The sequence below is a fragment of the Siniperca chuatsi genome, linkage group LG2 (genome assembly GCF_020085105.1).
Source record: "Siniperca chuatsi isolate FFG_IHB_CAS linkage group LG2, ASM2008510v1, whole genome shotgun sequence".
NCBI lineage: Eukaryota > Metazoa > Chordata > Actinopteri > Centrarchiformes > Sinipercidae > Siniperca > Siniperca chuatsi.
In genome coordinates, this window is record NC_058043.1 from 22384945 (window position 1) to 22673302 (window position 288358).

General features: G+C 40.6%; 8 protein-coding genes and 1 long non-coding RNA gene across 28 annotated transcripts in view; 8 read left to right on the forward strand and 1 right to left on the reverse strand.

The window, feature by feature from the left end:
* The first annotated feature begins 10063 nt into the window (after positions 1-10063).
* On the forward strand, positions 10064-124715 carry dlgap4b (discs, large (Drosophila) homolog-associated protein 4b). Of its 5 annotated transcripts, XM_044180720.1 has the most exons (15): positions 10069-10542; positions 43221-43286; positions 84457-84505; positions 91275-91382; positions 98796-100072; positions 100249-100463; positions 101781-101882; positions 102660-102810; positions 104027-104282; positions 114823-115262; positions 115879-115967; positions 117089-117576; positions 118998-119089; positions 121940-122110; positions 123021-124715. In XM_044180720.1, exons 5-15 carry the CDS (start codon positions 98870-98872, stop codon positions 123261-123263), a joined length of 3450 nt encoding a protein of 1149 aa, XP_044036655.1. In that variant the 5' UTR covers positions 10069-10542; positions 43221-43286; positions 84457-84505; positions 91275-91382; positions 98796-98869; the 3' UTR covers positions 123264-124715. The 5 variants fall into 5 exon arrangements, with proteins under 5 accessions (XP_044036682.1, XP_044036655.1, XP_044036646.1 ...); XM_044180747.1 differs by lacking the exon at positions 91275-91382 and having other exon boundaries at positions 10064-10542; positions 121940-122147; positions 123021-123208; XM_044180711.1 differs by lacking the exon at positions 91275-91382.
* On the forward strand, positions 105532-109365 carry LOC122868620. The gene is made up of 2 exons (XR_006376152.1): positions 105532-107673; positions 109026-109365. It is a non-coding gene; the product is annotated as an uncharacterized LOC122868620 (long non-coding RNA).
* A 3670-nt stretch (positions 124716-128385) lies between the features above and the next one.
* LOC122868626 (flocculation protein FLO11-like) lies at positions 128386-136237 on the forward strand. Its single transcript, XM_044180768.1, has 3 exons — positions 128386-128741; positions 130776-131017; positions 132181-136237. Exons 1-3 carry the CDS (start codon positions 128723-128725, stop codon positions 133786-133788), a joined length of 1869 nt encoding a protein of 622 aa, XP_044036703.1. The 5' UTR covers positions 128386-128722; the 3' UTR covers positions 133789-136237.
* Positions 136238-137513: 1276 nt separating this feature from the next.
* myl9b (myosin, light chain 9b, regulatory) lies at positions 137514-142883 on the reverse strand. Of its 3 annotated transcripts, XM_044180795.1 has the most exons (5): positions 142727-142778; positions 142149-142227; positions 139153-139356; positions 138551-138712; positions 137514-138449 (listed from the first exon to the last, which is right to left on the reverse strand). In XM_044180795.1, the coding sequence occupies exons 3-5, from the start codon at positions 139334-139336 to the stop codon at positions 138274-138276; spliced, it is 522 nt and encodes a 173-aa protein (XP_044036730.1). In that variant the 5' UTR covers positions 139337-139356; positions 142149-142227; positions 142727-142778; the 3' UTR covers positions 137514-138273. The 3 variants fall into 3 exon arrangements, with proteins under 3 accessions (XP_044036730.1, XP_044036722.1, XP_044036712.1); XM_044180787.1 differs by lacking the exon at positions 142149-142227 and having other exon boundaries at positions 142727-142883; XM_044180777.1 differs by lacking the exons at positions 142149-142227; positions 142727-142778 and adding an exon at positions 140676-140805.
* A 1754-nt stretch (positions 142884-144637) lies between these two features.
* LOC122868651 (phosphatidate phosphatase LPIN2-like) lies at positions 144638-157814 on the forward strand. 5 transcript variants are annotated; one of them, XM_044180837.1, is made up of 20 exons: positions 144638-144770; positions 148535-148735; positions 148844-148939; positions 149085-149350; positions 150050-150157; positions 150338-150449; positions 150584-151376; positions 151537-151630; positions 151909-152096; positions 152218-152311; positions 152401-152470; positions 152694-152786; positions 153135-153196; positions 153737-153887; positions 154027-154175; positions 154338-154424; positions 154938-155090; positions 155318-155432; positions 155818-155921; positions 156295-157814. In XM_044180837.1, the coding sequence occupies exons 2-20, from the start codon at positions 148544-148546 to the stop codon at positions 156443-156445; spliced, it is 3078 nt and encodes a 1025-aa protein (XP_044036772.1). In that variant the 5' UTR covers positions 144638-144770; positions 148535-148543; the 3' UTR covers positions 156446-157814. The 5 variants fall into 5 exon arrangements, with proteins under 5 accessions (XP_044036772.1, XP_044036763.1, XP_044036781.1 ...); XM_044180828.1 differs by lacking the exon at positions 144638-144770 and adding an exon at positions 147184-147202; XM_044180846.1 differs by lacking the exon at positions 144638-144770 and adding an exon at positions 148276-148365.
* A 255-nt stretch (positions 157815-158069) lies between these two features.
* On the forward strand, positions 158070-161373 carry trim107 (tripartite motif containing 107). 2 transcript variants are annotated; one of them, XM_044180856.1, is made up of 2 exons: positions 158070-158231; positions 159336-161373. In XM_044180856.1, the coding sequence occupies exon 2, from the start codon at positions 159347-159349 to the stop codon at positions 160889-160891; it is 1545 nt and encodes a 514-aa protein (XP_044036791.1). In that variant the 5' UTR covers positions 158070-158231; positions 159336-159346; the 3' UTR covers positions 160892-161373. The 2 variants fall into 2 exon arrangements, with proteins under 2 accessions (XP_044036791.1, XP_044036800.1); XM_044180865.1 differs by having other exon boundaries at positions 158222-158549.
* Positions 161374-161852: 479 nt separating this feature from the next.
* Positions 161853-168871, forward strand: tpra1 (transmembrane protein, adipocyte asscociated 1). Its single transcript, XM_044180879.1, has 11 exons — positions 161853-161994; positions 162667-162850; positions 163090-163222; positions 163808-163894; positions 164928-165000; positions 165208-165287; positions 165407-165517; positions 165640-165700; positions 165899-166001; positions 166435-166515; positions 166624-168871. Exons 1-11 carry the CDS (start codon positions 161889-161891, stop codon positions 166892-166894), a joined length of 1290 nt encoding a protein of 429 aa, XP_044036814.1. The 5' UTR covers positions 161853-161888; the 3' UTR covers positions 166895-168871.
* A 1546-nt stretch (positions 168872-170417) lies between these two features.
* On the forward strand, positions 170418-232061 carry LOC122868685 (MICOS complex subunit mic25a-like). Of its 5 annotated transcripts, XM_044180925.1 has the most exons (11): positions 170418-170733; positions 171281-171309; positions 171450-171546; positions 171924-171969; positions 173268-173424; positions 187842-187862; positions 191056-191139; positions 200301-200371; positions 213454-213589; positions 213786-213870; positions 231749-232061. In XM_044180925.1, the coding sequence occupies exons 3-10, from the start codon at positions 171474-171476 to the stop codon at positions 213819-213821; spliced, it is 624 nt and encodes a 207-aa protein (XP_044036860.1). In that variant the 5' UTR covers positions 170418-170733; positions 171281-171309; positions 171450-171473; the 3' UTR covers positions 213822-213870; positions 231749-232061. The 5 variants fall into 5 exon arrangements, with proteins under 5 accessions (XP_044036860.1, XP_044036827.1, XP_044036834.1 ...); XM_044180892.1 differs by lacking the exon at positions 171281-171309 and having other exon boundaries at positions 170444-170733; XM_044180899.1 differs by lacking the exons at positions 171281-171309; positions 213786-213870 and having other exon boundaries at positions 170453-170733.
* Positions 232062-276234: 44173 nt separating this feature from the next.
* The window catches only part of LOC122868706 (plexin-A1-like), a 192745-nt gene continuing 180621 nt past the window's right edge, over positions 276235-288358 (forward strand). For 4 of the 5 annotated variants that reach the window (XM_044180937.1, XM_044180965.1, XM_044180956.1 and 1 more), the window contains exon 1: positions 276235-276382. The gene's annotated coding sequence lies outside the window, so the exon portion shown is untranslated. Of the gene's footprint in view, positions 276383-276537; positions 276651-288358 lie in introns of those variants that run through there. The other variant, XM_044180947.1, reaches the window with a different exon arrangement.

The window sequence follows — 288358 nt, forward strand, 5'->3', positions numbered from 1 at the left end:
ACAGGAAAGAGTGCAGTAGCTAGTCCTCCAAGTGGATGTGATGCAAAATGAGATAGCTGCTCTTGCAAGCCTTCTCTCTGGACTTGCATCCTAACCAGCTACATCTCTATTACAACCTTCGAATACACACGTCAACACAGATTTATCCTACTGCAAAATGTCAGTCCATATCATGCTTTAAGTGTATACCCCACAGTACAGTAACTGTGTTTACATTCTGTTAGTTACTTATATATAGAGGGAAGGTGGGCTACACACATACTTACAGAACTAGAGTTACATCCAGATAACTTCTATTTCGCCTTGTCTCATTATGAATAGGAGACTACTGCCATGCTGTTGCTGTGTTTACATTCTTTCAGTCACTGTGATAGAGAGCGGCAATTGTGGTTTTGCTGTGGATTCAGCTTTGCTAGATGTGTGTGCCTGAAAAGGAGAAGTAACTGAGCCTTTCTTCAACTTCCTTGATCGTCATCAACAATTTCCACCTGCATCAGAAACTTGCAGGAGACAAAACAAGAAGCCCATGCAGACCAATCACAGTCCTAGATTACTTAACGTAATGCAGGGTCCTGGCGGGTCCTTTAAACATCTTAAATTTAGTTTTTGATATTCATTCTAAAAATGTCTTAAAATGTTTGGAATTGTAGGAGGGAAGGCATTAAATTTGATCTGGGGCAGAAAGGAATTAGCGTTTTTATGTTTAATTTTACCAGTATTTTATATCTCACAAATATGACCATTTCTGCAACGTCTAATATCTATTTGTTTGTACAGTTTGTACGTTAAAGAGGTAACGTACACTCCACTTGGTAGGTTGCGAAAGTAGGCCTTGTGTACAGGCTGTGATCCGCATTTTAACCTAGAAGAAAAACACCCCATGAAAAGTTGACTTTTTAGAGATAAGTGGTTCTCACAGGACAGCGATGCTACAAACATATGATGATCTTATAGAATATGATGCTTGCTGTAGATTAAACTACCCAACAGTATATAAAGTATTTAAAATGAGCTTAACCTTAAACATCTACAGCAGTAAAATGCAACATACACATTAATGCAGCAGTGATATTAATCCAGACACATCAGATATAATAGGAAAACACTGACAGGGAACATTTTACTGCACAGTGAGTACTTTTACTTTTGATACTTTAAGTACATTTAGCTGATAATACTTACATACTTTTACTTAAGTAAGGTTTTGAATGCAGGACTTTTACTTGTAGAGGAGTATTTTCACAGTGTGGTACTGTTAGTACTTTTACTTAAGTAAAGCATCTGCATACTTCTTCCACCACTGCCGCTCTGGCAAAGCCTTCAGGCCTCACTACCATTCAATCATGTCTCACCAGTGCCTTAAACAACACCCCCCACCAATGCAGCCCCCCTGCACTGTTTCAACGCAGGGCTGTTTTCGGTCTGAATGCCTGCTAAATCCGAGGCATTTAATTTGTCTCAAAACCTGCGCACATAAAAACCAGGCATGCGCACGTGATACAAGTGTACAGAACAGCACTCAACCCTGCTCAACATTCACTCGCTCGTCAAGTTGACTTTTGAGACTTTGGAGGCGGGACAGTGGAGGAATAGAAAGTGGCTGATGTCTCGGCTCCTTTCATTGGTCACTTTGAATACTGACCATGACCTTTTATTGGCTGTTTGGTTTGATCACTGACACAGTCGAAGACAGGCAGTTGCTAGCACTGACGTTAACTAACTTATGCATTGGGTCGACATTTTCTCAAAGCAGTAAACTACATGGATCATATATGCCACTGCTGTCGAGACAATTAGCCTATGTTACATTTTGGTTATACACGATATGAGCTTTACAGGTGCTGGTTAACCTCTAACTAGCTCTTCCTCTCTCTCTCTCATATAAATCTCTCATATAAATGTGTTTGTGAGTGTGTGCAAGTATGTTTCTGCACGCTATACATTTGTGCCAGTGCATGTGTATGTGTTAGTGTCTGTGTGGGCTTGAGTCACAGATCATGTGACTGGGCAGATGTCTGCTGATGAGAACAGAAAGAGAGACACAAGCTTGAGAACCCGTAAAGAGAAATAAACTGGTTGGGGTTGGGCTGAGTGAGAGGAAGCACATTTTTCTGACATGTCTTCTGGTGACATTTCCAGTCTGAATGAGAGAAAAGAGAATACAGACAGAAAGAAATGTACAAACAAAACAATGCAGCAGTTCGGCTCCTCGTCTCATGATGAACTTCGGTAGTTGGTCTTCCTTTGCTCGGCTTACACACAGGAAATAATTGGTGTGACCTCTGGGAGTCTAACACAGATCAATTATCTGTGTTTTTGTGTCAGAGACGTCTTGTTACAGCCTGACTGAGGCAAAGGTTGGAGAGGCAGCTGATTTTGCAGGTAGAACCTGACCGGTGGTGCAGCATAGGCTAGGTGGTGTGTCTGAGCAGTAGGTGAACGTAAAAAGGGTTTGCAAAACGAGATATTAGTTTTGTGCTCAGAATTTGATTATAACTTGGTCTCTGTAATCACAACACGTCTTTGGTTTCATTTCAAAAGGAATAGGAAATTTGCTGATTGTGGTGGCATGGAAAGTAATTTACAGATGTACAGATACTGTTGGAAGATGAATTGTGCAATATGTTGCTGTAAAAAATAGAACAGCTTAGAAGTGACATATCAGCACAAGCAAAATGGACTACATTAAAGATGGTATTTTCATTTATATGTTGTCTGAAATAAAACTAGTTTAGTGCATGCTGTAATAATATAAAATATTAAAAATCTGTATCAACTGATCTGCTGTTTGTTTCCATTTATTTTGTTCCAAAAAGGAAATACTGAGGCTGCGCTACAGAGGCAGAGAGATTAATTCATTTAATTCTTAATCTGTATAGGATAAATAAATAAATCACAGTTCATTATGATGATATATTGATATATACATTACCATTATATTTTGAGTAAATCCTACACAGGTTATTTTTAAGAGGGTAATATAATGATTCCCTGATTGCACAAAGATAAAATACTGCACTATTATGCAGTTCTGAGCCGAGGCAAGGTTTTGTCTGAAGCAGTAACTTGCACTGGGCATCATCAACCATCGGCTTCTCCCAGTAGCCCCTAAACGCCTCTGTGTTCCTGTCACTGGCTTCAAGTCACATTTGTCGGCATTCACTCCAGGGACCAGAGTAATGGAAGGAAGCCTGGCTGAGACGAGAATGAAGGTCTGCACAGTCCTGCTGTGACCTCCTGTCAAATCCCAAGCTCTGGAAAGCTCAGCCATTGTATCAATTGATGGTTTTGAAAAAAATAGCAAGTCTATAATTATGTGTATAATAAATGTTGAATTTATCTACTGTATTGTATTTCATATGTTTGCTGTCGAAATTGCCCTACATGTGTCTGGCTGAATTTGAACAGCAGATTTGAACAGCACAGTTTGAACAGCTCTGATTGTTGGCACAGAAGGTTAAATAGCTACAAAGGCACAGCACTCATCACCTGAACGACCGCAAAGAGATTCCTTTTGAATGTTCTCCATGCTGGTTTCACTTGTCCTTTGTTTAGTCATTAATCACTTTAGTCATTGTTTCTTCGTGTGCAGAAAACTGCAATCTGCATTCTGTTTTTCAGGATGTCAAGAACAGACTTGTGTTCTTTAGAAGGATGTTTTAGCGGCATGGCTCCATGGATGGCTATGTCGGCCTGACGATCGTTCTGTCTGTCGGTGGGTCGGTCAGTCCACCACTTTGGTCCAGGCTGAAATATCTCGACAACTATTGTATGGATTGCCATGAAATTTGGTACAAACATTAATGTCCCTGTCAGATGAATTTAAATCTTAACTTTGGGGATCCCTTTATTTTTCCCTCTAGTGCCATCATCAGGTGAAATTTTTTATTTGGTCATAAACCAAATTATCGGACCTGCAAAACTAATGACATTTCCTTCATCCTCAGCTGTACTTTGTGTTTTGTGCTAATTAGCAAATGTTAGCATGCTAACCTGATAAACTAAGGTGAACAAGGTAAATATTACCTGCTAAACATCAGCATGTTAGCATACTGACATTAGCATTTAGCTCAAAGCACTGTACAGCCTCACAGAGCTGCTAGTGTGACTATAGATTATTGGTCTTGTTTAGAATATCATGGATAAATTCTGTACTTGGGAAAACTTGGGAAAAAATTTAACAATATAGTTACATAAATAAAGTAAAATATTGATTGGTAATTTATTTGCAATAAGCTGCATAAAACAACTGTTAGTATTTATGGTTATACTTGCCTTTTATTTTGTGTCATGGCCCGTGAATGCTCTAAATCAGGAATTACAAAAGTGTAAAAAAAAACAGACTGTTGTGGTTACAGCTATTTTCAGTCTAAAGATGTTCTACAGCTCCTCCACATGAGAGTCAGCAGCTACTGAAGTTCGGAGTAAAATAAAGACAGTTTGTTATAATAGTGAAGGTTATATTAGGAGATGGGAACATGCAATAGGACTAACAAATATGACTTACTATTCTTTTTGGGATATTAGCACAGTTAGCACAAGACACCATCAAAATACATTTTGACAACATTTGCAAAGCCCCTATTCCAACCAATTAGCCTTGATCTCAAGCTAAACTATGTTTCAGTCTAAATTAAGTGATACTACACACACACAATGAGTACATACACAATCCTTGCTGTCTACCACTATCGAGTATGGATCCCACACCCAGAACAGACTTATTTACTATCTCTTAAAAATACTGGGGTTCCCTGGTAGCTCACCTGGTAGAGCACGCGCCCCACGTACCAAGGCTGAGTCCTTAATGCAGCGGTACAGGTTTGAATCCAGACTGTGGCCCTTTGCTGCATGCCATCCCCTCTCTCCCACATTTCCTATCTCGCTTCAGCTGTTCCTATCAAATAAAGGCAAAAAATAGTCTTAAGCACTCGAGGTGATAATAAATCAAATGAGCAGAGAGAAATCTTTAGAACTTGTTTGTATCACATTTGAGAGGTGTTGACAGGGCAATATATAGCACTGAAATCACACATACAGTATACAGTGTGATTTGTACCTTACACGTGCTGTGAAATTGTATAATGTGCTCATTACAGGCAGTGAGTGCTTATTATATGCACATGATTATTTTTCTTAAAAACAATTTTGTTCCAGTTCGGTAGGAGAGCACTTTGGATGTCTTTTGTGTGCTTTGCATTGTAGTCTGGATCCTACGTGGAGTCATTGTGGAATAAAGATGGTGCAAGTGGTTGTTCTACAGTAGATCAACAAACTGCACAAGACAACAGTGCAAGATATACATGCTGCAATAAATGGCGATGATGTGTATATTGTACTTGCACTTCTAATAAATAGTGTTGCATTCCATAACTTTTATAGAATTACCATTGACATCCTCCCCCATAACAAAAATGAATCAAAGATGGTTTAATTCCCACCAGCTAAACTGACCTGAGTGTGTTGATTACTTGACCATGTCCTCTCCGCAGTGCAGGAAGCTCTAAATTTGAAATCCAATTACCTACCGAACAAACAAGCCTTGCAACCACCACCAGCTGACAGCCTATTCAGATGGTAACATTTAGCAGAGGTGGACAGGTGCATCAGTATGTGAGTGTGTTTTTGTGTGTGTGCACATGTATGTGTTTGACTTGTAAATTGGCAGCGATCTCTTTCTGTTGACTTACATTAAGCATTCAGCAGTGTCTGCATTAAAATGAGTGATCAGACAGGACGACAGGTGTTTGGCAGGGATAGATGCTCGAAAGCAGTTGGTCATAACATTATCAGAGTGCAGGCGGGTAGGGCAAATTTAGAATTTGAGGCATGTGCCGTTGTTTATGGCATTGTTTTCAGCATTCTCATGGGGAGCTACTCGATATGCAAGCTTTTGTTTAATTAAAGTGATTGTATTGAAGAGAAACCAATCTATTATTAAATGGCTGCAGTATTCAAACCAAGCTGTAGCTCTAAGGTCAACAGGTATGTGGAATTTGTCATGCTTGTCTAAAGCCAACGGAAAGACAAATTGACAAATCTGAAGAAAACGCTATAATACATGAATGATGTATTGTATAGTGAACTGGTGTATTTATTTATATCTAGTTTGTTAGTTGATTATATATAAGAGTCATTTTCAAGTGTAGAATAACTAATATCTATGTTTTGGTCTATTTATATGAAGAACAGGGACATTTTATGAATTAATACAACACACTTTGGTGATTAACCACAATAAAAGACAAAATTCCAAATAAATTCAGTTAAGAGCTGAACCGCTTTGTCGATTACTCAATTAGTCGATAGACAAAAAATTAATCTGCAACTATTTTGACAACCGATTAATGGTTTAAGTAATATTTTAAGCAAAAATGGCAGCAATTCCCTAGTTCCATATTCTCACATTTGAATATTTTCTGTTTTCCTTAATCTTCTGTGATAGTATTGGGGAGGTTTTCTGTAGATCAGACAAAACATCTTGGGCTCTGTGAAACTGGGATGGGCATTTTCATCTGCTGGCACTTAATAGACTCAATTAATCAATTAATTGAAGACCTAGTTCAGACATACCAAATTAACGTCAAAAGCTTTATTAAGGGGGTCTTTGTTTAAGACATCTAGAGCCATGTAAACCACTGCCATTCTAGGGATATATTCTGGCAAACTCTCTTCCCTGTACCTCTTCTTCTCTATCTTCCGGTGTCTAACAAAAGATCCAAAAATGAGTGGACTCTAACCTGTTAAGAAAAGGTGTGGTGTAAATTATGGAGTCATTTTTGTTTTTCTTCAGGAGTCAAAGCTCAGCATACAGTGACACAAAGCTCCAACGACTGTCCTTCAACTTTTGTTTAATGAGCTGCCAAGCCTACTCTTACACAGCACGCTGTTAATCAGTGTTGTCAGGGATGTTGATGAGCAGGTGCAGACATTACGCATAAACAGAACTATTTCCTTAATTAGTCCAGGCCACAGTCACACCAGTGTTCATGGAACAGAGTGAAAGGTCCCTTCCTTTCTGCGAAATGTCGCTACTAATTCTGACATGCAGTTTCAACCGGTAATCTCCTTTTTTCCTGATTGTGTGAAACTTTATCTTCTTCTCCTAAGAGGAAGCAAGGGCATTAAACGGCTTTGACAATGTGTGTGTGTTTGAGAGAGAGGCCATCTGTTTATCAGCTGGACCATCACATGACTTACTGCTCTGCCACAGTCATTCTCTGTCCTTCATTTCAATCCATTAATGAATTGCAAACAAATGCATATTTACCTCTTGCACTGATGTGGAATATAAATGCGCTCTAGGCTGCTGTGGCAATTAAGCTAAATGAGCTCAAATTTAAATTATTTTGTTTTTTAATAAATATGGTTTTATGGTGTAATAGATGCCACAATTACTCACTATCTTGTAAAGCAAATGGGAAAGCTCAAATAGATGCCTATTAAGGTGTTTGATTACTTGTGATTACAGTCTCTCTCTCATGTGTGCTGTGTACATAACACCCTCTCTCTCTCTCTCACACACACACACACACACAAAACTCAACTCCCCTTCTAATTAAGCAGGTAATCCTCCCTCATGTTCCCTTCCCACACAGCACAGATGTTGCTAAAAGACATGCTTAGAGAGGAGAGAGCAGTCGGGAGTCGCTTTGATTCAAATGCATGAGTTGGGCTTAGCTGCAAGGTTCATGTTGCAGCAGACATGACCAGAATACATGCCGAGGTGCCTGCCATGCATGGTGGGTTCAAGTCTGGCTCTTGAGGGCTTTTACAATCAGTCTCCTTTAGTGCCTTTCAGCTACTCCTCTACATTGTACAAGACAGCAGAGATGAAGAGAAAAATCAATGCGAAATGCTAAGTCACAAAGCTGGTCTTATCTTGCACCTTACTAAAAGTCTGTAGATTCTTGTCTCTCTCCTGGGGAAAGTGTCGAGTGAACAGTAGGTCACTTCATGACCAATTCAGTTTAAAATGTTTGTCTCAAAGTACTTGAAGGGAGCTTTGTTGTAAGAGTGATCAATGAGCAAAAGTCGTAGTCATCCAGATGACTACGACTGAAACCTTTTCTACGATAGAACACTCTTGGACGAATGAGGGACTACACCGTCTTATTTGGCCAAAAGTTATAAAATGGGTCACAAAATATTTTGCAGTCACAGTGCTAATAAGAATTATGAATGGGGTTATTCTCACTTCCAGTGTGTGTGAGTGTGCGTGAGAGGGCGAGCTCTTGTGTGTGCCCAGCTTTATAGCACATCAGGGTAAATGTCGAACTTTTGAGAAATACTTGTATTTTCTCCCTGGCCTTCACCTCCCAGGGACGACAGCGATCAAATCAGACAGGTGGAAGCAGGTCCATAATAAAGCCTATAATAAAGCAGTAACCTTGTGGTGCTCCTGCTGCATTAGCTTGACTAAATCTTGTTTGATATCTCACCACACTTCACGTCTTCCTGTCTTTTTCAGTCTATAGACAATAGTATATGTTTCCTGTGTGTTCTGTCTTAGTAGTTTGTGGATGTAATAATTTTGTTATAGTACGACACTAATCTCAGCATATCTTTAGTCTGTCCCAAACTGAATTTAGATTGACTGACATGATAAAAGAGGTGACAGCAAGAACAAGAGCAAAGTGTTTGGCCTAGTTAGGATACACAGTGAGCTGTCCATGGTCCTGAATCCATTTCATATCTGTCCTTCTTTTACTCTCTTTCAGTTTGCCTCAGTCTGTGCTTTATTGGCATGACATACAGATATACAGTACTAAAGCAGAGGGTGACAAAATGAATTACATTCCCTGCACAGAATGAGCAGTCTGATAAGAACAGATGGGCAGATCTACAGTGTTGTTTTGTATTCAGTATGGTTGCCTGTTTCCCTTAATGTGAGAAAACAATCAATGCATCTTGCAAAAAAAAAATTAACTTGGACTGAATACATATTTTTAACTCTCTCTCAGTTCACTTCACATATATGCCTTAGCTTTACAGGAAATAAGCTTAAGGTTACCAGAGCAATGTACCCATGATGTTGAAAGTGAGCAAAAATTTAAGACAAAATATTTAGATACTCTTCTCTCTTTCAGAGAGACATTCAGCTCATTAATGTTTAATCATTTTGTTTGTTTTACTTGCTCAACTGTAATTCAAGTTGCATTTTTGCTGAACATTTTTGAGTACATTTTGCCAGTTGAGTTTTGTTGCCAAGTTGCCAAATCATTACTGTATGTGGTAATGCATTATGTTCAGATTCATAATGATAATGAAATTTTGACCAATATTAAAGGGGCACTCCACTGATTTTACACATAAAGGTCAGTTCATTCGTCAATAGGAGTACTACTCAGCTTGTGAAAAAAGCTGTAAAATGTCTTCTGTGGCTCGGGGGGGCTGACAAGTCTGAGAAAATAACCCTGATGATGTCATCAGGGTTATCACAGCTTGAGCTTGGAGACAAAAAATGTATAACAGAAACCCTGTGTCACAAACTGGGGAGTTTGGGTATGGAGCTTAAAAGATATGGTCATTTAACCAGCAGGGAGAGTCTAACACAACAGCACTGTGTGTAGCATTATGGGAGATGTAGGATCTAGTGGTTTTGGAGCTTGAATCATAGGGACTATAAATAAGTATCTCTCTTATATATATATATATATATATATATATATATATATATATATATATATATATATATATATATTAAAATATGTCTCTTGTGAGCCCCTCAATTTTATGTAAGTGCAATACTAAATCGCTGGAGTAGCCCTTTAATGTAGACTTGATGTTTACTGTCATGGATTACACAACTCAAGCAAGTTTCAAGAGTTCAACAGAATAGATTTTCATATCAAACAGAAATGAATGGAAGCCAATGGCTGCCTGAAAGAACAGACAAAGTACAACCACATTTCGGAAACAAAACACACGGCTAAAACACGTGTTCTTTAAATGAAATCGCCTTAATACAAGTGGATACAAATAACTACAAATGAATGATTGGTAGCCTAAATACACTGAAGCCCTTCACTTGTGATTTGCCATTGTCTGTCTGTGTGCGTGTGCATATGTGCGTGTCTCTCTCTCTCTCGCTCTCTCTCTGGAGTTTGTTGGTTGGCTGCAGCAGTATCTCAGTATCTATGCCGGCTCGGCTGACGGCGTGACAGACAGAGGCAGCCCTACCTATCTGTCTGCCTCTCTGCCTGTCTGTCTGCCAGTTTATGTGTCTGTCTGCCGTCTCTAAACGTTAAGGTGAATATAAAGCTCGGTAATGGAGACCGCCGTGGACCGGTGCTCTTGCTTTTCTCCCCGCCGGAGACACACAAACTCACCGGAGAAATAAGGCGACAAATCCCGGTTTTCAACGGAAAACGCTGCTCTTTATCAGTGACGCTTGCTAGTGTTTGCTTCTTCTTCCTCCTCTTCTTTTCTGTCAACACGTCTTCAAAAACAGATGCCCTGCTCGGGAAGTTACGGACAAAACACGGATAAATCTTCAAAGTCGTCTTCTCCAATTTTCAAGAGGCGCCCTCTCACCCGAAGGTAAAACGGCTCCACAAAGACCAAAACTGTTGAATTGCTGGTTAATGTTTGTGTCTAGCAGCCTACGTATCGCCCACTGAATGCTTGTGTGTTTTACATATTAAGTCAAATATGTTAGACAGGAGTGAATATTTCGTCTAAAGTGGGTGGGAAGGTGACTCATGCTGATACAAACGCTGTTTTGGAGTCAGTATTTACACTGCGCCTTTGCGGGTTTAAAAGACATACAGGCTATATAGGTTGTTTCTTGAAAATGTCACAGGCACTCTCACAGGACACAGGCGTAACAGCCGGTGTCTATGTGGTTAATCAAAACAACAGTGGGCGATCTTGTCTTGTGTGATGTTGTGATGTGTGTCTGAAATGATGCAGCTCCTCCTCCACAGTTTTCCTCAGCAATATAATTTCTGACAGGTAAAGAAATGCGAAATGGAGGTTTGAAGTCTTGAGTGGTATTGGCCAGTTGACATTGTGACTTATCAGGTTGGGTGAAAAACATGTTAATCACAGAATATTAGCATTAGTTCCCTGCCTGTGTCTATAGGCTAAATGAAAGAGAGCATTTAGGAGGAGAACGTAGTCATATAAGAGTTTGAAAGCTATTGTGCCACAATAAAAGATAAAACATAGGTGATGCGGTGTCTTGAGTTTACCATATTTAGTTTATTTTTGCTCATATGGTCTCACTAGACACACAAAGACCAATTTTTTTATTGAGATTATATATAAATAAAAATAACTCCTTAAATTTCTTCAAATCAAGATAATAAGAGACATCATCAAAGTGTATTAAGCTGTATGTCGCACATTGTCCATCAAAAATAATTTGGCGAGATTTGGGAAATAGAGGCTTGCTCTCCACCACAATGTCAGGTGGCCCTGAGAAAACTGGAGAAACATGTTATGTCTGTCTCTCTTTAATGTTCAATGTCAAGAAGCATCATTTTATTGGTTAAAAACACTCTTAAGAGAAATGAATAAAGTAGGTTTTTCTTCACTCTGTTTGTTGCACTGAGAACTGTGACAACCAGAACTGCCATGTGTTTTATGGAGGATGAAAAACGTTATATTTAGTGGAAGGTTAGTCTTCTGCAAATAATGATACATTTGGGGGACTTTCAAGTAATAGAAAATGAGAAATGGCATGCCATGCGGCCACTGGAGCATCCTAACATTTTGCCTGCTTTCAGAGATGATGATTTAGCTCAGACTCCCAGTCCCACATTTACAAGGTCAGTTACTCCACAAACTCAAATGAATCACCCATGCAGCGCTGTCCACTCAGCAGTCACTTTCCCACAGCATGGCTGAGCAGGGCCAGCTAGCTCAGCTACTGAGGATAGAGAAGATGTATCAGAAAAAACTGTGATAAACATATGCTGAGTAGTATGAATAACGATTAACGGACAGGTCCAGCTGTGCTCAGCCAGAGATACTAATCAAGATAAATCAATAGTGTTTTTCCCTAACAGTTTAATCAATTAACTCCAGTGTGGCTCTACTGTATAGATGGCATGAAACAAGTTGTAATCGCTCGATGTACTACAACATGCTTGGATCCTTTGGTAGGCTGCAGTGTCTTTCATTCCATCAAATTCACAATGGATTTAGCTACCCTTTTAGCGCAGCTTTTTGAGTGGACTGAAAAGCAGCCTAACTGCTGCGTTAGTGGCCTCAATTTGCTTCAACTGCAAAAAAAAAAAGCCAAAAATACTAGTAGGCTATGCTAACTCATAGCCATTTATGTCCATCTTCCCTCTCTTGTTCTTTCGCTCTCTCATCCACTTTCACACACTCTCCCTCTCTCTCCCTCCTGCTAGTATACACTCACTCAAGCTATGTCTCATCGCATCTCATCACTCTCAGCGGCACTCTGCCCTCTCCACTTGTCTCTGTCACACACGCACATGCGCACACACACACACACACACACAAAGAAGCATACCAGCCCATGGCCATGTTGGATATTGTTTGATCAAATCTGTGATCTTTGCACTTACCTTTCATATGCATCGTCTTGTGTCACTATTTGATTGTTTATTTTCTTTAGTTCATTTGTTGACATTCTGCACTTCTTGAGTTGATTTGTTATTGTGTACTGTAAATGATGACCTCTTTGACCTTACAACAAGGTTATCTGTTTATTTAATAAGTTATGTTAGAAATGCCGGCATTTCATGTGACGTATTGTATGGACAGAAAGTAAAGGCACTAGAATAGAACTTGGCGGTATTCCAAAGGCAGGTTATTTCTATTTTCTCTATTTACGCAGTGGCTTCGTTTTAGAAGCGCGGTATATTGCAGAGGGCCATTTATAATGTATAGAGCAGTCCTGTATTAAATATCTGCAAAGTCGGAGGTGTGTATTCCACTGCTCAGTCAGGGGGGCTAGATTACACTGTATTGCATCAATGAAGGGATGAAGGCAATATGGGGAAATGGGAAAAAAATCTTTTCCTTCTTGCATTTCTGCAGAGAGTTCACCATGGTGTTACTTTTTGTGTGTGGGCTCAGTCATAATTAATATTTAAGTGGCTGCTTTAATGTTTCTGCAGTAAATATGAGGTATACTGTTGGCGTCTTATAGAAAAGGTTAAAGACAAAAAGTTGATGTCGCCGGTGCTGAAGTTTAAGGATGAAAACATAAAAGGAAGTCTATGATAGTGTATCAACAGACTCTGAAGCTGCAGAAACAGATAAAGTAGCTGAAGTCTATATTTAAAAACGGCCTCACTAGAGAGATAAGATGTCGTCATTCCCCCCAGTTGGAAACTGTTTCTGCAGAAGAAACCAAATCTTTCATATCTCTGTCCTTTTTCGACTTGTTCAAGCTTTTTAGAAATAGATCACAGCTTCGCACCTATTTACAATATTGTTACAGGTTGTTTTGGATGAAGAGTGTGTACCTGTTTTGAGAGCAAAAATAAGACATCACACTTGTTTATTTACCTTCCGTAGCAGTTGGCAGGTATAACCAGCAATGTCAAAACTGAATCATTTACCCAGTGAAGATGTCTAAAATTATACTTTTTTTTGCTCTTTGTTTGGCAAAGAGTTGTTTGCAGTCGTATTGTACATCGGAAAACAAGAAAACTTTCCTTATTATAAGCTAGTTGAGATGCAAGAAAATCAAGAAGAGTATTGTCAGTAATCTGGATTATGCTAAGCAAAATCCCTATCAGTAATTTGTTTAGGAAGATGCAGTGATTTCCATGAAGGATAATGGAACTGAATGAAAGCAATGTTTGTCATTCAAATTAAGTCGTGGCACAATTCACACCCATCTGCTGATTACTGAATGTAACACTAACAGTCACAAAACTGTGTGTAATTTTAGAAAATTATCAAATCAGTGTCACTGCTGCAGTTGTTTCTTCTTGTTTTGCTTTTCTCTCAACTGTCAGACATTCAACTGTCATATGCACAAACTAGCTGATTCTATCTTTACTTAAAACCAAGCACCCTGAAAAGAGGTTGTGCACGCCTCAACCTCAAGACCTCCACTTTCCCCCCTTGAAATCAAAGCAGTGTAGTGTGGGTATATCTGACATGAAGTAAGATGATTTTGACATAAATTAAAGCCTGCTCTACGTGTCCAAAACCCAAGACTATCCACTCTAATTAAACCTTATGTCTCACTTACCCGGAGGCGGCAGGCTCAGGAATGGGTGCCAAACCCTCTTTTCACCTGCCCTGCAGCTAATCGCATGCTGCACTGGGATACTAGGGTTGGCATAGGTTCAGGCTGGCAACGGGGAGCTTTACCACCGTGGCTTTTGTAATTCTGCACACAAGTCGTGCTACTATGGTTGGTATGACGCTAGGAAACACTCGTTAACACTGTAAAAATAATCTGTTTTGTTCACCTACAAGTCAAGGATTTAGGGAGGAATTACAACCCACTTATCAAACAGAAGGATTCTGCAAAATTGTGGATTATTAGTGATATTTATGAACATTCACTGGCAGTGTTTTACCATTGATTACTCCTGTGGTGTTTGTGCATGATGGCAATTGGCAAATATGGTTAAGTCCAGGCAACTAAAACATCAAGTAAAGAAGGGAAAGATTGTTACATTGCTGACATTTGGCTGTTGGTATGAGACAGTATACAAACTTGGGCCTCTGGTGTCAAAGCTAAACACATTGTCAATTCTGACCACCACACCCTTACTTCACACTGCACATCGTAATGTGATACTACCTCTTGGAAACATAGGCAGCCGTCTTGATAATGCTGAATTTGAGTCAGAATTCTAGACATGATAATATTTAGTTTGAAAAGCAAAGTGCGCTAATGCTAATCAGTACATGAAAATGTCAGATGATGCAATACCATATGAGGATCTTGGTCAGACATGTTAAAAAATAAATGCACTATGTACAAAGTTTGCATACTGATTCTCAAAATGTTTATCTGCTGCCTGTTTGAAATGTCATGCATTCAAATAAGCATCCACTAAAGGAGATTCTTCACACTGGAGGCTCTCCACATTTTCTATTCTGCAAAGCTTAAACTCTCTAGAACAACAAGGATAATTATGCACTTTTCTAAAGTTCTGCTAATGACCATATAAAGTTCTGCAAAACACCCACCTGAGGTCAACAAAAGGTATACCTGAGAGACATTAAAATGATTCTCAGGTTATCATTTCAATGCCGTGTGTGTGAATTTTGTGTTTGATGAAGTTAAAGTTTGGATTGCTTAGGGAAATCTCTAGTGGTCACTGGACCAGCAGTGACTGACTGACCATTAACGTCCCCTCTTGTCACCGTAATATCTCGATTATAGACTCCATAAAAGAAATGGACGGGTCTGAAAAGTGAGGCCAATGTGGAAGTGCTGAAACCTGCATTCTTTTTAATGGCCAGCAGGCCACTCAACTGGTTGCAAAAAGTACAATTGTATCAGAATCAGAAATACTTTATTGATCCCCGAGGGGAAAGTCTCGTTACAGCAGCTCACTATCACGTCAGTGCACACAGGAATAGAAGTACTAAGCAAAAAAATCTAATATAGAAGTCTATGAAAAAATTACCCTACTTCTCACTTGATTTATTACCTCAGTAAATATTTTCCTAATGAGTTTATTGTCTTAATCACCAGTTTCAAGTCTTCTTCAATCCAACATGATGTTCATTTTGTAAATTATGGTCCCATTTAGAGTAAAATGGATGATAGAGTGGGGTATGCTTTAGGGCGTGGCTACCTTGTGATTGACAAGTTACTACCCCAGCATCCCTCCCCAGCTTCACACTCTCTTCCAAATATGGTCATTTCTGGCTCCAAAAAAAAAACAAGATGGCAATATCATGGCTGCGTCCACTTCTTTTATACAGTCTATGAACTCGATGGAAGCATCCAGACTCAGTAAATGGAAAAATTATTAAAATGTGTGTGTCCTGTGGTTACATTATTTGTGTAAACAAGTGCCATCCATCAGCTTAAAGCGACAGAGCAAATACCCAGCAGAGATTAACACGTTTTTGTTACGTAGGTTCCTGGATTCATTTCCTGTGTGCAACAGCAATTATTTTGCCTTTGTCAGTAAAGTGACCATCAGGAGATCTTTTCTTTCTCAGCTGCTTTGGCTGAGAGAAGATCTGTTTTCTTTGAGGTGATTAACTAACAGTAACCTAACAGAGTGTGAGAGCCAACAGGAGGCTAATGGAGTGTGAAATGCTGTTATGATGGATTCATGTTAAGTTTATGTTTGTGTGTCTGCATGTATATGTCTGTGTGTGTGACACACTGTGTGTGTGTGTATGAGCTAAGAATTATTTTCTATAAGAACTGTTTTTCTCTGTCTGAATGAAATGATTTCCTAGTCCCATCAGCCAAATGGGACAGACTTTTTTTTTTAAACCAAACTCATTTATTCAGGCATAATCCTGTCATATTTGTTTGTACTGCCCTAGCTTTCATTGGCTAGAAGATTGGAGAAACTCTGCTACTTTATGTTGTTTAAACTTAGTGTGACACATTTGATTCAACTATTGAGCTTTGATTATATGTTTTGGAATGGTTACAGCGCATTCAACTTGACTGCAACATCCTGTGTTTGAATCTGGCCATGGATCTTTGTCGCATGTCATACCCCATCTTTCTCTCCCCTCATTTCATCTGCCTCTGCACTATCAACTGTCACAATAATGGTAAAAATGCCAAAAACAGATTCCTTGTTCTACTTAATGCTGGAATAAAAGTGAAGTGCAGTAGAGATTGTGGTTTTTAGTCAGGAAATAATGTTTTCAAGGACAAAATCATCTGAATCATCCATGTTTTTGAAATATTGACTAATGAATTTTAGATCGCAAATGTTTTGTAAAGTAGATGGAACTGGAGACAAATAAATGATGATTTAGATTTGTTTATGCAAATCATTCAATCGTGGAGAAATTTACAATATGTGCTCCAACTCTGACAATAAAGTCTTTAAAACTTATTTTGAGAGTAAAAAGAGAGGTGATAACAAAATGAAATGGCATCAATGGTTGGTATTGGAATAAATTAAGTCTTTCTTGGTACCAAAATCATAGTCATAGTCAATACAGTAATGGCTGAATTAAAATAACATGTAACACTGTAATGTTTACAGTACTGGCAGTATTAAAAAGAGCTTTTGTGTACTGTTCTCGCATTCTTTATTTCTTTCTTCTACTCTTCTTATCCTCATTTTTTTCTCAAATTTTTTTTTGTATCTACCTTTTTTTCTTCACCCTTATCCTGCCCCCCAACAGCCACCTACCAACCCAGCCAGCCGCTGCGTCTTCCTCCCTCTCCTCTGAGCCACCTCATAACAAGGCTGTTCCACACTCAGGCCTGAATTAAGATGCAGACCCCTCTCTCTCCTGCTCTTTCTCAGTGCCCTTAATCCTTTCCTCCTCTCTACTATGAATGATAGCCTCAGCAACTAGCCCCCTGTCTCTGGCAGGCACAAGCCCATTGCTAAACATAATGGTGAGAAAATGGTCGCAGTCAAAAGATGTGTCTCTGTAAAGCAGAGGTCAAGCTGTCAGCTGCTCAATCATAAGGGTGAGAGCTGTAGCAGAGCATAGACCTGGGAACCTGGCAGAGAGAAATGGTCCCTGTCAAACCCACAGCAGACAATGTGGAGAGCTGGATGATAGATAAAAGCCTGTTGTAGGTTTACCTTCAGTAATTCAGATTATAATACAAATTTGTGAGGTCAGAGTTTCTTGATGACTGAGGTTGATTGCAGATTTCCAGAAATCTGACGGCCTATCAGTTTTGTTTGTAGTGAGTGAATCCAGATCTGTTTTTGGTTTCCGATCAGATATGCAAGTCTGTACAGTTTGCAAGATGTGTCTGGGTCTGTTTACCTCAGCTGTCACTGTATTAACATTAAGAGAAGCTCTGTGTTTTTGTTTGTGTACTACTGCCATCTAATAATGATAAGATGACATTTAGTTCCTCTCTTAATATGGAAAATAATATAATTCATGTTTCTTAGTTCCGGAAGTTACTGCACCTACTGGCGAAGAAGGGGGGCTATCGAGGAGCCGCTACAGTGTGCAAGGCAAGGGTCACATGACAGATGGAGACAGACACAGGCAGCTGTAGGCTACTTATCGGTAGCCTTGCTAACTATGCTAATGCTTATACTGTAAGAAGGTGATTAGGTGATCTAGCACTAGTACTAGCTCAACCACCGCGTCAGTCACCTGACCCTCGCTTTGCACGTCATAGCTGTTGACCTAAGTGTATTTTACAAATATACATATTTCAGTTTTTTTCCCCCTCCTTTCTGATTGTTTCAGCTTAGTCACTGTACTGTGAATGAGCACTGATCACCTTCTTACAGTACAAGTAACATTAGCATAGTTAGCAAGTCTCCCAAAAAGTCATGTGACTCTCAATTTGCATATCTTACATATCTTAATGGTTCCTCGAGAGTCTCCCTGTGTGGTTTCAGTTTCCAGTGCTTCCAGTGTTTATGCCAAGCTAAGCTAACCATCTCCTGGCTGTAGCTTCATAATTAGCATACAGATATGGGTATCAATCTTCACATCTTACTTAAGTTACAACTAAAGTTATAAGTCAAAATCAGGTTTAACCCAACAAGAAATGTATAATAATTTCTTGTAATATTGAAGAATATTGCTTTATGTAGAATGCTGCTCATTATCTTGATTTACAGCGCACTATAAGTTCTATAAGAGTGTTATTTTGTTTCTGTGTGGATAGTATATGTGTGTATTTGACCACTTTTAGTGTGTTTCTCAGTGGTGTCAGGATATAGCTTATTTGGAAACACCAACACTACTTCATCCTTCTTTAAAGAACACCACCACGCACACTTTTCGTGATAACATTTGCCACTGCTGCCCCCCTCCTCTCCTGCCAGTTTCCTAATAGCGTGAGAGAATTGTTCTTTATTAGTAGTGAGACCACTTCCCAGCCGGACAGAGCCTCATTGAGATGCAAGGCCCCCGCCAGGGAACCGAGTGAAAAAATTAAATTAGGGGACACAAGAACACGCAGAGAGGAGGCCCACCTCTGTGTTCAATTTACTTGTTAAATCTACTCACAGTGTCTCTGTAATCATCTCTCCCTCTCTCTTTCACACACACACACATACGTACGCACACCCACAAACACACACATTGTGCTTTGAGATTAATAGATTCACTTAGATACTGTCTGTGAATACTGCATAATGTCATCTGTGTTACATGTGCAATGCAGGTGGAGAATTTGATAAATTACATGTTGTCAGCTTCTAACATTTAGTTTCACTTTTTTACATTTTATTACAGTAGGTAGCTAAAACAAAATCTAAATATAAAAAGTTTTACATATGCTCAGATAGATCTTCAGATAATCAAGATGAACAAAATCTTTTCTCTGCATTAGAAAAGGTGGGTGGTACTCTTTGATGTGTGAACATTTTTAAGGTTTGTGTTTCCTTTCTCATTCTCCTCACTCACAGTAACCCATTAGTGGCCTGCTGTTTTTCCTGTTAAAAGAGTAAGGCATTGTTTTGTCAATTTTGATATTAATATCTGTATATTTAGAGAATCCCTCCCGCAATTGTATACATAAATACATAACTTTGATCTGTGTTTTAATAATAATTAGCACAGTGCACCTGTATGAGTATAATTTCACTCATGTCCTTACACAAGCGCAATATGCATTCCATCCCATATTTTAAACATTGTGATAATGTGTCAGTCAAGCACACACACAGCCCCTGGCCTTCACATACACTGAATTCTGGGTTGTGCTCAAATTAATTGGGGGTTTGACCTCAGCATCCCCCAGTGATCGTGCTGGGGTAAACCAGATTACAGAGATAGTTTGGTTTCCCTCACTAATTGCCTGACATGATGCTGATTTTGGTTGCACTCTGCTGTTTGCTGTCACACCAGGGGATAACTTCTAGGTGCCACATGACTGTGTTATTTTTGTTCAGACCTGGGTCTTTGTTTGGGTTTTGATTAGTTTGTGCAGCTCTTGAGAGGGATTTATTGTCTCATTTCTGATTCCAAAGTGCTTGTCTCCTTAATAAAAGCTGGAGATTCAGGTCAGTTTGATAAAGATTTGTTTAGCATTTGTATATTTGTATGCATGTCAGACTAGTGATGGGCAAAGCAGTTCTTTTCACTGTACTAAAGCAGTAGAATTCGTTCATTAAAAAGATACGTTCAAAAGATACGTTTACTGAATTGTTCAGTGCTCGACCGGAGCTCCGACTGCGTAATCCCACTCACTGAACTGAAACTAGTTAACTGAGAACGGTCGTTCGTGAAAGATAAGTGAGCTGAGAATTTTGTTGGATAAAGATACCGTTTGCAAACTGAAAGCTGCTATAACAAAGTCCTAGCCTATTATTTTATATTTATATACCCTATTATTTTCATGACACCTAATTCTAAAATAAATTATTTGGTACTACTTCCTACTTCAAGACATGAGGGAGGGAGAGAGGCGGGCTTGAGTGACTCAGCTACTGTCTATCACTCAGGGCTCACGTTTGCTGTGTACGTTCAGTGAACGAATTACTGAACATGCACCTTTCCCTCATAGTGAAAGGATCTGAGACAGGCTCAGCCACCTGTTTTTTCATATTGCAGGTTTCACCATGCATTGTAAACCACGAAAGGTGGTGAAATTTAAAAAAAAAAAATCAGGGACTGTCAAATGTAACCTAGCTCATTTTAAATTTATTCGAAATCTAATCAGTACAGATGCTGCAATTTTGTTTATGCACTCTATGATACTATCCCATCTCTCATAATGTGTCACAACTTGGTATCAGGCAAGCAACACAGTAATAATAATAACTTTATTTATTTAGCACCTTTAAAAACAGAGTTTACAAAGTGCTTTGACAGACAAGGCAAAGCAGAAACAGGATACCCAGAAGGCAATACAACAGCAGAAAGCCATACAGAAATGCCAAACAAAGGAAAACAAAATTAAGTTAAAATTAAGACAAGAAGACAAGATAAAAACAATGAAAAACATGACAATGGAAATAGAAACAAATGGAAACAATAAAATCAATAAAGAGACAAATAAGAAGACAACATTACATAAAAGCAAGTCTGTAAAGATGAGTGAGAGTGAAAAGAAGTCACTGATTCTGCGAACCTTATCTCCTTAGGCAGGTCGTTCCACAGCCGAGGGGCCCTGATGGCAAAAGCGCGGTCACCTTTAGATTTAAGCCTTGACTTAGGAGCAGCCAGAAGGGCCCCACCTGAGGATCAAAGGCTGCGAGCTGGCTCATATGGGGTTAATATTTCCATGATGTAGCTTGGGGCCAGACCCACACGTGCTTTAAAAGTGATCAGTAAAAGCTTAAAATCAATTCTAAAAACGAACAGGGAGCCAATGGAGAGAAGCCAGGATTGGGGTGATGTGATGTTGTCTGTTAAAACCAGTGAGAAGCCGAGCTGCTGCATTCTGAAGCAGTTGGAGGCGAGAGAGTGACTTTTGGTTTATGCCAGAAAGGAGGAGAGCTACAGTAGTGAAGTCGAGAGAAGATAAAACACAACAATGCAACCACTCCATAAACTCTATAAACAACCACTAAAGGTACAGGATAAAAAATGTAATTCTATAAATCCTTGTAGCTGTCCTCTTTTCAAAGCAGTAAAGTTCAAAGCAGTAACGTTGTGTGTGTGTGTGTGTGTGTGCGCACGCCCGCGCTGCATTGCAGGCAGTAACATTAAATGTTAGCCATGTCATATATCTGGACTGCAGTCCAAGACCAATGTTGATGAATCATTGCAGCTAAATGTTAGCAACCTGAATCAGCGTTATATTTGCTGTCTTGAAAAGACCCCATTCCTCCTGCGAACGAATGACTTGAATCGCTCAGTGAGTGAGTGTATCCCTGCACGTTCGCTTGCAACTGACTGAGAGCTCAACTGAAATGACTGAGGGAACGGATCGTTTCAGGAAGTGATTCAGTTCAGTTCGTTCACCCAAAAGATTAATTCTTTTGTATGAAACATTCACGAACGACAACACTATGTGAGACATACATGTTCAGCTACATGCATGTATGCAGGTATGTATGGTGTGATTTGTATGATTGCTATAAATAGTTTGAGCAATATATTTTGACCAAAAGGGAGACTTGCCCAGTCTGTAAATACTTTTAAATCCAGTCTTACAGTTTTTATGTTCACTGCTTTATTTTGTATAATTTTTTGCCTCATGCTTTTATTCTTATTATTTTTATGCCAATTTATCTATCTGCGTTCTTTTAGTCTATTTTGATTATTGAATTCTTCTTTTTTTGTGAAGCACTTTGATATGCCCTGTGTTTGAAATATAAATAAACCTGCCATGGCTTTCGATATGAGTTGTTTTGGGGTAATTACTGGAGTCCTCGGCAGTACATACCTGCAGGTGACTCATAAAGGATATCACCGAGTGAGAGGAAAAATAGGAAAGGAGGAAAGTGAGGGTCGTGGAGATAAATAGACAGACAGGGAAACTGCCAGGTTCAGATGCCAGCTTCAGAAAAACAAATGAGCAATGATGAGTGCTAAAGCTCAGGAGACACAAACATATACCTCATGTGGTTATATAAATAAATCTATATATTAGGGCCATGCCGTTGATCTGTAACTACAGAAAGCTTGTTTCCCCACGCAACTGATGTCAGGTTCTCATCCTCTCACGTATTGTTCTCTGTGTCAATCAACGTTGTGTTGGTTTTTCTTCTCTTTATAATGACTTCTCTGTACTCACCCACCAATGTACCATTTCCATGAGATTAAAAGTGGTTACCCCTTTAAGTTTGTGTTAAATAGTTTCTTCTGCATGATGCCTGACAGTTAGTAAAACAAGGTTCATCTGTTCAACTGTCTAGCAGTGTTTATTTACTGTATACTACATATACATATATTATGTGTGTGTTTGTGTGCATTCCTGTGTACTTTCCATATCTCGGTGGACATCTACATGCCTATGTGCAGGATTTAACTTAAAATAACCGCTTTACGCATAATTAATGTTTTACTTAGTTGGCAATGAAAACAAAGGCAGAATGTAACAAAGATTCCAGTGGCCTTTGGGTAGTCAGTGAGTTGTATTGACCATTTTTGCACTGACTAAAGACACAATACGTTTTCATGATAATGGCTCTTTTGAGCCATGTTAGTGGATTGGCTCTATGTATGGCAATGTTGGTCTGTCAGTTGGTTGGTCGGTTTACTTCTTTAGTCCAGACTGAAATATCTCAACAACTAGAGGATGGGTTGCCATAAAATACAGATATCCATGGTTCCCAGAAGAAGAATCCTAATGACTTTGGTGATCCCTTGACTTTTCATCTAGTTCCACCAGCAGGTTGAAGTTTTGACTTATTCTGTGAAATATCTCACCATCTACTGTACTAGATTATTAGATTACAAAATTTTGTACAGCCATTCGTGGTTCCCAGAGGATGAATCCTAATGACAGGCATTTGTGTCTTTGTAGTAGTGCTAATTCACAAATGTGCTAATGCTAACATGCTAAACTAAGATGGTGGTAAATATTATACCTGCTTAACATCAGCGTGTTAGCATTTTCACTGTGCACATGTTAGCATGCTGACATTAACATTTAGTTCAAAGCACTGCACTGAAGTACAGCCTCACAGAGCTGCTAGTGTGGCTGTAGACTCGTAGTCTTGTTATATAAAGGAAACTTTGCAAATAATCTGACGTACTGAAATCAATACTGAAACCTTGTTACTGATTGAGCGACATATACACAGACAACGATATATCAGCCCAACTGATGTATTGGTCGGCTCCACTTGAAATGGTGCTTCTTTATCATTTAGTTTTGGATAGATGATTTTGGATGAATAGACCAAAATTATCCTCATATGCACTGTTATACAAGAAGAAATCATGTATTCCTCTCTAACCAGCCTTCAACATACCAATCAAGGACACAATAAGATTTTGATATTAAGCTTTCTGATGTGGCCTCAAAATGTTCTTCATTCATAAAATGATAACTATATATAAGGAATCACTTCCTTTTATAAAAAGAGATCTAATGAAGATTCCAGCCATGAGTGTACCTTCTCAGTAACCCTAACAGCTACCTAACTATCCATTAAAAGCTCAACTCTTAGTTTGTAACCTCAGCCTTCCATCACTGAGTGTTTATCCAGTCACAGAAGATTAACAAGGTTATCTTTGCCAGTCAAATCATAAGCAGGTCTTGAGTAAATGACCTGAAGTAACCTTGGCTTATCTGAGGAGAGTGCAGCTAATTTTATCATCCTTTTTCTTTTGCAGCGTCACAGTAGCTTAGCACTGGAGAGCTAATTCATGCTAACCTTCCTCGCTCACTCTCATCGGGCTGAGTCATTGACAACTTGTCAGTGCATTTGAGAAGTTGTGAAGGGAGGAATAAGCCCTCTTGGCACTAGAGCACTTATCGTATTACACCAGCTTTTTACAGCACCAATGACAGATGTGAGCAATAAGGATAAAATATCTCAATAGAATATTTTCAGATTTCTGTCAAGAAGCAATCAACCATTTCTCTGATCAGAACCATCTTTGTCTTGATACATTACTGGTGCCTCTACTTGCCATTTTTTGTTGTGATAATAACACATAACATATGGACTGTTATATTGGATAAATGAAACTGCTAAAATGTGGTTTGTTCTATGGGGACTGTTGAAGTAAAGTATGCATACTGTAATTGATGTTTTAATTTAACAATGTGAGACTGTGAATTCTAAAAATGGATAGCTAGTGAACCAATCCCAGAGTTAGAGCTATGTGCTGGTTAAAATCCAGCCTGCTGCATTTTGCACTGTGGCAGGAGAGGAAATGATTCATATAGTAGCATTCTCCACAGTAATGAGCACTTGACCACAACTCGTACAAGTCTAACTGACAAAGATTTAGAAAGTCTTGCCCTTTACCTGGTAGTTTCTTCTCCTTTTCTCTATGGCATTACAAAAAGTTGGTTTGTTTGGTTGGTTTGGTTTCAGGACAACTTCATTAGAGTTTATATTAACAACTGATGCTGCTCCTGTACTGGAAAATGCTATTTTTTTATAAGTGAAACACACAACATAAAGGCAGGTAATTAAAACAACACATATCTGTTTCCCACACTTTCCAGAATGCATTACCTACTGAATACCTTTTACCACGAGTATGTCAATAGCAGAATAATACAGGTTCACAAAACATCCCAATAACTGAGCAGACGAAAGAATCCAGGTGCCTATACGTACAGATTTTTCAATGCATTTTTCTCCACATTAATCCACATTAGTTCTTTTTTTAATTATTTTTTCAAAATTCATGGAATTCATACTCCTGTGCAATATACTCTGTTTTCAGTTTAAAATTCCCTATTTATTGATATTTATTCATACTTCTATTACTGCTGTGCAATATCCACCGTCTCATAATCATCTTAATAAGCTACACTTAACTTGACAGTACTCATTATTGCACTATAACTTATTACTTATATTATTGCATTGTATTGTACCGTATATACTTATCAACCTGTAAATCCACTGTGGTACTTACACTTATTTTAGCTTTTATACCTATATCCATTTTGTACTTAATTGATCTTACCTCTATTATAGCGTATTATATTTTGATTTGCTTAGTACTTCTATTCCTTCTATTCTCAAGTGTGCATTGACGTGACAGTGAGCAGCTGTAACGAAGGAGTTTTCCCTCAGGGATCAATAAAGTATTTCTGATTCGAATTCTGATAGGACACATGCATTAGGGCAGTTATGTCAATTACTGGTCTTGTGGAGATATTATGCAACAGTTTTTGCTGACTGACTGCTTTCGGCTCCCGTTGACAGTCACACACCTCCAGAGGCTTGATGATGTGCTCAGTATAAAAGTCTAATCCAAGTATTTTAAACTTAATCAAATTATCAACAGCTTTTTGTGAAAGCCCTTTAGGTAATGAAACACTGTGCCTGAGTATTGTACACTTGGCTGGCTAAACCAGTGTCATCACCTTTATTGTGACAAGCTATATTGTATTATACAGAGAAGTGTTTCTATTATTTTGTCCACCCCATTTATATCAACGAGGGTAGGCTAAATAATAGAAACACCTCTCTGTATAATACAATTCAACAGCACCACAAACTACATCCTCATAAATAATCATTCAGTTGAATCAACACCTCTCTAAAACAGCTTAACAAAAACTGAAGATCATAACCTTCAGGAAGGCAGGATTTATAGCAGGACTGTTGCATTAGACTGCGTTAGTTTTAGCTGTACCTAATAATAAACTAGAAACTGAGTGTAAAAGCCTCTACATGTCTACATTGACTTGTTTCCTTTGCTTTTGAGAAACACATGCCAATAAATGTGCTGTCATGCAATCCGCTGCACACTAAATAGCATATTATATGTGCAGGAGAAGAGAATATCACTACTGATCATATCATTAACCTTTTAAGTGCTGCATGATCCATGCTTAATGTTTTGTGGTGAAAATAACAATGCACCCTGGTAGCTGTAATTTTAAACAGGCTCCAATGATCACTGTGATAAAGAGGCCCATTTAATCTGAATCAGAAATACTTTATTAAAGGTCCAGTGTGTAATATTTAGGAGGAGCTATTGGCAGAAATGGAATATAAAATGTATAAGTATATTTTAATTTGTGTATAATCACATAATAATCACCTGAAAATGAGAATCATTGTTTTTTTATATTACCTTAGAATCTACAGAGGGAGCGGGTCCCCTACCATGGAGGTCACCATGTTACATTGCCGTGTTTCTACAATAGCCCAGAACGGACAAACCAAACACTGGCTCTACATAGGGCCGTTTGTGTTTTTTACATGTTTCACGGCCACCGTAGTTCCTCCTACACGCTTAGAAGGGGAGGGTGATGTGAGCAGTATTCAAATGGTTGCAAACTGCAATTTCTCCGCTAGATGACACTAAATCACACACACTAGACCTTTTACAGTGAATGAATCACTCTGATGAAAATGTATTCATTCTTTCTACATATGACCGCGAGACATTTCCAATATTATTAATGTCATGTCAGTGCATTCTTTGTTACTATGTCATATGAATCAAGCAACCTCCATATTAAGTGCCCATGACCTGATTTTTTTCTGTGCTCATTGTATGTGTGAGCTTTGCAGGTAAACCAGCTGCATACAGCCAGCTGCTTGACTCTGACCCATGTAAGTTAATGCCACTACAGGGCAGATTATAATGAAAACAATATTTGTTGTTTATACAATGAAATAAAAACAGACAAATGGCTTTTGGGACAAAGGATTGTAATCTTTATAAATGCTTGAATCATTCTACATTTCACCCATCACTGCCACCATGCTGAATACACGTCATGTGAATACATTTCAAATGGGGCAGGAATAATGCATTGTAAGACCTAGTGCTGCTTGTGTTTGTGAGCGTACTGTATTGCTGCATGACTTGTGGTCTCTGTCTGTCTAGCCACTAGTCATGCCCTGTGTCTCATCAATGGCACCTAACATTGTTTGCTGACTGTGACAGGCTAACAAAGAAAGGGGGAGAGATTAGTTGGGGGAATGATGCTAAATCACAAGCGTGGTGAATCAATTGATTTCGGAAGAGGAGCAACATTGAACCCTCTACAGTACTTAATGTGAATAACATCTTGAATTGACTGCTCTACTTGCCTTGGGGGGTCGTATGTATACCATGATTTGTCTTTTTGTGTCAGTTTTATGTTTCACTGGTGTGCGTTTGTATATCTTTCCTCTCAACAAGACGAAGAGTCTACAGTCACGCTAGCAGCTCTGTGAGGCTGTATTTAGACACATTGGCGCTTTGAGCTAAATGCTAATGTCTGCATGCTCACAATGACAACGCTAAGAAGCTGATGTTTAGCATAAATAATGTTTTCCATGTTCACCATCTTAGTTTAGCATGTTAGCATGCTAACATTTGCTAATTAGCACTAAACACAAAGTACATCTGAGGCTGATGGGAATGTCAGTGGTTTTCCAGTTATTAATAAACATAAATCAAAGTATTGGACAGATTAAAAGTTTGACTTGATGGAATAGAATAGAATACATACACAACTGAATTGAATATTTTGTTGGCGGATAAAGTGGCAAAGAGAAACAGTTTTCCTTAGATAACACTTAAAGCACCCATGCTTGCTCAGTGGAGCATTGTTACAAGAGAGTGCTGCCTGTAACAGGATGGTCATTGTTGCCTTAAGGCTGTACTGACAGACATGTATCTTCCTCCTCCTGTGGTGACAAGTACTTATCTTGAAGTGAATCCCTGCAGTGATTCTCATGTTATCTTGACTTGCAGGCTTTGGCTACAGATGCTGCACTGCCTCAAGTTATTGGATGCAGTATAAAAGGTTGTAATACTGAAAAGAATTTAATTGTATAATGTAGGAATAAAATATAACTGTGGCCTGACTGCCGAAAGAGGAGCATTATTGTAAGTGCCCACAGCAGGGAAATTACCAATAAGTTCATCGTATTGAGTCCCCAAAGTCAGTGTTTAAATTACTGAGCCATGCAGTTACAATGTGGTGCAGTGGAATTTTAAGATAATTTTAATGGTATCATTAGCCTGCTGGATGGTCAATATAATAACTTAATAAAGTATACTGGAAGTTGTTTTTAATTAGTAACTCAGTAAAGAGTTGGAATTTGTTTAGATGGTTTAAGTGAATCATTGCATCCTCTCTCATCAGTAAAGTCTTATTTACACAGACATTATTAACATACAGAAACTGTTTGTGGATATGCACTTGCTAGGCTTGAAGTGGTAATGTATGGGATTCGAAACATTAGGTCACTCCGCTGTTTTAAGATCAATGACCCGAGTGGTAATCAGCTCTCCTAGACTGCTAGGCTTAGTGCTTCAGTCAATCCAATGACTTATTTAACATCTCACAGGTCATGTCGTGTGACAGAGGTCATAAGCAGAATTCACACTCCGTGACATTGCAAGTAAATACATGCGACTTAGTCTGCTGAGCCATCTGGACACCCGCTGTGAGTGTCAAAGATGCTGTAAGAGAAGGCTGACCTTCACAACGGCAGTTCGCGCTGCACTTGTGCGGGGCTGTTAGCTGGCCATATGAGCCCATGCATATTTGATGCAAAACCTCACTCGACCTCTTCGAAAGTACAACAGAAAATACGCCTTGTGACGGACCCCCTCAAATTAGCCGTATTTTGAGGCTTTTGTGTCTAAAGCTTTTTGTACATGTTGCCTTTGTGTGATTTATTGCAGTCTTTGATGTTCTTAAGTGACAGAGCAAATCTAGGCCCTGAGTTCCTCATGCTTTAAATAGGCCAACTGCTGACCTAATTGCTAGTACTGCTGTCACTGGAAACGCGACTGTTGCTCCGATGAGGAGAGGAGGAAATATAAATGATGCTTGAAGATGAAGAAGACAAATGATGGATGAAGAGAAGTAATGAAGTCTTTCTCAGAAGAGGAGGGGTGGTATGCAGTGGATGGCTGTTCCGGTTGTCTTGACTGTGGAAAATTGCCACACATGGTCACTGCATTCACACATACGAATGTGCACACCAAAAATAGCCCGGCTATTTCAACGCTACCTCAGTAAAATTGACTTCAGGAGGAAACTGTTCTTCAGTTAATCTGCAGCCCTGACAGAACGACAAGTTTTGTTAGGCAGAGAAAATAGAGAGATGTGAGAGCATGATGTTGAACTGGTACCCTTCTGGTGATGGTGTCTAGTGTGTGTGTGTGTGTGTGTGTGTGTGTGTGTGTGTGTGTGTGTGTGTTTGAGAGAGAGAGAGAGAGAGAGAGAGAGAGAGAGAGAGAGCGAAAGAGAAAGGGACAGAGAAAGAGAAAGAGATGTACACTTGTATGTTTGCATGTTTATGTGTGTCCTTGCCTTGATGCATGGAGTATGTGCATATGTGTCTGACTGTTGAGCTTTTGACTGGTCTGTCCCAATTTGGCTGATAGGAAGCTATCAAATGTGGATTATTTTGAAGTGGAAAGCTTTGATTCGTTCAAATCCATGCTCTGTTCTAAGCAAGCTAATGCCAGGGTGCTCTGAGGTCAGCCTCTATCTCTTTTAATGCTATTGCTTTATTCCCCCTTTGTTCTCTCTGCACTCTCTCTGCTCCTCTCCCTCTCCTCTCTCTTTCTCTGCCCCATCACCACCCTTTCTCCTTCCGCTCCTGCAGCTGCCACTGTCCTTGTTTTTGACCTATATAATGATCTGGACCATGTCCTGACAATGCAAGGAACCATCAGATTTTGTCTCTACGCCAGTTCTAGCTCCGCTCAGCCACCGGGAGTTGTATGGTTTAACAAGACTGGATGTCATCATTGTTGACTCATAGCAAGACCAAAACATTCATGTGTTTTATGAACAAACTGCGGCTTCTTACATAGGCTTCATTCGTGTCAATTCTCCTTCCAAAAAATGTTCTCAAAATGAGAGTTTGGAAATGATTCACCTGTCAGAGTTATTTCAGCTCCATTGCTCTAGCATTTGAAAATGGCAATATAGGAGGATTATCGTGGCAGTGACAGTTGCTTAAGAGAATATATAAACTGTTAACACTGATATGACTCATGCCACCAAAACCTGCTTTTCTTCTGCGAGATGTCATGCACTAGTTTGCATGAACACCACAGAACAATCTCAACTGGCATAGACTACCATACCATACCTGGGGACATGTTTGTTAAATATGCAAGCAAAGAAAAGCACTGCGAGATTCTTGACTGAGGCTCACCTACTTTGGGGTCCCTTTTTTTTATCTTGTTCTAATTTAAAAAATGATTAAAGGAAGAGTAATTTCTTGAGGAGAAAAGTAACACACTCAAAGTAAACTCTACATAACAGAACAGGAAGCACTCAACTTCTCAGCTTGACATCTGCAACAGGATTAGCAAATTGCAGTGACAGTCTGACATTTGAACCCTATGGGTAGAGCTAGCTGGTGAAGTTAGGCCGTTGATAGTTGGCAGTGATGGGGTACTGACAGTGCCTGTTGGTATTATTATAAATGTTTGTGCTGCACCAACAGTATCCCTGCAAGAGCTTGTGTCACGGTTTTTACGATGAGGGCAGATTTAAGAAGGATTGGCGGTTAATCCTTCAGGGGTTGCCCATGCTGGGAGATAATGGCTCACTTCAGTTGCAGCACTGACACTGCAGACTTAAGGTAGAAATTTGTACTGGAGATGTGTGACAGAAACATTAATGACCAGGTAGTGATGTTATGTAAAGACTCTTTTGAAATAGTGCACATGTACAGACTCAAACACTTCCTCATGAATAATAAACATTATCATAGCATTTGCGTAAGTTTGATTTGGCGCGCGGACTGTTATTTCACATTTTTTTCAGTTTACAAAACAGAGTTGTTGTTGTTTTTGTAACATTTCAGAAGAAACAAGCTGTGTAATTCTCAAGTTTTCAATCCATGTGCAGGAATCCCAGAATACCAGATCTGTAAATCTACTGGCCTTTCAAAAATGCCTGTGAGACTTGAGTGTTGACTGTTTGTCTCAGTGACAAAAGCATCTCAGCCACGGTAACCATGAATGTGCAAAGTGCTTTGCTGCAGGTCTGAGTATGACAGATAAAAGAGTGGGATTGTATTCTGGGGTGCTCTATCCTTCGCTGGATAAATATCAGACTATTTTGTTGCTGTTTCTATGATCTCTTGCACTGGAACATTTGAAATGTCAAACATATCAAATTTTTGAAGTTGCTAAAAATAGCGAAGTTTGTTTTATTCAGATGCTTTTAGTGTACGCCACAAATTCCCAAAATCCATTTGTCTGATAAGCCTGACCTTATTCACCCTCCCTTGTCTACTCATAAGTGTGCTAATGCAGTATACCAGCTGTAGCCCTCGCTAGCCAAAACGGTATTGAGGCTGACCAGAACCTTATCTGAACACAGAGGTCAGTGAGAGGTCACACTGAGACTCAGTCAGCTCATTAGAATACGCTGCTACTACTGCAGCAGGGCTGTGCTGTAAGCCTGAGTCATTGCATTTAGTTCATCATGTACTGACCTCATTTGGTCTTATGATGTGTATTTATGGAGAATTTATGGAGAATTGTTGAGAAATTCGGCTGAGGAATTTTCTGGTGGCAACGTGGCAGTGACATCAGTGGCCTTTCACCCTGAGATGAGGAGGATGTGAGACAAGGGTCACATTCAGGACATCATGTTTTTTCTTAAGATGTTTTTTTTTTTTTTACCTCTGTAGCTCTAATTACCTAAACTCACCCATGTAGTATTTGAAGATTAGCAATTGTTATGATATTACACAGTCAATAAAATTTTCAAATAATTAGCTCATGTATATTCATTTTTTTAATGTGCTATAAATTTACATAATCCTCTAAACTGCTTCCGTCCATTTTTACAGCAACTCTGTAGCATAATGAAGTATTATTTTCTTGTCACTTGTAATCACACCGCATGACTTTACAAAGCAAAGGTGGATTGCTGAGAGGAGACTTTGCATGCTGAAGCATTTGCAGGTACGCATAGAGTTCTTATTATCCTGAGGTTAACTTTTTCTAACAGTAAGAGTCTGTAGAGCTAATTCCATGTAATTATAATTTTGTGCGCCCCAGGCCCAGTTTTCTGCTTTTCATGCTAATTTAGTTTGCTCTGTGTTTGCATAGTTTACACCTCCACAACAAATCTGGCAAAATAATCATGTGCCTTCAGTCAAAACAACTCAAAACAAACTTTGTGTGTGCATGGATGTGGGTGCACAATACAAATATATGGTCTTTTGTTAGTTTTCATTTTCATCTCACTATTTTTATTATGAATAGTCTGTATGTGCAACAATACAGTGTCATACACTCAATTATAGGGTATGAATTTACAGTATGTTTGAGCTATGCATATAAAAGGACCAGCTTGCTATCAGTAGTTTTTTAAACACATGCAGTAGGTTTCTGGCTATATTATAACTGGTAAATGGTTGCATTTGTATGCTCTAATTAAAAATGATCTCTACTGATAATTAATTTAGAATTACTGGTGTTTGTTTCTGCCTTATTTTGTGCCGTTCAAACCACCTTCATGGTAAACAAATCCTCACAGCACACACAGCGTTCAGGGGTCGACAACTGAGCACAATCACACTAATCACACTTTGCTGTTCTGAATTTTAATTAGACTTTAATAACTGGCTTGTGAGGAGATTTCATTGTTAGTAGTGCTCTGAAGGGCTTAAAAATGTGTCTACATGTGTTTACATGTTTACATGTGTGTCGAGTGTGAGTGCAGCTTTATATTGATATATATTGATTATCTTTGTTACACTGTTAGCATTCAAAGCTCACCTTGCTGATATGTTGTGATTGTTTCAAGGTCACTTTGAATTAAGTGAAGAAGATGATTCTTCTGGCCAAGAGGCAACAACTGCTTCAAACTGTCATGTCCTTGCGTCCAAACTCTCCCTCTCTCCCTCTCTCTACCTCTCCAATTATATTGCTCTCTCCTCAGCTTGCGCTCTCTCCTCTCTTACCTCTTCCTTACTGCTTTTTCCACTCTGTGTGTCGCTCTTCCTGATTCCTTCTCTGTTGAGTGCCCTCTAATGCTCTTTATCAATGATGGGGCACAGATACAGAGTTGCTCCCATCCATCTAGTCCTCCACAGTTAGCTGTTGAAAAACACAATTTGTTTCAGCCACACTGCCCTCATTCAGCATTGGCATAGGCCAGCCATTTTTGACAATGTACGTACATGTGCTCACACAGACACAAGTAAGCCCTCATACACTTTCACTGTGCACACATGTTCATGCATGCACACAAACTCACACAATAAGTTATTCTTGGCATATAAAGCCACCTGCTGTCAGCCAAGCTGCATAAGATTAGATGACAATTTTATTTTGCACTGCAAATTTATATTGGTAAACAGTGAACCCAGTCATCGACTATGCAGACAATGATGAACTATGAATTTTTACAATTTAAAGCTGCACTAATGAATATTCTTATATTGACTTTGGATCAAATTAGTGTGTGCAATGTGAAAGGGGTCACTTACAGTTACAAACCCACAGAGAATCATCACTCAGCTGTACATTTCCCCTCAGCTCTATGAAGCATTACAGCACCTTTCAGCTAACTGTTTGGTTGTAAGGCCGCACCTTAAATGTTTTGGTTTAGTCTCACTGCTCTCATCAGCGTTGTTTCCAGTCGCAGCAGGCAGCTGTTTTCAATAAACAAGCTGATAAACCCACTGTACGCTACCAGCCCAGCACCAAACAGCAGACAGACAAAGTTAGCAGCTAGCTGGTGAACATAGTGGAGCATTTAGCAGCTAAAGAGCCAGATGGTTTTTTATCAGGACTTGGTGGAGACCAAAGCAGAGCTACAAGGGGAGTGAATATTGGACTTGCATTCATCAGATGGACACGAACATGACTCCAAATTAATGCTAATGTTGCTTTGTTTCTGTTGGATGTGTAAATAGCTAACTATTTGCTAACACATTTGCCATATCAACTTTATAAGGTGATAATATGTCAGTGTTGTGTTTGCAGCTTGTTCCGCTCCCCTCAAGTGGCCATATAAATCAATTATGCACATTTAACAAAAGTTTTATTTAATATATAAAACATTGCACTCATTTCTACCGCTGTCAACCAGCTGGTTGAAGGGGGAAACTTTGTGTGGTGTGATTTTGGTTTATTTGAAAATCTGTTAAATGGATCCACTATGATTCTAAGGCTGTTCTCTGCTGCAAATTCTGAACTTCTGAACTGAAACACAGCAGCTTGCATCCAAGTTTTTCTGCACCTGAGGGAGTCGATCAAAGAGTCAGTCACAGCATGTCTCTACTCAAATAGTTTATTAAAAATGTATTTAACATATGGCTTTTTTCACTTTTACATCTGTTCAGGGTTTTTTATTTGATTATCTATTTTTTACTATTACAAGCCTGTATATTTTGACAAGATGTGTGCAGGCTAGTATTACCACAGAGAGTTAAAGTTGTTTTTGCTTCATCACTAGAATGAATAAAATATAGAAAGTTGGTGCTTAGGTTTCACGTCCAATCTGGTGTTTGGACAGTTACTTTGGTCCCATCCATGATAAATTATACACTGCAGTGGTTCGCTCAAAATCCAGATATACGCACTTCAGGGTGTGATAAAGCCGACACAAACTCTGAGGCTCACTTCACTGAGAGCCTTGACACAGATCAAACCCTGCCTGTGGTCCTCTTTAAATCCGTATAAAAATGTTACAAATAACAACAGAATGTTTTATGCTGAAACCTTACCCATCTACATTCACATTTAGAGTCAATGCCTTAATTTTGACAGGCAGCTGTGAATGTCTCTGCCTACGGCTGTGAGAGTGACGCATTGCAGGCCTGATTGCATCTCCCCCTAAACAACTGAGGGCCAGATTATTTACTAGTGAAAAAACCATGTTTTCTTTTTCTGCTAATCCAAATGGCTTCCCAGTACTGAATGTTTCAACCATCTTTCCTTTTTATCTCTTGACTTCCTACTCCATGGAAGCAAAGGACGCATTGGGAATACAAAACATGAACAGCAATGAATATTTCTTTTCTCCTTTTGTCTCAAAAAATCATAATATCCTGTGCCTCATCAAATTAGTTTGACCTGTTGTGTTTTAGATCCATGCAGATAAAGACAAAAAGGCAATGAATCACCAGCCCAGTTTCCTGCAGGAATAACGCCAATGTGACAATTATGATTTAAACAATTTACATCCGGTGCCAACATTTAGTGCCAATACAGGAAGGAGAATGATATTTATGTAGATAGGCAGGTAAGTGGGCATTTAAGGAGTCAGTCGTCAACCCTGGAGGCCAGGTAATGCGGCCCGTATCAAATGAGCGGTTAGCATTGGCCTAATGACGAATTTAATCAAAAGAATATTCACCTAAGACCTTTTATGACCTGATTGGAAACCCATGCTAATTCTAACTGTACCTAGATGTGTGAGTAGCAAAAGTGATCTAAAACAAATAGCACATATCTAAACTCTAGCAGCATCTGCACTTTTAGCTTTTCATCACTTTTTTCATAAATTTTTGATCAAGTCTGCAGCAGTTCCTCCCTGTGCTTAAGGAGGTTGAAATGTTTGTGATGATTGTGTTTTTAGCATATTCAGCTAAATGGACTACTGCTGGACGCACTTTGTGACACAGCTGAATTGTTTAGACATTAGTTATATGCTGCCAGTGTTCAAGAAAGCTTAATTTACATTTTAGGGAGAACTGATTTCTACTTTGACCAAGTCAGCACTTCCCATAGATTAAGAGGAGCCATATTTCACCATGCAAATTAGACTTACAGATCCTCTGAAACAAAGAAAAGGGTTTAGATAAATTAAAGGCGTGACACATTGCTTCTCATCTGATTTAATTTCATTCTCATTTTAACAGGGCAGCTTTTCATGTTTGCCCTAGGTTCAAGAAAGAAACAGACAAAGAAAGAGAGAGAGAAATATAGAGGGAGGCAATATTATAGTAATCTAAACCAGAGTGATGGGACCATGAATCAGGAGCAGCAGAAAATAAACTCTGTGGTGAAGCTGCCTTCGCACCATTGCTTTCTCATTCCTACTCTCTTTCTTTGTAACCTCCTCCCCCCTTTCCCCCTCTTTCTCCATAAGCATCACCTAACTGGATGCTGTCTCCATGGCAATTCTTATGGGTCTCTTTGGCAAGGTCACTTTCACCAGAGAGAGAAAGTCACCCAGAGAAGAATTAGGAAGGAAAATAGGAAATAGAGAAAAATGTAAAATTTTAAGACAAAGATAAGGAGTATGACTAATGAGCAGAAAATGAGAAGGGAAGGAAATGAAGGGTTTGGTTGTGGGGGAGAGAGATGTCAAGAGAGATGGAAGAAGACAGTGGAAAACAACAGAGAAGAAGAACAGGAAAGGGGGAGGGGTGCATAAACAAGCAAACAGATCAAAGCAGACCTCATGGTTGTGTTGAGGCTAATCTTGGAGAAGCATGCTTAGTGAATGCTGTATGGAAAAAGTCCACTCACTCCATACACAAACTGCCTTGCATGAAGCTCCAGATCACCTAGAAGCAAATCACCATGTGCATGTGAAGAAGCCAGCTGGCAGCTGGGATAACATGGTTTTTACACACACACACACATACTCCATCATTTCTCTTCATTTTTTTCACTCCACGTCACCTCCATCTGCCGTGGCATACCTGTCCTCCTTGTCCTCCTAAAGTTCACCCACTCTGACTCTACCTGACTGCCGTCCTGGCCTGTACCCCATGCAGAGTGTGCTGGAGGTGGCCTTCTCCTGGGGCCATCAATATTTCAGGCTCTCTCAGCACTCTCGCTAACGGGGGTACATGGGCCGCTCAGCGCTCAGGGGGAGGTGCTGATGGAGAGACAGAACAGGAGGGAAAAGGTTAGAGCTGGAGACTGATAGGTAAGACAGAGACGGGTATGATGTGGGAGAGTAAATGATAGTGTGAGGGGAGGAGAGGTAGAAACACTGACAGGGGTGAATGGGGAAAAAGTAGTGTACATTATAAAAGAGTGCAAAAAGAGAGAATGAAAGAAGTGCCAGGGTGGGTGAGTGAAGAATTGGTTGATAGAAGGCAGGAGTTGGTGAAAACATATATTTTTTTGCTTTTGTTGTACGATGAATGGCTGTTGGATTTGTCAGGATTGTTAATGTAGCCATATCAGTGTAGCATGATGAACTGGAGAGTCAATCTTGGAAAAGACAGAGCAAAAGAAAGAGGAAAATAATTGTGATGATGGTAACGATCTGTGTATTTATGACCCAAAATCCATTTGCTTGAGGAGAACATTAAGCAGTTAATTATCTATTGAAAACGAGGCAATAACATACAGGGACAGATGACAATTCAGAGGGGAAAGTTGGCAAAAAACAGATGGACCTACGGATGAACAAAGAAAATGGATGGATAGATAGATGAGAGGATGGATGAATGGACTGAGAGGAGGTTCACCAGACACAGATTCATATCCTGTCTGACTGCTGATGACAGAGAGCCTCCTGCCCTCTCTTCCTCCTCACCCTCTCGTCCTTTTGTCTCAGTGTGAAAGAGCTGCACTAGCCAACTGTTGCTACGACTACAGCTGTTGCCACAATGGTGGTCATTAGGGGTCGTTACCATAGCAAGAAGGTTCCCGGGGGGCAATCAGAAGACCAATGCTGTACTCAAAGTGATGGTCGATACATTGAGGTTGTTTATGGGCGTAATAAAGTAATCATACTGAGTTACAGTTCACTAGCCAATAAGATGTTTACTTTGATTAGAAATCAAACTTGATCTTTTATCAACCTATGAGCCCATAAAATGTGGCTATAATGACAATTTTCTTAAAGGTTTGCACATTGATCATAGATTGCTGCAGATTCTTGTATTATTGACATAAGACGTGAATTATTATATATATTTTTGAATTCCACACACACATACAATTTATAATATTAGCACTAAACACAAAGTATAGCTGACGATAATGAGAATGGCGTTAGTTTTGCAGGAATTTGGTCATAAACCAAAGTTTTGGAGAAATTAACTATTGCAATTCATCCTGAGGGTGACATGAATGAGTGTATGAAATTCTTGGCAATCCATAATTGAGATATTTCGCTCAAAACCAGAAATGCCATAGAGGAAAAGGTCACCAAAGTTATTAGGACTCATTGTCTGAGAACCATAAATGTCTGTACCAGATTTCATGGCAATCATGGACATCCCTAGAGCCACCCCGCTAGCGTGGCTAAAAATATAAATCAAATCCAGAGTATGATGTTGTATCCTCTACTGTATCCTTCTAAAATGCATTATATATATTTCCTGGCTTAATCCTCTCCCTTTGTTTTTGTAGCATTTGAAATCTGGTTTAGGGACAATTTTTCAGATGACTAAACATAACTTTTTGCATATTACTCTCTTTACAGCATGAACATTTGTCAGCAATGATGGACTAGTTATAGAAGTTAAGTATGCCAGAGATAACTTATAGGGGACAAGAAGTGGAGCATGAAGTAGAGCAAGAAAGTAGCACTCACAGAGCAAAGCTAAACTAAAGCGAGTCACTTACAGTATTCCCCCAGGAGTCAGCTTCAGTTACACTGTAACAATGACCAGTAAGACAGGGATGACTAATTATGGGCTCTTACAACAAAAAGGATGAGGAAACACTGAGTGACCTCTGGCCTGTAGTTCATGTCCCCAAGAGCAAAATGTTGTTGTTTTGAGGAATTATGTTTTGCTGATGATGTTGTACTTAGGTAGTCATCTAGCAGGGAATATAGATGATCCTGTATTCCTGCATACCAATAATTTTAAAGTGTTTTGTGTGTGTGAAAGTAATTTGAGGTTGTTGAGTAGCTGTCACTACTTCTGTAAATAGAGAAGCTGATAAAATATCCATGGCACTGCCCTCTCAAACCATCCTCTAATTTAATCACACTCTGACACGAAGAGTTCACCCTCGAGCTTCTCCCACAGTGCTTTCCAAAACACTTTGGAAGGTGACTGTCCTTGTGTATCACATCTGATGCCTGCATGGTTTTATCAGAGGCTTCACCTAGCCATGACCCACCATCCTGGCTCTCGGCGATTGGTTACCTTTGAGCACCCTCGCTGAGGCTATACTCCTGTCACTGATAGGAGAGGAGAGAGGGACAGTGGGTAAATCCTCCACATCCAAAGTCGATTATAGGGGCCCTACCCCCTTGGTGCACTGCCTGAATCCAACTGTTTATAAAGGCCTCTGCTGGGAAATAGAAAAGGATGATAATGTGCAGACATTTGATACAGTAGTGTGCACTTTTGTATATGAGAGCACATACTGTAAGAGAGTAGGAGAGCGGGAGACAGAGGAATATGATGTCATGTTTGTTTATCCGAAAATAGACTTCTTCGCATCGATCTCTCAGTGGAGTAGTCACCGTTTGCTTTAAGTGTGAAAAAGAAAAGAGCAGGATTAAGGATTTTTTTTCATTTACAAAGCACCTTGGTCAGTCAGATCACAGCAGGATTGTGAGTGATCAAGATAGAAGGAGAGAGAAAATCAGACAGATAAAAAGACATGGGTGCCCAGGGTTTATGAGAAACCAATTAGAGTGGCAAAACAAAGACGTCGGCAGAGTAACAGAAAGAGAAAGGAGAGATAATTGGGAGATGACAGAGACGAGTGGCTGATGAGCAGCAGTGTGGCCTGTAGTGAAACAGTTAGATCAGGCTCAGAGTGCCTCAGACAGCAGAAAGTGTGTCACAGAGAGCTAGGCTAATGCACCAGGCTCATGTTGCCTCAATGAGCCCCTGCTGCATTCAGGCCTCCCGGTTAGCACTTACTGTTACTGTTTGCGCAGAAACCATTACAGCGTGAGCCACAATGAAGGGTTTAGCAAAAACAGGCCTGCAGTCAAATTCTGCTGTGAGGATCTACGCTAGTCAGTAATCGCTGCTCAGTCAGTAGAACTGATTTATTCTCCTCAAATGACCTTAAAGCACCAGAGGTTGGCAAGGAACCAAAATTCAGAAAACAAATATCAAAGCTATGTGTACTTTTAAGGATCAATACAGTATTGGCAAAGTTATTGACCTCAGTATATGCAGTGGTACTTATCAAGAATTATATTACAACATAGTGCTTTAGACTTAAAGGTACCATGTGGAGTAAACAAACAGTTTTGTTTAAATGTGTTTATTAAGTGACTAGGCTACTGAGTGTTTTCTGAGTTATTTGGGGATTACTAAGCTTTTGTTTGGACGCCGTTACAAATGTTTCCTGTCAACTGATTTATACATTACTAAAGTCTGTACAAGATAACACATTCCACATTTCAAGTTTTATCGGTGCAACCTGATTTAGTAAATGACTAGTCTGAAACTAGCAAGGAAGGACTTAACACGCAAAGTTAATAATGGATTTACGAATAGTTGGAGCAACATAATCCTGCACTGTTTACATTGCTTTGCATCCTGTTCTTTTCTTTTACTTGTATCATTGCAACATTTAGATGCATCACACCCACTAGCTGTTACTGCCCTTTGCAGTCAGTTAAAATAGTTATTATGTCATCCCCTTCTTCGTGTACATGCTGGTAGAACAAGATACAAATAAAATGGTGATCTGCTCAGCAAACATTGTTCCACAGCTCCTCTAGTGGTCAACAACTCTGTGCTGTGGAGTGTGTTAGAACTGGTGCTGAGAAAGTCTTTACTTTCTTCATCTTGGTCTTGTTTGTGCTGTTTGTAATATCACTCTGGGAAAATAGGCCTCATTACTGCTGCAGTCTCATGAATACCACAGGCACATTCGATTATGGCTTCAGGCTGCCAATTATGCTTCGGGCATCATTTTGTGTCCCAGAGGATAGGCTGTTTCATTTGATTTCTAGGAGCCCTTCTCATATAAAAGAGGGAGTTGGAATAGTATTGATTGAATCACACACACGAACATGCAGATCCTCACAAAGACATACAGGTATAATGTGGGTACGTGAACCCATTCACTCGTATGCAGGTATTGTCAATGATATTACTGCAGCATATACAGACACACATACACACATGGACCACACAGCTGACCTCAGGCTAATGAAAGATGAACCCAGTGGCAAAGCCCAGAATGATGCTAGGAGTGTATGAGGTCAGACATTTAGCCTGCATCAGTCTTGAAAACCCCCGGGGGAGCCACAGCCTCTCTAATCAAGCAGAGGTCAGGTTGAGGTCAGTTAAAGTCACTGATCATTCAGGCTCAGTGGCACACATCCAATAACCATCCAGATATCAACACTGATGCCCCACCATGCGACTGGACCAAAAGCTCTTATGAATATCTTTCTCTCACTCAAATGAAAAAGCCTTCACAATGCCACAATATCATGTCTTTATTATTTTCTTGTTTAAATATCAGAGAAAACACACTGCAAGAAAAAAACAAGGTACTTTGTTTTAAATTCATACTTGTTTATTTATTTTTTTACTTACTGTAATACTTTGCATTTTGACTAGTATTTTGGCTAGATTGTGTCAAACTCACACTAACACAGAGTTTTGATTGCACAGTCAACTTCAGTATCTGGTTTTGAAGATCCTAGCAGTTATCAGCAACTCTGAATCAGACTGATCACTTAATGCATCCAGGTGTGATCAAATCAGAAAAAAGACTACAGAATAGACTATGAATAGCTCTTAAATAATAGAGGATGCCCTTTACAGTGTAGTAGGTCCAACTGAATAATAATAATAATTATTATTATCATTAATAATAATAATAATAACAGTTCTCCTCAGGAAATAAATCACTTTGATATTTCTGCTCGTGTCGCACAGACATTTGTCACTAGAAATAGTCTACTGTTTTGCGTCATACCAGGTTGCAAGGGATGTAGCCTATAATATTTAATGACAGAGTGTAACGGCATCCTAAAATTAGGGTCTGTTATGTGCTGTCTATGGGATGTTTGCCCTGAAAATGCTCTTATAAATCACTGTAATATGGTTGTCTCAGAAAAAATACCGCCTCACACTGAACTTGTTTTAAACATTTGTTGTTGGAGACATTAGCTTCTCTTAGTAAAGGTCTGTTTGTTCTGCACTCGGATCTCTGAATATCACCTCCAGGTATGAACATATTTAAAAAGACCAAACAAAAGCTCAGAGCGCTACTTGTTTTTACTGTACATTGTAAAGCTATGCCTTTATACTGTTAGTGAACAATATCCAAAAGTCATATTATGTAAGTGGAGAATTGTTCCTGCTGATTCATGATATGTTTTCCTGGAGTTTTACTGCCTTAGGAAGCATTTTCCTAATCTAATCTATGTTTTTTAATTGAAGTGTTTTATCTCTCAAGATGTGCCAGTTTGCCTATCTCGAAAAGCTAATTGATTTTCCAAATAAATGAAAAAGTTGTCAAGACAGTAAGCACTTTTGAAGACAGTGAAGCGCATTAACAAAGCGCTGTTATGTTCATATTCACAAATAAAAACTATGCAGGCCAGTTAAAATCTAATGACACAGCTTTTGTAGGTATTATTAACCTTTAGAGCAATTTAGCATGAACACATTTTCTGTGTTAGAAGTTCATTGTGAGTCACATTAAATGTTGTTCATTATGATTATTGAAGCTGATGAGCTGTCTTTGTGTTACAGGATTTCCTCCTGCTCAGCCTGCTCTTCTCTGACCTCAACAAGAAACTCTTCAACCCCACCAATAAGGTACAGTACATTTGGACCTCTGTGTAACCCTCAGGACTGCGATATTCTGTCTTCATTTAATGCCTTCGTTAGCATCTTCTACCCAGTTGTCAATGGGACTAGAGAGCCAGTGCTAATGAGACAGTGGCCTGCATGATGTTGTTGCTGGATATATTGAAACGGCTGAACTGCCAGGAGAATTAGCTAATAGGCTACAGAAAGACAGCACGCCTTGACCTTGTCTAGATTGAACTACGATGGATCCTGAAGGCGTTTAGCCTGAATGCGGCTGTCAAACAGAAAAAAAGTATGAAGCTGTGGGAGGCAGAACTTTTCCTCTGTGCAGACTACTACATCTAGTTTTAATGTAACATGAGTACAGTAAGTGTACCAGTGTTGTTGCATGGATGAAAGGGCATGTTTTGTCATGCAGACGCATGCACAATGTTGCCTGCAGAGGAGTGAGCGCTGATGGAACATAGCCGCCATGCTCAGCATCATGAGTGTCCTCTGTGGGTTTCCCTGAGGTACAACACTGGACTCTTGATTTCACACTGGATTAATTTCATTCTGAGCACAAATCTCTTCTGCCATGCTATCCATAGGAGCACACTGCCGCTCATATTGTGGAGCAGAGAAGCATTACAAAGGAACAATGGTTTCTTTGCATACAGTACAGCCACTTGTGCTTTAGGGATGCAGACAAAGAATCCTTTAGCATCTTTCCTTTTACAGAGCCTATGATGGTTGTTGCACTTTAAAGGAAAATTAAGTTGTATGAGGCAACAGTCAAATTAAATATTCTTCTATTTTTTGGAAAGTGTATAAGAACAACAAAGGGGTGTTGGAAGGAGCTATGACTGTGTACCTTGTTGTTAAATTCCCAGTGACATTGATAGTGCCTCCTTGATTTTTGTTCTCAAAGAAACAAATCAATACCTTTTCTGCAACACTAGTGATTTTTTGCTCCACTGAGCTGCTTGTACGAACAACACAGTGACCCATTCATCAGGGCATACTGAAAACATCAAAGGGTAGAAAGTTTAAAAGCTTACCTTTTTTACAGTCTGGGATACAAAAAAACAACTTTTAAAGCATTTTTTTAACAAATGTTGAACAAATATTGATTGGATCAATATTAACTAAAATAAAAACAACACTGTAGGGAGGAATCATACATGGACAAGCGTCTGAGCATAAACCCCTAATGAAATAGAAAGTCACTTTTTCACCCTGTATATCCATTTACTTCCTGGGTAGTAATGGTTAATGGATACCTCATGGTGTAACAGTATAGAAACTTCAACCAGTAAAACCATCACAGGTTTTGTCAATAACTGACACTCAGTTACACTTTTGAGTGATCCCTTTGCACATTTTAAGCTTCAGTAGTCTTTTCATAATGGAAAAACAACACAAACAATATGCATTATTATTGTTGCATTAAAACCCAACACACGTCTGTTATATCTGTCACAGTAATTTACATGAAAACAATATTTATATTTCATTTACATATTAGGACACTTAAAGTGCCTCCCCGCGCACCCTTTTGTACTCTCATAAGATTTGAACCAGCATTTCACGTAATTGATCACCCTGATGTTCCAGACAGTACTGTTAACTGCTGTTAATATTGTGTGTATATAAATGCATTTTCACAAATAAATGGCAATAAGAAGCACCATCATACATCATATTTCATTTTAGTGTTAATTAAATATTAAAAACCATGTGTATTTTCTGAGTTTAGACAGTGATAGTGAACATGAGTTGCATTGACGACATTTGAATTCACTGTTTAATATTAAGTGTAGCACTGCGTATGCATAAAACATGTCATTTGAAATTCAAATGATTATTGTCATAAAAACATACATGCTAATTATGCAGTTTCTGTCTGTCTTAGATAAAGTGTATGTATTTATCTAGCATTGTTTGTGTAAAGCATTTCAGTACTTACAGTACAGTATTTCAGACAGCAAGAGCAGAGCCAAAGAAGTGTTGGTAATTATGCAGGAGAAGCTACTATACATAAGTGCATCAAATGTTTGCGCTTTTAAACAAAGGTGAGTTTACTGTCAACATGCACGTTTTATCTTCTTTCTTTTCTTCTGCAGAGAAATACCTTCACATAGCTCTGACTACCGGGAACATCGACGTTTCTGACAATATGGCACTATAGTACATTTGGTTAGTTTCGTCACAGCTTGAAAAGTCTTTCATCAGTAAATGCCAGTGAGACATGCTGTCCCCAAAGCTCTGATCCCATTGCCTTCATTCAGCCCACAATCAATTTGCTCTTTTCTCCCCTGAGTCACTGTGTTGCATTTTATCCATGATGAATTGTTGATGTTATTATGTCTTTCATATATCAAGGGAGGCTTTTCTAATTCATCTTCAGCACACAACAAAAACAATCCGTTTGGATTGTTGATCACTCCAGTCATTCAAATGAATTGTTTGTTACTTTACTGATAAAGTAAGGCTATCGCTGTGATTGTGATCAGTAATATTGGCAGTAAAATCATTAATGAGGATCAAAAATATCTCAATATTCCCTGTTCCCAGAGATCTTCAAAGTGCTTGTTTTGTCTGACCAACAGTACAAAAGCCCAACAATATGTAATGATATAAAAAAGCAAAAAGCATTTTTCCTTGATAAATGACAATGATTCAGTGATTAATCGAATTTATCAAATTTCTTGTTGATACATTTTCTACCAGCTAATGCTAATAAGTTCATCAATTCAACATTCCAGCACTATTACATAATTTTCATAAACCTCTGGGAACTGCTAAGTGTATAGGGACAAGCAGTAGAAATATTATGTAGCATTACGTAAACTCTCCTGTCAAAAGAAATCGTGTACATACTGATAACACTGATTGTTTGCTTATCCGTATTGTACAGAGTCCAAGACCAAATAGTCTTTAGACTGTACTGTATGGCCAGGAATACTTATTTTACTTTTTTTTTTTTACTAATCGTACTTTCTCCTCTTGTTCTAAACTTCAGTTGATTACACTGTAGTTTGTGACTGAGAAATCATGTCTCCCAGCTGTGTACAGCAGGCCAGGACCTGCAGGGGATTTTTTCTCTCATGAGAACACTTTGTTCCATTAATTTGCATAGAGGCATTTGACTGGCTTTAATGAAGTTGCAGCGCAACTCCTCATGCAAGGAGCTTTTCTAAAAGTTGTTTCTAGAATGTTAAATCTACCATGGCCAAAAGAAAAAAGTGCTGACACTACTGCAAGAAATATATAATAGATGTAAATCCAATGCTTCATTTGTTGTAATAATTATTGTGTTGTATCCTGGAACATTGAGTCATTAGATACTGAAAGGCTATTGTATGGGTTGTCTCTCTTCATTTGTGGGACTTCCACTGGGGAAAGTAAACATAATGTCTGACTGGTGCTACTACAAACTGTGTTGTATCAGTTCAGTTGGTCAGTTTTAGTGTAACGTTGGTAGACTAGTAGTAGTTTTAGGGTATGTTAGTGAATCTGATTAATTTCCTGCCTGAATAAATGAGGACATAGTATTGTGTACATGCTGCCTCATAACAACACTGTTGTTATGAGGCAGCATTAATATGAGGTTACCATTTTAACATGCAACAGTATATAGGCTTATTCTTGTCATTCTGCTCACATGCCACCATCCCCACTTTCTCTCTCTCTCCCCTCTGTGTGTGTGTGTGTGTGTGTGTGTGTGTGTGTGTGTGTGTGTGTGTGTGTGTGTGTGTGTGTGAGTGTGTGTGTGCACTGTGTCCAGTTTGTGTAGGCATTGCATCAACATGGTTTAATCCTCTGCATGGCTTATTGGATCCAAATCCCTTTTAAAGCTTTTAAAGCTCCTGCCTTTTAATTTCTCTCTCTCTCTCGCTCTCTCTCTGTCTACCTATCCTTCCATCAGACAGTGAAGGAAACTGCAGTTCTACCTTCTATGTATTTTCCAAATCTGCTCTTGGTGTAACGTCTTCATCCTCATACTTAAACCACGTCTGATGCTTGTTCTATTGGATAATTTTACATGTTGGACACTCCCAAAATGGCATTTTTTCCATTTTGGCCATTTTGATATTTGATTCAAGGTGCAAATTGATTTCATGTGCAATGCCAAAAATATTCCACAGACATTTCACCCAACTACAATTACCTCAAGTAACAATGGCTTGACTGCCTGAATGCACTCGCAAGACTAAACAACACCAATAGACGTTTTTGATTAAGCTGATAAATGATATTGAATTGTATCTGCTATCTGGTCATGTTTTAGCATAGGCAAATAGAAATGCATTTTCTAAATTTCTTCCTATCTCCCTCACCTGTCAGACATGTCCTCTAAAATATCCCTTTATAATTCATTCCTAAAGCCCCTTACAACACATGCTTCCCCAAGTAAACATGATTCTGTTACAGCCGTGATGAGTTTGTGTTCATTCCCTAAGTGTTTCCAGCCATTATTCCCCTGCCCTGTCTCTCCCCTGTCTGTCTGTCTGTGTGTGTGTGTGTGTGTGTGTGTGTGTGTGTGTGTGTGTGTGTGTCTCCGTGGACGTGGCTGCTCCTCCTGTCTACCTCCACTGGCTCTCGACTCCAATGCTACCATTCACCTGACGCTCGTCCTCTAATCACCCCGCTCAGCCAGCACACCTGCCTCCAATCAATGCATCCTCTGCATCCTCCTATCCATCTACCTCGGCTTCTCATCCACTCATCGCCAGATTATTGTTTCAACCCTCGTGGATCACTGCTCCACCTGCCTGCTCTCTGTTTGCTTATGCCTGCCAGCCACGCTCCTCTCCGCCACGCCATCTCCACCGCCATTACTTCCACTGCCGTTCTGCCTGCTCCAGATCTCAAACCCCAGATAACTCCCTCACCCTTCTTCCAGCCCTGTTTGTAACATAACAGATTCAACAAGTAAAACAAGAGTGACAAAATTAACTAAAATATAACAAAAAAAATCTCTTTAACTCCTCTTTACTCGTCGTCTAATTTAAGGGCAGTTTGACTTGGATTTACTGCTTCAGTATCAATGAGAAATCAGTACTGAGGCTTGAAAACAGACTGTCTAACGCAGTGTTTTGAAGCTTTTCTGGCTTCTGAATTGTAATGTAGAGAGATGTCAAGCTGTCATGTCAGTTTAAGAATGACATTTATATTCTGTTTGGAGGCAGCTTCAGATGAATTATACATAATATGTGTAATCCATTTGGAGATGATATGGTATATTTCAAATGTATAAATGTATTTTTAATCAGAAATATCAATATACTGTATCAGTCTTGTATGGGCACCCAAGGTTTATAAACTGAACTAAAGCCTCAGTTGTACATTGTGTTCTGTGCTTTGATTTGGGCAAACTTTGTGTTTGAGTTTGATAAATAGCATTATGATAGATTTCTAGCTGGATTGATCAATGAAAACAATCATATAGCCTATATAGTGGCAAAGACAGTACCTCATACCTTTAGTCTCGCACTCTGTTTTCAGAACAGCCCTGTACTAAAAAAATGTACATTTGAAACTTGTGAAGCAACGCCTCTCGCCGTCTAACTTGATTGAGGAAAGCTACAGAAATTAGTGTTTGGTGACTATGCCTGACTCTGATTACCCAATCTCTCGCCAGGAACTGTTGTATGTCTGTGTAAGGAAGTGTTTCGAAACCATTAGAGCTCCTACATCTCACATACACACATCCATCCATGGCTTTGTCAACGAAGGGATTTGGAACAAAAATAGAAACACATTTAACAGTGCAAAGGACTATTTTCTGCATTTCTATCTACAGTATGGTGGCCAATGAACAGAGAAAATTAAATTCTGTCCTGTTCCTCTGTCTTTCTCGTTATTAGAAATGTCTGACTTGGTTGGAAGTGTTTCTCAGACAAAATGAATATGGTGGTAAATGTTCCTATTATTAATATGTGGATTCTATTTTAATAACCTCACGAACAATTACTGTAGTTCTTCAATATCCAGAATCACTCGATGTAACCTAATTAATGTGACAGAGACAGATGCTTTAATTTCTCACATGTGATCTCATTCCAGATAATATTTGAAGAGAGAAAGTATATTGTAAGATTTACTGTAGCAGAAAGGTAATTGAGAAAAGACCTTATGAAATGTCTTGAGTTCCACTAGGAGGCTGCGACCTATTATGTGGCAGCTGTACTGTGTATCGCCAGTTTTCAGTAATACAAAAATAATTGAATCTTAAATGCACTGAATATACAGATGAAACATTGAACTGCATGTTGTCAAAAAATAGGACTTTCTCATCAGTATATTAGTGTTTTCATGCCTGTTTCCAGGTGCATAATCAAAACCTGCAAATTATATGAACACACTGGTATTCTAACTACCTAATTTTGTGTGGAAATAATTTCAAGGGCGCCAATGAAGCTCTTGTGTGAAGGTCATTTTTTTCACTCGAGTAATTTATTTATAAGCTCGGCCTTATCTGCCACAGTTGGTGACTTTTATGGATAGTCCCACAATATGGCTGCCCTACCTGTTATTTTTAGCAACTGCCGAGCAGTGAAGTCATGGAAGACAATTTCTATTTCACATTGAAATTTGAGCTCTGAGCGTACATTATCTCACGTCACATCAACCACTAAACTGCCTTCATATACATTTACCTGAAAGATGACCTCAGCACTGAACTGCTTTAGATGCACTTCATCACAGTGAAGTTTATAAGTAATTGCAGTCCTCTCTGTGTATTTTCACATACATGTGTTGCTGCTGTTATCTTGGTACCTGACTTACCTAACCCACATACATAATTCAACAGGGAGCTGAGTTTTTGCTGCAGGTAATGACAGAAAGTTGTAGATGAAAGCACTACAACTTGCCATGTCCTGTCATTTTCACTGACTGCTTCCCCTCTGTGAATCTCTCTTCATGATGTCTCACTTCTGCAAATACCTCTCGCTTTCTCATTCCCCCAATAAATATTTGCCCCTCTCTTTCTTCTCTTTATATCTACTGACTGCTCTGTGGTTTTCCCTCCAATCTGCGAGGCCATCTGGTCCTCTGTCCTCAGCCTCGTGTCTGTCTGCAGTATCTTTGCTCTCTGAATCCATTTGACAAGATTAATAAAATGAACCTCCGACAGATATAAGCTGCTCATTTTGATAGGGATCATTGAAAGGAGATAAGTTCAATGCTGGTCATGAGCAGATGAGCGGGCGTTTGCCTTTTTTCCCCTCAATAATGACAGCTCACCTGGCCAACCGCAAGGATTCAGGGTAAAAAAAAGAAACCTGTTTAACCTATTTAATGTAAAAGATTATTCTGAGAGAAAAATGTCTAATCACTCTGATGTGATGTTAGGTTGACATGTAGACATAATGCATAAAATGTGACGCCTTTTATCTTCCAGTGTCAGACTAGATCACAGACACATTGAAACCACCCAGATGGCAGGATAAACATCACTTCCCTGAATTGATGTCAGATTAAGGTGGAATCCCGCTGAAAAATCTGACTGGTTTGAGATCAGCTGTGGTTTGTGATGCGAACAGTGTAGAACAGTATAGATCTTTATTTTGTTTGAACTAATATTGTTTGAGTCTACAATATCATAGATCTCTATATTCTGACATTTGTTCCTGTAGTAAAGATGCACTGTGTGTCAGTAAAAATAGTAAAGATAATATCCTTCTATGATAAATTCAGGGAAAAATTAGCACAATAGTACCATAAAACTACAGAAATGCTACCAAGGCACTTCCAGGCAGAAGTAGGGTAAAGGAAAAAACAAGCATTAGGAAAAAATAGCAAATGCAGATGATTTACTATGGAAAATTGAGTCGGGTGAACCTCAAATATACTTTAATGTAGACTGTATATGAAATATTCAAAGATTATTAAAATAGCTAGTAGCTAATGTTATATTAGTCACACTGACATTTTGGAAGTTTATCATTTCACCTGACTTCACCAACCACCACAACCCCAACAACAAGTTCAACAACAACTACTCAGCTTTGGTGAACCAAGTTTAAGGATGGGAATTTATTTCAATGTTATTGACATTTAGAAAAAATGTAATCAACTACCCCCCAAAAAAAGAGGCTACGCACAGCCTCCACCTCTGGCATTGGCCACTGCCCCTAGTGACAAATGGGAGAACTGCTGTAGTGTTTGATGTCCACTCGTCTATGTCTCTGTGCTGACTGTAGTGCCCTGGGTGGGCTGACATTAAACTGGGGTTTAAAATGAATGGAACAAGCATCCCTCAATACATTAGGGAGTACTGTTTTGGTAGAACAAAACAGTCCAAGCCTGTTTTGCAGAAACTGCTGTACAATTTAATCATAGTACAATTTAGTATTACAGCAATATTTTCTATCACATGCTGCTCAGTTGCAAAGCTTTATGTAACACAATATTGGGTAAGCATCACTCAATATGAGGGTGTTTGCCCAAATGATGCCTGGCTGACCTGATTTTGGCTCATTTATTTTTGTCACTGAAAATATGCAGTGATAATAGACCCACCAATTGGGCCACTGAGAGTCAGTGATGACAATGCCCTGCATGTGCACTTTTTGAACGTGACCTGAGGTTGATTTGAATTGTTCTCATTTAAGCAAGCAAACGGCTTTGCAGTTTGAATATAGTGCTGCAAACATGCCTGGTGTGAATGTGTAATTTGCTAGTCCACAGGCCTACATTCGTTTTGGCTTGTGACCGCTCAAGATGAAGCAACGTCTACTTGCGACCCCTCGACACTGGTTGTATTTGTACCAGATATGCCCACTTCAACCAATGGCTGATTTGTTTTCCTTGTTTTATTAGAAAAAATAAAGGGTGTAGCAGAATGTTTTTTCCTATTTCTTTCCTATTCTTTTAATCATTGTGTGACCCCTTCAATTTGTCTTGCGACCCTTTGTGGGGGTCCCGACTACTGCTCTATAGTCCACTTGTGAGCCTATGTTGCACGTCATCCTCTGAAGCATAAATTCTTACCAAAAGTTTTATTACATCACACTCACAGCTCATCCTCTCCTCTGGAAACATGAAGATTTGACATTCAAACCCAGCACAAGCAATTCTCATTAATGACATAACACACACCCTGTGGCCAAGCCCGGCACCCAGGTAAACTACACAGCAATGTGATGATTCATGCATGATGTTAACATTTAACTGTTTTTTGTGTGTGTTTACTTGCCCAATTATAGTTTCTACCCCTCCAGACATATCTTGTTCTTTAATTTTCTCCCACACATCTCTTAACCTCTTCTCACCCTCCACTTGCATTTTCCTTTTCAGCAAACCAATTTATCTTGCGTGCTAATTAACGAGGATGGCCTCTATTAAAGCAGTAATTGGACCATATGGAAAAACCAAACTGAGACACATCATACACACAGTTTCTTTGTTATCCTCCTATGAAGACCTATTACTATTACTGAGTGAAGCTTTGTTTTGGCTATGATTTATACAGGATTTATTTATTGTAGTAAGATTTGTTTGGTGAAGAAAAAAGTATCCTTGCTTGTGCAGAGGAACGCTTTATTGTAAATGAAAGAATGAACTTCAAAGTCCTATCAAGATTTCAAGAAGTGAAATGGAGCCAGTTATTGTATATGACATTGTGTATGACAATATAGGCATTTTAAATTCACTACCAGCCTACTGCAAAATCGACTGATGAAGTCACACCATTACTTGCAATTTGTGAAATAAATGGTCAATGCCAAAAATAGAGCATATAATGCATATCTTTCTTCAGTCACATACTCACACACTCCTCTCTCAAGCTTGTGAAAACGTGCAGTTTTGGGACCAGAGGGAGGTTTCTTTTTCTGGCATTCAACTGTCCTTTTTGGGCTTGCCTTCTTCTAACATGACACTCTCCGATACTGAATTTCTTTGCCACTTCACACATGACTGTGTATACACAATTTCTGCAGTAAAATTGTTGCATGACACTTACATACATTTCCTTTCAACTTAAATGTTTTGTCTTCCGTCGCAATAAAAAACAGGTAACATGAGCCAGTAGAAAACCCCTGTATGTTACAGTGAACTGAGCTTACACAAGGGCTTCAATTCAAGTGTTCATTTGGTGAACACTTACAGAAGCATGTGTTTGTAAGTGAGTAATATTCACTCTCCTTTTAACACTGATTTAGTCTCCAAAAACTCCTGATAAAAATATGCAGATCTTTAGGTTGCTAAATGTCTGCTTCTTGGTGCTGGGCAGGTAGCTAAAGTCAGTTTATCATAGAGTATTCACTTCAACAGGTGATAATAGTGGTACACTAAATGTGTGTGCTGTAAAACTAAAACAATGATCAGAAAAGAGGCTCATGTTTATTTAACTTATACCTGTATTTTCTTGTTTTCAGGGTTTTAAAATGTTCATGCTTAGCCCCTGAGGGTTGTAGATGATCATGAATGTATCCATTGCCACATTCTGAGCTCAACATAATATTGACCACATGCCTCATTTTTACCAAATCAGTTACAGAGAATGAGAGAGAAAAATGTATAGCCCATTATATTGAGCAAGCACCATAATATCTGTTAACTTGCACTATAATTACAGTACCTTTAACAATGGCTGGAAGTGCCACAGTTTTTTATTTAGGAAAATTGCCCCCATTTCAAATATCACTGAACTTAAAAACAGTTCTTCAATTAGTTTTAGTATCCTTTTATTACAACTTTTGTTCAATAATGTAATGCATTTTCCATTGCTGAAGGACACTGAATTATCTATAGAGTTGTTAAAATGTCTTACTTCACATCACTTTGTTCTCATCATTGTTTTTCCATTAACCCAGTATTTGGTCAACGTGAGCTATTCCATTAAAGGATGAGTAAAATGATTTCTCTCTGTAAGCATGTACTGTATATTCCACAAGTTCATAAACATGTGCAGCAGTATTACTATTGTTAGGTTGGTAGAAGACAAGAATGATGAAAAAGACTATTGTGGCCTCAAGGCCATGGAGGCTTTTCCTTGGCATTTCCAGTTCATTAATATGTTAAGTCTTGGACTTCCAGTTGCCTACAATGCATGCCATACAGTGATGCATAGGGCTGTGTTACCACTTTCCTTAAAATTGCAACATTACTGTAGACAAGGACATAGATGACAAGAAATAAATGAATCCATAATAGGATATTCAACAACAGATGTGGATCTATGAATATCATTTCACATTATTTTGTGCTGTGGTACTGTATTACTGGAACCTCAGCTTTTTCTTGACAATGACAACAATGACAGAGTGTTACAGCTCTGCTCGAGAGCAGTTCCCTGAAAACCTGTAACAACAGGCTGCTCACCTCCACAGTCCTTCAGGGAGGCAGGTTTTTTTCTTCTTTTTAACGAGGCGACGGGGACTGTGCAAGTAATGGGCTTCGTTCTGTGTCGGTTATTGAGAGGCGGGAAATATAGTACGCTACATTAATGCTCTGGTCCTGAAGAATAGAATATAGGGACTTAGCAGTGATTAGCACTGTGAAGTGGCAGGCTCCAGATGTTAGCAGGTGTAGTGCTCATTAGCACTCCCAGGAGAAAGTCAGATTAAGAGGCTGTAGCCTGAAGGTTAGAGAAGGTTAGGTTGGTAGGCTCATACTGTACTACCCCCCCCTTGATGCTCCAGTGGAGCTGATCAGTGACCAACAGAAGAAATCATCATACTGGGCAGCTCCCCAGTATTAGTTGGCATTGTATCTTATTTATGGGGTTTTTATTATTTTTGTCAATCATTGTCCCTTCATCCATGTCTAAGGTGAATGACAGCTTTGTGATATTTTAGTCTGACAATTGTGGGAGTGAAGGGGAACTGTATTTTCTCTACACAGAAAAGACTTGATCCCAGAAACATCTTGCTGCTAGGAGACAGTGCTACTCAAACTAAGAACAAACTAAACCTAAATTAACTGACAGATGTCTTTGTTGAAAGCCTACCATTTGCTCCCAAATTTAATGTTGATGCTTTGTTGTGGGTTTCTAATACAACAACATGTTAATATCCTCACCATGTATTTTGCATTCCCACCTGTGTCAGAAAGTGCGTGGCTATGACAATATTTTCCTCTCATCCTTTCTGTGAGGATGAACACAGAAGAAGCTCCTGGTCTGAGAATATGACTAACTGCACAAGGCAATCTTTTTAAGACGCCATGCACAATTAATCCTCCAGAAGGAAGAAAGGATTTAGATTAAGCCCCCACAGCTGCCTTGCAATGCTAACTTTAGCTAAATCAACGTCTGCAATGCTTTCTTTAAATGAAGGAGGACTGGTTTATACCACAAACTTATCAAACATTGTGCTAATGCATTACTGTGCACCAGACTGAACTACATTAACACTGAATACACAGAGGTGAACTCTTCTGTAAATATAATCAACAAGCATATTTTGCCAAGAGGTTGACAGTGTGTATTCCTGTGTCTGCTCTGAGGCTGTGGGTTTGCAATAAGGCTAGCGCGCTGAAATGGAAAACAGACCCTGGGGGGGCTGCTAGGAGATGAGATTAAGGCCACGTCAACTGGCCACAACTCAAACTTTGGCATCATCAACACGTCACTACAGGTCATTTGCAAAGCTTTATTAAAACATTCCTGTCCAGATCATCCTACTGAGAGCTCCTCTCTGTCTCTCTGTCACACAGACACGCACACATCTAATCATGTTGCCAGCAGTACCAAACTAAGGTCTCAGTCCCTCACCTGTTTCTCTTTCTGTCCCTTTTGAGCCTAATTATACCCCCACCCCCCACCCCACCCCACCCACGATCTCAAGCTTTCTTTCCTCTTCTGTTGTCCTTCCCCATGTAACTCTTTCCTCTGTCTGTGATTAAGCTCAGATGTCGCATCATGTCCCGCCCCTTCATTAAGCTACAGTAGTCATTGTGGGCACATTAACATGGCGTGCTTGAGCCTTTCCGGAACTGTGACGCGTGACTGTGTCTGGCTTAGGATTTCAAACCACCTGCTGTTTGCTCCATATCTGGGATAGATGGTTGGATGGATGGAAATGGTAATGATGTGGTGAATGATGGGGGATGTTAATGTGTGTGTGGCGTTTTTTGTTTGTTTGTTTTCTGTCTTTTTATTTTTTTCCTTTCTCTGAGCCACAGTTGACCATGACCTCCAGTGGTCTGCTGCAAGGGAGTGGAGGAGCACATCTGGTGTTTGGATGTGTGTGTGTGGATTGTGTGTAAGTTGAGCATCCCATCTGGCCAGGCAAAAAAACATGACTGGAGCGTGCAGTGGGATGGGGCTGTCGTGCACTTCTATGAAGATGCCCACATCTGTTTCTCTTCCTCACATACGCAGTAAAGTAAATAACAACACAAGTGCAAACAGCAAAAATTTGGGTAACAGCTAAAGCCCCCTTCTTTAAGGAAACCTATCTCCTGCAGGTTAGCATGCACTCACACAGCAGTTATAGCTTGTGACATACACATCTTATGTTGTTGAATGCACCACACAGGCCTCAGGCAGGTGTCCAACCCTGAGGACAAGAACAGCAAAAAATAGCATTCACACACAAACACATGCATACTTGCAGTCAGAAAGACTATCTCTTACTTAGCCTCTCACAAATCAATGCTCTTTCTCTTCTTCTCAGTGTTGTGGTTAGTTGGCTTCCTAGTGAACGTTGCCAAATGAGTATATTAAACACCCATCTTATACGCAACATTTTATTATAAAACACCATTGTATGTGTTGTTGAAGTGCTTACGGCTTTTGGTATATGTGTATGAATATGCATCAATATCATCCATCCATCCATCCATCTTCTTCCGCTTATCCGGGGCCGGGTCGCGGGGGCAGCAGTCTAAGCAGGGACTCCCAGACTTCCTTCGCCCCAGACACTTCCTCCAGCTCCTCCGGGGGGATCCCGAGGCGTTCCCAGGCCAGCCGAGAGACATAGTCCCTCCAGCGTGTCCTGGGTCTTCCCCGGGGCCGCCTCCCGGTGGGACATGCCCAGAACACCTCCCGAGGGAGGCGTCCAGGAGGCATCCGGATCAGATGCCCTAGCCACCTCAGCTGGCTCCTCTCGACGTGGAGGAGCAGCGGCTCTACTCGAGCTCCCCGTGTGACTGAGCTCCTCACCCTATCTCTAAGGGGCGCCCAGCCACTCGGCGGAGGAAGCCCATTTTTCGCCGCTTGTATCCGCGATCTTGTCCTTTCGGTCACTACCCAAAGCTCATGACCATAGGTGAGGGCAGGAGCGTAGATTGACCGGTAAATCGAGAGCTTTGTCTTTCGACTCAGCTCCTTCTTTACCACAACGGTCCGATACAGCGCCCGCATCACTGCAGACGCTGCACCGATCCGCCTGTCAATCTCACGCTCCATCCGTCCCTCACTCGTGAACAAGACCCCGAGATACTTAAACTCCTCCACTTGGGGCAAGGACTCCCCACCCACGCGAAGAGAGCAAACCACCTTTTTCCGGTCAAGAACCATGGCCTCAGATTTGGAAGAGCTGATTCTCATCCCAGCTGCTTCACACTCGGCTGCAAACCGTCCCAGTGCATGCTGCAGGTCCTGGTTTGAAGAAGCCATCAGAACGACATCATCTGCAAACAGCAGAGATGAGATCCTGTGGTTCCCAAACCGGACACCCTCCGGCCTCTGACTGCGCCTAGAAATTCTGTCCATATAAATTATGAACAGAACCGGTGACAAAGGGTAGCCCTGGCGGAGTCCAACATGCACCGGGAACAGGTCTGACTTACTGCCGGCAATGCGAACACAGCTCCTGCTCCGGTTATACAGGGACCGGACAGCCCTTAGCAAAGGGCCCCGGACCCCATACTCCCAGAGCACTCCCCACAAAGCGCCCCGGGCACACGGTCGAATGCCTTCTCCAGATCCACAAAGCACATGTGGACTGGTTGGGCAAACTCCCATGAACCCTCGAGCACCCGATGGAGAGTATAGAGCTTGTCCAGTGTTCCACGACCGGGACGAAAACCACTCTGCTCCTCCTGAATCCGAGGTTCGACTATCGGACGAATTCTCCTCTCCAGTACCCTGGAATAGACCTTACCGGGAGGCTGAGAAGTGTGATCCCTCTGTGATTGGAACACACCCTCCGGTCCCCTTCTTATACAGAGGGACCACCACCCCGGTCTGCCAGTCCAGAGGCACTGTCCCAGACCGCCACGCGATGTTGCAGAGACGTGTCAGCCAAGACAGTCCCACAACATCCAGAGACTTAAGATACTCAGGACGGATCTCATCCACCCCGAAGCCTTGCCACCAAGGAGCTTGCCAACAACCTCAGTGACTTCGGCCAGGGTGATGGATGAGTCCGCCTCCGGTCCCCAGCCTCCGCTTCCTCTTCGGAAGACGTGACAGCGGGATTGAGGAGATCCTCAAAGTATTCCTTCCACCGTCCGACAACATCCCCAGTCGAGGTCAACAGCTCTCCACCCGCACCGCATAAGGTGTTGGTGAAGAACTGCTTCCCCCTCCTGAGCCGTCGGACGGTTTGCCAGAATTTCTTTGAGGCCGACCGATAGTCCTCCTCCATGGCCTCTCGAACCTCTCCCAGTCCTGAGTTTTTGCCTCTGTGACCGCACGGGCTGCAGCACGCTTAGCCTGCCGGTACCTGTCAGCTGCCTCGGGAGTCCCACGAGCCAACAAGGCCCGATAGGACTCCTTCTTCAGCCTGACGGCATCCCTTACTCCGGCGCCCACCACCGTGTTCGGGATTGCCGCCGCGACAGGCACCAGAAACCTTGCGACCACAGCTACGAGCCGCCGTGATCGACAATGGAGGTGGAAAACATGGTCCACTCGGACTCAATGTCCCCAGCCTCCCGGGATCTGGGAGAAGCTCTCCCGGAGGTGTGAGTTGTAGACCCTGCTGACAGAGGGCTCCGCCAGACGTTCCCAGCAGACCCTCACGATACACTTGGGCCTGCCAAGTCTGTCCGGCTTCCTCCCCGCCAGCGGATCCAACTCACCACCAGGTGGTGATCGGTTGACAGCTCCGCCCCTCTCTTCACCCGAGTGTCAAGACACGCGGCCGAGGTCAGATGATACGACAACAAAGTCGATCATCGACCTCCGCCTAGGGTGTCCTGGTGCCACGTGCACTGATGGAGACCCTTGTGCTTGAACATGGTGTTAGTTATGGACAAACTGTAACTAGCACAGAAGTCCAACAACTGAACACCGCTCGGGTTCAGATCAGGGGGGCCGTTCCTTCCGATTACCCCTCTCCAGGTGTCACTGTCGTTGCCCACGTGGGCGTTGAAGTCCCCCAGTAGAACAACGGAGCATCAATATCACAGCAGTCAGAATACATGTGCAGTCATGCGCTTTCCCAGTGTGTGATGTCATCTAAATGAATATGCTATCAACAGGGTTAAAATCATAGAGGAGGTAGCGATGTTAGGTTTAGATCAATATTTATACCACAACTGTCTCCTTTCATTAATTTGATACAACTGACCATATACTAAACCCCGCCCAGAACAGCAATTGTTCAATCATAGCTTAGCCACCTTAACTAGGCACAGCTTTGGATTTCTCCACATGCCAAAATGGTGTGCTGTAATGGGTTTTTTTACCCTCTCCAAAACCAAAAACACAAGAACAAAAGTGTAAGGAATGGATTAATGGATGGATTGTTCTATCTTTCTATCAGCTCTAATGTAGGCAGCAAACATTAGCATGCCCTGCTAACTAGTTTGTTACCGACAGCAGTATCTTAACCCAGTGTTACTTCCAAGGCCAGGGTTATTTATTTTGTGGGGTTACAAAAGCCCCATTTACATCTAGCACAGTCACTGTTTAATATTTACCCACTGTGTGGGAGCCAGTTCTGGATGCTTCTATATTAGTGTAGGCTAACGTTAGCTGCTCTGTCTTGCTCTATGGATTTAGGTAAGTCTACACTCCAGCAAACCCAGCCATTATTTGAGACAGTGTTACGTTTGTCAAACACATTGTTTAGTCCTCATCCTCAAAGCCTTTTCTCTTGTAACGTTAAAAGTGAAATACTGTTTGAAAATACGAACAAAAAAGCATAAATCTAACCTCTGTCTTGCCTGTTCATGTAAGCTAAGCAGCTACACAATGTTATGTGAAAAATAAGTCACTCTGGTTCTATCCTTATTCCTTATGATACTTATATTAGGACTAACTAGTTTTACACTATAATACAAGAGCTGTTTCTTTATTTCCATGTTTTCTACATGGATCAGCTGGTGAGGCATAAATATCAGCATGACTTTTTACCTGGGACATGCAGCTTTAGTCTCAGCTTTTAGCACAATATCAGGTATGCCGACTGCTGCCCCCGCGACCCGGCCCCGGATAAGCGGAAGAAGATGGATGGATGGATGGATCAGGTATGTGACAGTCTACTGTCAAGTGCATATTTAAGACACCTTTTACAAGATTCTCCTTTTAAAAATTATCTGCTCCAAACATTAAAAAGTGAGCTAGAAACAGCATTTTCAATCAACTCATGGAGCTAATGTTAGCTAAATTTGCTAGCTAGCTACAGCTGACAAACTTTGCTAGCGACAGTTGTCATTTCAGCTGGCAAAATTGATGGTTACTGGCTAGAAATGAGAAGCCTGCTTTGGTCAGCCTCTGTCTGAAGACTCATTGTTTGGAAAATGACTAAGAATTTCGAGTGGTAGGCTAAATCTGCCACCATTATCATTGTAAACTGCATATGTGCCGTGTGAGTACAGAAAACTTCTAAGGGGGGCGAGGCTTAGTAGTGAATGGTCAGTTGCTTTGTGAAAGATTTCACAGAAAACCCAATATATTTTAATTATTGAATAGTCTTTTGATGTAGAAAGAGTGTGTTTACCTGCTTGTCATAATGTGAGTCATATGTCTATTTAGATTGAGCACCACTTATTCATTTCATTACAACTGTCACTGGCTCCTGGGCAGAATAGGTCTACTGAGGACAAATAACACATGTGGCTAAATGCTTTACAAATTGTTGGATTTGGTGTACATTTTTAAAGCAAACATTGGCTTTGATTGAGTTATGTATCCACTGATCCTCAACTACAGTGAAGTCCAAATATAACCATGTTAACAAAGAGAAGAGCTGACAGATTCAAACAGGCTCAGTGCTATTTTCAGTCCACTGTCAAAGTTATTTAGGGATGAGAGCTCACTCAGACATTGTTTTGAATTGTTGTTAATCTTTGGATTTCATTCAGCGACACCCATTAACGATGAACATGGACCTTATCAGCGTGGGTGCCAGGATGAGACAGTTTCCTGCATCCTACAGTCATTTTCTCCCCCAGAGACACACTGTGTACTTGGCACAGGAAGTGGTGCTATCACATTCTGTGTCACAGCCACGCAGTCTTATTAAATGTGAGAGGAGGACCAGCAGTCTGGGAAATATGAGTCAGGCTTGGGTTTTAAAAACTCCGCAAAAGTCATCACGTCAAGGTTGAGCAGGAGCTTTAGAGATGGCTTTTCCCATTCTTCCGCGAAGATAAAGACAGAAATAAAAAAATAAAAAAGTTAGAATAGAATGCTGAGATTACCTAATTGTTGGGGGGGGGGCAGGTTAACTGAACACAGCATACTTTGACAAATATGGACACTTCCAGGAAAGTGAAAGGTTTTTGTTTTTTGTTTACTGTCCTGAAACTTTTGTAGTGAGTGAGGGCTGCTGTGTGCTTTTTGAGTGATAGTTGAGTTGATTCACTTAATTTCAAAATCCATAAAAGGAATAGAAGCACTGGAGTAATGAATAGGGTAATGTATATTTATGTACACGATAAGCAATATAAGGTGATGATATGGTATTACTGTGTGGATGATTTTGATGTAAAATTCAAATTAAAGGACATTTTTAAGCTTTGGCTATATGGAATAATTTCAACAGAACAAAAAGTAGAGATGTCAGTCCACCTGATGATTGAAATCTGGTAATTGTGAAGGCCATAATATACTGTATGATTCACATTATTTTCAGACTCATTAAAACATTCATTCAATTGACCCTTTGTGTTCTGTATTGAAGCATCTGCATTATTTATTTTTTCTCCATGTTTTTCCTTTAATTTATCAGCTTTTTGTTTGTCACCATCAGTCAAGAGTGTGTTAAAACGTAAAATATTCTGACCTGGAAATTATGCATGTAGACCTAACTACAGATTCTGTGATCCATTATAGTGGCTGTGATGATTGACTGACTCCTGTTGCCTTTACATGCAAACAATGATTGTCTCTAAACAGGGGGCATGCATGATTGAAGTGACTGAACTTTTGAAGACTTAATTCATTGAAAAGACTTAATAACTGTTAAATACTCAAAACAATTTCAATTCATGCATTCAAAACATCCATTTACAACAAGCAGTACACGTACAGTAGCTACTATGCAAGTGAATGCACACACAGAGCCCTGTGCTAGTAGAGGTCCTCCTCTTGAGCACCTAAAATATGTGCGCAGCAGAATTTTTCAAACTATACTACACTGTGTAGCATGCTGTTTGACTGCAAAACCTTTGCATAAGCTGGTGAGGATTCGCATTACACCACGGTGACTCACAACAGCATATATAATGTACAGCACATATAGAATATTTAACTCTGGGATTATATAACATTGCCCTTTAGCTATATTTGCTCTTTCTACTGTGTGGTGAAAACACAAGTAATCTATTTTCTTTCTCTCTCCATTCAACAGTTAAAAATACAGGAAAAAAATGCATGAAAGAGCTAGGTGTGTTGAAGTCTACTGTCTGTGTTTGGTCAGGTCAGTGGACTAGGAGCTTCCCTCTTCCTTGTAAAGCTGCTGTGGCAAAGACATAAGCTTCTCAATTGGCTTGGGATTGGTTTGAGTGAGACAGGCTCATGTAATAATGTCAAAGTGCTTAAGCCCCCCGGGCATCTTTAAAGAGCTTTCAGCGGCCACATAGGGAGAAAGACAGTGGATGGGAAGGATGAAGAGGAGAGAGAGATGGAAAGAACCAGAGAACAATGGAGAGCGAAGAGACCTTTTTCAGCACACACAAGAGAGTGGAGCAGGTGAAAAAGATAGAGGGAAGACATCTGATCCGACTAAAGTGACATACAGTAGCAATGAGGAAGAAGAGAGACAGATAATGCGAATGGTAAAGAGAAAAAGAAGTGAAAGTCAGTGATCTCACAGACCAGCAAACACACAGCTTGGAGTCAGAAATGACTACGCTTTATTTCCGTGGATTCGCCAATGCCTGAGCATCTCTAAAGCCTCTGGCAGTGTCACAGTAATGTTCCCACTCTTCAAAGGAATCTCCCAGCGCCTCTGTGATTTACATTAAAGAGGACTAATAGAGTCTCTGTAGTTATGGTTGACATATTCAATTCTACTTAGCATTTTAAATGTGATGTGTTAAGTCTCGGTGGGTGGTAAGGAAGAAAGCAATCCTTTTGAGTCTCTAGTGCTGCCTGTTTAGTGGAGGAGTTCACCTCAAGATGCCTCATTCTCACACAAAGCCTGGACCACAGCAAAGGCTAGTGGGCTGGCACAGCTCTCTTTAGGATGGTTCAGCTGAAAATGGCCTACATCCAATTTTTCTTTCCTGCAAAAGTCATGTAAGTAAAAGTAGAGCAGTGCTCATGCTGTGTGTATTTCTACCGCGCTGAATGCCTCTTCCATCTAAGCTAATTGCATTCTTCTCACCTGTAAATCGTCAGCCTCAGCCAAACTCCCAGGAGGTGTACATAGCAGGTTATTAATCAGCCACTGAGGTCAGAGAAATACGCCAACTCATCCACATCTTGTTTTCTCCTTGAATCAGCGAAATCATCCATAACTTCAGCGAGAGAACACATCTGGTGACACATCTGACTGTCAGTGAATCACCTATTCATATCCTGCAGATGACATACTGACGCTCTAAATCGCTTCAGGAAAACGAGGATTCGTGCAGTCTCTCATCATTAAGTGGGTGTCTCTGCCCATGAATGACAGCACGCAGGTGAAAAAAAACAGTTGTCCTGATCCTTCCTCTCTGCAGGTGACGCTGGATTTGTCCATGACAGGCCGGCATGGTTGTTTGTCATATTTGCACGGCTTGACTCAGGATATGAAGTGGAAAATTAAAGGAGAGCCTCAAGCAGGAGCAGTCCTATTTATTTAAATCACAGGAACAGGAGTCTGCTTTTTTTTCCCCGGAGAAGGAAATGTGTATGAATAAGAAAACTGACTGGAGTTGCCTCAAGGTTTCTCATAAGCATAGAGTAGAAGATACTAATCCATTGTTTTGATCCCGTTTTTTTGTGTGTGTGTTTTGGTATTTACCTCGGTTCCATGTGAATTGGTGTATTATTAAATGTATTTGAAAATGAAAGGCATTTTCAACAGCAGTCAAAAAAAGTTAGAACCAAACCTGACAACTGTTGGAATGTGGAAATAAAACTCAAAAACATTACAACAACCATTTCAATGTAAATAACAACCAGTGTGCTATGGTAAGTTAAAAATTGTACTGTATCAAGATAATATGTCAGACTTTTGTTATTTCAGTGCCTCCGTCTTTTTGAATCTAACAATAATATATAACATTAATACAAGATGAATCCATTGTTTTGCCACCTCGTCTGTCAGGTAGCGACCGCATAGTCTCGTTATAGTTTTGCATTCTTGTGACATCCTTTCCCCTTATGTGAAAAACATTCAACTATCTCATTATTTCATTCTAGATGAACACTAGTCGAATGGCTGTAGAAATATGAGACCATCACATTGTACGATAGTTGATTCATGATTTCTGATTTTCTGATTTGTCCCCATTTACACTTCGGTACAAAATGGACAGAATCGTCTTATTGGCGCAGAGCAGAATGAGGACTCAGCTTGAGATGTTTTACTTTTATGTGTAGATTCTGTGCATTCCCGTGCTGCCTCAGTGTGCATGCAGCTTCAACTGTTGCTGTAGTTGATGTTACGTCAGAATAACCACATGCTTTAGCCAGTGAATTTCCTACAAGAATAGATCAAGAATAGTAAAATATTCATTATTATATGCATGTTTTACAAACAGTAGAACCTCTTAAAATCAATTTTAAGAAAATCTGTGGTTAAAGAAACATTGTACTGTATGTTTGTGCAGGGACGTGCACAGACCTTTTTGAGGGGCTGTTGCTCTAACCTGAAAAAAGGGCAAACCCCTTTTTTCAAGCTCATTTTAAGCTTCACACTGCCATCTATCAATTTGATAGTAAAACACCTGCATCACATCGTGATCACACCGTTTCAACATGCCACAATGGCCCTTCATTTAATTACTTGTTATAGACAACAGAAGCTATGTAAAGCATTCAAACTTAAGAAAACATTTTTGAAACCAAAAAAGTAAAAACCACAATATTCAAACTTCAAACATAAACTCTTTGAACTCAGATGTTTATGAGTTGATATTGTGTACATCATGTAAAGGAAAAATTTAAAGGTGGGGTATGCTATTCTGAAGAAATCCAATACCATGATATAGAGCAAACAACGGCACAACAAGTAATATAACATTAGTTAGGTTGTGGGTTAGCAAACTGTTGCTACAGTTGCTGCTGTGAAGCTAACTAGAAAGTAAGCTTAATGTCCGTGTGCAAGTCATTTAACGTTACCCGACACACAAATCATGGCTGGACTAGTGTTGTGTGGCCCGGTCTGAGCCACTTTGTTTGTTTAGCATTTACAGAGCCAGGGCTGTGTACAAACACTAGAGTTTTTTTTCAGTGCACACACTGAACGGACAGTTAGTGAACCGTGAGGAGATATTTGCAGAATTTGGCAAAAAGACGTATATTGGATTAGAATCGCATACCCCACCTTTAAAAGTAGTAGCAAATTCGAGTCATTGGAAATTTAATATACTTCACTGTATCATCCAAAACCAAGTTTTGATTCTACTCATATCTCCATAAATGAATCAGAATGTCTGTAAATAAATCATTTACAACCATTTCTGTCTATGAAATTTTCAGAGACAATAATATAAAGACAGTGCAAGGCAAAATGCTGACATTCTTTTCAATCCAATTCCATTTTATTTCTATAGCGCTTTAACAAAGCGTTTGTCACAAAGACACAGATATACAATTTAGAATTGTAAAGAATACCGTTGTCCACAGCATCCTTCTTTCTCTTTATCCCACTCTTACTGGCATGGCCCTTTATAGTAACTCTCTCACACTCAGCCATTACCTTTAGCATGCTCTACCGCACTCTCTGGTCTGGAGCCTTGTGGTTGCACCTCATCTTAAATTTAATTATTAGAATCAGAATTAGGAATACCATTGTCCACATATTTTCTGGCCTTACCATCCCATATTTCACTATAGCTATTAGTAGTAGCAGAAGTATTTTACTTGATCACCAGGCTCTCCAATGCTCTCTGAACTGGAGCTTTTGGGGTTAGTCCCCAACAGAAAGCACTCTCTTTAACATTATGTTAAAGATGAAACTCATTCACAATACTATACACAGATATAATATACTGTGTATTTAAATTGATTGAAATGTTTGTTTATTAGTTATTATCCTACTTTTAAAAAAATGCCTCTGAGAAAATAAGCCTACTTGACATTTCTATCATAATGCTTCAACTGCTGGACTGCTGGTAATCTGAAACCAGCTCTGCAAAGTTAGCTCCTTAGCTGCCGCCCTCAATAGACTGCCTATATGTTAGCCAGCTAGCTAGCTAAGAAATGGATCATGTGAGGGCATACCATAAGACAATATTGCGCAACGTGATGCAAACGTGACAAGCTGCACATTGTTCTGAAGCATGTGTGGAGATTTTTATTCACAGGGCATCCCTTTGGTTGTACCGTTCGTCGTTGCCACAATTTCAAACAACTCACCGGAGCCACCAGAGCCCTCACACAATGGCAACAATACTGAATTTGGATGCTACCTTAGTAAGGACCAATGTTATATAATAATAGATATGGTTATAATCCTTGTATCTTAATGGTTATTCCAGTCTAACCTTGAGAGTTCCTCTTAAAAATTACCCTTACACTTTGCTGTGAGTTTTTAATTCCACTTTCTAGTGAAGGATTGTAGTCTTGAGATCATTCTTGAAGGACCAGTGTGTAGGATCAGTGGTTCAACATGGCAGACTCCATAGAAGGGGACCATGGATGTATAAAGAGAACTGGATACAGCGTTGGAGGTGGGGCTTCATTCATTCCTGTGAAAGCTGCTCAGTGGCAGGAAACCTAAAAACTTGAAACCTAAAAACTTATACTTCCAGGTATAAAATTAGGCTGATCTTCTGCATAGCTTCCGCATTGTGTGCCCCCACAGGAGCAAGCGCTCTAGAGACTTCCACTGCCGAGCTGGCTAACCTTCGGTTTAGCCCTCCGCTAACTTGAATGGGGATAAAATGATTTAATCGTGCAGCTCTTCTAGACTTTCCAAATGTTTTCGGACCGAATGGATCAAATTCTGATAGTGAAACGAGTCATTTCACGGGAGTTGTGACGTTCAAAAAAATGTATCCATCATTTTACAGACGCTTCTTTCACATGTGTCTATGGAAAAAAGTCTTTTGGGGCTAGTGTGCATCACATGATGGACCCAGAAGTTGTAATCTCACGGTTTGGTCACTATGTCAAATTGGCTTCAAAGCCCGGAGCACCAACTAGCAGCTTGAAAGGGACCCACTCCTTCTGTAGATAAATTCTAACGAAAACACAACAATTCTTATTTTCAGGTGATTCTACACTAATGAAAACATACATATGAATATTATATTCCGTTTCAGCCACTTGATCCTCCTAAATGTTACACACAGTCACTTATAGTGCAAGTCCAATAAATGTCCTATGGGATCGTGTTAGTCTTTAAAACTCAATGTCAAGGCCCTGTTATTTTGCTCCTCTAGCCCTTGTTTAGTGGATTAGCTGTCTATAATGTGAGAATTTGACTCCTGTAGCTTGTCTTGTCTTGAGACGGAGAAATTGGCCATGTTTTTTTAAAGGCTCTATGAAGGACAAACTGCACATGAGCACCTTCTTCTGCAGTGCCAATGAAGCAGACAAAGCTCTATCTCAATGTTTTGGGCCAAACATACTGTAGATTTTATGTAGTGCAGTGTCTAATATAGTTCATCACGACAGCAATAGCATTGGTTAGATTGCCTTCAACAAACAACACCAGAATATAGATCTCCAGTTTTGTTTGGAACCCCCCTCTAAAGCAGAGTATGGAGCAGGAGGAAGTGTGTCTCTAGTGATGACTATGAATGCTAAGGCGGCTAGCGTCACTGCAGCGCGTCATCTGCGTTTTGAGGGTTCCCCTGGGACCGAGTCACAGATGTGGAAATAGAGATCTGGGGCACTTTCTGATTCAGCTTAAACTTTCTCAACTAGAGAAACAATGAAAACTGTCTTCACAAGAAGTCAACATTTGCTTGGCTGATGATGTGAGGTGATAACATGCTTGGCTTTGGAGGTTGTCTGTGCTAAATGACCGGTGCCATAGGCCTTTTCTTGGATGATTCACAACTGTGCAGTAGATCAGTCTTCCAGACTAGCATATAGGACAAACTAAGCAGTCGTTCAGCTACACAAGTAGTGAGAAACAACAAAGCCTTAAAGACACGCAAAAAAGACACCTTCTAAACCTCAGAAACAAATAATTCAAAAGTCACATCCCTCTAAGGGTTTGACAGACAAAATTTATAGAGGCAAAGAGGACAGGAACAAAACGTTCAGGAGGATGTTGCCATTTTGGAAAGTTAGATTTTTTTCTGCATGAAAACAGGAGTTCATCATCTGACATTTAGAAATCAATGTCAAATAAAAATATATTTGGAACACTCTGTCAAACTGTTCCTGTTTAGTCAAATATAGACATACGAACGTACGTCTCTTACAATTCTTAAAATTGTAATTTGTTACAATGTTTTGCTGTCAATCATTTACATGCATAGTTGTCAAGTGTAACAAAATTTTGTGTGTGTGTGTGTGTGTGTGTAATTGTGGTTCATCCTCATGAGGATTCAAACAGCAATGCCTGGTAGAACAGAGAAATGCATCAAAGATCCAAAGTATCATCAGTTTGTTACCAGTTGGCCTGATTTCAGTGCTCCCTAACATTGCCCCAAATTTGATTAGCATAAAATGTGTTGTGTATCAAAGTATTATAATTTCTTGATTGATGAGTAGATTGATGTGTACATGTCATGTAAAGAATACTTCAAAGCAGAGCACTGCTTTTTACCTTGCTGTTGAACCATTATATTGTTTTAAGTGTGATCAAAATGCATGGAGGCCTTGATTCAAAAAGACAAACGAAGTAGCAGGCAGCATTTCAAGGGCAGAATCCATATTTCTTTTCTGCCTTACAGTAACATCATTGTGTATTCTATGCCTAGTGAATCCAGTGATTACAGGCGGACAAAGCCTTGTGAAGCTTAGGTACTTTCTTACTGTGTGCCTTGAAAAAGATCAGAAGCTTTACGGCATTGAAAACGGAAGTCACAGTGACGTCTGATGGTTTGCAGAAATAATAACAGCAACAGTATTCAACCTCAATGAATCAGTGGCACAGCACCCTGTTGATTTCAGATTTTTAAATCTGATATTTACACAAAAAATGCTTATAAGAGAACGGCATTATGTTCATTTGATCCACTGATATTCATTTTCTCTTGAATTGCAGAATTGCAGTGAGTAGCAGTTATATCATATGATATAGTAGTATCAAAAATGTTTTAATGTTAGCCATAATCAAGTGAAGCCTATGCCTGCCCTTCACACAGCTGTAAAGGCCTGATATCTGTTATGTAGCATCAAAGAATATGAATGCATCCTATTTTGTTGTAAACGCCAAAACAGTGGATGAAAGCCTTTCCGAGGTTCAGTGACGTTTTAAGCTTCAAAAGTCATCAAACATACAGTATGGTAATCATTATTTGAACAAGCTGACACGTGTCAAGTGCAACAAGCATCGGTGCCTCAGCGTTTACTGAAATTCCTTTTTGGCTGAATTTATCTTTAAATATCATCTTACATGGATAGCTGGTCCAAAAAAAATTGTGATGAAACACCAAGAAGGGGCTGCACAGCGAGGTGTGACATTACATTCCTCACTGTGCCAGAGGCAAAGAGAATCGATTGAAAGGCGAAGTGTTCATAGTTATCAGTCATTGCACACAAAGTACAGGGACATCTGCACATCTGTATATTTCTGCACAGTTCAGTTTTTTTCATACAGTATGACTCCACTTGCAGTGATTACAGAACAACAAGAGCAATCAAAGCTGCACAATTACTGCATTAGACAAATCCATCCAGCAACTCCACAAATACAATGCAAATTTTACTGATTACTTTACAACATTTTACTCCAATATTGACTTTCCAAACATATCATTTCTAATCACAGTGCCACGCAAGACATCAACATTTCTGCTTGCTTCCCATTTTTAAAATGTATTTTTTCAGATTCATTCAATGTTAAGCTTTGGTGCAGATGGTAATAGATGAATCCGGTTGTCCTCACTAATGGTAGCTCCTGATCATTTGCTTGTCCCTCCCAGCAAAATAACTGCCACAAATGAAGTGATTATGTCAGTTTCCAGCATGAAAAAATCTGCGTGTGTATTCTTGAAGGAACACCTGCACAGTTGTACACACACAATCTTGTTGACGCTGAGCTGTAGCAGATGTTTGAGCCAGTGCTCGAAGACTGTCCAGATGTCTGCTTCACACTCGTTTTTATTGAGAGGCAAAACACAAAGCAGACCACAGGGCACGCATGGACCATTTAAAGACTATTATTCTGAGGATGAGCATATTGAGACCTTTTGTACTTAGCCTAGATTTCTCTCCATGCCATTCTGTCCCTATTTCTTCACTTAAAGTGGCTTACCGACTCTGCTTATTCTTTGGCATTATCTCTGTGAAAACAGGGGGATAAATATAATTGGATTGCATTATTTATTAAATTATGGTGGTTGAAGAAAAAGTGACTTTTTAACCAGCAAAGTGAGCACTTAGCAACTCTGCTGTCCTTTCCAGGTCAAACTAGCATAAAACCCCAATTCTGACACCTCTTGTCTTGGGGGATTTTGAATTGTAATAACCTTGAGGCTGTTAAACTAATTGCATATCAGTGTGTTACATGTCAGGTTTCTGTAATGGCCGTGAATGTATGCAGTATGATTTATTAAGATATTTTAAGACTGTGGTTTCTCTGCGTGCAGCCCATTGGTCTCTGAGGCCTCAGTAGCCATTATAACATGTGACTCCCAGGCCACTTTAAATCACTGCTATTGTGAAGGGGAAAAAGGTAAATAATGCTTACTTTTAGCTCAAACCTGTGATGTAGCTGGTGACTAATCCATTACCTCAAGCTAATATAAATAGCACATAAACAAACAACTTTAATAAAAGCTTATAATCACATGCGCTGCTTTCTTGCTGTCTTAACAGGCTATTGTTGCGGTTCAGTAAACGCAGCACTCTGCTGTCAGGGTGAGTGGTCTTTCTTTATCTATGAACATCCCATGGGCTTTTACAGTAGGCCAGCCTGTTCTTGTCCTACTTTCCAGTACGCCTGTCCTCCCTCCTCGTTGTCTGTTAAATGTGACGTGCTGGCCCTCCTTTCACCGACCTCTCTGAGGTATCAGACAGCAGAGCCACTAGCCATAGAGACAGGGTGGCTTGGTCTGCATCCATCCATCTTGTTTGCCTCTGTAAAATCCAATTCCCTCTTCTCAAGCAAGCCTCCCCACCGACACTCATCCATCTTTTGCTTCCCATGAATCGGGCCTTTCTGGTGCTGCAAGCACATAATTTGTTTCTGTTAGGTTTTTATCCCCCCAGCCTACTTTCTTCTGCACTGTATTCACTCTTTTCAAATGGGCAGGCTGCCGGTCTGTAACTCACAAAGGGCCCGGTGACGCTATGTTCAAGGCTAACAATATCACAGTGGCAGGGAGGGAATGAGGTTCAACTTTTTGCCGTCAGCAGCTGCTCTAAACCAATAAACAGGATGTTAAATTGAGAATCACTGCCATAGCCAGGTTGTTGGCAGTACCGTCGGCCATATTCCGGACAGCGGTAATAGCATCATTGGTAATGCTATGGGTCTCAACCGGGTTTAATTGGATGTAACATATTCAGTTACACGTATATGTCTATGTCTCCCACTGGGGCTTGGAAAGTGTCTCCTGAGATTCATCCTGCAATAAAGACAGCAGAGAGTTTAATAACAGTAATTGCAGCTTAATGGCTGCTACCTGCCAGCGTAATTGAAAATTTGAGGTGTCATATTGCTTGTCTTTGTTTTCATGGCTCAGTGATGTGATTCTAGTCACACCTTGTTATATAACTGAAAATGAAACTAAATTGCAACACATCTCTCTATGGTGATGCTTTTATTGCATAGTCCCTCCGCAACATGGGAAATAATCATGTTACCAGCAAGACCCAGTAGTCACACACAGTGGTTGTCCTGATGTGGATACTTGTTAACCCGAGGCTCACTTACCATTGCCATTCAGCAACCTTGCTGAGAGGCAGAATGGTCACATTGTTCCCCGGTAGCTTCACTGACATGAGTTCATCTCAAAGGTTGGTTACAAAGCTCAGCTGGCAGCTGTAACCTGCTATACTGCAGTCACTGACAGGGTAAGCTCAGCACAAGCCTGCAGCTACTGTATCTACCATATGGACATGCATTTACTACCGTAGGTGTCTGCCTGTCTGTCTGTGTGTGTGTGTGTGTGTGTGTGTGTGTGTGTGTGTGTGTGTGTGTGTGTGTGATGTTAGCCATTAATTTGCTGTCAGCCTCTGCTTTTTTATTAGCCATGCTAGCTGCATAGCTCTGTGGATGGCAGTGTGGGTCTGTGAATCGGTTGGTCCACCACTTTGGTTCAGACTGAAATATCGAAATATAGGATGCCTTGAAATGTAAAGCAGACATGAATGGTCCTCAGAGGTGATCCCCTGACCTTTCCTCAAGTACCACAATGAGGTTGATGTTTTATTGATTGTTTGACACGTGGTTTTTAGTGAAATGTCCAAACTATTGGATGGATTGCCATGAAATTTGCTTTAGACATTCATGTTGCCCACAGGAAAAATTGTAATAATTTCTTTTAACTTTTCATCTAGTGCCATAAGTAGATAAAAATTTCACTAAGGACATTCCCATCAGCCTCAGCTGTACTTATTGCTAATTAGCAAATGTTAGCTTGCTTACATGCTAAACTAAGATGGTGAACATGGTAGACATTATACCTGGTAAGCATGAACATTGTCATTGTGAGCATGTTAGCATGCTGACATTAGCATTTAGCTCAAAGTAGCACTGTGTACAGCCTCACAGAGCCGCTATCATGGCTGTAGACTTTTAGTCTTGTTACAGCTAATAATGGAAATCTGTCGATGTCATCCATTGAAATATTTGCACTGAATTATGTACCTGTCGGTGAAATCTCTGTCACAAGAAAACATCGTAATGTCGCAGAATCTTTGCAGTTGGAAAGAAGACTAGGATTTGTTCCATAGTTTATACATATAAATGACTCCTGCACCCTTTTATGGAAGCAAAGCAAGGAGCGGTTGGAGATTCTTGGCATGTCTCTCCTACATGAGACTTCACCTAGAACCTGCTATTTTCACATATGTGAGAGATGGCCAGTGATCCATTTAGCCAGAACATCCAGGCTAGATAATGTGCTGTTTGTAGGCTAAATTAAATACATCAATAACAGACTGCGTGCTAGCCTCATTAAACATTGGCAGCAGTTTAAATAAATCCCTGATTAAACACTTCTGAAACAAATAAGCACACAAACCTACACAAAAAAACATCCACTCACAAGAACATACACAAGCTTCTAAGATGATAATACTAAAGTACGTCTAAATGCATTATACCGTATGCTGCCCACATATCCACAGACAGACAGTTACAAAATGGAAAGAAAGGTAGGCTTTCATTACCATCAATTTCATCTCACCACCATCAATCACATCATTTCAAGTAGGTACTAAATAATCCCTTTTCCACTACATACTGATACATGAAGGCAGCAGAGACAAATTGTTACTGACACTTAAAAGCAGTCTGAAGAAATGGCATGTGGTAATTTAGTCCAAGTCACTATTTCCATCCTTCCCTCCCTCTCTCACTGCTCCCTCTATCCATCTGTCAATAGAGTCCTAGACTCTGGTCATCTGTGTGTGTGTGTGTGTGTGTGTGTGTGTGTTAAGAGTGTGTGTCTATGGCTGGTGACGCAAAATAAGCTCTATTTCACTTTCTCTCTCCTGGACTTTTTAACCCTGTGCTATAGCTGCAGTCCCAGAGAGATAGACAAACAGGCAGAAAGGGACAGGTGTTGTCTGCCTTGAGTGCCTGCCTCTCTGTGCCTTGCGTGTGTGTGTGTTTCGGGATGCATGTTTGTGTGTATTTGTGTGTACGTGTGTCAGTGTGTATATTGTGTATTTTTGTTGATGGGCGTGTGTGTGTCTGTGTGTATGTGCACATATTGGCTGAAGGCAGTGTATGTCTCTCTTGAGCCAGGTCCTGCAGAGATGGCGTGCTGCGTTCACAGTCGGCTTGCATTTTACCAGCAGTCTCCATTTACACCGTCTGCCACTCGACCGTCCACGGCTGAAACATATATGGATTCTCTGGCTTATAGCAGGTACAGCCTGTCAGACTTCTAAGAATACAACATAGTTCAATATGTAACACAGAGACAGGTACACACAGTGATCAGTCCTGTCTCACATAGGACATCAACTGGTTAGTCCATGAGTTATTACAGAATATATATGAACCATATGTAGTTTATGTTTTACTATACTATATAAGGCTCTGTCTTAATATATTCTAGCATCCCAACTACTAAACAATAAAAACAGATGAAGAAGGTATACATATTGATTGCAATGAAAGGGAGCTGGAAAGCATGAGTAAATAAGACCAGGGACTGTTTTTTCAAGATTCATTTATTCTAATTAAGTGTCTCTCTAATTGATTTGGACGGCTAATTGACTGGTACCTTTTGATTCTAGGAAATAAAAGGAACCAACTTGTCTATCAACAACCAGTTTCCTCCAGAGGTTCCTCAAGATCTAAGCTTCTTCATCCATTAATGAGAGGCAAAGGAAAATAGACGTTTGGCTAGTAGGAGACAAATTGTGTAGGCTCTGTAAGACTGTAAGTTTTAGATTATGCTGTCCTGTATTGCACCCTCTCTTTATAAACAACATTACAGTTGACTTTAGTGTATTTAGTAATGTGGTCTAAACCAAAATCATTCACTAATGCATCAATGTAGTCATAAATGTGTATTAAAATAAAATGATTAGAAATATAAATCTTGCCAATCACTTAATATCAGTTTTAACCAAAATATGTATTCTTACAAGAGCTAGTCTGTCCATATTATTTTGGAACAGAATCAAGATAAACATACTTGCAAATTAAAGAATGCTGCCAGTCAGTCAGTATTTAAAAATTGTGATTAGTGAAGGATTGTGAATATACAGTAAGTAATTTCCTGATTCATCTGTGGGGGGATTAGAGCTAAGGTTTTGAATGTAAGACTGGCCAGCTCAAAACATAAATCAGGTCTTCAGTCACCACTTTTCTACCAGTATTGTCCAAAGGTTGCCAGAAAGCTCAAACGTGGTTTGAAATACAACTGCTGAATAAGAACTGGGACCAACAAGGGCAAACTTGACATAAGGTTAAAGCAATTTTGAAATCCTGTCTAGAGGAAACTACTGGTGATCAGCAGGAAATGGAAGAAAAAGAAACTGATGTTCCCAAAAATAACTGTTTCAAAATGTTCTCTGAACATGTTTCAAATTAGAAAAACCTGCCTAAAGCAACAGTATTTATATCACCATAAATTTGTGTCATATGTAAAACGGTAACCACAGGAAAAAGTAGGTTTAAAAATGCAGAAATCAGGAGGTCTATAAGCAAAATGAAATACATTTACAGTTCAATGGCGCCTACAGTCACTTAGAGTATTTTAAAATATTGTTCTAAAATAGACCACAGAAGGACATAATGTAAATGTGAATATGTGTAATAAGTGATTGGACAAAGCATATGTATAATGGGTTGTTTTTTTGCATTACCCAATTTATTTATCTATTAGTTTTTATTAGTATTGTATTTATTTTTCAAGCACCATGAGTTATGAGGTCAGGGGACATCAGTGATTAATGTTTGAGATAAATTTGGGTAATGGCGCCATTGGGAACTTGAGGGCTATTTTTTAAAGTTACAGAATAATGAATTCTGGTGGTGTTTAAAGTCAAATGTTTTACTGTATTTGTATAACCCCTGTGTGGGTTGATTCAAGGTCTAATAAAAAGGCAAGAGAAAGACCAATTGATCTTTGTCTAGCACTTTTGAAACCAAAGTGCAGTCTCAAAGATGGGCCAGAGCAGAAACTTGGCATCCGCTGAAAGAGTTTTATTTTCAACTTATTCTTGTGTGTGACTCTTTAGCCCTGAAGACAGCCTGAGCTGGCTGTTTTTCCAGCACTTTCTCTCTCTCTCTCTGTACTCCATCCCCTCGCTCAGCGTATGGAGGAAGTTCAAAGGACTATGAAAACAGACGATAGTCCTCAAACACTTTCTAATCTGTTGCAAAGCAGAGGAGTTCTGTGCTTTCATTGACGTGTAGCTAGTAGGTCCTGAAATCATACACATTTATCTGTGTTAAAGTTAAAACATTTTCCCAAGTAACGAGAAAAAAATTAAATGATTGTTTTACAAGAAAGTTGTTTTAAGGTTCTGTATATGAGATTCTGAACATTAATATAACAGCAAACAACTATTTGCTATGTAAAGATATCGTGAAGTAATGGCGTCACACCCGGCGTGTTGTTATCCGAGCTTCTCTGTGCTTTGTTTATACAGTGCCTCTTCATGAAACTGTTCGTCTGTGAGGAGAGTAATAAATAGAGTAAAATGGCTGTTTCTTTTCTCATCTAACGTGATGAATTAAGGATTCGACCAAACCAGAGGTGCTGATTGTTGGAACTGTGGAAAGCCAAAAAAAAAAAAAACGATTTTGGTGAGTTTTATTTTGTTACTTTCAAGTTGAAATGAACTGTGTTTAACGATGAGCTGCCAGGTAAAATTATAGTTTTGTCTGGTGGCTAACGAGAGCGATATAACTGCTGTTTCTGGTTAAACAAAAAGCGTCTTGTTTTTTTACAAAAAGGCTGTCTCTGTAGGGATCCTTTGCATAATGTTGTCAGACACTTAGAATAACAATTGGAGCCTGTCAGTGGCAAAAACAAGCACTTTTAGTGGTGCATTTGTCCCCAGCAGCCATTGCAGCCCATTTGGTGAATTTTATTTTGTGACGTCAATCTGCTACCAATCTGATGATCTTGTTAACAAGAGCAAACAAGATACTTGCAACATATGCGCAGCAATAACTGAATAATGTTGAAAATGTAAATAAACCATATTAATTAATCACTCTTCAACCAAAAGATGCGTTTAAATCGGCATCCAAAGTGGTTAGATGTGGTTAAAGCAGGAAAGCCGGTGAAGCGGTCTGCATTTACTGTACCTATAAATTAATATGAGTGATTCTTACAGTATCTGTTGTTCACAGCTGCTTTACACTGTAATAAAGCTTCTACTTCAGTTCATTAAATCCCTGCAGCCATCTGAAGGCAGCAGGAGACATATGTTGACAAATCTGCAGTCTCCGATTTGAAAAGTGCTGCCGTTCACTGTGTTTACCTTCATTAAATCACGTGCAAACGGCACCAGGCTGCTACAGAGTAACCACACACACACCTGTACACACATCAGACTGGTCGGTTATAACTCGGTATTCTACTGTGCTGTAAGCGGAAGACTTAGGATTACAGTGGCGCATCTTTCTGGTGTGCCATTGCCTCATTTCCAAATGTCTTTTTAAGCAAAGTTTCATGTTTTATTCTTGAAATGTACTATAACGGTGCAAGCGCTGATGTATCGCATTTTGCGATACGATGTGACCATTTACAACGTAAAAAAAATATGGTAAAATTAAAGCTGAAAAACCTGATTGTTGTGGCCATATAAATGGCTTCACGTTGCGCCGCTCTGCATCATCCAGACATTATAATTTCCTGAAGAAGCGTCTTTCCATTTATTGAGCCACTGTTGTCATGCTTCTCTGTGATTGGCCCAGTTGTTTCAGAGCGATGAGACCAGTAATATGACTGGCTGAGGGTGTATTTACTAATCACCACGCCCTCTGATCTATATATTCCAAGTCACCCAGCCCTTATGCACTAAATAGCAGGTACGCTTGGAGACGCCCACACAGTCCGTCCGCCCAAGACCTCCCGCACTTGTCGTTGCACTTGCTCGCTTAAAATAGGGCCCAAAGAGTGAAAGAGACATTTTGAACACAGCTCATCAGTGAGATTTACCATCTCGATGAATTCCAGACTGCATTCCTCAGAATACAATATCATGGAAGAGCCAGAGAGATAAAAAAAAAAGTCAACACTACTTAAAAATCACAGTGAACAATGCAGATTCTGTTTACTCACAGATGCAAAATGCTAAAGATGGGGACGAAATGTTGCTGTAAATAACTTTCCTGGACATCAACAGCAAATTCTGATTACATCTTGTCACAATCTGTAAATCACCAAATCATTGCCCTCCATGAAATAATAAATGTCACAGGGCAACTCTTTTTAAAGCTGCCTCAACTGGTTTCAAACTGATATGACCAAAACTGTCTTTATTACAAGATCAAAGGGATTCGAAAGGATTATTTTCAAAATTAACATTAATAAATGCCACATGTTTTATTATCATATACACTCACACCTCTCTCTCACACACACACACACACACACGCTCTCTCATAACTTCCAATAATGCAGTGACCACATTTAATCCAGTTGCCTTAGCCGCTGCCAGCTACTGAGTCATTAGCATAATTATAACATGCAGAGATTTTTGGAATGAGCATGTGATTCTTTCCAAAAGCGTTGTTACACTGCCTCACTTGTGGGATTCACTTCAGTCGCACTCAAGTTGCCTCCCATCTGCTCACTGAATGCTACAAATTGTATAAGTAGAAGAAGTTCTCATCCTCATCTTCGTGAAATGGCCCAACAGATTTCTAAAGGACTCTCGTGTCTGTTGGCCTTTTCCTCTGCAGCTCGATATAGTTTCTACAACATTTATGTAACTGTGTGCACAATTTACGTACAGCAGTTGCAGCCTTTGAATAATCAATGTTTGCTCCATAACACACCTGGACATAGTGACCTTCAGGTCCTGCAGTAATTGGATTTCATGGTTGAGAAGTGACGACAAGGGCTTGTTTGATTTAGAGCTGATTACTTCCACAACTTTGGCTCTCATCCCTGCATTTTGGAATTAGTCCAGAATTGATAGGTGGTATTACAATGATAATTTGTTATATCTCACGAGTATAGTATTCTTATGTGGGTACTGCTTAATTTAAGGTGTTGTTATTTCATAACAAGTACAAGTGAAAGGAAAAATTAGTCATCACTATAACTACTTGAGTATGAGTATGAAAGCATGTAGAGGAAAGTTTACTTATTGAGTAACTCAAGGGCGAAATCTTCAGTCAGACACAGGGGGGACCAACCTGTAGGTGGAATACATATATCATTATTTCATGTATTAATTTATTTACACTAATGGTCAATGTTGCTGGGAAATTAGGCTGTGCCTGAACTAGCTCCTATTTGTATCAAAACACGCACACACCTGACACAGTCTGTATAGGAGCATGTTTTATAAAAGCGACAAAACACTAAGTGTTTCTCTGAATTTTCAGTATTAAGTCTTTCACCAGCAGCTGCATGTTGGATGTTCAGTAAAACACAGAACACACACAGGACACAGAGTGGTAAGGACTGTGCACGCTCTGGTGCACAGAATTGCCACCCGCGAGTGTGTGTCCGTTTTCACCAACAACACAATTATAACCCGGTCAGTTCACAGCGACACAGTTTTGTGACAAATCAGCTACAGTTACACAGTTTTCAAAAGACAAGTGAATGAGAGAAACTCAGATCATCCTCTAGACTGTTACACTGGCAAACACCCGACCAGATGTGTTCATCAACAACAGCAGTAACACGCTGGTTTATATTTAACATGTGTGTCAGTAATGCTGCGATTTAAACAAACACTGTTGAACTCGAACATGAAGCGGGAGGAGTTCAGTGACCATCCAGTGTGTTTGTTTTTAAATTGATTAAACACTAAATATTAAGAGGAGAAAATCAGCATTCCTTTAGCTTTTGAAGACATTTGATGTCGGGACAAATTTCCGTTTTTCATATAAGCCCCCCTATCTCCACGCTTGGAGTAACTTAGTGAGTCACTTATAACTGAGAGGTAGTTACTTCTGGAAAGCATAGACTGTGTACAAACATTAACAAGCACATATGAGAGAAATGAGGAGTTGCACAGTTGTACTTAGGCACAGCAGCGCTTTGAGCTAAATGCTAACATCAGCATGCAACATGCTCACAGTGACAACATTAAAATGATGATGTTAAGCAGCTACAATGTTTGCTATTTTCACCATCATAGTTTGGCGTATGAGCATGCTGACATTTGCTAATTATCACTAAACACAGTGCAGCTGAGGCTGATGGGAATGTCATTAGTTTTGCAGGTATTTGGTCATAAACAAATTGTGACCTGATGATGACACTACAAAGTTAAGGGATCACGAGATCACCATTTCATATGGCCATCCATCCGATAGTTGTCAAGACATTTCATTTAAAACCACATATTTCAACCTCATGACGTTGCTAGTGGAAAAGTCAGGGGATTGTCAAAGTCAGTAGGATTCATCTTCTGGGCTCCATGAATATCTGTACAAAATTTTATGGAAATCCATCCAATGGTTGTTGGAGATAATTCATCCGAAATGTACTTGAGTATGAGTGAAATGTATGCTGCATTAAAATTACTCTTACAGGTACAATTTATTGCAAAAAGTTAAATGGACTGCATGGAATGTAGTAAATGTAACTTGTTACAGCCTACCTCTGGTAACATTTGTAATCTAATATAACACTATGAGATATTCTTAAACCGCTGCAAAGCTGAACAGAACTCCCTGCTTTAACCAGCTTCACAGTGTCTCTGGACAGACCACAATGACACTCATTGTACATTAGTCCTTACCAGGGCACCACAGAGACTATTATCACATTTAGACCCACTTCCTGTTAGGTAAGTTATGGGAGGCCTACATCCGTACAGGCAGTGTACTGTTATCATAATAATCTGCTGAACAATGTGAAAATAAGGATTCCCATAACGTGTATTGCCAATCTTTATCGAAGTTCCTTCATTGAAATATATCTTGCAGAAATGTTTACTAAATAAATGTTTTTTTTTATTATAAGCTATGCTTTTCCTGCTGTGAGACATCTGCTGTGGTCAAAAGTAATCCTCAGTCATCAATGCACTCAGTTTAGCTGCAAAATCCTAAACATCTAATCTAATGTAATTGTTTCCCAATTTCCATCGGTGAGAGAGATTTTCCACAGCCAGTGAACAGACATTTATAATGCATTCCCAAAATGAAGAGCCCAATCAGCAGTTCCCTCTGGCCTGATGCCTCAATCTGTTTCCCCAATCTCATTTTTAATTTATCATACTCAGTCCCAACAAGCCCAGTGCAGTGAAGTGCAGTTTGACATTAGTCCTTTGAATCTGCAGCGGGCCGTGAAGTGAGAGAAGAGTGGTTTGGCATGAATCCCATTCCCAATTCAATCCCCAAAACTCCATAAAGTGCCCTTCATTTGTCTTCTATTCAAGTTCATCTGTGCTTTATGAATGAGCTTAAAAATGTGCAGGTTTCTGTTCTCCCAGGAAATGTAAGGAATCCTAATAGCTTCCTGATGTAGCTTTGGCTGTACATGGAAAAGTGAGGGAGAATCAACTTCACCCATTATCATTCGCTATCTTTATCCTATACATTTGCAGTCATTGGATGTCTTACTACACTTAAAATCACTTTTATTCTCTGCGTAGAATTAATGTGATCCATAATGGTTACTAACAAGTGATGTTGAATTGTGTTCTTCTTCTTGTCACTCTTCTTCTTAAAGCCGACATGAGATGACCTTTCACATTCTTAAGCAGTATGTGTTTGTGTGTCTGTGCAATCTTTTTTGACATTTTATTGCTAAAGGTCACAGCACTTTGATTTTTGTGTTTGTTGACTCTGCCCAGAAAATCAAAGCTAACCACAGTGGTGAAACTGTTTTTACAAATTTTACAATGGTTGTGGATGTTCGGGCCAGAGTGGTGCGAACCAAAGGATGCTCTTATGCTCTTATAAATCAAAATATTTTGGGAACTCCCTTTGACACCACAGTTCTCACAAAGAAAAATTGTAGCTCGGGTCATTTGTTCAGGTCGTTGGCAGGAAAAAGCTAGTAGTAAAACAGCTAACAACTAACTCTCATGGCCCTGCGAATAATGACTGTTCTCGCTCAGAAGCAAATGCGGAAGCAGCGCCACAAAACTTACAAGGAAAGTGTTCGGGATGGATAGTTGACTTAAAAACGTGTGTGACTTTGACATGGGAGGCCACTGTATGCATCCTTTCTCCAGATACCAATTTCTGGTTGACTACGATCTTTCCTTAACCTTAGCCAAGTAGTTTTAGCTGCCTAAACATAACCAAACCTTAACCATAGAGGTAGCAGATCAAAAGGGTTTGAGACTATGGGGCAGCAGTGTTTGTGCTCACTGCTTTGATTTTGACCATGAGTGAAGTCTCCTCTTCCAAACCCCGATTGATGGATCTGCAGAGCATTGAGGTTGTGTTTGTTCAAGATGAACTGGTAAAGATCTGTGTGTAGAATTAGAAACACCCTTTTACGCCGTGGATATTTATCTACGTGTCGTGCACATTTAAAAACAGGAACAGGTTCCTATGAGGATACTGTTGTGGTCTTTTGCACTGAATACTTGTGTTGTTTATGTGCCATCTGCTCTCTTGAGTATCTTTGTATGTTTGCCACCATCAAAGACTACCAACAGATGAATGCCCAAAATATCAAAGGGAATATCCAACAGTTTTCATGCGGTGAGTTGGATATGTGTAAGGGAATAATATGTGTAAGGGAATAACAGCGGCATAAAACTCTGAACACAGCAGCATTTGAATATTAAAATCAAGGTTATACCTTTCTACACACTGTATATTTTCGTGCTTGTGGGACTGATCAACAAAGGCATCTTCTTACTGACTTTTCGAGGAAAAGAGGAATCCATGATGCAAAATAAGAGTGCCGGGATGCAGTTTGATGTATGACCTCAGAGAGTCGTTCTACCACAGATTTTAGATGGCACTTGTCAAAGTTTGGGCCTTTGTAGTTGGTGCTGAGAAGCTTGAACTCCTTCTCTGACAGTGGAAATGATAAAAAGAAAATAGAGACAGTGTTGTTGCAGTGTTTGACAGGGTTGTAATGTACACTTAACACAGGCATCAAGAAATAGATATAATAAACTCAAGCATGCACTCGCATACACATAAATACTGTAGATGTCCAAAGGCACACCGACGCGCACTCACAATCTTGTGTCCGAGCACTGATCAAACTCTTCAGTGTGGACTCTGTGGTGTTATCAGCCTGGGGTGAAAAGAGCCCTGATCCAACATTGTCATAGCTTCTGTAACACTGCAGGTGTTATGAAAGCGACTGGAATATGGATGAGTGGGAGACTGCCATGATTGAAATGGGCTAAAGCCAGTCAGTGTGTTTGTACTACCCTCCAAGGTGTGGGAGAGGAGCAAGAGAGAGAGAAGAGCGAAAGTAGGGCAGAGAAGAGTAAAGTAGACAACGAGGTGGAGCTGCTTGCTGATACTTTGCTGTCCTGAGCCTGAACACAAGTTGCCCTCAAGCACTGGTTCTCAATCAGATTATTTTGACCCGATTTCTTTGCATGGCAAAGCCTTATCCTCAGCTGTGTGTGTGTGTGTGTGTGTGTGTGTGTGTGTGTGTGTGTGTGTGTGTGTGTGTGTGTGTGTCTGTGTGGGTGGGTGTGTTTCTGTAGCGAAATATGCTCAGGTTTTCTTGTCGGTTAACAAGCAAAGCATGACACGGTTGTATGGGTTCGTAACACACATAAACACTGACACAGTTTTCCTCATATTTCTTTCAGGAAACCTCCTGCTACTCAGATCGAGGCTTCTGAGAAATGAGCTGCCAATGTAAGTCCTTTTGCCTGACCTCAGCACTCAGCTGGTAATGTTACTTTTAAATTAATTAAACCGACTGAAAGTTATAATTGAGTACACAACACTCGTGCATGCTGCACAGAGCAGTAGCCTTGGACACCTAACCTTTAACTCCCTTCTCCTCACTAACCATCAGGGACAAGATTCACCACTGACATCATTTATTAGTAGCTAATTGCTATTCCCTGCAAACACACTGATGGGACATCAAAGGATGACTCACTGCAGGACAAGCTAGTGAAATTCAAATTTCAAACACAACCCTTCCTTTAGTATTATGCTACAGAGTTGACACTTCTGGTTTTAGTTTGTCATCCCGAGCACAAGGAAGGCTTAAGGCACTATCAATTATGGATGAGGATGTGAGACTTTACAGCGAGTTTTCCAGAAGCTGCAGCGCTCGCATTTAAAACCCGGCAGGACTGGCTCTCTGTACACCTGGAAACTGGTGTTGTAGCTTTCAAGCAGTTCTCGAGGGAGTGTAGTCGGTCAGTGCCGCTTACAGCAAAGATAAGAAGCTGCAGCTTTCAGAGAATAACTGCGGATAAAAATATGAAATGTAAGAAACAAGTGTAGAAAAGTTTTATAGTGCATTCACTGAAAGGTAGGTTAATGTTTATAGTAAACTCTAGCCCAGATAACAAAATACATTGCAAAGAAATGTCTTTTTATCAATTTAAACCAACATTGATTGATTATTTTGGCCATGTGTTTGGGGCAGTGCAATAAGCTGTAAACACAAACATGACATATTATTACCTTATATGTTTGATATGGTGAGTGTGTTAACAAACAGTTTCCTATTTACACAGCTAGTAGACACGGAGAAACATTAGCGTCATCTGGAGTCGTGTTTCTGACCACCTGATAAATATAAGTCCAATATTCACTGTCCTGAATATTTCAGCTTATTTTCAATGCAAATCCACTTGTTTCAAGTACATTCAAGTCAAGCTAAATGTTTCTATATTCTAGTGCACCAACCTGCACTCACATCTAGAAATTGAAGCTAAAATTATTTTGTATAGGAAACAGGTTGCAATATTCTTCCAACACTGGCAGAAAATTAGATTTATAGAACTCAGTTATAGACAAAATTGACTTGAGAAGATGGAGATTTCATACACCTGGTCTGGTGTAATTGTACATTGTAACAATGTAATTACAATGAGAAAATAGGGGAAACATGACATTTCACAGATCAATGGACATTGTATCTGCTGGATTATGTTATGTTTGTTAGGGTCTTAGAATTACTAAATATCAGCCATAAACATGTGAAAGGCTCGGGAGGGCTTATATATATGGCTTCTTCTTCTTCTGTCATTTTAATGGAAATTTGAAACTGTCCTGTATTCCTTCACACACAGAGATCCCTGTACTTCTATCTTTGTGAGGACCATCATTGACAATGCATTCCCTAGCCCCTAACCCTAGCCTTAACCATAACCTAATTCTAACTTAAACCTTAAAACCAAGTCTTAACCTTCAAACAGCCCTTTGAAGTTGTGAGGACTGGCCAAAATGTTCTCACTTTCCAAAAATGTCCTCACTCTGTAGGTAAAAAACATTTTTCAGTCCTCACTATGTAGCAAGTACAAGTACACACACACACACATTCTGTCTTTGTAGTTTCTCTCAAATATTTATGTCCACACTTCCTATATCACACACATGCACTCTGAGACATGCATTTGCATGCAAATATAGTTCTTGACATTCACACACAAAGGCACATGTACACCTCAGCAGACCCACACGTGTGCACACATATTACCAGTTTTCTGCAGAAACAGGGGTCCTCCCAGCCGTGTTGCTGTGGTTAGGAGATAGCAAGAAGCTCCATTCACAGGACTCCTCTCAATCCTTCCCATAAAGCCCCAGATGGGAGTCTCCCTGGGGTGGAGGATGAGAGGGTGTAGCTGACATCACACTCACAATAGGCCTTGCTAGAAGTGTTAAAATTGGATCTGGAGGTTGCATTTGACACCGGCTTTTGTACAGTAACAGTGCACAAAAGGTGCACCATGGCTTGATAATAAATTATTGTACAACTTTCTCTGTGGCGGATTAATTCATGCTTTCCTTTTTAGGTCAAAGTGAGGCACGCAGCATTTGCCAGGGGATAATCAGATCAATGATAGCTTTGCAGAGGAAAGACAGAAAGGATACGACCACAATATTGAAACACTATGATCAAAGCTGAGCTCACTCTGTGAATGAGAATGTAGGGAGGCGAGCAGGGCTGCAAAGGACAGCTGGGATTGATGCATTACTCTCTCCTAACTGTCCGCACACAACGAGAAGGAGACAATTTCCCTGAATCACAGTGTAGAACTTCTTTTTGTCTCCTCTCTTGTCTCTCTACACACTTACATTATAAAGTGCTCATCCTGTGCTATTAAAAAGCCTCTTATGTGTGCAGACAGTAAGAAGCAGGCGTGGAAACACTTTTTAGTCTGACTAGGACAGCGTAAAAGTGCTCTTACTGTCCTACACATTGAATATAAACTGGGTGTCACTTCTGAAGAATACAGAATTATTTCAGCCCATTTACTGCTGCCTTTAATTTGCTGTACACAAACAGATTTAAAAATGTGATGTGAACCACCCTATTTTTCTGCCTTTTGTTATTTATGATGCCAAAGACGAATTGTTGGTTATCCCCAGAGATGAGATGTGTTGTTACCTCTGAAATCTGTATATTTTTAGATGAGTCACAGCAGAAAAAACATTTGTTAAATGGATATGTTCTAATATACCAGGGCCAAATCACTCGCAATAACACAGCCCACTCACCCTGTGAATAGAACCTGTGATAAATTAATTAATGTCACTCCGTGTTACTATGTCAAGGTCAACATCCTCTCTGACTCAGAAATCCTATCTGCAAAGATCCACATTACCTGCTTCAGTGCAGTTTAACAAGGTAATGAGTCTCAGTGGTGATATTCAAACCACAGTGGGAAGGAAACTTCATGGGAGCCAGTTGATTAATCAGACTTATAATGTAGTAAAACAGCCTCTAATTTATAAATCACACCTTAGAACAACACAACAGAACAGTATACCTTTATTTCATTGTTTACAGCTTTTGTATACATTAACACAATGTTGAATTTTGGTTGTAAATCCAAATATTGTTGAGTTGGGTAAAATCTCAGCCCTGGCACAGCATGTCAAACTCACAGTTCCACAGGTACTACAACACAAAGAAGTAACAGGACTTGATGTTTTTTATATCATGGCAGAATATACTTTGTGCTTTGAGCAAAAAGTATGACAGGTTACACCATGCAAAGAAAGTGAATGTAGATGGAGAGAGAGAAAAAATATTCGTTCCAACTCACAGAACGGGGTTAAAACTAGCAAAGATGATAACAAACAATATTTTGACTCACATCATGGCCAGTTAGCTTTACAGCCTACAAGTCAGATTTAACAATCAAGTGCTGTGATTTATTTGAATGAAACATTCAAATTTGACAAAGCATTCCCAGGGAGTGAGTTACAAGTATCACTAAAGCTCATGAGGTCAAATGATAGTCTGATCATAGAAACTGAGAAGATTCTTATACGTTTGAAATCTGTTACACGATATTGAACAAAATAAAACCAATCAAAGTGTGGTTCTCAAGATGGCAATGTTGACCTGTTGGTCGGTTGGTCCACCACTTTGGTCCATGCTAAAATATCTCAACAACTATTGGATGGATGCCATTTTGTACAGACATTCATCCCTTATCCAATACTGTGGTTTATGACCAAATACCTGCAAAACTAATGGCATTCCCATCAGCCACAGCTGTACTTTGCATTCCAACACACTAAGATGGTAAACTTGACATCTGCTAAACATCAACATGTTAGCATTGTCCATGTGAGCATGTAAGCATGCCAAAGTGCAATTCAGCATAAGAACCTTTGCTTATTTTAACCTATGCACTCTCACCTGTTTTAAATACTGAGCTTACCGGTGTACAATGGGTGAAATTGAGAGCCACTACTTCCTCAGGGTGTTGTAATATTAGAATATGGTAACACAAGAATAAGCATTAGCCTATGTGTCTTTTTACATATGTAGTAGTGTATATACTTGTTTTCAGATACAAGAACAGCCACTATACTTAGTTCCACAACTATTTATTTATCTGCAGAAATATAAATGTGCAAAATATAATGTTTGTGTGCTTCAGCAGGGACCAGGGGTAAAATAATGTCCCCGGAACTTAATTTAGACCCTGGTTCCTCCAAAGGTTCCCAGTCCCTGGGGAAAGTTCCTGAGGTGGAAATGCAGCTTCAATGCAGCCTCACTGCGCCGCTAGCATGGCTGTGGAGCAAAAATGCTGCCTAAAACAAACTCACAGAAATGAAGCCTGATATATCATTGGCTTATCAGGTTGTTATGTCCAACCTGTCAGCAAACAACTGCCTACTTACAGATTCAGCAGACACAGAGCAACATTATCATCCCACTGGAGTCATTCTTTCTTCCCAACAAATCCCAAGAACAATATCTAAGCTGAGCTTGCTAGATTCTTTCTTAAGCAGCCACTAGTTTAGCTTGGCTTTCTGCCGCGTTATGCTGGACATCTAGAATACATCCCACTTGTCTTAGCTTGTGTTTTTGAAAATGGCATCATACAGCTTTTGGTGCAAGCCAAGGGACTCAAACATGCAGTCTATGTGTGGCCAAAAAATGTGATTCTGTGTTATCAAAAATACCTCTTAATGGAGCTTAACTGAAGTATGCTTCCCCATAATATATCCATGTGGCTTTTGGCAACAGCTTCTGAGGGCTGTAGCTCACGTCTCCTAAATGTCAGTGCTCTGTGTGACATAAAACCGTATATAGGCTACGTACCATCTCTGCCTGTCCTGCTGGCTTTATGACTATTGTCATGGCAAAATACCTGTGCCATTGATGGGTTGATAGGTTGACAGACGGCCATTAGTGTATTGTTGTGACATTGCGTGGGGTTTGTGAGGCATGAATGCAGGGTTGACCCAGGGGGGACCTCTATCCTCTCCCACCCGGCACATGATCACCCCTCACATCTCCACAGGAAGTGACTTTTCACCTTTTCCTTTCACAGCAGGAAATCTAATTGCGCTGCTGCTTCCTCTGTTGGGGGGGGGGCTGTGTGTCAGGCCAAGGGCATTTTGAAGTGGGTGAGGTTTAAAGCTTATCCTGGTGGGATTTATAGCTGTGCTGTGGTTGTTCACAACAGGCTGTGGGTGACTGCTCATAGCTCTCACACACATGCGATGCAGCAACTTGCAGACAGCACAGGACATCACTGAGCTGAAGCTTAGGAATAAGATTTGAGAGCTTTCATTAAAGCTTTCACGTCTTACAAAAGTTTACTCATGAATACTGACCTGAACTCCAAATATTAATGCTCATTGATTTTCTCTATGTTGTTTGCCATAGCATATAATTAGAGAGAGAATTTAACGTTATAGCTTGATATCAAAGAGCAGCTGAGGTTTCAAGTTAAAGTTTTAGAGCATGTAGTGCCTTTAGTATGATAGATAATGCCAGAATCGTTTAGCCTTTGAAGTGTGGGAGATGGTTTATGTCTCTGTTTGAGAGCGTACGTCTGAATGGTGTCTTTGCATACAAGCGTCTTAATATATGTGCACTCATAGAAATATTCCTGTGTCTGTGCGTGTGCATGCATATGTGCACATCTCTATGTCTGTTTGCATTAGTCCTTCTGATTTGCCCTGAATCTAGAGATAGAGGCCACAGCTGTAGCCCACAACCCTCTCTTCCCACTGTGCTTCACTGTGTGCAGGACCTAGCGGGAGACACCTATCGCAATGTTATTCCCAAATATAAAAATTCACTCTCGATTAAAGTCGCACTAGGCCATGTCTGGCCACCGTGTCCTCAGCTTAAAACTGGGTTCAGATTGGTTATATTATGAGGTGTCTGATCCTTTCAAACGCTGTGCTAAGTCAAGAAGCTAACCCACTACGCTTGCTTCCTGCAGATTTAATACTTAAAAGAAAGGTTAACATTTTTTTCAATTCAATTAATGTCAATCATAATACAATACTAACATGCCCATATGTACATGGAGAGAGTTATTGGTTGCTGAAATCAGTCCTCCTGTTCGTACTGTCCGTGAAGGTATCCCCTACCTTGAACAGTTTCAGTGTTTAAGACAAAATCCCAAATCCTCATTTTGTGCAAAAATGCATTCCAAAGTTCAACTGAAGTTAAGATGAGGTTTCAACAGTCTCAATTAGCCAAATCAAGTGGCTATCTTCCAAAGTTACAGTCTTTTTAGTCTCTTTAGTACGAAATTCCCTCTTTGTTTTACTCTCTCTCTTGCAGTTCAGCAAGAAAACACTGTGGCGAAACACAAAGAAGGAATTTTGTGCTCAAAAGACTAACTTTGAAAGATACCAACTTGATTTGAATATCTCATACTGCTAAAGCCTCATATTAGCTTCTACGGCATTTGTGCTGGATTTTGTCCCCCATCTCTTACACTGGAGTCACGCTATAAAGGAATAATTTTATGGAGAAATTATTAAAGTTGCTTTTGAAATCATTCTGAATGATAACAAGCTCTTTTGAAATGTAGTTATTAGACAGCCATGACTGAATGATAAGAAAGGAAGTTGTTCAAAAGCATTATATTCACTATAGCACCTAAATGAATTGTATTGTTTGTAACTCTGTGATTTGTTCAGTGGTGTTTACACATAGTTGCCTTCACACCTACAGGTACACTGTCCCAACAGATCCACAAAGGGACATCAAGGTCAAAAGGGGTGGGAGTGGAGGATTTATGTTGGAGCATGGCCATGATGACTGCTGCCACACAGATTAGAGGTGAAGAAAGAATAAGCTACATTTTATATTTTATATCATCATATGGCTTTAGGATTAAACGTAGCTCTGGTTTATATAGACTAATTGTCGGCTTTGGAGCCGAACCATAGTGCAAACATTTAGAAAGCGCTTCTGTGTTTGTTTACTATGTGGATTACAAAATATATTGAGAAATAACTCAACGTTGAATCTACAGGTTTTTACATAAACATGCAAAACATAATTGGTTATCACTGCTGTCACATCAAGGACCTGCAAGTGGGATTTCAATGTTTTTATTTATTTATTCCAAAACTTTAATTCAAAGGTAACTCACTGTTTAGGATGCATAATCCTTGAGCCCTCACAACCACTTAACACCTGTTGAATTGTTTCTGAAATACTGTATATTAATAAACTATATTAATATTAGTTATGTGTATATATTGTGGAGATGAATGGCAATAAAATTCAGTGCCTTAGTCATTTTCAGAGCAGAAAGATGCGTGTCAATACACAACCTGCTGCTAACATTTTATGATAATCAGTACTACAAATTCATAAATAATCTGTTCACTGCAACAGTAAGGAAGAGCTGCTTTCTTAAATGTAAAACACTCAGCGGCAGGCTCAGCTACTAAATGTATTCACTGTTTTTTTGATACTAGGCTTTCCTCATCCTGAAAAACAAAAATGGTAACAAATTCACTCCACACTTGTTTAATGTACCATCTTTACACACAGAAACAGTTTGGAGGACATGGAAAGTTCCATCGCCATCATAAGCAGTGAAGTGGTGCCACTGTCTTTCACTGACTTCCTTTCTGGCTCACAGTCTTCAGAGATGGGCTAAAATGAGTGGGTCATCTATCACAGCAGAGAGGAGAGTGGTAAATTTATAGCTGTGAAAATAGGCCAGAGCACAGCACTGATGGAATAGATAGAGTGTAATTAGGACAAGGTTAGCCTGCTTCACACACACTTATGCATGCACGCACATATACACCATTTATTATTAATTACGTGACACACATGCACACAAGCGAGTGTTTGTGTACGCGTGTGTTTTTCGCTCACAAACACTCAGAGGCATTCAGTGACTGACAAATTATTCAATTACTTCTCGCTTGAACAAAGCCTCGTAACTTAAAACAAAGCTAAGAAAATTCAAATCTTTCAACCAGTCGTAGGCAATTATTAACTTGCACACGCATATGCCTCGCATATTCACACTCATTTACACCCTGACACCTTTTCTGGGATAAACACATGCATCGAACACTCTGCTAACTGACACACATGTCCTCCTCCAGTATCATCTGATCTCTTCAAATAAAAACGTGGCTTGTTTCCTTTGTATATGCAAAAACCTCAATTCATAACTCTCTTGACACTACCCCTCTCTCGTTCTTCCTCCTCCGTGCTACGTTTCTGCCCCCTTGCTGATTTCTGTCTGTCATCTTCCTCCGCTTCTTTATATTTCCTTCTCCCCAGTGTACAGTTTACAACACATTTACTCATTTTCGCACCTTCTCATTCCCTTTTAGATTGCTTTCATTTTCACTGCTGTCCAAACCCACACCTTTCTCCCCACAGCTTTTCCCTCACTTCCTTCTGTCCCTTCCTCCTCACCAGCAGTCTGTAAGCATTCTCCTTCCTTGTTACATGTAACACACACAGCACACTAACACACACACACACAGAGTAGCCCCCTGTCTTCCAGGGCAGTGCTGTAAGCTTATGGAGCAGATGGGCTCACTGACTGACTGGCTGAGCTGTGCTCTGACAAACTGCCTCTCTGTACAGTGTTGCTCAGATGAGGGAATGATGTCCTTTGCATAGTTTCTCATCTTAATCTGGCCGTGCATAGACTTGCCAATACAGAAACTGGCAACCGGCTGAAAAATCTGGCAACTCAAGGGCTACAACACAGACAACCCAGAGACGTTTTGATATGGAATCTAGCAATCAGTTTGAATATATTCATGATGGCAAAGCTTAAGTGCGTGAATGAAAATATTTGGGAATAATAAATCTCACTTTCTCTTGGAGTGGGGAGTCCATTTGTTTTTGGAACTATTTCATGCCAGGAAATATGTGAATTAAGTAAATACTGTTGGAATTAAAATGGATGAAATCTTCATTTAGTGTTTTTTCATAGTCAAATGTTGACAGACAGGAGTTTTACTGAGGGTAAATAGAGGGAAGGCTGACTGTGTAACGACTATGCTAAGTACATTTACTCATGTGCTGTACTTAAGTACAATATGCACTTTACTTAAAACTTGTACTTTACATGAGTATTTCCATTTTATACCACTACTATACTTTTACCACATTTCAGAGGGAAATATTGTACTTCTTACTTCACTATATTTATTGTAGTAGTAACCACTTACTTTTCCGATTAAAGAAAACATGCGATAGGCTTATAAAATACAATGCATTAGTTAAAAATAAAACCAATGTTTTCCATCCTTTTTGGCTTGTGACCTCTTACAAAAAAGCAGTGTCTAGTTGGGCCCCACATTTCAGATGTCTATCTATGAGAGACTTACCCTCTAAACATCTATGTACATTATTTCACTAAAAACAAAGATTAGATAGTCCTAAAATGAAAACAAATTTGTGTATGAGAACGGTTTTTCATCAGGATCCCTCAGACGTATCTTAGGAGGGGACCCAACTCCAAGTTTGGAACCACTGGAATAAAATACCTAACTGTATATAAAGTAGTTTAAACTAGCTCCACCTCAAGCAGCTACAACAGTAAAACGCTGCTTATACATTGATGCATCAGTATTAACAATCGAATAATGTCATATGTAATAATAATAAATCAGGTACAGGCGCCATTTTTCTGTGCTTTTACTTTTTATATTTTAAGTACATTTTGCTAATAATACTTTCATACTGTTACTTAAGGAGGATTTTAAATGAAGGACTTTTACTTGTAATGGAGTATTTTTACATGAATGTAAAAATGTTTAAAAAATGTTCACATTAAGCAAAGATCCAGGCTGAAATATATTGTCACTCCCTGATTTATGAGCATCATCAGAAAATATACTGAGTGCTTCAGACACAGTATAGTTTCAGGTATGGCTCTGGGACCTTTCGGATCTTTTAATTATTATTTAAACATTACTTGACGTCCAAACATATCTTTTCATCACATCTCCAAAGCTTTCTGTCAGATTCTGTGACAAAGAATTCTATAAATTCTGATTTGAACAAGTAGATCCTCATAACCTCCCCACATGCTATATGAAAACATCAGAAAGTGATGGAACACAGAAACACAGTCCAGCTTGTATTGAGTGTGATCGCCCTCCTCTGGTTAGTAGTGTTAACTGCCTGTGGCTCTGAGGTTGTGGCGGCTGAGAGAATGAGTAAGGTCATGAATTGGACACGGTGCCAAACACCCCTTTTTCCCACTGGAGGAGCAGATGGCAGCTCCCCAGTGCACAAGGGAGGGAGATGCTACCACCAGACGCTCCAAGCAGGGTGTAAAGACACACACAAACACAGACACATTAACGTTCTTGTGTGCACTCATTTTTGAGCAAACTATTCTCTATGAGCACTGTACACGCAGACTGAGACGCACACTGGTACTTGTCTGTCCAGCACTGAGCCAAAGAATGCAGGAGCTTGACCTAAATTCTTTAATTTTTCTTCTCTGAGGGTCAAAATGTCTCTTGACCTATAATTATACTTTGCAGTGATACTGTAGCACATTAGTGTCACAAGTACTGACATCAGTGGTTACGCATGATGCGTAAATATTAGCTGCCAGGCTTGATTTTCACACAGCTCTTGTTTAATGCCCTGTTTAATGTAAACCATATTACCTGCAACAACTTCCAGGCATTTAGAGGCATCCTAATATGCTCAAGCCACCATGTTATCTAACATTTTTATTAAGAGGGTAACATTTTGAAAAGGCTGCTGTCTGTCTGCCCAGTGGACACATTGAACCTTGCATCTTTTCCATTATTTGACAAACTGACCAGTAGCTGGAGCTTTGTATGAATATGATACCGTTACAATAAAGCACTGTAAAAAAATATAAACACCCTACATTTTAAAACTTTTGGTTACATCTCAGTAGTTCATACTGTATGAATAATTTGAATAATGTTTTAACGGAAATTGATGGATGGATTTGAGGGCATATTTGGGCACTAAATCAGGGAGTGTGTTTTTAAGGACCTATGAATCAGCACCTTAATTAGCTCTTAATTGGTGTTTTATTAAAGCCAGCACACTGGAATGGTCAAGCACTTAAAAATATAGAAAATGTCAATTATAAGACAAATTTACAGTATGTTTTCTGCTAGAAATCCTTAATTAAAGTCTATGTCCAATAAAATAAAAAATGCCACACACATTTCTCAGTTCTCTTGTACATTACTTGTGTTTTCTCATTTAAGAGTATAATTATATACAGTTATTGAGCGTTAACAAAAAAAGCCAACATTTTCTAAATGTGCTAAAGTGTTCAAAACTTTTGACTGGCAGTGTACAGTTTACAATCCTGCCTCCTTTAATAATGCGACTATCACTGTCATTTCGAGCCGTACTGGTTGACACATTGAGGAGGGTATGCTAAGCTTAGCTGAGTGGCGTGTCACGATGGGATATGAGGCAGTTAGCTAATGTGGTGTAAAAGGATTTAGAGGATTTGACCCTATCAGCAGAGATGGCACTCTGAGAGGCTCTGTTAATGACACTAAATGAGTCTGTGCCTGCAGCATGCTAATAATGGTGGCATGAAAGCCAGGCTTATAATTTATATTGAGATTTTTTGCAAACAGCTAATTGCCAGAAGTGTGTTAAAGAAATGTGTGTGCACATATTATGTAAAGGAAAGGCAACACACATACATTTCAGCGCCTTCTCTGAAACAGTGAATCATAATCAACTTCAGTGTGAGTTGATCATGAATTAAGTGTAATCTTGTAAGTGAGCTGCTTTTCAATCACTTATTGTCTCTCTAGCAGTGCACTGCAACTTGCTATTATCTCGTTTTCTCCAGGTTTCTAGCTCTCTGAAGGTGAGCACCGAGATTTATAGCAAACATCCTTCTCAACAACACATTGACAAATAGATCAGTCTATTTTGTAAATTCAAATGACCTTTTTGAGATAGGACCAGGCTGAGATATAACAGTTTTTGGGGACTGTAGACTAGTTTAACTTTTAGAAATGAAAGCCATTGACTGCAAGGTTGACATTTCAAATAACCTACCTCAACAGGGAAAATATAAGGGAGGAAAACAGATCAGCAACACTGTAGTTTCTGTTGTTTTGTAGTTCATCTTTCGGGTATTTTTGCAACAAGAGTACATGCAATAAGAGTACCTGGCCAGAATCAAAGTGGGGCAGTCATGGTTAGACTGCCGGCCCACATCACACCCCATAGCAGACAGTACAAGTCTGCAGTTGTGTGACGCAGCTGTAAATGTATGGATTTAAGGTGTCGTTGGCCTGCCTGGCTGACTTCCTCCGGATAAATTAAGAATTAATTCACCATGCTCAAGATGAAATAGAGTTTTTAAATCACTTTATTAGTTTTCTTCATATCTGCAGGGGCTCTAATGACAAGATAAATCATTCATCTTTTTTATTAGTCCAGTCTAAATCTACTATACTGCATGCTATCATACACTACAACTACTATTTATCAATCTTGGAGAGGAATTTGATAGAAAAGTGTGGTATAATAACCACATTAAATATCCACCAAAATATACAAGGAATGATCTGAATGTTCAACATCTGAGTTATGGGGGCTAATTTAAACGTGTCATTCAGCTGCAGCTGCCAAGGCTAATAATAAATGACAGATGGATTTAGGAAACATTTGTGATCTTCCTGGTTAGGTCCACATGCTGTAGTAAAGGAAACATTGATTTCTGGGGTTTCCAATAACCTGTAGACTCAGAGAAGAGCAGTAATCGATTAAACTGCATTCCCTTAACTACACCAACAGAGATAAGGAAGCAGCATGCATACTGTTGAGTTTTGACTTTCAATAATGGTATCTGCCTTAAAGGGCAGAGCTCCTTTAGTCCAGCAGGAATGATAAAAAGAAATCACAAATTTTATAGATACTCGCTATACTTATTATATTTATTCATATATTCCTCACAAACCAGAACATAGAAAAGGGAATAGTATTCTTTTTGCTTAAAATGTAAGTGTCTCACTTTTCTGAGAAAGAGAGCAGAAACTAATTGAATGGCAGCTCTCTGGCTTTCTTTTACAGACAAATAAAATTTTCTGTTGGTAATTATTCCACACTGGATAAGAAGCCACTTATGAATATACCTGTCAATGCTTAAATACCATAAAAGTCTCTATTACCTTCGCTTTGCCTTTACATGATATCCTTCATCCATTATCATCTATCATTTTCCATGACAAGAAGTAACATCCTTGTCGCCTTGCTAGGCAGGGCATTGGCACAACTTGAATAGGAGGACAAGCAGGTGTAGCTGCCAAGTCCTGCAACCCACCACCCGCTGGTCAAATCCTCTTTACTGGTTTCACTATGACAGTCTGCCCGCCATCCTTGGCTCGCCATGCAAAGATAGGACAGGGGCTCAGTGACCAGCGCCAGGGATACCCACTGGAGGCGGGAAGAGGACAGAGAGGGAACAGTGGAGGAAGAGAGAGAAAGAGAAACAGATGGAATAATGGGCAGAGAAAGAGTGCTACAAACTGAAAGAAAGGGCTCTCCCAGAGATCTGGCTGTTCACAACTAACCTGTAAGATATGCAGAGAGGCAGCAGGTAGACTTTTTTTATCCGTCATTTTGTTTGTTTGTCTTCTTATGAAAGGTGACATGATACAATATCCAATGCTACACCAACACAAAGTTTAATTCGTTGCATGGTGCACATGAATGGAAATGTTTGTGCTGTGTTAATTAATGTTCTTCTAATCTTCTTTTTCTGAATGTGATTAGACAGAAGAGTGGAGATATTTGTTTACTGACTGCTGGCATGTACTGTAGCCCCACATAACTGTGGAGGTGTCTGAAGTTACAGATGACTGCCGGCAATTGTTCTTTTTCCCATAATGAATGCCCTGGCCCACTGGCTACAGCTTGTCATTGTCCCACACCATGTTTTTCCATCCACTTCCAGCATTTTAACACAGATGTTCGCTGTGGGAAGCAAAGGAAAGTTGGCTCATTCACTGCACAGTATTTCCCTCACAGCCCTACAGCTAGCCTGTTTGTAGTGTGGTTTGGCACATAAGTGGGCGTGTTTGTGTGGCTGAGCTGATAGTCATTGTTGAGTTTGAATGTGTATGTCTGTGTCTATGTTTGTGTGTGTTTTTACAGTACTGTGTTAACCAGTTCTAAACCTCTTCCCTCTCTCTTGTGTTTTGTCTTTCTGTCCTGTTTGTCTCTGTTTTCTAGGAATCACCTACTAGGTCATCAGTCATCTCTACTTGGCCTGGGGGTCTTCTAGAGGGTTGGACCTCCTTGCCACCATGAAAGGGTTGGGGACCAACCGTAACAGACACCTGTCTGACTCCTGTGAACCTTCCCCAGGCCATCCAGAGGCCCTCTACCCTCAGAGAACCAGCACCTTGCCACGCAGCCCTTACCTGCTGAGCCCAACAATGGACCACTATGGCACCATGGACCCCCACCTCTATCCTTCCGCCAACCCAGGCTCTCTTCCACCAGACTGCATGCTGCCCCTCAATAACCAGCTGTCCAACAGCAGCACCTTTCCCAGGATTCACTACAACTCCTACGACCAGTCTGACTTCTCCCCACCTGGGGACAGCATTGGAGGGATAAGCACAGGGCACATGGGCACATCCATGTCCATGGGCATGGGCATGGGAACGGGCATGGGCATGGCAGGGCTGAGTGGACGGACACCTATGATTACGAGCGGCTCAGCAACTATATCGCATCATATGACCAAGAACCAGGCACCAACCAGCCTGCTGGAGTTTGATAAGCAGCTACCTGGAGGCTGCGACGGATTCAGCACATTGCAGTTTCATCGAACGTCTGCTGTTGCTGCTGCCAAGCAGCGCACAGACAGTCCTGGTCGCATCCGTTACATGCTGCACTCAGTGCAGAAGCTCTTTGCGAAGTCCCAGTCATTGGAGAGCCACAACATGAAGGGAAATGTCAACGGACGCTCCACTGGCAGTGGTGGAGGCTCGTCTGGCACTGAAGACGGAGGGAAGCAGAATCGCAGATCCAAAAGTAAAGATAGGGGTACAAAATCAGAGGCAACTGCCAAGCGACGACCACGCTCCAACATGTCAGGTTATTGGAGCTCAGACGATTTGGACAGCAGCGATTTGAGCAGCTACCACAACACCATGGCCATGATGACTCTGGGGCGTCCAACTGGCCATGACAGCCAGGGGGGGCAGAGCAGATACATCCACAGTGGCTACAACACCATCAGCTCCTCCAAAAGCAGCAATGACATGAAGTATCAGGCACTTCCTGTGCCTGGGAGTGGAGGAGGTGGTGGACTAGGTGGAATAGGAAGAATGGTAATTAATGATAATGACTATATGAAAGGAGGTTCCTGGTCCACATTGACCATGGGCCAGCCGAGACAGGTGATCCAGAAGGGCTCAGCTACTCTGGACAGGTCCATGCTCAAGTCCAAATCCTGCCAACAGGAACTAACCTGCAACTACCTGCAGGTTGGACGAAGGGTGAGCAGGCCTAAAGTGAATGTAGTGGTTGATAAAAGTTATATTTACAGAGTATTTTATTTTTACAGACTCATTTCCACGTGTAGGTTAAAAAATATCAAAGTATCCTTACTATCATGAGCACTAATGCAGGAATAAAAGGATGACTAATTTTATCTACTTAATGCTGCCTGTAGGGTGATTGGAGTAGCACATTAGGCCGCAGCGGGGGTGCCAATGAAATCCCATGTCGGCGGATGCGCAGTGGTAGCTATGTGAAGGCCATGGGAGACATGGAAGACAGCGACGACTCAGAGGGAAGCCCCAAACCCTCACCAAAAAGCGCCGCTCGTCGCCAGAGCTACCTCAGGGCCACACAGCAGTCTCTGAGTGACCAGCTACCCCCACGCAAGTAAGACAACAGACTGAGCTTTATTATGCAGTACATTAGTACATTAGTATTCAACAGCAAGGAAAACAACCTCATGTTAGAGGTACAATCTGTGATTCAAGTGTAAACCAAAGTAGACCCATGATTAAAATCTAACTGTCCCAAAATGATGGACGGGTTTTTAATAAAGAGATCAGACCATTATGAATCGGAGTAATTAATGTTTTCTGATGCTGTTAAAAGTTTGTTAGCATCAGTAAGGCCTTTATTTCCAGTAAAGATCAGTTGAGAAATAAACAAAATATTTATGTAATTGTTTTAATGTATAACTTAAAGGCCTCAGTTATATCCTGTATGCGAACATACTTAGATGAAGAGTTATTGTTTGGGCCTTTAAATTGTGTGGCTATAAAAGTGTTGATTTTCAGACACCCGGACACTCATAAGAACACACAGTTATAAATACTGATTGGCACAACCTCTCAACAATCAAAATGAATAAGTCACCCTTTTCTGGGCGTACAGGAAGGAAACTATCACACCCAGCCCTCACCATGCCAGTATGCAGGAAAATACAAAACACACAAGTACACACAGTCCACGCTGCACTTACTTGGTTTTGGGACCCCCTTGTTACATCTGCTGTCTAAGATAAATAATTTCTATGTTTCTAAGTTTCTATCTGAAATGACTGTCTGCAGGGATTTGCTCAAGAAATGTATGACATTTTAATGATTTCTTTTTCCATAGATTTTAATGCTTTGACATACTCTACTAGTATATTTTTGATATGTTTTTAGAGTTTAACCAATGCATTTAGATACATAAATGCAATACAGTCAGCATAAATAAATTTAACTATGCTTTAAATTTCCATGTATGTATATTATAATTGACTTTTTGATATTCACAAGGGTAGTTCCAGGGATTGAAAACTTCAAGACTATGTTTGTGACAATACCTTCTATAAAGCAGCTCTTGTTTTTGTTGTCAGGATTGTCCTCAAGTTTGGAGGTTGTAGAGTCAAAATGCAGACACTTTATCAGTGGACATATTTCTGGTTGGATCAGAGATTGAGTGTTGATGTAAGAAAATACAACTCCATTCAACCGAAACAGGAGGGCATCACTTTGAGAAACACAGCCACGGGCTTACCTGACATACACACCTCCACATGAATAAAAGATTTCAAATCCCTTTAAAGTCTATGTTTGGAAATTTAAGGATTTATTCTTCCCTAAAGTGTGCTTGAATGACTAACCCTACTCCCCCCTGCCAATCCCTGATCATCCAACCCCACTCTCTTCCGGTCTGCTCCACCCTGATTGGCGTGAGCAGCAGAACCCTGGAGTACACCTTGTTGCAGGGAGAGCTGGATGCGCTGTGGTCTCCACTCCACAGTGTGTCCTCTCTGCACCAGCTGGGCAGGTCAATGAGCAGGTCAGTGATAGGTCTGTAAGCCACGTCTCAGGGGTGCGGTGCTAAACGCTTATGTCTGATTGGATCACTTACAATCAATGACTTTGCACTGCCCCCCCAGATGTCTGTAAAGTCAGTGGCAACTCCAAATGCCAAATTCATGCCCTGCTGCCAACGACTGCCAACCTCCCTTAAGCTTGTAAATACCATCTGCCCGGTGCTTTTAGGTGAAAAGTAGCTGAGTTTGACACTATTCAAATGGGGGAATGAGGGGACATCTATGTCCATAGACCATGGCATGGCAGCTTACTGTCATGTAGCTATCACTGTGTGCCAACAAAGAATATGTAAAAACATGACTTTAGATATGCTGTTTGATTCAACCTAAACCTGTTCTTTGTCTTTGGCACCATGATGGCACGGAGAGCTGCGTACATGCGTCGCCTGACATCACTGGCTTTGCATGCTCAGATGCTACAATGATTGATGCTAAAATTAGATGAAATTGGAATAGAGTCGAGATTCTGAGTCATGATGACTCATAAATGAAAGTGGAAATGAAAGGGATAACTTGAATAACAACCTTATCCTCCTTTTATCTCTCTTTCAATTCCTGGTTTTGCTGATGCCCTTGCCCTTCTGCCTCTCTTTCATCGTATATTAACATCAACAGTTTTTCCATCCCTGAATTTGTTTTCCTGCACTGCTGACATTGCCTTTAATTGTCCTCCTTATATTTCATATCCTTAACACATCTCCTTTATCTTGTTTTTCCTCTCACCTTACTCCTCATTCCAGCTGTCTTCCATCACTCAGAGAGCTCTCCAATAATCGCAGCCTGGACAACCTAGACTGCATTGGGGATGCAGGCTCGTCTTTGCCACGCTGGGATGATGATGACTTCAGCCAGGCCTGCAGCACCTTGGGCAGACGTAGCTGCATGGGACAGGTCAGTGCCTGCCTGGACAGGACAGACAGGAACTGAATTAAATGTGGGGTTTGTGAGCAGTCAGAGAAGGAATAATGAATTTCTGTTTGGGTCTCTTTTTCTCTCATTAGCTCAGCAGATATTTTTGTAATGACTTAAGAATACATTTGTACTGGCTCAAAATTTACATCACTTAGCTCCTAGAGACTTTCTACTTTCAAATCACCAGACAGTTTTAAAGTCCCCTTTGTCTGCTGAGCTACTAACACTTGTTTCCGTAGTATAATTAGCATTTTCACAGATACAGTTTGAATGACTGACAGAATGGGCTTCCAGTGAACAAAGAAACCCTATTTTACAAATATGTCTCATATTAATGTTATGAACTTAAAAGCCAAATGAATGGCATGGGTAGTTTTAGGTTCAATTCATCTACTTACATAAGAGCTATTAGCCTCCCACTGACAAGGTCACTAAGATGATGAACAACTATGCAAAGTGGCTCTGATCTTTTTCAATGAACTAGTCAAATGAGGCAGTGCAGGCTATTAGTACAGGATTTGCACCCAATCTCTGACAGGTCACGCATTACAATAAATGTGTCCAATTTATAAATCTATTGCTTAAATTTGCATGCACAGCAGCATACCAAACAAATGTAGTATGCATTATAATTTGCACTTGTTTGAGGTCAAGTTGTATAATTTGGAAAACAAAATAAATTTGAATCAGAGCCAGTGAAAATCATCCATACCCAACGTTTAACGTGACTCCAAAATGTGTATAAGTGTAACCGCCAGATTCTCTACTTCATTTTCTTTTGTGCTGCCTCTCCTGCACTCACTCACTAGTCACTGAACCTTCAAAATAACTTTGCTACAAAGACATTTTTGACCCCTACTCAGACTGTTTCTGTCAATCTACAGAATATGAAACCCATCATCTGCAAGGCTGGTTCTTACTCTTCAAAAGGCTGACTTTTTTTATAATACAGTTGCTGCATAAAACACACTAAAAACTTTTCAAAGTGATGTCTCTTGCCTTGGCATTTCTTTTATTTTCTGAAAGTTGACAGCTCTTGTATAGCAGGCCATGTAAGAAATGTCAAAAAAATGAAAATGCATTTTACAGCGCTGGGAGCAGCTACCGTGATCAAAATGAACCCACTCACACAGTTCTGCTCTCATTGCTACACTACTGTAATGTCTTTGCCAATCTTCTCCTTTCCTTCCCCCAGCTACGGGACCTGGATATGAGTCATCATTATGAGGACCGCAGCTCCGAGTCCACATTCAGAGATTCCCGTTCCCACTCTCAGGACAACCCAGAGCCTCCAGACTTACCCATGCCAACATGCTTCCGATCCCGCAGCCACAGCTACCTGAGAGCCATCCAGGCTGGCTGTTCCCAAGATGACGACACAGCATCCATAGACTCAGGCTGCTCACCACCTCTGCCTGACACCACTGTTCGCACCTACAGCACCAGCACTGGTGAGTCACTGGCTGAAAAACAGATGATAAATTTGGTGCAACTTAATTTATTTTACTTCATAAACTACATAAAGTGGGAAAATGGAAGAGCTCTTACCATGATGTAGTGTTATGTGCTGCCAAACTGAGATCTGAATGCTGTCTTTATAACATACACAAGATATATATATAGTGCATATCTGTTTTGGTTATTTATTTGGTTATTAAACCTTGATCATTTTGCGAAGTTGTGACCCCTTTTCCAGAGTGGACCAAATTCTTGCTTTGACTTGTATTTTCCATAACTCCATAACATTGCTCTGAATGCTCTTCTTAGTCCTGGCTGGTAGTCCTCTAGTCCTCCAACATGCACACACCAGCATTTTTAGCTCAAATTCAGCCTCTTTTGCCCATGCTAGACGACCTGTCTACACAATGGAAGACATGGAAAGAACAGTTTGGCCCTTACCTGATAGCTACTGGCTTGGACAAAGCCCCAAAGGAGAAACAGCTTGCAATTTTTCTTCAGCGTTTGGGGACAGACAGACCACGCATCCTACCCACACACACACAGGTAACAAATTGAAACCTGCTCATCTACCCTAAAAAATATGTTTATCAATTTACCACTTCAAGGACTACAAAAGAAAAAAACAACAACCTAAAACTCAGTATCAAGACAAACTGGATCAAAAAGAGCCGCTATTGGCCAGTGATGTGCACACAGCTGCAGTTTAAGTTACCAAACCTCTGCCCTGTCAGCTGTTGGACAGCCATTTATGAGACAGACACTAAATCACACTCTGGAGCTTTGGTTGTCATTGAAATGATGATTACAGGACACACCAGCACAGGAATGCACTGGACAATTTGCTTGCTACCTTGATGTTGAACTCGCTATAGCAGAGGAATTGTGAATGTGTGTGATGACACACATTAGACAAAGAAGCTAATTACTGGTTGTTGACATCTGACTGCTCCCTGAGTTCAGAATTAGAGTTTGGATATACAGCTCTGGAAAAAATTAAGAGACCACTGCAAAATGATCAGTTTCTCTGGTTTGGGTAAAATTAACATTTTTTTTATTCTATAAACTACTGACAACATTTTTCCCAAATTCCAAATAAAAATATTGTAATTTAGAGCATTTATTTGCCGAAAGCAACAACTGGTCAAAATAACAAAAAAGATGCAGTGTTGTCAGACCTCAAATAATGGAAAGAAAATAAGTTCATATTCATTTTTAAACAACACAATACTAATTTTTTAACTTAGGAAGAGTTCAGAAATCAATATTTGGTGGAATAACCCTGATTTTGAATCACAGCTTTCATGCGTCTTGGCATGCTCTCCACCAGTCTTTCACATTGATGTTGGGTGACTTTATGCCACTCCTGGTGCAAAAATTCACGCAGCTCAGATTTGTTTGATGGCTTGTGACCATCCATCTTCCTCTTGATCACATTCCAGAGGTTTTCAATGGGGTTCAGGTCTGGAGATTGGGCTGGCCATGACAGGGTCTTGATCTGGTGGTCCTCCATCCACACCTTGATTGACCTGGCTGTGTGGCATGGAGCATTGTCCTGCTGGAAAAAACAGCCCTCAGAGTTGGGGAACATTGTCAGAGCAGAAGGAAGCAAGTTTTCTTCCAGGACAACCTTGTACGTGGTTTGATTCATGCGTCCTTCACAAAGACAAATCTGCCCAATTCCAGCCTTGCTGAAGCACCCCCAGATCATCACCGATCCTCCACCAAATTCACAGTGGGTGCCAGACACTGTGGCTTGTAGGCCTCTCCAGGCCTCCGTCTAACCATTAGACGACCGGGTGTTGGACAAAGCTGAAAATTGGACTCATCAGAGAAGATGACCTTACTCCAGTCCTCTACAGTCCAATCCTTATGGTCTCTTGCAAACCTCAGCCTAGCTCTTCTTTGCTTCTCATTGATGAAGGGCTTTTTTCTAGCATTGCACGACTTCAGCCCTGCCCCTAGGAGCCTGTTTCAAACCGTCCTCGCCGTGCACTTCACCCCAGCTGCCTTTTGCCATTTTTTTGTAGGTCACTTGATGTCATCCTACGGTTGTTGAGGGACATTTGAATGAGTTGGCTGTCATTCCGGTCAGTGGAGAGTCGTTTTCGCCCTGTAGCTTTGTTGTCCCCAATGTCTGCTGCTTGACCTTGTTCTTATGAACCGCCGTCTTTGAAATTTTAAGGATGGAAGCAACCCGACGCTCACTGTATCCCTCTGCCAGTAAAGCCAGAATTGAACCCTTCTTTTCCTCACTCAAAACTTTCCTTTTTAACTTTTTTGGCATGGTCAATAGTTATTTTTTGATTCCAATTACTTTTGAGGTACTACTAGCACTGTTTTTGCCATCCAGCTGGCCCCACTGCAAGAGGATAGTGATGACCACAGAAGTGTTTTTTTATACTTTTCCTTATTAAATAAGATTTGGTTCAGGTGATCACCTAATCAGCACCTCATTCAGTAGAATGAGGTGTGCCTGTGTTGGAATTCAACAGACATTGGAATGGAATGGCTTCCATACTTGTAGAGATGCTGATTTAAGAAAAAATTGCAGTGGTCTCTTAATTTTTTCCAGAGCTGTATGTGCATCTGCTTGTGTTGTTATTGTTACCATAGAGCATCCAGCTTGTGGCGCTCTTCACCAAAGTCTGTTAAATAGACCATTGAGCACGTGCTGCCTTCAGGGCGGTAGAATATTTCAATTCCTTGTCTTCCTTCCCTGTCTGTTGCTGAAAATCTCCAAGATAGTCTGAATTTTCTATCCACGTGTTCCAATCAATCAACATATTTTGACAACTGGTCAGATTTTTATTTTATTTTTTTAAATTAAGACATGTTATTTGCACATAAAGCTGATTTGATGAAATAAGCCTTTCCCCCTTTTTTCAAAACTCTTAAGTCTGCATCAGATTTCTGAATTATTTTGATGAGTCTGAACTGTGTTTTGTGTGATACATTACAGCCTTAAATACAATAGGTAAGTGTTTTTAAGTTCTGCATCAGCGCAGGCCAGGGTGAAATGACCTGAGCAAAGAGAAGATCCTCAGCACAGACAGGTTGAGTATCCACGCTGTTATTCAGTTGTCTATCAAAAGCACCTTAATATGCACCAAAATCACATTTAGCTACAATAAGCAAACTGTGGAGTGGGAGTGTCCGAGGCGCTCCTGAAGGCAACAGTAGACACGCCACCACGCCTCTCTCGGGCTCAGAGACATCCATGGCTCAGAGACACACAACAAAAGACACCAAACCCGGCTTTTCTTCTGCACAGCTTTGACAGAGACGGTGAATGTTGACTCCGGTTACAGCTGCCCCGGAAATATTTTAAGTCTTAATTCAAGACACCTCTGTGCCGTGTATTTGTCTGCGGCTGACAGCACGGTAAGTGTTTTAACCGTGTAAGTTATGTTATTGTTGTGACTTAGTGCCTAAAGTTAAGTTAATTGTGCTCAGTGTGATTTCCGTTGTTGGGTGAATGGACGCTCTTTAACAGTTGACCACCGAAACTTATAACGTACGTTAACGTTAGCTACTTTCTCTCAGTCTGTCGCTTCCTCCACTTTTTGAACACCCGGTGTCCGACAGTAAATTAACTTAAAGCCACTGTTTTAACGCACATCGCTGTGTGGATGAGTTGTTGACAATTAATTTAACCTAACATAGAGATAAACTTCCGCAAGTGCTATTGACCATTAACTACTTTCAGAAGCGTTGACACCAAAAATATGTTTTATACAGTCTATGAAAGTGACTGAAGTTTCGTCTCGGTCTCATTTTGATAACGACGTTGACTTTCAGCACTGAGTTCACATTTAGCGTTAAATATGCTCATTTGCTGCCCTACTGTAATATAGCTTACTTTAGAGGGAATGGCTAATTTGTCTAACATGTTCAATTTACGTAACGCTAATGTTAAATTAAAATATTAAGTATTTGGTAAATGTAAAACAGTGTTTTGGAGAATCGAACAAATTAGAGACAGCTCTATCATCAGTTTGATATCTCGAAGTTTTTTTTTCTCCACAACTGCCTCCATCATTGAAATGTTTTGTGGTATATCATGCTTCCAGTGGTGCTGTTTGATGCACTCCTTACTATATTAATTATTGAGCATTCCCTTCCACGTGTTCACTACAAAGTGCTCTGTTGCTGACATGAGAAAAGCTTGTTGACCTCTGTGTGCGCACATGGCTGTGATGCTCCACCGTGGGATAGGTGGGGTGCTGTTGAAACTGTATGAGGACAGGTTATATGTTATATATATATATATATATATATATATATATATATATATATATATATATATATTATAGTTGTCTGGATGGCCCTTTAGCTGCCTACAGTTAAATGCATTCACATGTCTTCATAAAAGCTGGTTCTTTTTGGTTGCTGAAATGGAGGGGGACAAGGGGGATTATTTGAGGGCTGCCCCATTTTTGTCCCACATGGCATCCTGTGTATTGCAACATGGATTAAATCCCATTTTGAGGTCACGTTTAATAAAAAGGATGTGCAGTTTTGTAGTTGTGCTGTTGTTGAAAGCATTTAATGTGATCATTCGTTGAAATAATGGCTTTGGTGACAAGGGAGTGGTGATAGTTTCAGGCAGGGCATGTCTTGTGGCTGTTAATTGATTAAACAATGCAGATGGGCCTACTGGCAGGCAGCAGGCAACTTGGCAATTAATACTAAACTGTTAAATAGAGCATCACAATCCACCTTTTGTCTTTCAGTGTTCCTGCTTCTTGTCCAGCTCCAACTGACCACAGAACAGCACCACCAATCAACCAATCAGCATATTGTTGCTGGTCAAATAGTTCAACAGGCTTTATAACACTACAAGAAAGCAGGACCAAAACTGTCATCCTTATTGTTGATCTGCCCCACAGTTATTGAGATTATTTGACCATCCTTGGATACACCAACCACTTCAATTACTCTCAGTTTTTTTCCTCCACAATGGATTAAATAAGCAAGATGGGAGACAGATTGGATCATTGTTCATCAGGGAAATTATGCATTCTGTAATGTGCCCAATGAGGGGATGAATCCATTAAAATGAACAAAGATAAACATTTGAGACCCAAGTCTGTTCACTGAAATATGGCTAACATGATGGCATGTCAACAACCTTATTTTACTTTGATGTCATATTAATACTATAGTCTGACTTTGGGGGGAGGGGGGATTGTCATCTGTGTGTCTCAGTTTGCCACTTCACAAATAAATACCTAACAGAAATTCTACAATAAATAGGCAAACCTTTAACCTAATCTTGGATTTCGGGGTATAAAAAGATATTGTGCTAGCGATGTCATAGTGGGAACTGTGGTTGGTTAATTATCTCTCCTCCAGTCTTCCCATGGCAAACAGTAAAGTGCTATTAACAGGGAGTTTCAGATTGAGTATTTAGCCAAGATATAATATGTTAGTATGCATTGCACTGCTGATGCTTTGGAACGGTTTTTAGAGTGATGAAAAACTTCAGTTCTTACACTGGTGAGAGGGTGAGTGGAAAGCAGTCATGGGGTTGTTGGAAACTGTTTTCAACTGCTGTAGTCTCTCGCCGCTAATTGTTTTCCAGCCATGAAAATCACATCTTGAACCAGGGCTCACAGTGGACAACAGAACCACTGTCCAGATGGCATGAAACAGCAGTGCTCAGTGCCCACTCCAGATTCCACTCAAACATTTTGGCCCGAAGCGTCTGGTTGTTTCTGTTGTTAAATTCCCTTCTGTAGGGCAACCAATAAGTTCTTCTGAGCAGCTCCTGTACACAAAATCTGCTTATTTAAGTATAAACTATTTGGCTCAATGTCCATTTGTATAGCTCGTTTCTATGGTACTGATGAGTGTTGTTTCAGTTTATGAAAGGCTTTGTCAGCATTTATACTATTGCCAGTAACTGGTACACATTCCAGGATGTGTTTTATGCTCACACAGCTGTGAATGTTTGTGTGGCTGAGTTCTGAAAAAAATAAGCATATACAGTAATCAGTCTGAATTAGAGCATGTGCCACTTACTATCCATCGGCCTGCAGGAAGTTTCTGCCATGGGTGCATTTTCTGGCTTTTAACAGGCATTTATCCGGAATCAGCTAGATTGTGTTTTCTTCTATACAATTCTGCTTTTACAACCTTAATTTTTTTGTTTTTGCCATTATTCTATTATAAATTACTTACCAGTTTCACTGCTAATATCTGGGATGTGGCAAAACCAGTAGCTACAGCCATGGTACAGTATGAACAGTAGACGATGTGCTTAAAATCTAAACTTTTTTAAAACCTGTCTGATCACTTGTGTGGTTGTCCTGTGTGTGTGTGTGTGTGTGTGTGTGTGTGTGTGTGTGTGTGTTATGCTGTGTCTGCTAGAATCACTGCATCCCCATATCTCATAGCAATGAGCTATACAGCATCGATATATTTGCGGTAAGCTAAAATCAGCTGACTGCAGATTCTGTGGCATTAAGACTTAAGGGTGAATTCTGTTCAGAATGACGAAAGCATGATGTGACATTTGGAGAACTGCAGGGCAGGTGTCCAAACACAGTGAGACACACACACACCTATGCCCTCTCACACCCAGTTAGTGACAGCTATCCTGCAGACTGGGATGCAGGGTTGGAGCCGGTGCATCACATAGCTGCCACGACAGTGACAACCCTGTTCTGCCCAGCATCTCTGTCATGAGAGGCGACATGTCACATGGACAGCGAAAAGCTGTCTCAGCAGGTTTTCCTAAGGCGAGGATGGTGGTCAGAGGCCGGTGGATAATCCATGGCTGGAGGCATGTACTGCTGAGCTATGATGGATGCTAAACTGCAGGTTTCTTAAAATGAATTTGTTAGACTGGATTTCTGTCTTGCAAGATGCCAAGAGTGGACAAGATCTGTTCTAAAATTATGACAGCTCTGGATATCACTGAGATGCTATGGTTGACACGTCTATTTACTGTCTTGTGGATGTCAGGGATGGAGTTTGGATTGGCAGACTGAGTTGGTGGTTCCCATCTTAATAATGTGGAGCTGAGGGTGTGTTCCAACTACCAAATCATTGCATTTAGCTTCCCCTATGCTAAGGCACTGGCATGCATCATCATACATTTGGAGCAATTGTATTGTCAGCTTATTATTTACAATGAGAGCTGGACATCCGAACAGGTATGTGTTTGTGTGTCCAGTCTCCTCTTTGTGATGTTCATGTGTATCACATGAAGGCACAGCCCAAGTTCTGGAGTTGGTCCAAGTTTGGGTGTGGTTTGGGTGTCATCTCCATTGTTTACAGATGGTGTCAGTGTTTATGCTTCAGTGGAATGTGTTCAAGAGTGCATCGGAGCAGTTTGGACCCTGGCCAGCACTTGCAAATCTGAGTTCATGGCTCTTTCCTGGAAAAAGTCAGGTGTGGAGTGTAGAAGTTCAGGTATTTTGAAGGTATTATTTATAAATCAGGATAAAAAGATCAGAAGATTAGACACTGATCAATAGCAGAGCCAGTCTGCAATTGGCTCCACAGTACTTTTGCACAGTGCCAGCAGAGGAGAATGACTTGTGAGTCCACTGTCATTCTGGGATATTTATATAAATGTTTGTTTGTTTGATGATTCTGCTGGTTTAAAACAAACAAAGGAAAGCCCAAACTATGCTAAGCCCATTGAAGCTTTCGCTAAACACTGCTGGAACGGACTGAATGATCTTTTGGTTAAATATTAGCTAACAGCAGGCTGCAAATGCAATAGCATGCTTTTCTAAATAATAGGGGAGCAAACCCACAAACGCATTAATGTTTCTCTCGAAGAAGCTCTGAGAGAGGACCAGGAGGACCTTGGAGCCAGTCTGGTGCGGTAGTTTCAGGCTGATACAATTCTCAGGACTAGCTGACTGACAGCAGTTGACAACTCAACTCACAGTTCAAGAGCTGAATCTGACACAAAGATATGCGTAAGGTCATATGAGTTTCGTGATAGGTGAGGTTACATACACATTAGAGATAAAGCTAAGAAGTGGATTACAATGAACAATAACCCTTTTGTTTGAGTGTTTTCTCAGAAGCTCACATGTTTGCTGCTAGGCTTTTTCAAAATCCTTGGTGACTTGACAATATTTCTGACCACAACACTCAGTGAAGCAACACGGGGCATAAACAATGTTTGCTTTATGCATTGCCTCACAGGGTCATCAAATGCTGTCATGTTGTTTCCTCCCACTTTAAATTCTATCCTTTCAGGTGTCACCGCAGGAAATTGTGACTGTTTATAACAATCTCTGTATTTATGAGAGTTTGACTCATAAGCAGATTCCTCAAATCTGGTGATTATGTATTGTGTTTGTGCAGGCGTTTACAGTTTGAGTGCAACAGCTTTTAGTACACAATGGCTGAGCTTTACAGAAAGGTATGGGCCCACTTACCAAAGTCAATAAAATGGCCAACAGACTGGTCAGCACCTCATTCAAATAGATTTTGAATTTGTCCATCCACATATACAGCATGTCACTTGTATACAGATTATGTTTCTGTATATAAGTGACATCCTAAGGCACACACCATGTAATTTCATTGGAAAATCATTTAGGCCTAATTAAATTCGTATCCCTCATCTGGTGGTACTGCGCTGACAGCAGTCTCTAGAAATGCTTTCTGCCACAGTTTCATCTGATTGAAGCTGATGTTAATATTAGGCTATGAAGGCATTAACTGTCCCACTGATTTCCCGATTATGGTGTAGTCTGCACCATAATCTGCTGTTTGTAAGCAAAAACGTCAAAGACAGCAAACTATGCATCCACAAATTAAAGGATTATTAAGTCTATTTTGATAACAGGTCTTTAAATAGAAAACGAGTACTGTTAACATACTTTGCCATTTGTACTATTTTGTACTCTATGGTCTTGTACAGGTTCCATCAGCTTTCCACTGATTCTTTTTTCCAGTGTGGTGTCATCTGTTTAAGGGATCATATAGTAGCCACAAGGTTCATAATGTTACAAGAAAATTCCCTGTTTAGATTATAGGTTTTTAGCGGTCCACCATCACAGTCTGCCTTTACTATGTGTAGCATGAGGGGATTTCTGTGGTCTCTTGATAGAAGGCATCAGAGAATTTTCCTATAGGCAACAAAAGAGCCTTTGAGTCTTCATATAATCAATTTGCATGAGAGTCCTGTCTGTTGTTTTTATTTGCAGTTTGTAACCGTCTTGTTGAATGAAGTCTGAAAATACAATGTCTGATTCATGTCTCAGCTACACACAGTTGTAAATTTGGCACTACTTTGCACATTTTTTATTTGCAGCCCATTAACTCGATCTCTTCTGATACACTGTTTGCGTCACTGGGTGAATTCCTGCTCACAAACGGGCCATTTATTTCTGCTCTGACTGATACAGTTCAGACTGTAAGGGAAAGTATCTATTGACCAGTCAACCATGAACAGTTGATTTGGTTGATGCATAAGTGAATGAGTGGCTCTACTGGTAGTGAAATAACATAGTTTGACAGAGCTGTGAAGGGAGATGTTTGACTGAGTCTTTTTTGCGCAATAAAATCTGCTTTTTATGTTGAGTGCTGGACTCACGCTGTGTGGATTTCATGTAAGCTCACATAAAAGTTCCCGCTATAAGGAGCTCAGCTTTAGATAGTTAACCCTGTATATATGCTACCATGTGACCATGAAACTAAGCAGTGTAAACTAGTCCAACATTAACAAAGCTTAGTACTTGGTGTCATTTATTTATTTATTTAAAAGAGTTTTGCCAGTTATGTCAGTTTTTGGTGGCTCTTCATTTGTCATCGGTGTCAGACTTTCTAGTATATTAGACAAGGCACTTGAACAACAATCATTAAATCACTGTTGAGAATGGGAGTAAACGTCTTTGCTTTTAAGAGTTAACTATGCAAAGTTCATGTCATACAGTATAATGCTGCTCTTACTAGACAGATTTGTCTGAGTTGCTTCCTTCCCTCCTCTGTCTCTATGGTTAATGTACCTCTCTATTATATTTGGTCTGGCAATAGGGAGTGGTGCAGATAAATGTCCTCCTTCAACTTCTCAACCATATTTAGTCATATGGTCAACAAATTGCTTTGCTGATTTCATCATGATCGAGGCTTTGAAGTGTGGTGAAGTGTGTGTGTGTGTGTGTGTGTGTGTGATTTAATTTAGTCACCTGCGTGGAACGGTATGTTTGTTCAGTGTCCTGCCTGAGTTGATTTTCTTCTTTACGGGATGCTTCCCTGATTCTGCTGGTGTTCCAGCTTTCATGCAACAAAGTATTCATGTATAGTATGCTGAGAAAACGAGTTAGTTAATTCTTAGAATGATGCTGATAAGAAATTAGGGCAATGCTTCAAGCTGTTTTCAATACTACTTCTATTTTCTGTTATTGGTTCATTCTTGTTTTGAATTCACTCTGTCTAGACATAATTAGGCCACAAAGATTTGCTAAAACATATATACCTCTGTCATTTGTAATCCTTCTTTCCCTTCTTTCTCATTTCTTTTTCCTCTTGTATCCCTCCCGTTTTTTTCTCTTTCAGTCTCCACATGCATAACCACCTGTAAGAAGGCTGCTCCTCCGCCAGTGCCGCCCCGTACAACCTCCAAGCCCTACATCTCTGTGACAGTACAGAGCAGCACAGAGTCTGCCCAGGACAATTACCTGGACCAGCAGGACCGGAGGTCGGAGGTCAACAGCCAGTCAAGCCACGCTCACAGCAACTCCTCTGACAGCCTTGACAGCACCCGTGCCAACAGCCTGGCCCGGGGTATTCCCCGCCCTCCACACATCATCCCCACTCCCATCGCCACTCCAAGAGAGCCAATCGCCCCCACCACCACCAATGCTTCCACTGAGACAAGTGACTCAGTGGTCCAGCATGAATCCCTGAAATCAGGATTTAATAAAGGGAATCTAGCAGCAGAGGAGCCCCTAGTGGCACCAGTACCCAGGCGGAAACTGTCCTCCATTGGCATACAGGTAGGCAATGGGACTGTTGCACTATCTAAGGATGGAACAGTTGAATCAGTTACCACATATTAATGCAGACTAACACAGTCAAGAAAGATCCCCACTCAGTGTTTTCTGAAGCATAGCTCGTTCCGCCTGTTGTGCTTGAATCCAGGATCGTTTTTAACAGTAATCCTCTGTGGTGTATGGGTATGTCTGAGTATGTGCTTGCAAGCTAAAGGTCTCATTAGGGCAAACATCCCTCTATCATTAGAGCTGGCTGTATACTGTAGTATAGAAGGCAGAAAATGCATATTTTCCCCCTCAACCATAACTTTCTGTTCTGTATGTGCTGAAATAACAGCCCTTTTCTCCATTTTACAGACCCTGCACATTAACAGACAGGGTAACCATTAATTGTGCCACTTAATTGAGAACCAAGCACAAAATTATAGTTTTTTTCTTCTGATGATTTGGTTGATCACTAGGAAAATTAAAAACCCTGCAAACTGTACTTATGCTAGGTAGAAGTTATTGATTAGGGGTCTATGAAATCATTCATGCCAAAACTTTCGTAATTTTGACTTGGTCACTGACTATTTTTTATTTTATTTTTTTTCTCATTTCATTGTTTATTTTTCCTAAGGTTGACTGTATTCAGGAAGTTCCACGAGAGGAGACCCCGCCATTGGCCAAATTTCAGTCAATCGGAGTACAGGTCGAGGACGGGTGGCAGTAAGTCCTCTTCCTGTCCTTGTAACAACGTGAGGAATTTATATTATAGCCACACACACTGCTGACTATTCTTTCTCTTTACATAAGATATGGCCCTGTTTACACCTGGCATTAATATGCGTCTTGGGTAATCTGATCACAAGTGGACAGTCCACTTGTGTAAACAGGGCCTTAGTAGGTGTAAACAGGGCCTTAGTAGATGTGAAAGAAATGTGAATGTTTTTTGTCTGAAAATTATCTTTGTGTGTTGTATTGGTGGTGTTAAAGTAGATTCCTGGCATGAGCATTTAATATTTAAACTTATCTCTGCTTACTGTATATTTGAGACCCATTTCTAGGTTATTGCAGTGTAGTTTGCAATCTGTGCTTGTGATGTTTGAAAGCCAGGAAGTTCTGGGACACCTCATGCCTTCCTCCTGTATTTTCTTACTTTTGCATGCTGCATTTAGTGTTTTGTATGTAGCAGCTGTTTTGAGTCCTGACTGATATTTTATAAACATAGCCAGCTCAACAAGAGTTCCTCTGTTTATTTGTAAATTGTCCTTCCTACGTTTTTATGGATGATGTACACACATTTGTGCTATGTGACAATTCCTCAGCTGTGTCTGTTTTTCAATTACCAAAATATTGCTTACACTGTGCTTTTCCAGTCTTTTGCTGTTCTTGTCCTCCTCTGATATTGGTTAAGATTCTTCAATCAAGCACTCATAATATTTCATTATCTGACTGAATCGCCACTTGTAAGCATTTCCAGACTGATAACAGGAAATGGAAATCATGCTGATTCAGACAACATTTATGTTCAGCCTGTTCTTCTATTTGCCATATGAAAATAAGAAGCTAGACTCCCAGTGATAAGAGATGAGTTGATGCCAGTCTCAGTGCTCTATTATCACAAAGCCCACTCTCTGATGGATCCTGTTTATTTATATCTTTATTGACCAGCAGAAGTGACTCAGTGTCGAAACTAAGCATTGAGTGTTTGTTCCAGTAATGGAGACATCATTCTTGAATAATTTATTGTTTTCTTTGTCCACTATTGTGCACATCACAGTGGACAAAGTTGTTGTTTTATTGAAAAGGCCCATCTGTAACAGTGAGTCTCACCCTGTTTGTTTCAGGCTCAGTCGCTCCAGTAGCATGGCCTCAAAACAAGAAACAGACTCAGACACACAGGACATCCCTGTCATCTCCCTTATTAATAATGCCAAACACTCTGAGAAAAAAGTCATGGTCAATAGTGCCAGCCAATCCATGAGCTCCCCTCCTGGACAGGACTATTTAGACAACGGAGACACTACTGGTGACACCTCTTCACCTCCACCGCCCAGGCAGATCCTCAACCGCTCTACCACACGAAGTAGCTCTTCCTCCTTCTCAGAAAGTCTGGACCCAGCGCTGGACCCCTCCTCTTTACCACCTCCAGACCCTTGGCTGGAGAGTGGGAATGGGAGTAACAGCAGTGTTCCCCAGAGCGGAGGAGGGGGAACACTGTGCCGGAGAGACGGCCACTGGTTCCTGAAGCTGCTGCAGGCCGAGACGGGACGCATGGAAGGCTGGTGCAAGCAGATGGAGCAGGAGACCAAAGACAACCAGCTCTCAGAGGAGGGTAAGGCTGCCAGGGTACTCATTACAATTCCAGGTCTTTTTGTTAAATTGCCTCCAGGCTCAGTTATATTGTGAGGCAGTGAACAAGGCTGTGACAAAGTTTTGACAAGTTCATTTGGCCAGTTTGCACACAGTGGTGATCATTGCATAATCCAATCCTTTTGGTTCCCTTACCAAATTACTCATGCAAGGAAGATGTTTTTTGACAATACAAAAAGGATATAGAATTCTAAAGATATGTTTCATTAGCTGCTAGAGATATAAAAACAGTAATGGTATTCATCCGTTTCTATTTTAATGATAGTATCCAATTACATTTTAAAGGTTTAGTCTTGGGTTAGCATAATGAATGTCCATCTCCTAAATTAAGCTACGTTATTTGGCCCAGAAATAGCAGAACAAAGCCAAATGTGCAGTCAAAGCATTGCTGAAGTCAAACATGTGCAGGCCCTCTGAATGAACCCTGCATCTTGAGCCTCTTCCAGAGGTCTGCTGCTGTCTGAGGCAGTTCTCCCCTATAACCGGCTATAGGGTTCTTCCTCCCCCTCCTACAATCACTCTATCAGACATACACAGCATGGAGGGGATGAGGCGGTAATACCTGGGGTTACCACACACAAGCAGGCCTGTAATCCTCAGAATTACACAAATCTACTCTGGAACTGATTAAACCTCCAGATTAGATTCTTGCTTCAACATCAGCAGTGAGCACACATACAAATACACACTGTGTACACACAAACAACAAACAGACGGATGCTCAGTTCATATCAGAAGCACTAGATCAATGTAAGAAGAAGGTGCTGTGTGTCTTTGAGTCCATGTGTTTTTAGTTTGTTTTTTTTGGGGGGGGGGGTCTCAGAAATGAATGTGACCTTTTTACAGTGAAGTAGTCAGCATTAAATCTGATGCAGATCTGTACTCCATAGCTGGTCTCACCACACTATAATCACATCGCCATAACTTTGCAATCCAGTGATCAGATAGGAGTCCCAGTTTTGTCAGGGCACATGTTTGTCCTAGTTTTGACACAGCAACAGACTAGCATATTGAGTGACCACTGACTGACAGGCTGGAGTATCTATATAAGCTTAGATGCCTTTTAAAGCGGATAACATTGTCCAATACACTGTAATCCTCTTCATGCCAGCCCGTGGAGTTGGTTTGGCAATGCATTGCAAGGCACACCTAAATGTCTAGATACCTAGTTGACCTGTAGTTGCAGCTGTTGCTGTAACATTTGATATAGGCAGGCTTTGGTGTGTATGCCAAGTTTTGTAAGTACAGCAGAAAAGACTGGGTTTGTGTGTCATCCATAGATGGAATAACAGGATGCCTCTGAGATAAACAATCATAAAATAATTGTCACAAATTCATGTGTGTTGTCACAAATATGTGTGTTGATTTTTGTTCTTTCTTCAGTGCTGGGGAAGGTTCGCAGCGCAGTAGGAAGTGCCCAGCTCCTCATATCCCAGAAGTTCCAGCAGTTCCAGGGACTGTGTGAACAAAACCTGGTGTGTATATAGGCTTCCACTCTACAGGTCTGTGCGGGCATGAAACTGAGACTCACATCTGGGGTCCCAAACCAAGATTTTTTTTTTAAGACCGAACCAAATGCAATGTTATATTTTGGTTATTCTGTCTGCAAGATATGCTTGCCTCGATGCACATAAAGGCTTTCACACAAAAGAAAACTGACTAATCTGGGAACAGCCATGATACACAGCATATTAGGCCTACACAGAATAAGGCATGGTGGCCCACCAGCATAAAATACAAGGAGCTTATAATAAGCCAATAAGCCAATCCTCTCGGGTGACGTGTTTTACTGGAAATGGCATTATACAAATTGTAGCCAACTACCAGCACATGACACTATAACACAGCAACTCAAAATAATATACCATCTGTTTTACCTGTTGGCCAGATGAACATGGCTGGTAAATTAAGAACTTGTCTGCCAGCTTGACTGAATTTGACTGTTAAACAAAAACAGTACAAACACTTAACATAACATGCCTGTACTTGCAACATTTAAGTATTCTACAATGCCATAATGGTCTAAGCCTTCATTGTGGAAAGAGAGAGACATTTCTAAATAGATTATATTTGAGGTAACCAAACCGAGCCCCAAGCTGTACGTAACAAAATTACCCAATCCAGACATGAAGCCTGATACTTTCAGGGCCCATCAGGCTCCGGTCAGGTACCAAGAAACACACCACAGGACACACAAGAGGATTCAGAAAACAAAATCACATGCTCACATCAACTGTCTACTTTAAGCCATTGTTAACTGCTGTCATTATTACTGTGCTATTTACACAAAAGAGGTTTTACTGTGAAGAACTGATTTAGCCTTAGTCAAGCAAATCAACAATGAATGCTTCATATGCATTGATATCACTGTACTGTATACTGTCTCCTGACTGGCTAAGCATTCTTGTCCGTATCAGTGTGTAATTTCCTTCATTGCTTTTGCAATGAATCAATATATTGTTCTATTATTTTGCACAATGTTTATTGGTTAACTCTCCAGAAAAGCTGCTTAGCATATCTTCTGCCAAGCAGCTTTGTACATTGACTCAGTTAGGAAACTGATGATTAGCAATAATTGCTCTGCTGTTTCCAGAATTTCACAGGTCCGCTAGCATGATGGCAACATAGCACATGTGTTTTGCCCAAAATGTCTGGACATCACAGCAGTGAAAGCAGCTGCTTCAGTATGAAGAATAGAGTGGAGCCTGCACAAACAAAAGCCAGTCTGCCTGGAGCATTACAAACAATGGCTGCATCAGAGGAAAAGTCAAAAGTCAGTGCAGGATTAACTTTGTATCGGTTTGCCAATCTGTGCAGGCTTTGCACAAACGGCAAACACAGAGGCAGCTGTTTGTAAACAAGTGAGGGGTTAAGTCTGTTACTTTTAATTTTCATGTCACACTTGATCCTAAATGATCACATTTCTTTTTATTGACATTGTCAAAAACTTAATGCCCTCCTGTATTTCTCTGGCTCAACATACAAGCATATTTTACCTATGTTGAAGCATTTCTAGCACTTTGTTACTGAAAAGGATAAAGCTGCGTTGTGATCCTTTATTTTGGTCTGGTTCAGCTTGGCAAAAGAATTGAGCTGTAACATGGCTCCCTCTAGTGATGAATATGGAAAGAGTAGCACTTGATGACAAGTACAGTATGTAAGTAAAGCAGTGCAGATGTGTAGCACAGTAATACGCTGCTGTAATAAGCCAGTAAATACTTTTGTCGGGGTGCCCTGATGGTCTGGCGGTGTGAGGCGCCGACCATGAACCGCAACTGCCCTGGTTTCAGTCTGGCCCAGGGAATTTTGTTGCATGTCGTTCCCTATCTCTCTCCACTTGTTTCCTTCATCTCTACTGTCAACTACCTAATAAAGGCATAAAATAGATAGACAATATAAACAAGCAATATATAAGTGGAACCAAGGCACACAAGTTAAATACACAATTCTGCCGCAACATTTTGACACATTGTTTGAAACATACAAACATACAGTCAGTACTGTCTAGCCAAGCAGCCAGGAGCTACTGCAGGGAGTCACTTTTAGCCTGATTTTGGCTTCTCTTTCTGTGGTGGCATCAACCTCTTCACATAACCCCGGCTGCTAAAGCTGCATTAGCAGAATGGATGTGAAGATAAGAAATATCACTATTTTCAAACCAGGACCCACAAAAGCTGACCCAAAGATCCCCCACCCATTGCCCTGATTATGACATTATGGACACATCTAGGACAAAGTATTTTTATTTTTTTTATCTTTACTTGCCGAATCTTCTCAAATAAAGTTGAGTAGAATTTTATATATTGGGTGGATCCGTCTCTGCCACTGAAGGCCATGGATGTCATTTCTTTTTTGTCCTACTAAAAGGCCAGACACCCATTTAAAAGCTGATTTGTCAGAAACCACAGCCCATGTCCTGAGTGTTAAATGTCCTTTTCACGCCAGAATAGAACGCACACTGAAAGATAAGCAACATGCGGTAGCTCATAACAAGAAGTTAAATAGACTGTGTAGTGGGGTAATGGGCTCTGACTAGTTGATTCACAGCTGCTTGCAATGCTGGACAAAAAGGACAATCTACCCCAAACCCGACAAATAGAAAGGGCAGAATAAAAGTCCATGGGTATTTATACTTAGAAAAGGCATTAGTTTGCACTACATGCTAGTTTGTGTGAAATTAATTCATAACCTTTTTGTTTACCCTGTGATGTTGTTCACCCTCTAATATACTGTATTTCATAAATTCTACACTACAACATTGTCTGTGTCCTCTCTCCTCATTGATTGTTCATTGATCTTCATCCCCCTCTCCCTCTTTTGGTCAGAATGTGAATGCCAACCCGCGGCCCACAGCCCAGGACCTGGCTGGTTTCTGGGACCTGCTGCAGCTCTCCATCGAGGACATTAGCCTCAAGTTCGACGAGCTCTACCATCTCAAGTCCAATGACTGGCAGCCTGTGCCGTCTGCGGCTGCCCAGTCGCCCCCTGAGCGGAAGGTACTTCCCACCCCTGCTGCCCAGTGCCCTGGCTGGGGTAGGAAAGCCGCCGAAACCGGCCTCTCTCCTCCCACCACCACCACCATTTCTCCCACTCTTTTTACCTCCCGTTTTGACTTCCCCTGTCCCTGCGTGGGATGAACTCTTAACAAGGCCTCCCTGTCCAATACAAAGGGGCCAGAGAGATCCCTTTAGGCATGCATGGAAAACTTCATCTCAAAGAGGGCTGTCGTTGGTGTGTTTTTAAATGTAAAGCCCTGCTTTGAGCATGCATGTGTCACTTGTGATGTGTGTGTTGCAGTGGAGCATGGCTAAGATGCACTGGCTCATGTGACCGAATGCAGTCTTGCTGTTGCTCCTCTGTTTAAATGTCTTTGCTTGTGTGTGTGTGTGTGTCTTTTGTCATTGTTTCTAGCTCTTGCTCTCTTTTGTCTGTGGTGTGTCTTTGTATCTTTGTGTGTGCCTGTGTTTTAAGTTTATGGATCTTTTAACTGCTGTAGCTGAGGTGCTCTTGCTTTATGTTGCTTTTGACTGTATCTTGTGATCCTTTTTATTGTGCTTTAAGTTTGATCCAACGTGCCCATCAATTCATGTTACCATATTATGTGTTTGAAAATTGTCATATAAATGACTGTTTTTCTCAATGTTTGCCTATTTTTACCAGTTGTCTATTTGTCAGTGTTTTTCTGTTTATCACCTAAAACCACTAAATGATATTTCAAGCTTTAACAAAAACAATCAGCATTGGCATAATGTCTTTGTCAAAGTCCTGTCTGCCAAACCTGCCTAAACAAATAGAACTTCTTGAAAACAGTTTCCATATTGCATTCTCTCACTGTCCTCTATCTGTCTTCTCTCTCTCCCTTTCTCCTCCTCCTGTCTGTCATGTTTCATCACTCCAACATTACAGGACGAGGAGAAGGTGGCCCCTTCAGCTTCAAAGAAGCCCGGTAAGGGACGGCCGTTGCTGGGTCGCGAGAAGAGTGCCGACTCCTCGTCCACCTCTTCTTCGACCTCGGCAGAGAAGCAGAGACAAGAGGCTCGAAAGCGTCTGCTGGCTGCTAAAAAGGCGGCCTCGTTTCGCCAGAACTCCGCCACAGAGAGCGCAGACAGCATCGAAATCTATGTCCCCGAGGCTCAGACTCGCCTCTGAGAGAGACAGTGAGGGGGAAGGATATAGGGTCAGATCAAAGGACAGATAAGTGTTACTGAAATACCTGGGAAAAGGAGAGAAAAACTTTTGCAATGCAAATGAGCTACTCTGAGTTAAGATGGATTGAGGTGGGGGAGGAGAGATCAAATTCCTAGAGATTGGGGTGGGGGTAGATTATGGCATTTTTGACACACTCTTACAGTTATAGGCTGGTCCTGGTGGCATCAAACACTCATTTAACGAAACAGAAAGTGAAAAATTTAACTTCTGTGGATTCGACAGACTACGAAGCAGGAGACTCCTCATTTGAGGCTGCCATTGATAACCTCAGCTGATGAACTTTGTTTCTTGTTACTACTCTTGATATCATAAAATTGTTAATGACGGTATTGTTATTATGACGATTATATCCTAAAGAATCTATATGAAGACTGTTTTAAACGTTCCTCTATCTTGGCTATAAGATCTATTAAGTGGACAGAAGGCAAACATTAATGCTCTTCTGTCTCCCATCGTCCTCCTCTGTTCCCAGATCATTGGCCATCCTGTAGCTTTGCACAACACCACCTTGTGGCCATCACACACACTGCGCACATTACATCCACTAGACTAACACACACACTCACAGCTATGTATGTCTTCCTTGTATTTATTTGTTTACTTAATCTCTCTTTGTTTTGTATAAAAATCTGTTTAGATCTGGTTATTATGAATATTTTTGGTATGATGAAATTGAAAGTCAGATTTGAAGGGGTATTTATTCCTAGCAGTGAACGTGTGTGTGTGTGTGTGTGTGTGTGTGTGTGTCCTTCAAAATGTTCTAGTGTTAAACATTTTAAACACTGGTGGGAATCTGTAAAGTTTAGTTTCTAAATGGTTTTGAATGAAAGCACATCCCGATATTAATGATGACCGAGCATGAGGATCTCAATTTCAGTCAGAGTGTCAGTGGCCACAGTATTACTGAATAATTTTTTTCTTTGTAGGGAAAAAGTCTTCAACTCCTTTTTAGTCTCTTTTGCTTCACTCTGTCCCATTAACTTTTCTTTTTCATGTTTGTGCTGTAACTGCAGATACGTGAATATTTCAATCAGGATTTTTGTCCCATCTGTCTGTTTAATGCTTCTTAAAGTGCTTTTATTAACCTCACTTAGCATTCAACTCATACATCTCAGATTAATCTAGGGCTTTTATTGGAAGTAATGCAGCAGGCTGAGTATGCAGGATAATCTTGTTATTGTTTGTGGGGACACACATTAGGACATGTGTCTTGCTGTTATTTTTATACTATGTTTCCAAAAGCATTTTGATTTATTTAGCCTCCCATCACTCTACACAATCAATTTTAGTTCTTTATTACCATTATTGTTTTCCCTCATTGAACATCATCCAAAGTACCTGCACTTTTTTTATTCAAAGAAAAAATATTTAATTAAAGCATTACATACATTAGTCATTGTGTTTTCATCATTTATTAAATGCTGCTTGCTTTTTTTTTTTTTTTTCATGGAAGACTGCATAAGCCAAAGATGAATTCACTGTTTCAAATTCATCTCATATATATTTAAATGTCGGCAGCAGGGAGCTCAACAGTAACAGTGCTTACTGTGAAATTAGATGGAGTTGACTGTAGCTACAGCACCGTATGTATTACAGGTTTAACATTTTGATATGCACATACCCAGAAGCTTAACCAGAACTGCCCATCACTGCAACAATACTGAGTGATTGCTTTAGAGCGTTCAGGACCAGGACCCTCCCCATCTCAGCCTGGAAACTCGCATCTTGAAAAGTTTCATTTCTGTCCTCTAGAGGGCAACAGTGGTTAATTTCCAATCCAAGATACAGCACATTGTAGTACACTGTGCACACACAATGAAAAGGCATTCATATTATAAGACATCATTCAGCCCTGCTCTGTGCTGCATTAAGGGGACACAAAGTGTGGATTGCACATATTTACAGATTCCTCATTTGAACCCATTTCCCAAAACAAAGATGTCTGAAACAAGGCCTCTTGGTTTATGAGTTATTCATCTAGACATAGAAAAGGTTTCAGTCGTAGTCATCTGGACACTGTTTTCAGAATCAAGACATTTTGGCTCCCATCCGGAAGTCATTCTCAATTGTGCTCATCTCAATCTCATCTAGACACACTACAGGATTTCACCCTAGAAGTACATTTCCAACCATAAAGTCAACCCTGACATGCCTTACATCAACCGCAGTTGTTTGCTTGTCTTCCACTCACATTTGGTTACTTCCAAATGGTAAGTAAACAAAACTTCCCCATCCTAACATAATTAGTTATGTTAAACTATTTGCAGTGTCACTCCATTGCTTTGGCTGCTGCGATGCCTCTTTCTCACCCACTGTGAAAATGCAGCCTGGGGCTTTGAATTGGAAAATCCTGATGACCACCATTCATTCTCTATCTTGGCAAGAGCTTTCTCTTCATGGCGGGCCTTTGTTTGCCTGTTGTGTTTGCCTGTTGGGGATGACTCTCAGCAAGGAAAATGGCTCAGGGGTGTCAATAGCCTGTTCCCTGGTTGCTGTCAATGCCCCCCCTCCATTTGACTGGGGTGGATAGCATTGTTAGCACCTGAAGGCCTTTTGTGTGACTCAGTCGTTTGGCTTGATTTGATTTCTGACTGCCAGGAAAAAGTTGTGTGTCTGACAAGTTGTTTTCCTGAAATAAGCTATGTGGTGTCAATATAGGTGTTTCCCAGTTTTCCACAAATCTCAGATTGTTATTGGTTAATCTTTAATGACCTCTATGTCATGGGTATTGAATATTCAGTCTTAATAATCAAAAAATTGCCAGAATATTTTTAACACATTTAAAACATATGATTTCCCCCCCCCCCCCATTTACTACATTTTCAGGCCCAAACCTCACCCTTCCACACACAAAACCGTAGGTCTATGACTTGAACGCAGATCAAACAAATGTGGCATCTCAAATACGTCTTATAACCATCAAGAAATGAAAAGTGATGCTTTTCCAGCCTGCTAAAACATGGATGAGTAAAATGCCAAGAGATGCCGGTGACATACTTAAAGAGAGAAAAGAGAGTTCATCTCGTACATTTAAACAAGACTGTTCTCCAATACACACTGATATCACTGGGACACACCTTGGTCTATTTCCTGGTAGGGCTATCCATGATCCAAACAGCTGCACTGTGGGGGGTTTTGTGGCTGTAAAGGCTGTAAAAGGGGTGATAATGGTCCCCATGTAGGTTTGATAGATTTGGCCTTTTAACACTTCATGTTGAGAAGTCCACTGGTTTTCTCAACACTTTTATTCAGCTGCACTCTTTAATGTGCCTCCTTCAACTGTTAAACAGTTGTGAGGTGGAATATGTTATTACCCATAACTGACAAAAAAGCAATAGTTTAAATGTTAAGAGCAAGTATCACTTACAATGTGGCTATGGTCAAAGTTGTACATTATCTTCTGTGATACCAATGTACCTTTTTTTCTCTAAAAATGGGTTTGAAGTCATTGCACATTATATAACGTTTAGCTACCCTTTAAGATTCTTTTATGTATTTGCCACTTTTTCTGAATTCCAGGACTGGGGGAAAAAAGTTTGATCAGTAGAAGCTACAAGAGATGGACAAAGAGAAACAGTTTAATCCCAGGAAGAGAGTATACCTCAACTGGGATACCAGTGAATCCACTCCCATACAGTAGTCCAAAGGCCTGCTTGCAAAAACAAAAACAAAAAGCTCATTAGCATCTCTGCTTTGTTTCAGTGAGTGGGCATAAAACTGGGGGAAAGGATGAGGGGCAGAACCTATGCTCTCACCACAAGAGATATGATATAGCAAAATGTTTCTGTAAAAATACTAGAACAAATATTTTATGAAGCAAGCACATATTTTAAAGACTAGGACATGTTCAGTATAATAGTCTATAGGTTGTGTGTATGTCAGGGTTTGTGGGGTTTTGTGTAAAAGGGTTGTATTGTTTGAGGCAAAGTTGTGAGCGAGTGGGTGTGTTGTTCATAAAAAGAGATTTAACTAGATTCTTGTCACTATACTCCGGTAACATTTAAAGCATATGTGCAATACTGAGTAAAAGGGTTCTTTGATATTAAGATGAAACTAATAATCTTGCATTTCTCGCCCCCGTGCTTCTTAAAGCCTTCCTCTGTAAATAAGAATGAATACAGACTGAAAATGTGCATCTTTTACAATGCTGTAGATCTATTTATACTATTTCAAGGTTGATCAAATGTATAACGGAGAGAGGTAACATTCAATAAAATGCACACGATACTTTCTCAAAAATATCAATCATGGCTGTATTTTGCTTACTGTTTTGTAGCTGACTTTTTAAGGTCAAGATGATTCCGTTTGTGGCTGTCATTTTCCTTTCAAAGACTAGTTTTAGAGAGACAATACTGCAAATTGTTTTTGATTTCAAAACCTGCTAGATTTGACTCATATCTTCAAATCTGTTTCAATCATACTGTATGCACAGCCTTAGAGCAGAAACAGTGACAGTAGGAATATTTGGACATAAAGATTAAAGTCTACATGTAGATGGGTACAACAGGTAGATTGCAGTTTTTTATGGTGCTAAATTGCGGTAACTACATTTTTAAATCTGAACTCCCGCTCCTTTGGCCTGGGGAATCGGATGCTTGGACTCACAAGCCTGGGGTCAAAGTAACTGCAGAATTAGGGTCTACCTGTCACATCAGAAACAGTGAGTCGAAATGACTTGGTTAATTATATTATCAACTGGCCAAATGCGGTCACAAGGCGACGCTTTCGATGTTTCTGAATTATGTAACAAGAACATTTTGCTCTACATTACGTAAACCCCTTCCACACTGTGTAGCGGTATCCCGCACACACGAATAAGAATGACCACAATGTTTAAAACGATTACCACGTCGCTATATATACACTGACTTGTGTCAATATAACCGTGGGGTTTTAATAGTGTCGAGAAAATAACATTGTTTCAATGAATGCGCTATACTTTGAATGAAATGGTTCTCCCGTCAGTCACAATGACATGGAGCCTGTCTGCAGTCTAGCAAAGCGCCGTGATTGGCTAACGACAGCCCAGGAGACGTAATAGAGGTCCGTGATTGGCTGACAGTTGTTGATGAGGCGGGATCATTGCAGCGGCGACTGTCAAGATTGGCAAAGAGCTGGCGCTGCTGCGTGCAGGTAAAAGGAACAAGCGAAGCGACACAAAACAGAAAACATTTATCCTGGCAGAAAGCGAGGAGTGCGATGGAAACGGACTCTCCGGTGAAACCTTTCCGTGCGGCAGAACCCCCAAAGCGACGGATTTAAGTCGGTGAAAAAGCGCAACACCTTCAGCTTCTTGGAAGAAAGTGCCGTTGTGTCAACCATCGCTTGGCTCCCGGGCACGCTTTGTACATCAAGCAACTTGGACAGCAGCGTGTTTTCAAGCGAGCTATCAACAAAGAATGAAAGCATTCAAACGAGGTGAGCGGCACTTACACTGTTTTGTATCACTGCCGTGCACGTTTATAACCCACAAAGTGTCTGTCTGCGAGGCCGCCGTGTCTTTGCTGTTGGTTTTGCCTGGTATGCGGGCTTTTTGTTGCGAGCAAATGCAGCGTGTGTTTGTGTTTAAATTTGGAGGGACAGCTAGCCAGCTAGTTATCTCTGGAGGCAGGCATGGTGTCCATCTGGCGGAGTGACATGCGGGAGGCTGTGCTTTCATGCCTGCCTCCTTTGTGCGCTCCAGATGGCTAATTTACCGAGTAGCTCCTCGGTTTGGCTTGTTTGAACGTCACATTGAGCATTATTCGAGTGGCTTTTTAGTGTGTATCATTTCACTTTGAGTATGACGTTATCCCCTTTGACAAAGCGAGCTGGTCTCAAAAGTAGCGGACTGGCGTTACTAACGGTCAGATTCAAAATCTTACCTCGCTGTGTTTGTGAAGTTTAGTTCACTGTTGAGCTTCCAAACTTTGCTCTGAGGACCATTTGGCCTCATTTTTAAAGAATACACAAAACACTAGAAGCACTTTCCCAGGGTACAGTTTTACCAACTTGGATGTAGGTAGAAGAGACCATTTTGTAAACACAAAGTTGGTCCGTTTGACTGCCTTGAGATGTTACATGTGACATACTATACTGAGCTAACATCTGTCTAAAATCTGCCTTGGCTGTTTTTTTTTTATTAACTAAATCAATCCCACTTTGAAAGGGTGTAGATATTTTATGACAAATCTTTAAATGTCTATCCAATGCACATCATTTCTTTCAGAGACTGTTATTAGAAGTAAGGACAACCTGAGATGTCTGTCAAGCATGAGTGTGGCTAATGAATGGGAGACTGCTTTTGTGGAGTATTTTCAGACCCAGTTGGACCAAATTACACTTAATTTAACTAGATGTTTAAATTGTTGAAATTTTAACATGGAGCTGGGTGGTATGACTAAAATCAATATAGTAATATAAATAGGAATGTTTTTGGCAAATGTATGCAAACCCACATTGTTGACAAAATCAACAGTACAATGGAGCAGGTTCTACGGTTGCATTACACGAGACTCTTGCCAAACAAATACTAAAGCAAGTGTTTTTTACTTGGTTTGCAAAGAATCATTAATTGGGACAAAAGAATTTCGTCCAAAATCATCAATGGCAACATGAATATCATGATATGGTTCCACAAAAAATGTAATAAATCCCAGTCCTATAGTCCTATTGTAACATAACTTTAGGTGCAAGGGGAATGTAGCTCATTTACAGAAATTGGGGAAATGCACTGATTTTGCATTTGTATATTTTCAGTCCCCACCACACCACACTATTCGAACTTGGTTTAGGACTTCCCTCGTTGTTGAGGAATGCAGAATTCAAAAGATTTGTCAGCTGCTCCAGCAGTCGTCAGTGAAAACAGCCTCCTTTGCATGGTCAATGGGCCTGGGCCACTGGCTACTGTGATGTTGATATGCACACAATCTTCTTTGTGAGGACAGGCGCTGCCCCCGGGGTCAGGTTTCACCCAGCTCCAGAGAAAGACATTTACTGCATTCTGTGGCCCACCCCTGGGATCAGGCATGCTCCATTTTGAGGGGATTTCTCTCTCCATTTCTCTCCTGTGGCCAACCATATACTGACAAACACCCCACAAAAAAAAAGGAGGTTAAAAGTAACAGATGAGGTTTGTGCACTTGTTCACTGTTAAGTGCTTAATCGGCACAAACCATTTCTTGATTTTGCTGACCAGTCTCTGCTCACATGGCTCCTAGTAATGTGAAAAAAGTAGGTTAAGTTTCATTTTGTGCATAAAAGTGGATCTGCAGAAGGCTCGGTGAGCGTATAGCCATTCATACGAGTCGATGTACAGTCACCTTCCTTCTACACACTTTTTATATATGGCAAAATAAGGACGCACAAAAAAAACAATTTAAACCAATTGACTATCAGAGGTGTAAACAGGCTGGCTACACACTTTGAGCAGTAACAGTGAACATGACTGACAGCGCTCATCCTCTTTCTCAGCTCTGGAAGAAGAGCATCGCCCGGAGCAGGAGCACTCCTCGGCTGTGTCGGACAGTGATGACGGCTCCCCGCTCGACCTGTCAGGAAGAGGGCTCTTTGGGAAGCGCCGTCGCCGTGGCAACCTGCCCAAGGAGGCGGTGCAGATTCTGCGGAGCTGGCTGTACGAGCACCGCTTCAACGCCTACCCGTCAGAGCAGGAGAAACTCAGTCTGTCAGGCCAGACCAACCTCTCTGTGCTGCAGGTGAGGGGCGGATTTGTATTTATTTATTTTTTGTTTTTCCAGAAGCACTCTGTGCTTGCCAGAGGAAATGGCACTTGTGGAAAACAGTGTTTATGCATTCTGGTGGTAGAAATTCCTCTAGTTTGTGAATATTTTCTCACTGTCTCTTCCATTTGTTTATGATGGATTATACATATAAATCCAAACTTTTACAGGTTTCGCAAAATTTTAATGCTTTGTTTATTCCCTTTTTTTGTATTTTGATATTTTTATATATTAAAAAAAACAGATTAGATTTAATTAAGGTGGCTTTGATACTGAACACTAGATTTACTATTTGTTTGTAATGCCCTTAGCAGGTGGGAACAAGTCGTTAAATTCTTCTTCTTCTTGTTGTTGCACAAAAGACTGACCATGACCTGCACATCAGACTAATTTTAGTAATCTTTTATCACTATAAAGTCTGATGCTGTACATGACAAATGTGTTAGTACATAATACCTTTTACAGCTTTTCAGTCAACACAGTGAACTAGTGAAAACAAAAAATCGAATGGTATTGCCACACTGACATTTTCCCAGCCTTTTCCCTTCATTGCATCAGTGGTAGACATTTCCTCTTTCCGTCTCAACACACTGGCACGCACAAACAGACCGCCTGCATTAGAGAAGGCATTACAGATCAGCATGAGGCGGCAGCAGAGTTTCTTGTTATGTAGTCAGTTCACTGGAATGCCTTTGGCTGGCTTCTCTGTGGCTCAGCATATTTGAGCTCAGACTTTCATTATTGCCAGCTGTCTGAGGGCTCTCATCTCTGTCTGTCTCACCCTCTTTCTTCCTTGTGTGGGAGGCTGTACCACTAGAGGGGGTAAGTAAGACCTCGTGTACAGATGCAGATGAAGAAAAATATGTAGGCGGTTATTAAAATCAAGGACCTCAGATTATTTTTAGATCTTGAATGTGATGTTACGGTTGAGAGATGGATTCGGTTAATTGAGAGTGTCTGAAGATGTCAGGTAAAAAATTAACCTTTCATCAAAATGTTGCGGTAATATCAATACAGGCCCTCAAAGAAAAACGTAAAAGAGCATCTTTTTTTTGATCTTATTTTATTTATTTATTTTAGAAAAACATCCTTGTATGCAGGCAGTCTGTTAATGCCAGAAATTCCCCCTCTTTTCCCAGATATGTAACTGGTTCATCAATGCACGTCGCCGTCTTCTCCCTGACCTGCTTCGCAAGGATGGCAAAGATCCCACCAAGTTCACCATCTCCCGCAAGGTTGGTGGTAAAAGTGAAGGCCACTCATCTAATGGAGCCGGAGCCAGCTCTCCAGAAAGCAACTCTTCCACCGGCTCATCTCAACAACGCCCGTCTGTCATCCGCTCTGCCCCTACACTGGACCTCAGTCTTCTTGGGAACACGGCGACAGCTATTCTGACAGGAGCAGGCTACCCTGGTAAGGAGGGATCGGTTCAGGCGCTGATGAAGCTGGATACGCAAAGCCTGCTGAGGGAAGCAGAGGAACAGGGGGCTTGTCTCACCAGCACAACAATGGCAGCTAGCCCCACCAGTGGCCTCTTCAACACGCCTCCCCCAACTCCTCCCGAGCTGTTCCCCACCCAGGACTTCAGCGACTTGAGGCTCTTGGTCGATGCAGCTCTGCAGAGGGCAGCAGAGCAGGAGAACCTGAAGAGACTCCAGGAAAGCCAGGACAGACCTACAGAGGCTGAAAAGACTGAACTAGTGGAGGCACAGTGCAGCGCTTACAGCAGTGACACACCGCCTCCAGAGGACAGCCAACAAGTTATGGATCCTTCCACAGTGCAGAGTCTGATGGAGAAGGCTATGGCTGTCCCAGTGTCAGCTGTAACTTCAGTAAAGGATCCAGTGCACCTGTCCATAGCAGCCTCCGCACCAGTCCCAGCTCCAGTCTGTGTCTCAGCCCAGAGACTACCTCCTCTCCTGATGAATAAAGTAATCTGGAGCCCCTTGGAGAAGGACACTCCCACAGCTTCCAGCCCAAACCAGCCTCAGCTCATCCCCGCCCATCTGCCAACCTTAGTGCCAGTGTCTGCCTCAGTTTTAGGAGAGCCGATTTCTCAGAAACCAGCTGCTGCACCAGCCATCACCACAGCTTCATCATCAGCTCCAGCCCCAAGCTCAGTTCCAGCTCCGCTGCCCACTACATGTCCTACGAGTGCACTAGCTACAAGGCCAGTCGCGGTGCCATCACCAGTCCTTCGCCCAGCCACAAGTTCCACCTCTGTCACCGCTTCAAGCCAGGCTTCTTCCCACACTGTAGCGCTTGTTCCAGCTGCTCCTTCTCCAGCCATCACCACTTTTCCACCCCCCCGAGGAGTCCCACTTTACCTGCCATTCCACAAATCCCCCTTAATCCCAGTCACAGTCCCATGTCCATCACCAGTGTCTGCCACAGCGTCGTCTCCAGCCCCTGTTCACACTCCAGTCTTTGCCTCTGCCCAAGCTCCAACTCCTTTTCCTGCTTCAGCCCCAACATCCTCCTCTACGCCAACGATTACACCTCTTCTGAGCCTTGCTTCCCACCCCACTCCTCCTCTTCAGCCCTCCTCCACCAGCACCACCACCACCAGCAGCAGTAGCAGTATTAGTAGTAGTGCACAGAGGAATTCAACAGTGGTTCCCAGCGTTTGGAGTATGGTCCACGCTGATACCAGACAACCCAGTTCTCTTCAAGTGGTAAAGACCCCCATCACCACAGTGTGGGGCCCGCAGCACAGCCTGCACACAGTGAGTGAAACTGTTAACTAGGAGCTGGAAGTTGTCGCCTTTTTTGTTTTATATATATATATATATATATATCTGGGGAGGGGAGAGGCCAAACATTCCCTTTGGCTGGACAACACTGTATATAGGAGAACGTATCTTCATCGCCAGTCCCTTCTGTCATTAAAGCCTGTGCCTGCAGAATACAGGGAATGAAGTCAGATGTGTGAAGTAACAAACATTAGGTGTTGCAGAGACATTGCAATTTCAAGCAACTTTTTATTGTTTAAGTATGCTGTTCTTGATGGAGGCACCTGCTGGTAAGACCACTTTGATGCTCTCAAAATTCCTCAGTGCAGAGTCAATGTATAGTACAGTTTTTGATGCCATTTTTTAAAATCTCTTTCCACTTTACAATTTATGAATGAGGAAGAAAATATCCCTTAATTGTACAAAATGTCAATTGGTGTGATTTTCAGCACCAGCAGTTAGCCTCTACAGTAGCAGTACTGGACTTTATTGAATGTACAAAAGACATTGATGTCATTGGCTAGGCTGCCATTCCCCTCCAGGATAAAAATGGGGACATGAGGTTTTTTTTTTTTTATTAATTTTTTTTCTTTCTTCTACATACAGAAACAACATCATAGTCCTCCTATAGTTGTGCAATTCAGATGATTTGTTAAAAAATTTGCCTATTTACTCCACTACATTTCCCCCTTTTCCTTGGAGATAAGCACAAGGGAAAGTGATTGTACTGCAGCGAGCCTGACTGACTCGCCTCCATGTGTCTCCATCGCGCCCCCCCCCACACACTCTTCCTGTCTTTTTTTTAATATATATATATATAAAAAAAAAATATAGCTAAGGGGATTCATCGGCCCTCATGAATTGTCATCTCAACCACTCAACACATGCTCTCACATACCACTTTTTTTGTTTGCCATTTCAAATTTATAAAAATGAGCCGTATTTTCTGTGTTTTTGCTGGAAACTAAGCAGTTATGTCTGTTTCAGGGATTGTTGTTGAGGGGAGGGCTGTGGATATAGGACGAATGGGAGAAGGTCACTTTGGATCTGTTACAAAAATCAATTTCAGTGGCGAGGTGAGCAGCTTGGTGATCTGATGACATCAAGCTCTTACAGCTCCTGAACTGAAACGTTACACTTGCTGTGAGACGTGGCGCCTTTTACCTTTAGTGGTGCAAAACACTTTAAATGTTGGATCCTCTTATTTGGGGGGGGATATACAAATTATCCAGATTTCTCTGTCGATTTGGGGCCTTAGGATTTGGTTAGTGTATTTCAAACCTGAATGTCTTACTAGTGGAAAGATTAATTGATGCGTGTAGTGTCTTGGCAAAGCAAATGTAGCAGATGTACTGAAAAAGCTGTAATTTGTTGGGGGGGTTCTCAGGAGGGTACAAGAGCATAAAAATCACGTTTTTCCTCATCAGCGCTTTCCACCTGTGTTTAGAAATGGTTTCTATAGAATTTCTAATCATTCATAAAGCTGTAGTTTCCATGAAACTGTCTTAGCATAAACTACAATATATGGCTGAATGCCATCTGGACATCTATTAAGAGTAGCGTCATGTGGAAAAGTTCCTATGTGAATAATACTATAGCAGAATTGTGAGGCGAATCTTCAATACTGTCATGTTTACTAGTGTCACTGAGCAGTGCTTAGTTCAAACGGTTACATTTTGCATGTGTAGGAGTTAGAGAAGACAGAAGGAGAGTCTGATGTTAGGTCAGAGTACTGCTGAACACTGACCTCATCATTCCCAGAAATGCTTTTCTTGTTCATGGCAGATATGGAAACGCCAACACTCCTCTTGTATTTCCACTTCTTCTTTTTTTGTTTTGTTTGTCGCTCCTCACTGCCAGTTCTGCTCTGTGGTGAGGATTTGGATTTCTTTGGTTACAGGTACTCACTAGACTGATGTGCATTTATACCTCAATTTACACAGGTCATGTCAGGCTTGGGTCATTTGTAGAATACTAAGTATTAAAGTAATGTTTTTATTGTTCATACTACATCATGCCACTGTGACAACACCTTATCAGTTGTGATACTGGAAATGGCGGACTAAAGATTAGGCAAGCAGATTTTTTTTTATATAGCAAGGTTTTATATGTGATTTTTAGATGCAAAGTGTCGCTCCAATCAGATGAGACAAAGTGATGATGCATGTAAATGTTTTCAAGGTCATGTATTTTTGTTTGTTTGTATTGGCATGAACTTTATCTCAAACTGTGTAGTTTCTTTACAGCCAAATGCATTCAAAAATGTTTTTCAAGTTCATGTTGTGAATCATGACTGACCGTTGGCAGTATGACTGGCGGCTGTGCCTTAAACTCCACGACTGAGGGATAATGTCCCTTTTTTATATAAAAAACTTCTCAATAGTCTGTGCAATATATGCCTTAAACTTTAAATGTGTGTTTTGTATAAGCATTTCAAAGAAATAAAAGTTCAGTTTTTCATAAATGCTATTTCTCCTCTGTCTTTTGTTGTCTATAAAAGCTAAAGTTTTATTTTGATTAATTTTTGTCAGAATAACCAAATTGCATCATCAATTTAAGCTTTTGAAAATGTATTTTCTGAATTACCCTTTTACAATATCCTTTTTTTATTTATTTATTTTTTCATGGAAGACATTTTAACTTGTCACAGTAGGGTCCTGGTATTTTGCATGCTGGCTCACAGTCATGGCTTACTGGGACACTTTAATAGAAGTGAGCAATAGCTAATGTTTTTAACACCTGTGCTTTTCCTGCTGTGACAAGTCAAAATGTCTGTTGTGAAAAGGGCCCGTGGGGTACAACACGAACACACCTAGCTTCCAAAGTTCAAATGGTTTTAGTTTTTTCACAGTGAAGATTTCTATATGTTTTTTGTTTTCTTTTATTTTTTATCTGAGCTCTTCTCCAGGGATTAGTAATTCTGTGTACCAGGATTTATCAATATTTGAATGCGAATCTGATGGCAGTTGTTGGGTTGTTTGGCCGCCGTCAATCAAATGTGATCAAACCACACCAACACAGTCCTGATGAAGCAAATTGGTTATGGAGTGTTACACTCTCAATAAAGATGACTTTTCCAAATATTAGCTTTATCGTTTATTTAGTCACAAATATCTATTGTTATAGAGAAAAGCAAAGTTTTCAGGTGCTTTAAAGCTTGAAGTATACTTAAAAAAAAAATTAATTAGTAGGCCACATAGGAAAAAAAATGTATTATACTTAAATATCAGATATTCTCATAGTGGAATGTAGCGGATGTTTTCTTGGAAAGACAATATTTTCATAGCCATATACCATATAAAAGTAATTTACCATATAAAAGTAACAACGTTGCACTGCACAAGGAGTGCACTAATGTTATTGCACGTTTTAGCCAATTTATTACAAATTGTGTTCACATTACTTCCAAACATTTGATTGATACATTACTTTTGTCTTCAGTTTGTCACTACTTGCAGTAGTTGGCATTTAGTTACGTTAACATTGTATGGTATGTAGTTGAAAGCAAATCTTTTGGGGGAAAAAACCTCCAGGTTAGTGCACTCATGCTCTTGTATACAGCTCAAACTACAGTTTCCTTTGGGGAATGGTGGTAGTGTAAAGTACTACTGTTATGTGGGACAAAGAGCTAATACATCCCGAAACACTGATGATGATTTAAGCATGTGAAGTAGGTAGGAGACACTTGTTTGAAAGAAATGGATACAATGACAACTTAAAAAATACCCCAAACACACATCTACACTTTTTGCGGTCAACAGCATGAAAAAAGGTACTTTATTTGCCTGAGCAATTTCAAGACTGAATTCCTTCAACAACACAGACATACCTGATCCTTCAACAAATACACACAACCAGCTGATGGAAGGAAGATATGAGTTTAGACCAAAAGCTTTGGTAGCCATTTAATCAAGTACTCACTACTTTTAATAAACACAATCAGAATGATCGAATCTTCTTATCCATTTCCAACATTCAGGGATACAAATATTACAGATAAGGAGACTTGTTGCAGTGCTTGTGCAGATGTGATGGCTAATTGGCAGGAAGAGGTAAACATTGCTGGTACTCTGAAGCACTGAATCTGGCAGTCCAAAAAATGGCCCCCTGCACAAAAGTCCAACCAGGTTCCCTGCAACGATCTACAAAAGGTCAGAACAACTGCAGTCCAAGTGGCTGAGGCCGCAGTAGACTTGTAGCTATGAGATGCAAATACACCTCTCTTCATGGTAACCTTCAATGATGATAAAAGTTGAAAAGTAGTGTATTGCGAAATATTTCTGTGGATCCCAAATGAATCCCAAGCTCCTACCTTTAATAAACGTGTAGATTGAAATAAATGTAACACAGTGGCCATTTCTGCCCTTTTATAAAAGACTTTGATATATACTATTCCTATTCAATTTCTCTCAAACCTACAAGACCTGTAAAGGCAGGAACTCAAGACTGATTTGCGGTGCAGTATGTGTGCGGGGGGGCCGATGCAGTCGGCTCCTCCCTCTACTCGTCATCCTTGTCTTTGGCGCCATGTTTGAGGATGCGGGTGAACTCTGCGTAGTTGAAGTTGCCCTTCTTGTCGATGGGCGCCTCACGGAACAGCTCGTCCACCTCTTCATCTGTGAAGCGATCGCCCATGGTTGTCAGCAGCTCTCTCAGATGGTCCTCATGGATCACGCCTTGGACACAGATAACATCCATTAAGTGGGAGATAAGGTTCCAAGTGTTAAGTGCCATGATCTGTGTATACAGAATGAGTATTTTGTTTATACTGACTCACCAGATCCCTCCTCATCAAAACAGGCAAAGGCGTTGCGGATGACGTCTTCGGGGTCCGTTCCGTTGAGCCTCTCTCCAAACATGGTGAGGAACATGGTGAAGTTGATGGGCCCTGGTGCTTCGGCCATCATCCCCTCCAGGTATTCGTCAGAGGGGTTCTTACCTGAGGACGAACAACACTGTTACATGTATCTTTTTAAAAAAGAATGGTCAGTTGAAGTAGCAGAGGCTGAGATATCCTGACTTTGAGCTCCAATAACACTGGATCCTACATTACCCATAATGCAGCTCTATGGTATCTTTCGTTAGACACCCCACATCTTTTAAACACCTCTCTCCTAGCTTGTAACGACGGCTTTCTGTTATAAATGTACCGTTTCCGAGCCCAAACTGAATTCTCAGCTTTTTAGAGAGCTCTAGAATATATTATACAGCTGTTCACACTACTCCTCAGATGAATAGTACTCCTCATGATCTGATCTGTCATGTCATGTATAATAGGTCGCGTATCCCTTTAAAAGTAGTGTCATAGTTCTGCTTTTAAACCTCAGATCTACACTTGTAGCCATAAAAACGAAGTGTAGTGAGAACAAGCCTGTGTACCCAGAGAGGCCAGCATGTCATGCAGATCCTCCTTGTCGATGAAACCGTCTCTGTTCTGGTCGATCATGTTGAACGCCTCTTTAAACTCCTGGATCTGAGACTGGTCGAACATGGCGAAGACGTTGGAGGTGGCCCTCTGAGGGCGCTTCTTGGTGGTCTTTCCCTTGGCGCGCTTGCTCGACATGGTGGCGGCTGGATCTGGGCCTGTGCACATTCAAAAGGCGGGATTCATGGATTAGACTGTAATAATGCTGTACCATCAGGGTATATTGCTGGTTAACACAGCTTGACATGAATACAGATTTCAGCATCCATTTGAAAAGATGCATTGAATTTGATGTATATTTAGCATTACAGTGCTAAAAACTGGAGCACTGCATCCATGTAGCTCTTTTATGTTTTCTCTTTCGTTTGCCCCAAGCAGGAGAATCTTTTCCTCTCGCTTCCTCTAGAGAGAATCACATTCTGCCTAAATGTCAGGTACAGTGATGGGTGTGAAAATGTCTCCACAGTGCACACTGCAGCCAACTTCAGATCTTCCGCAATTAGACCTGTCACTCATGTTCAGGTCTGCAAGAATTTGTTGTGTGTGTGTGTGTGTGTGTGTGTGTTCTGTGACTGAGTTATACCCAGTGGGCAATAGCAGACAGAGGGACAGGCTGGACAGGTGGGAAGGAGCAGGTGAATGTGGCTGATGAGTCACATATGAGGTATGACATCATGCCCTGAGAGGCGCAGAGGTGATGTGTTTACTGTAGGTGGCACTAACTCACACAATAAGATCAGTTACTCAGGTAAAGATTGCACACCCTTTGTTTTCGTCTTTAATTTAAAACCTTAAAAATGACATCATATAGCAAACGTACATCTCTCAAAGTTGAGCAGATGTAGATGTATGCACATACTCATTTTTCCAGATGCATCTTTAAATGTACTGTGCTTTTGAAATCTGCTTTGTGCTTTTAAATCTGTAACAATGTTCCCAAACTGTTAATCATGTCCAGCCAAGTCACATCCTCTCAAATATTAGCATTTAAAGACTACAGCAATGGAAAATTCCTCATATAAATACAGGCTTTGTTAATGGTAAAACAGATTATACATGATTTTTTGTAAATTAAGAATTAAGCGCGCTGATCACCAGTGGGCTCAGGTAATAAGATGTGATGTTCTGCGTGTAGATATTCTCGTCAGGGAGAGTTTCATTACGTACAAGTAAATTAAATTTATTTTATCTATATTTTTTTTAATTCCTAACTGCTCAAATAAATAAAGGACCAGAATTGCCATGATATGCCAGCCTGTGTACAATACAAAAACTCACACATTTACCACAAATTCAAATTAAGTACACTGTTTCTCTTATAATCTGAAAAAAAGTGCAATATAAAGAAAAATAAATGTATTTAAAAAAGAGATTTTTCCGGTTACCAACAAAATTTTGGTAGCTAAATAAAAAATACACTACATCCATGTATTGTACAGCACATTACAGTAATGGCTACAAAGAAGTGAACTCCTACACTTATAAATAGCTCTTAGCTGTCCTATATTCACCAAATCTCTGTCTCCAAGGGCACTGTCTGTCATCATATCTAAGGGGCTGGAGTAGTCCTTTAGTCCTACATTTTTGGGTCTGCCATCTCTGTAGCTTGTATGATTCACAAAGGCCTCACAGAAAAGCCAGAGAAGGCCGGGTTGAGCAGCTTTGCCTATCTCCTTATCTCTTTCTGTTGAGTATATAGAAGTTTCTGCCTCTGTTGATCGCTATACAAATAAATGCTGCTGTATCACTAGGGCAGAATTATAACTTTTATTGTCAATGCAAATTGGTACGACCTGCCTAAGTTCTGCCAGGAATTTATAATCTTCATGAATAACTTTATTGTTCACAGTTGCATTTATGTTAAGACATTAGGTCCAAATATGGATCTGTGTCTGGGGTTCTCAGTATAAAGGCTACAGGGAGGGAATTCATTTATGTGAGTGCCAAACAAAGCAGGTCAACAAAGATGTAGTTAACTTGCTCTCAATACCACACACACACACACACACACACACACACACACACACACACACGCACACACACACACACACACAGGTTTTGTCAGCAATTGTTTCACTCTTTCCTTTCTCTCACTAAAGACACATGTTGGATTAGTCTTTCCTTTCGATTGACTACTGTTTGGCTGCTTCTGTGCCCCTTATGTGCCAGAAAAATGAAGAAATCTGGAAGGTGTGTGTTGTTGGCCCAAAGCCTTTCCATTCTCCATCTCACAGTCACTGAGGAAGCTGGAAACAAAACGGCGTCTAGCTCCAATTTAGGGTTTCAGGAACAGAGGAATTCCTCAATCTGATTAGGGCTTCTCTCTCCCGGTAAAATCTTCTCACAATACACCATGTTTTCATTATGCAGACATTTGCAGCAATTTACGCTGCAATTGTGCAACTTTAAGAGAATTTGTTGGGGCTCAAATCAAGTGGTTCCAATGTAAACAGTCCAATTTCAGGCCCTGGAATTTAGTTATCTCTATTGTGCATTCTTGTTTGGCTCCAGTGATACAGTAGGGCACTGTCTCCTGAGAGAGGCTGATTGGTGTTTAACTCTACATCTCTTTCAAGCAATCAGTAAGCTAGATTCTTTGACTAGTGTGATTATTTCACAACTACATTTTCAAGGCACAAGAAAAGAAGTCTGAGTCCCGCTGAGCCTGGTGCCGTAACAGCTCAAATCTTCTGCATTCTGCAGAGAGTGAATCAACAATGATTCACAAAGAGGCAGAGAACAAATATGTCTGACTTCAGCAACGTAAGCTTTTGGCTGACATGCCTCATCTTGGCTTGTACTGACAATTGTATTTGTTCTCTGTCCACCACAGCTCCTCTGTGGACCCTTTTATCCACTGGATGACAAAGCCCTTCTGTCCCTTGGTCCAGCAAGAACACACACACACACACACACACACACACACACACACACACGCACACACACACACTTTGATATCACCAAACAGTCAGGCTGTCATCCCTCGCTCTAACTCCAGGTCATGTAGGTCGCCGCTACTCAAGTGAAGACTAACGGTCAGGAATCCCAAAAACAAACAGAGAGCAAAGTGGAAGTTAAGCACTCATCGCCGATAAAAAGACATTAGAGGTGCGTATGTCTGCGTGTATAAGTTCTAAATGGGTCAGCTGCATTCATAAATTCCTCTGTCTAATGCGCCGTAGTGATGACATGGAAGTAAACACACATGCATACAGTACATTTATACTTCATACACAGAAATATACACAGGTCTAAGGTGAGCACCTCTACAGGTCTGTCTTCTCCTTGATCAACAGATGAAAAAGCTCCATTGTAGCTGATTTGGTAACTTCAATCAAAGAGCCCCTTCAGAAGCTCTCTGTAACTCTATCCTCCCCTTCACTCTCAGCACTGACAGTTGAGCATTGTACCACTGAACTCAGAGAATTGACATTTCCAGTCCTTTTAAAACACATAAAATAGGAGATTTTATGTACACTATGTATGCTCTTTATACAATCCAGTGGTAAAAACAGCATTCTTTCTCACCTTGGCTTCAGGTAGAAATAACAGGCTCCTTTTGTCTGGGTCCGACACAGCAGTGCGAAAGGGAAGCAGGCAGTCCTATTGAAAAGTTTGTTTAAAGAATCAGACTCCCGGTGGGTCCCTCCCCCTTCTGCCCCGGCCAATGGAGAGGCCGCCCTGTCCCATACAAAGACATCTCAGGCCAAGCCATTTCTCCATACAAGGCAAAAGAATGCACAGGCTGCAGCTTGCTACTGCCACAGACGCTGCTCGGGATGTTTGGGGAAAAGGCAGAAATGACAGGAACAACGATAAGGCTGCCTTATTTAGAGAAAAGGGCCTAAACATTTAGAGGAGGCTCTGTGGAGTGGAAACATGGGGGAGAGAGAGTTGTGAGCAGATGCAGATGCAGAGCAGTTTTGAAAGCCAGTGTTTCTGTTGTAAGGCTATGGGTTTCCTTAAATAGGCAGTTTGGCTGGCAATCACTGGGGCCAGAACATGCAGGGAACACCTTAAATTATGTCATGGGGGGCAACATCTGTTTTGTGGTTACTCACTCTTTTTCTCATCATGTTGTATTAAAGAAGCACTCAAGGAAAACTTACTTGACTGTTTATTCAGTGTAAATAAATGTGCTCTGACACTTTTTGGCAGCTGTTTACTCCGATTCAGCCTGTTTTTTCGGTCAAGATACTGTGAAGATATTGAATACCTACTGCCTTGACAAAATTAATTAATGTGTAACATCTTCATCGCCGTAATGAGAAGAGTGCATAATGTATGCTGTAGTAGGAGTAGTCTTTTGGGTTGGATATCTTCAATAGCAAATAATACTTTTTTTGTCAGCGTGTCTTTATTTAATTGTAAAATGACTATTTAGTCTCCTCAGTTTTCAAAAGTTCACTTTTGCTGTAATGCTTATGATGAAGTTCTTTGGTACAAGAGCCCAACCTTCTGCATACTGAGCATCTGATTTACAGAATACAATTTACCACATATGTCCTTGCTTGTGTTGTTCATCTGTTGTTCCTTATATGTGTGTGTGTATTCTAGGAAAATCTAAAAAATATATGTATTTTATCATTAAAACAGTACATCATCTGTTTTGAATGGTTTAAGAAATGCAGCATATTCACATTTTTAGTAAAAATTCAGAGTAGTGACAGTAGAATATTGAGGCTCTGTGCAGATGCAGTGATGCCCTCTGCTGGGCCTAGCTAGTTATCTTTTCTGAAATACAGAAAACCCTTCAATGAATGATAGAATCGCTAAGAGGCCAGATTACTGTATTTTTTGTTTAACAGTATTTTTGTGGAAAGGTGTACATAGAACAACAATAACAAGTCCTCCAATGGAGTGTTAAATGCAGTGAAGCTTCAGTACAGTAGCAGTATTATGAACCCTCTTCATGTGACAGAAATTATTATACACAGCTTTACACCATGCATTTTCTGTTGACCCATATTGTGTCTGCATGTGTCCACTTTTATCACCATTGCCTCAGGAGCTCCTGTACACCATCCCCAGTCTCTTCCACAAGCTATGGTTTAAGACGGAAGACCTGTGGATTCACTGGATCGCCCAGAGACTGAATTCAACTCAACTTCATCATCTGAATTAGAGCAGAGGAGGAGCCCTTTTGCTAAGCACTGTCTGCTGTTTGATGGAGCTGTTCAAGATGTGATCAGTTTCCAAGGTTTTGTAACTGATTTGTTTTAGTTTAACTAAGAGGCTCTGTTCACAGAGATTGTGCCAATCAACAGCCAAAGTCAACGTTTGCCAGTAAACTACAATATGTCAATTAAATATTTATAAATTGTATTAATTGTAAATACTGTAATACCTGTTTATTCCTTATCTTATATGACAATGACACATTAAAAACTAAAGAAATGTAGGCATCCTTGAACGCCTTGTTTACAAATGAACGGTAGAGGCGGGTCATTTTTTGTTTTCCAGTTTGCTCATTGGCCATCGGAGTGATTGACTTGTATTTTGCGCAGGCGCAGCATACTAGGAAGCGTCCGGGATGGCTGTTATTTTCTCAATCTGAAAAGCCACTCGAAAGGTAAGCTGCTGTCAACATTGTCAGCATCAATGCAGATACAATAAACTGGCTGTAACATCTCTTGCAGTCGTGGAAGATGTTAGCTGGTCAGAGCTAGCAGAATTATGTCAATTTGCAAGATTATTTTTACTTGCTATAACTTACACATCGTTCGTAAAGATGTTTCAACACTGAATTCCCTGTCAACCAAAGCAAATTGTTGATGAAGTTTTGAACATAGCTTTAGGTTTTTCATAAATAGGACGTGTCTCTAGTTTTAAAGCGTTTTAATTAACGGTAGAGCAAACGTGTTTTGTAGCTAGTGTTTTAAGTGTCGAGAGTTTCAGCGGCCAACACTGGATTGCACCATAAAGTGAGACTGTACGTAACCCCGTTGCGGAAGTTGTTTGAGTTTGTGGTGTATCTCGTTTTATGCATTCGATATATAGAGACACATGGGTAACTTATAACGAAAAAACTGTCTTTAAAATCTGTTACATTTTTTTTCTTAAAATCCCTCAGGAACTTGCTGTCTTTCATTGAGTTCTTTACGACCTTCATTAGTTCTCCTGCACCCTGAGGGAGTGACTTTCTCTGAGTCAATTATGGTGATAGATAATACGTTATCATAAAATCTGATGTAACTGACATTTTTTTATGCAACTGCGGGCAAGAAAAGATGATGGATATGCTGAATAACATTGCATTAGAGTGAGGTAACCTCTGTGTGTCTGTCTTCTATGAGGCAATGGTCAGTAAAAGACTACACTCTCCAAACACTTGGCTGGCTCTAAACACTGAGAAACTGGTGTATTTAAGGCACATTTGGAATAGTGTGTGAATGACTGATTTAAATCTAGCATGTCAGCTTGTGCTGCAACTATTTGACCATGGATTAAGGCATTTAATCAAGCAAAAATGTCACATTTTTGCTTATTCACCATTCAGAACTTCACTCAGAATTGTATGTCATTTTAAAATGAATATAAAACAAGACATTTGAAAATGTCACATGGGGCTTTCAGAACTTTTGATGGGAATCTTTCACTATTTTTTGACATTTCTTTGACAAAATCAGTGAATCCAAAAATTAAAATGCAGATTAACACATAATGAAAACTATGGTTAGTTGTGTCAACGTCATCAGTTTGAATTCCTCAATGAGGTGAAGACAACTTAAAGGCAGTGAAGCTTGGAATTATGCCAATTTACACATGAGGGATAAGTATAGGAATGTGTTTGATACATTAGAAACAGCATGCTGCTACAGATGAAAACATTTGATCCTTGTACATCAGTTATTAACCCCCTCATCGTTCCCTTCTGTCATCCTTCTACCTACATTTTGTCGTCTCTCACTACCATTGTCTACTGCAGGCTTTTGTTCTTCTCGCTTTCTAAATACAGCTGACCTGGCAGTTTTAGTCAAGTATCACTCTAAATCAAATACAGATATAGAAGCCTGAATGGGCACAGAAAGAGATCATTCACATCAGAAGGCCATGAGCTACACACTCATATTTTACATTTGCGCTGTTGGATCAGTTACATGATAAGCCAGAATGGGGTTTTTTTGTTGTTGTTTTTTACTGCACAGCAAGGCTGATTAGCTACATCAACTCTAATGACTCCTCACTTTTTTAGACATTGTTTTCCAATTTAGGCCTACCTTTCTGTCATGTCCTCTTCCATAGGCAGCACAGGCAGTGATATCCATCAAAATTTGCTTGAGTTCCTCCCAAGTCGGCTAGGCCTGTGAAGGATTTTCCAGTGTTGGCAGAGCATGACTGCTGGAGAGTCCCCTCATCTTTGATGGCCCAGAGAGCTGTGGTCAAGCCCAGAAACTGTGTGGTCGCTTATTGTGTGTGTGTGTGTGTGTGTGTTTTCATGCCAAGCATGTTTGAATAGCCTGTCCAAGCCTTTCAGAAACTGCTGGTCTGGCTGTCATGTGCAGTGTAAGTGGGGAAGTATGAATTCGGTGTGACAGGAGGTTGTGTATGTGCTTGTCAAATTGTGTTAGATAGAGGAAGCATCAGTGTGTGACTGAATATACTAGGACTCTCTCATAGATTGCTATATTTTGCACCCTAGCTCAGACCAGAGAGGACTAGAGCGCTGTCATCTCTGATGATCAAGTGGAAAGTCCTGTCTAACTTAGCAGTTAATCGACTGTACTTTTATAGCTACGTCTCAGCTGTCAAAGCTAACAAAATGTAGCTTTACATCTACAGACAGATATGGGGGGGGTTAAATGGCCCTAGCCTTTAGAGGCAGCCGAGCATTCTGGGGAATGGAGTTGACAGGTTTCTCTGGTGGAAATGGAGGTAAAGTTTCTTTAGACTGTTCTGGAGTTCCTGTGGTGGAAAAAGCCTGCATAGTGGTGTCATATGGCAGAAGGGAGGTCAAGGGAGCACAGCCTGGTTGGGAGGGGACATCTGCATTCTTCACTGTGGGTAAGACATGAGATTGGTAATGTGGACTTGGTCATGACAGATGATGCTATAGACAGGATTGATTAATTTTGCAGGCGTGTAGAGAGTAACTCTTTGTGTTTTCAGAATCCGCCCAAGTTTACCTAGACTGTTTTCCTCAGGAATATGAAAGTGTATGATCAAACTCATTATCTATCTAAATTGGGGTATTGGTTGGGCTGCTCAGACTAAATTGGAAATTCCGAGGCTCGTTTGAGTCTGACAGATCCTGACACATCCTGTCTCTTGTGATCAACTTAGTTACTAAGTTGTGTTGACAAAAAGTTGACACAACTTATAAGCTTCACAAAGGTAGAATTTATTTCCCCTAGCTTTTTTTAAAGCGAAAAATTGAAAATTCCCCAAATTACAGTAAAAGTTACCTCTGCTGGCCTCCAGTTTGTGGCTTCAGTTCGTTGCAGACTGAAAATATTCACTTCAAGTTCATTTTAACTTAAAATAGTATTACAAGGTAATAGACTGATAGTATTTCTTCAAAGAAGCACTGTCTAGATATGACAGGGGATCGTAAGGCCAATTGAGGTAACATACTTGTTTCTAAATCCCACAAGAGCTACTTTGACGGTCCTGCAATGATTATGCAGGTCCAAACTAGGCCAAATTAGATGTTTTCAGTAGCCTTTGGCAAAGTTTGAGTTCTTGACTTACTAAAGCTACTTGTTGTTGGACATGTTCTGGCCTGCTGAGGAGAAAAGGATACATAATGGGAATAATGTACCCTTTTTATTTTCAACCTAACTTATAATTAACTAACTTTTGAAAATTAGCTAGAATTTGTCATCTCTTTGGTCTCACACTTGTTGTACGGTGTGGACATGTGTGGCCAAATAAGTCATATTTTGCACAGTGTCTATCTATGTTGGAACTCCACCCAGTGAACCTTTTCACATAATCATCAGGCCAGGCCAAGATAATGACTTCAGTAGTCAGTCAGCCTATTGTCTTATAGTGATAAACCTCTAGATACGTGTCTTTAATAGATCTCATCTTCCCTCCCAGCTGTTGACCTTTAGCCCATTAGTCATGATCAAGATCTGATTCCAAAGGTCAATAGGGTTTAGTCAAAACATTCAATCATTCAAGGGACACACACCCTTCTGTTTGGAGCTAACCTTATTGGAAAGGTTTGATGGATGGATGACATTGTTATTTGAGTGCTGCTGATATTGGGGAAAAAATGGACAGAAGGATCAAACCGCAGACAACAGAAAACACTGAATGCAGACACTTTTTGTTTCATGTGTCATCCAACATAGCCTCACTGTTCTCACTTCTTGTTTTTTTTCTTTCCAGTCCCAAACCATGAATATTGTGGGCCAGTTTGCGGAGACAGTGTTTGTGACGGTGAAGGAGCTGTACCGTGGCCTGAACCCCGCCACACTTACCGGAGGGATCGATGTCATTGTGGTGCGACAGCCTGATGGATCGTTCCAGTGTTCCCCCTTTCACGTCCGCTTCGGCAAGCTGGGTGTGCTCCGCTCCAAGGAGAAAATTGTCAGTGTTTTCTCTGTCTCATTTAATTCTTTTAACTTCAATTCTACTACAGTTCTCTCTGTCTGCTTTTGATCATTTTTTGACACGTATGCATCACTGTGATTTTAGGTGGACATTGAGGTAAATGGAGAAATAGTTGACCTGCACATGAAGCTGGGTGACAATGGAGAAGCTTTTTTTGTGGAGGAAAATGAAAACATGGAGGTAAGATGACCAACATTTGATGACCATTGGCTTCAGCTCTTAATATTAATCATTGTTGCTATTCTTTGGTAACATTGCAACTTGGGAAGCCTGTTATCTTTAATTCATCATTGCAAACATTTCTTTTTACCCCCCTTAATCCCAGGTCCCAGCCCATCTGTGCACCTCCCCAATTCCTCTTGAGGTCCCTGAGGAGATCGAGGAGACTGCTGAGGGATCCTCCATCGCTGGATCTGGCGCCCGCAGGAAGAAACGCCGCCGCAAACGCATGCGTTCTGATAATCACCTGAGAGAAGAGGCCCACTCCTCATCAGATGAGAGAGAAAGAGAGAAAGAGTGGGAAAGAGAAAGCGATCAGGCCGGGCAGGAAAGTCCTGCTAAAGAGGAGCCTGTCACACCATTGCAAGTCAGGTCAGTGATTAAAACAGATAAAATACTGTATGTTCTTTAAGGTGAACAGACTGTTTAAGACACTCTTAGCTTTCTGCAAACGGGAAAGAGCTTAATCTACAATCGTTTCTAAGAGCCGCTGAAATTACAATGCTTTTGGAAACACCTTGTAAGAAAACAGCCTTAATCCTCTTAGTGGGCCCTGTATTTATCCACGTATTCAAGGTCTCCCACTAGTTTTTCATCATCTGTCTGTTCCCTCTGCAGTGGATGTCCTCTGTTCTGTTTCATGACAAGTTTTTTGCATCTTGTTAGTAAATTAATTATGCTTATAATTTTCAGCAGTAATTAGTGAGCAAATTATTCTGCTACAGTGTCTTTTTTTACCTATTGCCATCCTGGAGTGATTCCTCGAAAGGACATTGCAATGATACATTTAAAGCAGCACACTTGAAATGGGTTTTATTATTGTTGACATTGTGGTGGTATAATATTTCAGCATTTTGGTCACTATTAAATTCTCTATGCAGGACAGCTGCTGCCAGAACAAAACAATGAGCAGAAAGCAGCTGAAAACTGCATTGAGTTTCATACTGTGGTGTTGATTCTCAGTGGGATTATCAATACGGGCAACCTTTTTACAGGGTGTCGTGTGATTCAGTGTTCACACCTTCAAAGTTAGCACAGTAGTAGAAAAATATCTTCTTGTGTGTGTTAAAGTAAGTCAGTGTACTACTCGCTGTCTGAGGAGCCAAATGAGGAGCTGGGGGCCACACAGACCAGAGACATTCATCCACACTCAGATGGAGAGCAGTCACCCTCGGAGAGGTGAGGAAGGTTAATCTTTGCGAGAAATTGATTGATTTATTTGTTTGTGTTGAGCAGCCCCAATGAGGCAGTTTAAGAATCATTATCAGCTGCCAGAGATAAAGTCATACTGATTTATTCAGCACTCCTGTATTTACATTAATTTACCTTTTTCTCTTTATCTCTCTTTCTCCTTCCCAGCAGTGTGTTCTACAGCCGACCACCTTCTCCTAAGAGTGACTCTGAGCTCCTGGTTAAACCCCAAGAGTCCTCTGGGCCTCAGATGCAGTGGAACTGGGGAGGTTTTCCCATGGTATGGCAACATACACATACACTCACACACAGATGTGCTTTTACTGCTTACCTGTGCTGTGGTAATGCTGTAGATCTGAGATTGTCATCCTGACACACTGTCTCAAATTGCTCTTTCTGCCCTCCCCCTCACAGCTGTGTCAATCAGAGAGGACACCAGTGGAGATGCAGCACATGTCCCCCCCTTCCAGCAGTTTCCATTTCCGCACCATTGAGAGACAAGACTCCTTTGACGTGTGCTATGAACCTGTGATCAGCTGTGGCAGAGTGGGCAGTGTAACAGTGGTCAGGCCACAACCCAGGACTCACTCCCTAGACCTAGGTAGCCACACCATGCAAACCACCCCTTTATGTAAGGAGAAAAACTCTCACATTGCCCATTCCACCCCCAGTGATCTCTCCACATTAGGGGAAGAGGAGAACAGAGACTCATTTTCCTATTCAGCTGATCTAATTAATGGCACCGATTCTCTTGCTAGCAAAGAAAGCACAATCAGTGTTGAGCATATTAGCACTGTGACTGATATAGTTAGTCCTGGAAGCAAAAATAGTGTGGTCGGTGTGAACAAACCAAAGAACGCACAAAAACAACTCATAAAAGAGAGCGAAGACTGCACAGTAACAAGTCCAAGTAGTTCAGCGTTATCAAATCCACAACAGCAGGGTGCCTTATTGGAGCACATTGAACAGGGTTCCACCATTAGTGCCCCTGTCAGTGAGGGGGATAGTGGGATAGATCCCTGTGCTGAAGGAGGGGAGGAGGACGGTGGACCTGGAGGGACTGAAGGGTCAGCAGTAGGCTCACTGACCAACAAAGGTGCACCAAAAGCTGAAGAGAGAGACGCTGGGACCAGCTGCACCGCTGCAGAGGGGTCAGCAAACTCTTCTGAGGTATCCTCCAAAGTAGAGCAACAGGACAAGAAGAAAGGTGAAGTGTTTTTCTAAGCTCTTTCATTTATGTTACTTTTTAATTTGTGTCCTTACACTTTAGGTGTCTGTAAAGTCTCATTTTAGACTTTGTGTTAAAATAATTCTGTCGTCACTTTGTCAATGCTCACCAGTTGGGTTCATGTGTCATTTTGTTGCAGGTAAACGTAATCACCATCTAGGACCAACAGGTATTTACTTGGATGATCTCACCACGTTGGACCCTGAGGTGGCTGCACTCTACTTCCCCAAGAGGTAAAAAGACGCATCATGGATATTCTTCATAAAATACAGTACGAGTGGCTAATTTTTAATTAAGTCAGAAATCCCCATCTTGAAAATGACAAACAAAAATGTGTGATTTTTTTTTTTTTTTTAACATTTATAGATAAATGCATTGAAAGGCAGTGATGTCACTAATTCCCACAATGTCCACAGTGATTGATTTCCACAGAAACAACTCAATAACCCAATAATCATGTTGTGCTATCTATGAAGTGTTGCCCTCTATTGAGTGTCTGTTGTCCCTGCAGTGAGACAGAGGGAGCATCTCAGCACGGGGCAGAGCAAGGCTCCTTCTCAGGGAGCCAGTCGCCTCAATCAGTGGGCAGCGGGGCCATGGACAGCGGTACAGAGTACCTGTCAGATTCCACCTCCTACAACATGGATGTCAGCATGTCCCTCTGCGGACATGTGGGTGACACCAGTCAAATCACTAAAGGTAAGTGGGAATGAATCCATGCTGTTGTTCTCTGTCTGCAATATATAACTAGTACATGAAGGAACGGGCAGGTTCTCTCAGTGGAGTAAAATCAGTTATGTTGTTTTTGCCGTCAATCCAGAAAAGTTTATGGAGCACATTGTGACATACCAGGATTTTGCCAACAATCCAGGAATCATTGAGGATCCAAGCCTTGTGATCTGCATCAACTCCAAGTAAGATTTTGAAGAGAATGTTCTTAAATGGTCAATTTAAACAAGCTTATGTCCATGACTGTTCTTCACCTGGCTCTCCTCTTTCACAGCTATTATAACTGGGCAGTGGCTGCTCCAATGGTCTTGTCAATGACAACTTTCCAGAAAAACCTACCCAAGGTATTTTATTGTTTCTACACTAGACTTCAATAATGTTAATTAGTTAGGCTTCTTCAGTGTCCAGTTACAAACATGAATCAAGCTTATTACTGAGTTCTTTTTATTGATTCACAAGTTAACAGCATAAGACAGATAAGATCTTAGTTAGCCGGTGAATATGATGACAGATTTAATATAATCATTGCCTTTTTGTGTGTGTGTGTGTGTGTCTGTGTCCATATAGGGTACGATAGAGCAGCTGGTGAAGGACAAGATGCCCAAAAAGTCTGGACGCTGGTGGTTCTCCTGGAGGAGAAGAGACATGGACAATAACCAGGTACATTCTTAGGAATTCCTGTTAATGGTTATTCACTGAGTTATGACAATGTGCCAGCAAGAAAAGAAATGTTACATGTTTGCACCTGCAATAATTACATGCAGTGATCCATCCATTGTGTTTAACAGGGTTTTTCAGGTGTTGCCTTGTTAGCTAGGTTTGGTCTTTATGCTCTGACTATGTAAGTCAGAGAGGAAGGTAGGGTAAGCGTCATAGAAATTGAAGCCATTGAAGGGTTAGGTCAGAAGCAACTGGTTGCTGTATTGTCTGTTTGTAAAAACCACCATTGCCACTTGACATTGCTGTCGGTTTGAATGTACCTGATAATGTAACCTCCTTGTTTTTCAGCAAAAGAACTCAAAGGACGAGCAAGAGGAGACACTGGCAAGTGTTTCTTCCAAAGTTCCAAAGTAAGTCACCTCACTGTACCTCACAAGTAAATAAACCTTATAAAACCTGTGTTTCAGTTGGAATCTGGTCCTGCTGATCCACGGCTGTTCTACTGCTACTGTTTGAGTGTACTTAAGGACAATTCAGAAATCAGAAACAGCTTTATTGCCAAGTAGATTTACACATACAAGGAATTTGGTTTCGTATTTTAGTGCAAAACATTAAGCATAGTACTGCAGGTCAAGAATCATAAATATAAAATATTTCTTTCGTTTCTTTCTTTTTTTAAACTTTTAGATTTTATTCATCTTAATTTTGTTTATTTGGTTGTCATAATGCACACAAATAAACAATTCTGTAAATATGCAAAGGTTTGGGGCAAAATTATTATCATTAGATGTTTTCTGTTATTTCGTGTATCAACTGAAACTCTCATTATGTAGTTTACCTGTGCGCCACTAGAGTGTGCCAAAGCTTTGTCCATATAATACATTACTCAATAAGTAGATTCAAAATAATTCAAACACAAAGGGTTAATTGGATGTGTGTTGTTTCTCCAGAGCCACACTGGATGACATTGAGAGTGATGAGGCAGCGGGCCTCGGTCGAAAAGCCTCCATTGCTTCCAGCCTATCAACAGAAACCCTTAGCGCCACTCAGTGCATCAGCCAGATGTATCGCAAATCACTACGTCTGACCTCTAAACAGATAGTAAGAGATGCACACACACGTACACATTCGAACACCCACATAAAAAATTTCACTCTGCTATCTGATGTATGTAGAGGATGAAGTTTCCTTGTGGTTTTGTCCACTTCACGCCTAGCTAACTCTCCTTTCTCATAACTAGGAGCACTTAGCCCTGCGTGAAGGAGCCAACAAGGTGGTGTTCAGTGTGACCACACAGTACCAAGGCACCTGTCGCTGTGAGGCTGCCATCTACCTGTGGAACTGGGACGATCGCGTCATCATATCAGACATAGACGGCACCATCACTAAGTACAAACAACTGCGTTTTCCTCGCACGCCATGATGTATAGATACTAGTTCAATAGACAATTGGATACAAAGCAATTCACATAGAGTTCCTGATTACTATGAAAGATACACTATAGCATTGTGTCAGTATTATGAGTAGTGTTTGTTGTCTGTCTCCTGCAGGTCTGATGCTCTGGGTCATATTCTACCTCAGTTTGGAAAAGACTGGACACACAAAGGCATTGCCAAACTCTACCACAAAATACACCAGTACGTGAAATGACTTTTTGGAAAATATTATGAGCAGTCAAAGAGCAACAAACATCATTGTCTTTAACAGTTTTTCTACTCTTATTGTTTTTCCTTTTATTTTCTTTTAATGAACTTTCACACACATTACTCACACCATAACAAGCAAAAACAGATAACATGCATCCACTGCTGATGATTTCATTCTGATGTCATTCTAGTTGCGGTTGACTGTTTAATCTGCATTGCCAGATGTTTCTGTGTTTGTCCCTATTTTCACATGTCTTATGCTGTGCTTTTAAAACAAGCTCAGCTGTTCGGTTAATTGAAAAAAGATTGAATTCTGTTTGAAGTGCTATTTGTTGCACAATTCCAGAGAAACAGGATACAGTACATGTGTGTTGTTGGAAGTACTGGTGAAAGTATTTGGGAGCTTAATGCTATAGGTCAGCTCAATTACAAGCAGAAGGGGGAAACTCCACATTTTTCTTATTCTGTTTCATCAGACTAATATGGTTGCACATTTTCTTGCAGAAATGGCTATAAGTTCCTGTATTGTTCAGCGCGGGCCATAGGTATGGCTGCCATCACCAAGGACTACCTTCAGTGGGTCAATGACAAAGGCACTGTCCTCCCTAAAGGCCCTGTACTGTTGGCTCCCAGCAGCCTTTTTTCAGCACTACACAGGTAACAGATACTATTACCGAACTACTGTACAGATAGTGTCCTACTAAGACACAGTGTATTTTCTTTGTAGAGCGTTAATTGAATTAATAGAATGTAGGATATAACTGTGTGTGTAAAATATCACAGCTCTACAATACTATTGCTATTACACTGTATGAAATATATAAATGTATGCAAGGGAACAGATATCCCTTTTGACTATGAACTGTCTGTCCTGACCTGTGCAGGGAGGTTATTGAGAAGAAGCCGGAGGTTTTTAAAATTGCCTGTCTCAGTGACATCAGGGACCTGTTCAACCCACAGAGACAGCCCTTCTACGCGGCCTTTGGCAACAGGACTAACGTAAGCAATGACTGGCTTTTAATACAGCAGTAGCCTTCAGCAACAAGTCTATTTTCAGTCAAGGTTTTCCAGATGCTAAGTTGCATATTTGGCAGTGATTTTTAACGTCTGGCACAAACCTGGGTTTGTACATAATCACAAGAGATTGTGCCTGTTAGGGGGGAAAAAGCAAAGAACACACCCATGTGTTTTTAAATGTTTTTGCTATTATTATTTAAATGTGCACATTCTGTAATATACTCCAACAGGCAGAAATGAAATGTGGAAGTAAAGTCTGGGGTTTGCTTGTGGATATAAAGTAAACACTGGCTAAAGATGATATTGTTAAAGTGACACTGAAGCTAGTCTGTGTAAATGTATTGTTTTGCTGCCCTTGATTTTGCAGGATGCTTATGCCTATAAGCAGGTTGGGGTGCCTGATACCAGGTTATTTACCGTCAACCCAAAAGGAGAGCTCATCCAGGAGAAGAGTAAAGGCAACAAGTCCTCGTAAGTGTGCAACAGAACACAGACATAAACAACTTCTTTTTATGCTTTGAAAAGTTGTTAGTGGTGTCAAAAAAGACACTGGGGCAGACAGCAGTGCCAGTATCCCAATGAGGATGAAAGGGCTGAAAGCAACATATAAAGTGCACAAATTGTTCACTGGGATTTTGCTGCAAATATAAACCTGTGCCATGAAAATAATTAAAGATGATACAATTGCATACTAATCATGCATGTGCAGCTTTTATAATCTAGACTATTTTTAGGGGAGCAACTTGTACAAACACTAGACTGTCACAGAGACACTTTTGATCTTTCACACGTGACTATGTTTATTAATAGGATTGTGAGTCAGTTGTGTGTGTGTGTTTTGTAGGTACAGCCACCTCAGTGAGTTGGTGGAACATTTCTTCCCCATGCTCTCTGTCGAGGGCAGCACGTCCTCTACTTTGGACTGTCCTGAGTACAGCAGTTTCTCCTATTGGAAGGAGCCTCTACCAGAACTGGACCTGGATGCTCTGCTGTAGAGACACACGCGCACACACACACAGACACACACAAATTTTAAGGCAAACACATACACTCTTGTGTTTGTTCTCTCCTTTTCCAGAGGATTTCCAAAGGACTTTTCCCAACATGCCTGAATATTGCCTTGCCTTGATAGACCTGCCAACTGCAGTGCCTGTTTATGAAACACTGAAAACTGGAGCAGAAAGAGACAACTGTTCTGTCTTACAAAGACTGAACCAAATGAAGTTATAATATGCATGGAGTCCACATTTCCAAAATAAGTGTATACAACATTATACAGCATTTAATCACACTGCTCTTACACCGACTGTGGCTACAGTATTGTGCTATTTTTATGTGAAAATCCTACAATGAACACAACTGGACAAATATGCCTTTGGACCGTTTCAGATTTTTGTTATTGTATGTACCAGCATCATTGTCATTCCAAAATAGAATTTAAACAGTGTATTGGTATAATAACTCAAAGGACTGTCACACTTAATACTGTCACACATTTCAGCTCTGAACACTTACCAAAAACACATTTGAATAGAAATTGAGCTCTATTGGATAAGTATTACGCGAATCCTGCACATGCCAAAACTGTCTAATTATTATTTCCTATTGACTGATCTGGAAAATTTCAGTTCACTGCTTGAAGCTCATACTCGAAGCGCAAAGGGACCCAGGCAAGCACAGCTACAAAACAAACCCGTTATCCTTAATTCGGTTGACATTAGAAAGATTGTGTGTCTTTGGACTTCAGCGTTGTGGGGAGGGTTTTTATAGCTACATGTACCAAGCAACCAAGTATGGTGTGAGAATGTATTTAAGATGCTTTGGATCATTTCAAAGTCTGTTTGACCCTAATAAGACTGAGATAAGTGGGGTTTGCCCTGAGTGATGCTGAGCATTATTCTGTTGTCAGAGATCGTTTTTGGCGAGCGCAAAAGTGCTTCCGAATTACATTTGACTCGCCTGAGTAATAAGCAATTGGAGCTCTGGATGGGAAGCTAGTTAATCTGAGCATATTATCATTATTAAACTACAACATGCACATTTCAGACATCTTCCTTTCAGGTACTGCGCTACCAAGTTTAGAAATGTTTGTACACTACATGAATGCGGAGGTGGGTCAGACTGACAAATGACTTTGATTCCAGAGATGTGTAAACAGACCCTTGGGGAGAATTTTCAGTTGTGATTTAGCCTGACGCTGTCCCTTTGTACTATAATAACACTGTTATATTTATTATTTTTGAATATCTTTCATCATCCAACTGTGTAGGGATGCATTGGAGCTGAGGATTTTGCTGTTTTTAAACCCAATGTAAAGAAATATAAATGAATTTAAAATAAAGTTCTGTCAGTTTTAATGTGAAATGACTGATTGTTTGTTCTGTTGACATTCAATATACATTTTTTTCACTTTTGTACTCCATAGTAAGAGTGCACAAGTTCAGTTTCCAGTTGCTGTCACTGCATAGGTTTTTGCAGTCTTACAACATGTTTATTTTTGCAAGTACTTAATATGCTAATATACCAATTCTGAGGGCATGGCATTTATTAGATAGTGGAGCAGAGTGGGTAAAGGTTTGGCAAATACACGCACACAATGAGTCAGGCTCACACATGCTGCTCAAGATCACCCAAATAAGCTGCGGTGGGGCAGATGAAGGTGTTGGTGTTTATGAAAGGCGTAGACTCGAAGGGTTCGACTGCTGATCAATACGTCAGCGCGTTTTATTGGCTCTTAACCAGAACAGGAAGAGTCGACACAACACAGTGCTGTTTTAACAGGTAAGACTATTTTGCTAGACGGACAATCTATATTTACTTGTTTGTAAAGAATTAAGCGTCTTCGCCTGCTACTATGCGTGCTGCGCTTTAAGTGATGCGCAAACGCTTATGAATAATAATGTAGGCCTAATTATTTTTTTAAGGAAGCAAAGCCAGGTGAATTGAAATCAAAGCTGTTCCCTGCAGCAGAATTAGGCTAACAATGTAAGTCTGATGAATTAAACAGAAGGAATAGAAACTTTTGGGGATTTGGCTGCGTGGAGTTCCTGCTCGCTGGAAATCGAAACTTAACCAAAGACTGAACAGACGCACTGCCAGGTGACGGCGCAGAAACATTCATGACCTACGTTGTTAGACCTCGCACTAAAATGTCCCATTTACTATAAAAGTCATTTGATGAAACTTTGGTGTAGCTTGTGTACATTTTGGCCCGTGATTTTTTTTTTACTAATTCGACTTGCATGCTGTGCTTAGTCATGCATGTTGATACCCACACCTGCAATAAAGATGCACAACATGGTTATATTATTCGGGGCCACATCTACCATTGAGGACACTTGAGTTATGTTGTCAGTATTTTTTTGTGGGAATTTGGGAGGTGTTGCAATCTGGAGTAGCTTACATTCAGTTAAAAAGTAACACCTGGTGAATATTTTATACACTTGTTGGATACTTTATACACTGACTCCCATATTGTTTTTGGAGGTTTGATTACTTTTAGGGCAACAGAATTCAATTCATTCATTCATTCTGCATTTAGAGAATATAACTGAACAGTTACCACAATAAATATAAAATAAAAATGCAATGCAAAGAATAAACAAAGAATGAACATTTTCTATATTTGGTGTCTGGTCATAATTTTCTTAGCAAGGACTCGTGACCTCGGTTTTTCTAAAATCCTGGCTATGACCCTAATATTACATACTTTTTTTTATACTATATTTTTTGAAGTCCTTTTTCCCCTTATGCTATTTACACAGTCATATTTATTAACTCATATAGAAAGTTAACAATCTAAACCGAGTCAAATAAGTCAGCACAGTTTATATAATAAACTATACATATTTCTGAAGTCTTACCCTGAATTCTCTGTTTTTCCAGCATCTGCCACGATGTCTGTGAGTGAGACTGAAACAAAAAAAAAGGATCATGCAGAAGCTTTGGCTTTGGAGCTCACTTGCCCCATCTGCTTGCAGCTCTTCTCTGAGCCAGTTTCTCTTCCATGTGGTCACATCTACTGCTTTGCCTGCCTTCAGACCATGGGAGAAGGCCTTGACCAACACAGCTGCCCTGAGTGCCAGGCAGAGTATCAAGGAACCAAAGCCCTTGTGAAAAGCTTCAAAATGTGTAACATCATAGAGACCTACAAAGCCACTGCTGGGAAAGTCAACTCCCCTGCACACCCTTCCGACGTCGGCCATGTAACAATCAAGGGTAATGGTAGCTCTGTTACAGAAGAATCAAACACAAAATACCACCAGGGCACAGCGACAGCTGGAGAGATGCGGGAGGAGAGCTCAGGTTGTAAGGGAAAGAGTGGCTTTCAAATTGGGTCTGGATCCACAGAGCAAGTCAGTGGCAAAGCCAAGATGGAATTGGATGAACCTAAATTCAAATTGGCATCTCAAGTCACAGAGTTGAGCCTCAAGTTGGAGCTGGCAGAGAGTGTGCTGAGGAAAGAAAAGGAACAGGAGTTAGAGGTGACCACTGCTAGTAGTCACCTGAGAGAGAAAGCATCCAAACTTTTAGGGCAGATAAAAGATTTGTCGCAGAGTTACAGTGCACAGGTAATGCAGCTGATTGAAGAGGAGCTAGGTCCAGGTGAGGCGAGCATGGGCAGCCGAGTCAGTCAAGCTGCTGAGCTGACTGAGCAGCTGAGACAAGCTGTGCTCAGGTCGGAGTCCCTTCTGACAGAAGAGGATGAGACTGCGTTCAGTGACGAGCTTCGGACTCTACAACCATGCATTGTGGACTTAATGGCCAAGTCTGTGGGAGAAGAGGAAGAACACATTGAATCAAAAGTCAGCCCCGCACGAGCCTGTCTCAAGCTGGAAAACATGAACGCTGAGCTGAGGGAAAGATTTGGAGAGATTCAGCGCTCCCTTCGAAACACCCTCAACCCTTCGGAGGTGACCTTTGACCCAGAAACAGCCCACCCCAACCTCGTCCTTTCCGAGGACTTGAAGACAGTGACTTTCAGCACCGCCAAACAACCCTACCCATCCTCTCCTCAGAGATTCACCAGCTTCTTCCAGGTCCTCAGCACCCAGAGCTTCTATGAAGGTGATCATTGCTGGGAGGTGGAGCTCGAAGGTTCTCCGTGGATCATTGGTGTGTGTTACAGTGGGAAGCTGGCACGTAGCGGCTTGCCCTCTGCTCTTGAAAGCAGCCGGAGCTCCTGGTGTCTGATGTGGTTCAACAACATGCTTACAGCCTTTGAGCAGAGTCACGATGTGCCGCTGAAGAGGACCACAGTGTCATGCAGGCTAGAGATCAGACTGAGTTTCAAGACTCACAGGTTGAGCTTCTACAACATCAGCCCCATCAGTGGGAAGACTCATGTGTACACGTTCAAGGCTAACCTGACTGAACCAGTTCACCTGGCCTACAGGATGATGTCAGGGCACCCCAAAGGACGTGTCACTCTTTATTCATAATCATAACTACGTTTCTTAGCAAAGTGTGCCATAGTAGAAAGAGCAAAGTAATAATATTTTAAAAAGCTAATTTGAGACTTGAGCGTTGTATGATTAAATAATTTAAAGTCTATATTTGTGTCTCGATTGAAGATACAGACTCTGATTTCCTCATTCCTCAGACAACTTGTTCCAAAGAATTCAGGAATTCTGTTGGCACTTCCTGATCACCTTTTGCCCATTACTTTCGATGCTTTGTGTGATAATATATATAACTATAAATAACTACTTCTCAAGTCTACATAGACATAAAAAACATAAATGTGGCTGAAATTACATTGCAGTGTGCCTGAAACATATTGCTCACATATAGTGCTCAAAATGAGTCAATAAATGTCATCATTTTTGTCTGTTTAAACAAAGCAAAAGGAATAAACATTGAAAAATATTGTGTTTTATGATGTTTTTCCATCTGACAAATAAACTCAACAAAATTCCTAGTATCCCAAGCTTCATAATATATTATCATCATATTCATATTATTACACCTTTGGGAGATATCACTCTCCCGTCTGTATTTGATTTGGCTTAATTTAAATAAATCTAGAAATAAAACTAGCATTGCCACAGCTTGCCTCTAATGAAGGTTAAAAACAAACACATACATCACACGTCACAATGTCATCTCGCGAGACTTGCGTCGCTTGTTTGGTGAGAGCGTCAGCTGACCACACTGGGAAAATTTGTTAACGAAACTATCTAGTAGAGCCATGTCACGTATCAGTGATCAATGTATTGATCGATTACAGCTTGTGAAGCATGTGCTGAAGTCATATTATTTCTAAAACATTTTACAGCAGTTGGACCCTTGAATCCGAGTCTACTGAATCGGTAAGATATAAACATTTTCACCAGTTGAAGCTCTCGTTATGTTGGGTCAGTGTCATTGCACTTGCAGTAGTGTCGCGTTTGTTTTGATGCTAATGTGAACCAGTCGGCTTTTAAGCAGTGTTAACTAATGTTATTTAGCAAGCTGTGTTTTACTGTGTTTGTCTCTAACGGAAGCTCGGAGAATATCATTTTAATTTACAAACAAGCCATCCTCCGACCGCGGCTAGCAACTTGTAAGTAACGTTAGCAGCGTTAGCTAACGTCTGTAAACCCCCTTAACGCCAACTGAAAGTATTATGATAAACCATAAGAAGCAACCGCACGTTCGGCTACGTTATGATTAGCTGCCCATTGCCATCCTTGACCAACTCCAGCAAGAGCGGTCTTGACTTGAGACAGTCCTCTAGTCATTTTATTTTGTTTACTCAAGCCAGGTTAGGTAACATTAATGTATCTTGACAATTATCCAACTGCTGAGTATGCGTAAATCAATGCTTACGGGATTGGATTAGTTTTACCGCTTGAAACTTTCAATTTAACACAACACGTGGTTGATATAGCAGCCAATCTCGTTACATAATGCTTATCTTAAAGTGGAGAAAGCTGTAACAGGTGCCTTCCTGGGTCAACAGTGCAACAGTTGTACACCTCCTAAAGTTTTACAGTCTTTAAAAAAAGTTATGTTGTGCCCGTGACATACGAGTTGGATCTAGCATACATTCACCTATAATATGCCCTCAAAAAGGATTCAGCACCCTTGTATGTAACCAAGGGACCTTCCCTTCACAAACTGAACCTCTCCCAAAAAGAGGAAACTCTTAGAATGAGAAGTGAAAGGTCTGCGTCAGCTGATGTGAGTGATCAGTTTCAATTACCATCTGACATAATCTGATTTTGTTCCGCAGGGTGCGACACCATGCTAGCCACAGTGACTGCTGTGGTTAGGTTTGCTCAATACAATGGCAGTATTTCGCCTACACCATTGGAGAACACATCAGCATTCCCAACTTGGCAACCTGATACTGAAGCCAACATCACCAAGCCTCACAAATGTCTACAAGTTCTGTACGAGGACATTGGAGACTCCAGGTATTCGGTGACATGCTGTAGAAGAAATAGTTGAAAGCGTTACGAAAACATACTTTGCTTTTGAATCTGTGTGTGACAGTGCCAGAAATATAAAATGGAAATAAATTATTAACTGTTCAAAGTGAATATCCAACAGACTACACACAATATCTGTAGATGTGCAATCTCTACTGCAGATACAATAACATTTTGTAGAAAGTTCGACATTATCCCTCTTCACATTCATCTCTCTGTCTTAGGGTGCGGTTCTGGGACATTTTACTGCTAGTGCCTAATGTGGCCTTCTTTGTATTCCTGATGTGGAAGCTGCCCTCAGCCAGGGCGAAGATTCGACTCACCTCTAGCCCCATCTTCGTCACCTTTTACTTGCTGGTAGGGCACAAACTACAGAAACACCAATATACAGTATACAAAGTAATTATCTTGAGCTTGACGTCGTGCTACACAGTAAATTATTTTAGCCCCTAATTTAAGATTAATCTTGTGTTCATCCTTGTCAGTCTCTGATCTGGCAGAAATTTCACTGCCGTATTGATCCCCAAAAAGTCTGAAGGGACAATGCCCCCGTTAATGACTGTCACCCTCACTTTTGTCTAACAACAAAGACAAACAATCTTGTTGAAACTTACTGGTGAGTTTCTTTCTTGTTTACTGCTCTGCTTTATAATAATCTCCTTCACGGTTGAAGGTGCCCTCTCTCTGTTTCCAAATTTTACTGCATTTAGGTTTCCATTCCAGTGATGTAACCAAATAACAAACTCTAGAGAAGAGGATATCTCGGCTCCACAATGCCTGGCGAGGCTATAAAGGAACTCTGCAAATTGTTTGTCACTAGTGTTAACCAGTGCATTGTTGCTGTCAGCTATACCCCCCCCTTCTGCTCCAGGACATGGTTATTGTGTTCAGAAGACTGTTTGTTTTTATATGGTCCAACATGTTTTGTACTGTATTTCTTAGGTGTTTGTTGTAGCAGCGGTTGGAATCACCCGGGCTGTCGTGTCCATGACTGTCAGTGCGTCCAGTGCCGCCACCATCATAGACAAAGTAAGGAAGCACACAAAGCATAAATAATATTTTTGGAACACAAATGGGTGTTGGGTTGTAAGTCAGATATGATCAAAAAAATTACTGACTGGACCTTCAGCAAACCCCCACACAGTGCATTGTTATTTTTATACTTTCAGTAAATGGTACCTGTTTAAGGCTTATTGTTTTTACTCTTCATTTTTCAAAAATGTTCCCAAAATATTTTCCTAAATTACGGAGCAAATCAAATTCCTAAATCAGATTTTTACCCAGATTTAGTGATGCAAAAATCTGGGTTACACAGTATTATTTTAATGCTTGGAGGGACTCTGTGTATTTAAATAAAAAATACTTTTCACTTTTGTGTACTGGAAACATTCTGAGCTGTATTAGTCACAAGACGTTCATGTTTACTGTAAATAACAGCGAATAGTGTCCTTTTGGAGGAGAAACCGCTTAGTTGTGTAGTGGAACACACATTCTTGGGGAAATCAGTTTAAGCTGATACACGCTCTTCTGAACGGTCAAAACAGTTTGGGTTTCTTAGAGTTTAACAGTGTAAAATAGTTGTGGATTTTTTATTGACAGGTAGTAAATGACAAATTGCAGCTTTGCAGCATAATAATAAAATAATAAAACTTTATTTATAGAGCACTTATCAAAACAAAGTACAAAGTGCTTAACACTTCGCCCGGACTGAAGCAGCAGTCACCATGTCCTGTCACACACGTCTCTTTTATTAAATACCCAGAGGGGCTGATTTGAGCTTCAGCATGACTTTGCTGGGCTTTCATGTCTAAAAGGAAAAGGCATGGCTGACATTCCTCCCATACCAGACAGATCCCTATTGGTTTCACAGTGATGGGCCTACTGTTCCCATAGCACACTGTCATAGCTGCACAGTTGAAGACAAAAATACAAATGATTATATAATGTTTTGGAGCGTGACCTGACCTGTAAAGTTTTGCAAATGTTCTGGGTCAATATGTGTTACGACACAGCTGGTCTACTCTGCCACATGGGTACTAATGATGTTTGTTGTCACTTTTAGGTGCTGTGGGAAATCACCCGTTTCTTCTTGCTGGCCATTGAGCTCAGTGTTATCATCTTAGGACTGGCTTTTGGTTAGTTTGCTCTACTGGTTTCAGTTCTCATTTACTGTATATGTGAACCAGTATGGTAGAGTATTGTCTCTTTTCACATGACACATCTGTTCCAAATGTCCCTTTTTTATAGTTTATCCTTTTCAGCCCTGAACCTAATCGTGAAGGTAACTGAATGTCTGTAGAGCTTTTGTTTCTGCTAAGCCTCTGTCTTTATTCATTTATTAGGTCACCTGGAGAGCAAGTCCAGCATAAAGCGTGTGCTGGCTATCACTGCTGTGCTGGCTCTGGGCTACTCCATCACACAGGTAATGACAGATGATAAGAGGTTAAATAATGTTAAAAACTTAACTGAACTTCGCACAGCAGGACATTTTGGTAAATTGTCATTCTGCATGCAGTTGAAATAAATGAGACATTGTTCTAGGGCACACTAGAGATCCTGTATCCAGACAGTCACCTGTCTGCTGAGGACTTCAACATCTACGGTCACGGAGGACGGCACTTCTGGTTGGCCAGCTCCTGCTTCTTCTTCCTGGTCAGTAACCTGTAACTATGCAGCAGTGGCAGCATAAGGAATAAAATACAACTCATGCTTGATAGACGTCAATTATCAGGTATCTAATGTTTGATTGATGATGTAATCCTTTTTTTTCATAGGTGTACTCTTTGATTGTGATCTTGCCTAAAACTCCTGTGAGGGAGAGGATATCTCTTCCATGTAAGTTATGGATTTCATTGCAGCAAAGATCAGAAGTTAGATTTGAGAGGTTGGAAGATTGGCATTCTATATTGTGAATGGAAAATTTATTTCAACAAGGACGTGTTGCACTTTTAGTAATGTGCTTCTTACCTCTGCGCGATGCCATGTAATTGAAAGTATTTGTCGACTGTTGTCTATTTTGCTTCCTTTGTCCAGCTAAGAGGAGTTTCTATGTGTATGCTGCCATCCTGTCTTTACTGAACCTCGTCCAGGGTCTGGGCAGTGCTCTGCTATGTGCTGGAATCACAGAGGGACTCTGGTCAGTATAATCCTTTTGAGTATTATACTGAATAAATGGACCTGTATGAGTATGTTAGGAAGAAAGATAAGTTGTATAGATTTGGCTTCAGAGCAATTATGACTATAAGGCGTTGGGTTTATGCAGTTTTTTAGAAATTGTCCTGGATATGGAGCTCGGTGGCTGTTTTATTATTATTTTTAAACCTTCTTGGAATTGAATTTGTTGGCTGAGTTGCAACTATCGGGGGTGGGTCCTATGAAATTCAGTGGCGCTTAAGCGAGAGGATGAGAATATAACAGATGTTTTTCTTTTGGGCTGAACTGTCTTTTTGACAGAAACCTAATTGTGCTTTCTGTATCTACTGAAGCTGATAATATCCTTATGTCCTGTCATTTTTAATGGGACTGTTTACACAGTGAGTGTCCTTTTTATTTTGTCTTTTCTGAACCAGCTGTGTGGATGTCACCACATTCCTGTACTTCTCCACCTTTGCTCCGCTCATTTATGTCACATTCCTCAAGAGCTTCTTTGGGTTTGTACAAAAAAATTATACAAAATATACGCAACACTTTATAGCTGCACTTAAGACAGTTGGCCCCGTTTCTTCCTCTTTATTTTACTACTTTCTTCTTTTCCACAGTTCAGAGCCCAAGATCCTGTTCTCCTACAAGTCACAGGTGGATGAGCCGGATGAAAGTGATGTCCACCTTCCCCCAACCGTCGCTACAACCCTTGGCCGTAAGGAGATGACCGACCAAGGCCTGTTCTACTCCTCCACCCAGATCGATGGCTCTGGTCCCGGCAGCTCTCGTATGGTTGGAGCATACCTGGATGATGTTGCCTCCGGACCCTATGGGTCCAGCAGCATTAACAGCATTGAAGCTGACCGCTGGAGACCTATCAATGCGTGAATCAATGATAAGGCCAATGGAATAAGAGAGATGGTTTTACAGCTGGACTTAAATGTTGTGCGTGTGTAGTGTGTTAGGCAGGGTGGCGATCAGAGGAGTTGGCCAAAAAAATGCAGAACAAAGTAGTTGGGCACCAAGAAAGGGTCATCTTGGTCTTGGAGGCCAGGATAAGTTAACAAGTGGACACTTAAGGAGAGGCCTTTGCTAGCCAATTATCAGGAGGACTGTGAATTTAGCAACTGCTTTTGTAACACTGTTGCCAGAGTGCACTGCTGCTGTAGCTCCAAACTAGGAGTACTGTCCCTCATTGTGGCCGGGACAGACTCTGTGTTGGTTCAGTTCCACTGGCTCTTAAATGTGGGAGCTTACTGACTCATTATCTGTCATTCCAGCATCATGCATCAACTGCTCAAAGTTTTAACCCCGTTTTAAGTGCCCGAGTCTTTAAAAACATTCTTTTGATGACAACTCAACATCTTTACATTCCCAGTAAAAGCTTTGAGTGACAGCATCTCAACTGACTTTATCTGCTGACTTGTATTAGATTTGCGACCCAACTGGCTAATCCTTTTTTACTGAATCACCGTGCCTCTCTACACAGGACAAGGATTAGAGCTAATTCATTTTGATAGGTGTACTTTGTCTTCTTAAATAAGTGCTGTCCCTCCTGTGAACAAGTGAAAGGTGTTAGCATGATGTGTGTCACGGCAATGTGATAAGGAAATCGGTAACTCCTGAATACAGGAATTGCATTCATGTTAAAGATCACAAACCATCTGTAAGGCTCTCTGCTAGGAATGGCTGAGACACAGGAACAAATCTCAAATTGTGTCTCAGCCTTGAGCTTGCTACCTGTCACTTCTCCCCTCTTTTTATTTTGTGCTTTTGCTTTAATTTCTTATACCGGATTAATCATTCCTTCCACTGAAAGCACATTTGTTAGCTTCATAGTCATTAAGGATGTGGTGTTACGTGTGTGTGTGTGATTTGAACAAATGTGCAAAAAGCATTTTTTTGTGTATTCCAAATTAGACATGCCCTCATTTCATATCAGCATATCTAGTTAAAGTTTGTTTGCAACAAAACTTTGCTGTTGCAAAGTTGACTTTTTATTTCGCCGCTAACACCTTTTTTTGTTTTTTCTGTGTGCAGGGTTTCCTCAAATGTTATTACAAGTGGTGAAATTGGACCATAAACAATATTGCTCAATTGTATGGTATCAAGTGATGGTATTGATAAAATTTCATTATATAGATATTAACTTTAAATTCCCTCTGGGCAAAAGATGCTCAGGCAACTATGTCAAAGATAGGTAATGTTCTGACCGTGTCAATGAGAAAAATACAGGACTATTGCAGAGCAATTTTTCCATTCTGATCATCTTTAGGCTTGAGTTGTTTGCTTCTTGGTTCAACCTCCTGGTGTTAACTAATATTATACTTTACTCTTTTTAAACCACATCACATTAACTTATGCCTATCAGTGACATATGATGTATGTGAGTTTCCCCCTGAAAATGCTATATATTTGGTATGAATGGATTGCTGTACTCAAGCTAGCAGTATGCATAGATAGTGGTGACCTGTATGCTGAAAATAAGAATACCATTTATTTTTTCATCATTTTAAAGCAAGAACACAGTAAAGATGTGTATTTCCAAGAAATTACAGTATTTGCCTGACTCTTGAAATATTTAATATATGTTTGAGTGCTGGTGATAATTGCTGTAGTTACCTTGAGTAAGAATAGTGATTGGGAAATCAGTTTGCTGTTTCATGACAGGAGTTCACAGGGTGCATCTTTATGGAATTAAAGTCCACTCTCTTGCTACACAAGATATTTGATGTTGAAATCATTTCTCATATGATCTGTAAATTGCCTTTTTATTTAAATGCATTGATTGTATAATATCCAGCCCATATTAATGCAATGTATTGAGCATTCCATGACCTACAGAATAAACCATGGACTCTTTCATTTGTTTGCTTTGGGGATGAGACAAGACGCCACATTGTGGCTGGTTTAGGTAATTCAGTACATTCAAATTCAGGATAGGACTCCACTCTGTGGTCGCTTGTGGTAACTACACCCTCGCAAAGGGCTTTTTCTACATATTCATACGTATTTGCACATGTGTTGATGACGCGACTGTTTGTCCTCTATTCTATGTTTATGTTGTGTTACCTTATTTTAAACGGAAATACGGACACAGCGAGGTGACGTTTTTATTGCGAGACTTCCGGTCAGGCACTTCCTGTCACTGGTTCGCTAACAAAACAACTCTTTGGACCACTTCGTGGAAAACCGGAATGTTTTCTGCAGTTAAGGGTTGACATAATAACTGGAACAAACAAAAGGTCTACTTGGAGCAGGAGAGAGTGTTTTCAACCACCCGATACCAGAGAATTGGCTAGGCTAACTTACTGAAGCCCCATGAAATCTCCAAGGCGACGTCTTGTCAAGAGATTAGCAGCCGCAGTTTGACTGGCCATGCTAACTCTTGTTAGTACCGTAAAATTTAAATTAAAAGCTGAGCCCCAATTAAACACAGTCATTTTAGTGGTCGTGTGTGGCTACACATGTTGTCAAATAACGCAGGTCTCAATTAGACACTGGGTCTGGTTTTTATAGAAGTCCTTCGGATGTATAAAACCTCTAAACCGGGTCGCCCGCTTGAGCTCGTTCAATCGCGCGTACAAATATAAATGTTAAAACTTGTGTCAATATGGACATACTAACGTTGCACATTGTTAGATCGGTTAGATTCTCCACAATACAATTCAGTTAATTTTACAGAGACCATGAGCGCCAAAGTATAATTCATTCAGATTTACAGGCATGGTGAACGAGAGACGAAAAAAAGTGGTGACTCCCAAACGGTCATAAAGTCGGATTATGTGTCCATTCCTCGATTATTTATATTCCTCTAGTCCGTAAGAGTCCACCGATCAAAATAATCAAAACGGTTTTATTTCCATACAAAATAATCCAAGTTGTGGATGTTGTCATGTGAAGTCCATTGCTCACTTGCCTGCTAAGACCGCACTTTAACTGACAAACAATATTTTCTCTTCTTCCTTGTTGTTGGGTATGCTTGTTTTCATTACTTTGCTGGCTACAAAATAAAGTGTCCGCACATTTCTGTTAATTGCAAATAAAGGTTGAAATAACTACGGTAACCTTAGTCTTTCATCCTTTCTAATGTAGGCTACCGGTAAAATGGTAAGGGGCTCTCTCTCATATGTTATATGAGGCAATTTCTTCATGTTATCCTCCCACTCATTAATAATTTGAGGGGATGGCACCAACCTGCCGTTTCGATTTTTATTGATATTTATATTATATTGATTTTTCGACATCGTTAAATAAGATAGTTAAGCCCACGTTAGTTAGCTAAGGGAAACAATCAAACAGAAGTACGGTACAAAAACCGGAAGTTCGACCAACTGTTTACTTCCGAAAATAAGGTTAATAGACGTCTAGTGTGATAGTCAGACTACAGTTTAACTACAATTCCCATCTACCCTTAGTCGATTTAAGATACATGACCATGAGTCATTGGGTCCGAATTTTTTCATCCAACGAATGAGCTTTGAGGATACTGCAGCGCCAGAATGACCTTTATTGAAGTGTTTTAACCACCGGTCGCTGTGGCGGCGACTCCAGCCGCTCTCTCATTTATGTCTCCCTGTCGTACAGATAGACAGGGTGTTCATTATTATTTATAATCAGGTGGGAACAAACAGCTGCTCAAAATGGGAGGTAATGGCAGCACGACTAGAAAAGTGTCATTTGGACTGGACGAAGACGAGAAGGTCACAGTAATTGAAGGCGTGAAGGTAGATATAATGTGACCTATCGTCTTACTGATAAAATGTTGTGTTATTAGGCATAACGACTGAAGCTAATAACGGTTAGTTAGTAACGTTAGGCTTTTGCAGTGGTGTCGGTCTAAGGCGCTGACAGGTCCCATGTCCTTAAATGACCCCGGTCATAACCCCCCCCCCCCTCCGTTATGCCCAATGACCGTTACTCGGTCTCTTAGTTCGTAACCTAGCAATAACAGGTTAACGACTTACGACCATAGACTGTATAAAACAAAGCTTACGACGTGTAGCTAGTGGTAAAATGCAAACGCAGTGCAACGTTAACATGCTGGCTAAATTTCCACAGCATGACGCAAATGTTAGCTAGATTTCAACAACAGTTAAGGGAATTGGCTGCGTTACCGTAACGTTAGTCAACAGTAAAATGAATGATTTAACTAGTGACGGCAAACGTTACAAAACATAAACACAGAATTTTCAATTGTGTCCCACCTGTGAACCTGCAGACTGTACAGGAAGATAGTGAATTAATAATGTGTTCCTGTGTTGATACATGTAGGCAGATATCTACGTTGTCTTACTATACAGGTAGGTCAGAGAGGTCAGGCACAGCTGTACAGCAGCACATCTGGAGCTGTTAGGCAATTAAGTGATTGCTCCAGGGCACTTCAGCTGGCTGGATGATGGTCTCTTTAACCATTGAGCCTTTTAATCTGATCCCTGTCCAGCTCTCAGAGGATGTGCTCCAGCGGATGAGGGAATCTCAGGGGTCTGACAGCGCCAAGCCACCCCTGTCTCCGCCAGACAGTCACAAACCACCAACAAGTAAGTCCCAGTCAAAGACCTTTCCTTTCTCACAGAGCTCCCACTGGGAGACCCACTGTGTCAGCAAACATGTCCTCACACAGTGACTGATTAGAACAGTATCAGGATAAAGGTCAATTCAACACAGCAGTTCTGCATGACTTTTTCAGATTGGTCATTATAGGAAGGACAGAATATAGTAAACAAACTGTGTTGTTTATGTGGTCACATTTATTAGAATATTTACACATGGTCTGGGGGGGGGGGTTAATTTAGAATAGATAACTTTGTAAGACAGATGTCAGATCATATACTAGTAACCATTTGTTGATCTTGCTACTCTGTTCTGTAAACTGATCCATATAATAGAATTTATATTTATCCCATTTGATTTTCAGGTCCAAAACCCTCCACTGCAGAAATACAGGAAGAAGTCCGCAAAAAGTAGGTGCTCATAATGTCAAGATCACTGTCCCTTTTTGTTGTTATCCAGCCATATTTGGTGAAGGACCTGCTATAACTTTGCATGTAATTTACTATGATAGTGTATTAGTATTTGCTTGGAATTTGATGCCTCCCTGAGATGTCAATTAATTATTGCAACTTCAGCTTGGTAAATGGTAGATTGGGCAGAATATTTGACCCTAATGAGTATTTTTATACATTTATGTTGGGCCTTCTGTGTTGACATAGGCAGCTAATAGCCAGTGGAGGTGACAGATGTATAAAATAGCACGCATGTGTGATGCTAATGTGCAATGTTTATGGAGAACATACACATGTCGAGCGACCTCTCAACACTGCGCACTGTGCTGATTTACTCTGTCTGTAAAACGGGCATGTTGCTATGCTGCTGGAATACTCATATACTATCCTGAGCCTCTATAGATTTACATGTTGGCAAGTCCTACAAGTCTTACCCACTTAATATACAGTATATTCTTATATTTTGATCAGTGTTAATAGTGCCAAACGTCTGTAATGTTATCAGTTCTTATTTATGCAGGTTCATGTAGTTAACAGAAAGTTACAGAAAAAGGGCTCTTGGCCAAGACGCCACTGGCTGAAATTCTGGTGTCAAGCATATCAGTTGTGTCAGGTACTGTAGCAGAAGTATTTCAGGTACCACAGTCCAGTACAACAGTCCTGCAATAAAGACCCTTTTTGTGAAGCTGATAATTGTGAAATTCTGTTGAGACTATGTGGCAGTGAAGTCTGTGTTAATTTCTTAGGCCATATTTTATGGTGTTGGATTGCATTATATTATAGTTTACATTATATCCTAGTTTGTGTTCTCCTCATGTATTTGATAGTGTGACTTACTACAAACGTATTTCATGATAAACCCTAACCTGATTAGATTTTAATGTCATACTTCAATTAGATTCCACCCAACAATTCATGAATGAGAGTTATTGTTATTGCTATAATGACCATTCATTTTCAGTTTCAGTTTTAGTGTCTCAGGGTCTAAATATTGTTTTGGATTTGCATTTTCCACTCTGCCACTACCACAATACTGAAGAAAACAATGAATAAGATATGTTTGTTGTTGTTGTTTTTTGGCCTTATTGACTTTTAGAGGCTTCATCCCAAAAATATTGGTATTGGTGTCGATCAGCAGAACCAATATCTCTCTGACCTGGCTGGGTAGCTCTCTGTGTGAACAAGAACTTGCATGTTTAGCAGACTTTCACTGGATTAAAAAAGGTTAAAACAGTTCTTATCTTTCCCTACTTTAGCTTTGAGCGTCAACAGGCCCAGGTACAGGAGCAGTTGGCCAGACTGGCCCAGAGGGAGAGAGAGACAGCAGCAACCACAGGCCTGGATGAGCTGACCCCTGCCCTCATCATAGAGAAAGGAAGGGCCCGTGAAGAGCAAGAAAAGGCCAAGATACTGGTGAGTGATGCTTTCTGGGTTTATACCAGGAGTCAGTGCTGTGCTTTCCACTAGTGGGCTGGATGAGCTGTACTTTATTGTACTGAACTATTGATTTGATGTTGTAGTTTACACTTTGACCACCTGTGTTACACAGAAGCTGTTACCATGTAACCAAGTTCCTTAAACATTTATTCAATAAAATTGATCAAACAACTGTTATTTACTTTCGTCCTCTCCCTCGTTTTGTACGTATGTCCTTGTAAGCCGCAGGAGACAAAGGCACCCGTCCCCTGCACATCTGACTCTTTTGAACAAACATGTTCACATTTAGTCTACAACTTAATGTCCGGGCTAATTTCACTACACCTCCCTTGGTAAGATAATGCTGCATTTGTAGGCTAAAACTTGGCATCACTACAATTTAAAGACATGTTTTCCTTCACTAAAATTAAGAGGTGAAATTGGCCAACCTTTTAATATTTTAAACACATATCAGACACATATTTCAGACACTTTTGATTTTCAAATATATATGTATAGAAATACCAAAATGTATCTGTTAAGACTAAGAAGCAACAATCCAAAATCAAAAATTGACTTGATTACTCTTTATTTTATTTTTTAAGATTATTTTTGGGGCATTCTGCCTTTATTGGACAGTGACCGCAGTAGATAGAAACAGGAAAAGCGGGAGAGAGAGGGGGGATGACATGCAGCAAAGGGCCCCGGGTTGGAATCGAACCCAGGCCGCTGCAGTAATGGTATACACTCTACCAGGTGAGCTACCGGTGTGCCCCTTGATTACACATTTTACCATATGCAATTTTGTATTGAGTAGATTTCTTTTCCTCCAGAAACCTTTTTGTATTAGACAACGGCACCCTCTACTGTTTAGACTTTGAATGGCACCTCTGGACTGAGGCACTGGTGAATTATTGAATCTTTAGGATGTACATCTACAACCCTGGTTTGTGTATTTCAGAGGGCAAACCAATGCTTTTTGTAAACGCAGACTATCAAACATTTGAGTGAAAGTGATTAGAATATTCTAAATAGGATTCTCTGGTCGCTGTTTAATTGTTAGTAACACTGAAGTTGGGATGCCTCATGTTCAGTGTCACATTGTTGCACATTTCAATGATTCCACTATTTCTCTATCACTAATGTAGCATAGTTTTTCCTAAGTCTGCTTTCTCTTTGTTCACACAGTCTAACCTTTAAAGTATGCATCTAACTGTCATTATCAGTACAAGAAAAATTAGAAAAATGTAACTATTTTAATTCAGTATATTAAGATGCTCTGTTGTCACAGCTGTTACGGTTCTTTTGTGTACGACTACATTTGATGACAGAATCTCTTCACTGAATAGATTAAATGTGATGGCGGAGATGTACACTATCTGTACTTTATCAGAGCAGGGAAATCCCTGACGGTCCTTGTAGCCTGTTGGGGTACACGTATGATCATATATTTCAACAGGCTATATTAATAATAAGAGTATTCAATTTTGGATGGAAAAAGGAACATGAACAATGCTGTCTTCTACTAAGCATGTTAACACTTATCAAAGTCACATGGCATTTCTGGAATCTGATTAACCCCTGCCTTTCAGCAGTAGCCTGGTTTCTAAAACGCCATGAAAACAAGAAACTTAATATTTGTTTCTCGTATGCATTTAGATATAGTGATTGCATTGATTGTTGTCTGCATGGTCTTTCTGTGATAGCTCTGCTTTGTCACTATTTCAAATGTGCTTGTTGACACATAACTCCTGTCAAATTCAGATTGATAACGAGTCAACCAACAGTGCAGTGTGTGGGAGTGAAAGAGAGGTGATTGCCAGGGAGATTTTTATGTTTAACAAGTGTGTGTTAACCTTGGGGGGTCTGTTTCTGATGTTACTTACATGTACAGTATATTGATTAGCAGTCATCTATTGGCGATCAGTGGCGATCAATTGCGATTGCCTCCCTGGTGTTTTTTCACTTGCTTCACTTTGTTAAAATTAAACACTGTGGATTTCCCACAGCCCTGTTTCTCTCTCTCCCTCTCCTCTCCAAAGGATTTGTCCTGCAGTGTCTTTTTGGTGTGCCAGCCAGCTGTAATGAATACTGAATGAAGCCGCTGGCTTAGCTTACACTGGTATGGGCCCCAAACATTTAATGATGTTGCATCGCAATGTGAAACTGAGCACTCTTACTCTCACAGCTTTGTTTTCTACTTTTTCTGACATGACAAGTCAATACAGCCTGTCAGTGTGTGTGTGTGTGTGTGTGTGTGTGTGTGTGTGTGCGTAGGAGTGGAGACACCTTAAAGGTTTATCCTGTCTGTGGTTGTACAGAGTAGAAAATAAGTTTTGACCCAACTGTGTCATTAGTGATGGGTGTGTGTGACAGGTTTGAGCGTCTTTTTGTCAACACTTGCATTTAAGATTCTCGTATCGTGTGTGTGTGGACTTTTAAGTAAAAAGAAAGGGGAGGTTTTTCAGGTTTTCAGGTGTTGATAGAATTGAAGTGGATGTGGTACGTGTGTATGTGAGAAGCCTCGACAGCATATTACTTTGAGATATCGCCTCTCCCTTCCCACCTTTTCCTCTTTCTCACCTGTCCTTCTTGTTCGATCTCACCACTAACTCTTGACTTTTTTCTGCTTAACTGTCTAACACATTCATTGTTCCCAGCTTGATTTCTCCACTGTCTAACAAGTGACACATACTTTACAAACCCCCCAAAAGACCTCAAACCTAACATAATTCACTCCTAAGATTAAAAAGAAAGATCTGATTCAAGAGTGCCATCACGATAAAATCTCTCTGCTTAGCAGGTGGGCTTCGCTCTCCTCTTAGCATTTTTCATCGACCCCAGCAGCAACACAGCTGGAGGCTTAAAGAAGAAGTCTCTCCACCACCCCTCTCTTTCCACATTCCACCTTTAAAACTCTCCACTTTGAGTAGTTTGGGAACTGCCTTATTTCCCAGAGGAGATGACAGACACACACACATACATTCGCACACATACTGCTGTGACGTTATCACAATACGCAAACACATATATATATCAGCACCCCCCAGCCTATTTCCCCACGTGCACTCCTGGCTCCCTAGCAGACAGGCTCTGTGTTAGTGTTGGGGTGAGGAGGAGGTGGGGGAGGTGTGGAGGCAACACCTGTCAGAGAGCTGAGCTGCTCCCCACACTGCCTCAGGCTACCTGTCACAAACACTCACATTAGCCATTTACTTCTGTCTCAGCGCCAACCGCCACCGCTGGGACTATTTGTGTGTGTGTGTGTGTGTGTGCGTATATATATACCTGTGTCTGTATGTATCTGTGCATGAGCATACCTGTGCATTTAACAGGCTCTGACTCGATTTACATCAGAGGAATGTGTGTTTGTTGTACGAGGATATCCGCTTGCAAGGTTCATCCACAGTTCAGTAAATGCTATATTCTTTGCGCATCTTGCATATTACGTTTTTAAGCTTTTGTTGTACTGTTGTATTTACATTTTTGTTTGTACAAAATTCAGTTTCCTTGTGTAGGTTCTGATAGTGTTAATTTCTTCCTTCTATGCCATATTTCTTCATGTAGTGTATGAATGCCTACCTGTAGCTTATTGAAGTCTACCACTGAGTGTCAATATGTACCATTACTCTCACAAAGGTGTTGTTCTGAAAGTCCGAAAGCAGTGAAAAACTCCTTTTTTGATATTCCATAGTGATTGGCCAAGTGTGGACAGGTATTTCAATGAGGAGAGCTCAAGGTGTGACTCAGACTCTTTTGTATACGTTCCTCTCATTCTTACTTACCGCATTACTAACCCGCACCAATCGGCTCAGTATTGACAGTGATGTTGATTGAAAAGCTGTGTGGTTTCGGAGAAGAAATAGTGCCACTGAAATCAGGATCAAGTTCTGAACACCGGCCGTGACTAATAGTTGCCGACTATCCATACACCTTCATTCCACAGTTTTGATTAAGTTTGCACAGCTGATATTAAACCCACACCAGGAAATTTTGCAACCTGTGCTCCACAATATATTTTTTTCTGTACCTTGTTTAAGAAACTGCAACTTCCGCTCCACATTTGCCCCTGTCACTATGATGTCCAACTTTTCACCCCTCCTACAAAGGTGCTCTGAAAAAAGTCTATACAACTTGGCTTTTTCGACGTGTCATCCTACCTTGTTCTGAGACTACATTTAGGCCTTAACAGTTACACCTTGAGTGAAGACACAGAAGAGTCGGCAGGTTACATTAACACCTAGTCTCTTCTCTCCTTTCTTTCATTAGCACCTCCTGTGTTTGTTTTCTTCCCCCGACTATTCTCTCAGCCTCAAAGGTGTCATTCGTGCTGCAAATAAATACTATTAGTATGCACAGGCATTCAATGCTGAGCAACTCACACACACACACACACACACACACACACACACACACACACACACACACACACAGAGAGATAATAACAAGCATCTGCTTTAAGCTATTGAATTTCAGAAGCTTCCTAGGTGGGTGAGAAGAATAGACTTTACTACCTGTTTGGGGGTCACGGGTGAATGTTTGGAACCTGTCAGTTGATTTGTTTTTAGTCTGGGTATTAAAAGCTAGCTTTTATCTGCTGACTCCAATGCAAAACCAGTGATGGACAACAAAAATTAGAGGGTACAGTTTTAATTAAGACCAGTTTAGTAGAAAGTCCCATGTGGGGAAATTTAAATGACTGATGAAATGAATTAGAAAGAACAAGTAAACATTAAAAAGACACAGATACATAAAAACATATCAGATATTAGAGGCAAGCAGTCATTCACACAGCTGGCATTGTGAGGGTTTACAGTTGTCCAGTGTTAAAAGCCTAATTATTAAGATCAGATATGCATGTTTTAATGTTACATTCATATTTGGATTTTGAATATCTCTGAATTGGTTCAAGTCACCTTAATTCCCCTCACATCTATTCTATTCTACTCCATCCAGACGTTTATTAACCCTGGAGGCAATTCTCATATCAATTTCAGTGTGGAAAATAGGTTACTCTTCATGTGTCATACTGCCTTGCTCCCTTGACTGCCACGAACTTATCATTAAAGTTACACATTTTTAAAGAATGGGATCAAGTCGACACTGCCTTTCAGTCTGCCATATTTTCCCCCATGATCAACATTTCACACAATGCAAATGAGGCAGAAAGCCTAATCAGTTTTCGTAGATTTTATTGTGATGAAGCCATGCAACCTCAGGCTGTGACAGATTTTTGTAAAAACAATTGGGATCCTTTATTTAATTGCAAATAATGATAATCTTGATTGTATAGTTTGATTCTGCAGTTTGAGCTGAAATGTGTGATAAGAGGTGCTGCACCCATTTGGTCACTAACGATGTCCCTGTTTTCTCACACCTCCTCTTTCCTTTAACAACCTAGCCAGATTGTTGTGTAGAGGTAGTTTTGTATATGGTCATGGTATGGTATATTGGTAAATGTCACTGTCAGGCTGTGCTTATTTAGTAGGAATTTGAAGTAGTGTGATATTATTTCATTTGTTGAGGTGTTTTAATTCCCTTGCTGTGTAGTCAGACCCACCCCGTCATCTTTTACCACATATACCTCTGGTTGCATATTTTGAGTTATTGGTTGGTATGTCTAGTACTTGGATGAGGTCGGTTTGTGACCGTGTGATGAAGAAACAGGATGTAATCCCAAAAATAGTTACTAGATGGCATTGTTGAAGCATGTTTGGTTTGCCAGGGGTTATTTAGCAGGATAGATGCATGCTCTGCACAGCAACATGTGCTTCTGGGCAACATGTTCTCCCAGCCTTTATTCCTCCTCCTCTGTCTCTCATCTTTTTATCTTTCTGTTTTCAACCCCTCAGTCCCTGTCCTTGTGTGTGTGTGTGTGTGTGTGTGTGTGTGCGCGCACGCGCATGTGTGAATGATGACACAGAGTGAAGCATTTGACACTGGTCAGAAGAAATATGATGAAAACCAGGGTGAAAAGACCAACATTCATTAAAGTCAGACCTGAGATGACAAACACTCAGACCACAGCGGATGATGCCACACATGTTAACAGTATTGCCCAGCTGCTGTGTAGAAGTACTAGGAAATGACACTTGACAAGGGTGGAAATGTGTTTTGCACTGAATATGCAGCCTTTCAGTTACAAGATGTTCTCGCTAACCACCAGGCTACCCTGCTGTCTAAGTCATAAAGACATTTGTCTATGATCACAGAATATAATTCTCTGCAATAGATCTGTATACTGTTGTTTCAGCTAATTCCCTTACTTTTGTTGATGTCTTTAAACATATGTTTTTTAATTGTTTCTTTTATCTCTATTATTATATATAGTGTTGGTATTCCTCGATATTATTTAATCTGTGGCATGTTTAAAGACTTCATCACACATAAAATCTATGATTTGAAGGCAAATGCAACGTTACTACCCACCATCACATCCCTCCTCGCTGAACTAGCCTGTGGTTACATCAATCTGTCAATTCATATCACTTCAGCTGCTTTGAGTATTTGCTTTCTAGCACCAGATGGACATGTTGGTTCAGCTGTATTCAGCCCATCCCAAAATAATCTCTGGATGGATTTTGTCCCCATTGACCCAAGATGACAACATATATCTAAAATAAGAACCATGAAACTGTTGTTTCTCAGCAGATGATAGCACATCATTGTTGGGCAGGTTATGAAACAATACAAATCCCACAGTAGCAACAGTAACAATAAAGTTAGATGGTCACCCTTTAACATTGTGCATCAATTCAATGTCTTTTCATCATCCAATAGTTATTGGTTGCAAGAATAAACACAGTGTACAGATGCATGCACACACTCAAGATATCTGTTAAAAAAACTCCCCAGTGATAAAAATCTGCATTTCCATGGAAGCCCCTGCATTTAAGTCAGCCTGGCATTTTGCATATGCACACACGTGTACACACATTGAATATGTTTATTTTTGCTTTGTCCAGCAGCATCCTCTTTTTCCCATGACCCACCTATGAGACAGGACTGAAGCATCATTTTTACCAATATACAGTAGCAGTCAGCGACTAGGACAGCAAGTACATGGCAACATTATGTCAGAGAGCTCAGAGAAAGAGAAACGTGAACAGGGATGGGCTATAGGAGCTGAAAGGCGGAGAGAAGGGACTTTGAGCGTGGTATAATGGATTCAGATGTCTGAGTCCAACAGCCAGCCAGCTAGATAGCCAACATTGCTTGTTAGCCAAAGACAGAGGGTGGGAGAGGTAAGTAGAGGGAGAAGAGAAAGGGTGTAGGAATCCAGAGGAGAGGGAGAGGAGAGAAAGATGAATCAATGAAAAAGAAAGAGAATGAATTGAAAAACAAGTTGAGATATGGCAGTGGAGGGAGAGAGGTTTATGTTGAGACTGAGTGGGTGAACATTAGCCTTCACCATAGTGAAGGCCTTTGAGTCTGCAAGTGTGACATACTGTGAAGGCGCACATATGCACGCGCACACACACACACACACACACACACAGATATGAACCCTGAATTTCTTTCTCATAGAAACTGACTACATACAATACAACAGCAGTTCAGACACACACATTCATGCACGGCTAAACTACTTGTTATCAGCTAGTCTAATCACAGACTTGACATCTTTTCTGCATGTTAAAGCAGCTAAGCGCTTTGTGCACGCTCACACTCACTCACACACATACGCACACATGTACAGCACTCCCCCATCGTCTCCAGCGACTGTAATTGCTGACGAGCAGAGTGTTCACCGGCTGGGGAGATTCTGATCGGTGCAGAGCAGTAAGTGGTGGGGGGGGCACAAATCCTGTTGGTTCAAAGGACAAATGTGTAGGAGTGGAGTACCTCTCCCATCAGAGTGCAGTTGTGATGTAATGAGACAGCTGGACAAGACTTATTATCCAGAGGAAACGTAATGATGCTTGTTCTTCTATAGGGAAATAATAATTTATGTTGGAACAATCAAAGTATGAGTCAAATGTTTTTGAATTTAAGATTAAGATTGATTTTAATTAAGATTTAAGATTTCTCATCCTCTAAGCAATTTGCTAATAAGTTACATTTATCGCTGTCAAAAATAAAGGCAGAGGACACTCTTATGTCTCTGATCTTATGACACTGAATTTGATTAGTTTATTTTAGGATTATAGGTTTCGAAAATTAGATCTGTTTTTCACATGTGAAATCATATCTCGTGTTAACAAGTGACATACATGTTTGTAAGAAAAGCATGTTTTCAAACTAAATATGTGAAATATATAACAAACAGTAGTTTTTAACACCTTTTACTGTTGCCCAGCATTAGTGCATGTTGGAAGACTCAAAAATTGGTATTAATGAGGCTTTGTGTTTCTGCTTGTTCTATGTAATATTGTATTGCTTCATCTTACATAATGTGCTGATGGACACAGTAAATCTAGTAATAATTTACTGAAGCAGTGTGTTCACAAATGAGTCCTGGATTCTTTCTGGATATTGTTTTGTTGGAAAATTGTGAAATTTTTCTTTCAATTTGAAGATTAAAAGATTTCAAGCAAAATCCAGTCAATCAGAAAAAGTCCAATGCCAAGTGCAGTCAAGCGAAACTGCACAGGTGGTCAAGATGAGAAAACTTTCTTGACATGCTCCTGTTGGTGAGTTAAAATAGCTAGACCTAATCAGAGCACAGTCTGGCCAAACTGTTCTTGCCTATAGTTAAGATTTTTCCAGGGCAGAGAAAGAGTTTTGAAATTCATTAGTGGAGAAGTTGGATCTCCGGACTTAAAAAGTTTAACTCTGCGGAACGTCAAAATTTAAGGCTAAATGTGAAGAAATTGAAGCAAGTGAGTGAGAGAGAGTGAGCAATTGAGAATATAGAAAATGCCTGTAGTTATTGTCTCTCGCACTACTACACATGTTTTTTCTTATTGTCTCATTTCCTCCATCCTTCATTCTTTTCCCAACAAAACCTATTCCTCTTATTAACCTGACATCTCTCTTTCTCCATCCACTTTATATCTCTGTCCTTTTTTCAGTGTCTCTCTTTTTCTTTATCTGTCTTTGTGACAGTCTGTGGTGGGAACGCAGGCTGATTAAGTGTTAATTCATTTAACCGCCCCTGGATATGTGATGAGAACACACATTTAATGAGCAAACAGCTAGACCAATTCATGCCTCTGGTATTTCTACTATACTGTGTGCATACTTATGTGTCAGTTTATGTGCGTTTTTTGTGGGTGCATGCAGGTGTGTACAGCACCCACAGGTGTTAGTATGATTGATGAATTGCTATCCTGTTCTCCTGATAGAGGCTGTGCATTTGGAGTTTATGTGTTAATAACCCGCTAACACTGATGCAGAGACCTGGAAAAGCCTGTTTGCCTGTTGCTGTAGTGCTGACAAAAACTAACAACTAACAACCAATTGCCAGCGATCGAGATGGAAGCCTTACAACCTTAAACAGAGGAACTGTAACATAGTGTAGCTTACTTTAAGCAGTGCAGGAAGTGACTGCCATGTTTTATCCTTGGGGCTTGCCATAGCTGCACAAGCCCTGATTCATTTGCTGCTGAGATTGTACAGTACATCTGCAAACGAGTATTCACATGCTGGTGATAACAGTTTAGTTCCTGTACATATACTTTCTGCCTTCAACACTTCCTGTACATACTGAATTGCTACCCATACACCAAAAATACTGACAATACCACTTGAGGTGCCTTAGGACATATTTTATAAATGCCCCTCGCTAGAGTAACAGCTTTTTTTTGTTTTATAGACCGTGAATTTTTGAACAGATTGTTACAGATCAAATATTAAATTTTTTCCTCCCAATTTGAATTCTACTTCTTGACTTTGAAACACAGAAGTGAAAGTCAAACCAAAGAAAATCAATTTCTCACTTTCTATTCACACTTTGGTTTAGCAGTTGTTTATGTTAATGAAAGATGAGGAACAATGAACAAAGAATGGTAGATATGAAATATGGTGGATACAAATTTGGTATCTATTGGTTCTATTTAAAGATATTAAATGAATGCACAAGGTATAAGGAACAGCTTCATGATTTTGAGTTGCTCAGTCATTATGGAAGTTGTTAAGGGATTACAATGTTTCCCTGTATTTACCTCATCAGTGTAATTGTTGAAGTATCCCACTGTCCTTTTTTTGTCACAAGTGAAAAATGTATTCCATACATTATTGAAGCATGTCAGCCTTTTAAAGTGATACAGAGACATACTAGTGATTATTGAATGCATTTTTGTGTGTGTGTGTGTGTGAATGCACATGCTTCGCTGCAGATATTTCAATGTGCCTTTGAGGGCAAATTCACACATGTTTTAGCTAAGCATCAGCATCGACCAAAAGAGCTGGGGTGAAAGCACTCAGCTGTGCCAATGGCATTTATTACTGGCACATGTGATGAATGTCTGTACCGTACTTACTACCATAGAGATGTGACAGAAAGAAAACTGTCAGTGAATTAGCTCTTATTTTCTCCTCTCTGTCTATATTTCTGTCTTTCTCTCTTTCTCTCCAATTAAAAAGCCAAATCAGGAGTTTGACCGCACAAACTGTGTCTGCCAGTGACATTCTCCAACCTAATCCTCATTTTAGCCCTCTTTCCTCATCTTTTTCTCTCTTTCTCCTCTCCGGAGTCCAAGTAGAAAACCACACCAAAATCGTTTCTCCCCAAACACATAGATTTATTCAAATGTAGCATTTGCATAATGTAGTATTTACATAATTGATTTCCAAGGAAGCGTTCTTCGCCATGTGAGGTGGTGTTTGAGACAAAAAGGTCTCATCCTGTCACATTTCTGTCACTTTTTTTCCTCTACATACACACACGCACACAACACACACTCTCTCTCTCTGTTGCTGGACCATTGAGGTTTCAAGTCTAAATCAAGCATGAAGCGTTGCCAAACTGGTGCATCTGGTGACCCTCATGGTACAACCACAAACATAGATAATCAAATGTATTGAGATCCATTAAATTGGTGTGTTTTTCTAGATGGGGCATAATTAATTTCACTATGCTGGTAAATCATTTGCCCCTTTTCACCTATAAAATAGTTTTGTAGATGCAGGGATGTCTTGGTGGCATGCATTGAACGCGCTCGACATTAGCTCCCATTTGCCATAAAATGTTGCAGTTTATCTAAAAGTTATTTTTTGACTGATTTGGAGAGGGGAAGTTGGGTCCATCTCTACTGATGAGCATGATTCACGCTCTATGATTATGCACCTACATAGATTTTAGACTAGGATGAACCTGATATGCTTGATGCTTGATCAGCACTACTTTGTTTGACCACGTTGGAAATCAAAGGTGTTTATAGTTGTTCAAACATGAGGATAACATTTTCAGACAGTCTCTGTCTCATTGTCTCATTCTTTATCAAGAATGAAAAAAGAGAGCTTTAGAGAGAGGTTCAAACCCTGGCTCCTTTCTCATCTCTGCTGACCAATCATGGCAGAAAGTGGGTGTGAATGTTGGATTGTTGGTTTCGGAAAGTTACAGAAATGATCGGAGCTATTCGACCATCTGACAAGCACTTCTGAAGAAGCATACTGGCTGCTTTAGAAGCAGGGAGGAGAGCAGGTCCTTACTGTATGTCTTAGGTTACATCCCAATCTCTTAATTGCATCCACGTTTCCCTCACTTTGCGTCTCAGAGGCACAGGAGTCATTTCTACTGGCTGAATGCCTTTATATTATTTATTCATTATTTGCATCTGCATTTATTGATATTCTGATTGTGAATTCATTATTATAGCCCAGAATATGATTATGGGCTAAATGTTTCAGGAAAAACTGAAATAATGTAACACGATCAAAAGTGATTCTTTCTAACAGACAGACTATCCTACTCTCTCTGACTTTAATTGTATCCATATTAAAAGTGAATGGGGGAAAGAAAAATCTTTCTAATAAATGAAGAAAGTTGTTTGTGGTCCTTTTATTGTTCAGACCTACAATTAACAGATTTTGAACTAGATGGTGAATCAGAAAACAAATAAAATATAAAACTTGGGAGTGATACACTTGAGTTTAATCCGTTATCTGTCTTCACTCCGGCATGAAACTCCAGTGAAACTCCAGTGTTGTGATGTATCAGATCAGTTTGATCAGCTGCAGTGTCCAATCAATAACTGATATCAGATAAGGGGGCGTGTTAGCCAGTAAAAAACTTCTGTGGAGGCTGCCCTCGTGTATCCTTGCTCATGGCTCCTCAGAGATCCCTCCTCGCTCCTCGGAGCAGAAACAAGAGCTTTGGGACAGCCTGCAAGATAGCGGACCACAACGACTACCGGTTCAATCGAAGAACAAGGAAATGACAAATAAGAGACTTGAGATGTACCCTTAGACTTTGAAGTATAAAGGTTGAGTGGCGGTTGTTAAAATTGTTCTTATTAGCATAATTAGATGACAGTACTCTGCTGGGTACACTGTCCATGGTTACAGTAGTTAAGTTTTACTAGTAATTTTACTGTCAGTGTAGAACGAGAGATACGTTTTGTTGCTATGGTTACCTGCAGTTTAATATATCCACGCACAAAAAAAATGCTTAAACTGTTGACCTGAACTTTTTATAGACACCTACAAGCCAATTACAAGTCTGTTGTCTTCTTTATGTTTACTGAGGGATCACAATTAACTTGATTGATAATGCATTAATTCTATATTTACGAGCTTTATCTTGGTAAAAATCTTGGGGAATATATGAGTCTATTTGGATTACTTTCCTGGCTGTGTTTTTGCTAGCTCAGTTAATCCAGACTCTTAATGTTCAGACTGAGGCTGCTGACTGCTGGTCACCAGGGAGCTCAGAGCCGCAAAAACAATGAATGGATGTACCTGAAATGCCATTGTCCGCTATGGCCCATGGATTGCACCAAACTGCTTGGGTGTCTGTTTGTCTGTATCTGTATAACAACAAGCCCCTTCACCTCTCTTCTAAAGTCTATCATCTATGGAAATGGGACCTCCACACTCCCGTGAGCACTCTGTGGGGATCCACATACACACACACGCACACACACACACAGTCACACTCAGACACATATTCAGTTTAGGGCCTGCCACCAAAGAGCAGGGAGGTTAAACAGATGGCATCGGCTGTATCCGTTACACAGATTACCCAACACACACACACATTCTGCAGCAACTGGCTTTGTGAGTTCACCTCATTTAACCGAATGGTGTTTTTATGAGGCATGGCAACATTAGAGCCACCCACTGCTCTAATCTATCCCTTTCTGTTCTGTGTCTAATGCTGGACTGGGAGCACTTGGTTTGAGTGGGCAAGGCTAGACACACCCAAAAATGGTGTCCTGTGTGTCTGTGTTATATACTTGAAGTTATTTGATTATAACATATAGTGTGTTATAACATATAGTATAACATATGCTGTCATACTGTATAATATGTTATGCATTCAAAACTCATACATACACAGGTCTATGAATTATCATAAAAAAACAGATAGTAAACTGCTAGTTCTCACTTCTGACTGGTGAAGTCCTACTAAGATCTGTTGTAACATAGACAATAAACTTACCTGCCTTCAAGCTGAAAATTAACACGTGTACCTGTAGTAAAGCTACACTTTGGTTGTGGTTGGTGTGTTTTTATGAAAGTAATACTTTCACTTGAAGATGTACTTAACAGTGATTTGAAAACAAAATGATTTTTTTTGTCAGGCATACAAGCACCATATGTTTTACAAATATTGTTTTCTGAACAAGAATCAGCTTCTTTCAGTTCAAGGCAGTGAAGAGAAACAAGACAGATGGGTGGACAGGGCAGGGGGTGGGGATGGAAGGCTGACATGCAGTGAGGATCATGTGCCAGACTCAGACCCACAACATCTTGAATATGGGAAACGATTTAGCTGCCAGTGCCACCAAGATAACCAATGTAAAGATTAAAGAGTAGAATTTCATATGTTGTTTCATTACCCTTGCAAACTAATAAGTTACTTGGTCACAGAATGTATGTTGGGACACGTTGGAAGCATTACTGTATGAGACTGTTAGAGACCAAAATTACATCTCTCACGACATCAGACATCTGGCAAATTAGGTTTTATAACTAACAAGTAGTCCTCAGCCTAACATGTGCAACTTGTACATAATGGTGTTGATTACTCTTTTGACTGTCTGTACTAATGTTGTTCCCTTCTTGTTCCTTCCCCTTATCACTTATTTCTTCTACTGTTATCTCTTTCTCTCTGCTGCATGTTCTCTCATTATCCGCCTCATTCCTAGCCTTCTTTATTCATCTTTACTTCACCTCCTTTTTTATTTTCCTTATTATACCTGTATTTTATCCTTCTCCTCTTTGTCTCTATTGCCATCTCTTCCAACCCTGTGCTTCCTTATACCCTCTACCGTCTCACTAACCCTTGTTCGTTGTCTCTCTCCTAGCCAGCAGATTTCGATGCCTGGGTAAGCAACACTACTATTGCTGGCGTCTCCTTTTTTTAAAACTCAGTTTTTCTTGCCCATTCTTTCTACCACATCCTTTATCTCTCTCTTTCACTCTCTATCTCTCTTCTCTATTCAAATGTCATGTTTTCATTGTGCATTAAAGCGAGGCTGTGAGTGTGCTGCCGCCACCATTCCACACAACAACACTTTGGGAGGTATTCAGCTAGAAAATTACACATCATCTGTGCTGCTTGCAGAGGTGATTTTACACACAAACACACATATACACACACACACACACACACAGCCCTTAAGCTTCAAACAGCTGCTGTAGAAAGGAAAAGTGCAGTGAGCACAATATAGGGATTTGCAGATGTGGTCTTTGGGGATGCATGTGAGTGCTATGTTAGGATAAGATTAGATTGGATTACAATAAATGTAATGTCAATCTGTTTATAAGGGTGTATGTGTGTCTGCACGTCTATATTCACCATATCAGCAAAGAGCACAGAAGATCAGTTGATCATCCAGAGAAGATGTTGCTCCATCGGATCTATATCAGTCTCACTAATGCACAATTCGGGTACAGCAATCAGTCACCATTACACTATGGTGTAACACTGTATGTGTGTGTGTGCATGCGTGCTCGTGCGCGCCTGGGTGTATGTTTGTAATACACACTTTCTATTTCAATGCTACATAAATCCATGCTCCATTGCTGCCTTTTGCTGCCTCACTCCCTGCCAGCTTCATTGTTTTCATGCACCATATCATGTCCATACTGCTGTAGCACAGCTTCAATCATTATCCTTATTGGTTAGAAACAATATGTGTTTATGAGTGCCCTAGCATTGATTAATAATCATTTTAATATGCAGGCAAACATACAGTATGTAAACCTCTGTAGATCAAATGTGAGCATGCTGGAGAGAATTCAACTATCTTGTGCACTCCATGTGCCTGTTGCCTATCCTTTTATGCATTTTAGACATAATATGTGATTCAGATTTACAGCTGTTGAGGTCCGTCTTTGATCCGCTGCATACTCTCCAGCATGACCACACTTCTGACAGATGCATGTAAACACTATGATCCTAAACCAAGCCGCAAGGTTTTCAGTGTATCCCTTTAATTCAGCTCATTGCCATTAAATTCATTTGAGTTAGTTCAAATTGGGCAATTTGAATACAGTATATGGTATGTTTTCTGAAAATAGATTTGATATTATGTTTTCATATAAAGACACTGCACCATACCTTATTGTAAAATACATCACTTTGTGACTGTCCATGTAAAATGTATGATCGCTGCTTTTATGTTCCAAGAGGAAATCTTCATTGTAATATTACAAGTGAAAAGTCTATAAAGAGATTTATAGATGGATTAGTAATGCACTGTAAGTGAAAACTTTGAGCTGATGGCATGGTAAAGGATCACAGCACAGTACCTTGCTTGTCAGTCACCTACACAGATGTCTCGACAATGTCTGCTATTGTCTTAAATTTTGGGTCATGCACATCTCCTTTGACTATCCCTCTCTGTTCTTTTTGCAACTCTGCAATAGCTCTTCATTACTCTTTTTCTGTTTCTGTTATTTTAATTAATATTTATCATAAAGGAATCCCTTTTCATTTCACTTTATGAAATTGTATAATGATACTTACACACTGTGAAGCCTCATGCTGTTAAAACTATTTGCTCCATCACAAAACTCATCTTGAAACGTCTTCTAGTGAATCTTTCCTCAAAAGTGAATCTTTAATTTAAAACCTCTAGTGCATGTACATTTCTGACTTCAAGCTGAACTGGCAACTTGTTTTCACAGTTTCACATCTTTTTGACGTCTGCCTCCTGTCTTCCTCTACTTGCATGCTGCTATGGCCATGGCCCAAACTATGGGTCTTCCTACAGCCAATCTGCCATCTTGCTGCCTGTCAAAGCTTGGCTCAGCGGGCATATTAAAGCGTTTCACCTCATCCTAAGGCCAGCATCGCCATGTCAGCCCCCGCTTCCGCTGTGCCAGTCACATGCCAAGCCACCTGAGTAGTTTTGTAAGTTCTGTTACATTAGATGGACCTGCTGTTAAATAGCCACGCTTTTATGTTTTACTTTGTGGTGTAGATGTGATGTACTTTTCATATCATTATAGATTTCCATCAAGCATCATAGATTTGTCATATATCCATAGAGTAGTGGACGTATGAAGGCTACACATGATAAGTTACACATGGAAAAATAACGCTTTGAAAAACATGAACCTGCAATTTGATACCAAAGCCACACACTTGGGGATAGTATAATCATTTTTACCACGGTCTCCTAAAATGTTAGTGCTGTTAATCTGTTTTTAGTAGAACCTATTTTATGTTTTGTTTGCTCACTGTGGCAGAAAAGATGTATCTAATGTCCCTGAAGCTTAGCTTGCATTTAGCTTGCATATGGTAAAAATTTGGTATGTGTCTGTAATTTACATAAGTTGTAGTGCATCAGCTGATACGGTAGCTCAATTGCGTGCTTACATCATGATTACACAGTAATGGAAACAGTTCCAGTAACTGCTATGGCAAACACAAGGGTCATCTGAAATGTAGCAAGCACCTCCCAATACAATACTGAAGTGCTGATTTGTAGTCAAGCAGTCATATGTATGTAGTCAAGTATAGTGATTTGATATGATTTTTTTGTGATTATTGTTTTTATTTTAATTTACTTTTTTGGTTGTGAGTGGTGGTTACTTTTTACTGCAATATGAAGTAGAGTTGATTGATACTTTGAATTATATTTTATATCATAGGTGAGCTGTGTATTCAGAGTTTTGTCGTTTAGGCTATATTTTTCCATTTATGAGAAACTACTATTATAGTCATGTTTTCTGAGTCTGTTGGGCAGTGAAAGCAACAGGTTGCCTTGTTTCTCCTCCCCTCAGCATTCATATCTGGCTGTTGTCTCATGTGTGCAGCATTAGTAACTATGTCAATTAAACAATTGTCAAATGGGAAATTTTTATTAGTACCTGGATTGATTTCCTTCTCCTCTTTATTTACTGGGCAGTAAGAATTTAATATTTACGCAAGCCTACTCAGGTCAAATTAGTGTAGTAAATTGTTATGTGTCAATATAAAGAAACTCTACAACAAAAACAATGGGTTTTTTTTTCATATCTTGCCTTCTTCTTTATTGTCTTCTTCTACTCTCTCTTCCTCTTTCTCAGGCCAAACAACTGGAGAGGAAGGAGAAGGAACTGGCGAGCATCTCCAGCTTCTATAAAGAGCAATTAGGAGTACTGGAGAAAAAGGTAAGGACCATTTTTTCATCTTATAAGCATGTAAGATAATAGCCAGAACTCATCTGAAAGGCTTTTTCTATACATGTTTACCCAAATGTGTCCATTAGTTGCATTGCATTAATTGCATTCCAAGATGTTTGATCAAAATCATTTTTGTTATATTAATGGTCCACAAACTTTGAGACCGTGCTGTGTGAAATGCTAGAAGTGCTGACATTACCGTATGTAAAGCAATAAGACTGTGCATCTCTTTTCTTTGGAGGTTTTCTGTGGGGGTTTAGAGAGCGAGATGCTAGCACTTTAAAATTTTGACATGTATAACAGGAGACCTCACTAACGAGATAAAAGCATCCTGTAGGCTTTCACTGAAAAGAAGTCTTTACACATCAGGAATATCAAAACAAGACTTAGAGTGACATATTACTCACTCTCCTTGGAGAGTAAAATCTCTTTGAGACACAAGACACTCTTCCCTATCTTGGAAATGTCAAGCCCACATACCAATGCCAAAATGTAAATGTAAATGAATTGAAAGTTTCAGCTGGCAGATGAGAGTCACGACTCGCTGTTGATGGACCAGCACTCAAGAGAGGTTTCACAGCGCTGTCTCTCTCAGAGAGCTTCAGTTGTCTAATCAAATGTTCTGTGCTTTTCTCATCACTATGTCCTTTTGCCAGCAACCCCATGGTCTTATCAAAAAATAAAAGTGGTTTGTTGGCTGCTTTTAAGAAATTATGACCTGTATTCGCTGCACCTGAGCACTAATGCGTCGTTGATATTTTGCACCCTGTAAAAGCCACAAACACAGTGGTTTGGTAAATGTTGCTTGCTTACCGAGTAAACTTGGGCAGATTTTTTAAAAGACTTTGTGAGGAGCATGGTTGATGATTGTATGATTTTAGAGCAGGAAAAAACTGCTTTATGCTCTTAGGGATGGACAATGGCTAGAAGAAAGGAGACAGGAGAGTAAAATTACAGCGTGCAAGTGAAGTAAAGAAAGGAAGGACACTATCAGAAAAACACAGATGACAAGCACACTGAAAAATTATGAACAAAGAATGTAAGATGTAGAGGAAAGATGGCACAAATATTTAGATTTTTATTAAAGGTGAAGTATTGGTAAAGTGAAAAGGTACAAGTAGACACACATGCACACTCATGCCCTTTCCCCTTCCCTGGCCCATCCTGTGTCTCTCCCCTCACACCCACAACTCTCCCTCCAGTATTCAGCAGACACTCTTTGGGACTTGACTCCCCTTTTGCCCCTCTCCCCGTCTCTCCCTCCATCCAGCAGGGCCCATCAGGCAGACAGGGGACCTTATCTAGTCCCTGGCACTCGCCTCCTTTAGGCCTCTGAGAAAACCTTTTACATAGCAAGTTAAATGGAAGGGCCTCTGCACACCGTGCGGCAAGCAGCACACGCTGCAATGCTTGACGGAAGAGACTGATTGGCAGAAGAGTGGACGATGCTCTATCTTTCTCTGCTCGCCGCAGCAGTTGCTTTTTCTATCGCTTTTTTTCCACCCCTCACTTGCTCGCAGCTGACCTGCATGCGGATGAGGGAGTAAGAAAGAGGGGGACTGAAAGCGAGAGATAAAGAGGCTATATGGACTGTGCATTAAACAGACAGTCTATCTTGAGCTGGCGCCCTGAGCAGGCGTCCATCTCCCTCCTACTCTTCCTTCATTTTCCAATCTAGCACTCCATTCATCCAGGCCTCCTTTCATGCCCCCTTTCCTTTGCCCTGCCTATTTTTCTTCCTTTCACTCTCTCATACCTGTGGCAAATACAAGTTGGGCTGAAATAAATGGCCTCTTAAAATTTGAATTGTGACTGACACGGGTCATATACATAAATGCAAAACACAATTTGAAACAGTAATATGTCTTACTTTTCACATAAATTATGATCCAGGCATGTGAAGACAGCTTTACATTGTTCTGTCAGGGCCTCTCTCCTCATCAGTATTGTATTAGATCCTATTAATGCAAAGCAGAGATTTAAAGGGGATGAATACCATTGTGTGAATATCAATCTGTGCTTTTATTCTTCTGCTTGTGCTTTTATAGTCTCAGAGGTTGGAGCTTTTCCATACAACTGTATTGTTTTTTTGTTTTGTTTTTTCTGTACAAAGAAAACACATGCACAAGCAGACATTCATGCTCATACAATTGCACTGTTTGGATGTGTTGATGATCTGAGGCAGAGATTTAAGCCAAAGGTTAAGAGCAGGCAGATTAGAAGGAGAATCCACTTGTAATTGGTGTATGATCTTCCCCTAAATCAACATTTTACTCTGGTATAGCAGCAGCCCCTTCTGATAGGCTAATAACTGTGTGTGTGTGTGTGTGTGTGTGTGTGTGTGGTTGATTACCTGTATGAAAACAAACACACTCTCGTATCCAGTTTGCCTAAGGGATGAATGACGATAACAGACTATTGTGTTTGTCTAAAGGCTGTGGATGCTTTTTGAGTCCACTACTGACACAAATGAGAAAACAGCCTGTGTGTGTATGTGTGTGTTTATTGTGACAGGTTTGTGTGTCCGCTGTCACATCAGAAGTAATTGTGATAGAGTGGCCAATCCCCTGCACAACTTTGCATTTTCCCTCTTCCACACACATATAAAGGTTCACACACTAAAAGACATCCCAAGTGTGAAACATCCCCCAAACATACCAGTACATCCTCTCCTTCTCCTTTCTCCCAATCCTCTCGTCTCACTCTCTCTCGTTTATTTGTGGATGCCTCTCTAATCTCTTCCCAGTGTACAGGTGGAGTATATCTGTCTCCCTGTGGCAACATACCCTGTGACTCTGTAAACAAGTCTCAGTTTAAAATTCACCTCTTTTAATCCCCCCCCCCAACTTGGCGACTGCTGCCTCCGAAGGGAAAAAAAAGACAAAATTAATCCGCCTTCGTCCAAGCGTAGAGCGTGAAACAACCCCTCCCTCAAAATCCTGACATCAGCCCATCTCAATCCACAGCTGCTGGAGGATGTTCAGACGAGTGTGCATGCAAGGATCATCTGAACACAAGCATTCACGTACAAACACAGATTTAGTCACACACCTGCATGTATGCAAGTTTACACACACACACACACGCAGCACACATGCACCCACACTAATCCCCTTTACCAGTCTTTCCAACTCCCCCAAAACCTTGCTTTCCCCCATTGAGGGTTATCATCCCCCCTTTCTGTCTCTCCACATTGGGCTTTTGTCCCCACGGGTGCAAATGACTGGGAAGAGCTCAGAGTGTGTATGCCAGTGATAGTGCTGCCACTTCTCTGGTGTCATGAGAGCTGAGCTGGGGCTGTTGCTCTGGGTCTGTTCTGTCAACAGACACCAAAAAACATGTTGATGCACACAAAAACAACACACAGGCTTGCGGTCTCCCAACATTATGACTGGATAAGCTGTACCTGCCAGTCCAAACATTACCATCACACTTCCATTCTTGTCATTTTCCCTATATTCCCTTGTTCTATTAGCAAGACCAGAGATATGATAGTTGTATCACTAACTTCTGGTACAACATCTTTCCCATAACCATCAAACTACCAATTTTGTAAATCTCCATGGATAATAGCATAGAGTTGTTTGACTGTTACTTTGTGTGATAGAGAAAGACGAGATGCTTTGGGCAGAACGGGAAATGTGAATTGGTTCCCATTTAGAGGCTCCAAATTGTGAGATTCCTGAGAATCACAGGAACACAGAACACATGATTTACAAGTTTGTTTTTCAATGTTGGACTTGCTTGGCCATGTTTTACCAAACAAGGGCGAAATTGTATATTTACAAAACACTGATTTCAAGCAATGGTGGCTATTTCACCAATTAAACATTTGTCACCATTGCATGACATTAAATTACAGAAATTCTATGTTTTTATTGTTATGGATGAGTGCTGCATGCCCTACAGTACGGAGTAGAGCATACGTTACCTAAGGTATAATATGTATATAAATCTACATTATCTAATTTCATCTACTTTAGGCAATGTTTATACTGAAGCTGCAGTTTGTAGTTCCAAATCAGATTATGTTATTTTAAGGTTGTTACTTGTGTTTGTTTTGTTTTTTTCACATTTTTAATCAACCAATTCCAATGCACTGTATCAACCACAGCCTGACCCCTCCACACCCTCAAGATGGAGCCTTGGTAGGATACACCAATCATCAGTGAGAAGTTAATTTTACCTTTAAACCATCTGCTTGCTGGTTCCCTTGCTGGTGCCCTACTCTCTATGTCCTGCATAATCTGAGGCACCCATGGGTCTAAGCCCCTGTGGAGCCTTTTTTTATCTTGGCTCGAACACTGGATATCCCACAAGGCAACTACAGACTTTCAAGTTTCAGCCCAGCTTTCCTCTGTTGAGGGTACCCACTGAGCCCTTGACTTTAGGCTAAAGGCTAAGTTACTAACATGTGGCTAACTTCTTACCACATATTCCCAGGGAGCCAGCCAAAGTATTAGCTAACTCTCCTCCAACAAGAAGTGAGACTTACTATCTGTTTAATGTCCATGAATCCAGGGCTTGGTTTCCACCACTTTCAAATTAAGATATTTATTGATCATGTTAAATGTTTAGTAGATTAATCAGCCATCTGAGAAAGGGTTCTGGAACCTATCTTCTATTCCAGAGGTACATAATGCTGAGATGAAGTATGCTTGACTTCCTTTAGAGCTGCAGTCGTTACCCCCCTGTCGAGGTGTTGTATTTAAGCCTAGTCCACACATTAGCAATGGGGTGATTTAGCAGCAACAGGAGTCTAATTCTAAGTCCGGTCCTGGTAAATCCAATATAGCACAGCCAGGAAACATAACTGGGAGGGATAAAGTCTTACACCTATGGAAGTTTGGCATTTCCGCATTGTGAATTATGTTACAGCCAAATCAAACTCAGATGAGATAAGAAAGGTAAACTATAGTTTGGCACATTTATTAATTTCTGTTTTAATTTACATTGTCGATTTCTTTCAGCAATTCAAATAGGTGTTGTGTTTATTGTCTGTTTCCCCAGTTGGAAAAGCAACCGAGACAATCAGAAGGCAGGCTTTGTAGGCAGAATTAAGAATGAGGATGTCATCTTCCTGCGCCAAAGCCACAAAAATTGTCACAAAAATATGGAGGAGATCAACAAAGTTATATAAATTGTTGTAAGTCCACTTAGAGAAATAACAACTCTTAAAATAACATATTTCTTCAATCAACTGCAACAGATTCCATGATGATTGAAATTGACTGGGCGGATACCTCAACACTGCTAATTGGGTTAGGGCAAAATACCCTCTCCTCCTTCATAAGATTTCTGACTTATATTTTACTGTCTTTAAAGAACAGGAAAGAAAAGGATAGAGGGGCAGATTATTACACTGTAGTGAATACTAGCAGATAGGATTAAGGAAAAAGATGCCTATGACATTACTTGAGTCTTTTCCAACACCAGACATTCAGATCAGGAGAAGCGTGTCTGCGGATCAACGTCAAATAATGAGAAATGAAAATGACTAGGGGGCACTGGAGGAGTAGAGGGCTAGGGATTGTGGAGGAGGTTTGTAAGATCCCATCTCTTTCCTTGCTCAGTCACTTCAATTATCTTCCTCTCCTATCACCCCATTTTTTGGGAATATAGGGAATAATTAAGTAAAAGCGCGAGCACTGCGGTTATTGGTTCATTATTCAATTTTATTTACATAGGGCGAATTCATAACAGAAGTTATCTCATTGCACTTTTGCTACAGAGCAGGTCTAGACCTTTCTCTTTATAATATTATTTACAGAGACCCAACAAATCCCACCATGAGCAATACGACCTAGAATTTTTTAAATAAAAAAAAAAATTTAAAAGTAGTAATGTAATTGTAGTGTTAATATTAATAAATTAATAATAATAGGAATGACAGCTATAGGAATAATAATGACAGTATTAGTAACAGAGCCAATAACAACAACTGTAGTAGCAGTTGTCGAACAGGAACACGGAGGCAGCAGGTGGCCCACAACCACAGATCCAGTCTCTGCACCTCCGGAGGCAGAAATACCTGCTGAAAGTGACAGAAGAAGACAGGAGAGAAACGAGAAAGCACAGAACTACGGGAGAGAGAAGATGTTGAGTTAGTAACATGCAGTAATAGGATAAAAATGCATACAGATGGAGAGGGAGAGAGGAAAGAGGAGCAGCCTAACTAAGGGATGGTTCAGGGCTCACCCAAGCCAGCCCTAATTATAAGCTTTATCAAAGAGGAAAGTCTAAAGCCTACTCTTAAATATGGAGATGGTGTCTGCCTCCCGAACCCAAATTGGGATGTGATTCCACAGGAGAGGAGCTTGACAACTGATGGCTCTGGCTCCCATTGTTGTTTTGGAGACTCTGGGAACCACAAGTAACCCTGCATCCTGGGGGTGCAGTGTTCTAGACGGGTAATATGGTATTATGAGATCTTTTAGATATGATGGTGCCTGACCATTAAGAGCTTTGTAGGTGAGGAGAAGGATTTTAAATTCTATTCTGGATTTTACAGGGAGCCAGTGCAGAGAAGCTAATATTGGAGAAATATGATCTCTTTTCCTAGTTCTTGTCAGTACACATGCCACAGCATTCTGGATCAACTGGAGAGTCGAAGGGACTTATTCAGGCAGCCTGATAATAAGGAATTGCAATAGTCCAACCTTGAAGTAACAAATGCATGCACTAGTTTTTCGGCATCATTTTCAGACAGGATGTGCCTGATTTTTGCAACATTGCGTGGGTGAAAGAAGGCAGTCCTTGAAGTTTGTTTCATGTGGGAGTTAAAGGATAAATCCTGATCAAAGATAACTCCGAAGTTCCTTATGGTGGTGCTGGAGGCCAGGGCAATGCCATCTAGAGTAACTACATCTTTAGATAATGTGTCTCGGAGGTGTTTGAGGCCAAGTACAATAAGTTCAGTTTAACATCAGAAAATTGCAGGTCATCCAGGTATTTATGTCCTCAAGGCATCCTTGAAGTTTAGCTAACTGGTTTGTTTCATCTGGCTTGATCGATAGATATAATTGGGTATCATCCACATAACAATGAAAGTTTATGGAGTGTTTCCTAATAATACTACCTAGAGGAAGCATATATAAGGTGAATAGAATCGGTCCAAGCACAAAACCTTGTGGAACTCCATGACTAACTTTGGCTTACACGGAGGAGTCACCGTTAACATGTACAAACTGAGATTGATCTGATAGATAGGATTTAAACCAGCTTAGTGTGGTTCCTGTAATGCCAATTACATGTTCCTGTCTCTGTAATAGAATGTGATGGTCAGTGGTGTTGAACGCAGCACTAAGATCTAACAAAACAAGTACAGAGACAAGTCCATTGTCTGATGCAATTAAAAGGTAATTTGTAATTTTCACCAGTGCTGTCTCTGTGCTATGATGCACTCTAAATCCTGACTGAAAATCCTCAAATAAACTATTGTTATTTAGAAAGTCACACAAGTGATTGGCGAATGCTTTCTCAAGGATCTTAGAGAGAAAGGGAAGGTTAGATATAGTTCTATTGTTGGCTAAAACCCCTGGATCAAGAGTGGGCTTTTTAAGAAGCGATTTAATTACAGCTACTTTAAAGGAGTGTGTTAGATAGCCTGTTAATAAAGATAGATTGATCATATCCAGTAAAGAAGTGCTAACTAAGGGTAAAATGTTTTTAAGCAGCCTTGTTGGAATGGAGTCTAAGAGACAGGTTGATGGCTTAGATGAATTAATCGTCAAAGTTAGTTGAATAAGGTCGATAGGAGCAAAGCAGTCAAAATATATATCAGGTTTTACAGTTGTTTCTAAGGTTCTTCTGTTTGAAGATAAATCAGTACTGGTTGAAGGCAGGGCTTGATGATTTTTTTCTCTAATAGTTAAAATTGTATTATTAAATAAACTCATGAAGTCGTTACTACTGAGGGCTATAGAAATACATGGTTCAATAGAGCTATGACTCTCTGTCAGCCTGGCTACAGTGCTGAAAAGAAACCTGGGGTTGTTTTTATTTTCCTCTGTTAATGATAATTAATAATGGTAAGGGCCTTCCTGTATGTTTTAAGACTATCTTGCCAGACTAAATAAAATTTGTCCAGGTTGTTGGAGCGCCATTTCCTTTCAAGTTTTCATGATGTTTGCTTTAATTTGCGGGTTATACCATGGAGCTAACTTTCTTTGTTTTATTATCTTCTTTTTTAGAGTAGCAATAGAATCGAGTGTCGTTTGCAGTGGGCTGCGATTTGCATAGGAGTCCTCTGTTATATTGAGACATAACGTTGAATTAAATGCAGATGAGATCGCTTCCTTGAATCTAGCCACAGCACTATCAGATAGACATCTAGAGTAGGAGTTTTTGCCTAATGGCGTGTAGTCCAGTAATAGCAGTTCAAAAGTTATTAAATAATGGTCCGATAAAGAAGGATTCTGTGGAAAGACTATTAAATCTTCAATTTCAATTAATTATTTTAAACATCTTCTCAGTACTGTGGCTGGAAATACTGCACACCTTAGACATTTTCTAAAACTTAATATACTTTTGACTTCTTCCTAGTCAGTGCATCACCAGCAGCATGATGCAGAGTAGTTAACAGTGTGACCACTGATTACTCCAGTAGAGGTGTGCTGTACATGACCTTGCCCTCTAGGCATGGGCTCCATCTGTGTAGTAATTGCTGTTTAAATGCCACTGTTTTTCGCATGAAATAAAACATCATGGACTACCAACAGGCCATCAGCATTGAGATTTGTAAGCAGCACTGTGAAATTCAAAGGTCACTAATTTAATGAATGTGACATTTCCAATGTTTTTTTTTATGCATTTTGCTTATCATCGTTGGCTTATTAGAGCTTGAACTGAAGTTTAAAAAATAGTTGTAACTGTGGTAATATTATGTAGATAATGGAAGTTGTTAAGCTCTAATTCATGGAACTTGATTTGAGGACTCTGACATAGTCCGTCTTGTTTTTTATGTTTTGAAATTATGTGATATGAAAATTGGACCCAGGGAATAAGGTGTCACATCATTAAAAGCAGAATTTGCCTGAGCAGCCGACTTTATATTCAAAATAGAAAGTGAAGTAGAACTTCTGCAGAGCTGTAACATACCCCTGAATTGATTCTCACCTTTCTTTCTCTCTCTGCCTCTTTGCCTCCAGAACCTTGAAAACTACAAGCAGATGGCTGAAGAATACAACCAGGCAGCTACTAAAGCTGAGGCTCACATCCGGTAAATACATTATACATTTTCTGTGGCATGGACCATTCAGTATACTCATTACATTGTAGCTCCTTACTGCGTCAGTACTGTTAATTTTTTATGAGCCTATCACAGGCGAAGGCAGTTTGCTGAATACACCTGTAAATAATCTATTCGGGGTTTTTTTCTATGTTCTAATCCTACATATCTAAATGTAAGAAAGACACTGCATGCCAAATTAGAAAAAAACCCTCAGCACAGAGAGAAACCAGCTCTGACTAGCAGGATGTTGACATAAGAGTTGTCAGAAAGCAGATGTGGGCAGAGTGTGAAGGCTGTTTGCAATGTTAGTATGTTGTTAATGTGAACCACATACCTCCTGTAGCTGCCTGTCAGTCAGAACATTGTTTTCCACACATACAGTGGTGAGGCCGTGCAATAATTTACTATTATCACTTCTCGTCTCCAATATAAAATTATGGTGACAAAATTCTTATATTAACATATCAGTGCTTAACATTTCCTCTTTAAATGAATGATAAGTTAAATCCTTCTGACATCTATCACAGCATGAGAGTTTAAATACTTGAGAATATATTAAAAAAATGTAAATTTAGGATTTTGGTCTATTTGAAGTATTTCAAACAATGTGATAAATATAGTTTTGAGTTTGTATCATGTAATTTTGTCATGCATAACAAAACAAGATGGATACTGCTGCAATAATTATTGAGGCCGTACTTTCGTCTGTATCGCCCACTGCTGTTAGGCAGTAAATAATTAATATACTTGGAGAGAACACCTAAGTGCACCTGTCTAATTTCACCTATCTTAACACGTTTAACATGTGTTTTGTATTAATTCTGAGAAAATGACACTCTTAATAGCTTAATAGATAAAGTAAACAGAGCTCTATCTCTCGCTGCTTATTTTGTCTTTCTAGTTTCTGTTTAAGTCTACTTTCTTTCTGTCTTTCTTGCTTTATTTGCTAATCAGACATGTATCATTGTCTTTGTTTTTGTTCCACTGTGTTCTTTGCAGTGCTCTGAGAGAGAACTTGAATTTTGTAAAGCCAATTAGCTGGTTTAGGAATATGCATTCTCTGCTGTGAATGTGAGCTAGATTTTATGTATGGATTTGTACAAAAATGGATAACTTCTTGTGGCATATTGGGACTCTTGCCTCTCTGTCCAATGTGTATTATAATTTTGACATTAACATCCTCACCTTTCTTTTTTTTTTAATAATGATGCACCTCAATATTATCATTTGTCTTGTAGCCACTACCAGCTTGGCAATAAATTATCAACAACTTGGCCTTTTAAATGGCCCCATTCTGCTGGTAGGAAAAGACAAAAAGGCAGGATTTCACAAGAAGCGGAGGTGCTCCTCTGGGATGGAGTTCAGAGTTCAGACCTCACCTGCTGTCCAAAAGCATGTCAGTTTCATTCAACACTGAACCACCACTATACTGGCACTGCCACAGTGTGTGGGCCTTGCCAATTTACGCCCCTCTATAACACCCATTCTCACCCTTTTTTGGAAGGAGAGAGAGCTAAAGAGCTCTGTGAATCCAGTTTAGTCCCTTTTCCCACATGCATGACAATGATTATCACAAAACATATGAAAGATGACTAATTAATTCAAATCTTTTTTTCAACTATTATTCTCACATGCTCATTCCTCACCTTTTGGTTTTCATTAATACATAAAGCCTTTGCTTTTCTCCCCTTGTTCTTATGTCTTACTGTGCACCTTTTAAAACCTTAACTTCAGTTAAAATGAAACACCCCCAAGACAAAACCTGTGAAAGTCATAATGTAGGAGCCACCTATTTTCAACATTAAATGTATCCAAGCCACATGAGATCCACCTGGAACACAACAGAACTGATGAACAGTAATAATTTAATATTGGTTTGATTAGTAAGTTTTACATTGATATTTTGCAGCATTAGTTTATCGCTTTGCATGATTAGGCTTTGTGAGTTAAGGTGCTGTAGCTTGAAAAGGCAACCTTCAAATCTGTCCAAGGACATTAGCCGCATGGCATCCTCCTCTCTATTATTTGAACTGTCATACAAAGGAAAAATATAAAACATAGCTGTCCTAGAAGTAAATGTATGAAGGTTATCATTAAGTCAGTATTGTAGTAGCACACAGTCTAGTGCATTCTTTGGAAACAGCACAAGGAAAAAGTAGATGCTTGGTCTTTTTGCTAGCTTTGGACTGTATGATGGGCAGTGACCTCATCCTCAACACTGCCATCTTCATGCACCTGGTCCATTGAATTTAACAGCATACAATTTCAAGTCCAAAATTTTGTCCAAATGATTACATTAACAAGGATTTGCTATTGTCCGTAGCTGCATGGAAGAGGTTAGAAGATCAATTCTGCACGAGTTTGCCGAAAGAACAGCATTTTGTCCTGCCACAATGTGTTGCTCATTATTTTTTAAGTGCACATGCTCACACACACACACACACACTGGTGCGCACACACACTCGTGCACACAAACTTTCACTCCCCTTTTTCCCTTTCTATCTCTGCCACACATACAGGCACACTTTGTATTCAGGCAGCCATGTGCTCGTCATGTTCTGTCAGCATTTGGGCAGCATTTCATTGTGCCGTGGTCACGCTGTCATTTCACACTACACTGACCACACAGTAATTATTCTATTTACCCACTGCTGAAGGAAGGGGGAGCAGTGGAGGGCTTCAGCACAGTCCAATACATCATATAGCTAAAGTATGTCTTTTTCTTCTGTCTTTGTATGTCTCTTGTGTCTCTGTCACCAGTTCTGCCTATGAATCTCTCTCTTATTGTCTAATTTTTCTAATTCTAAAATAATTCATCTATTTCACTTGATTGTTATTTCTCTGCCCATGGTTGTAACTTTGTCTGCCTTTTATTTATTGTCCTTAGCCTCTTTTTCTTGGGACTTCCATCTTCTTCTGTCTTCATGATTTTTGTGGGTATGAGAAACAAGAGGAGCTTGAGCTTAAAGTCAGGTGGAGAAAAAAAAGATATATTATTTTCCTGCTTTAGTGGAACACATCTGCTTCTTGTGTCGTTTGGATTCTTTCCTCTTCTTCCTCTGGATAGTTTTGGTTGTATTGGTTGTATTGTTGCACCTGACCTGCACATCTGCACATAGATAGATGTACAGGCCAACTAAGGAGTGCAAGAGTCAGGACTTTGAGTTTCTTCAATATTCCTGTGACTATGGAGAGATCATTTAAGGAACGACGAATCGCTGAAAAAAGAAATACAATACATACAGATTAAGGAGAGAAGTGGGAGAGATTGTTTTGCTGATCAGACTCAGCCAGAGCACATCATTTAGTGGTGGAGAAGGTGATGCAAGTTTTCAGTACTGATGAAGATGTTGACTGATGGCTTTTCTGCATGGAGTGGTTAAGGCCAACAGCTTCACCATGAGGAAAACTAGAGGAAGAAGTTGTGACTGAGCAACATTGACCAAAGCAGTATTGGAATAGAAGAACCAGCAGCAGCAAAATGCATGGTGCCTTCTGATGTGCAAGATTAGACCATATAGGTATGAAGGTGCAGATCTCTTTATAATAATTTTAATAATAATTTGATAAAAGCAAGCATGGCTAGCTGGTAGAGAAAGTGTATGAAAATCACATACCCCTATAACCCTATTTGGGGAGACGGAAATCGGGTACAGTGCTCTTGATTTTGCTATAAGGGGCACTACCATTACAAGTCATTTCCAGTTGTTTATTGACAGTTACTGTAGTTTCCTAGCTGTGATTCCAGGACCAGCCTCAAATAGTTTGAGTGCAAAAGTTTCGGCTAAAAGCTGCCTCTCACACCTGAGGAGGGTACTTTGTTTATAGCAGGGCACAAAGTTGGAAGCCCCCTGGGATATTGCCTCTCTTTTCCTACATTGGACAGGTCACACTCTAAAATATTCTTCTCGAGTAGGGAGATAGTGAGGTAAAATGTTATCTAGTGCCATTTTCTACTTGCCTTGCCCAACTACATGGGGAATTTTAGAGAAGTTCATCCATTAGCCTTGCCATGGGGTATCAGACTACCCATATTCCCCAAAAATACCTCACCTAAGAGCCCCAACACATTGCAGCTGAGCTTACCTTAAGATCTAAGAATCCATTAATCCTCTTAAAAAAAACCTTGTTACCCTCAAAGTGTTAGCAAAGACAGAACCTGAGTGAACCTCAGGTAGATGTCTGTGTGAGGATTCACCATGAAGTAACTACTGACAGTTTGTGGTTAAAAGCCTACTTTCATGTGGGTTTGTTATGTCTACTTTATTCTGTATGTGTGTCTATACTTGTGTGTATGTGGGTAGCATGTCCAATTAGTGAAACAGACAGGTAGCTAACTGTAAGGATCTCTGTGCCCCATAAAGTAGTAGACTGCTAGTCATTATGTGAGACAAGACCTGTCTGCTCTGTGGTCCAACAAAGATTTACCATTAAGACAGAAGGCTGCAGTCACTTACACACTCTGTCTCTGTTACTGCCTCTGTGTACCGCTCTTTGACTGCCTCTATGCAGTATATATTAAGAAACACACACAAACACTCCTACATACAGTTACAGATAGGTCAGTTTTGGTCTGTACAGTTACAGTAGATAGGTGAGAAGACTACTTTCCATCCACAATTGTAAATTCACCACAGCACTGGCTGATATGTCACATTTTTCACTGCTGCATTAAACAACAGATTTTCATATTTTAATCAAGACACCACCTTTTATTATGTTGATGTGAACAGTTGTGTATATAAGAATCAGATTAAGTCTATTTGCCATTAAAGTAAAAATACAAGACTTGGCTGCAGCTGTTTTAAGTGCTAGCGGTCTGCACAGGTCCACTTATTTCTTAGTAACCGAGGTCCAACCCAAGACAGAGTGTGCAGTGCAGCGAATTTTATGTCCTGTTACTCTTATTTGACCTTTGCTGTTCGCTAATTGGTGGCCCATCATACTGCTGCCAGTGTTTGCATTCTCTATTTGAGTCTGTCCAGGCCAACCACATTTTGGATCGGGTCTACTTAGTCCTATTTTGGATTGGGTCTGACTTTCTGTGCCCTTTGGGATCGGGTTTTATGTCCTTTGGGGTCAATTAGGTTTTCCATGGGTTGGTTTTGGAAGGTTTTTTGCCTCTTTTTATTTGACAGTCACAGTGTGGAGAGACAGGAAACATGGGAATCAAACTGCGGATGTTGCAGTTGCAGGGCACCTCACCTGTGAAGGGATCTAATAGAAACATACAATTTCATGTAGTGATAGATTTACATATTGACACAAAGGACAAGAGCAACAGGACCTCACATATATAGTAAAACAAAGGGACAGCACAGGATAAGCAATATTTAAAATACAGTAGAATACCTAACACTCATTTAACCAAGCAGTGTAACCTGTAGCAGGTTGTAGGGCTTTATTACATGGCTTTGTTGAATATTCTGATTGATCAATTACGGCATTCTACAGTCTGTTATTTCTGAAGAGCACACAGCTGCTATGAATAACAGACTGTTGCTATGGACACAGTTCTGATTGTAGACGCTCGAGTCCAATCATATCAATCTGCAGAAAAAAGTCCTGTGGCAAAAAAAAACAATCAATTAAATCAGTATTTGGTGTCAAATTATTGATTTCTTTATTAGGTATCCATGTAATAAGCGGGATAATGTACAGTGAGCCGGTCATTATTGCAAAATGAACCCCAAAAGTGTGATACAGGACCCCGACGCTAGCCGTACATTACTCCTTGTGTACCAAATAGTTTGAATCTCGGAAACTTCATTCATAATGTTGACTTTCGAAATATTCAAAACATTCGAATGCTGCACAGCTTTCTTTTTTTTTTTTTGCATGTCTTTTCATTCTGTTTAAACCTGGTATTTCTGCACAGTTGCAGATAAAGATTAGGCTGCACTAATATTATTAGTATTATACTATTTGTAGAATTAGATTCCAGTGGTGGCTGCATAGGATTGTTTCCAACTCATGTGATCCAAACATTTCCAATAACTAAATAAGTGTTGTAAAGTCCAAAAGTCAAAATTTATTGAAAGAAGATAGATGTAATAATTTCCACAATTCACAACATGTTTTATTTAACAAAATATTCTGCTTCAATCCATATTTGTTGGCATTTAACCTTTCAAAAACAACATTTTCACTGCGGTCAAAAACTGCGGTTTGCTCTCCCTCTTGCCGCACACAAAGGGAGGCATGCACCTGTATTAACAGAGCAGTCGATCAGCAATCTAACAGCACCATAAATTATATTTATATAACCGCTATAACAAAAAAATATATTTCAGCTTATTTCAGCAATTCGTTACCAAAAAAAGATCATATTATGCATCTGCATTCGCTTGGCGCGCCATCAAGAATATATAAAAAGACTAACTCATTTAATCCGATGAATCACTTTATTCAAATTGAGGATTTTTTTTTTAGGTTGATGATGTCGTAAAATATGACTTTTCGAAGCCTCTATTGAGGTTTTTTCGTAAATGTAAAAAAAATGCCATTCGGTACAGCCCTAGCAGGTTATATGTAATACAGTCTCCTCCATGAGAGCCAAAGTAAGAGATTGTGATAACAGTATATTTTATTGTGCAAAAACAATGTGTTCCGATATTGTATTACTCTTTGTGCTCTTTGGATTTGAAAGCTACACTGTTTTTTCAAAAGAAATGTGAAGTTCTTTAAAGAAAAGGACCTCACAAATTAAATGACACAAAACTGGAATTGAAATTGTTGATGATAAAAAGGCTAGCGATGGAAGGTGATAGCAGCGAAACGCCCCAAAGAGCATGTCTCACCCCACATCACTTACAACTCGAGTGAGTTGTCCAACCGCAAGGTCTCCTGATTGAAAAGTTATCAGCGATGAGATGTCACACACAACACACGTGCACATGTGCCCCTTATCTTGTTCTCGCATGTCACCTGTTTTAATGAAACACTCTCCTTATCCCCTCCCATCTCTCTCTCCCTATATTCCCACAAAGTGAGTTTGGTGGGGATCAATCAGCCAGGCTAACAGAGTGCGAATTGTTCTCCTACATTCCTATCTCCCTTCAGCACTTCAGCTGTCAGTGTATGAAGATACGGGCAGAGTTCTGTCTGTCTTCAGTCCATGGCTTCAAGTTGTTTTTGATTGCTATTCCCATTTGAGACGGAGGCTCTTGGTGGAGTTGAGATTAAACTTAGCGAAGTTTCTGGGTGTTGTAATATTGTGACATGTGAGTTTAGGATTTAAGTGTGCTGCATCACTTAGCAAAGGTAGGATAAGTGATTATTATGACTACCAGAATAATCTTAGCTTCTGAGACCTTCACAGGCTTTATGAACTAAATCTGTAGTTCTGATTTCATGTGATTCTGAAAGTAAGATTTCTGCCAGTTGAAATATAATGTTGTGAATGTTATCCTCGTGGCAGTATCATAAAAGCTTTACAAAGCCTCTAACAATACAAGATGCATGCTCTGTCATTCCTTTTGATCTCTCCCCAGCCATGACATCTTTGATCCTCTCTTCTCTTCCCCTCCACTCAGCGTAATATTAAAAACCAAAAGTACAATGCCATGGCTGCTGCTTTAAAGGAACCCAAATCCTTGTCATCATACATTAATAACCGCTCACACACCACATACACACACCAACACAAACACCAACACCAACTTAGACACAGAGAGAATAATAAAATGCTACGCCTTTACGATCTCCCCTTTTACTTCTTATTTCTTTATTCCCCAATGTCACGCTTTGCAGCAGCACAGAACTCAAGCTCTCTTCATAAAAACCACACACTGCCAAGGTGAGACAAAAAATAATGAGAAACTTTAACTATTTCAGCCTAATCTTTCTCCCCCAACTCTGCATGTATTTATGCAAAACGTCATAGGCAGAAAGCAATTGGGGTGTTGTTTTGCTTCTTCTCCCTGCAAAAGTTAGCTATCAAACTAGCTGGGGCGGCTAATGTTTTTCTAATAGGAGCTCACCTCTAATTTCAGTCAAACGAGGCAGTTGGTGCAGATTAGCAGAGGCAATTTTCTGCTTCAGATTCCATTATTAAAACACTCGTGCTATCAGAAAGTTTCTCTTGTTGAATTGAGAAAACTTTTTTTTATTGTTTAAAAAGAAAAACTTGGATTAATACCTTGAGGCTATTGTTGCTGTTATCTCCTACTCTTAGGGAGTGATTCAGAATGCCGACCAGCTGTCAGAGTGCAAAATCAAACATCAACCAGTCGTAAAATTTTAATCTTGTGATTGGCAACTGATTTTAAATTTACCAACACAACACCATCCCCATTTTCAGTGCAACAATACAAATTCTCTGTTTTCAGGAGCTGACCATGACAAACCCTCTCCTTTCAATATAATGTGGACATGATGTCCCTTTTAATTTGAATGAGAGCCATTCAGCCCTATGTCCTATATCCCATATCATAAGGCTATTAAGTATTTTAATAATAACTCAAGCCAACATCTCAAATGAATGTATCCAGCTTGCTTTAACATGACTGAAACTCTGTTCGTCCACTTATTAATTTGAACTAGTGAATTATATTGACCCTGATAGCACCTTATCAGTGTCCCAACTAATGACTGTTCAACTAACATTACGCAAAGAGCACTAATATTCAGCTGTCATCCTGAGCACCGAGTGGCGTGACACCATGCAATGTGGCAGATGTAAAATGCAGATTGAGATGGTTGCCATGGGTTACTGTTTGTCCATGCAAGCTGCAAGGGTTATTTGTCATTTAATACATCACTGTCATGTTCTGTTTCTCTCTCTTTCTCTGTCTGTCTCTCTCTTTCGCTCTCTCAGGTTGCGTTCACTTCTCTTTTCATGAATATTCTCTCCACCAGTGAATTATTTAATCCTGTCGCTCCACCCTCCACTGCACACGCAAGCACACGCAGACAGACACACTCAGACTACACAATACACATACCAGTGCAGAGACATTTCTCCCACAGTCTTCTGTGTGTACAGTTTATCTCATGCACACACATACACGTGCAGTGCATTTACAAAGCACAGTTCACACATGCACGCACATAAATGTATTGTGTGTATTTGTCAGTGAAGGCAGGGTCTACGGTGCTCATTCATATGTGAAGGATGTATGATTCTGTAATTGCTTTGAGGGATGGCAAAAGGGCAGTTCTGTGTCTGTGCATGTGCGGATGCATGATTACATATGTGAATGTCAGGTGGTCAGCTTCCCAAAATAAATAGGCATGTCCCATCATGTTAAATGAAGCCATGCATCTCTTTATCAAATGGAACACTATATCAATACTTTCATGACAACTGGTCAAACTCTGTCTGTGGATGAAGATCATGTGGTATGATAGAAAGCCCTATAACATCTTAATGGACCTTGAGGTAATATTGTTTTGTCAACACTATTCTATTCTTTTCTGTTCTATTCCATTTTTTTCTATTCTGGTTAGTTATATTCTGTTGCTAGTGGACTGAGTGTGAATGTGTATGAGAGGTTGAACAGGATGCAGTGCTGTGAATAATAACTTGTGTCTTTCTGTGTATGTGTGTGTGTGTGTGTGCATGTACATATCCATATCCCAATCCTTCCAGTTACGAGTTCTGTCACAACAGCAGGTAAATTACTACAGGCAACAGAGCACTCAAGGATTACCCTCATGTAGGATTAGCATTCTCTACCTGTATGTGTGTGTGTGTGTGTGTGTGTGTTTGTAGGTGTGGATATGATTGTGTGCTTTTGTCTACACACATGTACTGTATGTGTAAGTAAGATAAAAAAAAGAAGAGAAAGTTTGACTTTGACTCCTAAGCTGCTTTGTCAATGCATAATTCATCTCTCTCCACTGGCTGCACCTTGAAGCCTTTGAAACTATCTTAGCTGCTCCAACTGCAACCAAAACAAACCATAAACAATCTCAAGTGTTTTTATTTTCTTTCGCTCTTCATAAGATTTAATGACACAAAACAGAAATTGTTAGGGCTGCTGTTACTGTTGTTTCAGTTTAGCCTAACTTCAAGGAGTTGTTTTTTACATGCGCAAACCTGATGTTGAAATTTCAATTTGGCAATCACAGTTGAATTTAACAACTATTTTGGTAGTTAGTCCTATGATTCAGTTTCTCAAAGCAATAGGGACTGACATTGTATCTTTTTCATTCGTGTTAGAGACTGAAACTGTAGGTTTATACTGTAGCTGCACTTAAGATAATGTTATCTTGAGATAGCATAGTGATAGTAATATTTTACAGCTTTACAGTGCTATATCTAAACAACCTTTACAACCTTGGTCCTAGCTTCAGGGCTGTTTACACTCCTAGTAAGGCCACGTCTGATCTCAGCTCGAAGTTTGTTAGTAAAAAGTTATCATAATCAAATGCGAATGATGCAAGCTATGACATTAGGACCCAGGTTGTAAAATCAGAATCAGAATCAGAAATACTTTATTGATCCCCGAGGGGAAACTCATTATAGCTGCTCACTATCAAGTCAGTGCACACAGGAATAAAAGTACTAAGGAAATCAAAATATAATACAGCTAAGATAAATTAAGTACAAAGTGGATATAACTATAAAAGCTAGAATAAGTGTAAGTACAAAAGTGGATTTACATGTTGATAAGTATGTACGATATAATACAATGTAATAATATAAGTAATAATAGTGCAATAATGAGTACTGTCAAGTTAAGTGTAGCAGATTAACCAGATTATTAGACAGTGGATATTGCACAGCAGTAATACAAGTATGAATAAATATCAATAAACAGGGAATATTAAACAGAAAGCAGAGTACATTGCACAGAAGTATTAAACAGAGAATATTGCACAATATGCAATTATTGCAGTGATGTTAGAGGGAGGAGTTAAAGAGTTTGATGGCCACACTGACCCCCTGGATGGAAACCTGGGTCACTGGTGCCTTGGCCCTTTGTAGATCTACAACCAGCTCCTTTGACTTTGTTGCATTGAGCTGCAGATGGTTCTCTTCACACCATGAGGCAAAGTTCCCCACCACAGCCCTGTACTCAGCCTCATCACCACCGCTGATACATCCCACCACAGCAGAGTCATCTGAAAGCTTCTGAAGGTGGCAGGACTCTATGTGGTAGCTGAAGTCTGTGGTGTACATGGTGAAGAGGAAGGGAGAGAGGACAGTCCCCTGAAGGGCCCCAGTGTTGCTGACCATGCTGTCCAACACACAGTGCTATAGACGCACGTGCTGTGTTCTGCCAGTCAGGTAGTCAACAATCCAGGACACGAGGGGGGCATCCACCTGCATCGCTGCCAGCTTCTCACCCAGAAGGTGAGATGGTGTTGAAAGTACTGGAGAAGTAAAAAACATGATCCTCACCGTGCTTGCCAGCTTGTCCAGGTGGGTGTAGATGCGGTTCAGCAGGAAGATGATGGCGTCCTCAACTCCCAGCCAGGGCTGGTAGGCGAACTGAAGGAGGTTCAGGAGGGGTCTGACCATGGGCCGCAGCTGTTCCAGCACCAGTCTCTCCAGGGTCTTCATTATGTGGGGGGGTCAGTGCCACCGGTCTGTAGTCTTTGGAGCCACTGGGACGCTGCGTCTTCGGCACAGGAACAAGGCAAGATGTCTTCCACAGAACAGGGACCATTTGAAGACTCAGGCTCAGGTTGAAGACATGGTCTCCACATAGCTGGGGGGCACAGGCTTTTAGCACCCCGGGGCAAACGCCATCGGGGCCTGCAGCCTTGTTTGTGTGGAGTTTCATCAGCTGTCCTCTCACCTGGTCAGCAGTCAGGCACACAGCAGAGGTTACAGGCGGGGGAAGGGGGGAGTCATCAGTCTGGAGAGGGCTGTTAGCCTGAGAGCCTGTTGAGGGGGGAATAGGACTCTCCCAGGAAGATGGAGAAGTGGGGAGCAGTGGATCTCAGAGGAGTCTGAGAGCAGACAGCAGCTGAGTTTCCGCTTTCCGCTCCCGGTGTGATCCCTGTTGGCCCGAACAATCTGAAAGCCGTCGATGGAAATGTTATGACCCGGGATATCCTGGTGTAGCCATGTCTCTGAGAAGCACATCAAACTACACCCACGGAACTCTGTCTGACTCCGGGCTAACAATGATAGCTCGTCCATTTTATTCGCCAGTGATCTCACGTTGCCCATGACGAGAGAAGGCAAACACGGCTTAAATCTCTTGTTCTTAAGTCTCTTTTGTCTGGACCCCTCTCTCTTCCCTCGCTGCTTCGTTCCACCTCTGCATCCTCTGTGTGCCCTCTTCCAGATCTCAGTGGGGACATCGGTTGTCCTGGGTGCCATGCTGCTCAGCTTCAGCGTGATCAGCTGTTCCCTGGTGTAAACAATGCGGTCAAGGAGCTGTTCTGCAGCGGTGCCTGACTGAGTAGGAGGAGAAAAAGTTTCACAGCGAAAAAAACCCCCAAAACACTCTCTATTCTCATTTCATAAAGAGCGTAGTTTAAATTATACTTACACAAAAGTTACTCAAGTTTTAAAGAAAAAGGAAAGGTAAAAGTTGGAAAAAGTAAGACAACGAGACAGAGCAACAGCAACAGGCAGCATGCACGTTGGCGCATGCGCACTATCTTATAAAAAAAGATGTTCTGTCATGTTCCCATGTTATATTTTAGTAAAAAGGATAATTTGTCACTTTTAGTTCAGAAAAAGTGTCCTATAGCATTAATCTGAATGATATTTCAATAAGGAAGGTGAAACATAAAAATTATTTGACCCATGCTCTGTTTACTCTTCCCATCTTACTGAATACTTTGCACTGTTTTTCTTTGTCTTTTTTGTCATTTTCCCTTATTTTATAAACAAATACAAACAAAAGCAAGACATGAAATAGAGTTCAGTATCTGACAATAAAACAACAGTGGAGAATACTAATCAATCAGTCATTTCTGGTTGATGTTTTCGTCAATACTGAACAACTGATGCAGCACTACACCTGGTACAAGACAAACCCCTGTTGATGATGATAATTGTAGCCTAGAGATTTGAGCAAGTACAGTAAGTGAAGACATTCTCAGCTGGCAGTGATGTGTTATAATCTCACTGACCCTCCTCTCTGCCCTCTGTTTCTGTGTAGACCTCGGCAGACTGCGTCTCTGTGCACTGAGCTGCAGGCCAAGGTGTTCCAGTGCTACACAGAAAATCCACAGCAGACCCTGCACTGCTCCAGCCTGGCCAAACAGTACATGACCTGTGTCCAGCAAGCCAAGAAGGTAGGAAAATAGTGTTGTTGTTTTTTTGGATAGGATATTTGTGTGAAGGTTTGTTTGTGTGTGTGTGTGTGTCAGTCTGTTGTAATATGTTCTCTACTTTGAATCAATTTCCCACTCCCTTTGCGTAACACACTTGGCCAGAGCACTTGGAGTCGCTCCCATTTCTTTAAAGATACTTTTTTTTATTTGCTTCCAGCTTTTTAAAGAAGACAGAAGGATAGCAGTTAATTAGTCAGACCTGGAAGGAGCTCGACAGTGACACTGACAGTGGAACAAAAAAGGTGAAGAGACAAATAATCCTTTCAATACCAAATCAGTTAACTTCTGAGGATTGTAATCTGCATGTTGGTTACTTTGACACTTCAAATAAGAAGCTAAATCAATGAGACATGCTTATTGCGCGGATTTATAAGTCATCAGGCATGCACTGTGTTTTGGAACTTTCTGATAGGAAGATTACACTGTTATTAGTGTATTAAAATCAGTTTTGGCATTCAGCTCTTTGAAATGCATTCTGCTTTCTGCTGATGCTTTCGCAAATAGTGTTCAGACCCTACGCTTATCTACAAAGTGCTTATTTTACCCTATTTCTCCATCAAAAAACAATAATGAATGGGGCAATTTGCACATTATTATCGTGACAAAACGCATTGATATGGCTCCAAAGTAGATAAAAGGCACTAAACAGCAATTGGTGAATTTGGCAGTTTAAACGGTCGATAAAAGCAAGGCAAAGGCTCACAATAAAACCAATCAGTCTTTTTAAACTGGTTCAAAAGATCCATTTGTCAGTGGGATGGGGGCTTTGGGGGAAAAACAGTGTATATGTATTTGTACGTGAGTCGGTTTGTTGGGGGGGTTTTGTGAGCATGTGTTGTATAAATTCAGATTGTGAGACTAAGAGTAAAGGCAAGCTGTTTTTCTCTTTTTTTGAGGCACGCGTTTAATTCAGATTCAATCAGGCATGCCCTTGACAGAGTGAGTGTGAATGAGAGTCAGAGAAAGAAAGAGAGAGAGAAAGCACTGAAGAGACAGAAAGAGTAAAAGGGCAAATGAATGAAAAAGAAAGCTTCTGTCTGTATCGAACGTATCAACACTACGCCCATCCCTCTGTGAGTGAAAGTGTTGTGGGCTGAAAACCAGAACAGGCTTAGACCCCACACTGTCCTCTGAAGATAAATGAAAAGTTCTTAACTTCTACCCTGGTGGAAGAAGGTGGATTTGACTGATGTTGATAAATGAGGTCTACTCCGTTTCAGACAGTGATTTAGAGGCCAAACATTACTGTGCTCGATTGTAGACTTGGAAGGGAGGATAAAAGTGATTGTTTTAGGTCTCTGTTTGTGAACTGTTGGATGACACTGAACTGTATTCACATGTTAAAAATCCCAGAGTTTGTCTACCTGGAATTCATATAATCCTAAAAGTTGTTGCCTTTTTAAAATTTCACATGGTTGCTTTCTCACTTTGGAAAAAAACAATCTTGGTCCAAAACATTTTATCGCTGACATCTTCTCTGGCTAACCTTTCTTTATTGGGATAATCTAACAGAGATGAAATCTTGCTTTTCAAGAGTGACCTGCGCTACTCTTTTGAAGATGGTTGGATTTGACCTTTAAGACTTCTGAAGAGTGCTCTATCCCAAGCTCAAACTTAAAAGGCATATAAATGTGCCTAGGTTTAAGATATAAATGTGTAAATGTAAAAGACCTCATATTTAAGGGTCCTATTAAACTACCTACATCCAATATTCTATCTTATATTATATCCTTTACTTCTTTATTACTCTCTTATCCACCAATCGTGTGTATTATCTGCTCATCCTTCATCTTTCATGCTGCTGTCACTGTTGATCCATCTCTTCTCTTCCAGTTCCCATCCACCATGCGTCCCTTTTCCTATATTAAAGCCTGTCTAGCCAGTGCATTAGCTATTATCTGCATTGCTAGCCATGTAGTGCTGTTAGGTCTTAGTGTCTTTGTCTAACATGTGAGGTGCTATCCCTCCCATGTTCATTTGCTCACACATTCACACAGCCTGGTCTAACCTACTGCTGTCTTTGTTGAACACACAAATTCCTAGAAAGGCCCTTTTAGGAGCCCTAGACATTTCAAACATATTCACGCAGGCAGCAGTATGCCCAGTGCCCAAAAATTTTTTGACTCACTGGACAAGGGGACTGGTAGATGAAAAAATCCACCAGCCAAGTATATTTTTTACTGGCCAAAATAATAAATTGCCTTTCTGTGACATATATACATTAGTTTCAGTACATTTCCTTGAAATAATAAGGTATGACAAACTTAAAGAGAAGGCTAGAGGAAAATATGAAGCAAAATTATTTTAATATATTGATCAATGGTTAATCAATTCAAGCCTGAATACAATCAAGAAGTCTTGATCTCAAAATTTACTGAAGTATTTGCTATTAAATGTACTTAAAGGTCAAACATAAAAGTAATGGGTCATACACAGGAGACAGGGTTTTGTTTCCTGTGTGAAACCAGTAGTCAACATTGATAGTTTTAAGGAAGATGATATTTTAACCCAAACCATGATCTTTTCCTAAACCTAACCAAATAGTTTTGGGGCCTTTATGTAACCAAACTGCGACTGTCACTTGAAATGGTTCTCAGCAAGCTTTATTTTGAAAGTCTAACCAGACGTTGCATATTTATTATTTCTAGATGACACCGAAACGCGGTAGAGACTCTCAGCATAGTTTTTTATTGCAGTTTTTATTGACTGTTTTGGTACAGACATTTACCTGCCAGTGTGGCGGATAGCCTTCCGAGATTTACTCACCAAACGGAAAATCTACCCAAATTTGCCGCTTGCTGGGTGTTAATTTCGGACTATGAGAGGCAACAAAGCACCAATTTTTTCAATAGTTAGTAAACTTTAGCAAGCGGTTCTATTATTCTGCCGTAGTTTTAGAGCTGTAACCTCTCTCCCAGTGGTTCTGTCAGGCTTTATTTTAAAACCTCTTGCTGCTGTAATTAAGGCCCCATGCTTAATTTAGAGCACCAGTGGCATTGGTGGGACAGGGTCACGTATAGCGCAACAAGAGTAGGCAGATGGGGTTAGTGAAAGTAGCAGGGAATGAAGAAGCCGCAGAGAAATGGAAGATGGAGACAAAACATGTAGTCCAGATTCCTTTAAACTGTGAGGCATTTAAGTACCTTAATTTAAGCAATTAAGGTACTTTAAAACCCTTTACACCCGATTGCCGCAATTTGGATATCTTCTCCGATGTCCATTGCGAATAAACATGCATAAATCCGCTTAGAAGCGTAACTCGGTTAGGTGCAGTAGTCTCTATTTTGTCTGGCGGGCCACAGTGTCAGACTTTTAAAACCCCTGATCTAGTCAGTTGTTGCAGTCTGAAATCTAGGCTTGGAAACTTAACACCTACACTTAAAAACCTGAATGACATTCGTGTAAAATATATTATATCATACAATTGGGTTAAAAAACTTTTTCAAGACTTCTAGCCATTAAGCAGTCATCTTTGTAGAGTTTGCGATTTTCTGAGTTTTTATGGAAATATTTAGTAATGCTGGGTTAAAATGTGAATACTCAAATAGCATCGTGGAATGATACCCAAATGACTGAGACTGGGTCAAAAAGAGAGGGGAGACAAGCAGAGATGCCACTGGAGGCTCCTGATCAGTCAGTCTTAATGAAAAGAAACGAGTGGGCAGTCCCAAGACCCCTCTGGACACACAGGCAGCTGTCCAGTCTGCCTGTCTATAAATTGATCTGACAGAGCCAGCAGCTTAGCAGAGTCGAGCACTTGGACGAGAGTTTTACTAGGAAAACTTTCAGTATTGCTGCAGGTGGTTAAGGGTCAACAGGGAGCAATATGCACTGCAGATTTAGTCATGAGAGAGAGCACTGGATCGTATTTCATTATGAAATAAAATATTCTGTAGACCCCGGAGGAAGCCGTTTGTTAAGGTTGAGACTGTTAATGGAGGTTTTACCTTTCTCTGAACGAGGTGCCTGTGTGCTTGTTCTGAAAGTGGAACTGAAGGTTTGTTTGTCAAGTAGGTAATTACATTCACCTGGCATGAGCTCATCTGTAATATGTACGTTTTGGAAAATGTTTATTCGTTGCATTCAAAATATATGAAAAACAAACACCAGATAATAAACAATTTAAACAACCAAACAACCAAATGTCTTAAAATAATGTCAGATTTTTTTGTGTTGGAGATCTCATTTAGGAACAAAACTTTTTGAATTCTATTACATTAACAATGGTCTGACGTACATGTCCTTTGTAATTTTGAAAAGACCACTTCTCTGCTGCACTGAAGGACAGCCATAATACACCAAAATATTTTTGAGAGGCACTCTGGGAAAGAGGGCAGTTTTGATTAAACTAACAAGCAAAATAAACTGGCTGTTCATGGACAGATAAAATAGCTAGTGAGTTAGAAAAGGCATAATGTTTGGATGCAGTCATTTTTCAGCTTTGTGTGACAATAACATGACTGCTCAATAGACAGCAAGGCTTCTAGCCTGGTGAAAACCTCCCGACAGATTAAAAGCTCTGTTCTTTTGTTATCTGTATGTGCTTGTAAGGATTTTCTAAAGTAGATGCATTCTTGCCTGTGATTAAAAGAAAAATGCTGTATTTTTCCCCCCAAAATTAATCTTTGTCTGAAGTTGATACCTTACGGCTCATGCTTTTCTTGAATATAGTTATCTTTCTCTCTTTTGTCTCTTTCTGTAAGCTGAAGCTTGACGCCTATCGAATACCATCTGTCTGTCCTCATAGTCTAATGGTGTTTTCTGATCTGTTCAGTCATGTATCATGAAGTCATGTAGGCAAAGTTACAGTTTGTGTACATGAATCACAGCAGCAGACCCATACTGTCTTGGCCAGGATCAGTTCTATCACTTCCCCCCAGCTACCACTGACTTGAATGACTTTCCAAGAGTTTATTCATGTAGGCTCTACTGTATATATCTTATTCTTTGTCAGCCTGTCTGTTTGTCAATCAATCTGCCAATGAAACCAGCGGCCTGCTTATCTGTCTTTTCTCTGCCAGTGTCTTGATCTGGACATCACTAGAGTATCTATCTTACTTTTTCTGTCTCCCGCTTGAAGTCCACCCAACTCACTATCTACAGTGGCACAGCCTTCCTTATATGTCACTCAAAAGTTCTTTTATGTTTTATGATTCATGCATGCACACACATACACACATTTTTCACACATTCTGCCCTCTGCCATCCATTAAAGACAGTTGCTTCAGGATATGGCCTTGCACCTCCTCTCTGCTATCACTCCCCTGTCCCTCTCCTGTCAGTATCTCTGGTTGGGCCATTGTCATGCATATGGGACCTTATGTGTGTGAGTGGTGTGGTGTGTGTGTGTGTGTGTGTGTGTGTGTGTGTGTGTGTTAGGGATGCAAGGTAAATGTCAGCTCACCAAGGCCCTGCGTTACCATGAAGCTCTGTGGGTTTTGTCTCTTTTTGGTGTGACGTTAGACAGTATTTTCTATATTGTCACAATATGGTCATTGTCATTGAAAGTTTTTCTACTCAGTGTGTGTTTGTGTGCCTGCATCCGTGTGTTTGCGTGAGTGTAAGCCCATGAGAGAGTTTGCGAGTCCACCTCTCATCATCTATTCTCTCTTTCAACCTCCTCCTCAACAAACCAAAACACAGCCGTCCTCAAAGTCACATTCAAGAACAAACGTTTCTCAAACCACCACTTACTGTAAGTGTGACCCTTCTCCTCCTCTTCCACAATACTCCAAGGCACTAGTGGCAACCATTTGCAGAATGCTAATGCTAGTACTGTGCCATTTAATACCATTAGCAGGGGGACAGCAGCACCGGAGCAACACTTACCACTGTATCCCACATATTTAACCCACTTGAACCCGTCAGACTCCTGAACACAGTATTTGTCTACCCTGATGTGTGAGTGTGTGTGTGAGCATATGCTGGCCTCTGAGATGCTTGGTTAAGTGCCACTCTGGTTGTGCCTTGATTACCTAGGCTTATGGAGCATTGCTGAAACAAAAAACAGTAGGTGGAACAGGTGCATTTGTACAGGAGTATATGGTGCTATTTTTAAAGGTAATCAGAATTCTGTTTACTCAATTATAGCCTTTGAACAGTTTGAAATTGGCATCCGTTTTCAAAAGGTAAAACATATACTTGATGAGCATGATGAGGGCCCTACTGGGGGTCTGATAATATGTAAATGGAATGGAAAAAAATATAAACACCTTTCAATATATAGCAGTCCAATGCATTACCATTAACAACGGCCACAAAAATGACAAGTGAAATCAACATCGCTTGTTGACGCCCTGGCTCTAGATGACAATGACTTTGATACATTTTAATGAAAGTAAAGAAGTCAAAAGTAGAGCGAATGACTTTTTGCATGTTAATGATTAGCTCACTTGTGAAGGGGCCAGAATTTCCTCACTGTATGGGAAAGGGATAATTCATTGCTCTACCTTCCCACGGGAATCCTCCAGTCTCACCTCCTTTTCTTTTTAGACAACTAGTAGTCTACAAGCTAGGCAGTGTTCAGTGACATTAGGTCTATACATGTATATATGGACTGCAGTCCCACATCATGATGTGTACACATCAATGATATGTCACATTTTGTCAAGTGGCCCTGTGTAGGGATCGTAAAAGAAGATGTTGTAAGCAGAACAAGTAATCACCATGAGGAAGCAGAAAATTGTGCCAAAAGAGAGACACAGAGACAAGTACGAATCTGTAGGAAGGTTACAGAAGCACTAACCCACAAAAGAGTATGAAGGCACCAAGGATTACATTCACAGTTTGAACAACCTATGATGTGGTGAAGTAAAATCCTGTGTTTGTACAAAGCAATTTAAAAACCCAAGTGTTTGTCCACAGCAGTGCTTAGACATGTCCTGTCAGGATGTAAATACAGCTGGTGGGATAAGGGAGTGTTCATGTGCTTGGCATCAGCAAATGAGAAAGATATTCTTAAATTATTTGAAATATGCTTCCAACTGAATTCAACATGAACTTAATAACATAATAACACTGGAAATAAGTATTACTGAGTAGAAGATGCTGCAATGAGTCGACACTAGAGAGCATGTGGGTTTGTGTTCTTGCACTTTTATACAATTTGCATTTTACGCTGCCAGGGCATTTTGCCTGGTGTTCACTTTTTCATGGAGCTGTTGGAAAACTTTAGATTTAAGATTTAGGGTAAAAAAAAGGTTTTGGTTAAGGTTAACGTACACATATACTGCAACCACTTTTCTTGGCTCACCTTGGGCTCTGGGAACTTGTTTTGGACACAATTTTACATTTTCTCAGTAGAGTCTGATTGCAGCCACGGTGGGGCGTGTGTGTGTGTGTATATATATATATATATATGTATGTGTATACACACACACACACACACATATATGTGTATATATGTATATGTGTGTGTACACACATATATATATATATATATATATATATATATGTGTGTGTGTGTGTGTGTGTGTGTATATGTACATAATTATTTATATATATAGTCAACAACTAACTGCTTCAATATTTTCAGCAAATAGAAAAATCAAGTTCAATCTCAGATATGGGACAGACAGGAAGGCTATTTGTTCAGTATTTTAAAGCACTATACTGATGCTCAAATGTTGAAGTAGATGGACAGCAGGACAAAATGAAAACATACATTAGACAGTTGTTTCAATATAAGAAATCTAATTACGCAACTTCTACCCAAAGCTTAAATGTCATTAAAGGTGTCTGCTTTTAATGCCTTCACATGAACAGAGTGTAAAATCATCATCACCACCAAATACCCCTATTAATACTGCATTTCCAGTTGTTGCTAGATTTATGTTAAACACATGTGATTTATAAAATGTATACTCAGTGGGGCTGTTTTAGAAGTCTGTGTTTCACTACCACTTTATTAACTGTGTATAAGAAATCTTCATGTCACACTGTGGTAATTCAGCATTTCATTCATGTGTGTGAACTTACTGCCGAGTCGCCAGAGTCACCAACAGTGATGTTTTGCAGTTAGAGACAAGATGGAGGAGGCTGGCAGGAGTGGAGAGAGTGAAAGAGAGAAAACATGTGTGAGGGAGAGGGAAAGAAACAGATATTTTCAGTTCATGTCAGAAAACCAACCTCACAGCTTATTTAAATCCCAAGTCCTTTGCAGGATGGACATATTATTTCCTTATTTATTATCAAAGTCTCATTCAAGATTTAGAATTTTCCAGGGAGTTAAAATCTTTTAAATAAATGAATTTAAGTTGCTTAAGAAACTTAGTTGTGTGATAATACTGACTTTGGTGTCAACAAGGCAAAATTGTATCCCTTCAATATCTTATTGCCTCTTAGGACTTGAGGATATGCAATAGTCTTTGCAATAGTCTTTACAGCACAGTACATAAAATAAAGCATCGCCTATCATGTGTGAATGGCATTTTTCTAAACAAAATGAGAAGGTCTAAGGATGCTAAACAGTTATCCACAGTCAAGTTATGTGGTCTGTTGTCAATTTCAGTCATTTCTACTTTCCAACCAAAGCGCAGAGCTGGATTGATGCTCTCTTTGTCTAAGAGAGGAACCAGTATGTTAGTGTCATCTGTGTCAGTGTTTGTGTGTGTGTGCAAACTGACAGTAGGTTCAAACCATAGACTGTATAGGTTAAAACTAGCAGGCCTACAAACAAAACAACAAAAAATACACTAAATGGCAAAATTCTGCTCTGACAGGTCATCTGGCTGTGAGTTGCAGCCAAATGTCAAAAAATAAATATAAAATAAATGTATGAATACCTAAGATAACCCATCTATACTGTTACACAAGTGGATAACTACTGTTAAATATTAGCAGCACCATATGATCAAAGGTAATGTGTAAATCAAGGTTTAATTCAAGCTCACCATTAAATAAAGATTGTTTATCATAAAGTTTGTTTAGTGTGTGTAACCTTTGGTTTATAACTTACAGGCAGTCTACATACACATTCAAAACGTTAGCAGTTAGGTGAGGCTTGCTGCTATATGGCCGTTCCAGTAATGTGCGACAGGAACGCCCCGCCGCGGCTGCAAATCAGACCCGTCTCCATTTGATTAGACAAAAGGATTAATAAAAAAAATAATGGAGAGTTTTATTAATCGATTCTGAAAATAATTGTGAGTTGTGACCCCAGTAAACCTAGGTTAGCTATGCAGTTACGATGGTCAACATTAGAGTTTGGAGACAGGGAATGCATTATGCATCAGTGGTGGTCCTCACTCTGAGTGGAGTATAAAGTGTGTCTATGATCACATCTTCTCTTCTTGAGCTCCTTTTTAAATCCGTAGAGCTTTAGTTACAGAGGACAAAGAAAAAAGTATTTGAAAAAAGAAATTAATTGTTGGTTGTGCGTGGGTGTGTGTGGGTGTGTGTGTGATAGAAAATAGCCAGGAGTTTGAAGTGCATGGGTTTGCAGATGGATCCTGCTGCATTTAAGCACTATGGTTTTCTCTCTTAATGTTACCTCCATCAGTTGTGCCGTGTGTGTCGCATCTCTGTGCATGTGTACATTTGTGTAGAGCTATCCCCCCTTCTTTAAAACATTTCAGGTGACATTTTCCACTATAGCTACTTTTTATCACAAACTAATTCACCAATGTTTTTGCAGGGAGCTGTCCATTTCTAAATGTAGTGCCAGCAGCATCTTAAGCAGCTCTCAGACAACATTCAGTCCTAACAAAATGTTTTGACCTCCAAGAACTGAATGGCTTCAGTAATGGCAGACGATTTCACTCTGCTATTTCCCCGTCTTCCGGCCACAGCACATTCCAGCAACAAAAAAATCAAGACGTCTTCATTCAAACCTGTTCTGTTTGTCCAGGTGAAGAAGTTGATTGATGTGAAGAGGAGGAATTCTGCCATTTCCAGCTAAAAAGAAAAAAAAAACGAGGGATGGGTCTTTGTAGCAGGGATGAAAGAGGAATAGAAGGTGCCTTTCAATGGGGGAATGGATGAAGACTGATGAAAGACAGGAAAAGTGGAGGAGAAAGAGGCTAAAGAGTGCCTGTCAGTGAAGAAGGGTTAATAGAAAACTGTAAGATAGAGATACATTAGGAATGAGTGGATGATGGAAGGAATGTAGAGAGAATGAATAAAGAGGAGAGGTTCTGTCAGAGGGAGGGATGACGGAATTGCAGAAAGTATTGAAGGAAGAAGAAAGAGGAGAGGACAAGGCTTTGTCAGTCACTATTGTGGGAGAGAGAAACAAGAGACAACAATGTGTCAGATTTTAAGATTGTAAAATAGAGAGGAAATAAGAAAATTTAAAAAAAAATTGTGTGTGTATGTATGTGTATGGCTATCAGTAGTTCCAGGTGGTGAGCCCCACTGTGTGCCTTGGCCTGCCTGCTAACTTTAATCTGATAACAGAGCCACTCTATTCTGCAGCAATCTGGTCCTACACTCACACACACACACACACACACACATACACAAACACACACACACACACACGCCTACACAAACCCAGGCCTGTATATTGTAATATCCGTTATTAATATCTCCTTTATAGAATACTAGCACAACTCCTACACTGATTATAGCTTTTGTGTGATGTCAATACTGACATGATGTATATATTTTTTCTCTGCCATTTTCATTCCATAAATCACTATTATTAGTGACTGCTTGCTTCATAGTTTGTTTTTTAATTTCATTTCATACCATTATAGTGCTTTGGCAAATATTGACATACGCCTCTGTTGTGAATATCATATACCCATACATATTGCCCACACAAACACACTCACACTTGCTAGCCCACATATTTCTGTCTCTTTGTCTCTCTCTTTCCCTCTGTCCATCCCACCTCTCCTTCACATCCATCATCTCCAAGGCGACCACCATGAGAAGGCACAGGCCACATAAAGATTAGCTGTTCTCTCTCATGTCCCTCCCCTCGATCCTCCAACAGTCTCTCTCTCTCATGTCCCTCTCTCTCTCTCTCTCTCAAATCAGCATCCAGCTAAACATCTGATCCATGCTCCTGCCAGGTTTGAGCTACCATGTGTCTTACTTCATTTGGGTACAGATAAGGTGTCTGGGTAAATTGTGACAAAGGGGCTCGCTAGGCGAAGACTGAGGTGTTACTCTGTGAACGGAATTGTCATTATCATCTTCATCATCATCATTTTGTTAGACATGTTAGCTGCTCGATCTCACTGACATGGACTCATCTGGTCTTCAGTTTATGTGTACAGGTGTGTTAAGTTTGTTGTTAAAGGAATATCATCTTTTTGGGTCATTTCTGAAGGAATATTATTTTTCCTGCCTACCCAGTGTGAGACAATCTCATGTCTGTGGGCAGTATTGCTAATTATGTCAGTGAAACTTATAATAAATGTAACTGACAAGCACTATTACTATGACAATGACATTATAGTGATAGGAATGCAGGCATCACTGAAAATAAAAAATGTGACAGAATCTATTTAAGATCACTTTGACAGCACTACAGAAAATAATGAAAATATAATGGTAAGGAAATAAAGAATTTGGACAAATAAACATGTTGATTTAAATCAAAACACAATGTCCCGCACAGTTGAACAATCTCCTTTTTTATTCAATAGTTACCAGTAAACAGACAGGAAATGTATGGCGAGAGTGAGGGGGATGACATGCATCAAAGGTTCAGCTCGAGTCAAACTGGCACAGGGAGGCACGGATGGTTCCCACCCAAAATCTACCTGTTGTGTAATACTCGCCAGTGTAGTCTTGATAGTTTGTATTTTTCTATTTTTTTGGCCTCTGTCACTGTGCTGCTCACATGGTCAGGTACAAGGCTCAAATAAGGAGACCTCTCCTTATTTGCATATTCTTTTTGAAATTCTATATGACTTTTAAGTATTTTTCAGCAGTTTGAACACTGAACATATTTCTGGAAAACATTTTTTCATAATATCCGATGCACTCTAGCTGCTGTTAGAGTGGCTATATTGCTTGTTGTAAAGAAAACCTTACCTACATAGATAAACCAAAGTCTCGTTAATTTAGATTTTGACCTGATGATGTTGCTAGATTGGTCATGGTGTTGGCTAAAAAGATCCAAAGGTTGGTCAAAAGTGGGTGGCAAAATTAGTAGCACTATACAGTACATTTAAGTTTGCCACTTGCTTAAACCCATTGGGAAATTCTGCCCTTTAATTATCTGCTAACCCTTAAAAACTATGACCAACTTAGTTATCACCTGACTTTTCATCAAATTACATCAGTGAATGCATTAAATCAATGTCTGTATCTTCGACTGTTTGATGGCTGTTGATTTATAGACAGACTGCGCAGTTGAATGCTTCTATACAGCAACTTAACTGACTGACCAAACCTCTATCTGACTAAATGAATGAGTGGTGTAAATGGTCCAGTCAGTCAGTGTTCCTAACCAACTAACTGACCGACTGACCAACATACAGACTGACTGAATGATCAGTTTAGATAGTCCTGTTCATGTGACCAGCTAGTTGACTGACTGACTAAGAGGCTTCCTCAACTGACTGACTGATTAACTGTCTGGCTGTCTTACTGACCGTGTAATCAGTGAAAGGCTGTGTGTTTATAAAGCAGTCATAGCCACGGCCCTCTGTGAGTGTCTGATTGACAGTCCTGCCTGGCAACTGTCTCTGTTTCTCCAGAGAGAGGGAGAGAACTGAGTGCTTTTGGCACTGAGCAGAGAAGACAGTTATTGATTTTCTACTTGTCTATTATTTTTGTTTTTCACAGAGAAAAGGCAAGTGCGTGTGTATGTGTGTTTATGTGAGTGACGGTCTCCTTATATTTGGTGCAGATGTGTACATGTAGGTCTGCTGTCTATATGTTGTCCCGTAGCTTATGACTGGGGAAGTGTGAACATATCCAGCGTGTGTTCACTGTTGCTTCTACACTACTGCTGTTCAAAGATGATTCCTGGCCAACGAACACAACAATCTATCTACTCCTCACACTGCTCACTAATTGGATGGAAACTGGCAGGTAGAAGAAAACATGTCTTTGTGTGTGTGTATGCTGTGTGTACCTGTCTGCGAATCAGTGTTTTTGTGTATTAAATCTAATCTCAACAGACACTTTTCAGTCTCAGCAAGAGTCGGTGATAATGAAGTGAAGTTGTTCAACTTTGCACTTTTTGCACCAAAAGAGTGTAAAACTTTGTTCCAACGCGTGAATAGGTTGAGAAAGCACAAAATGAAGGACAAGAACAAATCACATTGAGGTTATTTTTGACCTCACAATAAAATTACTGTCATATGATGTCTAGATGTGATATCGTAGCAGTTAGATCTGTCAAACAGTGACAACACCGGTGTTTCCGATTACACCGGACATTTTACAAGAAAAGATATTCATCATATCTGTGGAACGCTGCAGGGCCCATTTTGGCAGCCTCACTCTTGTGGTGTGCTTGAGGGTGTGTGTGAGTAGATTAGAGGTGTTGCCTCCAGATGCTGCCACCTTCATTAGACAAAGTTTACAGATTGGCTGATGTAGTGCTATTTGTACCGGAGCGCACCTATCATGTGTGCGCATGTATGCACACTCACAGTTAAGTTGTGGCTCATTGGAAGGTTATGTAATCACTGTTCCTACTGTGGCATGTTTACATACATTTGTCATCTATAACTGACCACACGATCAAATGTTAGACTGACTTTTTGAATAGTTTCACTGTGTTAAGAATATTACGCAACAGTCACAACCAAACATCTAGCTAAATAGTATTAGGTGATACCATGGATGTAGTAGGTTGGAATTAGTGTGGCATTAAGCAATATAGAACACAAATGAGTAGTTTGTGTTTTTAATGAATTTATTTACTTACTTGTGCCGAGCAAATGAAGTCGCATTGGAAGCATCCATTCTGAGGAAAAGTTGCAGTGCATGCAGAGCTCAAGCTCATCTAATAGGCTAGGCTATGAAAACGCACCAAGCTTTACTCACTACATGAGTTGACGTTGTGAATCAATCAACAACCTTAAATGTCAATATGACAACTTTGACCATTCCATTTGTTTTTATTGGCTCTCTTGCATGACATACGTTTTAGTGATGATTGGATCTTCAAGCACTTAAAAAAATGTCTATGAATTTCAACCGGATTTTGCAAACTGCGAATATTCTTTTCTTAGAGAAAAAAAGTGGCAGAGTGCTGTTCCAGTGAGTCCCGGCAGCACTACACCTATGCAGATTGCCTCATTAACGTTATCAGGCGCTTTTGCTTTTCGCTTTGACACCAAATCCTCCTCTGTGCTGCGACTCTTCTGCTGCTGCTGTACAAGCAGACACTCTATAATTGTAGTATTGATAACATGCTTAGTATTTTACAAATTAGAGGTTTTTTATTTGATGAACGTGGGCGCTGATAAGGGAAAATGAACTAAATGGGGGTTTTTTTCTATTAAAAAAAATTACAGTGGGGGCGGTTGGCAAGTAATGTAATCGGTGTATGCCCGAACACCGTGTAACACCGACTACTGCAGAAAACCTAATATACAGTAATAATGGAAGCATTAGGCCAGTGTTTATTTTGGCACCTGATTTTGATTTAGTAACGTGATAAAGATTTAGGAAGATTTAGATGGTTGACTGCCGATATTAATCCTGGAACTTACTCATTCCTTCCGATAGCAACATGACAGATAGCCGACTGAAAATAACGTTAAGATTACATACACATCCACAGCGCTTGATAATGTTAAATTAGCTTATCTTTTTATAAATGGCATGCTGGTCTGCGTATTTTCGTTGCTGAATGCAAGCAGCTAAATCAACTTCTAAACAAGATATTATTGGCTGGCAGAAGATACTTTACTAGTCAGCAGCTATAGGCTACAGTGCATGGTCCAACAGGTGCAAGCAGGTCGTTGTATAAGACTTTGGACAAATGAACAAACTGCTGTTTTAATGTATTCATCCGTCTGTCACAATATTGTATAGTTTTTATTTACTAATGAATACATTTTGTCATAGTTCTAATTTTCAATGGTTACTCTTTATTTTAGTCTAATTTTTATCAGAAAAATTATGTTGTCAACAAATATTGTTTGTCATAGTTTTCATTGACGAAATTAACTCTGCACTATGCTAACTAATATGTTAATTAATGAAGAAAATCCAGTTCACAAACGTCACTAAACTGTGCTACACAAGAAATTATCATCTCCCTCTCAGTATAACACAGTACAATTAAACAGCACCACAAACTACATCCACCAGAATTACAAAGAAGTTAAATCAGCACCTTATTAAAACTGTTTCAGCAAAAACTGAACATTATAACCTTCATGAGGGTAGGATTTATTGCAGGACTGTTGGATTAGACTGCATTAGCTTTAGCTTGGTGTACCTAATAAACTGGCAACTAAGTGTATGCCTTAAATTCAGTGCAGACCTTGAGCTTGAATATTTGGCTGCCCTCCCTGCCCAAGGTGTGCATAAAAAGCTTTTGCTGTCTTTAAATTATCCAAGTGTGGATGGCGGCAGTCCAAATTTGGACCTGGGGCACCAAATTGAACTGTCTGTACTGTGGGAGGTGCCAGGGGTCAGTTTGAAATTCAGGAACTACTTCATACACTATGCATGAGGCATAATGTCCCATCATGTTGCTGTATATGAGTGTGGCAATACCTACACACCCTGCTTCCACACACTCACACATGCATGCACCTACACACATGTTAATGTGTGCATAAACTCCTGCGCACACAAACAGAGCCACTTTCACACAAATAGTGCGCTCTCATGCACATATGCAGACACACAGTGTCCCCCTTTATATCTCAGGACGTGAGTGGAACAGTAAAGCTAAATCCCCTTGTCACATTTGCCGCTCATCTCCAATTCAATGGCACAGGCTGCGATGCCCTCGGATGCACTTGGCAAGTGAACAGCTAACCTGTCCGCCAGCATATCCGTCTGCCAGCCGAGCACCAAGATAGTTAGCATGCCAACTAGCCCACCCAGCAGCCACAAGCTAATGCATCACTAACCCTGGGTCGCCCTGTGTCTTTTCCTGCGACTGTGTGTTTGTATGTGTATTGACACAAGAGGTGTTCTTTTGTACCGCTGCTCTACAGGAGCTATTTTTGTCTCTCCTTTTAATTTGTGCAGAATTTTGTTCCAAAATGAGCTATCCTTAACATAATTATGATAGAGTGGGAGTGGACCTTATATGCTTTACCATTAGCTGTACCGTTTCCAAATAAGCGCATTTTTCTATTCTTTTGTGTTTTGGAATAAATTTCTCCATCTGGTACAGAACAATGTACTGTTGTCACATTTCATTGCTTGTTTTTTATTTTTGATACACTCGTAACATTGCAAGTTAGTGGCAACACTTTGGTGTTTTAATTTTTGACCTCTGTAAATAGCTACCTTCAGTTTTAGTTTATTACTGATTTCTTACGGAGGCAATTGGTTTGTAGCAGATAAAACAAGACAGGGAAAATAGCAGTATAGAGTTGCAAACTTTACATGCACACAAGTAAAGACAATAGTATCATTTAAGTAGGCATATAATACACTTACATATACAGAAATGTTTAAAATGAAATCTCAAAATTGTTCTATAGCATTACCTATTTCTCCAACCACTGCCATAATAAAAAAGATACACACCCCACACACACCACTTCAGCCCCTCTACTCCAGTCCTCTCATTTTATGTGGACTAATAAATTAAATAAGGTTCTTTCTACTCTTTTCCTTCATCCTGTACAACTGCAACCCCTTTCTCCCTAGTCCACAGTCTTCTTCGTGAGCAGTCTGCCTCGTCCGCTGCCGTCACTTCAGCGCTAAGCGTTGGTGCTATGGCAACAGTGCAGAGTGCCGATAAGCAAGCAAAAGGCAGTTACAAGCTCTTGGATTTTAAGGTGGAATGAAGAAATAGAATAAAAGCAAGTAAATGAAAAGCTCTGAAATTACTTAGACACACTGCAGCTTCTGCAGAGTAGTTGCTGTTAAAGTGCCTTGCTCAAAGGTTTAGGTTCCACAAAAGTTCACTCTGGTCGGATTATGAGTGTTGCCAAAATATCTCTGTTGTACCAATAAACCACTTCAGACCTTCCCTGCGGCTACTGTGATTCACTGGATTAGAACTGGAAAATATATGTGTGTGTGTGTGTGTGTGTGTGTGTGTGTCTGTGTCCTGCCCCTTAGCGGTTTTCTTTTTTTGTGTGTTGCCACATGCAGTTAAACACCAGTTGTATTAGCTACAGGCCAAACCATTCCAGGGCAGAGGTCAGACTTTCTATAACAAGGGCCACACTCAATGCACCTATCAGGCTACAGTTCCCCTGTGCGCCTCAGTGTGTATACAAGTACATCATGTATGTTTCCATCTCTTACACTTAAGGATGAAAAATGTTGACCAGTTAGTTGATTAAATGCCAGTCTGCATCAAAAACCTTGGTCATTTCAAATCAAATGGGTTTCTTTTCTTAAAGAAAGTTCCTGAAAAATGAGTCCTGTCTCAAAGAAAGTGAGGATCATCTCTCATAGTCAGAGAAAGATCTGGTAGAAGTGAAATTATCTGCATGCTACCTGGGTACCCATTGAGCGTGTTTTTTGACGCTTTTCCTAAGTATCAAAAATAAAGCTACATCAGTAGTACATCTTTCTCTCTCCTTTATTTTCTGCTGGTAGTCAGTGATATTAAGCAGATATTAAACTTACAATGCACATAGAGGCATATGCATTGTAAGTAGACTCCAAACATTTCCTCTGATTTTACTAGGAAACGCGATTTACCTACAGTCAATAAAAGACAGCATTGACTGTAGCCTGTAAGCGAACACCTTGCTAGTGTGACATGAGCTGCTAGCTGGCAGAGAAATATTTGTTGAACTCTACATGCGGTAGGAAATGCTCTAGGTTTCAGGAGTAAAGGAGAAATGCTCTACTTTCCCTTAGTCATATTTAGAGGTGATACTTTCTTGGTAATGTGCAGTGGCTGCTGTGTTTTTGTGTGAGGGACTGGATTTCCCATGACGCATCATGACTTTTGTGAATTTCCCCTTGGGTTCTAGTAATGTAAATTTTCTAATTTGATGGTTTCTCCTCTTTTCTACCCTCCCCCCTCCTTTGTCTCCCTCCCTCCTTTTTCAGAGCTCACTGACAAATCACGGCTGAGAAACCCAACGAATGCAGGAGAAGGAGGAGAAGAAGTGAAGAAGGAGAGAGCATGTCAGATCCGTCCATTTCTCGCCTCCCTCTGTCCTTCTCCTATTCATCCATCCGTTTATTTATCCACCATCACTGAATAACCCCCTCCTCTTTCCCCCTCACCATACTTCTTGGTTTTTGAGTGTATTATCTTGACATGTCACTCCAGAGTGTATGATGTGTTGATTTATTGTCAAGTTGCGCCGGCACACCCCTGCCGTCACTGAAATAAATCCCAGTGATCCGGTGGCGATGAGACTGCAGATTGTGTGTCTTTGTGTGTGTGTGTGTGTGTGTGTGTGTGTGTGTGGTGCAGTGGCGGATGGCTGTCTCTTGTCACGGCACACTAATAATGCTTCCACTACTGAAAATGGGGTCGTGTGCACCCTTCTGACAATGCTGTGCCAGCCCAGGGGCTTGATTGTGTGCCGTGCTCATAGTTTCATTAAGAGAGAGAAGGAAAAGAAGAGTGAAGGAAATGAGGGATAAATGAAGTGGAGGACAGATGAATAGTGAAGTGTGCATATATTAATATGTGTGTGTATGTGTGTATCTATCTGTTTCATGTGTTTTTCCACTATAGTGAACCCGTGTACGTACGTATCGTCAGGTAAAAGTTGCTTGCGTGAATGCATGCACATGAGCAACACACCGAACAGGCCACATATTGTCCCTGCTAGCTGTGTTTCCATGGTGACAGCAGGGGTCGGTGCTAGCAGCAAGGTGTGGAGGGACTTTCCAGATAACCCTGAAGGTCAGCACATAGAGCCACAGCTCACAGCACTAGTCTGTACTCACACACTTAACCCCCTCCCTGTGTGTGTGTGTGTGTGTGTGTGTGTGTGTGTGTGTCTGAAAGAGAGGGACTCAGTTAAGATGCATTTCCACTTATATGTGGACATGGTTGGCCACCCTCGGAATGACAGAGGCTTGTTATCGCACACGCTCACACACACCCACACACACGCACACATACATATTGTACGCATACACACAGCAAACACACACAGAATATTAATGGTTGCCCACATACGTGTTCCTGGATATAATACACATTCACACAAGTGGTAGTCAATGTGAATGTAGTAGAGTGTATTTGTTTATGATAGCTGTGAGGAGTGATCTATTGATCACAGTTTGACTCCTGCTTGCCACCATGGCAGCATAACATGCTCAGCACCACTGACCAATCCATACAGTATGTGCTCTATTATAGAAATCTAGTAAAGTGAAGGTGAAATACTGAGACCAATGAAATGGATTTAGGAGAGTGTGCATGTGTGCGTCTATCAGTCTGTCAGTCCAGTTCTGTGTGTGAGTCAGTGAACAAATCCAACTACAAACTCCACTTCCTCACCAGGGATTAGGGTCTAACCCAACAGACACGATGCACATATTACCTATATTAAAGACAGCACCATATTAGAGGTTTCAGCCAGTGACTCTCATATCCCTTCTCTCTCCCTGACATTTCTTTACAAATACCAGCCTCTATTCACTCTGTTATTGCCTTCTCCCATTCAGCAATTCTCTGATTAAACAAGCTCCCAAAAAGCCCAGGCACTGCTATCTGCCATTTGGCTTTTATTAGAAACCCACCCCCTTTAATTAAATTGGCTGAATTACAGAAATATCAGGGATATTTCACCAATATATCGGATAAGAGAGCACAATGGGTGAAAAAAATGGAAGACTGGGCTTTATTAGATGTTTTGAATGCGGTATGGTGGTGAAATAAGATAAACACAATCTTGATGGAGGAGCGATGTTTGGTCTTTTAAGGAAGCTGAGGTTTGTTCGATCTGAATGAGTCTCATCTCCGAATGTCCGTCACAGCTGAAACTCTCAGTGCCTGTAATTTTATTTTATTTTTTTACAGAATTTCTTAAGAACTCGATTTATTTTTCACTCCCTCCTCCTCCTCCGACTATTTCAACCCTGCATCTTCAGTGCCTTGCCTTTCTTTTCCCGCCTTATTACTGTGAAAGATTGGGGATTGAGGTTGCCGTGGTAACAGGCCCGGCTTTGATTAGGGTAGACAGCTGCATGGTACGAGGTTAGAAGATGGTTGCTCACACCTCACAATGCGCCACTATTGATTTCCAGTCCTTGACAATTACTGGGTCCAGTTGACTACAGTGGGTTGCAGAAAATGTGCATAAAGCAGAGGGATGTGTGTGTGTGTGTGTGTGTGTGTTGTTGTTGAGGGGGGGGTTACCCTGTAATGCTCACTCTGTAGCCAACATAGAGTAATTGTCTTGCTTTTTTCTACCCACTTAAGTGCAGGTGTTTGTCTAAAAAGCGATTCTTTGAGTTGATGCCAGAGCTTTAACCTCTCAGAGATCCTGTAGCTTGAGTTTGACAGTCAGCCATGGAGCCTAATGTATATGTTTTAGCAGCTCTGCACCGTCTCCTTTGTTCAGCTTTTGAAACGCTGTTTGTCGGCTGTTCTTTCTTATTCAGCTGAAGAGGTGTCAGCAAATGAGAGGTGGTGTCAGACTTTGACAAACTGCTGCCCTTTGTAAAGACTTAATGGGGATCAATTCAAGTAAAGTTAGACACTTGTAGAAACCACATGCAGTCAAATAAAAATCTCACACACACACACATTCCCACACATGTACCTACTTTCTTTTGGAGTTCTCCCACTGAGTATTTTGCCCTACACTTTTCTCTCTCCCTCACTGTTTCCCTCTCTACTTTTCTTCTCTCATCTCTCAGCCAACTTGGCATTGCACATGTGAGAAGTCGACAGTGAGCCTAATTGGAGTGTGTGGCTCCATCAATGACAGTCACCATTCTGTTTCTGCATGCAGCACACACTCACATGGAGCTCTCTAGCTAATTGAATAGTCTTTTATTAAACTGTGTTAATGTGAGCTGGAACTGGCTGCTGGTGAATTGAATTAGACCCCCCACCACAATCACCAACCGTACACATAAACACACACAGCTCAGTGAAGCAGTTGGATGGATGGAACCTCAGCATGGAGGGAGGAAGAAGAGGAGAAAACAGGAGGAGGGTGAAAGGTGAGTGTTTTGTTACATTCATTGTAATTTTTGTGATTTAGAAGATCTGTGTTCAATGTGCGAAATTTGTAAAGGTTTTATAGGCCACCGTGTCTCAACAAAATTATGGTAAAGTTAAGTCAGTTTGCAGTTTGGAGAGCAGTAATTAAAGGGTCAGTTCACCCAAATCCAGTGTTGGGCATATTACTTGGCACCAATGACCTTTTAATGAATGCAGACGCAGGCATGTGTTCAGTTCTTGTGCTGCTGGACTTAAGTGCTGCCTTTGACACAATTGATCATGACATTCTTTTAGATAGACCGAGGCACTGGGTGGGCATATCTGGCACTGCACTAGACTGGTTCTCATCTTATCTGTCCAATAGGAAATTCTGTGTCAGCATTAATAACTTCATGTCATCCTTTTCCCATATCAAGTACGGTGTGCCTCAAGGTTCAATTCTGGGACCAATACTGTTCTCCTTATACATGCTTCCTTTGGGTGATGTAATCCGCAGACATGGTATTTCATTGTTATGCGGATGACACACAGTTGTACGTCCCTGTCAAACCCACTGACCTTACTACGCTGAGTTCTCTGCTGGACAGCCTGTCTGACATAAAAAATTGGATGTCGATAAATTTTCTTCAGCTTCTTTTCAACTCAAATAAAACTGAAATCCTTGTAATTGGGCCCCAAACATCACTAAACAAATACTGCCATCTACTGGTAACCTGTCACAACATATCAAGCCTGAAATCTTGGTGTCTTGTTTGATAGCAATTTATGTTTTGAGCAACATACCACTAAGCTTGTCCAATCATGTTTTTATCACCTCAGAAACATTGCAAAAATCCGATCTATTCTCCCTGTTTGTTTTAGGATTGATTTTAAGATCTTATTGATTACTTTTAAGGCTCTTCATGGCCTGGCTCCAGACTATATTTTAGACCTTTTAATCCCTTATGAACCTTCACGTGGTTTGAGATCTTCGGGCAGGGGTCTCCTGTCTGTTCTTGAGTCCAGGATGAAAACTAAGGGGGACAGGGCTTTTGCTATCAAGGCCCCGAGCCTCTGGAACAACTTGCCCGAAGAAATTAGGTTGTCTGAGTCAGTGTCTTCGTTTAAGTCTCTTCTCAAAACACATTTTTATCTGAAAGGATATTCTGATTTTACCTGAACTGGCTGTTTATTGCTTTTGTGTATTTTATGTATTTTATTTCTTTATATTTAATATTTGATAAGTGCTCTATAAATAAAGTTTTATTATTTATTATCCTTGAAAAATGTAAGGAATTACTCATTAAATATTACTCATTTAAAAAGTAATTACATTACTAATTACTCATCAGCAGAAATAATTGGTTACATTATTCATTACATTATATCAACTGCTAGCCTAGCACTGGTGACTAATTCCACGCAGAACACCAGAACAGTAAAGATGCAGGGTTCACACACCCTCCAACTCAGAACAAAACCCAGGTGAAACTTGAATTTAGGCTAACCAGCGGCTAGTTAAGCAGCTAAGAACAACACATTTCTTTTCTTTTGGTGGTGGCTAGCTTCCTCCAACCAACTCCAGCCCCTGCGCCAAGCTAACACCTCCTGGACCCGTCTCTCTGCTGAAGGCACAGAGACCAAACTGATATCAACTCTTAATCAAACTCCTAGTAAGACAGCAAACAACACAACCCCATAAAGTGACTGACTACATGTAGTGAAATTACATTATTTTATACTTGATGTGTACTGTTGCCATTTGACACCTAGAGAGAACCACTTTCTGCTTCGTCCAGCATCCACAGACAAAGGTCGACAGAGAGAAAGAATATAAAGGGTGTTAGGACTTTAAAGAGAGTGTAGAGATAACCAGAGGGCCCTGAAGCAGCAGGGGACCTGACCCAAGTGTCTGGAGTGAAACTCGGGCTGTCACAGCACGTGACTGAGGGTGGAGCAGTTCAAGAACCCTAAACTGTCATGGCTGACACTGGAGGAGGAGAGGAGCCTTGGAAGAAAGGGAACAAAAAGAAAAGCAGAGGGCTGTACAAACCCAATACGCCAGTGAAGACAGAGTAAGGAAAGGGAAAGAGGTCAAGGTTATTAAGGACAAAGTATATCATCTGGGTGCAGGGGGCAGAGAGAGAGACAGTGGGTGAAGTTAGGAAGGTGGAGAAAAGAGAGGGAGTTGGAGAGACAGTCCAGAGGCCTACAGAGGCAGCCTGAAGAAGATAGCTCCCTCCTTTCTGCTTTATTATATTACACTGGTGGATAAAAAGAATCTGACATCCTCTAAAGTCATTACAGCCCAGTAAGACTGGCTCAGAGGGCAACGCAGCTCCTTAACCCCTCTCAGCACATGCCTGGATGTGTGTGCGTCTCTCAGAGGGTGATTGAATGAGAGAAAGGAAAGGGTGTGCACGCGTCTGAAAGACTGAGCCGGCCTGTTTGTTTATGTGTATGCATATACACACATTTACTAAACCAAAGTGGCACATCACTTAATCCTTCCCCAGTAACTAGGATAAGCCAGCAGTCTTATCTTTCCTTCTCCCCCCTCGTTCTTTCCCTCACTCTTTCTTTCCTCGGGAAACTATTGTCCCTATTCCCGTCATACCCTCCACACCCCACACCCCCCTCCCTCTTTCATTCTTATTATTACCCTCCTCAGCACCAGACTTTAATGCCTCATTATTCTGTATTTAGGGCCTGGAATCTTCTCTTGCACCGGCAGTAGGGGCTAACACGGATTCTACATTTCTTTGGTTCTTTATTGCCAGGCTGTTCACGGGATTTGAGAGCAGCTTTCCGGGAGAAGACAGATTTTTCTGCCATCAACAATCATGCTGCCGGCTCCTGGCAAGGTGTGATATTGTGATATTATGCCAGGAATCGTCGCTAACACAACCCTAGGGAACGCAGCAACATGTCTAAGAATATCTGAGGTTATGTTGAGTTGTAGGTGCAGTAAATGTGTGGTTTGTTTTTAAAGCAATGGACAGATTAAGCAAGTGACCAAGTGTAATGTATCAGTGACTATCCTAACCTTCTCAGTTCATTCATTTGAGTAGGTTCATATACACTTAAATGTTAGATGCCCTTGTGTCTGGGCTTAAAAGTGTTCTACAGTCAGTGCAGCAGTACAGAAAGCTGAAGTCACAAATATCAAAATTTTTTGATACATATGATACAGAAAACTAATTTAAAAGGATAAGTCTGGTGATATTTTTTTTCTCAATTGTCAACAAGCCCTATAAAAAGACCAACAATGAATTGATAAGTATTGTCTGTGTACCCAAAGTCTGATATAGCTTTTATCTGCATCAACTTTGACTAAGACTTCAAATTTAGCTGGAAAGATTGTTTGTCTCATTAGAGAAAAGAAAATCATTCAGGTAACTTGCCTTAAATATCTTTTAGAGCAATTCTGACAAACTTGCCAGTTGTCAAATGTCTAGTTGTTTAATTGCAAAGATGGTGGTTAACCAACACAAGCACATACATGGTCCCACTATATACAACTAATATTCATAATTTTGTTTCAGGAAATTACCAATTTACTCTAACTGACAAGATAAAATGAAATTGTTGCCAGAATATTATTTCATTACATCCATTTTCACCCTTCTAACATAACATTCTTCATTTACCGTTCCCCTTTGCTCTTTTTGCTCAAACAACTTTCATTTTCCCCAGATTTGCCTTAAACACTCATGTATCATCACCTTAACTTAATTTTAATGCTATTTAAAGGGACAGTTCACCCCAAAATCAAAAATACATATTTTTCCTCTTACCTGTAGTGCTATTTATCCATCTAGATTGTTTTGGTGTGAGTTGTAGAGTTTTGGAGATATCGGCCGTAGAGATCGGCTTGTGGTGCTCAAAGCGCCCAAAAAATACATTTGAAAAACTCCTTGTTGTGAGCAGTTTCATGTAGGAACTATTGGTAGAAAGAAAATAGTTCCTACATGAAACTGCTCACAACAAACCTGTGGATTATCTTGAGTAACTGGGTCATGATTTCTGGAAAGAGACATTGCTGTTTGAGCACCACAAGCCGAGTGCCATATAGTTTAATTATATTCAGAAAATGCAGACATCTCTACGGCCGGTATCTCCAAAACTCTGCAACTCACACCAAAACAATCTAGATAAATAAATAGCACAACAGGTAAGAGGAAAAATATGTATTTTTGATTTTGGGGTGAACTGTCCCTTTAATAGCATTACAATAAGTGAGGAAAAAAGACGAAATTAAATGATTAGGGCACTTAGAGACCTCAAATATTGGTGTACCTTTTTGGTTTTAACATCTAAGTGTTGTCTGCTCTATTCCATGCATAAGATCCTTGTCAAGCTGTCTTTAATTTTCTTCCAATTTGTGCAGTTCTTAGTTCAGATTGAGATTGTAAGGTTGGATGGATTTTGTGTTCATTTATAACATTAAAATACTGCCTGCACGATGCCCTTTGAGACTTAAGCTGCAATTAAGGGCTACATAAATTCATGTGATAGTGCTAAGGTATGAAAGAAGTAGAGACAAGGTCATTTTTAAGTGAACAATTACAGTTAGAGGGCATATCTTTCAGAGGGTGATGTGATGCACTTCTCAAGAAGATGACTGACATCGTAAAAAAAACGATTGACGACTTCTTAACAAACATGTCGCTAACCTGCCAGTACAGCAAATGTTTTTAGGGTGGACTTGTGCTTACCAAGTTGCTTTCTTCTCTTACACCGGACTCATAGCAGCTGCAAAAGCCATGTTATTCTGCCAGGGTATGCTTAAAACAAACTAGTTTGTACAAAATGTCATACAACCATTTCTAAAAGAAAACGTGTTTATACCTGTTCCGAACAGCCTCAGTTGAAGCCGGGCTTAAAAGCCTGCCATCATAGAAAGAATCGAGATGTGATTATTAGTACAAATGCTGATAACGGCATCCACTTTCGAACAGTCTCTCCTCAAACGTATCCATGATGTTGTACTCATTTGTATACACAAAATGTGACAAAAGTAGCTGTCACCTTAAGACTGCCACAGTCAGGCAGTTACACTTACCATTTGACACACTTTTCCTTCTCCATTCTCTCTCTCTCTCTCTCTCTCTCTCTCTCTCTCTCTCTCTCTCTCTCTCTCTCCCTCTCTCTCTGTCACTCATGCACTCACACACGAATATAGAGTCAATAATGGCAGGGTGCTGTTTGTATAATGATCCTATCTTCCCAGATTCACGGGGTGCTATCGGCTTTGTCTGTCACACAAAGAGAAGAGAGGCAGTGTGAGTACAAGTGGATCACCCCTCCGCACACACCGAACCCCTCTATCATGGCGTCCTCCCATAGACTTCCTGTGTCAACAGAAGCTTTGATTAACCAGGGACAGGCAGTAGCCTTTGTATCACTTGGGCAAAAGCACCGTTACATGGTGGATTTCTGTTGAACACTACAAGTTGCAGCAGTGAAAATATGTGGTACAGACTGGCACAGGATGAAAGCTCTGAAAAGAATATTTGGTTTTAATACATCAAATAATTTTCAATTTTCCTTTCAACCCTGCTACTTTGTTTTTCCACTCTTTGTTTGTGATTAATACATTTAAAAAAAAAACCCTCTATATGTGCCGACTCTCATCTTGTAACTTCAGTCAGGAATCATCTAGAGAACATAAATTAAACACAGCCAATTTCCTTCCTCACTGACAGTGTGATTTTACCTTAAACTTCCAATTAGCTGCCGTCACTTTAGCTATCCATCACTCTCTAGAAAGGCTCCCACTACCCACCACATGATGTGCATCAGCCACACTGTGATCAATTTAACTCTGATGATAGGCATGTGGGCTGTATCCATCAAACCCGGCTAGTTATGACAGCAAAAGGAAATTAATATTTAGCTGCTTTCATGTATGGAGTCGGATGCAACGTGATGTCTGAGTGCGCACATGAGTTTGTGGATTCTGTGTGTGTGCGCTCGCTCCTCTGAAAGCAGGAAGTGTGTGTGTGTGAGTAGTAGCAGATAAGTGACAGGGTTAGGGACCTCTGAATGATGCCCTCTGCCTCTTTACCTGCTGGCAGGGAGACTGCCAGGTGAAAAGCTGCCCAGTGCCAACAGGGCAACTGAATGCCAATCAGCAGTGGCCTGCAGGTCACGTGTGGTCAACTTTTGTTAGAGGAGGGGGCTGAGAAGCTGTAGTGTGGACATTGTAATGTTTTAATGAGCTTTGTGTGCATCTAACTGCATATCAGACTCGTGTGGGACGTAGTTGATGGGGTTCTGGTGAAGGCAGGAGACTGATTTGGACGCATGCTCAGTTATGAGAGGAAAGGCAGTGTGTTGTCTGCCGAGGCATCAATGGAAGCATAGTTCTACCTATAGATGGCAGCATTACACTCAGTAATGCTGCCAGTAATGGAGAGTCCTCCAACCCTGTGTCACACCCCTCTTACAACCGTTTCATTGTAGCACAGCAAAGATTTTCTCCGTGATACTGTTGATCCCTAAAGGGAAATTCGCTTTTCACCTCATAAGGAGGTCAACACAGGTTATTGCCTCTTAGAACTGCTAGAGTCTCACTTTCTTGCTCAAGGACAATAAGGCAGGCCAAGTTACCTGCTGTCATAAGGCTGCTTAGGACACCAGGTCAGATTTAGAAAGATTTTAACTTAACTTTAATCTACTATGTCAGCCTTTATTGAAGTGCTATTTAAATCCACTTTTTTGAGTTGGTAAATTACATGTACAGTCACTTTATTACACTATCTATTGATCCTGGTCCCATTTTGCTTCGGGTTGTGTGACAATTTGACAAAGCTGTGAAGGATTGGGACTGTCAGGGTTCGAATGCAGTTTTTGAATTTGTGATGGCGCTGTGTTCAAGGAGTTAAGTTCAGGTGTTAATATTGACATTCTTACCAAATTTATGAAAATCTGCATTTCATGGGTTGAAAATGGCTTAACACACCATCTACTGTTTTAAATCACCCTGAACTTTGCAAGGCCAATGCTGACATAGAGTCGACTGTTTGGGACTAATATATGTCATGACATTTATATTAAAAAAGAGAATGTTAACGCCCTCTAATCAGATGTGGCTGGCCCAGCTCCCCCTGCCTTTGAGTGGGAGTCTATGAAACAGCGCTCATTTTCAAATATATGCAGATCGAGACACATCATTCACTGGAGTTTGGGCTAGTTTTTGCTAACCCTCTACTTAGTATTTTTCAATTTTGTTTTGGTTCGGACTTGCAACAATGGTTCGGTGCTTTTGACCGGACTGCATTCCTTTCCTTGATATGATCCCATGATAAACAGCAGGGCTACGGCTACTCCCTGACACACACACACACTAACCGAAGAGCCTCTCAGCCAAGGGCCATGAATGTGCTTCTGACTGTCAAAGCTCCTGTGTGTTTCCTTTTTCTGTTTTATTTTTTTATTGGTGAAATAGAGTTTGACAAAAGAAAGTGACATGAACAAAACAGACATACTGGACAAACATACAGACAAAAACAAAGCAGCTACAATGATGAATGTGAAGATATGATGAGATGGAGTAAGTAGAGATTAGGTTAAATTAGAGATTAAATTGGTTATGACTTGTGTGTGTGTGTGTGTGTGTGTGTGCGCGCGCATGATGAGATATTTGTATGAGAGGCAGTGTATCCGTGTTTAATGATCCTGGACAGGTGTGTAGAGTAAGGAATGTGTGGCGTGGGAAAAGAAGAGGGACATAGTGTTATCATAATAATCATAATAATTACAGCTATACAGCAATGAAGAGGAAGGTAGGTAAGCCCCACCAACCCCCACCCCCGCCAAGCCGCCAGAGGGCCAGGCGGGAAGCCAGCGCCGCCCCTCCCTACAGCCAACCCAATCTGGCCCCACACCACATCGCTATTGTTTAACAGTTAAGATGATATAAGTAATAATAATTCTGTAAATCAATAAATAGTGTGTGTGAGAAATACAAAGAAATAAGAAAAAATAAAACAAAACAAAAATTAAATAAGAGAGCAACAACAATCAAAAAGAAAAAAACAACAACAACAAAACCAAAAAAGGATGTGTCTGTGTGTGTGTTTTGTTTTCGATGTGTGTGCGAGTATGAATACAATGTGCCATGGGTATGTGTATTTTTTTGTTTGTTTTTGTTTTGTCCCCCCCCCCCTTCCATTCCTTTTTTTCTAAACTGAATTAAAAAGGAAAAAGCTAAAGTGTGTTTCCAGCGTGGACATGGAGAGTCTGACAGCAGCTGCTCATGGCTGGTTATCTGTCTGTCGCTCACTCTGGTTGGTGTCTCCTTACCTCCCGGTGGCACACACGACGCCACGCCCCCTAAAGTGCTTGTCCTGTGCAGTCCTCTGCTGCATATTTTAAATATGCTGGGAAGGTGAGAGCTAGCAGAATTCGGGGGTACAGTTACACTTTAAAGGCTTGTCAGTATCAGCAGATCATTATTTCTTTGTTTCATGAATTGGTTATTTGCAGTAACATAGTTATGTGTTTTACAAGGGGTTATGTGTTGGACTATTTCTTGCCTGGGTGCAGTGACTTCAGCCAAGAAATAGTCCGACACAAAACCCCTTTTGAAACCATAATGTGTTGTTTTTACACTTCGGTTTTAGTACGGGCTAGCTGTTTCCCTCTGTTTCCAGTCTTTATGCTAATCTAAGCTAACCGGCTGCCCACTCCGATTACATATATACCGTAAAGACATTAGAGTGGTATCAGTCTTCTCATCTAACTCTCGACAAGAAAGCAAATAAGTGTATTTCCCAAAATGTTGAACCATTCCCTTAAACAAAGGACTGATTGACTGGCGCACACACCAGCACGTAGCCCACAACTGGGTCACACAATCTGTTGTACAGATGCTTCTACATTCTGTTTACTATCACGACCCATGAAATTGATTCTTTTTATCTGTATGTTTGTGAGCGCTTTCACGGCGTGACACAGGTTGCTCTCCCTCTTTCCCTTCATGCCTCGCCATACAGTACCTGGTATGTCTGTGTTGTGTACGAGATACTCATTTCATGCTTCATTTGTCGCCTCACGGGCTCTGTTAATAAACAAGACCCTTTGTTGCCGCTGTCTCTCTGACACCTCTCCGCGAGCATGTGTGTGTCGGCTGTCAGACGACTTGCTCATCAGCATTATGCCGTCGTGTCGATAGTAAGGGAAAATAATGTCAAACTCGTTACCAACTTCACCATCACCCATTTAGGGATTATAGCTACTTCCATCAACAAATCAGTAAATCTGATCTCAGATTGTGTGACATTGGATTTTTGAATTGAAAAATGGTGTTCAGGTGAACTGCTATTTTTTCTGTCTGTGTTATCTGTCTGTCCATGTGTCCATCTATCTGCTTGTGTATCTCTGGAGAGGAAAAAAAGATTACTGAAGAATTGCTCAAGGCCAGGGTTCATCTCCCATCTGCCCAGAATGCACCTGTGATGGGAGAGAGCAGCGCTAACACCTGAAGCGTGCACAAAGGAAGGTCCATTTTTCCATTCAACCTCTCCTCTGCTAGCATTTTACGTCTTTCAAGGACCTCGCCGAGGCTGCCGCAGTCGATTTTCATAGCTTTTTTTTAATTACAAAAACACTTTCTGTAAAATGTGTCACTTTTATGACACATTCATAGCAGGCTTATGAAACACTTTGAAGAACATGCACAAAAGAACAGTTGACATAAATGTGACTATGATAATAGCCTTGACGATTTTCAGAGTAAAGTAGTTTTTCAGATTTGTTTAATAAACTAAAGCAGACGCATTCATGATGATGAAGAGGGTATCGCAGTAATTCATATTATTTACACTTTATGCCACACTCTATTAAAAAGCAGTTTCCTTGGAGCCTAATATTGAATTTTGAGTTTATTTTTTCCACTCAGACAGCATGAAGGAGTGTTTATATGTTGTGTTATTAAAAGGGAGAGAGCTGAGACAGTGACTAATCTATTTCCTTTCACACACAGCAGCCAGTAATCACTGTTCTATGGAGCTGCTCACTCATCCATCCATAATGTTATCAAGACACATTATCTGTGTGTGTGTATGTGCAGGCTTATGTGTGTGCGTGCACTTGTGTGATTTTTAGGGGCTTTGAAAGCAGGTGTTAAAAATGCTTGTGTGGGCATTTTGTTGTGTGTGCAAGAGTGCACATTTGTGTTTCTCGGGATTTGGAAACTATGTGCGTGTGTGTGCGCGCCTTTGTGTCAGAGCTCCGTCCACGCTGCAGATCCAAATGCAACACGTTCTCCCTGAAGCCTGTGGCTCGATCTCACATTGTCAACCAGCGGAGGTCACACTCTAATGTGTGAACATCGCTCCCTGTGCCCGGCCCTGAAAGGCAGATGAAGCTTTCTGTTTGGATAAGGCAACAAAGACACGTCTCCCAGCTGGTTTTTACAGGGTCCGACTTACCACCAGTGTCTCTATATTATCTATCAGTATGAAAGTTTGCAGTGCTGTGGATATTGTAAATTTGTAAAAGCTGATGCTAGTGCACATGCAGGTAAACCACTCGGGGGAAACGTACAAGCCAGAGATGGATGCGTTGGGATGCAGAAGACATCACAGTCTCAAACAATAGGACGACCTTCAAAATGTGAGGTAATGTTGTAAATCTGGTGCATCAGGGTGTTGTGGTCAGTGCCACATCTTGTGCCAAGGCTTGGCTGGTTGAGAAAAGGAAACTGATGAAGAACTGAAGGAAAATGCACACCTACTGAGGTGCTGGCTCGTACGTAGATGGTACCTATAATCTTGATATATTGATGTTGAAGGCCTTTTTGGACATGAATGGCCTCTTTATGGACTATATTCATGCTGCTGATGTCGTTTGACAGAACAACATCAGCAGGTTGATTATTCAAATAAAAAAATAAAAAGATTGCTTTCCCCACCTTTTGTGAGAAATCACAATTTTCTCTTATTTTCTTTCGATTAATTTTTTCTGTCAGGCACACATGGTTCAAGATTACTTTTCGGTTTCTCTTTGCAGAATTGAAATAAGAATATGCTGTGTGTATGTTTGAGAATGATACATAAGTAGAACATATAGACATGTTTAATAATATGCTGAGCTATTTTAGCAGTGCTGGAATATGAGAGTACAGCTCACACACAAGGAATAAATTCCTTCGCTTCTATTAGATGTTTCATTGTGTGTATATGTAGAAAGATGGTGTGTAGTGGTCAGGCAGTGATCCTCATGAGTGTTAGGACCTCAACTGCATGACCCCAACTCTGTTTTACTGCCCTCAGCCACCTACACCTGTCGTCACCCATTAGATATTATGGCATACAACGCCACAGGACGTATTCTCGTTCACTCTTTGACCTTTCTTTCACAAACAAATATACATGATGTAGAACAGTCAGTAAACCTCTCCACTTAAATGTCTCCTGTTTTTAATCAGCAGCTACATCTGTCAGACAGTGCACTGTACTGAATCCACTGTCGATCGGCTGTAAGCCCAGACAAGCATAGGTGGCCGCTGGAGGTAAGACTACACTTTCATTGTGTACATGTTTCAGTGCAGTTTGGTTCAGGATTCAGCATTTACATTTTAATACATTAACATATATGGAAGATGCAATGCAAAATCATGTCATAAAATCGATCATGTACAGTATAACTAACAATTGTTTTTATTGTGGAATAATCCAGTGATTATTATTTTTTTAATTTTATAAAATGTCAGAATGATGTCTAATGTCAAGTTACTTATTTTGTCGGATTAACAGTCCATATCCCAAAGATATTCGATTTACAATGATATAAAACTGAGAAAAGAAGCTGAAACAGGAACACTTTATAATACAATATATACTATGATATAATATACCCACGATTTACAGTGTGATTTTGTTGTATGAATCAGGTACCATTAAAATACTTACTGGTTCCTACTGGTATTTAGATGTAAGTACAATGGAAGCAAACAAGACTATAAGAATATAGTCATCATTTTGTGAACGTAACCCACATATTTGATATGTTCTTCAATAACCCCACCATCTGACTTGAGAGATTTTCCCAAAGCCCCTTTCATTACCACTTATTGTACCCCCAACCACCACAATTACTTGCGCAGAACCATTTCCCCAAACTTCAGCTTTAATTGTTTTTCCAGTACTGTACCCCGTAGTACCCAGAATTTACAAAAACGTATAGAATATAATTATTTCCACCTTTCCTCTAAAAAGCCCTGTTGTTAATGTCTTATTCCCAATGTCTTGTTTCATTTCACTGTACCTACGTTTAAGTTCCAGCAGGAACCGGTAAGTACTTTATTGGTACCTGATTCATACAATGTAATTACACTGTAAATTGCTGGCTGTATCATGTGTTACCGGTGGAACCATAAATACTTGCCATTTTTGCTTGATAAATGACTTGCAATGGGGCATTTTTGCCTTTATTGACAGTACAGAAAGACAGTAAACACAGGGGGTGAGAGAGGGTTCCCAACTGGAATTGAACCGGGAACATTGCTGATACATACATGTAGTACGCCAAAAACCACTGAACCACCACGAGGACACTCCAATGACTAACACAGGTTATCAAATGTCTACAGTTTGTTTTGCAACTACACGACAAAATGATGGACTAATCAATTCAGCACTAATTACATATGTACATATCGAATTTCATGCATGTGTGATAAATATGAATATGTAAGTGTCAGCCTCACCCAAAAATAGGGATTTTGAGAACTAAAACGGGTTTCAAACAGAGGGTCTTAGGTAAGGTGGAGAATTATTTGGGTGAATGGTGAGTCACATGGCACTGATTCTCCTGCAGCTCCTCTCTGTATATTGGAAAGCAGCCTGCGCACCTTGACTCATTCCCTTCTCCCCAGGGAGTCTTCTCTGTCAGACTGCAGGGGAAATTGACCTGTGAGTAAAACGGGCATTTTTGGGAATGGTTATTTATTGAACTGGTAGAGAGGAGACTTGATGATTCACTGACAGGTTCAGTCACATACACAAACACAAATGTTCTCCTTGCAGTGCAAAGAAACTTTTATGAAAAGAGTTGAGGTATCAAGGTAACTTCAATTGCCAAATGTAGCAAGGATCTTTTTTCTATTCTGCAGTGAAGAGCGTTTTCTTTTCCTCATCCTTGTTTTTCTCTTATCCCGCTCTTGTTCTCTGACTCACAAAAGAGCTTTCTGTTGGTACAATATGATCCGGTCTAGTCAGTATAACTGCTTCTCAGGTCTCTCTGTAATATGATTCTACCACCCCTTGTTTCATTTAACTTCATTTTGATGCTGTCAGATGAAAACACTATCACCAGAAACCTTTCACAAGCTAAGAAATACATTATTTGAATTTATCCAGTGGGATTTGAAAGCAAGGGATGGAAAATGTTTCTAAGCTATATAAGAAGTATGTTAGCTTTGTACTAGAATTCTGAATTGCCAATCACATTTCCAATTTTTCAGCAAATAATGAAATGAAAATGAAATGGTAGTTTAGTCTGATTATCAGGCCAAAAGTATGTAATCTTTCAACAGACATGAAAACAACTCATCAAATGGGATTCATGAGGTTTTTACCCAACATCAGTAATTTATAACGGAGTATATGATGTGTTGTAATCAATAACAAATGACTTAACAAGTTGTTGTTTTTTTTGTTGTTTTTTACCACTTGGGGCAACGGAACAAGCTGTAAACACAAAGTTGATAAAGTCAACATGTTAGCTAACAGTTGCTTATTTATACAATCAGCAGATACAGATCAACATTAATGTTTCTTTTGAGTCAAGTTTCTGGTCAACTGGTGACTGTAAGTGCAGTATTCACTCTCCTTTTAACTCTGTTTTGGTCTCCACCAACTCCTGAGGGAAATATCTGGTCTTTAGCTACTAAACGCTCCACGTCCATGTTCACCATGTACTCGCTAAGTTTGTCTGTCTGCTTGTCAGCGCTGGATGGGTAGTGTACAGTGGATTTATCAGAGTTTCATTGAAAACAGCTGCTGCTGGAAACAACGCTGAGACAGTGAGACGTGAGAGTAAATGAAAACTGTAAAGTTGCATGCCGTTGGGTGATAATTATCTGTAGGTTTGTCACTACAAGTGATTAAGTGAGCACTTTCACATTACACATCATTTACACGTCATTTGATACATTCTTAATAAAAAATACTGATCAATGGGGCGCCCCGGTAGCTCACCTGGCACCACGTACTAAGGCGCAGTGGCCCAGGCTCGATTCCAAGCCAGGCCCTTTGCTTAAGTAACACGTGACCATGCAGCCATCTATGGGGGCTATATGTGTTTGGTTTAACAAATCAAAACAGGCGTCTCTAGATGACAGAAATTGAAAACCTGCATCCTCTGACAACTTGTTTCTTGATTCTTGCTCTACAGGGTTCCACAGCCCAAATTGAACCGAATGAACAAAGAAACACTGAGATGCCTCGAGAGCATTTCATGATACCATTCTTTGAGAAACACATAAATGCACCCCACCCAGTCCAGCAGCCCAGCTGATCTGATGCTTAGTGACATGACCTTCACGTCTTACCCAGCACCATGGAAAGCCCCCCCCCCCCGGGTGCTCTCTCCCATTCTCTCTCGCTCTCTCTCTCTCACCTCCCCCCACCATGCTGCCAATTTGGGACTCTCCCTGCTCTGGTCTGGTAACTACTGTCACTTGCTATACACAGACAACACATGGGCACAGCTACCTCACAACACAAAGGTGCAGCCGAGCATGATTAAGACACACAAAATCATATATACACACATACACACAGGTTTTGAGAGTAAATACCTAGGACAGACGGATTGGAGGAGGGTTTAGACGTGTTAACGTGTTATTAGTCTGTTGGTGTTTGAAGTGTGAGAGCTCTGTAAAGATACAGTGTTGTCCAAGGTGTTGCAGAATATTTAAGTTAAGGTTGTGGTTATTTGAATTTTGTGATTATCAGCTCTCAACACACTGTCGCTGATGTGATGTAACTCAACAGGATATGATGAGTTGGGGGTACTGTAGGACCTGCCACACCCTGGTTTCTAGTAGGTGGTCATGGTCAAAGTGTCTGTGACTGTGTGTGTCTGCTAACAGGCAGAATTGTAATCAAGCACCAAGCTGTCCTGTCCTGACATGAACTGGCAGCTTACCATCCTGAAGACACACTCACTCTGACAGCTTACATTATAATTTATGAGGTGGATGCTAGTCTCCTCCACACACACACACACCATATTTAACCTTTGGTGCTCTTCGACAGCAGAGAGAGTTTGTTACTCCCTTCATCTTAGTGTATAGTCACAGCTACAAAGACAGCCCTTCAGCCTTCCTGCGTTATTGCTGCAGATTGTTTTCTTCACCATGCGAGCAGCATGATCTGCTCTGTTGGTGATGTGAAAGACTCCAGTTATATCTGTGGAGTGGACAAGCAACTTTTGACCAGGTGAATTGCGGAATATTTTGTGCTGTGGTACTGATTTTCGTAGCAAAACATTGATTTTACTGTGAGATTGCTAGCAAATACTAATCTTGAATTAATAGAAACTTAGTGTTAAAGAGCAACTTGCAGGTTGGGGACCCCAGGGAATCAATTTATAGAAAAATGAAATAAAATATACATATACTGTATATACACTACAGTAGGAGTCATTTTTGTAAGAGAGTTTAACTTCCACATCATAAATGACAAATTGGATGTAACAAAAGAGAGAGAAGCCAAGTTAGCTCCAGTTTATCATTAAGATGTATGGATCCTAATGCTGGTTTTGACACTGAAGAGGTTGAAAATGTATATTCATACACATATAATGGACCACAGCCTTATAATTATGAACCTGTTAGGTGTCCAAAAGACCAGGAACAGACCAGGATTAGAATAAATAACCGTCATAGGAGAGAAATTGAGTTGTGTTGTAAGAACCAGTGGAGAAGTGGACAGGTGTTATTACTGAGTGACTGGCTAACGATAGCTAATGATAGCTAACGCTCTGTTCACATTACAATATTGTAAAGTTTGCTATCACATATCAGGCTATAACAAAACTAGCATTGGTTGTCTAATACTGGCAGGAGTATTGATACTTAGGCCTACACTAACGAATGTGCAAGTATTAGCTTGTAACAGTCTAGCTCAAAGCACCGCCTCACAGAGCTGCTAGCATGGCTGTAGACTAGTCTTTTGAAATATTTATATTTGTGTCTGTCAAAAGAAAAACTGTTACTGATTCTGCAACAACGTTTTATGAAAGGGCAACACAGTGTAATATACTTTTATTATTGCTGCCAATATTATTTTCACAGTGTATTTCAGGCTAACTCAGGCACTTCCAGTCTTTCAGTTGCCATGAATACAAATGTGTAGCTCAAGTTAGCCCAGAATGCTAACTTATGCTCGAGTTGATGTATTAGTATATTTTTCACTACTTTTTTGTTGTCCAACTAGACGAGAATATTGTTCAATGCATACTGAACACGTAGAATGAATTTAATGCTGTCCAGTAAGCTGAAAATAAGTTCAGCATTACTTTTTATACACAACAAACACAAACTAAAGCTGCCTTTACATAAGAACCATGAATCTGATTATATTTTCCACCTTTGTGGCAGACCTGATCTATTCGTGACTGTGAAGAGGGAAAAGTTAGACACCGTGAAGTTGCTTTTCAATGCAGTCAGCCATGAGAACATCAGAGTTTTTCCACAAAGGGTATAAAAATAATCAGGAATTCTGTCAGTATAAATGGAGCCTCAGATATAGAAGCTAGCACTGGTATGTGAGGTTTTCAACAGGACAGGAACACAAACATAGCACGTCACCAGTGACAAGAAAAAACCAACACCCAGAAACAACCTTAGAACATTTCTGTTCATTTGGTCGTCCTCTGCGTCTTTTTCTTTGCCTCTCGCTATCTGCGTTTCCTTTACTGACGCTGTATGAGAAACAGGAACTGAAAGGAGAAGCCTGTGTTTCAGAAGGATGTATTTGTATGTATATTGGCCTCTCAGAGCATGTAAGTTTGAGAAGGGAAAATGCTCTTTACAAGCTTATTAATGCATGTGGTCCCTGTGACACATCTGTCTGAGTAAAGTCCAGGTTCCATTAACACAGATTCTCTGTTTTTCTTTGAGGGTTAGAAAAACTTGTTTGCATCAGTGTCTGTTTTCCCTCTTGGTTTAGGAATCTCTGAGGTTTTAATTTGCAAAATCCACTGTCCAAAGAAGCTTAATTGTTCCACAGCTGTAGAAATGTGTTTTTTTTTTTTTTTCTCTCCTTCCTTTGCAGTGAGAATGAGGCCAGTGTGAGCACATTCCTTGGGTTTGTGCCTTGCTTGGACTAGATACTTGGATAGCTGGATAACGTCTGCGCTATGAATAGTCATCTCCAGTTTGACCTCAAACGACCCAGCACATTATGGCGTGTTGTTCGCACATGCTCACACGCACACAAAGTTGAACTGAAAACATGGTTCAAAAAACTCAGTCCAGTTCTTCCGTACACAGAGTCCACAGGAGTGCCAGACATCGCCAGCAGGCTCAAGAAAACGGCTGTGTCTTTCTGTCTGTCACTCAGTTCGTCTTTCTATGTGTCTGTGGATCTATGTGTGTGGGTGTGTTTGAAGGAACCAGACGTGACTTGAATATGTACTGTGAGCAAGTTTGAATGCATAAGAATGTGTTTAAAGGAAAATTTAGTTTTTCTGTTCAATCTGTTTGATTTTCATAGTTCTGGCCACCAATCCCATCAGATATGGTAACATTTTACTCGCAAATTCCGTGAATATGTTGCACATTGCTAGAATGGAGTCCAACAGGGGTCAGGTGATCGGGGGGGCTGTAAGCAACCCACCAGTTTTACCAAATTAATTTTAAAGAGAAAACAACAGCAACTTCAAGATTGTTACCCAATTGGTTTATTGTTATCATCTATTAGGTTTTGCAGACTGTCTTCCTGGTTCAACAACTCAACTGTACTTAGCACTTTTTTAAAATTTTATTTTTTCAACTTTTTTTTGATAGTGCAGCAGCTGAAGATAGACAGACAGGAAAGGGAGAGGGGGGGGGGGGGTGACATGCAGCCAAGGACAGCTGACTGGATTCAGCCATGGTACATGGGGTGCACTCTACCAGGTGAGCTACTGTGGCGCCTCCACTACCCTGACCTTAATTTGAAAGCACAGCGTACTGATTTGTGTTAGTTTCAGTTTCAGTCGGACTTTGGATGGAATCATTTTAAGTACAAGGATGCATCATTCCATGTAATTATCTCTTCTTTCATCCATCTACTCCGCTGTTACGCTCCCTGTCTGCGGTCGTTGTCGTGCACATGCTTAGTTTAAAAAAGCTGATTTGAAACCCGGTTACTTTATACGTGGACAAGAAATTGGCGTTCTCCAGGAGAAATGTATATGGGGAAATCAGGTTTCTCCATTCCCCTACCCCGATTACCGAAACCAGGTTTCTTGTTGACATGACATTTAGGAAATCGGCTTACTGGAGAAAGCCAACTGTAACCCGGTTACTTAGAGGTGTACATACTTAAGTTATGTTTTCCGTTTTTATCTACATAGGGAGCCCCTTCCACGGAGGTCGTCATGTTGCCCCACCATGTTTCTACAGTAGCCCCGAACAGACAAACCAAACATTGGCTCTAGATATTAAAAGCATGTTTTTACCTGTATCTGTATTTATATACACATGGATCCCTGCTTATGTAAAGTCACATAAAACAGTATAGATAGATATATAGTAGTACAATATATAGCATATGAGTGGTTGTGAAACTATTTGTGTTTCTTTGTGCCACGTACACTCACAAGAGAGCGAGAACGAGAGCAGCAGCTTGTGCTTGGAGACAGGTGCACTCATCTTCAACACACTTCCCTCTCTCTAATAGCTACATCTGCATCTCTTCCTTCCCCTTCTCCCTCCTCCTTCCTCCTCTCTCTCTCTGCAGTGTTCAGGTGGAACGGTGACGCATCGGCTCAAGCAGGCGTCTTATTAGCTGAGCGCTAACAGGCAGCTTGTGTTCCCGTGGGGGCTGAATGCTGCTGAGTCACCCTGTACAAGCTGAACAGTATGAGTCTTCAGTCTTCTCCCTGACACACACACACACACACACACTGGCAGCTAAATGGCAAATACACTCACCTACACATACACAGGAACTTCTGATTTTCTGGATTCCGATGGGAGTTTTACAGTGTAGGTGTATCGGTTTCAGTGTGTGTGTGTGTGTGTGTGTGTGTGTGTGTGGGAGAGGCATACAGAGAAGGATTTTACATGTAACTGCTGCAGCCAACCTCCAACTTTTTTTCTCTCTGTCACCTGTGCAGCTCATTGAAACAGCAGCATGAAATTAGAACCGCTGACAGATCTTCTCTCCACCCTATCAGTCTGTTCTTTAGTCTACATTACCTGATTACACGAACACTGAGTTTGAAACAGGTCATACGGTAATGGATCGCTGTGGTGAAAGACCAATCACTGTGCTATGGCTTTCTCATCAATCACAACCTCCTCATCCTGAGTAATTTTATGAATTGTTTGTTTTTCATGGCAATCATTCATGTTGCTTTTTGCTCTCACACAGCACCCACCAAATATTATTGTTATAGGTAATGCTCCTTGGCTTTGCAAGTAACACACGGTTACAACTGTTGGTAGTAAGCTACTAACATATGCTAACGTTTGTAGCTTAAGTTAGAGCAGACGGACACATCATTTAATCCATTTCTTACAGTTTTGCTCTTGTGTTTTGGGTTTTCGAAAGACTAAAAAAAATAACTAAAAATAAACCCTTGAAACTCTTTTTATACCCCATGCACACCACTTTGGCATGTGGAGAAATCCAAAACTTGACCGGCCTCTTGTTCTGAGTTACGGTTGGACATTCACTGTGCATTAACATTTTATTTTATTGGAAAGAATAAAAAAGAGATGAGAGAAGGCTGCAACTTTGCAAGCTAGAGACCTTTTCAGTGTTAGCAAGGTTGGCTGCTCTACTGAGTTTACTCTGCTACTGTATATATCAGTTTATTTCTGATGTTCTCACACTTTCAATCTGACAAATACTGCCAATTTCCTTCTATATTCTGAGAAAACATTTGTTTCCTCAGCTGGACAGAGCACTTACTTTAAAATGTTAGTCTTGGGTTGTGCACACTTCATGAATTTATCTGAAAAACACCCCTCAATATCCCCTTCTACGGCATGAATGTTTTTACGCATTAAAAAATGAATGGCAGAGTGCAGAAGAGAGAAATAAAGAAAGGTTGTGTGGGGTCGAACTACATAAACTACAAGTTTATGTGAGTGAGAGATAGAGGCGAAGCGAGAGATAGCCGGACAGAGAGAGTGCAAGAAAGAACGAAAGAGCGAGTGAGAGTAACAGTAAACAGTCAAATGATCGATGAACGCCTGACATGACTCAGCTCTCGGTTGCCGGCCAGCATTTCCATGACTGGCGAACTGCCTGCATGACGAAGACAAACGACCCGGCAATGAAGGAAAATGAGGATTTTATCACCCATTTCCCTCTCACACCGTTGCTGGCCCACGCTCCCCAGATTGCTTGTGTGTGTGTGTGTTTTTCAGCGCTGGGAAGTTAACCAAATGTGTATACTGCTTTCCTGACAGGCTGGCTTATGGTCGTACGCTGGCCCAAGGGTGCAGTTTAGAGAAATCACTCACTCAGTTGGAGACTTGTGGAGAAATGCCCAAGGTCTGGAACATCTATACGTTACCTGTGTGCATATATGTGTGTGTGTGTGTATGCAAGGAAGTGTGTTTATCTCATCCTCAGATATAATTACACTGCCCCAGGGTAGATGGGAATTATCCAGCTCTCCCTCCTCTTTCTCAAACCCCTCTATCCCTCTCCTTCACCCTCCCTTTTTCGCTCTTACCTTCTCTTTCTTATCCAAGCTAAGAAAGCCGATCCGACTCTGCCATCTTCGGAAGTCATTATGGGATTAACTTATTCCCAGAGTATGGTTCTCTTCCTTGGAGCCCATGAAAGGGGCACCCCCCTCGTTCTTCGTTTCCCCACACACGGCTCACTCTAGCTGGGGTAATCAACCAGCAGCACTCCTTCCTCAAGCCTGGAGCTCCACCTCGGGGGAAATCACTTCTCGCTTCTCCTCACTTCATCCAAAATATTAATCTTCCCAAAATCTACTCAAAAAATAGAATTAAATATATAAAATTCTTCTGGATTCAGGAGAAAGGTTATTACAGTAGAAGGAGGGTTATGAAAAATGTTGGTGATTCTTGTTTTAATCTTCACCGTGTAAAGTAATAGCTGCGGCTGCTGGAGCTGACGAACAAACAAGCACTTTTGTAATGATAATAACAGCGATCCCGCAGACCTGTCAGGAATCCACAGCCTGGGGGAAGAAGTGTAATAGCATCACTTCCTGTTTGTGAATCCCTCGCCCCCATGGGCTGTTGGGTAATGACACCTGCCAACATGCCAACAACTCTCACTTACTCTGAGGGCAAGATTAACAGTTGAAAGCAAACCAGTTTGTTCTGAAGGGAGAAGTTGATAGAACAGGCTTTGGAGGGTTTGTAATGCTCCTCACCTCAACTCACCTGCGGTTTATCACACAACAAATGTACATGCGAGGGCTTTCAGAACAGTTAAAATTACACATACACTGCTGTGATGTGCTGTGCAATGATCAATGTCACATCTTAGACTAGCACTTGCACTAAAAGTTATGAATTTGTTGTGTCACACAATGTTGACGAAATAGTTCAAGGATTTCTCAGGCCACCAGGCTCCATTTTATGAGTGTGCAGTGTCAAGAAATCACGTTCAGTAGGCCCTTTCTGTTCTCTACTGTCTTCACAACTGTGCAGCTGTCTTCAGCCTTGCTCGGGGGTATAATAACCATGTGTTGGTGCCACACACACACATTCACTCATGCACCCCCATACACACAGTGTTGTCTTCACAAGTCACAAGTTAGTGTTTTTCTAAATTGGGCCATGTGGCAGCCTTCTGTTATAAAGAAGCCCCACATATTTTGGCACAGGCTGGGCATTTATCAAGCATAATGTGATTGTGCTGACGTGCCCTTGCTCTCAGTGGCGGCGGGTCAGGGTGGGCCACATGGTTTGGGGTCGGCCCCTCCCCTGGGCCCTGTTTTTACTCACAGCAGTGCTGGCCCTTGTTTGTTCAAATGTCGTCTGTCAGGGGAGCCAGGCTGATCAAAAGTGACTACTCCTGGTTTAAGCACTGCTACTCCTCCTTTCTTCTCTCCTGTTTGTTTTTGTCTTTATGTTACCCCCTCCACTATATCAGAAAAATACATCAATTCATGTGTACTACTACCGTAAAGACACTATATGTAGAATATTTATGTGATTAGCATCTTTCAAATTAGGGCATACTTACTTTTTAGGAAAATGGAACAATCCTGGTGAAAACGGGTACAGTGAAACTATGTGTAGTAGAATTGGATCAGTGGGAGGGGGGTTAGCAGCATTCACTGGGAAGTGTCAGAAATGTTTCAATTCTGCGCACAATGGTTTATGGACCTTATTGGCCTGTTCTGAAAATTTTCTTTCAACCCTTCAATTCTGCTATTTTGATAATTGCAACTTTACTAAATGTTAAGTTAAAGCAGCATTAGTAATTAGTAGTAGCATATTTTTTGGCCACTTGCAGCAGTGATAAAAAGCTGTAAATAAAACACTGCCGTAATACCTTTAAAGTTGATATGGCACACTTGTTAGTGAATAGTTGCTTATTTACATATCCAGGAGACATAGATCAACATTAGCATTCAGTTGTTTTCTGGCCAACATAAGTCACTCTTCTTTTAACTTTGGTCTCCACCAACTATTGAAAGAAATATCTGGCTTTTTAGCTGCTAAATGCTCCACTAGCTAGTTGCTAACTTTGTCTGTCTCCCATTTGGTGATGGACATATATCTGGAAACTACACTGCTCAGCAATGAGAGTGAATCAAAACAGTGAAGTTGCCATAAAACCAAAACAATGAGCTGAAAGATGCGTAAACACTGAGGGGAACTGCAGAGTTCTGCGATCATTCTCTGTGGGTTCGTCACCACCAGTGGGACGTTCACATTACACATAGTAACTTGATCCATTGTTAATGTGAAAATATTGAGTTAAAGCAGCTTTAAGTGGCACAGGCAAGTATGCAAAATCAGCTCATCACTATAGGCCTGTACTTTATTCCAGTGCAGTAGGAAAACAGAATACAAAATCCGTGCAAATGTTACATATTAAATGGACCATGTGTCATATCTCAGCAGCAGTAAACAAAATAACTTGCTTTCATCAACCCTAAACTTAGCAAAATGTCTGCTACATAATGCGAACTCCTGCCACATACCACCAACAGCGTGGCATTTATCTGCCCTCTATCCACTGCACCCTTTGCACATATGCTCACTACACACAGACACATGTGAGCATCCTCGGGGCCTTTGAGATTTAGCCCATTTAAATCTGTGTGTATAATCCATCTTTAATTTTCCTTTTCCCTCTGGCTCAACTTTTCATCACTTCCATCCATATATAGGAGTTGGTGTTCCTCCCTTACCTCTTCTTTACCATTCTCCCTCTTTACTTTCCTCTATCTGACCCTTTACTACCTTTTCCTTCCCCTCGCCACCCGCCCCCTCTCTTACAGCAAGCATGCAAGCCCATCTTCAGAGTAATGGCTCGTTCTGACCGAGTGTTATGACTCTTTGAACCACAAACATCTCTTGAGTGACAGCCTGAGAGAGGAGAAAATGCTCAGATTGCTGTTTAAGATTGGCCAGGGGAGACAGGGGAGCCAATCTCAGCTGGCTGGGAGTTTAAATATTCCACCTAGATTTAGCTTTGGTGACACCTCAGCGAGACGAGATGCTACCCTCAACTTTAATAGCAATTTCTTACAGCAGAGATAGCTATGGTGAGGGGCAGAGAGAGGTTGTTGGTTCAACTCCCTGTTTGAAAGAAGTGTGGGGATATGTTGCTCTTAAGGGAGTGGGTGTATGCGCTCCAACCGGAGACATATGAGGTTTATCCTGTGCCTGTGCATTGCTGTAATGTCAGTTGTTTACTGTGTTTAGACCCACAGATACTGGCTCAACAGATAAAACTATTCTCCATCTTTCTTTCTCTCTGTCACTCTTTCTTTTTTCTCCCCACCCCCTCCGCTGCTCTCTGCCTTCCTCTGCTCGCCGCTGTGGTGGGTTCAGTTCTTGACAAGGCCCCACATCCTGCTAGTTGCTAAATGAATAATACATGCATGTTCTAGCAGCGCTGTTAGACAGAGGGAGAGAAAGAAAAAGAGACAAAGAGAGTGCATGAGAGATGCTGTGTGTGTGTTGGTCTGTGAGGCCTGTTTGGTCTTATGGAAAAGACAAAGCTGTCACAGAACTTTAGATCCTGTCTATATACAGCATGTTCAAGAGGAGATTTGACAATTTAATGTCAGGTCCCGCTCTTCTTTCTTTTAGTCCTTCAGCAAAAATAGGAACCAGAGAGGTTGTTGGTGCAATTCTCGTTGGGCTGAAAGAGAGGCCAATGCAGCCCTTAGGAGAATGATTGAGAACAGCGTTTCAGTCGGATTTGGAGATCTTTGATTTCCAAGTCTGTATGCATGTGTTAGTATTATAGCAGTTAGGTCTCACCATTTCTTCCAAGCACCACTATTTTCCTTTAACCCAACAGAACGAGGCTTGCCCTACATTTTATCAGCTACTCTCGTTCAGTTTTGACGGAGATCAAAGCAATATGTCAGCAGCCAGCGGAGCATGCATGCATTATCAATCATGTCTGTGGCTTTTTGTTGAACAGGAAAAAATATTGCAGAACACAGATCAAAAGGAAGAGGTCATCAAAGGCAAAGTCATTTTCTAGATGCAGCGGGTAGATTTACACATACACAAAGGCAGGGGCACAACCAAATCCAAAATCGTAGCTGTATGCACATGCACTATTGTGTAGGTCTGCTGTAAATGTGCGTGACAAAGAAATGAGTATTAACAAAAACATTTTGTGCAATCTGTCCTCTGACCCTGAAATTAGACATGTGCAACTGTATGCTGTATACTTCAGAGAGCTTGTTATTCCTCTTCACTCCCTCTCTCTCTCTCTTCTAAAGACAAGAAATTTCTGGTAGCCATGGCATGTTATCTCAAAGGACACATGCAGAGTCGAATGATTCACCTCTCGCTCTGAACTGTTTCCACTTTTATTAGGAAAAACAGAGCAAATGAATAGGAGCAGTAGGGGTCTCTGAGCTAAGTAAAGTTAGTGGAAGCAAGTGAGCCAGGCTTCTTTTTAGACAACATCTGTAAAGTGAGTTTTTTTTTCGGGTTTGGAGATGTCATTTAACCAGGTTTGAAGTGCAGCCTCAGCAGTTTCCAGTCTCCAGGTACAATGGAAGTTCTGGCACCTGCGACTGCAGGTTGCTGATTGATGGACCATGACTTCATGCTTCTCACACCGACAGGCAGCTGAGGAATCTGTCTAACCAGCTTTGCACCAGACTCACACAAACATGCATAGACACTTTGTTTCTAGGCAGAGTACCTGTGAAGGCAGCCTTGCCACTGGCCGCGTCTTTAACCTTGACACACACTGCGCATGACCCAGACGTATGACTGCTGTTTGTCTCTCTAACTTTCTCCCAGCCACTCCACACACACACACCAACATTCACACACTCCATACTTTAACACCTCATGCTGTTATTTTCAACAGTAGTTTGGATGCCATCGAGAGTTCACGCCAATCACTTAAAGAGCTAAAGTAACAGGGAGTGCATGGTCCTCTACCATATGCACCTTGTGAATGTTCTGGCAATTTTCTGTCTACATCATGTATGGAAAACCCCTGCATTTAAAGGAGCCCTCTGAACCAATGTAAACAAATGTAGTTGCAGCTGCTAACAGCGAACTGCACTGTTAGCAACAAACGGAAGCTGTGCATGAAGCCATATTTAGTTGAATGTTGGGCATGCATTACAGAATTGTTATTATTTCAGAAACAAGTAGCGTTACAATTTGAAATTCAGTAATTACAATACAGTAACTAATCCTTGGAAATTGTGTTTAGTTTGAAATTTTTGGGGGTTAGCTTATTTGCAGTCTTACCAGAAGTTGGGTGGGAGGGTCTGGTCTTAATTTAAGACATATAAAACGTAGATAGAGAAATTTTTGGCTACTTAATCACAAACTCACTACAGGGATATTGTGTATTTGAAGTAAAAAAGTTTTAAAAAATTAGAAAATCTACAAAGGGAGGGAGGAGGGAGAAGATCAAACGAACAATTCAAATATTTAGCTCAAATGAACTATTTACCTATTTACAACATGTAGGAACATCTTAATCCAGAGAGAAAGAATAAGAAAGAAGCAGAAACGAACTGTTTACATATTTACAAGCTATAACATCCTAACCCAGAGATCCGGAGAAAGAGTGAAGCTGCCGCACACTGCCTGCACACAGTGCAAGAGGAAGGGAGACACTGTTGGCAGAAGGGCCACAACACGCATGGGAATTAATTACAATATAATATATTTGAATATATTTCTTGCCTTTTCTCTGATGGTCTGAATAAGTTGCTAAATTTGTCGCTAGTAGCTTTTTAGAAATGAAGTCGCTAAGAGGGTCTGAAAAGTCACTAAATCTAGTGACGAAGTTGCCAAGTTGGCAACACTGTGGTTACCACTGCTAACAGCTAACTGCGCTAGCAACAACAGAAGCTGTGCGTAGCCATATGCTCAATGAGAGTTGAAATAGTTGTAGGAGTGATTTGAAAAGCTCAGTGGATGTTTTGATGCTTCTGCTGTTATGCAGCGTCATTGTGACTGTCATGATTCCAAGCTGACTAAAACAGCTGTTCAAGATCTAAACTTTTCAGGGGGTAAGTACTTCATCTGGAGATATTTCCGTAAATCTTTTGCCACAGATCTATTGGGAACAAAAAAGTAATATTCCCAGATATGAAACACAAAATGTTCTTACACAGTATGCTACAAAAACATCTCTGGCCTCTGTCTATCTTAGTGCCGGTGAATCACAGGCAAAAATCTGCCATTTGATATGAAATATTGTGTCTTCCTTTGAAGTTATCTATGTGACGCTTAACATGTCAGCGATTCAGCCAGGGGGATCAACAGTTATTCAACTCCAAGATCAATTTCAGAATACAACATTTAGACGGTGCGTGTGAATAATCAGAACACCCTTCTTCTGTGATGTAGTTTTTTTCCAAGTTGTTGCTTTCCTTCCATGGTGAGAAGAAATAACAGGTCTGATCTATCCAGCAAGCCAAGGTTGCAAAAATATAAGGCTTTATTTGTGTATGAATCGGACAAACTTTGTTTCCATAGCAACTGTACTGGCAGTTTTTGGAGACTCTGTGTGTATGAGTGCATTAGTCCTAGTGGCTGCCATGGTACATTGTCTCTCTATACAATGTAAGCGCACAATAAAAAAATAATGGGTCAGTTCACCCAAATCACAAAAATATTATTTTCCTACTTAACCCTGGTGGAATAGTTTTAGTGTTATTTGCCATTTAAGATTTATGATTTTAAAATCACGTTTTTGATGCTCAAAGCATCGAAAAAGTAAAAATGTTTGTCTTTCCATGAACAGTGTTTTGGATAATTCACACTGTTGACAGTTTTCAGATTTATAAGCAATGCCTACTGAGGAAACAGCACATCAAACCAAAACTGACCACATAGGAAGATACCACTCAAGGTAAATGAGAAAATGTTTATTATGATTTGGATGAAGAGACTTTTATTGTTGAATTATTAGACTTTTGATAGATTTTGCCATAAGACTAAACAAATCAGTTGCGCATGATCTGACTCTTAAAAAAAACATTGTGTACAAATATTAAACTGGTCATAAATTTTTACGTAATGAAATGTGTTTTTCTCACAACAAAGACATTCACTGACACAAGCATCATTTAAGATTCAGATTTCCAAAATGATCAGCCCTTATTTGAACACAAAGATGACATGCTAAGCTTTTCACGTGTGTGTGTGTGTGTGTGTGTGTGTGTGTGTGTGGGTGTGCGTTTGTGGGAGCGAGAGAGTGTGTACTATGACCCTAAAAGTGGGTTTAAAAGTATCAGAAAATTCAGTACGGAGACAGAAAGACAGAGAAACTCTCCTGATTAACCAGAGGGCAGACAAGCTTAAAGCTGAGAGCAGATGCCACAGCACAACCTCGCATGCTTCAGCTGGCACAGAAACTCAGCACAAACACAAGTAGCATGTGAAGGCATACTGCCACATGACAACCTCCTGCCATTAAATATGCTTCAGCACACAGGAGGAGCATGGCTGCATTCTTCCATTCTGCCCTCTCTTCTGCACCCTGATCTCTCTGATTGCATCTGCGCTGTTGTTTGATTCACTTTCTCACACACACAAACCTGCAGTCTCTAATTGAACCTTCCCCATCCCAAGTGCCTCTTAATCGCTTGTTCACTCTCCTCTCTTTCGATCTCCCTCCCTGTCTCTTTCTTTCTCGCCTCCTCCTCTGCGTGAGAATCCATTGAGGATTCACAACAATAGAGTTGTAGACTGGATTAAGCAATACAATGTCTGATGGAGGGGGTGTAGTGGGGTGAAATCAATGGGCAGATGTGATTTCCTAAGCCGTTAAACATCCTCTGACATGTCAACCAATTAGCTATGTCAAATGGGGATATCTTTACTACGTGTACAAGGTCATTAGATAAGTACGTCTGCAGCACTGGAGCTTTCTGCACATGTATCCGAGTGTGTGTGTGGGTGTGTGTGTGCGTGTGTGCGTGCTAAGACAAAGGGAAGTATGAGATGGAAACATTTAACAATAGAGCTCAGTGTAGTTCCTTCGTCTTGATTACCTGTCTGCACTGCTTAATAACATTTGGGATTGCACAATTTGCAGCTTGTCACACTCATTGCAATTGCATTCAGTTTAGAGAAATGAATCGAGAAGCAATTTTGCCATCATTTCTGTTTGATACGGTGAGTAAATGCAGTTAGAGAAAGCTCTACTGGTTTGTACGAACACCTTTCAAGACACCCACTGCTTTTCATTCCTCTTCTTTCTGCTGTCACAGGACACCTACTGAAGAAAATAAATGACAGAATGATGTTTTTTATTTTCTTTTTTGCTTTGAAAATCACAATATACAATAGCAAACAATAGCTCACATAACTGAACTCTGCTCTGGTGCTCCTGGGGGAAAGGATGCTGCTTAGTTGGGAGATGTTCCACTTGTGCTCATTGCTGATATGTTTATCTTGGTCAAATCCACACATCCTTTTATGCATGAGTAATATCAACCTCATGCATCGCACAAAATGAGTAACAAATCTCCATTATATCAGTATACTATTAAATAATGGAGACACATTGTTCATATGATCATTTTCTGTTTTTTAATTCAATATATGAGCCAACTTATGCATTGCTGACCTTGCGCTCTAAATTTCATTGCTGCTGCCGGTTTAGGTCAGTTTACCAGATTGAATGTCTTAAAGTGAAACTCCTCATATGAAACCTGGGAGCCACAGGTAGAGAGAGTGTGGTGAGGTTGTATTATGGGTGCAGTTATTGCTGACCATTGCCTCGAGCTACGACATGTTGGCTGCAAATATGGAACAGTGCCCTTGATAAAACAGTGATGGTGACACTTGCAACACTTTTTAAGAGCAGTTTGAAGAGAATCTTATATGACTGTAGCATTTGGCTATTAGCTGCTTGTTGGTTATTCAAATAATAGTAAATAATAATAATAAAACAATGACAAACTATTGATACTACCACTACTGATGTCTTAAGCATTGCAGTGATAATATCCCAAGCCCTCTGGTTCTCATTAATATCATAATTTCGTAACATTTATATTAAGGTAAACATATTCACCATTAACTAGTTGCTTATTAGCATGCATAATAGTAGCATATTGGCTCTTTATTAGTCATAAAGCAGTTATTAATACCTTATTCTGCATGACCATATTCTACAACTACTAGGCCAATAACTAAGAGTTTTCCCTCACTAACCACCTAAATACTGCTTATTGATAGTAATTGTGATGTCAATTTTACCTCAGCTTAAAATTGAAATGCAATTTAACGCTAACCACAAGAATAGGCTAAGGTCCATTTAACAAGTAAATATTTACAGTCAGCAGTGTTCTTCCTCTCTGAAGGCAACAGGGCAGTGGTAGCCTTTTCTAATTGTTTGCCACAAACACCTCAGTTGTGCTATTTTGTCTGTAACATTACATATTTCTCTTTGTAAGTTTAGTAAACGTTAGTAAGTCAGTTAAAGCAGCATTTGCTGATTTCTTTGGCCACTTGGGGGCAGCAGAACAAACTGTAAGCATAACATTCACTTACAACATTGACATATTATCATCTTATAAAGTTAATATGGTGAGCCTGTTAGCAAACGTTTGCCCATTTACTGATTCAGCAGACACAGAGCAACATTAGCATTTATTTGGAGTCATGTTTCTGACCACCTGGATGTACATCCAATTTTCATTCTCCTTCTAGCTCTGTTTTGCCTTCCACCATCTCCTGGGGGAAATATCTGGCTATTTAGCTGCTAAATGGTCCACTATGTTCACCAGCTAGTCGCTCACTTTGTTTGTCTGCTGTTTGGTAATGGGCAGGGAGTATACAGTGCATTTATCAGAGCTTTTTTGCTGAAAACTGCTGCCTGCTGCTGGAAATGACGCTGATGAGAGCAGTGAGAGTGACTCAAAACAGTAAAGTTGCGGGCTGTAAATCTAAAAGAATGAGCTGAGAGACGCTAAAATGCTTCGTAGAGCTGAGGTGAACTGTAGTGTCTGGTTATAAGTCTTTGAGGTTTTGTCACCTTTCATATTAGACATGGTCATTTGATCCACTGTTACTATAAAAAATATTGATCAGTGCAGCTTTAAATTTGACAAAATAACTGACTGCTGACTACACGTATTTTGCACAGTGATTATTGATTTAAACATACTGTATATTACAAAACACACAATGAGGTAATGGCCCCATTTCTCAGTTAATGATATGGTACCGAAGCAGGTATACATATTAGTGTCACTTGAGAAGAAAATGTTCTCTGCCTGAAAAAGATGTGGCAGTACTGTTAATGTGTACCCTGCATTCTACCACTGCTTTTTAGTCGGGCCAATTTCTTATGGTGGTTGTGCATCCAGAGCAAAATATGGAAAGCTATTTTCCAGCTCCTAGACAACATAGTAGGTCATCGTTTTGGCAGTGCCTTCTTAGCAGGACAAAAATCTCACTCTGCACAAACCACAGCTTCCTCAACCCTATACCCTGTCTCTTCTCAGTCTTCATTCTGTAGCTCACCTTGGCCTCCATTTTCCCCCTGAGAAAAGTTCATGAACATAAATCTGCTTTTTGTTCTATTTCATCAATAGCACACATTTAAAACAGATTAATCAGTAAAATCTAAATAGTAAATTTGAATTCTGTGTACTCTAAACATATGGCAGAATATGTTGAGTCCTCATATAAAAAGGAATAATCCCCAAATTTTGAGGTCAAACATAACAATAGCATATATGGGGATGTTGGGGAAACTGAAGAGCTCCCGTGAATCTAGTCCTACATTTTTTTCCTTTTATTACGTGTCACATCCGCCAATAGCCCCGTGGATTGTTAATTGATATGAATGTTGATTAAGCTTCCTACTTTTACATGTACCTTGCATGTTTGGTTAAGTCAATAAAATGGCCCTGTGTGTGGACCATCAGCCATGTAACCTCATAAGATTTCCCCACTTTCCTCATATGGCCTCACGCATCGCATCCTGTATGACCGATCCAACCAGGAAGTCATCAGGAAGCTGTCTGTGCTAACGCCAACAGGTCGCATTGTTTAGCATTTAAATAGCTTCCTGTCCCTCTATCTCCTCCAGAAGGAAAATTGCACTGCCAGGCGCATCTTAGCATCCTAGCATATCGTGTTGTTTTCCAGGTTTGAGCTGTGCTTGGCTGACTGAGTCTAGGACAGCTGTGAGTAAGAGCCATTCACTGCTCTGTCAGGGGTGGAGATGGAGGCACTGAACTGAGGCCAGCCATCCTGTGCTACTCCTACATGTCACCTTTTCTCTGTGTAATGGGTTCCTGTGTGGAAGACAGCTTGGAGTGAAAAGGAGAACATTTTTATTTTTTTCCCATGTGTAAATTCTTCTGTGTATGTGTGTGTGTCTACAGAAATACTGAAAAATTCTCAGGTAAACAAATAACATCAAGTCCTCAAGCATAATCCCACAGAAACCTCAAGGTCTTACCATAGAGTAGATTATGTAAGCCCCCTTGTGGATTACATAAGAAACACTGAGTGTGACATTGTGTGACCCCCTCAGAAGAAGGAAAACAAGATTCTCCTAACCACAAAATGTTTTCATAAAATGTGTCATTTAAAGCTTGAGTGGCTGGGTGTGAGAAATGCTGAAATGATCAGAAATGATTGAGCGTTTCAGACATTTCAGTTCTTATTGCATAGAATACACCACAAAGCCCTCATTGTGTTTTGTATTCATTAGTTCAAATGTCACTTCTCTTGAGCTACAGTGACAATCTTGTCAAACATCTCATGAGTTTCGCACTGTGAAATATGTCACCACTTGTTGATTTGTCCAGACAATCTTTGAGTGATTCAATTTACCTTCAGTCTGTATCTTCATAAGCATAACATTCACTTAAAATGTGAAATAAAATCATAACCCACACACAGAGGAGGAGGAGGCAGAATGAAGGAACGTCGTGTATGATCTACAACCCCCCTGGTGCGATGGTAACTAAGAAGTGAAGAGGTGAGATGTGAACAAGAACAAGGTGGAAGATTTTTTTTCTGCGGTTACTATTGTAATATGTTTCTCAGAGCACATATACTTATAATATCATCTTCTTGGCAGGATTGTTCATTCACACCATTATTAATTTTCTTTTATTTCTTTCCCCCAGTTTAAAATCCAAGCCACTTTATGTTAAGTGAGGGGAAAAAACACTCGTTAGAGAGCACATTCTACATTATTTCTATGACCTTGGGCTGTTCAATATAGAATTAGAAATAAAAGACTCATTTATGCAATCAAGAGTCAAATGCTAGAGCTACAATAACATACTGGCAGTGAATGGTACACCAGCTTTACAAACAGGCACACTGACTTTTCACGCAGTAAAATAAGTCCCATTTAGATTGTGAAACACACCTCCTCTGACAAGTGAAACAGAGTGTGCAGACATACAGTGAGTCTGAGGTTGGTTCCTGTGCATTTTATGAAATGTAGATCTACTGTAGATGCCACAAGCTGCAGACTGCACAAGCACAGGTTGCGTTTTGAGAAAAGCATGGCAGAATTTCCTGTGTAATGAAAAAACTTGTCTACGGGGAGTCTGACTGCTGAAGTCTGCTGTACTGACATTTGTGTTAGCAGTCCTAAAAGGACAGGAATGCCCATCTTATTTCATCATGGCTCATATTTATTGCATTACAGCTGTTGTTGAGCTGTTCTCAAGGGGCCCAGTATTTCTACTGGCACCACAGATTAGAAATCACTTGTGCTTCTGTACTTTAAAGTTGCCAAAGGGGTGTAAAACACATCCTGCATAAGCTGGCACTCTATCTTGGAAGTCTTGCATACATACAAAGAAGCTTGTGTGCATAATTGAAAACTCCCCTCTACATTTCTGCTTGTTCCTTTTATTTTTTGGCTTCTATCAGACAAGTAGTAATTCAAAATGTATCTGATACAGTGAAAATAGTTGAATTTTTTATTTAAAAATAATATCACAGATGCAACACTGACTGTTTACAATATTGATTGATAACTTTTTAGGTGACCTAAGACCACAAAAACCCAACAGTGTCATCTGTAGGCGGCCTTTTTCTCTGCAACAGCGTCCATTTTGGGTTTTTTTACCCCGAGGCCACTGGGACGTTAACTGTGCTGTCTCTCACTACATGGGATCTTGTGTCCTCTCCACCTTCTCAATAATTCAATGGAAAGAGGAGACATCAGCTCTGGTATAATTACTGTGTGAGGGTGACAAGCTCCTCTGTCAAGGGCAAGATGGGACCAAGCTTTACAGTACTGGAGGGAGCTAAAAGACACAGCAACAGTGTTGTGTACCATGACACTGTCGATGACAAAAGCTTCAGCTACCGGGAGATGATGAAACTGCAGGTAATTTGAGGAGAAAAGCATTGTGACAACATAAATTGTTTTTGTTTTTCTGTAAGAACTCAACTCAGTGACTAATCATTGCAAAGAAGCTCCAAAATGGCAATAGCATCAGCAGCACCTTATTGCAAACATTCTCAATTTTTCACCTGAAAAATTGTCAGGTGTCATTAGACACAGGTGCAATATTTTTGTTATGAGCTTTAATGTGTGTCCTGGGTTTTAGTGTTGTTCTGCAAGTTCTCAGTAGTCAAGAGGCAACACCATCCGTCACTGTTAGGTGGAGAGGTGTGTGAGATCTGATTTCAGCTCTGGGCCCAGCTGAGGTGACAGATCCTGTTAATACAAAATCAGCCAAACCCCAAACTTCCTGCTCAGAGAAACCCTCTGCATAAGCATACCTGCCAAGATATGACTAAAACTGTTACTGTCACCGAGACCTAAATCCTGGCATGGGCAATGGCTTGGCATAAAGCCCCCAGTTTAAAATGCTAGACAAAGTAGGCAGTCATTAGATGTAGATGTTTTGACACACTGTCTCCCACGGGTACCCCAGGAAAAGGTCTGGACCAAAATGTATCAAGTCTCCCAGAGCAGGAGTGTCTCATTCATCCTGATGCAAAAGGATGAGCTGATCAAAGATCACCACTGATGATGAAACTCTTCTTATGTGTCTGAAACCATACAGAATGGTCTAAGGATTCAAGAGCAAATAAGGGATTTCATTATAATCCTCTCAAAACATTTGAAAAATATTTTATTGCTTAAATATCTCTCATATTCAGTCTCTGCCTTATAAAATATATGATAAAGCTTTTAAATAAACATAAATTCTACTCCACTATCATTAATGAATTAATGTCTACAGCCATGCTAGTGGCTCTGTGAGGTTGTACTTTGACACAGTGGTGCGTTGAGCTAATTGCTAACATCAACATGCTAACATGCCCATAATGACACGGTCACATGCTGATGTTTAGCAGGTATAATGTTTACCTTCTTCACCATTTTAGTTTAGTGTCTTAGCATGCTAACATGCTAACACTGCTAATTAGAACTACACACAAGGTATAGCTGAGGCAGAAGGGAATGATATTCATTTTGCAGGTATTTGGTCATAAAGTGTTGGACAAATTGTTGTGGAAACATTTCACTAAAAACTGAAATGACCGAAAATGTCTACCTGCTGGTGGTGCTAGAGGAAAATTCAGAGACTACTTGGCCCAGGTAGGACCTGGGGACGGTGTACAAAATTACATGACAATCCATCCAATAGTTGTTGAGATATTTCATAAAATATCTCAATAGGAACTCAGTCAATATCAAACCACACTGCTGTGGCATGTGGTATAAGTATTTTCTGACATTGTGGAGGAGGATAGCGTTGTGATCATTTTTAAGCCATATGCTATAATGTTTCAAGCCCACACACTGAGCAGAAAAGTAGGATTGCAGTTTAAAGTGAGCTAAACTCTTAAAGGACATCTACAAAAGCAGCTATGAGTTGTACATCTAGAAAAAATCAAAGGTCCCCTATCTTCACTTCTCTTTCTCCTTCCCTCCTCATTGTTTTCCAAATCTCATGCCCGTGAAGTGACCAAAAAAAATAATGCCAATATCAAGAGAAAGTCACGACACAGGTTCCTGTAATTTTGATCACGATGAAATGTGTCACGTTTAATCTCCCTACCATGCACACCCCAAGGTGCACACATCAGAGGCCGGCAAAGAAAGGCAACATAAAGTGTTTGATGGCAGCAGAGACGACACAAAGAGGCTGTTTGTAACTAATTAGGTTTTCGTTCGTCTCACCTAGATTTCAATTATGATTGGGCAAAAAAATGTCCGCACCATATATCTAGGTACCTTCTTTCAAGCTCCCTAAAAATAAGTGGGCAGAGGGAGGGAAAGCAGAGCTGCTAACTAGCTTAGCATAAAGTAGCCTACTGTCAGCATGCCTGACTCACCACACAGCACCCAGAAAATTAATGGTGTTATGTTTGAAGTGTAACCTTACGAAGTGCGCTTTTTGGTACAACATGTTTATAATCATGTCGCCCGATTCATGTAATATCAAAGTCATTATTGCTTTTGATAGCAATTATATAATCATAAAACTTCTGCCGCTAATTGACGTAGAATAGCTTAATGGTATGACAAACTTCTGTTTTCCACTGCAATTATACAACCTAGCTTTTGATCATAAAGATCTTAGGAGTTCTTAAATTTACACAAGACCTCCAGCATGTGTTTTTAACACTTAATGAAGTCACAAATTTGCTGTATTTTCATGGTGGTCCTATTCTCCTGCCACATTCATAATTAGAAGAATCAGTCTTCAGGCTTACCACTCATTCAGTGTGATCCAAGCTGTTAATTTTGAGATTTGTGAGCACTTTAAAATGATTCACGAGCAATTGCAAATTATTATCTCACCAGTCTTTTTCTCCCCCACTATGACAGATTGCAGCCCAGAGGAAAACATTTGGTAGCTGAGGAGCTCTAGTGCAGACAGGTGATTCGCTTCTAATGGATGTTAATGTGGTGGACAGAACTGAGGATATTCCCAGTGGTGTTCACTTACTGTTAATTGATAATTGAGGTCTATGAAAAGATGCACATTAAATCATGGCCAATGAGCCTGCCTATAAGGTTGCAGCAATTTAAAGAACAAGTCTTCAGAGTCTCTTAAGGTTTCCCACAACTGAAATGCACTCTGAATGAATAATTAAGGTGGACATATTTTTAACTCATATCACCTTACTTAAGACATTACTATTTCAAACATGTAGCATATGCATAATGTCGAAATGCTTAAACACTTTCACCTACGCCACCTCCAGGTTGCTCAATCCTCTAATGACTTTGCTGATGTCTCCTTATGTTGCTGTTTGATCAGTACCTTTCCTAATGAGCCATGTGTTGGAGATGTGATTCTGTCATTTGCTTGAATTTAATGTTTTGTCATATTTAACATTAATAATCTGCAACATGTTGCACATAAGAAATGTCTGTTTTGCTGCTCTTTGCTAACAACTGATACCATACGATAGGGATTTATCCTACAGTGGAGGCAGTTCATGAAAGCTTTTGAATGTTCCACATGCATTTCACGTTTACAGGTGCAAAGGAAATTGTTTGTTCATATTAAAAACATATTTATAGCATGCACCGACCACTACAGTGCATTCATCATGTACAATGCTTTTTGTAGCTATCGACTGGACCGGGCACTATGGTTGAGATCATTATATTGATACGGATATTTCTTCAAAATCAATGTGTATCATAATGCAAATGTCTGCAAAATCACAAATAAAATGTTGAAACTGAAACTGATGTTCGGTGCAATGAACTGTGTTCCACTGTTGCTTTACATGAGACAAAACTTTTCATTTATGTAAAACAAACACAATTAGCTTGGAATCATTCATTTTAACAACATAAATATAATAACACAATATTCCACTGAAAGTTGATAAATGATAATTCTGAATTATACCCACATATTACATATGACTGGATTATACATCTAGGGTGAAGTGAGCCTAGGACACGGGAAGAAGAACTCAGATGTAATAACAGATGTAAATATTGCTTACTGTAAACAACAGACCCAGCGAATGACTGACATTAAGGGGGACTTCATCATCACGGAGGACATTGTTTCCTTGTTATAACAGTATGTTAAGTCAGTACCTCTACAATGAAAGAAAATACCAAACAAATGCTGGGAATCATCTTGTCACAGAAATCAAGAAAAACAGGAATCTCGAAGGTATTTTTGCAGGTATTTACCCAAACAGTTACAACGTCTTATCATTGTCTTAAATCTCAGCACCGACAGACAGAGCATATTTTGGTATTTTGACTGACAGTATGCTTTAGCTTCAAACTGGTATTTCAAGACATTTCTGTCTGTCCTGATCAGGCAGTGATGTGCACAGATGGCGCAGTTCCATGATGGCCGAGGATCCTGAGAGCTGAAATGGGATTGGAGCGACTGTACAAACATATCAGACAGGTTTAGCCAGATGATATCCTGTAACCGTGCTATCTAACAGTCAGCCATCTTGTTGTTAGCCAATTAATGGCTCATTACCTGTTTAGCTAGAGCTGTGCCACCTCAGGTTACAAGGCTACCAAACCTGCACTTCACCCGCTGGCTCAAATCTGATTAGTTTCTCCTAATTGGCACAGATCAGATGGGGGTTTTTTGTGGGTTTTTTTTTTTTTGCTTTTAAGTACGAAGGATCAAGTTTCATGGGCAGTGAAAGAGATTGCATTGACTACTGGTGAAGAACAAACACTGATCATCTTTCAGGTTTTGAGAATTAAAACATGGGCTTTTTTTGTTTGATTTTAGAGCTCATTGTTATCCGTTGATAAGTTATCTTTTATATCGGAAGTGTCTAGAAAAACAAGGCAGTGTCAGTGCATAAGACTGAGATCATCTTAATGTGGTCTCTCTATGAATGCATTCTATTGTGTTTTGTTTTCTTTACTATTCAGACAGTGTAGATAGACAAGCTGTAGAATCTGTGGATGGATCTGTGTTTCTTTGTTCTGCGTATGTTGGTACACAGTATTAATGCACACGCCCTTACTTAGTGGCGTTGAGTATGTTTGCGCAGAATTATATGTATGTGTGTCTGCACAAATGCAGGTTGGTGTATCCTGTGTGTGTTTTCAAGGACAACTGGGACTCTTTTCTCTCTGATCAGTCAGTTCTTGTATCTCTCTGCTCACTTAAAATGTTTGTTCTTCTTGCCAAACACAGGCCCCATTAATAGTGCATGAATAAGAAAAAACAAAACAGCAAGCAAATAGAGAGCAAAACAGCAGCAAACCACCAAACAGCCATGCTTAAATGTATTTAATATTCACTGTGCTTTCAACCCAAGCTACTCGGCCTGTGCACTGTCTAGTCAAATAATGACAGCCAAGATTAATTTGGCTCTTTTAGAAAAACATCACTGAGCACTGTATGCAAAACAACTTTTAGTTGTACACTGTAGGCAGGTATATAGAAAGGGAGAAGTGTCGTATTTAAGCATAATTTAAGCAGCATTATTATAATATGAGACTGAGAAGCACTCAACGTACAACTGTGTTCAACAGAAAGGAAGCAACTGCCCATTTTACACACAGTCTTTTGATCCTGGTTTGCACAAGGATAACTTTGTACTCAGTCTGATGTGTTTCATACTCCACGAAAATATTCCCATGAAAACCTAGAGTAGGCCTGAAGTGGAACTGGACAGACGTGAACCGCACTAACTATGTTCAGGAACATTTCCTACATGGGGTCACGTGTGAATGGGAACAGGGATCGATATTCAGGGAAATCTGTACCTCCAATTTCCCAACTCAAGACTTAGTAACATTTCAGGGAAAATGCCTGTATGGCTGTGTTGTGAATGAAAGCAGTAACAATGCAGGGACAAGCATGTAAAGGGTTACGTCCGTCTGACGAAAGACGCTTTCACGTGGAGCGAGCGAACAAATCACAAGACTCCTCGCTCTTTTAATGTTCCTTTTAATGTATCGATGCGTGTTTCTGATTCAGGTAGATCATGAAAAAACATCAGTTGTCTCTTAGTGAGGCTAATCTCTTAGTATTACTATGGTCAAACCAACCATTTCTGATGGCAGACAGTGGGCTTTTGAAAACCACAGAAAGCTGGGTGGTGTGATAGACTCAGGGGACATTTCCTGGCAAGTACTGAAATTCAGCTGCTCTTTTATTCACATAACACACACAAATGTCTTTATCTTCCCCAATCAAATATACACATTCCCCCTACCTCTCTGAAACACATACACTCAGCGTACGGGGCCAGGTGGTGTGGTTAGTGCCAGATCTTGCTCTCTGCTCTCCTGAGTGCAATTGGTAACCTGAGCTGCCTGTTTGAATAACTCGGTTATTCCAAAAGCTTCCTCGCTGCAGAGACATCATGGAACAGTGCCCAAAACACACTTTGTCTAAGCTCTTGATATTCATTGACTGCATGATGAATATTGAAATTCAGCTTTCAAAGTCACTTTCACTGTCTTGAGGTTGCATATCATAAGAAAAGAGTAAGAATTAAAAGTTGGCTGGATTGCCTTACAGGCGCAATTTGTATCCAAAATCTGTCATCAGAGTGTCACTCAGCGTAAGTAAGTCAGTGTGAATGTGTCAGCTGATGGGACGCGACAGGCAGGCCCAGGGCCTCCTCATTTAATTAGGAGCCAGCCTTGTTTTTTTGGAACTCAACCTGCCTCCCATCATCTCCCAGGGCATTTTCTATTTTAAACACCTTTCACTGTAAATTTAGCTCAGATGTTTTCTGCTATAGATGTAACCTGCAGGAATCCAATGTTCTGCACCACATCGAGGCTAAAGTTTACTCACTATCAGTGTCACTCAGTTGTCCTGCATATATTGGTTGTCACACCCTGCCCCCTCCCACCACCACCCTGTAAACACCACACAATACTTTCCCTTTGCTGTTGTCCAATTCATATTTAACTTTTGAGTCAGAAAGGAGCGTTAAAATGTATTTTGATGACGATGACAATTGCGATAACGATGATTTTAATACTTTTGCGATTAGTTGGAGTTGGAGTGGTAATAGACATTAACAATGTAGCATAAATACTCAGAATTTGGTCTACAGTGTAGACATTATGGTGACAGACGTCTGTGTAAAATGAAATGATCACTTCTGTGGATTACAGTGGATATGAGACTCCCACAAGGTCTTTTAAATAGTGTCAGGTGTTCTATGTCAAAATGTGGCACAGGCTTTTGTATGTATTAAAAAATCTATTTCCTGACTGTCTCTTACCTGTCAAGTACTATTATATCTAAAATATGACAAAAATAATGAAAGTAATCAGTACAATACTCACAGTACAAGTTTGTGTTTGTGTAATGCCTTCTTTCCCTGATTTTGACAAGGGAACTGGGTTTTGCTAGCCCTATAGGGACAAAAAAGTGCCTAATGTAAGTTTTCAACTTTTTACTAAACTTTATTTACTGTACAAAAGTTCAAACAGGCATCTCAGATCATGACATTCATTACAATACAACTGAGAATATGACTGCCCGGGGGCGTCCTCTATGGACTCGGTGAGGTACTGCAGCAGCACGGCGCCTCCTCCCGCCCTCCCTCTCTCCCTCTCTCCCCCCTCCCTCCTGTTGGAGCCGGAGTTGCATTCCTCTCCTCTCCTCTCCATTCACACGCAGGGAGCCGCCGGAGAGAGAGTACCGCCGCTCCGTGACCAGAGTGGAATGTCCCCAAGTTTTGGAATTTAAAACCATGGCGAGGATATCTGGCCTCAGGATCACCTGAATCTGTAAGTAGCGTGAAAACTCCGGACCAGGGCTTTTTATTTTTTTTCGTGTGGAAGGAGCGAGTTTTTGGTGGAGCCGGCTGAAATATTTAGGTTACATTCCCCCCCCCCCCGCTCCATTGCTCCGTGTCGTGAGTTTAGTCGTTGTGTTTCCCCCACGCTTCTCCCCATGTCTTTGAGTTTGAAGAGCTGGAGGCTCCAACCAAACCCAGCCGTGGAAAAGGCACGAAGAGGACATGCAGAGAGTAGCGCTAATATCCAGCTATATTAGGTGTGTGTTGGTGTGCGGAGGCTCGTGTTTCTGCTGGCGGTGTGTTGGTGAATGCGCGCGTGTGTGTGACCACCAGCCGGATTGATTCACACCAAACTGTAAAACTGAGGATATTGTAGGCGCCGAACGAGGCTTTACCTAGCTAACTTACTTAATTTGGACATTTCTTTTTTTTTTTTAATTATTTCGCGCTGAGCACCTGGCGCTTGCAACTAAAAAACAAAACAAAAACGGGTTGGTGTTTTTCTTTTGCAAGTAACCTCGGATTTGGTGCAGTGTGGGGTGAGTTTCTGGCTGGTTGGAGAACGTCGGCTGCAGTAAAAAACAGACTTTTCTGGTGTGGAAAAAGCTTCGTTTTGCAGTAATATCTGGAGTGTTGCACCGTTACTAAAAGAAACCTCCAGGTCCAGTGTTTGGTGACACCGACAAGCTAGGAGGCGTCTCCGGCTGAGGGTGCGTATGGCTGTTGCATTGCCTCAGAGGAGGAATGCCACCACCACCACCATACGTAATTACAGGTATTCACGGAGCCGACACTCACTGTCGCCTGGATAAATAGTCCGGGGAGCCTGGAGGAGGCTGCACGGCGTCAGGTTAAACATTTAGCTTTCATGCTTGTTTGCTGCTTGTTTATTTATTTTTTCATATTTGAAAGCATCCTTCCCCCGGCTTTCTTAAGTGGACCTAAGGGAGGAGTTGTGTTTCTCAAGAGGGGGGGGCGACGGGACGTGGTGCTTGCTTTAAAAAATAATAATAATAATAATCGATTCACCTATTAGCTTTTAAATAATTAGAAATGGTATTGGTGTAGTGTGAAAAGAGCGTTAATCTGCTAAGGAATGAGAGGCAATTTGTAAGCTTTGTTATTCGACAGCAATTGAATTCCCCTTTTGAGCAGGGATGGAGTGGTGAGGGCTGTCTGTGGGTGTGTAGAGTGCGCATTGGTTGTCAGCTATTGAAAACGCTCTCATTGCTCTGTCGGATTCTCCTCAGTTCTGTTTTTTAATCAAATCCTGGTTAACCAAATTAGACTACCCACCCCGACCCCGCACGCTACGTGAATTCATTTTGGAGCCCAATTTAAATATGTATTCATGAATCATATTAGATGAGCAAGGGCTTAGACATAATTTTAACCTTTTTTTTTTGGAGGAAAGGGAGGGGAAGTGGGGCCAGACTATCACACAAAATCACTGCACTATTCATTTAATATTTAAGTAATAATCCTACAGTGTATCTACTGTGCATATTAGACAGTTAATATAAACCTAATGGTATTGATTGGTGTATTAGATCTTCTGTGGCACCACTTCAACGTCAACATGAGACACAAGCTTATATGCTATCATAAGTGACATGACCCAGTTTTGCCTCAGTTCAGTCAAGCAGCAGTTTTGTATTGACAGTTCAATGCAGTGACCAGCATTCACATGTAAATGAAGTGGCATTTGAACCGGGACAGGAGTGTTTGTTTAAGAGGTGGTGCCTGGTCACAGTATTAAATCATTTAACCACATACAGAGTGACATCTCACCAACCACACAACAGAAGTCTACCTAACATGTCCAGTTAAAACAAGCATTTCTTTACACGAGTGTGTGACTGACTGCAAGGAGTGGCAGTAATGTAACCACACACAGCGATGCCTGTCTTTGTGTGACACTCTTTCTTTTTAGCTGACACAAGTCTGGAAATGACAAAATGTTCTAGGTTGCTCTTGTGGAAAAAAAGTGATTATCCAGGAGATAACTATATATCATAATGATATTTGTGCTTGTCCAAAAAACCATAGATTTGTATCTTACTTAAATCACAATAGAATTAGGGACAATCTGTGAGAAGCCATCTCACCTAGATCATTATCCCTTTTCATGATTTAAAAAAAAGTTCCCACCTTATGCAGCTGAGGTCTTTGGGAAATTATTTTTATTTTTTTGCAAAACTGTGACCTTGCATGGCATTTCACATGAAAGCTGGCAACCCAGCCAGAAAATTACAAGCAATTTGCCTCAATCTTCCCTAATTATGATACAGATCTGCCCCACAATAGACCAGCAGTGTCATGAATTTTGAAAGTCTGCCCTGTCTGGTCTGGCTGCTGCCGTGAAGGGTAAATCTGTGATGTCCAAACTTTGGAATTCGAGCTGACATGTGCACTTTGCACCCCTCTGGTCCTGCCTGTTTGTGGCTGCCCCCCCCCCCGTTGCATTCCTCTGGACTTCTCAGTGAGCCGCATATTTAAGGTCTAATTAGATTGTAGATGGATGACAAAGCAGAAAAGCTTGTGCTCAAGTGAGAACTGAATCGCGACTTGGCACTGTAAGACTGGCCCTAAATATTTTGTTTTTGCTGCATATATTGATGAAGGATCTTTGGATTTGAATTAAATTCCAAAATGCTCACATGGGACTTTCTCAGTTGGAGTGAAAAACTACTTCACTGGGTCATTGAAATTGTTTATATATGTGATAGGATTTTCAGTGCATAACTGTATTCTTCAGGGTATACTGTACTGTGATTCATTGCTTTCATGCGGCGAGCCGATATATGGACTGTGTTCACGCTCACAGTGTGTAGTGTCTTTTGTGTGTGTGTGTGTGTGTGTGTGTGTATGTGTGTTGCTAGACTGCAAAATCTAGCTCCCTTTCTAGTTTCGCTTACTGTTCGACATTTTAAACCAGTGTGACAACCTCATCTTTAGGCATTTCCTCTTCTTGCCTTCTCTCTCTGCTTACTCCTCTGCCGTTCTTCCTGCCTCCAGACTTATGCTGCCACTCAGGCTTTTTTCCCTCCAGTTTTCCTCCCTCACTCTACCCTTCTCTCTTCCTGTCAGGAGCCCATCGTTGTCTGCGTCTACCTCCATCCTTCCACACCACCACTCTCTCCGCCTTTTTCTTACTTTCATTTTTCGTATCTGTCTCTCCATTCTCCCCTCCTCTCTCCGGGACTCTTACTCTTTGTCTAGTTGCAAGCTGGTTCTTTCCTCCCTCCATCTCGCTCTTCCTTTTTCTACAGAAGAGACCATGCACATTAAGCCCTACCTCACTCTTCCATCATCATCCTCTGTCTCTCTCTCTCTCTCTGTCTGGACTCCCTGACACAATTTTCAACTGTCTTAAAATTCCGCCATTTTCTGTTTTTCAACCAGTACATTTCTGTTGGGATGACTAGTCTTCATAGCTTGCCAGTACCTATCTGTTGCTGCTTCTTGGCTCAGCGCATGAAGAAGCATTTACTACTACTGATAAAGGATCCCCCCTCAAACCCATACAAAGGTTATGTCAGAGTGTCGGGTACGCCATGGTCGAAAGTCTTTCCCCCATGTGTGATTGAGGGCTTCCTTGGCGCAGCGGTGCTGTAATGCAATATCTGCTTTCATATCATAGCCGGTGGAGATGGCATGTTTTTATTACATAAGTTTTCATTTGTGTCAGTCTTGCTAAAGAGGTTAGCTGTGTTGCTGGCGCTCTGCTCTGAGTGCTTTTCATTCAGTCTGCGCTTGTCTGTCTTTTGCTCTTTTTTTTAACACCTCACTTTGTTTCCTCGGTTTCGATCTTTCCTTCCTCGCTTCTGTCACATGTTTTCATTCTCCATGTTGTCACCCCTCCATCTCTTTCTGAGTCTTGTCCCATCCTCTCTCTCTATTTGAGTGTTTTTACTTGGTTTCTCTGGGGTTTGTGTGGCGCCCTGAGGCGAGGAGCCACACAGCAGCAGCAATATTAAAACGCACTAAAGAGGACCAGCAGCAGGGCTCTACCCGAAGGCCCTGTCGTATACACACACACACACACACACACACACACACACACACACAGCTCTCATGGTGCTAACACCTCTCCAGCCGACAAGCCTTAATATGAAATAAACTCACTCACCAATACCTGGCGGGCCTGTCTTGACTGACTGCTCAAATAGGAATGACCTCCATTTGGCCCGAATAAGAAGCTGGGATTGAGAGTCAGTGGGCGGTGTTGAACTGCAAAGTGCTGGTGCATTACAGATCATATGAAGAGGTGAGTTTGCAGGTGAGCCAGTAGCATAAACCCTCATCAGTGCCAATCAGAAGGGAATTTAAAGGCAGACTGAGCTATCTGCAAGCTTCATCACATTTTTAAGAAGGAAGGTGCACTCAGGGCTGGCAGTTTTATTTTCATCCCAGGAAACTGCCCGAATTAGAGAGGATGCATGAAGTGATCACCAGCGTGGAGAATTTGAAATGAAAGCTTGCTCTGTATTGTTTGACACCTTGACCTTCCTAAAAAAGATTCCTTGTTGCATCCCTCACTTCAGATGTAGCCAAATAAATACGACCACTGTTGTGGCAGAGCAGAAACTTCCTCAGCCAGAAAATGGCTTTTTTTCTTTGAGGGAAGCAGCCTTAGTTTCTCTGTCTCTGTCGTGCTCATCCAACTGAACTGTCTGTAATGTATAATTAATTTTCTCCTCTCTCCCAGTTTATTTTTATCGCCCACTTTTAACCATTCCTTCAAAGGACCCCTCCCCCGCTTCCGTCCTCCACAGTGCCTGCTGAAAGTGACAGCTGCTCGGATACGGGGGATGCTTTTTGAAGCAGGCACTAAAAAGGCCACTCACTCAAGACAACTTGGAATAGAAAAATCTCTGCCGTTCTGACAGTATCAAAAACATGCCTGCTAATCTGGCTGCAAATTGAAAATAAGCTCCGTCTCCACTGTAGTCTGTGCCGCCTGTTGGGGAACAGAATTAACATGGTCTCCTTTTGTTTAAAGGGTTGTTGATTAGTTTGGTTGAAATGTAAAGCAGAGCGATGAGATTGACTTAAGTAGGGCATGAAGAAAATTCTTGTTCACCGTTTTGCAGATACTTTGTTTTATTGACAGCAGCACTGCATTGAATTTATTTTCTTGTAAAATCAAATTGACAATCTCTCATAATTTGTGAAGTGTGCTCTTGTCCAAACCAAAGAAACACTGTCATTACTTGTATTTAACCCTCATTCCCTGGCATGTCACCACTGAGATTGAGTTACAGTCACCCTGAAGGTTCTGCCTGATGGTCCAAAGATGCAGTATTGACCCCGGTTCCACTTCTGACCCAGTGGCCTTGTGTTGAAATCCCACCGCCCCCGCAGCTAGTGGGCATAGCCTCAGCATATGAGGTTTCCCTCCTGGCATGCTAATGCTCTTGTCAGCATTCTGTCCATCTCCCCTCAGACACTGACTCAGACAGGCAGCCCCGGTCCCCGATTTGCATGGACATAAAAAATGGCTTCTCTTGTTGCATTTCCTCCTGTGAAGATGAGCTGGGGCCTGCTATCGATCAGGAAGTCACGGTTCCTTCCTGTAACATAAGACAACAACTATACCTGTCATCTGTAATTATTGCTAAGGTGCGCAGCAGGCAAGGCAGGTTGGTCTTAGTACTTTCTCTTATTCTGGTTATTCCTGTATAATTTCTTTTTCTTGCTTAGTTTCTGTGGAGTGGATCTTCCAAAATCACTTTACAAGATGCTTATTGTTATTGCATATGGATCTCAGGTCAGTCTTGAAACTTTCTCACTAACTATTAAGTAAGCATCGTGTCTTGGGGAAACAGTGTTACAGATCTCTTCCACATTCAATTTACCTTGAAGCCGTAGGCAGCTGTTTAATGTTACATTATAGTTAGGGCGTATTATTTTCTTTTTTCAATTAAAAAAATCTTGGGTTTTATCAGGGTTTATTGAGGAAAAAATCAACTGTTTAATAATGTGTGAGAATTTGGATTGGACCATATGCAATGCAACTACTCTGTAGTTTAACCATTTCTTGTTTGTTTCTACTTACATAGAAGGATTTTGGTGCATAGTCAGCAGCTCATTTGTGGTTTCTCTCCATGTCTCTATTACTGTTAGCAGTTTCTGAACTGTGCTTGTCTTAACAGGATGTTGTCATTTACAGTAAACTATGGTGATGAACACTGCGTACATACAGTCTTGGTGAAAATCGTTTTGATTAATAATTTGATTTAATTTGATCTGCTCCTTTAAAAAAACAAACAAAAAAAACTGGTCTCGTCTGTTGATTGTTGTTGACTGATGAGCATTACAGTGTGCAATGAGTACGCTATACAGTTCTTTTGATTACACAGTGTTGATGTATATGATGGTGTCACAGTACAGTATTATTTTTTATGTCAAAATATGGCAAAAATGTTGGGATGTTGTCAGGGCCTCACTAGGCTTGCCACAGTAGTCGGTGTTACCAGTGTTACACGCCGATTAATTTACTTGCCCACTGCCCCCACCGTCATTTAGCTTTTTTATAAGTAAAAATAAAACCCATTTAATTCATTTTCACTTATCAGTGCTCATGTTCATCAAATAAAAAAATTCTTAATTTATAAAATACTAAACTGTTATCAGCACTTAGTCGAACTACAGAGCTACAATTATAAACTAAATGTCTGCTCCATACCGCAGCAGCAGTTTAGCGTATGTCATGCAAGAGAGCCAATAAAAACAAATGGAATGGTCAAAGTTGTCATATTGACATTTGAGGTTTGTTGATTGATTCACAACGTCAACTCATGCAGTGAGTAACATTTTAAAAAACATTCCACCCATTTGCCGGTAGCTGCCGGTAGCCTTTGAATGGCAGTCTGTAGCTAGCTATTGTTAACTAGTAAAGATGAAAAGGCAACAAATCATCCGTTCATTCATCATTCACTTGTCTGACAGTTTCTTTATTTGTGATGCATTTGCAAAGAAACAGGACAAAGCCAGCCTGTTAAACTTGGCCAGCTTGTGCTGCAGGCATTATGAAAGCTTGCTGCGTTTTCATAGCCTAGCCTATTAGATGGGCTTGACCTCTGCATGCACTGCAACTTTTCCTCAAAATAGATGTTTCCAATGCGGCTTCATTTGCTTGGCATAACTAAGTAAATGAAATCATTCAAAACACAAACTACTTGTGAAGGTGGCAGCATCTGGAGGTAACACCTCTAATCTTCAAACACACCACAAGAGTAAGAACACCAAATTCCACTGGTTCAGTAGAAAAAAAAGCTGATATTTGAGTGGATTGTATCTGGCCCAGCCTGTCAGTATCATCGGCAGAAAGTGTGTGTTGCTGAGGCTGAGATAGTCTCAGTTTAGATGAGGGAGCCTACTGGTTGTTTACCGTGCTCACTAGAGTCTGTCTGCCTCTTCAGGCATGTTTGGCTTGTTAATGAGAACCACTGTGCGAGAGAGGAGGCAGCGCACTGTGGGTGTGTGCCTGTGCACGTATTTGCATTGAGATAAGCTGTGCATCGTCAGTGTGCATTTGCTGTTGTGTACACTGTATACAGGATGCTGTCTGAACATATGTGAGCATGGGTACTCCTCATGTTTAATGTAAGGTAACACTGTGGAGTAGATGAAACAGGGAAGAGTTTAAGTTAATGGTGCAGCAACTCATAATTGCGGCCCCCCCCCCAAAATCTCCCTCGTCTTAATTCCTGTCTTGCATCCTTTGTCCTCCCCCTTCTTGTATGTACACACACACACACACACACACACACACACACACACACACACACACACACACACACACACACACTTGTATTTATCAAGGGGAATCTTAAATAATTCAGGCGGCCTGTTCTCCCCAGCCCTGTAAATAAGACTAATAGAAGGCGGGCCTTTGAAGAGACCCACTTGCCCAGGGAAAACATGGCCGTGGGATAGCCTATAAATCAGCTAGCTGCCTTTCTGGCCCCTTTACTGTGGCTGTGGACTAGCCAGCAACAAGCCCCATGTTAGTGGAAGGAAGGGCGACTTATTCCAGTGAGGTCAGCAGTATGGTGGTATCACCCCTAAGGCAGTGGTGGTGACACTGAGAAAGTATGTGCATATGCGTGTAGGACACAGGTAGGATCATTCTCCCTCTCTTGTGTGTGCACACTCACACATGGACGCGCACTCCATGGCTCATAAACCACACACTCTGATATCAGCACCTGCATATGTGTTTACCAGATGGAGATAAGTGCTCATTTATTCATTTTGTTTACCACTCATTTTTCCCCCTGAGTGCCTGGTACTCTTTAGATGGAGGCTGGTGCTTCTGGCTAGTTTGGTGTATGTGCGTGTGTGTTTGGTTAGGTCTTATGTAGGCAGACAATTCACAGAAAACCAGTCAATAAAGGAAAAAAACATTTTCGTTTTTCAGCGTAACAGAATAGGCTGTTAGCTTTCTTAAATCCACTATGCGATCCCACTTCAGCTGAAAAAGAAGGGTAGATTTTGAGTAGCTTTAGCCCTAAATCACTTTGGAACACTTCCCAGCCTCTCACCTCCCTATGTTTAACTCTCAGTAGCCACTTTTCCACAGCAGGGCCAAGTGGGACCTGTCAGGTTTTGGGGCCAGCTCAAAACTTCTAAGCTCTGACTGAAAGCAGTATTAGTGTATTTTAAACTGTAACCCTGATGACAAATGATTTCTAACAGAAATTAAGAGATGTCCAAAAGAACCACAGAAATGTTATTTTGAAGAAAACTGGAACATAAATAATAGTGCAAGACTGTTAGTCTTCGTAAGAGGAACAGGGCTACTTACTCTACAGCCCTAATCACAGTGTTATATCCTTGTCTGAGAAATAGTTTGGATTCCTGGCATTCATTGCCCCATGCTTATGGTGGAGCCAAATTCAAGTTGTTAAACAACAAATGTAGTCTGAAACCCCCCTTAAAACAGTGCTGAAGCAGCATAGAATATCCTACACCTCCTCCCTCTACTACTTCCCTTTATTTCCACAGCCTCTTTGTCAGCTCTCTCTTTTGTGATCCTCTCAAAGGGTTAAAGAGGGAGAAGTGATGAGCAGCCCGCCGAGTCTGGCCTCCATTGTGTGTTGGCATTGTGCCACTGCATAGCATGTCGACCATAGACACATGTACAAGGGACTTTTCTCTATTCACAAGCACTACAGTTACCCAGTAATACTACCCTCACTCCCTGCAAATCAATGCAAATACTTTCCAAAGGTTAGTGGCATTAGCAGCCTAATGATAACACTGACCTTTCATAGGCAGCTCAATCCAAAAAGGCCTCAAATAAGGTTTAAAATAGAGGTCGACTGATAGTGGATTTTAAAGGCAGATATAATAACACTAGTTTGGAGCAGGAAAAAGCCAATAGCCGAATACCCCCCCCCCCCAATTTTTGACTTTATTAGAAACTGGATAACTGTTGAACTGAACATCTAAGTCAAAGTAATAAATACCAATAAATACCATTATTTTCCCTCAAAGTCAGTAATTCCAGTAGAGAAGCCTGATATTATAATGGAATGTAAAAAGGTGATGTACTGTAGCAGTTTGTCTAGGAGCTGGGGTGCCAGTCAGAGTGCAAGTCTGACAAAGATAATATTTTTAGTTATGTACCAGTCCTGGTGTTGGCTCCAGGAATGGCCAGCCTGGGAGCCAGGCGGTTTGATGGTGGGCCCACGTTTAGAAGATGGAGTTGGAGAATAATCTGATTCTGCAGAATGGGTGAACTATGAATTACGGACTTTTTTGGCTCATACCCAGGGGTTGGTAATCTCATCGACGATCACCCTCAGGACAGACTGGGCCTCTTCCACTGGTGAGTAGCCTATATGCGCCCTTTTTGGTTTAAAAAGCCGGCATAGATATTCCCTGAGTTGACTGGTGGATATGTGTGTGACGCCAGGGGTGTGTGTGCTTAAAGGCACCGATTGCTACACGTCCCCGCGTGACTGGTAGAGGCTGCACAGCCATTGGCCACTATCGGAGCTAAGTTCCGCAGATAACATTGTAAAATGTCCTATTGATCGACCTCTAGTTTAAAAGCTTTTGCATAACATTGCTTCTCTCTTGGCTTACAACCTCCTTGTAGGCATTGCTGAATACCTTGGAGAACCTTCTTCCAACAACTTTAGACAAAAGTTTTGGGATGCTTCTGAAAGGCCGGTTGTTTTTCCTCTGCTCCCTCAGTGGAAACATGTGCTTGAGGACCATAAAACCCCTGTTTCCCTCTCTTTCCTCCCTTACATAGCTTGTTAAGGGGAAAACCACTCGACAACATGTTGTGCAGAACATTGTTGGCTGCTTAGCCTAATTCTTTTAGCAGACCTGGGTTACCTCCATGCTGCAACAGTGCGAGTCCCGGGGGTGCTTTTAAGTCGCCTCTCCCTCCTTGACCCCCTGCAGATGAGAGGCAAGCAGAGCAGGGAGACTCTGGGAATAAGTACTCCAGGCCAGACAATGGCAGACCGATGGGGAGGGGGTGGGATGTTGATTATAAACAGAAATAGAAGAAGAGCAGGAGGAGGCCTCCAAACTGGAAGGAGGGGTAGGATGGGGGAGGTCAAAGGTTAGATTGATCCCTACTTTAAAGGTGGAGTGGGGCCATGGAGGTTTTATTGCCAGGGCCTTCGTTTTGCTTTTTACCCGACTTGGGGTGAACCTCTGAGCTGCTACTGCATCATGGGGGAGGGGCGTTTAGGTGGGTGTGAGTGCGAGCTACACATTGCTGTCCCATGATGGCTCCGGTTGTGATCGGTGACCTCTGACCCTGGCTTCTTCTCCCCCTCACCAGGAGCTGTCATATAGGTCAGTGGTATGCAAACTCTCACGTGAAGAGAGGTAGGGTAGTGAAGGGCATCTTTTAGTGTTGCTCACCGGTTGTCTCTGACTATTTTTGAGTTTGCCCCAGCGAGTCTGTTCTCTCAGCTGGTAGATTCTCTGGGGCGGACAAGGAGGCAGAGCATGTGATGAAGCAGCCAGCAAACATGAAGGAATGCGTCAGCGATACCATTCAGCTCTTGTCGGGCAACCACATTCCAAATTAAATGGGGTGTGTAACTTGTGACTGGTGTGATGTGCTGATGCATGGCAGCTGGGAGGAGTTGCTTCCTTTCTCTCCAAGTCTTTCTCTTGGGGCCATCCTCCCCCCTTCCTCACCAAGATCCATGATTTCTTTGGTTTCCATTGCATGTGGAGGAATGTGGCTGTTCAGGTTGATTGGCTCGGCTCTCCATTTTTATCAGTGTGACCTCATTTGGCTCTTGAGATCAGCGTGACATTGCCCCTGGTGCACCAGCAGACTCTCTCTGCCTGCTCTCTGACACATGACAGATAGTATTTGTCCAACAGGCCCTTGAGGCAACAGTGAATGTTGAGTGTAGCTTGAAAACAATGCCATAAAACCAATGATTAATTTTAGAAGAGACAATCGGGGTAGAAAAGGTTACATTTTCCAACCAAAGACATCATCAAGCCAAAACAAATTTTAGAATCAGTCATACATTACTTTTTTCTCCCAAACCACTAAAGAAGAAAGATTTCAGAGCTGTTGCCACATGTGCAATTTCTAAAAACATGGCACAAGCTGTTTTTAGCTCATTCAAGAAGCACACCTCATCCTGCCCTCGGCAATCAGTGCTGCAGTCAAACTTGGCCACAGCACAGACACATTTTCAAAAGTAGCCCGTCTCCCAGTCTGCTTGTAGCTGCATCAACATAAAAGCCTTGAGCATTTAGATTTGTGAAAGGGCGGGATAGGAGAAATCTGAACAAAATGATGCCAGAGCCTGCACCTCGGCCAGAAACGGCTGAGGGAAAAGAAGAAGACAACAGAGGAGTGAGGGAGGGAACTTGGCAGCACTAGCTAACTCAGAACAGCAACAAGGCAGCTCGCACCAAAGAATAATAAATAATGTTGTTTTAGAGAGAAGCTCTTCTGTGC

Bases quoted from the DNA above. Each gene is read 5' to 3' on its own strand.
- dlgap4b (XM_044180720.1), top strand. From the start codon at position 98,870: ATGAAAGGGTTGGGGACCAACCGTAACAGACACCTGTCTGACTCCTGT. The intron at 101,883-102,659 runs GTCAGTGATAGG...TCCTCATTCCAG, and splicing joins CTGGGCAGGTCAATGAGCAG to CTGTCTTCCATCACTCAGAG. The intron at 102,811-104,026 runs GTCAGTGCCTGC...TCCTTCCCCCAG, and splicing joins GACGTAGCTGCATGGGACAG to CTACGGGACCTGGATATGAG.
- LOC122868626 (XM_044180768.1), top strand. The intron at 131,018-132,180 runs GTGAGGGGCGGA...CTCTTTTCCCAG, and splicing joins CCAACCTCTCTGTGCTGCAG to ATATGTAACTGGTTCATCAA.
- myl9b (XM_044180777.1), bottom strand. From the start codon at position 140,745: ATGATGACAGACAGTGCCCTTGGAGACAGAGATTTGGTGAATATAGGA. The intron at 139,357-140,675 runs GTAGGAGTTCAC...GAATGTGCACAG, and splicing joins GCTAAGAGCTATTTATAAGT to GCCCAGATCCAGCCGCCACC. The intron at 138,713-139,152 runs GTACACAGGCTT...GTTCGTCCTCAG, and splicing joins TGACATGCTGGCCTCTCTGG to GTAAGAACCCCTCTGACGAA.
- LOC122868651 (XM_044180808.1), top strand. From the start codon at position 148,460: ATGCAGACACTTTTTGTTTCATGTGTCATCCAACATAGCCTCACTGTT. The intron at 148,940-149,084 runs GTAAGATGACCA...CCTTAATCCCAG, and splicing joins AGGAAAATGAAAACATGGAG to GTCCCAGCCCATCTGTGCAC. The intron at 152,312-152,400 runs GTAAGATTTTGA...CCTCTTTCACAG, and splicing joins GTGATCTGCATCAACTCCAA to CTATTATAACTGGGCAGTGG.
- trim107 (XM_044180856.1), top strand. From the start codon at position 159,347: ATGTCTGTGAGTGAGACTGAAACAAAAAAAAAGGATCATGCAGAAGCT.
- tpra1 (XM_044180879.1), top strand. From the start codon at position 161,889: ATGTTATTTAGCAAGCTGTGTTTTACTGTGTTTGTCTCTAACGGAAGC. The intron at 165,518-165,639 runs GTCAGTAACCTG...TTTTTTTCATAG, and splicing joins GCTCCTGCTTCTTCTTCCTG to GTGTACTCTTTGATTGTGAT. The intron at 165,701-165,898 runs GTAAGTTATGGA...TCCTTTGTCCAG, and splicing joins GGAGAGGATATCTCTTCCAT to CTAAGAGGAGTTTCTATGTG.
- LOC122868685 (XM_044180892.1), top strand. From the start codon at position 170,650: ATGGGAGGTAATGGCAGCACGACTAGAAAAGTGTCATTTGGACTGGAC. The intron at 170,734-171,449 runs GTAGATATAATG...ATCCCTGTCCAG, and splicing joins CAGTAATTGAAGGCGTGAAG to CTCTCAGAGGATGTGCTCCA. The intron at 171,547-171,923 runs GTAAGTCCCAGT...TTTGATTTTCAG, and splicing joins CAGTCACAAACCACCAACAA to GTCCAAAACCCTCCACTGCA.